This window comes from Python bivittatus, unplaced genomic scaffold (assembly GCF_059951505.1).
Source record: "Python bivittatus isolate LINGU-HERP-01145 unplaced genomic scaffold, Pbiv_v1 ctg000610_np1212, whole genome shotgun sequence".
NCBI lineage: Eukaryota > Metazoa > Chordata > Lepidosauria > Squamata > Pythonidae > Python > Python bivittatus.
This window is the reverse complement of record NW_028277088.1, coordinates 19428617-19711184: the sequence shown is the minus strand read 5'-3', so window position 1 is coordinate 19711184 and position 282568 is coordinate 19428617. Positions and strand designations below refer to the sequence as shown.

Genomic DNA, 282568 nt, shown 5'->3' with positions numbered 1-282568 from the left:
TAGCTTCTGAGCACAAGCAAGGCTCAGCAACAAACAGTATGTTAGAAGCTGAATAGTGACATCTTGTTAATAATGTTTGGGGTATATTACCTGCTTAAAAGCATACTGCTGTTACTGGCTCCTGAATCTATTCATCAGACTTGAAAGCAAATAGGCACATGTATAAACAGATGCATGTGGTTTAATTACTAATTCTATTTAACTATTGTCAAATTTATATCCATAAGTAGTGTCCTAATGCCCATGTTATAGCTGATGCTAAAAAATAAGCAAGGAATATAATGATTGGGGAGGTGGTAGAACAGCTTCCTTCAGAGTAGAGCAACCAGAAATTTTAGCTGGCAATGAAGGAAATTAAGGAAAGACATCCTATCCCAACCCCAGCCAGATTATGCTCTGCAATATGCATTGGGCCTGTAACACTCTGAGACAGCCAATGGTGGCCATGAAGTCCTTCAAATGAACAGCTGCATTTTGATAGAGATATTGAAATCCTGGGATTCTTCAAAACCATCCCAGAAATTGCCTCTGCATGGGAGGCCTTCTGTATGTGCATGTGGGACATTCCTGGGAATGGGAATCTAACCTGAGCAATGATTAGTGAAGTAGGGTTTATGATTACAACAGAAAGAATATTTATTATGGGAAATACAGTACATTATAAGCATGGGCAAAGCACCTACATAGCTGGAGCTTACCAGGAGAAGAGACAAAGAGAGTCTCCTACTTGTATATATGCCTGGGAGGAGAACTCCAGAATATATATGGCAGAAGGAGAACTCAGTTGGGATTAAGACCTCAGTAAGGATTCTTTTGATTCCTTCCCTGTTTTCTGTGGTCATATCTGATGATTGATGAAGACTTTCCAACTGTTCATGGGAAAAACCTGATGTCCCTACAGCAGTGTTTCTCAACCGTAGCCACTTTGTGGACTCCAACTCCCAGAATTCCCCAGCCAGCATGCTGGGAGTTGAAGTCCACACATCTTAAAGTTGACAAGGTTGAGAAACACTGCCCTAAAGAAAGCTCTAGATCTCTTAAATCAAAGCGGCCTGTCTGTAGGTTATTGCAAAAAGTACTTTAGAAGACAAATGCCAGATACTGGAGCAGAAACACTCAGCAAGGCCTGAGTTTTTTGTTTATAGTTTTTCAAAGTGTGTCCACTTCAGCATTTGAGCAAAGATACTGCTTTTTTTTTTTTTAAAAAAAACAACATACTATATTATGGCACACATTTCCAATGGACACCTCTTAAATTTTTCCAAATTACCACCAGCCGGGCTGGCTGAGAATTCTTCTAATTGTAGTTCTAGAATTATTGGTGGACACTAGAATGGAGGAGGCTTAATTGGGCACAATTCATGGGGGATTATGACAGAAAATTGTATATTTAGGCCAGAAATGGGGAACTATGTTACTGAACTAGAAAACATCTTTCACCATCAGCCATGCTGGCTGGATTTACTGAGTAATTGTTCAGCAACATCCTTATGCATTTCTTCAATCCTGTATCAGGCAGAAGGCCTGGAAATAATATCCATCAAGAGAGGTCTAGTGCAGGCCGCATGTGAGTACAGGAAGTGTAATGGTATATGGGAATGACCTTGGGAGACTTGGCAAAGAGATGCTGCCAAGGAAACAATCAGATAAGAGATAGCATAGCCTGCAGCTGGATAGTGGGTGGGGCAAGAGGCTCAGAAGAGACCTTCCCTAGTTTCTTGAGCTGTAAAGGAGACAGGGAGAAATATACTTTCAGACTTGCAAGATAATGCCAACTTAGCTTTACAATAAAGTAGAATTAGCTCATCTGGTCATTTCCAATCTGGTTTGCCCCACAAGGCTGACAGAAAGCCCAGAGGATGGACAGTATGGTGTGAGTGCAGGAAGGCTGGGTGGTACACGGTGCACCACAAGTGCAGGAAGGCCAGTGGATGGAGGGCATGGCATGAGCACAGGAAGGCTGGGGAGACGTACCAGACCAATTTGCGACCTTCCCTACTGGCTTCCCCATTGACTTTGCTTGTGGGATGCCAACAGGGAAGGTTGTAAATGGCAATTATGTGACTGTGGGATGCTGCAACCATCGCAAGTGTGAGCTGGTTGCCAAGCACCCAAATTGCACTGTGATGGCTGGAACTTTGAGGATAGGTCATAAGTACCACTCATTCAGCACTGTTACAACTTCAAATGGTTGCTGAACGAGTGGTTGGTTAATGAGGACTACCTGCATTACATAGTCAAAGGCATTAAATACTTGCATACATGAAAAAGCTGATAAAGGTCTAACTACAAAAAGTACTCAGTGTCTTCTGAAATACAAAGAGTGCCTCAGTTCCCCTCCTGCCACTTCAGGGCATATCCAAACTTACCATTTAAGCTTGTCCTGTCCTGTGTCATGTTGGCTTGACTTTAAGATGACTTAAGAAAATCCCATCTGACCTGAGATATTTTGCCAGTCACATCTTTCTATTGGACAATTCCTGTCCCCTCCCAATTGCTTTCCCTATTGTGGAAATATATACAGAAACATACATTCACAAAGTTAAATTTACATATACAGGATAAAAATATCAAAGTGCACGTATATGCTGGCACAATATGTACCTTTAAAAAAAATGTTCCTTTGTTCCACCCAGTTCCATTCCATGTTCTATATCTCCCTGTAGCAATGCTGAAATAGCACAATGGTTATGATATTTGTTTAGCCTACAGGAGGTTGCCAGTTCAAAACCTATGGGCTATTGGGAGCTAAGGGTAAAGCCCTTCTGCCTCAGGGTATTGATAAAATGGTGTACACCCAGACTTAAAAATAAAACAAAACAAAAACAAACCTAGGGGGAAAACTACCTAGCTCAAAAAGAGAAAAGAAAAGTAATTAAAAAGGGGAGGTGTTGGTTTCTAACTAGTAACCTTCTATATTTTAGATAAGGATCATAGTTACTGTGCTATTTCAGCATTGCTGTAAAGGGAAGTATAGAAGCTATAACACCACATAGTAACTATTGATTCAGTTGAAGAAGCTTTTCTTCCTGTGCAAAGTAACTAAAAAACTGCTGGACTTTATTATTGCAAATAGATAGGAGTATCAAAATGATATAGCATGATGAAAAGTGTACATTAGAGATGCGGCAGAAAATCATGGTTTGAGATTACTTTGACAGTAAGGGTGGTGGTGTGTTAATAGAGAGCAACATCATCCATTTACATCCTCCAAAAGTGGTTGCCTGTCCATTCTAGTGACTGGGCAATTGCCTGATACAAATAAGCCCTCAGTCATGCTGAAGCAGACATGCACAAGGAAACCAGTTTTTAAAAATAGCAAGGGAGGAATCATGGATCAAACAGATGCTATTTCTCTCATTTCTGCCCTGCTAAGATGTGCCCAAATATGGTCATGGCAGTTCATTTGCTTGATAAAGTCTCATTCAAATGAGTTCAATTCCTGGTAACTTCATAGACAAGTACATGTATTTTTCTTTGCAAAAGTACAGAATTTATTTGCCATTTTCTTTCCAAGGCATGGTGTCTTTTTATTTATTTATTTTCCAGGCTGGCGCACAACCCAGGGATATTTATTTATTTATTTATTTATTTGTTTTTGAGGCTACCCTCTCATCAACAACTCTTGAGATCTCCTCCCCCCCAAGTACTAACCAGGTCTGACTCTGCTTAGCGTTTCAGGACAAGCCAAAGTTGGCTAGTGCTGCCACCAATTACTAAAGGAATATCCTCCATTACAATCTAATCCCGGGAAGGTTAATTCATCCATTTAAAACTGATCAATTATATTAGCATTTCTTTTTTCTTGTACTTCTGAGTGTCAGACTGTTCTTTTTAAATTTCTGAGGGTTTTTCCTTTTTTCTTCAACTAGTCCTAATTCCTGGTTCTCTAATAAGACCTCCCCCCCAAAAAAGTTTTTGCTCTTTCTGTTTCTGTTCAGACTGCAGTTTTGATTAAAACCCTGGTTTTGTTTCGAAGAACTGTGGATCTGGGTCTACAATTCTCAGTTCCCTTTTTATTTTCTGCACAATGCTGCTTTCCCCTTCACATCCTGATATGATGGTCTTGCATTTATTCATTCTTCTTCCAATGCCTATAGCCACAGTTTGCTTTTATCTTCTTTACCTCACTGGTATCTGACTTTGCACTTCTCATTCCCTCAAATGAGCTAAATGTTCATTTTTGAGGCCTGAACACAGTTCTCGTTTTATGATCTCCACAATGCAATGTGTTTTATGCATGACTGTCTAGTGCTTTCTTAGGAACTGTGATGATAATGTAATGGATCCAGGAGTGCATGCATCCTTTTCAAATGGTTCAAGATGACTTCTGTTTGAGGCTAGCAGACATTCTGCTGACCAAAGTAGCCTTTCCACATGAGTGGTCTTCTCAAAACCTAGCTCTTCTTGGGGCAATAGAAAGACCTGCCAATCGAAACATAATGGTGTATGGTCCTGGCTCTCCTTGCATTCCTCATCTTTTGTGATGCAGAAGAAAAGCAGCTTAAGGCAGCATAAATCATGCTGGGGCCAGGGCAAGGCCATTGCTGTCAGGGAGGGAGGCTAGGGACAAAACAGGGATTGCAAGGCCATCCCAGTGATGCTGTAGATCAGTGTTTCTCAAACTTGGCAACTTTAAGATATGCGGAGTTGCCAAAGTTGAGAAACGGTGCTGTAGATTGTATATTTATGCAAATGTCACCTCTTAGTCTTTCCCATAGCCAAAAGTACTTGTTTATGGACCAAATCAGTTTCCCTACTTTCTGTTTCTACTCACGTTATTGTCTGGAACAAATAGATCTATTCTTCATCATCATCATCATCATCATCATCATCATCATCATCATCATCATTCTTTCTACTCAGAGGGCACTCAAAGCTAAGATGGACTTGAATGGACATAACATTTCACAAATTAAGTGTGCAAAACCATGGTTTAAGCATATTGTATTGAGTAAACCACCATTATTTGCATGGCTCAAAATCTTGAGTCCTAAACTATGGTTTACAACCCACAATAGCTGGTATTATTGCTAAATCAAACAAAACACATTGTGATTTAGGGCAATGAGGAAGCTAGCAATTATCTCTTTTTGTGGTTTAAAATAAGGGCTGCACCACCTGATTAGGCCGAACAGCATGCTGAATGAGGATGATATTTTATTATGAATATAGTTAGATGAAGCTGTGAGACTGACACAATAATCTGCATTTAGTTCAAACCTATTAGTTGGTTGACATATTCAAGATACAAATCAGAGATTAAAATGAGTTGAAAGAGTATCAACAATCTCTGGCAAGATCAGAGGCCCTTCTTTCATCTTTCTTTCATCCCACAACAGATGACCTTATAAACGACAACAAGGTTGTAATTTATTGAAGCCTTAAATAGAGTTCCAGAGAAAAGAGAGCTATAAATGATGGAGGCCGTACAAGTTGCTTGTTTGGGTAGCCAGAAGTTAGCTTAGTGTAAGACTCCTAATATTATAACCTTTGCATTTGAATGAATAATATGATCTCCATAAGTATATTCAGATAAACAAGAGATTGACAAGCTACCAGATATCTTCTGTTTATTGAAATTAAAATTTGGTCAGCATACTTTTCAATCAGGACTAAGGACAGAGAAGTTTGAAAGCATCAAACAGGAACCCTGAAGGCTACTGCATTGTTCATGAATTAAAAACATTCACTTATAAAAATATAAGACAATTCATTAAAAATTATGCCCAAAAACATAGTTTGCTATCAGTTAGTTTGATCTAACTATTTGGGACCTTAGGGTGAGAGCAGCAACATGGTAGTTAGCCATATATTCAGTTTCTAGCTTGCCAAAACCAGAGAGGAGATTTGAGACACAGTGGTCTTTTGTCCTTCCTGAGAAGGGGTTTGATATATTACAGCAGTGCTTCTCAACCTTGGCAACTTGAAGCTGTGTGGACTTCAACTCCCAGAATTCCCCAGCATGCTGGCTGGGGAATTCTGGGAGTTGAAGTCCACACAGCTTCAAGTTGCCATGGTTGAGACACACTGTATTAGAGGCTAGCATAGTATCTGTGCCATTAAAACCTTCACTCAGGGGAAAAAAAAGTGTTCATTAGGAAATGATTAAGACATGGGGAAGCAATTTGAGTTTACATTCTTCACTGACAATTTGCATCTTCTGATGAATCAATAAAAAAGGGGGAAAAAAATTAAAGCTAGGTAAAGGGAGTGCTGTTCATTCAGTGTTTTTTCTACTTGAGAGACATTTAAAACACACCAACACAAATAATAAGGCATGTGTAGGTACTTGCATTACCTTGTGTTTTAAAACCCTGTTTTTCAATTGCAAAAAAGGAAGACTATAAAAATATTTTTTTAAAAAAATCCTTATTCCACTTTTTGAAGCTTTGCCCCTTCAGAGAAATTTGGTCCACTGAAGGAAGTTCAAGGAATACTAATAATTCATGGCATTTAGGAGTATAAGGCTAATACTCAGAGTTATTGTTAAACTGCCAAGGAGCATATGAACAGGGCCTTCTGCAAGTACCCATTAAGGGCAGAGAAGCATCCTCAGAGAGGTGGGGAAAAATATCTCAGCAATGCCTTTAAATGTTAATTTAAACCAATCCCTCACTCTGTCCCCGACTCCAGTTTGCACAGTTGGAGAGACCATATCTCTACTAATGACCTAACGCTCAAAAGAAGGTTCTAAATACACTAAAGGTTCTTCTCCCTGTCAATCAATAGGGAGTAATAGCCAATAGGATTACAACTTTAGGGGGTGGGGAATGAGATACACAATTAATAGAAAAGGATGCAGAAGGGAGAAAACAAGAAAACCACAGGGGTGTCTGTAGGGTAGGTCAAAAAAGCAAGATGGTGGCTATGGTGGTGCGATTGAAGCTCCACATTTTTTTTTTATCTGTTGCACATAAAATTGGGCGGAGCTTTAATTGCACCATTACACTGCCTGTGTGATTATTGGTATGTTAACATTACAAGATAAAAAGGGAACCCCCCCCAATCAAAATGCCCCTTGAAAGGAGGTAAATACTCTAAATTTAAAAAAAGGGGAGGGGCACACATACACAACACACAAAAACCCTCTTAGAAACAAGCCATTAAAAAAAAGAGAAGGTATAAATGCTGCAAAAACAGTCAGGAATGCATGTTGCATTTTAGATGGACAAATCCCACTTGAACATTATGCCTTTTCAATCCTATTTAGGGAGGAGAGATATGTGCATGAATGAGGGAGGATGGAAAACATGCACTTGTTCCTATCCTACAGGATTGTCTGAATTGAGAAGTATTGCCTAATTCAGTCCTATTATGGTCTGCACTGACTCCTTTGTCTGCTCTAAAAACTGAGTATTATTTTTTGGCATCATTGGGGGTTGGCTGACTTTTCACCTATACTCCACCATCATTTTGTTTTTTGCAATGAAAAAGATCCTGTTGGGGACGTGGTGGCGCAGCGGCTTAATGACGCTGAAAGTTGCTGGCCAGAAATGGTCGACGCTTCAGCGGTTCGAGTCCAGCCTTTGTGTTAAACAGGGTGAGCTCCTGTTTCCTCCCCAGTTCCTGTCAACCCAACAGTTCGAAAACTTACATGAGTAGATAAATGGGGACTCTCACTCCAGTGGGAGGAAAAATGCTGGCGGCGCCTTGCAAAAAAAAAAAAAGGAGTTGGGAGCAGTTGCCGGTAAGCGCGAAAAACCACGTGCGCCCGAAAAGGGCGCGAAGCAACGGAAACCCCGCCTCCTGCACTCGCCAGCTGGGCTCTGCCCTAGGAAGGAGGCTCTGGCAAACCACTTCCGAAAAACAGTTGCCTTGAAAACTGCAAGGACGCGTCCAAGCAGTCACTGCAGAGTCGGTAACGACTGAGCGCAGATTAAAAAAAAAAAAAGATCCTGTTGCAAGGAATGCGCCCCCATGGATCTAATTATGGAAGATATGCACATGGCACACTGATAACATAGTGGAAATCTGAAGTGTGCAGGTTCCCTCCTTTGTTCATCATAATTGCTGTGCTTAGTAAGAAAGCTCAGAGCTCATATCCTAAGTTCATCAAAACAAGTTGTTCTCTGGTTTCTCAGGGGCAGTGGCAAAGCAATCATGGGTCTATCAAAAAGCCGCACATTATGGAGGGCTATCATTAAAAAATAATCTCCCACGCTGCCTAATAAATAAAGCAAAACTCTTTTGCTGAGCTGATGGCACACAGGGAAGGCTTTCTACTCTCAGCCAAGAGCAGACTTTCAGAAAGGAATAATGAAAGAAATGCCCAATAGAGAAATTCAGGCTGAATAATGGCTGCATGTCCTTTTTTGGGCAACAGAAGGGTGAGACTGCAGGAAAAGTATTGAACTAAACTCTTGAGGAATCATTGCTCACCTGCCACATGCATACACATTTATTTCATTTTCACAGCTATGTTAGTGTTTTGTTATTTGTTAGATTATATCCTAGTAATTAAACAGTTGTTCATACTTTCCCTGACTTGCCATTCCAGTCTTGAATGACCTCTCATACCATGTGGAGGAGAGGAGAAGAGACTTCGCACCAAAGTCCCAGACATTCCTAACATCAGGATTTGATCAGCTCTTTCTCCTAAACTGTAGGTTAGTTCTAAGTGCAGGTCATAACTAGGCATAGAGAATAAAACTGCCAGTTGAATCAGTTCATCATCTAGTCCAGTACATAAATCATCAACATTTCAGTCCTGATATCAGCAAAAAGTCCATAAAAGGTTGCCAGAGTTTTATAGAAACATGTTTTATTTTAACCTTGGCCAAACAAACCAACTTTATATTTCTTCCTTTACTTCTAACAATTTTGATCTTTAATTCATCTATTGCTCTATTTCAAGTCACTCATCCATCCTTGGATGGTGTCCGAATAAGAGGAAAAGACGATTTCAATCCAGTACAGCCAAAGTTGACTTAAACGTGCCTGAATCATGGGCTGGGAATGAGAAGAAGGCAACTTCTGAAGCCATGACAAAAATAAAAAATAAATGCCAAGACAAGTTTATGCTATAAGTAAAAGCAAGGGAGAAAAGCCATATGTTACTCTGGACATCTTCCCCTTTTGTAAGCATGGGAATAATGCTGATAATCTTTTTCAAAGGACATTTAGGAAGATGAAACCTAATAAAGAAGATAAGTCATTTTCTAAATTCAAGGTAATTAGCATACCTGAAAATATTGCATTGACTGAAATATACCAGTTTGATATTTGCATTCTTCTTCAGAACATTAATATAAATGTTCTCATTTGATATGCAGGGTTATTTAAACACAGTGCAAGATCTATTCCAGAGGTCCTCCTATGAATCACCACCAAATGGAAGTGAGGTGGTTGATTCCTAGGAAAATGTCTTATCATAGGAAGTACTATGGTTGTGGAATGACTCTCTCCTTTCAAAACACCTTCACATGGCACCTTATCTATCTTTATTTTCTTTGCAGTCCAAAATAAATGTAAATTATAATTTGATGGCTGTTCCTGTGTTACATGAGAACTAGGCCTCTGCAAGGTGGCTTAGATATGCCTCAGTAAAGACCTTTGCTTTGTGGAGGCAACAAGACATTCTTCACAGAGGTCAAGAAACAATGCAATTTGCCTTGATGAGGCACTTTGTGTTGCCTTGCACCCACAACAGCACAATCACTGGAAGAAACTTCTGCACATGCACTGCATTTGCTTAGACAACTCTTCTGATTATTGAAACTGCTGGAAGTTTGTGGAGTGGAATGAAAAGAAGCAACATGGTCATTTGATGTCACTGGTAGAAGTGAGGGGTCTTGTTGCTTCACAAAGCAGCTCCAAGGGAGTCCCTTGCTTCACCCTTCGTTAAAATACCCTTTGAAGATCTGCCTAACTCTAATGAGAATGTTATTCACTAGGCAGACAATGGTACCTTTAAGATTGACTCTAGATACATATCCAAGGCCTGCAAGCTACAGGAGTCCCAAATTTAATTGACACACATATTGTAGAAGCTCCCATTGATGTGCTCTCTCTCTCTCTCTCTCTCTCTCTCCCCCTCCCCCCCTCCCTCTCTCCCTCCCCTGCCTGCCTGCCTGCCTGCCTGCTGTCAGAAGAGATGAGGTGGTACCATCCAGCAAAGTAATTCTGAAAGTATCTTTAGCTGGACAGCTGATAGATAACCTATAGATAAGGGATGGGTTATGGGAAGAAGAGATATTTGTTTGCAACCTTATAGAGCATGAAGAGTTACTAAGTTGTTTATACTTGTGATGAAGATCGGAAGTCACTTCTTTAAATCTTTCTTTTTCTTTTACTTACTTTCTTTTTCTTTTTCTTTCCTTGCACTTTTTGTTCTCTCTTTTTATCTCTCTTTCTCTCACTGATTTTAGTTTGATTTGCTTTTGCTATTGTAATCAAACTTTCAATAAAAACAATTTTTAAAAAAAGGAAAATAAAAATCCAAAAGTCAGAGCAGCAAAGAATATTTGTCGTTGAGAGTTGGGTGGCATACAAGTTTAATAAATTATTATTAATATACTACTGTACTTTATTAGTGTACTGTAATGTACAAAAACACAAGCAAGCCTTCAGATTCTCTCAAATACTTCTTCAAACTGGATATTAAACATGGCAGTAGCAGAAAGGTTGTTCATGGAGTACAAGCTCCCAAAGCCTGTCACTTCAGTGGTTTGCTGGAAGTGCAATGCAGCATATATATTTACTTGTAAAATGTACTGACTGCCTCAATTCTTAGTGACTCTAAGCAATGTACAAGTCTTAAACCTAACAACAAATTAATCCTGTATACAAAACAGCAATAATCCTTCTGACTCTAATAATCACATAATTTACAAAGGCCTTATGAAACCCCAAGCTTTTATCAGTCTTCAGAAGGTCATTAGAATGGGAACTACCCTTCCTCAGGGGACAGCGTGTTTCAGAGGGGAACACACATAGAGGATACCTGCCATTGGCCTCTTTGTGTTACACCTTGCAAGAGGAAGGACCTTCAGCAGATGCTTTTTGAATCATCTGGATTGGACAGACAGAATGTACCTGGAAAAGGCCCTGGGCCATTAGATGAAACTCAGGTTGCACCAAGGACTCCTTGAATACCCAGTTCTCCAAAACCAGGAAGATGTCAAGTCATTGACAAGAAGAACTGGAGAAGTAATAATTCTTCAATATCTGAGCAAAACTGGAGATTCGTTATAGATGTACTTTTAGTAGAAACCAAACTGTTACTTTCTAATTGAAGAATATATCCTCTCCTTGCAAATTTATCTCCCACCATTATTTGAATCCAATATAAGTATCTAAAGCAAGACAGCAATTTTTGCTTCTTCAGTTACCCTCCCTTCATTCTGCAAATGAAATTGGAAAGCTTAACCCCCTCCCCTTTTTTGGGGGGAGGAGAATGTCATGTATAAACTGTACAACGGGGTAGAAAAGTGGTGGTTCTCAATTACTTTCCCAGTTCTTTGGGATAAACTGTTTAGCAGTCTCTTTAGCTTAGGGATGATATGAAGTAGGAGATGTTTGAATACCACAGACACTTAAAATAGTTAGCAACACTTATTTTATAACGTGAATCCTGAAACCTGCCAAGAAGAACTTGTACAGATGTCTGTCCACCTCCATTATTACGTTCAGTTAAGTGCAGCTCTTTCCATAGCAACCAGAAACTTTTCAAGGCAGAAATAAACTAATCCTCTCCGGCTTGCTGGGCACCATCAAGGAATTTTAAAAACACTGGATTTCCTGGCAGCTAAATATTTGTGGGATTCAAAAGGCCATGGAGTCATATACCCACCCTCCTTTTTTCCATATTGACTGAAGGTAAGAATTCAGAATTGGGGAGGAATCTATTTTTTCAGTGTTAATCTCTTCGTATTATCTTAGAGCCTTAAAAAAAAAAAAAAACTACATTTAACCATCCCATGTGCTTTGCAATATCAACAGAGTGTTGACTTTCCATCCCCTGTTTGGCAGGCACTACTAGTTGCTTCTACTTTTATAGTCTTGTAGCGTAGGTTTATTATGAAATAAAATCTACTTTCTCTTATAGGAAACCAGATCTGCTGTTGTATAAATTGCATATGAATAGCACAAAGAGTTATACGCTTTATATGAGATACAAGAGAAAATTTGGTTTGGTCTGCACACATTTTGTTAACTCTGCATTTCCAAAACTAATATGAGAAGTGGTACCAGATACCTTTGAGTAGTTGTACTTTAAACATTTGTGATGCAGTTTTCTAAATAAAGGTTCATATATAAAGAGTAAGTACATATAAAAAAACACATTCTATCCAAGAATGATATTCACAAAAATATACTATTAGGCAAACTTCTGAGTCAAAATGGATAAATTAGGGGAAGTGCCAATAAATATTTGCACCCGCACACACATATACACATGCATGCATGCACATGCACACACACTTTTATACAGTTTTAATGATGCAAAAAAAAATTAGAAAATGAAATAATGCAACTGATTGGTACATGCATAACATAAAAATCATGTTGCTGGATCGGTCCAAGCTCCATCTTCAGCATTCATTTCTCACATTGGCTTACAAGATACATACATTTGGTTCTTGGGCAAGCAGGAGGGGAGACTTGATATACAGATGGATTGTCTATATTGTTTCAAAACAAAAAAAAACCTGTCTTTTGATGTAGCAGGAATCTTGCATGGGGGAAGGCCTTTTGCTACATATGCTGGGTAGTATGTGGTATATGAAAATACAATTAGAAAAAATATTTTTTCGTCTGGTAAGTAGGTGTTTTATGACTGGTCATGTCCTCCACGACATCTGTATTGTTTTAAAACAAATATCTATGTGAATGCTATCCAAATTTCAAAAGGGGCCCTGGACCAAAAAAAAAAAAAAAAGGTTGCCTACAAAGCTTAGCAAAGGCTCCCTGTTTTCAAAGTGAACAAAGCAGAATTATATGCACATGTTAAAGGGAGGCTTATCTTTAGTTTAGTTACATCTAATCTGAACCACAGAAGCTCATATTCACACCATGAAGGGAAGATTTTCAAGCAGTCAGTCCTCAGACACATAAAGTGGCACAGAATATGAATGGTTCATCATGATCTTTTTTTTTTTTTTCCAAATTAAACATTGCAATTGGCTTTTTGAGTGGCAATTCTGGAACAGTCAAAACAAAGTAGACAACTGAGTTCAATTTTTTTTTTAAAAAAATTGTGGCAACTTTTAGTGTGGTTCTGGGGATCACACTCAATTTCTGGGGAAGCAACTTGTGACCATGGGCACCACAGACTTTGCATCCATGACGTAGACTGCAATACATGCCTTCACTGAGTTATCATTCTCTCCAACAGAGGTGGGCAACCTAACTCTGCTCTCCAAGCAGTCCATCTGTAGCCTATGAAGCATAGACTAAAAATAGCCAACATTTTTACCTATATTTGGAGATTGTGATTTTTGCTTTGGGGTATTTAAAGAGATACAACAAGTGTCTTCCCCTTCATGGATCACTGCCATGTTGTGGTGAAGGGGCTTGCATAACTCAATGAAGCCAGGAGCTATACCGTGCAGGGCCACCCAAGACGGGCAGGTCATTGCGGAAAGTTTTGACAAAACGTGGTCCACTGAAGAAGGAAATGGCAACCCACTCCAGTATCCTTGCCAAGAAAACCCCATGGACAATATCAAAAGGCTAAAAGATATGATGCTGGAAGATGAGCCCCTCAGGTCAGAAGGTGTTCAATATGCTACTGGGGAAGAGCAGAGGGCAATTCCAAGTAGCTCCAGAAAGAGTAAAGCAGCTGGGCCAAAGTCGAAAGGATGCTTAGACGTGGATGCATCTGGAAGTGAAAAGAAGGTCCGATGCTGTAAAGAACGATATTGTACAGGAACCTAGAATGTAAAATCTATGAATCAAGGCAAGCTGGATGTGGTCAAATGTGAGATGACAAGATTGAATATTGACATCTTGGGAATCAGTGAATTAAAATGGACGGGAATGGGTGAATTTAATTCAGGTGACCATTATATCTACTACTGTGGGCAAGAAACCCTTAGAAGAAATGGAGTAGCCCTCATAGTGAATAAGAGAGTGGGAAAGGCAGTAATGGGGTACAACCTCAAAAATGACAGAATGATCTCAGTGCGAATCCAAGCAAACCATTCAACATCACAGTAATCCAAGTCTACTTCTGCTTCATTGACTATGCAAAAGCCTTTGATTGTGTGGATCACAACAAACTGTGGCAAATTCTTAAAGAGGTGGGGGTACCAGACCATCTTACCTGTCTCCTGAGAAATCTGTATGTGGGCCAAGAAGCAACAGTTAGAACTGGTCATGGAACAACCAATTGGTTCAAAACAGGGAAAGGAGTATGACAAGGCTATAAACTGTCACCCTGCTTATTTAACTTATATGCAGAGTATATCATGAGAAATGCCAGGCTGGAAGAATCACAAGCCGGAATTAAGATTGCAGGGAGAAATATCAACAACCTTAGATATGCAGACGATACCACCCTAATGGCAGAAAGTGAAGAAGAACTAAACAGCCTCTTGATGAGGGTGAAAGAGGAGAGTGCAAAAGCTGTCTTGAAACTCAACATTAAAAAAACTAAGATCATGCCATCTGAACCCATCAATTCCTGGCAAATAGAAGGGGTAGAAATGGAAGCAGTAACAGACTTTAATTATTTGGGCTCCAAGATCACCACAGACGGAGACTGCAGCCATGAAATTAAGACGCTTGCTTCTTGGGAGGAAAGTTATGGCAAACCTAGACAGCATATTAAAAAGCAGAGACATCACCTTGCCGACAAAGATCCGCATAATCAAAGCTATGGTTTTTCCAGTAGCAATGTATGGTTGTGAGAGCTGGACCATAAGGAAGGCTTAGCACCGAAGAATTGATGCCTTTGAATTGTGGTGCTGGAGAAGACTTTTGGGAGTCCCTTGGACTGCTAGAAGGTCAAACCAATCAATCCTAAAGGGAATCAACCCTGACTGCTCATTGGAAGGATTGATACTGAAGCTCAAGTTCAGATACTTTGGCCACCTAATGCAAAGAAAGGACTTTTTGGAAAAGACCCTGATGCTGGGAAAGATTGAAGGCAAAAAGAGAAGGGGACAGCAGAGGATGAGATGATCAGATAGCATCACTGAAGCAATGAACATGAAATGGAACAAACTCCGGAAGGCAGTGAAGGACAGGAAGGCCTGGTGCGATATGGTTCATGGGGTCACGAAGAGTCGAACATGACTTAATGACTGAACAACAAAATAAGTGTCTTAAATTCCACCCAAAAAGGCCCCCAAACTTTAGCCTTTGCTATTCCACTTGTGTAATGACAGCTCTAAACCTTTAGTGCTCCCCGCCATGGACCTCAGAAAGAAAGAAAGAAAGGCGCAGCCCTTGACCATGAGAAAGTTGCCAACACACAGACATACATACCTGTGCACATGTAAGTGGGACATATGGAAGCAGAACTCATATTTCTTTTCAAGTAGGAAGGGAAAAAGAAAATGCACCAAGGATGTATTGTGAATCTTGGGAGATAGGATGAAGAAATATAATAATTATTTTTTCATTTGTTTTCTTTTATTAGGATTTTTTGTTTATACAAGAGAGCTAAAACCAGTAGAGAGAATAGTTAGCCACAGCTCGGCAGGCTGTTTCTATTGTCTTCTAATGGGGTGTATGTGTGTATATATTCACGCAAACACATACACACATATCTGCATCTATACAGTATCTAAATCATCTATCATCTATTATCTATCAGGTATATCTATGCTAGGATGATTTATAAACTGAAATATTTGCCTCAAACATACTCTGTGGCCTAGGCGTTAATTATTTATGGACAATTTCAAACCTTCTCAGCTCATATTTCATCCTTCTGTATCTTGAAATAGAGGATTGATGTACATCTCTTCAGATACGTGACTACACTGGGGATGAGACTCACAGACTTGACCCAAGAGGAAGGTCCATTGTCATTCCTATGTGTACAGTCCTGCAACCAGAAAAGTGGTCAGGGCTGGAAAAGGATTTTAGCTTAAAAAAAAAAAAAACCAACACCTTCATTGACATTTCTCAGTATGTTCACTGGATGGAAAAGTGAACTCAGTGAGGAATAGAAAGATTCTGGATCCAGCAGATCCAAATCTACCCATCACAAAAATGCCTCATTTCAGGACTTTTCTCTGGCTATCATGGAGGTTATGCTCATAACTGGAACTCAGGGTGGATAGGACTCCATCAGCAAGGAAAATATCTGAAACCCAGGTAAACATTACAATGAGGTAACATAAAGCTAGAGCATGTTCTTTTAGCCACCTGTCTCACAATTGCTAATTGAAATTCTCCAGCCTCCTAATCTCCTTAGGTTAATTGGGTTGGCGGATCAAAACTTACTCCTATCTCCTTGGTATGGATTTTAGGGCCAACGGACAGAAAATCTTTTTCATACAATGGAAGGCACAAGTAAGTACCTTACATCAAGGCTGACAACTTTCTAAGACTTCAAGGACTATCATGTTATCTTGTGCAAGTACATAATTCCCATTGGCAAACTTTTATGATATTCCAGATGAGGTCATCAACATTTTGCAAGAATTCATGTGAGATTGTCCACATTTTGTGAGATGCCAGGCTCTTACATAAAAATTGATAGCCTTCATATTCTCAAAATGAGATTTCATGATATGTGACTTCAAACAACATTACTGAGGAGGGAGGATACTGGAGGTGTGGTGAATAGCCTGATGTTCATGGGTGCTGTATCGCCAACCCCTACTTTTGTGTGTGTTTCGCCAACCCCTACGTGTGTTCTTTTAGCTACCTGTCTCACAATTGAACAAATTAAAATTATATTTGCATAGGGTAGCCTGGCCTAAACAAATGTACAAGATACAAGTGTATAAGCTGTATCTACAGTTATGACAATTTCAACAGATCTTGAAAAAAACAAGGAGGACTTGGTTAGTATGTAGATGGGAGATTCTTAGGAAATCCCAGGACAATAAATGGTACACTACTTTCATAAAGTTGCCATGAATGAATGAATGAATGAATGAATGAATGAATGAATGAATGAATGAATGACATGTCTATGTAGTTACCAGGAGCCTTTTTTGACTCCTGGTTATTTAAGCTATCTCCCATTATCATTTATTTATTTATTTTATTGTTAAACTTGTATGCCGCCCATCTGCCCCAACGGGTAACTCTGGGCGGCTCACAATAACAAAAAGGAAAAAACACCAATCCCTCCAACAATGGCTAAAACCCATAAATAATTAAAATAGAAACATACCTTAAAAATGTCTAAACCCCCCCTGTAATTTTTAGCCCTAAAACCTTCAAGATGCTGGGGGGGAACCAACCCTATCACCCCACCAGCCATCTCCACAGATGCGAGCCCCCACTGAGGGGGGCTCATCCATGAGTTCAGTCTCCACAACCCTTCCGTGTCTCCCTTTGGACACCTCATTTGTACTTCCACATTGGTCAGCTGGTGAGACAGCTGGTCAGTTCATGCAATGTTCTGAGGATGGCAAAAATGCTTCCCAGGGTTTCTGGGGCTGAAGCTGGTTGATGTATAGAAGCACTCAGATAAAACATATAAGAACTAGGAATTACATCTAGATTCTTATAAAGATTAGTCCAGTATTCACATACTGTACTGTATTCTGTAGATCTTTCAATAAGGACAAATCATGCAGAAGTGAAAACAGGACAACTATGTACCAGCAAGTTGTTTTATTTCTGCCCCAAGTACATTTTTTAGGAAACAATCAAGAGGTATAGTTCAAGAGACAAGTTCATCAAAAGATAGAGGTGCGATTGGCCCCCTCACTCCTGGCCTCCCGAAGGGCCTTGAAGACCTGGTTCTGCCACTTGGCCTGGGGTGGGGAGGGAATACTTCAAGCAGGGGGATGGCTAGCCCCATAGTCTCTGCAGCCTGATTTTCCATCTTCTTGGATCTTCCTTTTTTAGTATTGTTTTAAATTTTGGATATTTTATATGTTTTACATATATTTATAGTTTTAATGTCTTTTGTAAGTCGCCCAGAGTCCCCTATTGTAGGGGAGATGGGCAGGGGAGAAATCCAATAAAATAAATAAATAAATAAATAAATAAATGGCAAGTCCAAGTTCAGTGTAGCTTTAGCTTGGCTTTCATTACACCGGATATGTAATCTGGAGACCTTCCTCCCAGCCCAACTGCACTGGTGCTAGCCTAGCATTATGGCACTATGTTAGTTTCAGTAACCCTTCTTTACATTCACACCACATTGGGTGCAGCATATTTACCCTCTCCAGAATTCTTTATGAAATATATTTTCATGTCTCTCAACAGTGCAAAGGAACTCCATGTAACAGGTAAATTTTCAAATCCATCTCAAAAATTACTTTTCCTTTGGATTTAAAATAATTTGTTGTACAATCTCATAAAGCAGTGTTTCTTTACAGTGCAACCTGATTCTCCTTAAGAAAAAGATTGTTGGTATACACAATGTGAGAATGACGACAAAGCTGAAGAGGGAAAAGTGAAGAAAAAAAAGGAGAAACGGGGAAGAAAGAAATGCAAACAAATATCTTGGAAGTACAATAAAGTTATTGAACCATACCACTGGGGAGTGGTGATTGAGCTATACCAACCTGATTAAAGTATTTTGCGGGTTATCAAAAACATGGAATACTGTTTCCAAAAAAATCTGCCAAGTGGGACTAAAATGCCAGTTTTGGAATCAAGTACAATTTTTCTAACATAGGGACCCTATCACACATGTATAATTGTGGATCTCTATGTCTGATCTGTCTGCCTGATCTACAGTTATTAGCTAGACTGGGCAGTATATTTTGGATCAACAAAACTGTCACCCCATAATGGCAATTTCTTAATGTTTTCACAAATTCTACCATCATAATAATCCCCACAATGTCATTTGTTTTGTTGATAAACAGGCAGTTAGCTAGATACATAGGGAGAATATTTCATATTCTTTTCTTAGATTGAATAACAATGCATAACAAGCAGAAAAAATACTTGAAATTACATTTAAGTTGTAACTGTTCCATGCAATGCAAATCTCCTTTAAATATATGGACATCTTACTAAACAAACCATTCCAACCATATTTGGAGAATGGGCTGCCATAAATGATAACTAGAGCCATGCCTGGTAGGTATGGTTTCAAGTAACTAGTTACAGCCATACATCAAAAAAAAAAAAAAAAAAAAGATAAATGCCCTTCTTGATTTAGGGCACTGAATTCTAGAAACATTGGTCTAAAGTCTATGGTTTGACTTATCTGGTATTGGAATATCTTAGTTTACAGGTTGTTGGCTTGGTCATCTCTCAGAGGGAGAGCAAAATTGGATGACAAATTTTACTTTATTTGTTTTTTGAACTTTACAAGGCCATTCTGATGAATCATGAGGCAGATGGGATGTAGGTGGCTTAAATTATCAGGGGCAATCTAGTTTTATTTCAGAGATTCAAACAGAGAAAGAGGAGGGAGCAGCAGTGGTTTTTTTTAGCTGAGTATACTACACCTGTTATATTCCCCTTCTGAATCTTAAGGAATGAGATTATCAGTTCACAAGCTAACTTTATCTAACTATAGCTACTTATTACCATACATCTCTTAAAGTATAAAGAAGAGCAACAAAAATATTTATTTATTTAGTCATCATATTTATATAGTCACCCATCTCACATATGTGTCTCTCGGTGGCATACAATGAAAAACAAACCATAAAAACAAACATTAAAACTTGAAGAGCCCTGGACCCAGGACAGAACCCTGGGGTATCCCACTGCATACCTCCCTCCCTGTAGACATAGACGTACAAGGGGCCCTTGCCAGAAGTCAAAGCTGACTTGAAGGCACATTTTTTTCCCTCTGTTGCTGCTCTGCTGCTCCTGACTATCAAACAGCTGATTGATGTGTGGGCAGAAGCAACCTGACTCCACAGCTACCACTAGCCTCCTTGCATCTCAGGCAGCACCTCCCTTATTGGCAGTATCTGGGGCAGGCTGCCCCCTTACCCCCCCTCCTTTGTATGCCACTGGAAATGGGTTCCATTCTTCTGCTTTAATTTAGTAGATAAATCCTTTCTAACAAATCTAGCAACAAATCAACTCCTGAGCATGCTCTGGGCAAGAAAGAGTTGCAGCACCAGTATCCAAACTCAGCATGGCAAAGCAAAGAGAGATGCTGAGTATCAGAACATTCCCATTACAACAAGGCCAAAGAAGGGAAATGCCATCGATAGATATTGGGAAGACATTACTGATTGGCAGCAAGTAAGAAACCCCAGTAGAATAGATTGCTTGTCTCTAAGTTTTTGCTGTGTTTTGTTTTGTTTTTGTACAGTAGATGACAAATTTATTTTGAGTTACAAATCTATGATAGATCAGTTTTAAATTTAATCCCAAAACATATAATAATAACAACAACAACAACATTTTAAATGAAAGTACTGTATGAATAGAAGAACTGGTTGTAATATATCCTAAATAGCTAAAGAGCAATCACTTGTCATTTGACTTATTTTGTTGGGATTAGAGCAGTTTGAATGCCATAATAATTTGATAGCATTTGCAAATACAAATATTACAACTTCTACTACTATTATTACTCCTTTAAGCAGCAACCATGGACAAATATATGTAGAGTACAGCATACAGTATGTATGCATTTACTTATATGCACAACTTTTCTCCTTATTTATGCATGTTCACACAATCACAACAATCCTGTGACAGTAGCTTGGGTTGAGAAATGGTGACTATCCCAAGGATACCCAGTGACCTTCATGGTTTGATCAGAAGTTGAATCCCAATAAGACAATCTAATTCACTATTTTGGCCATAATCATAAATAAATACATAGGGGGAACTTGGATTCTAATTCGCTGGCCATGTTAGATGTATTACATAAAGCAACAGACTGAAAATGAATTTGGTCAACTGATATATCTGTAAGATTGTGGAAAGCAATGAAAAGAAGAAAAGTAAAAAGAAAAGAAGAGGCTAAATGGCTTTTTTGTAGGATGGATAAATATAGAAAAGAGTTATGGTAAAAGATTCTCTTCTTCTGATAAACATTATTCCTGTCTCTTAATTGCCTCATTAATTACATATATACTCCTTTGAGAAGTCTCTGCTAAAAGTGAGATATTTTGTGCCATAGCTAAATTCTTATCTTCTGCTTTCACACATATACAAGAAAGCTATTGTTTTTAATTAGAGACAGATGGTGCTGATTTTTGCTATTGCTAATTAAATTAAGATATAAAATTTAATTTTCTCAGATGAAATGCCATTCAAGTAGACTATTGATATTTAAGTAATCAAAGATGTTACCTAGCTGGGTAATGAAATGTTTGCAAGAAAAGAACCAAGCCCAGAGAACCCCAAGGACTCCACAGTTCAACCCTGAGCTACACATATTCGTCTCTATTGGTATATCATGAGAACCACAATATTTATTACCTAATTATTTTAGCGTCTTATTTTAATTAAGTATCACAAAATAGTTCAGGTATTTGATAAAGTAATAGTATTAATAATAACAATGATAATGATTTTCTTGTTGCAAAGAAAAAGCCAGTTGGATTTTAAAGAAAAAATACATATTATTAGATGTTCCAAAATGCCAAGCACCTATAAACTGAATCCTGTCCTCAAACAGTTCATACAATTTCCCCTCACCAATAATAAATGACCTATTTTTTGTCTATTTACTAACCACACTGAAGCAGAATGGCTGTTGCACAATGAAGACCTTATGTATGAAGTGGCTTTGAGTTATCTCATGTTTACAAGATACAAAAAGAAAAAGAAAAAAAAGATAAAAGAGCAATAGGATAGTCACCAGACATGCAAGAGGAGCCCCTGCCCTTCAATTAATTCAAAAAGTGCTGAAATCTGGAGAGTGCTTCATGAGATTTCGATAAGAGTTTATGAGATTTGAGGGGTTATCTAGGTCATCACTTGAGGGTACTTGTGATGAAAAGAGATGAATGGATCTTCCACTGTCCTTGAAGAATCATAGGATATCCTGCTTCATTGCTACTGCTTGATGCATTCTCTTTTCTTCATTCTGTCAAGCATCCCTCTTACCAAGAGCATTCTTGTTAGATGTTTAGTCTTTCCATGAAAAACATTAAAGGTAAGAGTTTTCACAATATGGTTTATTCCAGTGGCAAAGTACTCATGTCTAGCAAACTGAGAATGTCATAATTCATATTTTCTAAAACTATCTATGTAGCATTTCTCATTAACAACCATGAGTTGTGGTGAGGGAATGTTCTTCCTATCTTTCAATCCCAATGCCAATGTCATTTAAATCAACAACACTACTTATGCCCATGATTGTTGCTTTCCAGTACTTCTCATATTTGGTAATTATATACTGACCAAGTCCCCATGCAGCAGTAACTATAATATGATTTATTTGTTTTCACCTTACCATTATGTGCAGATCTACTCCTTAGAGTTTTGTCAACCAACCATAATTTAAAATAAAACCCTACCTTAGCATTACAGGTGAATCCAACTTTGTCTCTCCCATCCAGGCTTGTTTCTCTGCAAATAAGCTTGTGAAGATATTTTTACACGAAAGTCATCTACTAATTTCTACGGAACATTTTCAGCAAATAAGCCAAGTGATCATTCAACAGTTATTAAGTTATTCTTGCAAGCTTAAGAAGTCAGTGAAAGTAAAATGGTATTAATGTTGAAATGTATATTACATAGAAACATTGTTTCTGTTGGTATTTATTCTTTGTGGAGCTTTTGGAAGCTACTGATATTCATTGGATTAAAGTGGTATAAAAGCATTTGCAATATGTAAATATTTTTTTAAAAAGTCAATATCAATCCATGTTTTATGCACTGACTTATTTGAACCAGCCAATATTAGACACAATTTATAATTTTATTGAATCACTAAATTGTGGATAGTAAAAATAGAAATAAGAATTTCTAGTTGCCTCAAAGAGAGAAGAGAAGGAAATAAGGAAAACTGACATTTATCATGACAATTGAACCAGTTGGAAAACCTTTGGAGAAGCAGTAGTTTCATAACCAAAGAGAAAATAGCATTAGTTCTTGGCACTAAAGAAAAAATTCTGGGCACAATAGTTCTAGAAAGTTCTGCTTATTTTTATTCACTGAAGGTAATAGCACTGTTTCAGACCAACGCTTGGATCTAAAGATGCTCTTCTGCTACTGTAACAGAAAGCCATTTCTATTCATATAAGATCTGTTTCTGACCTAGCAGAAGATGGTCAAATGAGAAAAAATGTATATGATACAGAAAAGTCCATCAGGTCCATTTAACTCTTAACTTCTGTGCGTTCTTCATTGCTCTTATACATCTATGTAAAACAAACTCTAATACCTTCTAGTGCTCCACTGTGACATGTTCTGCTGCTAGCTACATAATAGTGCATGAAATCACACAAATACAGTTTCTTCTTCCATTCATAGGGCTTTGGACGTGTAATCAGAAGTCTGTTACCTAGCAACCTGGCACTGAGCATTTAAAATGGAAAACCTACCCCTATGTACATTTCCAATACCAGAATAACATGGCCACAAGTAAAGACAAAGAGCTCATACATCAGTCATTACAACCTACACTTAACATTTATGAACCTAGACCAGAGGTTTTAGGACTGTAATTCCCTTAAGTGCTTTTTAAATGATGCTTTTAATTTTTAATTACACAACAGGATATGTCCACATCAGACTATTTCTTGCAATATCCTTATACAATTATTCTACAAAGTAAGAAGGAGAGAATAATCTCAGAAAGAAAGTAATAGAATGTATTTAATGGGCTTCTGATGATAAATGGGATATGATTTTATTCTCAAAATCCAGAAAGGTGCCAAAAACACCCTCTTATTGTTTTGTATCTGGACTATGATTGCACAGAGATTCATATACAGTGATATCCAGTGATAAATATTTATTTATGGAGTTGGAATTTGAGTTCAGTGGTGTTACTTCCAACAAATGCAATATATTCAGTTGCCTTTAATACAACACATCAAATGTTTCCAAACTTTTGGGGTTAATTGACATATTTGAAACTTTGGGAACATATTATTGACACACTTACAAAAATGGTTGCCATGATAGCCATGGCCAGTCAAAAAATACTAACCCTTTCCCTCCAGGATGCTCACTATCACCTTAGTTCATCTTTGTCTTGTTTATATGCATGAGAGCACACTTCCAAAGAAACACTGGACTGAAGCTATCCATCATTCTATTTTCTAACTATACCTCTGGAATGCATATGATACTTGAGGCTGATATTTGGCTTTGCAGCATGCCCATTTCCTAATTATGTATTAAAAACATCTTTTTAAAAATAAAATCAGTGGGAAGGGAAACAGATTTGTTCTAAAGGAGTGTCAGTGGGCACATTGGCAACCATCGGTTCCATATTGGAGAACAAATATTGAACAATAATTTTTTTATTAGAATATTCTACTGCTGATATGTCTAACAAGGCTGTGGACAATTAACTCATTTTGGATAGATTGTATTTGCTGTTAAAAATAGCAGTTAGGTGTTATGAAAGATCACAAGATAATTATCTACTGGTCTCACTCAACTTTAGGTTCTTGGTTTGCATATACATGACGTTCAAGAGTCTGCTAAAGAGGAAGAGACTGGTAAAGCACATGTTTGGAAGATGTTGGCTTTGACTGGTGGAATTCATGATTCTTTCTCATTGAAAAGAGATTTGTTCTTTTGCTGACACCACATGAGCATGTAAGTTTTTTTAAAAAAAATCTTTGAATTAAACCTTTTGCTAACCACATAGAAAGAGAAACTGTGTTTAGTACAAATTGGATTAGGATAAAACTCAGAGTTTATTTTCTAATCATAAGATTATTTTTATTTTAATTCAGCAAACTATTTCAGCAAAAGTTCATGTATTTGAAATGAAATTGCTCCTAAGCCGTAGAAATACAGATTGTAGTAGGTATGATTGCATTGATAGCTAGAAAAGTGCATCCATAAAAAACAATGCCCTTTGGATTTCACCAATGACTCCAAGTCTCTAGACAGCATTAACAATCAGACAGGGGCTGCAGCCTTCATTAGAAGCTATAGGAAAACCATTTGTTTTCTGTGATTTTTCATGAGATGCACTTTTTCTACACTGCCAGTGATGGATTTTTTTAATGGACATTAGGATTTGAGGTTGGATATTTTTATTATAATAGCTGGCTTTTATTAATATTTGATATATACAGATATCTACATTTGATTTCTGAAGCTACTTTTAAGGCATTTGCAAGTAAACTGCTTCTCATACAAATGGGGTATGCAGTATATTGTTTATAATTTTAAAAAGAAAGAAAACATTGTTTTGCAAAGAAGGGGATAATTTAGTCTGATATGCCAACCAAAATGAAGAGGAAAAGCAGAACATCACTTACATGAAAAAATAAAACATAAAGTGTAATACTGGCAGGAAATTCTGGAAATGGTTGTGCAAACATATCTGGAGGGCACTAGATTGGAGGTAAATTCCTTTTATTGTTGTACATGTGGCAAATTGTACTTCTTCCACCTGGTCTCTTTCATACTCTAATGAAGGGCTACGGGATGTGAATCATGTTGATCTTCATCACTTTAACAAGACACCTTGTCACATTCTTTAGTCACACAACTTAGGTCAATAGTTAACATCATGAAGATATTAGAAGAAGTCACACCAGTACATACCCAGCAGAAACTATGAGCTGCCAGATGGTTCTGGCACGTAGAATGTTACAATTCCCCATTTGGGCTTCATCTCTTCTTAAACCCTTGGGTGAGTATGACATTGCTGCATATGTGGAGTTCTTGGTGCTCTCTGAGCTGGGTTGTTTACTTGCAGATGTTTCATTACCCAACTAGATAATATCAGGTAACATCATCATCACTCACATGGTTGATGTTACCTAGTTGGGCACTGAAATACCTGCAAGAATTTCAATTTCAGAGAGCCCCAAGAACTCTACAGTTCAATCCTCAGCTACAACTATTCTGTTCTATTGGATTGCTGAATATAATGTAGCAGCATAAAACAAGATGCATTATTAACTCTTGAATGTTAGAATTTTACCCATACCAGCTAAACTTTATATGGAGAAAGTTAATCTTGGCTTGAAATAACACAATTAAATCATTTGCTTACCATGCACCAGCAGAGGGAAAGCCTCAAAAAGAGGGGTGATAGTCAGAGACACAGTAGATTGATATATAACAATTTGTTATTCAATCCAAAATGGGGTTAACTCTAAATGTATCTTCCTCAACCTGCTCAGTAATAGGGCTTTCAGCACTAGATTGTGAAATCTGCCACAAAGCTTTGCATCCAATGGCAGCTTCATTTATCCAAGCATTGTATTATCTTGCCCATAGTAGGTGGAAGCACCTAGCCAACCTTTCCTAATTGCACAAAAACTGTGTTAGAGTTTCTTTATATGTGGTGGGGAGACCACTATGAAACCCCAGGATGGGAAACTTAAAAAAAAAAAAATCCTGAAAAAAAGCAGTGGGGAACCACTTCTAGATTATTAGTGTGTGGTCATGTAGTCAGGAATCAAACTTGAGGGAGATTTTACCATTATTTTACCTTTTGCCTAAACTCAGAAACTTAAACTGTTCCAAGGCATTTGCACAGATGAAGCTTTGGTATGTTTCAATAATCATAATAAACTGGCCTTAAGGTTTGACTTCTAGGTTTTGGGGAGACTGAAAATGGATTTTGCAATGTTTAAGAAGAGTCTGGGTGTTGGGGCTCAGAATTCTGGAACTCCAAGAATTCTCAGCCAGCATGTCCAAGGATGCTGGAAACAGAGAACCCAGTGTAACTGGAGGGAAGATGATTAGGGAATGCTCATCAATTCCTAAAACTAACATGTATATGATAAGAAAGCATGAGGAAATGTTTTTCATCCTCTTTTCCTAAAGATTTTCAAATCATTCCTGTCCATTTTAACTGCTAAATCTCAATATGAAATTCATTGGCCAAATGGTGTTTATTCCCTTGGCTTCAGAGCTGATGGCAAGGATCTTCACTTAGCAAGTATTTTCATTAGTTAATGAAACAGAGTATTTTCAGGACCACCCAGTGAAAACTAAAATAAACAACATTTAGGCTAAGGTGAATCTACTTCAACCACAAGTTCCCTCGGGTCTCTTGATCCATCCAGACCACTTTGCTATTTATAAGAAATAAAAAATAATGTTATTTAATATTTTATTTAGACTCCAATCAACTGGGTGGTGTACAATGAATACAATAACTATAAAAATCTATAAAATATAAAATATATAAAAATATATAAAAAGCAGAATATAATTTCTATAAAAGAATACTGATGCTATCTGCCAATGTTTTTGAATTGGGGTTCAACTCCCATCATCCCTACCAGCAAGTGCTATGGAAACTAGTGCTAATTGAGAGGTGATGGGAATTGTAGTCCATCACCTCCTGGTAACCCCACCCACACACAATCTGGCAGGGGCCCCAATCACCCTAGTCCAAGGCTTGGAAAAACTGGATCTGACTCCTTGTCTCTTAATGGAATGGTGGGTATGAACATTCTCTTGTGCAGTTTTAGAGTTGATCAATTAATGCCATCAATTCAAAGTATTTCTCTACTACCATTATATACAAAATCTTGAGGTAGCTCAGAAAAAAAAATCAAATGCATTAAAATAAAGAACAAGTAGCAATGTGTTCTTGCTGTTTTCTTAGGTAACAGATTGGATGGGAAAATTGGAAATAAAAATTAAAATTATGTCTCTGCATAATCCTAGGTATGTTTACCCAGTTGGAAAATTTCTGTGATATTCAGAAATCTTAGCAGTGGCATCCACAGGGTGGTAAAAAATGTGAAGATGACAGTCACAGCAGTGCAATCAAAGCTTCAATCTTTTTTGTATTGTATCACATGCATGTACAAAGGGATGGAGGGTTGAATGCATTGCCATGACCACCATCTTGACTTTTATGACCCATCTTGCAGGTGCTATAAAACTGAAGTTACCAATTTCACTGGTATTTATCCCAGCTTTCCCAAGCCGGACTATGGTGAGTAAAAATTATAGGAGTTTGAATTCTTTATGCAGGTAATCAGTACTGTATATAAATTACCACTATTTTTTTTAAACTGAAACAAAATTGTTCAATGTTAATAGATTAAAGAAAAAAACTTCACAATGATATATTTTTCTTCCATTCGATTCAATTAGCACAGTTCTGAGGATGCTGATTTTACTAACCTGTCTTCAGAGAAGAAGATAATCATCAGAAAACGTGAGTATGAAAAATAAATGTATAAAACAAAGTTGGCACAAAATATCTTTTCTAAATTTTAAAAAAGGTGTGATTGTGTAAATGCATCAAAATTATAGAATGAAAGATATTAGATTCCATCCAACCAATTCCATTGGCACATCATCATATTTCCATTGATCTACCATTTATTCCCCAACATTACAAACAGCTTTTGAGCAATCTCTTTGGGCAAACAAATCAATGGTACCAATTTTGCTGAAGTCCCAGCTGGCTTGGGTAAAAACTAAACAATATTGTCTTATCATTTATAGGGACTGCTGAATGTTGCAGAGGTATGATTAAGTTTGGTAACCTAGTCTCTGTCTTCTCTATCTTTCTAAAAAGTAAATGTCAGCTGACCAAAACCAAGGCCCATGTGATGACAACCATGACATATGGAAGTTTGCAACTTTGAATGCAAGAGAGTCATCAGTAAAGATAATTCATTAACTAATGAGATGAAAGAAAAAAATCGATATACTTGTGTGTCTTTGAAACTAAGAGAAAGCACGTAACAGATGTGAACGCAAGTGGCCTTATTTCATGGAATAGAGTTTATGAATACATGCAGGGAAGTGAAGGTGTAGATTAAATCATGAATGAAAGACCTAAAATGTATGCCAGAAAGTATTGGCATCATCTAGAATGCTGTAGGTGAGTTTAGAGAGAATGAATGAGGATTGAATTGCAAAACAAATATATGAAAGAAGGGTGAATAGGTTGAGAGGAAAAGTAAGACATTAATGTTTGAATGGAACTAAGGAGATCCTCAAAAAGTCAGAGTGAGAAATTCAAGGAACAAAGGCAGCGTATGAGCATGGTGAAAGCAAGACAGGTTTGCAAGGACAAAAAGTTACAGTAACCCAGAAGTAGCTGTATTGTCTTTTCCTTATCTCATGCTTATTATCTTGTTTCTGTTTAGCTTTGTACTTTTACTCCCTTTCTACACTTTGCATAATGTTACTTCTCCTCAAATGAAAAGGAATAGTATGATTGGTATGAACATAACTCTGATTCTAGTTTACTTTTTGTTCTCGCCTCATTCACTGCTTTTCAGACTGTACTCACTTGCATAATATTCAAAGGCCAAGTATGGCTCTCAGCCCAAACAAGTTGTTCATCCATGCCCTGTTGAAAAGGCTGTTATATTCTAAAAGTTGAAATAACGTGTATTGTCACTTTTAAATTTCATTCAACAGGATTTCCTCCCTCCCTCCTTCCCTCAAGCTGGAGAGGTTTAGATTTAGTTTGGTAAATTGGCAAGAAAATCTAGCAAGCCTGCCAGTATTATTGAACTCACAGAGCTCCAGGGCAACAAAAGATAAGTTTCTGAATTCTATTGTATTTTTATTGTTTGTTGTGGTACTTCTTATAACCATTTAGAGGTTTTCAATTTATGGAAGAAAAATTTCTCCACCATAAAACACTTGCCTGAAAGCACAATCCTACAGTAAATCTGCAAGAACATTCCTCTCTCAAATTTTCCATGTGGTGTGAAAACAGGACTATTATCCAATTTGCTTTAATTATGCTTCTTGGGAAAATAATTAACTCAGACCATCCATGCAGATACGGTTTTCTTCTCTTTTCCTCTAAAATGTAGGCAGTAGTAACATGATGCAACACATTATCTGTGGTGGTACCAAGTTCAAGAAGCTCTTCCTTTTTCTTCTTTGTTAAGGTACTTCCAGATGATGAATCATAATCTTTGGTCTGAGAATAATCTGGGTTATTTTGATTGCTTGCTAATCTTTTTTCTATCTTCCTTTCCTTACAGCTCTTCCCAAATGCCTTGAAACTGAGACATTAATAGTTTGTTCAATTGTAAGACCTGGTCACTACTTTGATCATCAGAATTCTCTCATGTGATAATCAGGACTGTATCTAGCTAACCCAATTGTGTCATTTCAGAGAGTAAAATGCAGAAGTTCCTGTTGGCTGTTTCTTGTTTTGTTTTTTCACCTGAATTTTGTCCATATATATATTTTTTTAAAAAATAAACATCACTACAAGGCTATTTTGGAATGAAAAGGAGGACATAAAAGACCAGATCCTAATGCAGCCATCCCCAATCTGAATACTTCCAAGTACATGGACTTTAAGTTCCAGAATTCCCTGTTCAGTATAGTTATAGCTTAGAATTCTGGGAGTTAAAGTCCACACATCTTCAAGTCACCAAGGTTGAGCGACCCTGCCTTAGTTCACAGTTTACCATAATGGGGATAGTTTAGAGAAAAGATTTTCAGGACTAGGGCCCTAGTAAGGATTTAGGAGGTCTGAGGAAGATTTGTTATGTAGGACCATCCTTACTGTTCCATACAACTAATTCATTTCTGTACTTCAGCAGATTACAGGTAAGCATAGGTGGCAACCAATTTAGCTGTTCCTGCCAACAGGACATCTACATTTTGTTCCTTGGAATTCTTCTGTTTCCATGCCACAACCATTTGCCTTTTCAGAGACCTGAACTGTCAGGAATGCAATGGAGAGGGTGTCCATGATTGCAGTAAACTCAAGAAACATAGGTCTTCAGTAAAGTCAACACATGCATGCAGAAATGATCACACATACATCATGTGAGACAGCAGAGTCAACTGCAGGGGGGATACATGATACAAGCTCCACTTGTTTTGTACATGGGTGTGACATCTGCTTTGAAGTTTAAGTACTTAAAACCACTGTCTTACACTTTTCTCTTAAGCTTCTTAATTACCATTTTGCTGAACATCCATGCAGAATATTTCTTCTTGCTTTCAAGCCTGTGGAGTCATCAACAACAGTCATAATTTATTTGCTTTGCAAGTTTGTTTTCTACTTAGAGGAGGATCAAATGGTTCAGTTTATTTTCCCCTGTCACTAACTGCAAGCAGTTCTTAATAATCTTAAGCTTATTAAAATTGCATTCCCATATGTAACAGAAATTGGCATGGTGATGGCATGATTGGCATGGTGATTTTTAAGCAAATGCATATCTGAAGAACACAGAAGCTCAATTGTTTCCCTAGAGATATACTATCTTACCTGATTTTATAATACATTTTTTGCAACTCCTCCTTTCTTTAAATTCTATCGGTAAATAATGGACAGAGTCTTCTCAAATTTATTTATTTATATTTATATTTCAAATTTGTCACTGCCCATCTCACTACAGAGTGACTCTGGGCAGTTTACAGCAAAAACAGAATAAACATTAATTAAAATAGATAAATATTAATTAATTAATTAAAATATACTACAATAACAAACTTCCTATATAATACTTCCAAGAAGTTGATGTTAATTAGGTGTTAATAAACTCAGAGAGCATCCTTCTTAACCTGGTGGGTCAATAAAAGAAAACAAGCTTGAGAGTTTCCGTCTAGATTTTGTGATCTGAGAGGAAAATATCCATGGCTATGATGAACACTTCAGCTCTAAATGTATTCTCAAGGGAAAAATATATATAGTCTGCTGTGGCTGGCTTATTATGGATGAACTTTCTCCTTTGGATTCATCAGCATATTTTTTTTCAATTCATTAGTGAAGACTTAGTCCCTCAGAAATGACCTTAGCTTCCTGAGAAGGCTTGGCCAGGAATAATTCAACTGCTGAATTTCTTCCAAGAGGTTCTTCATGCGATATACTCTTTTTCTGGAGAGTTCTGGATATCAGTAGAATGCACTATCTTCTACCATAATATTTTATAAAGGATGAACTCAGAGAATTGCAATTACTTGAGACTGGAAACTTCAACCTAAGTTTCTGCTCTCTAGCAAAGAAGCAAAATTCTTCTCAATTTTGAAAAAAAAAGAATGTAGGTTTCCATTATAATTTTTCACAAGGGAGTAAATAACATCAATTCTAGGGCTCCATCTAATTATGGAAACAGAGTTTTGCAGTTTCTTCAAGAATTCCCCACTTTGCAGGACCGCATTGAGATACATTATATAGTTTTTGTACATTTCCAAAATATGTTTTGACTTCAGGACTCCTTTAGATGACATGAGTACCACACAGATTGAAACAGATGTTATGCAGCATGAAAACAAGGATTTTCAGCTTGTATCTTAATTTTCATATCCTGGTATATCCCAAACCTATTTGAAGCATTATCATATCCTTGGCCCTTCCAGGCCACTCTATCTAGTGTTTGTTTTTGTTCTGTTCTGTAATGTCTTGTTTTTATTTCAGGAAGTACTTCATTTTCTGGAAGTGTTCCTGATCAACACATTTCCCATTGTTCTCATAGAATATTATTTCAAGACAAATGTCAAGTGTTCAGTATGAGAGCAATCAGGTGCCTTATCTACAATGACTTTACAGTACTGAACATTTCTTATATTTTCAAGAACTGTATGTAGCACTTCCTTAGCACACCTCCAAAACCTCATTCCAGCAATATCAGGACATGTAATGTGCTTATATTCAATGCCTCTTCTTAGCAATAATAGATTCAAGGTGATCATTAATCAGTGATCAGTTTTATAGCCTGCAAGTCATAATGCCATAGGATAGACTCTGATTTCTATAAGGACAAGAAACAGGGTAATGCCACTTGAAATGCTTTTCATCACCTTTCCTTCTCCATTTACTCTTTCAAGAGCATTTCCAAGATCTTTACATTGTAAGTAAGGCTGAAAATGGCTAGGACTGGCTTCATGACTTTTTATTTTGTCATAAAGTTTCTTCCAATTATTATTCACATCCCCATGGCAGATTCTGAGATTACATAGATACTGATTTTGGTCATATCTCAAAAGAAACAGCATGGAAAGCAGAGCCAAATAAATGTCTTGTGGCCATAAGCCAGTCCCTTTTTCGCACTCTGACTTGTAGGCAGAATCTTGCAGAAAATAGATATAGAGAATGAACATTTGGAGGAATCAGGAGGAAACTTTGCAGGGCTGGGTGGAAGCCCCTGAGAACAATTGGATTCCTCTGCAGTATACTGATGTGACCTCAGACACCTGGTTCATTTGAGATCATTATTTGGTGACTGTTTTCCTCACCTGACCTTCATCTTGACCCACCAAACCTGACTCGTGTTCACAAATGTCTGTGGCATGCAATCTTCCTGTGTGAAGTTGTCACAAAGCCTCATAACACCTGCACTATCATTAGCTGCTTCACTTGTCCCCATTCTCTTTGTGCTCCTCATCACCTTCCAGTCATATTGATCCAGAGACTGTTAGCCCTTTATCTAGAGCACTTTGTCCTGTGTGTGTGTCCCAGATTGTTAGATGTGCTTCTTTCTTTTCTACAAGGAGAAGGGAACCTAGTCAAGTTATGAAGGACTGTTGCTGCCTATTTTCTCTTGCCCGTAGGAGCAGGGAAGTAGGTTTCAGGAAGTTCCTTTCTCAGCTGATATCATTCAATCAAGCTTTTGACGTCATATCCCACAAGGTCACCACAGAAGGATCAGGGTATCGTATGGAGGAGCGACACCTCTGACTGCAGCTCTGCAATTCAGCTATTGCTGGTTCTTTCCATGAGTTCCTTCAGGACTTGCCTTGTTCAGAAGCTCTTCACCCTGTGCCCATCTCCAGGCTCTTCCCATATCTCAGCTCATTCTGGCAACTTTCCCAGTTACCATGCCTCTCCTGATTTACACAACCCCAGTGTTCCCTAGGATACAACAGAGTCATAAGCTGAGGGAGGGTCCAGGGCAAAGAAGCAAGCTTTCCTTGTGAGACTACTCAGGGTGGCCTTATATAGAAGGGCTTTTCCTATTTGCATAGAATCTCTTATCTCTTTTTAATCTCTATCACAGCATTTTTCAACCTTGGCAGAAGGTCCACACTTCTTAAAGTTGCCAAGGTTGAAAAACATTGCTGTATCATATACTAGAAAAATCTTTACAGCAAAACAGTAAGAATTGAAGAAATTATATGAATCCAAACCATCTAGTTGGAACTAATAGAGAAACCTTGTTAAATAAAGAGTTAGCATTTTACGTTGCATTTTAGAGCTAAAGCTTTAGCTCCAATGGAGCAGAAAGGAATGATTTACATTGAATAAACAGATAAAAAATAAATAGTCCGTAACAAATCTCTAAAAAGAAGATTATAAATAAAAGATGTATAAATATAGGGACTGCACCTAAACATGCCTTTTAATTTTCTAGGTCAAGGAATTAGTTTGTTAGCCATTGTGGTTCTCCTGGGTGACAGTCTTTACAATTTTGCTGATGGTTTGGTAATAGGTGCAGCATTTTCATCAACATAAATGGGTGTTACAACAATTGCTATATCATGAAATTCCTCATTAGATAGGTAAGCAAAGTGACATATTTCCATATTTCTTATAATTTATATAATTTCATATACAGTGGTACCTCGGATACGAACTTAATCCGTTCCGTGACTCTGGGCATATCGCGAGTTGGTCGTAACCCAAAGGAAATTTCCCCATAGGGTTCAATGTAAATCCGGTTAATCTGTTCCGCCCTCCGAATTTGGTCGCACCCCGAGGCAAATTTCCCCATAAGGTTCAATGTAAATACGGTTAATCCGTTCCGCCCTCCGCCCGAATTTGGTCACACCCTGAAGCAAATTTTCCCATAAGGTTCAATGTAATTACCGTTAATCCGTTCTGGCGTCTGCGGACCACACGTCAGGGGCGGGAAAACAGACGGGTGCCGCGCGGCGGGAAAACGGCTGGGCACGGCGCGGCGCAAAAATGGCTGGGCACCGCACGGCGCGGTGGGAAAACGGCCGGGCGCAGCGCAGCGCGAAAACGGCAGGGCGCCGCGCCGCGCGGCAGAAAAATGGCCGCGGACCACATGTCAGGGGCGCAAAAATGGCCGCGGACCACGTGTCAGGGCGGAAAAATGACCGTACCCCGAGGCGGAGTTCGCACATCGAGGTAAATTTTTGCGACCGGAGCTGGTCGTAACCCAAAAAGTTCGTTAGTGGAGGCATTCGTATCCCAAGGTACCACTGTAATGCCTAAGGACATTTATATATTTGTGTGTGTTGTATGTGTGCATGTTGTGTGTACGCATTTGTGTGTGTGCCATCCAGAGGCAAACACCCACACACCCAAACTGCTTGCTAACTTGTTCCTTGGTGTGTGCCAAGCTGCTTGGGCCTAATTTTATTCTTTAGTTTCTTTAAATTAAAACGAACAAGACACTAGCATGTTGCAAAGCAAAGCAAAATCTTCAAGCATAACCTGCTTTTCTAGTAATGAAACTGGAAATAAATATGGTAGGTGGGTATGATCCAGCTTGTGTGGCTTTTAATATATGAGTGTTTTATAACTGTCCAGGGCAGAATGGCATCCATTTTGTAAAGCATGCCTCAAACAAGTTCCCGAAATTCTAGATATGTCCATGTCACCAAAAGATTGAGGATCCCTACAGTGGACCATGGGTGAACCATCCAAAGTCTACAGACCCAAGTGTTTTTATGCCACCCCCTTTCTTTTTCTTAGTTGCCCCTGAATGTCAAGTCCCACATAGCTGGTAAACCAAGGAAGCAAAACCATGAGAATTTCAGAAAGATATCTTTAATGTTAGCTTGGGATAAAAATGGAATCTTAAAAACTATAGGAGTAAATTCCCAGGTAGACTTATAATGGACTACTCTTTGAAAAGTTTTTTCTCACAGCTCACATCTGGGCTGTGTTATCTTATCCACCTAAACTGCCCCCCCCCTTATTTCCCACTGTATCAGTTCAGTGATAAAGCCACTCCTCAGATAGCCTCCCGCTGTGGATCTGCTTCTTCCTCCGACATTGGAGAATCCCACCTCACCTCCATGAATTTCTTCCATTTTTCTTTTTCCCATCATTTCTGCTCTTTCCATGCCCAATAGATAACCACTGGCAGTAAGCCTTATTTCCCTTCAGGATTTCAAAAGGAGTCACTGAGACAGTAGGGAAGCCTCTACTGCCACTTTTTATGGTGAGAGGAAGATAGCATCTGAACTTGTGAAAGCTTGAAAGTAGCTGGAGATTGAGGACCAGTTGCTGATCCCACTCCCTGGTCTGTTCAACTTCCATATATCCAGTTGGGAGATCTGAAGGAGAATTGTACTCATACGTGCTTGAACATAAGTGCTGTCCTCCACGTGATCCTGGATTCCAGACCTTGCAAAAGCTCATGGAAGTCTGAGAAACTAGATTTGCATATTCAGGACTTGTCTTCTCCCCATTTTAGAGTCCTTACATATTAAAATGAATGCCTGAAGAGGATTTTTTTTTGCTAAGCTTGGAAGCCAGTGTGTCTTCCATTATATACAGTACTTCAGCTTTCATATTCAGCACTCTTTGACAACAAAGGGAGGAATATTGGTTGAATCAGATACCAAAAATGAGTACAATATGTGGGTATTCTGCTATCAGAACATGTAGAATGCCTGGGATCCAACATTAGAAAAACCTTTTAAATGCACATTCACTTTACAAATCTTCATACTATCTTTACTTTACTATCTTCATACTAGTTAGAAACAGGACAATTTCAGCATCACTTATGGAAGTAATATTTGACAAAAGGAACATTTTGCTTACTTATAACTAGTAGTGTGAAACTGTAGTCATACTTTATTATCCAATAAATATTTTATGTACCTCTTTCCTCCTTTTCCCCAGGAGAAAAGATTGCGGTGCTGTTAAGTACTGGGCTTTCTTCGAAGACTGCCATTTTAATGAATTTCATAAGTGCCTTTCATAGGCCTGTAAGCTTTCAATATCAGCAGATCCTTCCATTCAAAACTGGATATTTACTGTCACTGCGGGAATGTTTTTGTATTTATCATTAGTGGAAATGGTAAGTGTTTTGTCTCATTCCCTTTAATCTCTTAAAGAACTTTGTCAGAAGTTCAGTGCTGATTATATTAATAGATTGGAATCTATTTACTAAGTGGCAAAATTGGTAGCCATTAAAAAAAAAAAAAAGTGGCTTCTTTCCCCTTTTCTCCATCTCTCCCATTTCCTTGCCCTATCTAGTATTTAATTCAACAATATAATTAGAAGAGTTTATCAGAATATTAGTGTTGCATGACTTTCTCTACTCAAGTAGTTTCATAATTGATTTATCACCCTGACACTGATGGATCTAAGATCAGCTTCCAGGCTATGAACCTAATCTTTTAGTACAGCCATTTAATCTGGCATCATCCAAATGTACTGATCTACAATCAAGCTGTTCAGGAATGATAGGAATTGTTCAATGCATCTAGATGTATCAGACTTTTAAGGGGAGAATAGTCTTCTCTAGAATAGAATAAGCATTCCTTAATCCAGAGCAACGTGGAAGTACTCTTTTGGTGGCCCTTGGAAGCCTTCTGACCCTGGCTGCTGAAAACTGAGGGCTAATTTCCTTTTTTTTTTTTTAATAGAGAAGAAATGAAAACTATACTGTTTTTAAGCCTTAAAAAAGGAGTATACCAGCTGTTTTTAAAATATCCTCAACATTTTCCCCTCTATAACCTACTCCTGCCCTAGCAACTTTGTGGCCCCCACTCCCAAAAAAGTTGTGTGGCCCTTAGCCACAAAAATCTTGCACTCCTGCTTTAAGCAAACTGACCAACTACCCACAAAGTTAATCACAGCACACCAAGCCAAAACCAAAGAAATTGTATTACAGCTTATGCAGTGTGGTTCTTCACCTGGTCTCAGTGTTTGGTTTGAGTTGGATCTATTCATAGCATACCAGTTGCAAACAACAGTGAAGAATATAAGAACATTAGCTGCTTTTGTACGAATATTAGTAATCAGACATTTTCTTTGTTTTAATAATTTCAGTTTCAAGGGAAATATTTTTTTAGCCTAAAGTGACTAAGGCACTGCCATATGGTTACTACTATTACTTTTAGTTTTTCTAAATATTTTTTCTTATTTCTGTCTTTCCCTCTCGGTCCCAGGCACTGGTACTCTTATGTAGGCTTTCTCTTTGCAAAATTTAATATTCAGCGAAAAATTGTGAAAATGTATTCAGCACTGGAGTCCTACAGCTGCTTTTCTTTTCTAGGTTAAAGTGGACAGTGTATGTATGTTTTTTATAAAGTGCTAATTTTTACCTAAGCAGGCACTTTCCAAATGTATTGGACTATAACTTCCATAACACCCAGTGCTGGCTGGCACACATGGGATTTCTAGTGCAGCATATATGGAAGGAGCCAAATCAAAGAAGGCTGATATAGCATGTACTTCAACCCTAAAATAAAGGATTTGGAGGTTATTAAGAGAGTTAACTATATACCTTTACTGTTGCCTTTTTACCCATAAATTAGACAATAATACTTTACATTTGAGACTGAAGTGAAACTTTTGCTTGCCATGTGGAGATTTAACTGGAGATACACAGCACTGAACCTAAAGCTTCTGCATGCAGTTTTTATTTTGACTTTGAGCTATAGCTCCTTTTACATGTGCCAGAGCCAGTAGCCCCCCCCCCCCCCCCCAGTAATCAGTAATGGGAACCTAACAAAAGGGAAAGCTTCATTCTCCAAACAGAGTCACATAAAGGGGGAAGAGTGACAGGAAGGAAAGCTCAGTAAATCTTGGAATACAAACATTCTATTAAAATATAGTGCATGTAAACCTATTTACTTATTTTTTAAAAAAAAATATCTGAATAACTCTCCACTTGTTATTCAATAATCCACTGAATACATACACTTATAGTGCTGGCACAAAATGTTCAACTATGATTATTCCCCAAAGCAGGGACTCATCAGATACGTTTCTTGGCATAAGTCCTTTCAAAATATTGCAAATGTAAACTTAATGTCATTTTTTATATGGATGGCATAAAAGCTGAAATCCCAGGATGGTGTTTTTCATTTGATGAGGTCCATCCATGCTGAAGATTCTTCCTATATTTAAAGAAACCACGGGTATAAAGTTTTTACTAATGAAGTTTGTCATGTTTCCCATAAGGCTTCTTTTTCCCAGAGATTAATATATTTGGCTCTCATGTCTTATTCTTTTTTTAGCTTCCTGAAATGACTCATATTCAGCCACAGCGACCCTGGTTGATGTTTCTTCTACAGAACCTTGGATTGCTGTAAGGGTGGCTTTGCCTCTCACTACTGGCTATATATTAACAGATTAGAATATAAAATCTTCTGGAAAAACTAGTTTTGTCCAGCATCTTTTCTATGTATTTCAATAATGCTTACATAAAAGATCTTCCAAGTGAATTGTAGACCTCATATTACTGATTTTTCATTGTTGATATCAGACATGAACAAATCAATTACTTAAATACAGATGATGTTATATTTTAGAAATTAACACTCTAAAATGGAATACTTGTGTTATATTTACTTCCATAAACTTAGCAAGATTCTTAAACTTATCAAGATGAATTCCCTAGAGTTGAACATCTTAGTTACTGTTAATTTTTTTCTAATTCAACATTCTAGTATTTTTTTTAATAAGTGGAGAGAAAAAATGAATAGAACCACAGATTATTAGTCTATTTGCAGTTTTTGAAATGAATGTCTTATTCTATTGACAAGAAGAACCAAGTATTTCCCAAAATATAACTATAAATATATCAAGTGGTGTGAGTGCATGTGTATGAAATAAAGGGATCTTTTATTTTTTTCTTGAAAGCAGGGGAAATTTTGATATCTTGTATTACAACTGGAAGTCTGCAAAAACAATATTTTAATTGTATTAAACAATACTGAGTACTTATTTTTGTTGTATTTTTCCCTGTGCCAAACGGGGTCATACTAATAGAGAACATTATACATAGAGAACACAAGTGAACCATTCAGGAGTGAAACAGCTATGGTTTTATAAATCCTGCCTCTATAAAATATGGGCACATTTCTGTTTGTGAGTGTTTTGTTTCATTCTGCATTCTTTAAAGACTTTCATGTCAAATAAGATTTTCATATTAAATAAAATTTACCTTAATATTCTATGTTAAATATCAGGATGTTAACAAACACAATTAAAAATAAAGACCAACTAAGATACTTTCTAGGAGTGATAAGACAATTCATTCCATAAGCTACATATAGCAGCTAGTTTCTGCTGTCGAAGATTGGCTAGTGACAGTCATCTAGTTATATCTCATTACATTGAATGGATTATATGGCAAACTGATTAAAGTAACTGAGGAGTACAGAACCTACGCTGTTGAGGTTGGAAACAGACAGGTTTTCAACATCAGAAAATGGGGAATCTGACACTGGATCTTTCTCCCTGCCAGTCTCTGAAATCCTAAAGGGGGCATGTAAAGAGCTGGGCAGAGAATTGTGAGAGAAAGCTACATAAACTCTTTTTTTGCCATGCCTTCAATCCAAGAGGAAATTACAGTAAAAGTGATTTTTAAACTCCAACAATCCTAATTTCTGCCATCCTAGCCTACATTTGCAGGGCTTTAGATTTCTAGAAATTTTTGCAATCTGAATACTTCTTTTTAATTCCAACAGATGCTAATATGACTCTAGTATGAGAAAAATATAACTTCTCCTTTGCTGAAATGCGCAGATAGAGAGATAGAGAGTTAAGTCATGTTTTCCTTCACAATGATTTATGGAATAAACTCAATGTTTGGCCAAAATGCTAAGTGAAAAACAGACCAACCATGTTATGGCTTGATGCAATGTGTGAACTCAGTCATAGTTTGAACTAGCTTAGCTAATGATGTCATTGGAAAACAACAGCTAATGATTTGTGGTTTTCTCATATGAAACAAGTCATGGTGACATACAATTTCCACAGAGTCCCAGGCAGACAAATTATGTTCCCTCATGCATTTCCAATGCTCCAATCTTTCTCAGTGAAATAACTGCAAATTGTCACCCATCCTGACTTAGCACATTGTGTAAATCCAGTCAATTTGATGTTATTCCAGAAACCACTGTTAAATAAATTGTGGCTTTGTGCAATACGTGTACCAGATATGAATGTCACATATACTGTAGGCCAAAGGCAGCTTTGGATCTTTGAATAATAAGTATTCCTGGCCTGTTTTGGATATAGTAATCATCCAAACAAGTAACAAGTAGTTGTTCTTATTAATAGAAAGGAGGAACTGTAAAAGGAGTTGGTACCTGCATCACACTTTTCCATCCTGGGCGCCTTCCAAATGTATGGAATTTAACACTCAGCATTCACTGCAATGGTTGTGATGGTTGAAGAATTCTGGAATTTTTTTTAAAAGTCATAAAACTGTTTTTATTAATCCATTTTCAAATAGACATAAAATAAAAATGAACAATTCACTATACACACACCCAAAGGAAAATATTACATAAGTGTATATATAACACTCTGCCCCCCCCCCCAGCCTGGTAATTATAACTATATCCCAAGTATACCTGATTTTGTTAGTCTTTAAAAGGAAAAATTAAAGTTTCAATGTTAACCAAGTCTGTCCAAGGATTTTTTCCCAAGGGGAGAGATCATGTGACATTTTCTGATTGACAGAATATATAATTTTCACAAAAATTGCTAAATCACACAACTGTGGGAGTTCCGGGGGAGGAATGGCAAACTAGCACATCTCCGAATGAGTGGAGATGACGATCATGGCAAAGACTGAACCGATGAGTAGCACATGTGCTCTGGACATCTGCTTCTCACAAGGAGACCACAGGACAGTGGTCTCCCACAGGTTTGAGTACCTGGAGATGAAGGGTTAAGCCATCATGCTCTCAACTGTGGTGGAGCCTTTTAAACGATACTGGGTTTGCTAACCTCACTTTCTAAATACTTTTGGAAATTATTTATTTAATCATCTTAAGTTCTTCAAAACAACAAGTTTTAAAAAGCCATCTGGTGAGTTTTTCTTCATACTTGAATTAAAAAAAAATAATTATAAGCTTAAGAATTTAAAGAATTAGAAATAAATGGCAAAAAGCTAAATAAGACTCTGACCCAAGAAAGTTATAAATGAATTAAGGGTCCAGACAAATTTGGAATATTAGGACTTTTACTATAAGATTTTGGAAATAATTATATAAATAAACAGCCTTTTATGGGAACTAAATTGTTTTGTCTATCCTAAATCATAACAGAAATTTGTAACTTTATGATTTTAGAAAAATGGAAAAAAAAAGTGACAGCTTGCCCTTTGTCTTAGGTTAGTACTGGAATTTACAAAATGACACAAATGTTATGACATTTGAAATACTCCAGGAGATCTTTGAAGAATGGGGTCACAAATTAGCAGCTACAATGTCAGCAATGATGTCTACTTCTATGGATAGACTATGTCTAAAATATGTTCATTAAGGAATGACAGATGTTAAAGAGAATATTTTGAGATATTTACAGGATAAAGAGGTGAAACAAATTTTGCCTGTAGAAATATTAGAACCAGATGTAGAAATATTAGAACCAGAAATACTGAAAAATAAAAAAAAAAGTGTGGATTATTAAGACAGAAAAGACCACTAAAGGGAAAACACAAATGACAAGTGAAAAGAATGACCTAGATAGGGACTTTCTACTGGATATGCAAAAGAAGTTGGTTAAAATCTTGAAAATTAAAATGGAAATACAAATGATAAACCAAGAGAATGACTTGGATAATGACTTTTTATTGGATTTACAAAAGAGGTTTGCTAAAGCCTCGAAGAAGCCTTTGGGATGGGAAAAGGAAAAATAGAAAAGAGATCAAATCCTACGACAACCTCTGAATGAATTAAAGATCAAAATTATTACAAGTAAAAGGAAAAAATATAAAGTTGGTTTGTTTGACCAAGGTTAAAATAAGACATGTTTCTATAAAGCTCTGGTAACCCTTTATGACCTTTTTGCTGACACCCAGATTGAAAAGTTGATGATTTATGGATTTGCATATGGATAAAGGATGGGTTATGGGAAGAAGAGGTATTTGTTTGTAACCTTATAGAGGGTGAAGAGATATTAAGTTTGTTTATACTTGTTGTGATGAAGATCCAAAGTAGCTTATTTAAATATTTTTGAACAGCAAACAAAATACTCCATTCTAAGTTATTCAGAATCCAGTTTAGCTTCAAAGTACTGAATACCTTTTTATGTTAGCCTCATCTCCCTCCCTCCCTCCACATTTCCACATTATGATTGCAGATTCCCACTAACACTTTAAATGTTTTAACCATTGTGTTGCTTCCATAGCAACTTGTGGAAAGATGGACAAACTTAAAACCTCATTTCATTTGTAATTTCAGTATGGGAAGAAAGAGATGTAGCTTAATGACACAGCACAATATTTGCATTCCTCTAGCATTGAGCCAGGATGGTGCATGAACTGTCAGTATGAGTTAATATGACTGAGTGAATTTTGACCCTGGCACTATATGTTGGCTTTTTAAAATTTTTATTATCTGTAATTCTTTGGTCATTTTTAATGTTGTCAGCCACCCAGAGTCATTTGGCAAATGGATGGCCATATAAAGTGAAACAATAAACAAACAAACAAACAAATATAGCACCCAGGATCAAATGCCTTCTTTGGGTTAAACTGGAACTGATCTGACTCAGTACAAGGCAGCTCCCAATGTTCTCAAAAATTGGGAAATAGCAAATCCATTCCTTCCAGTTATGAGTCAAGTTGGTTATCAGTGACCTAACAGAAAGCGCAACAGAGTACAAGGTTCTTCATTCTGCCCCCACTTCTGGGAGCAGGTCCATTGCCATACTATTTGATGAATTTGTTTTTCAGCTGATAACCAGCCATTCTGAACTGATGAACTCATATGGAATTATGGAAGTATGGCATGACCACTCTCACCAATTGGAATGGTTACCAATAGGGAGGAGGGTTTGCCAGTTCATGAAATGGCAGTGCTGGTCCCAAACACATTATTTACCAGGAGACAAATGGATCAAAGTTGTTCTCTGCCACCCCTTCTAACCCAAAGTATGTTGCTTACTGCCTCCCATTTAGTTTTACCTTTTTTTTCTGGGTGCACGTCTGGACAAAGACTAGATTGCAACCTCGTGCCGGAATGTTTACAGGTCCTGTATGGGAGCATTCTTATAAATTAATACATTTAGAACATGCTAGCTTCCAATCCATTGCTAATGTATTAAAGAAATGTTTAGAGTGTTGGAGAAGTAGGAGCGTGATGTGCACCAAGGGAAGAGTCTCCGGACATTTTAATATCAGTGGGCTCTACACTGGCAACTCTTAACCAATGTACGTAAGTTTTTAAATCCAAAGAATTCAAATGTAGTAATTGTGTAAACACAATATAAGAACATTCTTGTTTTAGAAGAAAGTAGAGTTTTCTCCCACTCACTCTAGATAGAATACTTAATTTACTCTTATGAAACATATATACTTCTTTCCATATATGGACATGGATTATTGGGAGAAGACTGAACTTGTGAAGTTAGCATACTAAATTATTCTGCTAGATCCTTTGGTCCCAGACCCATTTAAGTAAGTAAGTAAGTAAGTAAGTAAGTAAGTAAGTAAGTAAGTAAGTAATTTATTGTTTTAATCTATACAGCATGTCCTTTGAAACAAAACAAAAAATGCATTGACTAGTTGAAACATCTCAGTCTTCAGCTAGGTGCCAAGAGCATAGGAGAAGTCAATCCTTACCACAAGTCTTGGCCTCAGGGTCCTTGGTTCTAATACTGGAACCAAGATTAAAAGACTGATCTTTATATTACAGAATATTCCACTGACTTTTTTCCCATTAAGCAATTTTTTTCAGCAGTCCACAGCACTGAGTAACAGAACGAAACAGATTGTAAGGGCATAAGTGATATCTATGACAAACAACCCAAGTTTAAAAGAGAAGAGGAAGCATTTTTTAAAAGATCACTTTTCCAGACATAAATGCCCGATCCAATATTTAATTATTCTTTCATTACATTTTATCTGAATATAAAATTAAGTTGGAAAGTGGATATCTGCTCTCTGTTTTCACAACATTGTTGTGCTGAATTGACAATATCCATGCATTGCTAAATGTGAATAGTAGTTCTGAGAAAGATTGTGTCTCATTAGGTCTGGATTTTTATAAACTGGCAATCCCAAACAGATTGCCGATGAAGATAAATTAGCACCCATACGAAGAGTTATAGAAGATGTTATTTAATATTAATTGTGCAGGTTATGTAGTGCAAACAAAATACTTCTTTGCAGAGCCTTATTTAATATATATTGCATTTGAACTATGCAATTAACCAAGCCATACCTACCTTATTTAATAATATATTCCCTGCATTTTTATTTTAATCTTTTGCTATTTCCTGGTATTGTGTGCATGTTAAACTGTATACTGAATTCTTAGGAAGAAGCACAGCTCAAACAAAATGCAATAATTGTGATGTACCAGGAGCATTTTATCACACTTTTAATACCCGCTTTATAGACTACTGAAAAGAAACTGGAATCTGGTCTTTCCCTCCTGACAAACCTGCAGCCAAGACAGTGGCTACAACCATATGATTGAAGCCCTGAACATTGTGATCCACATAAAAAAGGGGTTGAGCTTTAATCACATGGTTGTGACCATCATCTTGACTTTTTGACTCTTCTCTCCAGACATCATTGCTATCTCTGTTAATCTTATTCAATTTCTCTGGTCCAATACTTCTTTATAAGCAGGTAAAGAATCTCTTTGTGGATGACTGGAATGTGTGCTTGAGAGATTACCACCATCAGATTAATGTTAAATTGATGCCTATCAGAAGGACAGTTTTGTGGTCATATTAAGCAGGTAAAAATACTGAATAGAAATGGTTATTGTATCTTTCTTCAGCCACACCATCCCCTTTTTTCTGCTACTGCCTTTATATTCCTTATGCTTACTTTAATTCTTTCCTGCCTTCCTAGTAGAATGAGAAACCTGGGAAAATAGAGCACTACATCTCATGGCTGTCTGGTGTTTTACATTTTCCTATGGTGAAACAGAATAGCAATTATATTAGCTAATACCGTAAAATCCTCCAAAACTGAGATTAATTGCCAAATGTTCCAGGAAGCTTATCATCATAACCCCTCTTAACCCCACTCTCCTTGCTTTCAATTTATACGCTATGGTTGGCTTTTTGACACGTCATGCAATATCATAGACGGATCCAGGGAAGGGCCAATGAATTGGTTTTGTTTCACTGGAAGTGCCCCTCCCCTTCCAGTATTTCATTTAGAAACTATAGTGGAAAACATGCACACTCAAAGGAAAAAAAGCCAGCAAGAACTTTGTTTTTCTTGATTACATTGTGATTCCATCACAATCTGGATTTCAAACCTCCATAAGAGTCTAATCTTTCTTTGCTCCTGGAGAGTAATATTAATAGAAGTTGTATGTGAGACTCTCCCATTGCAATAAGAGAATAGAACCTTTGAGTTAGTATTACTATAAGAACAGGGATTCCAGCTGAGTTCATATTTCAGAGTATTTAACATGGAGTTAGTATGGGTCATGCAATGCTATAAAAAAATAAACCAACTTTAAATGCTTATTAAGAATGAAATGAATTGGGCAATGGGAACAGCAATGTTTTCAATGAAAATGTATAATTGAATCACTATATGGGGTTCCAGGATACCATTACTGTTGCTCTTTGCCATGTCTTTATATTATATTATATTATATTATATTATATTATATTATATTATATTATATTATATTATTATATTATATTATATTATATTATATTATATTATATTCCTTCATAGTTTCTGTCTGTGGGAGCTACTATTACCTCTCCAAATGAGTCTTACAATCACCCTTTGGAGGGAGTACAAGGAAATACTTGCCTTCTGCAAGCTAAAGAATAATGTTTGCTCTCCCAATTCCCTGAAGTTATTGCTCTGCTTGCTGCTTATGGCACAATATGTATGTGTGCTTGTGACCATGGAGAAGAGAAGTGCTATGGGACTATCACTGATACCACAAGGGAGTAGAGGAAAAGTGCACAAGAGCACACACAGGCATGTTATTTTACTTATAGAGGTGCTTACATGTTGGCAGTGGTGCCACCAAGCTAGGACTTGGTAGTAGTGGTTCAGGGCCTCACTCAGCAGAACAAGCAGTATTCTTAAATGTAGTATGGCTCATTTATTACAAATTGAAATACGTCAAATAGAATACCATGGGATGGTACCAAACAATCTTATAACTAGAGGAGACCTACTGAAATCAGTAAAACCTGAATTATTCTTAGTCAACTTAATTTCAGTGGACTGATTCCACTGAATGTAGCAACTGTGCTATAATTCATGGCAATACAACCATGAAATCTACAAGTGTGAAATTTGAATTTCCACATAAAAGGCAATTTCATGATATGTGAAACAGTATAAAAGAAAATAGACATGAGTCCGGTAGTACCTTCAAGACTAACCAACTATACTGGGATATAAGCTTTCATGAGCAGCAACTCAGTTCATCAGATGCCTATCTAATTTATGAAATGTATTCTCCAATCTGTGTTGCGACTACAACTTTCAGAATTCCCACTTGCCATGCTGGATGGGATTCTCAGAGATGTAGTCCCAACATAACAGAGGGACATCAGATTGGGAACAGCTCAACTAGATGACAAAACTTGGCAAGATCATGGATTCCTGAATTCTTGTTGCATAACTTCTCACTGGTAACACAATGAAAGTGGACATGTTGAAAGAGGACCTGCTTGGAAAGCTAGCTGGATTAACCTATTAAGTGAGAAACACCCATCTGCCATAACAGATTTTAAACATGCATTTGATGTCAGCTTTGATTTTATTACCAGAGAAGAGTAATATAAACCAATATTTGTATATTTAATTTTCTATAACAGTAGTTGAGTTGGTTATTTACACGAATTTTTGTAGACTATAGTCAATTTCAGCATATAAAAAACCCTGCAAACTCTTCATTATTTATTTAAAGTATGTTATCTATCTATACAATTCAACATCTTCCTGAAGACTCAGAAATAGCATTTTAAAAATCAGTGCTACGGAAGTCTCTGATCTAAGCCTTACAGTCTGAAGGCCATCAATGAAGGAAAGACAAAAAAAGTATACTTTGACAATAGTTGCAAAGTTGGACAGATAGTAATAGAGAAGATTATGGAACTGAACTATGCTTTATGGCTTAGCATAATGTGTGAACTAGGCCAGCAGTGGCTTATTCAATGAGATGTGTATAAATTAAACATGGCTTGGTATTTTTCTGTGTTCTGATTCATTCAAAAGCTTTGGAAGCCATGGTAATAATGTAAAAACTCTATTTGTGGCAAGACAGTCATATTTGCTATGAGCAAAATGTGCAGATGCCACTATCCACTGTGCTTAGACATACTAATTAATTGTAGGTTTTACATAATGCAAATGAGTCAGATAACTGATTAGTTTCAGTTCAAGTCAAAAGATTAAGAAACACTAGGTTTTCAGGATATGAAAACTGACAGCAGTGCTAATCCTTAAAAAAAAAAACAGTAGTGCATCTAATAATAATAATAATACATTGAAAGATCTGCTTCATTTTCTCTCCCTTTTTCCCCCCCCCAAACTAGGCACACTCCTCCTATTTTTAGCTAAGTCAGTTTAAATTCATATTGAAAACCAGACTTGTATTAAAACACTAGCTTGGTAGCCATACTTGACCATAAATTGTGTGAAGATTCCTGCACAGAATTGTTTGTGGGGAGGAAGGAAGGGAAATTATCAGTTTCTTTTCTGCATCCAGTACGGTACTCAGGTAGGGAGGACACCTTTTCTGTATGTAACAGCTGTCAGTTTTTCTTATGCAAGGCCAAAGAGGCTGAGAAGTTATTTTGTAAACTAACAACTTCTTGAAATCATGCAGAATAAGATTTATGGAATTCCTTCTAACCCTTCTACTGGCAATAGCCATATGAGGTGTCTGTATTTTCTTCTCTGTAATGAAGTAATGTGTTGCAACTGAGGGTTTTGTTTTACGTATGCACTTGTCTGCGTGCATTCTACTTAGGAAGGCTTAGCATGGAAGAATGTAGTATTCTGAGCTACTGCCCAACTTTCTCTTCCATAGATCCCTGGCTGCATCCATCTGAAATTTGGATCTCTTCTGTTGTTTTCAGAGTTATCTGGCTGACAGAGTCCTCAGCCCATTTACATAATTTTGTTGTAGAAAGAAAGTAATACTAAACAAGACCTATCTTCCCCAATAATTTTAATCTGATCTTGGGTAGTCGGCTGAAAGCTTCCTTAGTGCTGCAATTGCTGTTCAGCTACAATCTCCTGTCTCCTGTCTCCTTGCTTTGAAAGAAAAGCTGACTTACACCAATGGGAGATTTGTACAATACAAATAGAAGGCATGGGTACAAATAGAAGGCATTTGTACAATACAAATAGAAGCTTAATCTGGATTTAACTCTGGCAAAGAGCTAATGTCACCTTACCTATACACATATATTTCACACCAAGATCTTTTTGGGTTTTGTCTTCAGTGTAGGCTGTATAAATTTAAATGAAGCAATGGTTCAACTTGCTCTAATGCACATTCCTATGTTTCTCTGCATGTATGAAATGATAAAGAAGAACCTATCTGCAAAACTGTGTATCAATATAGGTATGCTTTTCAGGTTAACTGTTGAGCATATTCTTCATGGCAAACCTCTGTATCAGGTAGGAAATAGTTTTCAGGTAAAGCACCTAGCAAAGTTACAATGTCACAATGAGTCTATCAATCACAAGCAGAGGCATCATGAATAGAAATTTCAGAAAGCCACGCCTGAGAACATGATAGCTACCTTTTCCCCACATAATTGTCTTTCAAGAATTGTTCAAGGAACAAGAATGGTGTATTTCTCTAGCCTCATTTAGAAAAGAATACAGCATAGTCATGAAAAAGCACTGACTATCCTAAAAACCTGAAACTGAAATACATTTCTTTAATAGAATATAACTTGAATAAAAACTTCTAGGAGGTTAAAATAGAAAGACTTTGCTTCTAGTACTTGGTGCTGAAAACCAATTATTAATCACATTTTATATTTTATATATATTTTATATATATATAAAATATAGTATTTTAAAATATATAAAAATATAGTATTTTATATATATTTATAGTTTTAATGTCTTTGTAACCCGCCCAGAGTCCCCTATTGTAGGGGAGATAGGCGGGAGAGAAATCCAATAAATAAATAAAAAAAATAATAATAAATGGGAATCTGCAAAAAGGGACAAAGACTCAGAAATTTCTGAGTCTTCAGGAAGATGTTGAATTGTATAGATAAATAACATACTTTAAATAAATAATATATAGTTTATTTGTACAAAACATTAATAACTATTAAACCAAAAATTTTGTGTTCACATAACATGCTATGCCAAAATAAATAAACTGTTTTATAGCTTAATGCAATGGGCTGTTTCATACTATATGCTAAGGCATAACATGGTTGGTTTGGTTGTGACTTAAGCATTGTCATTCATAAATTACTTACAGTTTAGCCTGTTTGTGAACATAGCCAGAAGGAGCATTTTTATGACAAGAGCCCTATTCCACCTTCAAACTATTTTCACTTAAGACCTGGTTTTAGGTATCATCCTTTGCCATGATTTTAGAGATGGGTTGTTGAATAAGCCATAACAGGAGGGATTAAACCATTGTTTTAACCCATAATCCATAGTTTACAGGGCATAATAGTTTTGTTCATGTAATTGTCTAAACCATCCCAAACCAACATCATAGCTTACTATGATGTGTGAACCCAATCTGCAAAACAGGGAGCAAAGTGCACTTACTTATTGTCAGCTAGTATATTTACAACCTAAGGTCTTTATGTATAACGCAGTTCTACTCTTCTTCATGTTTTCAATGAATGTGGCTTGATGATGAATATAGAATTACATTTACTAATTCAATTTTTATCATTAAGCAGTAAGTATGGGCAAAATATCGTAGGAATTCCAACAAATGCAATATACAGTATTTCCATTTCTAAGAGAATGCTGACTTATAATAGTTAAATTACACTGAGATTAATTAGAAGTGCAGGAACTTATGTACAGAAGTTGATGAGATGTGAAGTTCAAAAGTTTTGAAATATGTGAGCAGCAGAATTGACACCTTTCATCTGAAGCCATGTTTGAAATTAATCTAGATGTGCTGCATGGTAAAATTATGAAAGAAGCTCCAACAGCTTTTTTCAAAAAATTATATTTCTCTAGTTTTGTTACTGTGCAATCTACTACTAGTTTTGGCCAAAGAAAAAGATCAGGCAAATCTGGTGGTTCATGCTCAAGCAAAAATATCTGAGAAATTTTAAGGGAAGCATTAGTTTATGTGTTACAAAAAACCTAGTTATTTTTAGATTTAATGTGCCATTTCAGTTCAGAACTGGGGTTAAGGTGAATTAGCTAACAGAAAACTTGGGGTAAAAGCTGTAGTTAAGGCACCTATTTTGACTAGAGTTTCCACTCAATGTTTTGATTGATTGATATGATTTCTGTATCATTGCAACGCTTCAAACTCTAAATAGTATATGATTCATAGATACAATATATGCTTATTTACTTCATTTATTTATTTGTTGAATTTATATAGCTGCCCATCTCGCAAAACAAGTGACTCTGGGAGGCATTATACAATGTTATATAATTCTGAAACAAAACAATAAGAAACAATTAATTAATCTAGCAATTAATAGCATCATTGTAATTCTGGCACCAGCTGCATTCAAACTAATCGGTCTCCAAAGGTTTTTTGGAAAAGCCAAATCTTAACAAATTTCCAAAACTGATGAGAACAGGAGCAGTTCTTGCCTCAGGAAGCACCGTGGGCCCGCTTGTTTAGTGGGAGGACAACCCAGTCACAAGCCAGCATTGGTATTGTCAGTGAATCAGTAGCTTCTGAATTAATAGCCACTTCCATCTTGGCCTGGGCCTGTTTCTCTCCACAGAGACCCTGATAGCATATAGACACCAGATCAGGACTTCCACCATTTCTGGACTTCTGGAGGAAGAAAGGGCAGATTGAAGTCATCTCCACAAAAAGCGGAGCCAATAACCATGGCGGAATGAAGAGCCAGTGAGTAGACTGGGCCTTTGATAATTCCTCTCCAGACAAGGAGAGGACTTGAGATCTCCCACAAGTGCATCAGACAGTTGCTCCTTGTGAGGAAACAAGATAGTGGTCTCCAGTGGGTCTAGAGCCCTGGGAGATGAGGGAATAGCCATCTTGCTCAAACTGCAGTTGGTGCCTTTGAAAGGACACTAAGTTCGCATACTTCCTTTTCTAATCACTTTTGGAAATAACTTGTTAACTGCTTTTCAGCTATTAAAAACCTTTGAATTGACAAGTTTGACAGCAGCGGGTGAATTTCCTTCAATCCTTAGCAAAAGAAAATTTTAACTACAAGATTAAGAACTTTTTTTTTTAATAAACAGCAAAAGGGTGATTAAAACTCAGATTTTAGAAAGTTACAAATGGACTAAAGGTCCAGATAAATTTGAAATAACATTTTGGAATTAATTACAAAGAATACGTCCTTTGAAGTGAAAATGCTTTTGTTTTAATTTTTTTTTAAATAAGATTTTAAAAATTGGACACTAGAGGGAACTAGAGGGAACTAAAGAGTACAATTAAAGGAGAAGAACACATAAATTCAACTTATAATTACAGAATGAAGCAAAATATTCTAACATTGCACACATTGAAGGATATTTTTGAACAATGAGGTTAATTTGGAATATTCTCCCCCCAGAGGTGCAGTGGGCCCCCACCTTCCTGGTTTTATGAAAAGGAATAAAGACCTGGCTCTGCCAGTGTGCATGGGGCGGCATGAGCTCTAACTGTCCTTGGGGGTGGTTAGCCCCCTGACAATGCTCCCCGAGTTATTTGTCAACTCTCCATCTTTCTTGGAAGTTATTTATTATTAGGATTGTTTTATACTGTATTTTAATGAATTTTATCTTTGCAGTAAACTGCCCAGAGTCGTTCAAAGAGATGGATGGTAACAAATTTGATATATAAATAAATAAAATAAATATAGTTCTCATGCTCTTTCGGTGAACTAAGAAAATGCTTATCTCCCTGAGCCTGGCCTTCATAATTCCATTCCATCACAGGACTAAAGATTAAGATTGTTGGAAGTAAAAGGAAGGAATATAAAGTTGGTTTATTTGATCAAGGTTAAAATAGATATGTTGTTATCTGGTAACCCTTCATGAACTTTTGCTGACACCAGGACTAAAATTACAATGCTTTATGGATTTGTTTATACATAAGAGAAGGGATATGGGAAGAAAAGATCATTTGTTGTATTTTAAGAGGAGGTGATAAGTTACTAAAATTGTTTATACTTGTGATGAAGGTGGGAAGTCACTTCTTTATATATTTCTTTTTCTTTACTATATTCTTTTCTTTCTTTTCTATTTCTCTATTTTTCCCTTTTTTCTTTTCTGCACCTTCTACTCTTCCTTTATATTCTTCCATTTTTAAAGTCTGTACTAGTTTTTACTGTTGTAATTATAATCTTTAATAAAATTACTATAAAAAAAAGGACTTCCACCACTTCTTCCATTTGATCCTGGTCTTTTTTCTTGGGGGGGGAGGATATAATTTTATTACAGATTAAAAAAAAAAAACTAATACAAACTAATTTAAAGTAAGGAATAGAAAAGAAGAAAGAAATCAAAGAGAAAGCTAAAAATGCAAGAAAGGAAAAAAGTAAAATAGAAAAGAAAAAAAAGATACAAATCAGTAGCTTCTGATCTTCTTTACAGCAGTTGTAAGTACAATTATAAATTTACCTCTTACTCTATGGTTACAACATAACTCTCTTTTTTCTATAACCTGTTCTGTCTAATCATCAAAACCATAAATCATAAGTTCATTTTTTTCTGTTTCACGCAAAAGGTCTATACATTTGGTCCAAGGCTGAGATACACAACTGAGTATCATCAGCATATTGATGTTACTTCACCCTGAACCAACAGATGCACTTCACTAGAGACTTCAGGCAGATACTAAACAGAACTGGGGAAAAGACTTTGTGACGGGACACCCCATAATGGTGTACCTAAGGGCTCCTCCCCACCCCAGCAATCACCAACTGGCCACTTAGGAAGGCACACAGCCATTGCAATGTATTGCCCCCCGCTACCAACCCAGGAGGATATTGTGGTGCAAGTATTAAAGGCCACTGAGAGTTTCAGTGGGAAGAGGATATTCCCTACATTCAAGTCTCATCACAAGTCATCAGTGAGAACAACAATTTCCATCCAATGCCCACACCTGTAGTCTGCTTAATATAGATAATCTGCTTAATACCAAGTCCTTGGTACTTGATGCCTCATCTTTTTCTCTAAAACCTTCCCCAAAAAGGAGATTGTTGGAAATACTATTATAGTTGTCCATAAATGTTGGATCCAAGGCAGGCACCTGTAAGGAGGGGAAAACCAGTGCCACTTCGAGGCTGTTAGCATCTCCCCTTTCCTCAAGGAGGTGGCATTTGTTGTTTAATTTATTAACTCCATATTCCATATAATTGGGGCCCAAAGGAGGGAGTTACTTTAAATTTAATTTGATCTGGGCTACAAAAATCCAGGTGACCACTAGATGGCAACAAAGAGATGCAGAATTCTCCCAGACTTGATAGCTCATTTTATCCTCTCTTCTGGTCTCCAGATAAAAAGATAAGTGACTGAAATAGTAACAAAACAGCAGATGTAAAGGGGTCTGTGTGAAATGTGGATATAAAAGAGGTGGGACTTAGTTTTCTCCTACAAACATTGTCAATTTTTAATTATTAAAAAAAGATCCTCAATAACAAGGAAGTAACGGGTAACCAGCTATTATAAAGTTGTTTGGGATACTGTATGAGGTGGTTACCACAGAGCAAATTGGGACCACACCCAGTTTGCTGGGTCCATCTGGTACTAGGCCATAGTGCATCTTTAGAGGAAGGGGGTTCCAAAGCATAGGGGCACAGACAGATTTTGCACAGCTACACCTTGTGTGCCAATTGCAACCTTTCCTGGATCAAGATGGCTTGCTCACAGTCACTCATGTCCTAGTTACCTCCTGTTTGTAACATGCTCTACATATGGCTGCTCTTGAAAAGCATATAGAAGCTAAAGCTGATACAATGACTGGGCACTGAAGAATGTTTCCAGTTATATTTAGATGAACTCACTACTTCAGGACCTGCACTGTTTGCCAGTTGGATTCTGGATTGGATTCAAGGTGATCATTGTCACCTTTAAGGACCTACATAGCTCTGAACTTAGTTATCTGTGAGACCATCTTCTCCTATATTAATCTATCTAGCTAATCACGTTGAACAGGGTTAAATCCCTTCAGGTTCCATCTATTTGAGAATGCTATCTGATGAGGCCTGGGAAATGTATTTATTTATTTAAAACATTTATATAGCCACCATCTTAAAAACAACTCTGAGTGGCTTACAATCAATAAAACAATATAAAACAATATACAGCTAACAGCAATAAAACTAAAAACAGAAAAACCTGGCGCCACAACCATACTTCTCTGATGCCCCCCCCCCATTCTTGTTCCACCCTGACCTCATCCTATCCCAATGCTGGGGAAAGAGCCATGTTTTAAGTGCTTTCTGGAAGAATGGTAGGGGCCTATCAGATCTTGGGGAGAGGGTGTTCCATAGGGCATTTTCAATCACTGCCCTATGGAGATACAGTCTACCTATTCCTTTCTGGTTTTAGGAAAGCAATTAAAATCTGGCTTTTCCATCTGGCCCAGGAGGAAGGCATGTTGTTAAGTTGTGATGTATTGACAAGACACATGACTTGAGTATTTTTCTTTTATTGCTCACGGCTCTTAGAATTTTTAAATGATTCTTTATGGAAGTGTTTGTTTATATTTCTTCAAGAGATTTTTTTAAATGGTATTTGTGATTGTTAGTCATTCAGAGCCAGGAAATGGCAAATGAAAATAATAAATAAATAAATAAATGTGCCTTACCAGTAGTATGTTGTGTGATATATGGTCAATATCTTAGATCATTTCATTCTGGGCTCTTACTTTTACTCTGGACTTTATGGTTTACTTCACATACTGTGTTAAGTCTAGCTTATTTAACTATAGTTTATTGAATGAATCACAATTGGCTAGTTTCATATAACATGCTTACCCAAGCCAACATCAATTAACACTTTGGCTTAGTCTGATGTGCAAACTGGAGTGCTCCCTGAGTGCATTGGGACAACAACTAAAATTCCTAGGCAACATCTAGACAACACAAAGTTAGAGAAGGCTACATTAAATCTTATGGTTGCGTAAGGTAATATTAAATATCAGTTTAATATTAAAAATCTAAAGGGTATCAGATTAGGAAAGGCAAATTTAAAATCTAAGGTTGTGTTAATTAATATTAAATATCAGTTTAATTTCATTGGATGCTTCTTCAGTCCAGTTCCACAACTTAAGCTTGCAATATCCTTAGATGTTTGAAGATACCTGAAAGAGAGTAACTGCATTTTGTAACATTCCTTGTTTGACTTTAGAGATAAACAGTCGTATGAGTTTATGAATGATGAATGATGATAAAATCCGTCTTTGTAGGTCTGCTTTGCATTCTTCCCTTCTGACTATTTCCTTATACAGTTGCTTCATACAATGGTATGTTTAATGTATCAAACGCCTCTCACTGTATTTCAAGTAGGTATCCGGGAAGAATGAACATAAAATACTGAAGCAATTTGGCCAAATTTCATACCACTTTATTCTGCATTTAGGCACTCCTATTTCAGAAGTTAACTAAACTTTACATTTATTGGTGACTGGGAACCCCTTATGGACTATTTGTGTAAAAATGAAAAAAATTAACTTGTGATTTATTGTTTTGCTGATTAGACAGGATAGATTATAGAAAGAAGAAGTCATGATATAACTTAGAGACAGAGGTTAAAATATAATTGTACTTATAACTGCTGTGAAGAATATTGGAAGCTACTTCTTATATCTTTATACCTTGCTATTTCCTACTTTTTTCTGTTTTTTTCTCATTGCATTTTTAGTTTTTTTTATTTCTCTTTCCTTTTTGTTTTGTTTGTATTTTAGTTATTTTAGTTTGTATTCGTTCTTATTATTGCTGTTAAAACTTTCAATAAAAATTATACATATATATGTAAAAGAAGTAAACAAAACTTTAAATTCCTGTCATATCCATTCCTGAAAACAAGTAAAAAATAAAACCCTCTAAACTACTGGCATGTTGTAGGAAAAATGAGCAATTGAACCTGCAAAGTAGAAAACATCATACAGTATAAAGGAAATAACAGTAAGCAAATGGCTGAGACTATATTCTAATCTGTTTAATATATGAAGAAAAATATCACCATTCTTAAAAATATAATCATTTTTTATATTTATTATTTTTTATACCTTTATTATATTAATTTGTCAAGGCATCCCGAGGTACAATAATAAACCTATTTTATAGTGTAGTAGATAAAATCACTGTAAGACTCTAAAGCAAAGATGGGTACTATGATGTTGGCAAGCTTAGAGCTGGGATAGCACAATTAGACTAGCAAAAATGTGTCTGCATAATCTGTATTGTGTGAATGCAGCCAGGATGGTTAGCTTATGGTTCAATGTGCTGTATAAGGTAACTAAGGCAAATATCTAAACCAGTATCAGTAATCATGGGTAGTGGGTTGGGTGACCACAGACATAGCTTGATGGCAGAGCATATGGTTTGAAATAAGAAGGATCCAGATACAATTCTTGGCATTCCCAGGTAAAGCTGAAAACCTAGAAAGCTGTTTGCAGCTCTCAGCTAGATGAACCAATGGGATGATGAAATAGCTGGGATCACACAGTGCAGAGTTACCACATCTGGGAAGCAAAGCTCTAGACAGCCAGAAAAGGCAACAGAGAACAAGGATTTACTGTATCCCTTTCTTGCCATTGTGTGGTCATCTGGATTTCTGCAATACAGTCCAGTTATAGTAGCCCTAACACACTGCACTAAAAATAGTATCATGGTTAACTCAATGTGTACATCCTACTGTTGTAGATTGTAAATCATCTCTTCTTTGCATATTTCTTAGTCTGCCTCCAAGAAAAGATTGAGCACGCCTCTATATAAACCTCTTGGCTCTTTGTTGGTTACTGCCTCCTCCACTGGTTTACTTCCTTCTACCTTCTTTACCTGTTTGTGCTTTCTCTTTCTTCAGGCAACACAAGAAAAACTGTGCTTGATCATCGAAACAGCGTGAATGAGCAAGAGACACCCGTTTACTCACCCTTTGTTAATGGCTATGTTCATATGACATACTACCCCATGATCAACTTGGCTTACTCAATTTTCTGGGTCGATCTGACACACTAATTCATAAAGCAAATACACTAAGTTTAACAAGTTAGTGGCTAGTTTGTAGTTCATTGTGTTCTGTGAATATAGTTGGTAGAATGTATGCAGGATTTAACTATTTTGGACCAATCCTCATAAACATGTGACTTAAGTGGAGAAAGGAATGTTAGTTGTTATGGCTTCCATTGCAAATGGAGTAGTCAATGGTTTCATGAAAATATAAAGAACAGAGTGTCTGCATACGATCTAGACATCATAATCAAAGCAAGAATGACAGAGTTGCATGAGGCCAAACCAATGGGATAGAACGGCAAAACCTCACAGCAATCCTGCCTGGCCAACAGGAGCTGGGAAGATGACAGATCTTGTCTGCAACAATCACAACTTCCATCTCCATGCTCATTCGACTATCCCCACGAGAAGGCTCCAGTCACAGCAAGATGGAAAACATTACTTTTGTCCTGCAACAGTTCAGCCCAATTTCAGTCTGCTGCTGCAACAAATTGCCGACAAGATAGAAGCTCTGGTGTGAGGACATGGCCAATGCAACTGATCAGGATGCCAACTCTGTGCCAACTCTGAGCTGCCCAGAGTTTTAGTTTTAAGATGGGCGGACAAACAAGTATTTTAAATAAATAACTAAATAAATAAAACGACACAGAGGCACTGTGGAGGAACCCAGAGAGAGAAAGCAAGTGACTGAGAGGATGAGGCAGCCTGCATTCACACAATATGCTAAACCATGATTAAGTGAATATTACAGTTCATCCTATCATAATATTAACCCAATTGCTTGGGCCTGTACAATATGGCAGCATCAATTTAATCAGTTTGGTTGGAATGTATAACACACTGAACTTCAAACTAGCCCATCACATTTTAGCTCAACATGTACTGCAAGTTCAGCTATACAGTAGTACCTCGGGTTACGAACGCCTCTGTTAATGAACTTTTCGGGTTACGACCAGCTCCAGCCGCAAAATTTTGCCTCGGTTTGCGAACTCCGCCTCGGGGTACGAACAGGATACGCGGCCATTTTCCCTCCCGCGACATGGTCCGCGGCCATTTTTCCGCCCGACATGTGGTCCGCGGCCATTTTCCGCCCAACACGTGGTCCGCGGCCATTTTTCCACCCGACACGTGGTCCGCGGCCATTTTTCCACCCGGCATGTGGTCCGCGGCCATTTTCCACCCCTGACACGTGGTCGTAGGGAGGGGGACTCTCCCTCCAAGCAATAGCCGCCTCCCTGTCCTCCACACCAGAACAGATTAACAGTAATTACATTGAGCCATATGGGGAAATTTGCTTCGGGTTGCGACCAATTCGGGGTGCGACCAGAGTCATGGAACAAATTAAGTTCGTAAACCGAGGTTCCACTGTAATTGCTGTGTGCTGGTCTGTGCTTAGAGCAGGGTCAGCTCTAGACATTTTGGCGCCGTAGGCAAAGTTATATCCTGGTGCCTGCTACAGTTTGGCTCATCTTTGAATTTTGTTAGGAATTTCAAAAAGATGTCCTCTTGTTTCTTTTTTTCTTCATGTTTTTGAACTTTATGCTTACGATTTTCAGCCCCGGTCAATTTTTTTCTTTTCTCAGACATTTTCACCCTGTTTACTGTTTATTTTCACAGTAAATAATTTCAATTACATCAGCACCCATTGTTGTCATATGGCAACAATTCCACAAAATTATATTTAACTCTCAAACAGGCACGCTGGCACACCAAGTGCACTGTACCACTTTTCCGAGTATAAGTTAGATAAGCTGATAGTCACGTGACTTGCTCGCTCAGTACCTTCCTATCAGATCTTTCTCTTGTTTCTGTAATATTATCAGTTTCCTGAAATCCATAACTGTAATAATAATTTCCTTTTGGTGACTTGCAAAGTCTGGTTAGTGTGCTATTCACTACCACTTAACCAATTTTGTGGGTGTTTTTGAAAAGGATAGAAAGAAAAAGTTCTAAAGCAGCAAGGAATGATTATTAGATTTTATACTCATATTGTATATTTCAGAAGTCTTTTCAATTTTGGTGCCCCCTTAAAATTTGGCATCCTAGGCCTAGAACCAGCCCTGCTCAGAGACCATCTTTAATGGTGCACACCTGGAAAGTAAGTGAGAACAGCCTTTGCTTACACTCTGGACTGTTCATACAACACGAGGCCATCGGGTCATTTCACTGGTTTCAGCTTTGCGCAATACATGAATCCAGACATTGTGGCTTCTACACCAAGGTCGATGGGGTAAGCTGCCATGCAAGCCTGCTCCATGTGTGTGTGGGGGGTCTCTTTACATGAAAACAAACCGTGACTTAGCAAGAAGTGCCCCCCATCACTGCATCTACCTCGCACTGGGTGGGCCCCATCCCCTCAGCCACGGCGTCCAGCGCCAGAGAGGAGGAGGAGGCGAGAGCCGCTGCCGTCTTCGCTTCTCCGCACACGCCCCCCGAGAAAGAACTGAAGGGGAGGCTCCGTGAGGAGACTTCCACGCAGGCCTCGTGGGGCAGCCGCTCCCGCCTTTTTCGGCCCCTGCGGCAAGGCGAGCGGGAAAGGAAGGCTGCTGGTCGCGGCTCCTCGCCCAACTTTGTTTTGGAAAGAAAACGTCAAGCCATCACCTCAGCTTTGCCCGCGGCGCGCTGCTTCTTCTGACTCGTTTGCTGGGGGTAGTAGAAAAAACAAGAGAAAAGGGTCGCGGCTGTCCCTTTCTGCTTCCCTCAGGCACCTCCCCGTCTCCTCCCCTCAGCCGTAGTAGCAGCTGCTCTCCGAAGCAGGAGCCGCGGTTCTTGAGGCAGGGCGAGGCGAGGGGAGCCGAGTCGCTGGACGACAGCCCAGAGCCTCCCTCCTTCCCCCCCACTTTTTAACCCCCGCCCTCCCCTTTCCCTTTCCTTCGCCGTCTCCTCAGTCGGTCAGCCATCGAGCCGGGAGGGAGGCGAGGGAAAAGGCACTGAAACGTTTCAAAATGGCCCGTCCCTGAGGGATTAGCAGAGCTTTCCTCGAGGAGCGGCAGCGGCAACAACCTCGGCTCGACGAAAGGGAGACTCCTTTGCAGTTGCTCCGCCGAGGTGCCTTCTCGTTGGGACTGACTCCCTTCCCTCTCCAATGGTCCAAAGTGACCTGTCCAAATCGCCTCCCATCCCAGAAGTAGCGGCGGCGGCGGCGCAAGAGATGCAGATGGACCTCCTGGAGAATCCCCCGGCGCTCGTTACGGCTCTGCAGGTACGACTTGGGGGCGTGGGGAAGCCGTGGCGAGGGGCTCCCACGAGGCGCCGCCACCACGTGCGTGGAGGTGGCTGAGTTGCCGCGACATACGGAGGCACAAAGTGCTGGGTGAACCCACAACCTTGGGCTAGTTGAGTAAGCCGTGGTTCAGCTTGCTAAAGGGAAGCGGGTTGTGTGACTACAGGTTGCACAAAGCCACAGGTAGATTCCTGGGTTGTGTTTGGGCATGTTGTGTGAATCCAGCCGTGGCTGTTTGCCAACCACGCGTAATGCGTTGTGTGAACCCGGCCAAATGTGATTTGTTCAGCGATTAGTGTGTAAAGAAGTCATCACCTGACATGTCATATGTGGTTCTTTCCATTTCTAAAGATCTTTTCAGTCTTTTGCAGCAATAACAAAAAAGACTCTAGCCGCATCTTTAGCAAATTTATTATTGCATAAGCATTAGTGAATTTCACAGCTCACTTCATCAGGTGCTCGCAGCCTTCTGTCTGTGGAAGTTTTCAATAGCATTCCTATCATTTTTCAGCCTCCATCTTCCTCTCTTAGAGGTAAGTGTGGAAGAATCTGGAGAGAGCTCCTGTTTTGACCACATCTGATGGGGCATAGGTAAAATTTTATCCTAAGGCTCTTCTGTAGCCTCTGAAGATAGTATACTTACTTGGGAGTATTGCTATTAAGTTTGGTAGGACTTAGTATTAAGATAGTACTGAGAAGTAACTTGGGGGCTAGGTTATGCAAATAATGTTTTTTTAAAAAAATTAATTGTAGCACTGTTTCTAAATCCTAAACAAGGTTTACTCTGAGGTCAATTCCAAGGTGTTCTCAAGGATGGTCTCATGGTGGTCTCAAGGATATTTAAACAGCACTGGCCAGTATGGCCAATGGCAAGGGTAGCTGGGGCTTTAGTACTGTAACACTGGAGAGCCAGTGTTGTGGAGTTGTTTAGCAGATGAGTTTTAGAGCTTTGGGCTGAAATCCTATATGAACATTATCTTGGGAATAAATCCCAATGCATATAGCAGTTCACAGCATTGTAGTTTGGTGTTAATCATCTGCAGGAACTACAGTACAGTATGTGATGATAAATTCATTAATCTTCAGTGTATTGCAAGACCCTTGGCTTTTTAATTCTGACATTTGCTAACAAACAAGACTTAGTAACAAATAAACACCTGAACGCAGATCCCAAGTTACTTATAAGCATGCATTCAAGTGTGTTGGGGAAACAACAACTTCACCAGATTCTGAGAGTAACAGGATGTGTGTTTTTTTTTTTTACTTGTTCTTGATCTGAATGTTAAAAATCAAGTGATGACTGGCTCGTTGGAATGTTCTGTCACAGATACATATCTATTTTATCAAACAACAATTTTCTACCTTTGTGCAATGTTGGACAGTAATCAAATGCAGAGAAATAAAATATATGCATACATTTGTGGATTAGGCCAGGTTGATTTGGATTTTCTTAAGTGATGTTTAATCTGTGCCTTTAGACGCACAAGGGAGCTTGGACTTGCTCAGACACAGTCATATTAGCTTAAAAGGAAGTTTTTGTTGTAGAGAAATGCAAACAGTCCAAAAGATCCAAATCTACAAAGCTGATGGAAATGGGCAACTGTTTAATGTATTAGGCCAAGAAAACACATGCTTTTCCATATGAGTACATGCTACAAAGAGCTGTAGCTGATCAGAAATTCTCAGTGCATATACATCATTTTTTTTAAATTAAACATGTTTTGGACACTAGCTCGTAATATTTGTAATGTGTTCAACATGGATGCTAGAAATAAAGAATTAGCAATTCCTTAAACTGTCCTATCATACAGCTCTTGCAAAAAGAGAGAGAGAGAGAGAGAGAGAGAGAGAATGGATACAAATGGATAGATCTTTCTTCACTTTCAGAACATTATGGACACTAGAGATTTTAATCTTTGTAAGGACAAAACAGAACTAGCACTTCTCTAATTCTTTTTAAGTGTTCAACAGTTTAATGGGAAGTATCAAGATACACAGCTGGACAATCACTGTCCACCATTAGAAAAGTACTCATGTAGAAGTGTGTTACTGTGAATGTTTTCCTTGGTAACTCCACCGTTTATCAAGTTCTAGCAAATTTCTACCTGCTGCTTTCCATACAGTGACATCCAGTGCTTTAGTTGCTCCCACTCTTTTATTCAGCGATTGAAGAACCCTGCATTTGAAGGGAAGATGTATAATTTTTGAAGCTGAAGTAAGATAAATTTATGCATGAGAAGTATATACTGCTTTCTCATTCCTTTTTTGTCTCTCTACTTTTTATTGTTGTTGGAAAGGGAGTTGCATATATACAAATATATAAGAAGTATTTCTTGCCAGCTACGTGGTTCAAAACTGCAAAGGTGTAGTTTGTGCTAATGAGCTGCATATATTGTTCAACTGCATATTTTAAACTATGTCTTAAATATTACAATATGCCATGATAGCATATTAGCTTGTACATGAGGTGTTTTTAACCTGTTCTGTGATTAACCTTTAAGACAACTACATATTCTAGTGGGAATTAATACCTAGCATATATTTACCAAGGCAGTAATAATGCATCCCCAAACCTCAACAAAACTCTTCTCAGATTTAAAGTTATGAAATATATGAACCATTAGTAGTTATAATAATGCAACTAAGAAAGGTATTTTGAAAGAATATTTGTTTCACTAATAAATAGTAAAAGATGCTGAGCATTTCCATGAAACTACTCTGGCTGCATTTACTTTGCTAGCACAAAACTCATTTGTAAATAGTTACATCCTTTTATGTATATAATAAATGGGGATCACAGTTAAAGTGTATCTTTTTCTCAATATACATTTACTATGCTTTGATTTAATATGTTAACTTTTCCTATAAGTTATATTTTTTTTCTGGTTAGTTCATTTTTCTCTAAAGTGTTCTGATCTTGAGTCTTAATAGAAAAGATTAAGATTACTATGAAAATATTGAATTACAATTATATTCCTTCTTGTATAATTGTGACCAGTTTTCCACAAGTGACCTTTTTCCTGGTGAACTTTAGAGCTAAATAGAACTGCTGCAGTTGATGAATAGGATTTGCTTTTTAATTCTTTCCACCCTTTTCAGTCCTTTTGATTGAGAAATTAGGACCAGACTACAAGAGGTTGTCAACAAAATGCTTTGTAAACAACTTTCTAGAGTTCTGATTATGCTTAATACACAAAGATATTGTTTGTTCTACATGAAACTGACAGATACCACATCCATAATGAGGTTGTGAAGTGAATGGATGCCCACCAGTGATCACCAAAGATATAAGGATAACTTGGCAATAAATCAGTGCACTACACAATCTGCCACATTTATCTCTTATATTTCTTCTGGAGAACATTGTGTTTTCATTGACTGAAACTGAAAGGCATCAATCTTCATAACATTATTTCAGAGTAATTCTGTGATGTTCAAATAGCTGATGGGGAATTGACTTTTCTCAGGGAATGACAAAGTAGTTTTCCACAATGAAATAAATGGTTAGGGACCTTGCTGATTTTCATGAGAGAAATTGTACCCTCGAAAAATAACATGATTTGAATAATTTTTTCAGTGAAAATTAATTATTAATGTTAGATTGTATATCTCTGTGGTATAAATTGTAGTTTAGCAAAACAGAAGCGCTCTAACTGTGGCAGAGTGCGGAACCTGCGACCCTCAAGAAATGTAGACAACAGTGAGGGATGCTGAGAATTGTTCAGCAATATCTGAAAATACACTGGTTACCTATCCCAATTTGAAATATATCTATTTGTTTTAAAATGTCTGAACTGTTTTTCTGCATTATTTACTAAGTAATTTACATTATTACTAAAAGTAGTCCCAGATAAAACCTATTGAAAGCAAAGAGGAGAAAATAATCCTTGAATTTAATTGCTGTCTATTACTATTGCAAGTCACTTTGGTAGTATATAGTGCCAGAGACTAATCGGTGATCAATACTAAACAGAATCTCATTAATCCTATAAAATAACAATGGCTAGGAGAGTCAGAGATTCTTATAGCATAGATGCCAGGTATGGCAACAGCAACAACGATTCAGCTTCAAGGTGCAGAGCAACTTCAGAAACATGGGACAGGAAGGAAGAAGAAGCAACAAGTTTAAATTGCTGTGGGTATAAGAATTGCACCCTCACACTGACACAAGGCAGTCAATTATTTGCTACAACTTCAGGCTAGTTTGCAGTAATAATTCTTATCTATCCATGTTATGTTGAGTGTCCGAGAGAACTCTTCAGAGTTTGAGCCTAGTAACTTTGCAAAGTTGAGGGCTGGAGAATTACAGTCAAATCTTGGCCAATGGAGTCTGATACAAGTGAAGCTCAGCTCCTGGTGACTACAGCCATACAGGCTTTTTTTTTTAGCAGCATCAAGAAACTGGACTGCCATTTTCTTTTTTTTACTTCCTTATAAACAGCTCTGGAATTCTCAGGTGGCCCTCCATGCAAACCATTGACAATGGTTAACTCAGTTACCTTCCAAGTTGTATCAAGAGGTCTGAAGACCTACCATATGCCAAGAGAAAAAAATATCCTCAAGTTGAGCTGATGACATCTATGGATTATTTTGGCAACTGCATGAAGGTGGTTTCTATTGTTCCCTTCTGCAATGTTTTTTCAATTACAGTCTAACCTAGAATTGCCAGGAAGCCCCCCATTCAATTACTACCCAGTGCCAACTCTGCTTAAGTTCTGGTATCACCTAAAGTAGGCTATGTTCTGTACCTGCTCCATTTACCAGATCCATTACAATAAGGTGTAGAAGACAATCCTGAGTGCTGGATGTGACTTAAATTTCTATATACTTGGGATTGGGAAGCCAAAGAGGTGCTCCATTTCATTATTTTTTTCTTAATATTTATATGTTCTCATTGATTTCAAAATTTTTTGCCTAGGGACAGGGAAACAACTACCTTTGTGGCTGTGTTCAGGTCTTGTCCTGCTTCATGTATCTCCAAGTACCTTTTGCTACATGATTAAAATAATTATTTTTGAAAAAAGTCTTTTAATGGGTAGAAGAGTTCTGCCACTTTTTTGACTGAGTGAAGATGCTGTGTTTGAATCTGTACCATTTATAAATACTGAGCTAAAAATAACAAAAAAGTACTTAAGTCTCCAATTTCACCAAACAGTTGTGCTGGATACACATATTTTCCTTGCATCCGATTGCTTTGAGAAGATATTTACATTCTGAAATGTCTCTTCTGAATGAAAATACCCAGTTTTCTGGATGTATCATATAAAGCATAAGGAAAGAAATACCTTATTTTCACAGAAGACTTTCAAACTTACAAACCATCCTGGATGTGATAGTGCAGTCTAGGAAAATGTTATTACATGTTGCTTATGCCGGTTCTATAAATTGGGTCCAAATTTCCCTTACCTTTTTTACTGTAATGTAGATTTTTATGCTTGTATAGTGGAGTCAGAAAATTGTGTATAGCTCTATATTGCAGGCTGTCAACATTCATGCTATTTGGCTAGTGCTGCCTGCCCCCTCTTCCCCATCCTTCCCTTTGCATAACTTCTGTGCCAGTCATAATGTTTTTGTTGTTGTTGTTTGGAGACACCATTGCTTCTGAAAATCTAATCCCTGATAGTTGCTAACACACACATTTTTGTCCAAGGTGATAATTCATTCCCTCATTGTGATATAAAGTGAACAACTCAAGCAGTGTCTTTTCAGAAATTAGCTGTTCATTCATTATGTACACACACACATATCCATTCATACTTAGTAATTCAGTATTTTTGCATAATCATAGTCCTAATGGTTTTAGAATTTCTCAGTCGAACCTATTTACTTTTCTTAAATAATCTTAGTCTTCTAATTTGTCCCTTATATGTACATCTTGGAGTTACTAAGATTAGACTTCTAAATATGACGATCTCTGGTTTAAATAACCTCTTGAACGTTTACATTTTGTCATGGCTTTTTAATTCCTACTTGTTGAGAAATATGCATACCTTCTGGTCCTGTTTTTCCCTCCTCTGGATTCTTGTCAATGAAATAACCAGTGAGCAAATAACCTTTTTTTTTAATTTCCTCTCATTTCATATTTACACATTTGCACTGTCCTGCTATACAGCTGCATTATACAATTGTATAATTGTTATACAATTATTCTTCTGTTGTACATGGAACCCTGGACTATTTGAATTATTGAATAAAAATAAATTGATTTAATGCTTTAATTTTCTAGCCTGGCTAACAATTTTTTATCAGTTTCCTCCTAAAATCTAAGAAAAAATGTTTTTCTATAAATACATACCATTAAGCTTTGTTTGGTTTTAGCTTAGGATATGTGAGCCAATGTACTTCAGCTTGTTCAACAAACCATGATTTAAATATGCATGGCTTTGCACTGTTTTTGAACCATACATACATCATTTGGGTAGATATACAATAATTCTTCTCCAAGATACATATTTTCAGTAAGTCTGAAAGTACACTTGGTTCATACATTTTGCTAAACCATAATGTTGTTTGTTTGGTTTTGTTTTATTGTCTTGTGTGAATCCAGCCATGGTTTATAACATGGTCTAGCAATTAGTGTGTTTTAGAAACATAGCCAATTGTGGTTCATTCAATAAACTGGTTAAGTCATGGCTTATGACTGAATTCAGTCCTAGAGTAGCTGGAAGAATAGATTGGGAAGGCATGATGATGAAAATTCTGTGGTAGACATCAGTTTTCTGGGATGTGTCCATATGCCTGGTATGCTTAGAATAAAGTTTTAATTTTAATACTGTAGTGTGTATTATAACTACCACCAGTCTCCTCAGCACTTCTGGGATCTATTCCAAAGGATATTCTTAGTAATTTAGGAAACCTGTAATAATAACAGGCATCGTAATGTAGTTTTCCTAGTAAGTGACCTTTCCCCTTTTTAATAATCTTTAATGCTATTAGAATCAGAGGGGATGGGATGTGGGAGGGCAAGGCTAGGGAATGTGGGAAACTGCAGAGATGAGGGGAATTGCTTCCTGATTTTGCTAATGGAAAGCAGTAGCGTGAAAAGAAAACTGGCATGGGATTCTATTCATATGGATGGATTCAAAGAACCATAAGCAGAAGGAAATTGATCTGCACAAGCAAATGGTGCAAATGAATTCACACAGTATTATAAAATGGTTCTTCTAATGCTCTCTTGCATTACTTGTTCAAGGTTGTAGTAGGTATTGCTGTCTGCTGGGAACATAGCTGAGACACATCAGATACCCTACATCATTACTAAATCACAATAAAGAATAGTAGAACAGAATATCCATATATTGTTGCCTGAGGAGCAAGGTAAATGTGACAGTGGAAATCAAGAAACAATTTTATCACTGATTAAATTTCTCTCACATGTTTATTACTTATTTCCTAAGTGCTGTAGGATGAAACTCTCAGTGTTTGAATTATATAAAGCAGGGCTTCTGAAGTTCAGGGTTACAACCCTTGTGGGGGGCGTGAACAATTTGGGAGGGATTACTGCTTGTTTTAAAGCTGATCTGGCTTGCACAAGCAAGCAAAGTCTGATGATAGTATATTGATCACACTTTGGTTTTATTTATTTCTTGCCCAATCCTAACCCCAGTTAAATTATTTTTATTCATAGGATGGAGGTCACATAAATCCATTTATTATTTTGGAGGGTTGTATTATTGTAAAATTTGGGAATCCCTAAATAAAGGCTCCTTGATGAAATTCACAAGCCAAAAACTTTGCCAAGGGTATGCATTTAATCTTATATCCCATGATTTATAGGAAATTGGTATGTGATCCATGTTGGATTATACTGTCGTATTAAAGCGCTTTGGAATGTTGCTTTCTGTCTAACAGATAAGAGTGAAATGTGTAAACATCACTTTATTCTCTAGTCATCACTCCGATTTGTCTTCAGAATAATGTAATTAAAGTGAGGTATAAAAAAGAGGCGATGCTTTCTGTCTGAAAAGAATAGAATGAAAAAATTGAAAAGGGAATACAAGGCACCACCACCAGCAGGAAGGTGAATGAGAGTGTCTTTGAATAACTGACCACACTGAAAAAGAAATGGTGGTAAGAAGGCTTCAGGAAGCTCCCTAGAAAAAATTTACTTGGTTTTATAGAAAACACCTGATCTCTGTTATGTTCAAGTTCTAACTCATCATATTTTATGAATTAAGCAGATTTTTTGCTGGCAAAATATTTAGTCATAGTTCAATACACTTTGTGGGTCTAGCCAGTTGATGCTACTATGTGTGCATGACAGATAGTTGATCATTGTTTTCCTAATATAATTCTTAAATTTTATGTATTTATATATACTGTGTATGTATAAATGTATGTATCCCAGATGCATGTGGACAGATAATCATGAGTAGTGGCCTTAAATATATCTGCATAGTTACACATATACAAGCACAAGCAACATTATTGTGATTAAATGACAGTAACTTCAGATGTAATGCTGAAAAATAAATTTATATGATAACTTTAAAGAATAGTTTTGAAAAGTAAGTTCTAATAATGAAATGATATTGAAAAATCTAGTTGGAAAAATAATTTAAGTTCATGCATATAATGCATCTTAATGGACCTGTGTCAGAAAATTGGTAAAACATGAAAATAAACCACACTAAATTAATAATAGCATTTTTGTAATGCTGAATCCATTGTAGAAAAAAAAATACAAAAAGGTCTGAGTTTGCATGGTCTGTTAAGTCAAAACCAAATGAAAGATATATTTTTGTGTCAATATAGCTAACTGTGGTTTATATAATGAATAAACAAACTATGGTTCCCAGTGATGTGGAAACTAGATCTCTTCTCATGCAGAAGAGGCATTTGCAATATGTTTGTGCCTAATAATAGAGAAGGAATGCTTCAGATCCTATTCCTGATTCCTACATATCCATGTAGTCCTTGTGAAAACATGATATGGCATGTACAGATTTGACTGTTTTTCAACATTGCTGTGCTTTTGTTGTGAATTGATAGTTAGAAAAACCTAACATACAAGATTGCATTAGATGATGCAAGTATTATGCTTTTTGCTTCCTTATTTTTAATAATACATTTATGCAAAGATAAAGTATTTTTATTCAGTTTTATTTGAATGCATAAGGAAATAAGTATGCATGTTTTGAGTGTCCATACTGTATTCAACTTTAAATGCCAAATAAAATGATAGCAATTAATTTTTTCTTTTAACAGTCTTATGGCAAAGGTGCAAGAAGAAAAAACAGATTCAAAGGTTCAGATGGGAGTACATCTTCTGACACTACCTCAAATAGTTTTGTTCGACAGGTATGTTACTTTTTTCCCTATGCTGGAAAGAAATCTTACCAAATTTGTTTCCTAGCCAGGAATGAAATGTGCAGGCAGTTGCTTGAAACAGAGATGACGTTAATTTCCGAGAGCAAACATACAGAGTCAGCTGTCGGGCTGGCCACAGTGAGCCTTTTCCTTTAAGCCCTTTATGTAGGGAAATCTTGCTATTGTTTCGCCAAAGTGTGTCCTTCAGGAATTCCAAGAAAATGCACTTAGATGGCATTCCGAGAAGGAACCCACTGTAGTTGGGCATCCTGCTGAGTTGTAGTTTTCCACTTGTTTGATATTTGTTGATTGAAATGGTAGTCTCCTAGGGGGAAAGGATCCCTCCTTATTTGATCAAAGAGATCTCCTGTTAAACCTCAGCTAGGAAGGAATGCTATTGGCATCTCTCACTACATTTTATCTACATATTTGGCCCATTTTAATTGTAGTTTATCACTTTTTGCTTTGTTCATGGTGGGAAGACTGCATGGCGGGGAGGGGGATTTCCTTCTCACAATTCCCCCCTTTGTTCAAAGAATAGAATATTCTATGCATACCGAGATAAATCATTGTGTGAACCAAGTTTGTATTTGTATCATCATTAAAATATTTGTTTGTGGGGGGAAGAGCAGTTCCAGGAGAAATACAGTGGAACCTCGGTTTACGAACTTAATTCGTTCCGTGACTCTGGTCGCGACCCGAATTGGTCGCAACCCGAAGCAAATTTCCCCATAAGGTTCAATGTAATTACCGTTAATCCGTTCTGGTGTGGAGGACAGGGAGGCAGCTATTGCTTGGAGGGAGAGTCCCCCTCCCTACGACCACGTGTCAGGGGCAGAAAATGGCCGCAGACCACGTGTCGGGCGTAAAAATGGCCGCGGACCACATGTCGGGTGTAAAAATGGCCGCGGACCACGTGTCGGGGTGGAAAAATGGCTGTGGACCACGTGTCAGGGGCGGGAAAATGGCCGCAGACCACGTGTCAGGGGCGGAAAAATGGCCGCGGACCACGTGTCGGGCGGAAAAATGGCCGAGGACCACGTGTCAGGGGCGGAAAATGGCCACAGACCATGTGTCAGGGGCAGAAAAATGGCCACGGACCGTGTCACAGGAGGGAAAATGGCCGCGTATCCTGCTCGTACCCCGAGGCGGAGTTCGCGAACCGAAGCAAAATTTTGCGGCCGGAGCTGGTTGTCACCTGAAAAGTTCATGAACAGAAGCGTTCGTAACCTGAGGTTCCACTGTAGCTTGGTTAAGCAATCTCTTAGCTCTGCGAGGGGGAAAATTCTTCCAGGAGGGTGAAGGAAAATGGGTCAGATGGTTGAGCACAGGGCAATCCACCCCTATAAGCTATCTCTTACAGTCTGTGTGCCCAATCTTCTACAGGTTACATTTAATTTCACCTGAGGGGTTTTACCAAGACCTTACTTGCCTGTTGTATGTACTTTAGACTTCAGGCACACCAACAACAAAAGCACATTTAGGTATGTTGATTATTAGCAAGCGCTGAGTTCGCACCCACTCTCTCACAAAGTTAAAATAGTCACAAATTTCAGAGTCATTCAGTGGCTTTGTGTAGACAGGTAATCCCCTTTGCGAGTGATGAGGCATAGATGTACAAATCCAACAGTTATACTGCTGTTCAGTGATGGCAATCTGGTAGCTGAAATGCAGGTAAGTAGGTATTGTCAGTATATGCAGTGGTTGGTGGGAGAAAGAGGCACAGGAAAAATTCAGGCAAGCATTTTTGGCCAGCACAGGCATTTAAACAGGCTCGATGCCATAACTCAAGAGCTTGGAAAACTCCTCCTGAGGTGACTGCAGTCCTCTTTGTGGGTTCCTATTGAAGTCTACCGAACAACCTCCCCCAATCATTAGCCACTATTGTAGGGGTTTTCTCCTTCTATTAAGAGATGTGAAGCATTCTGCCCAGCAGGTCACAATATTCTACATGCTTTCGTTCACTCAGTGCCTCCCTTCACCCACACTTTTTCTCCTGTAGCCCCAAATTGTTTCTCCCCCTTTTCTTTACCCTGTGCAGTGGGTTCCTTTTCTGTCACACGAGGGGAGCTGATTTTGTGCAGGATCAGTTGTGCTGCTCTCTCCTGCTGTGAGGCTCATTTCAGGTCTCTCTGGGTCTAGGTGGAAGAGCACTGTGATTTCTTCTTGGTAGCCAGTCTGTTGCACCCCCCCGTACATCCATGCCCAGTAGTGTTATCAGGTGTATTTGTCCATAGGTTCCAGGAGGCATTTGTACCCTTAATCTCAGGGGCACCTCAGTTATCCATCCTGGTTTTACATTGATGTCATTGGGCACTCTCAGGTCTGCTCCTGCGGCTTCCTCGATTGTAACCACTGGCAGGAAAGCATCAGGTTCTAGCTTCTGCACATGGATCATGTGAACCTTCTTTCCTGGGCCGGGGGGGGCAGATTCTCATACTGGGCATAGACTGGGTGGGGGCCAACAAATCATTGATTGGGCTTCAGGATGGCTTGATCCGATAGTGGCCTCTACCCTTTCAATGATTTGTGGCCAGACAGGAGGCAGATTTGCTGCCTTAGGAAGCCTTTAAAATTTTTATTTTTATTTTATTTTATTTTATTTTATTTTATTTTATTTTATTTTATTTTATTTTATTTTATTTATTCATACATACATACATACATACATACATCACATTTATATAGCCGCCCATCTCACACAAAGCAACTCTGGGCAGCATACAACAATTAAAATAGCAAGTGAATAAAAACAGGCATTATAAAAAGGTAGAAAGTTATTATTAGAATAAAAACATTATCACAGATTTTAAAAAAAATAGACTTTAAAATATACAAACCCCACAGAGAGTAGAATATCAACTACAATTGATGAGTACAGGTAGTCCTTGCTTAACGACCACAACTGGGATCAGAATTTAGGTTACTAAGTGATGTGGTTGGTAAGCAAATCATGGGACCTGACCTGATTTTACTACCTTTTTTGCAGCAATCATTGAGTGAACTGCACAGTTGTTAAGTGAATCACACGGTTCCCCATTGATTTTGTTTGCTGGCTGGGAAGGTCGCAAATGGTGATCGCATGACCCCAGGACACTGCAGCTGTCGTATGTGCGAACTGGTTGCCAAGTGCCTGGATTGTGATCACATGACTGGGGGTGCTGCGATGGTAGTAACTTCAGGCACCGGTCGTAAGTCACTTTTTAGTGCTGTCGTAACTTTGAATGGTCACTAAACGGACGGTAGTTAAACAAGGACTACCTGTTCTGTAATTAGCTTGAGATGTTTTCCAGCCTTGTGCCAGAAGCTGGCTTCGACATCAACCTGTTGCCACAGTCCCCAGGAGGAGCTTGATTCAGTAGGGACAACTTCAAGCTCAGATGCAGGAGGTGTACGCTTGCCCTACCGAAAGCTGAAGTGTGTGCCTTCTCTTTGCCACAATTCCACATTTCTTTTTCCCTGTTGATAAACTAGCCAGAGTACTTGTGAAAGGTTTGGTGCCAATATCCCAAGAGATCCCCAAAAGATTGACTTTGCTTCATAGTGCAGGGAGTGGCGAAGTCCCAGATCCAGTTGATCACCTTTGTGGGGTTAATCCATTGGTCACCCAGCCATAGCTGGTCCTTGAGGCTTGTTAGGATTATTTACCCAATCATGCAGGGTAAGATGAAGCTGCTAGGTTGATTTTTACTACCATAGTGAAGACAAATCATGAGAGGTTAGCATAATTGTAGCAATGCATGCCACCCCCATGTGGGGTGTATTGTCCCAGATAGCAGGCCCTCATACTGTGACAGAATGCAAGTAGCCTGAGGCAAAACTAGGACTATCCATCACATTCTCACTTTGATAGATACATTATTATATATTTCAACTGCAAAAGACTTTAATACCTTCTCATTCCTAATAATTTCTCAAAATGAGAACTTGTAGAGCTGGGAAGAGGAAATCTGTACATTGACATAGCAATTTATTCATTCAGTGCCTGGATTGCTTCCAGAGCCAAAAGTTGTTAAAAAGAGTTTTCATTTGTTTTCAGATAGACCATACCAGTCCATAGAGGCTCTATCAAATCATTGTTTCTCTTTTATTCATCATATGCCATGTTGAGGGACAAAGATGAACCCTAGTAAACATCTCCTCATAACCCATTTAGAGTTTAAAAGGTAAAACACATGAAGGCAGGCTAGAGTGGAGCTGGGAAAGCAAAAAAGTTTGCATTCCCCCCCCCCCCAACTATTGCTTTTCTGAGATTGTCTAGTTCTTCTGGAGAGGAGCAACCACCTCTTCCTAACTGTAGCAGCTGTAGGAGAAATGTGCAAAAAACATTTGAAATTCAGATCTTTATTCTGAAAAAGGGCTTAAAGTCCAGCCCATTTACTGCAATCACTTTTTTACACTAGAGTGGGAAGCAAGCTTCTCCCCATTCCTTCAAGTCTGATAGGCTGAAAAAAAAATTGTTTCTGGGCTCTTGTTTTCATAAAGCCCCAAAACCATAAGAAGGGTAGGAAATTTTTATAACATTTTTTCCTGAAAAACATTAGGCTGGGGTTTCTCCCCTGATGTTTCGTATGCTTTTGAATCAATCTCGACTCCAAGCAACTGCCTGGATGAGTCTCTGCAGTCTTCTTGGCAACATTTTTCAGAAGTGGTTTGCCATTGCCTCCTTCTTAGGGTTGAGAGAGAGTGACCGGCCCAAGGTCACCCACTTGGCTTTGTGCCCAAGGTGGGACTAGAACTCATGGTCTCCCAGTTTCTAGCCTGGTGCCTTAACCACTACACCAGACTGGCTCTCTACAAAAAAAATAGATTTCCTTTCCTTGGCTTCAAGAGAAAGGAAAACAAATTTAGTACACACATTTAACAACAACTTGTCATCTTCTTTGCAGTGGCAAGGAGTTCCAAATGTACATACTTCATTAGCACATAGCAATATATAACACATTGAATCAGCATTCCTTTCAAGCCCTCAGGTCTGCAGGTGAAGCATTTCCAGACAGAGTAGGGATGAAAATCTCATGGCTTTCAGGAGCCAAAGGAACGCAAAAGAAAGCATCCTTTAAATGAAAGGTTTGTTAACCAGGGGAGTGGGATGTGGAGGGCAGATAGTAAGAGGTGCAAGCCTCTTTTCACTTTTAACCCTGGGTTGGGATGATTCCATCTCTCAATTCAACTTTAACTGGAACTGCATTGTTGATCCCAAATCCTGAGGCTCTACAGAAGTGCAGCTTGCTCCTCCACCATCTTTCTGCTCTCATTTTGCATAACAAATCTCTCCCAAGCAATGGGAATGGGCATTTAGGGATATACGCAGACTGACAGGTTAACTTCTCTCCGAAAAAACACAATCCATTGATGAAAGAATTTCTAGTTAGTTTTTTCAAAAAGTCTTTCCCCCTTTTTTCTATTTTAAGCAGGGGCTTGGAGGGGGAAACAGGAATTGTTGTGGGTCCCCCTGGCCTCCCTTTCTGAATCACTTGCATTCATTTCCATCAATTGGGATTTCTCTCTCTTTCCCTTCCTCAGCCTCCTAACTATCCGCAGTGGTGAATTCAGGAATGGGAATGCGTGTGCAAAGGTGGAAAAGCTGAGAGATTTCTACTAGGGGCTTGAAGGAGTAGGTGGAGCAGTTACAAATAAATCAACAAGGAAGGCATAAATCAGAAAAGCAAAGTTAAGGAAAAAGAGTAGCTTTACATTGTCAGCTATAGTACTAGCTATAGGTGCTAGGGAAATCCAGGATTATGGGGTAGAGGTTCCTAAAGTCTAAAAATATCCTTTGAAAAGAAGTCTTTTTTCCTTACTTGTATTCTGGAGAGCTGAGGGAAAGGGGAACACATGCGTGCATGCGCGCGTGCACACACGCACATAGAAGTGAGCAGGAGGCGCACACAAGAACTCGTCTAAGTAGCCTTAAGGAATTCCCTAGGGTATTTAGGGGTGGCTGTACCTCATGGTTCAGAAAAACAGACAAAACGCATATGCATGCACAGACACGCTTGATTAGAACCCTACTGGTAACTCTTGGTTCTCACAAGCCTGGGTTATAAATAGTACACAGGGAGCTCAGGGACTATAATGCCCTCATCGGGCCAGTTAGACTCTCCTTTTATCCTAGACCATTGATCTGGGGTTAGGTGAGAGGACATAAGTTGGTTAATGGCAGGCCATGTTGGTTGGTATGTGTCCAATGTGGCTTTTAACTCCCCTGTTCCAGCTTTTAGTTGTTTCTAATAGATTTTATTTAGTCCTGGTATATTCGTCATTGGAGTCCCTGGTGGGGCTGTTTGCTGGTCTGGCAAAATGGGCTGGGACTGCTTGCCCAGGAACTGGGACTATGGGTTTTCTGGCTATTTCAGCAGTTTTCTCAAAAAGTTTAAAAATCTCGTCTCTGGTAAGAAAAGATGTTCAACAGCTGCATCATGTCTCCCCAAGATGGATTATGGCTTTCACTAATCGACTGCAGGGTCCTAATGACTGTCTGCGGGCCTTTTTTGAAAAGGGAGGAGCATCTTTCTTCCAAATTACCAGATCAGTTGGGGAGAAAGGCATGTGGGTAAAAACAAAATAAAAATTACCGCATACTCGGCCAGGTATAGGATTATTTTTTTTAAATAAAGGCACCATTAATTTCCCTGCAGTATTCCCGTCTAAGATATCTGGCTCAGGAGGGGTTGGAGGGGTGCTGGGTGTGTTTGAATTGGAAATCACATGCATGGGATTAGAAAGTTCTGCCCATCAGTACCAATAAGGCAGATAGGAAGGCTTTAGCTTTGATCATAGAGATTTTAATATAGCATAGTCGAAAGTACCCATTTCAGGTCAAATTGAATTACCAACTGCATCAGTAAGCTTAGTCCATTCCAGACATAAATCCCGTGCACGGCTTTTCCTTATTCCTGCTTGTACAGGCAATAAACCTCCATTCCAGGTGAGGAACATCCATCTCAAAGGGATCCTTCCCAAAGGGGCATCCAGGGAGACCTTTGACTTGTCATTCCCCATTTCCATCCCTAACTATGACACAGGTATCCACCTAGGTTTGAAGTGCTCCTTTGTACCTCGAGACTCCTTAATGGAGTTTTGGTCCTCCCTTTTCACAACCCTGGTTCTGGACTAAGAAAGGAGTAGAAAGCAGACTGGTCTGTGCCCAGCTAAAGTTAATTGTTTGACCTTTCACTGCCTGCTGGGCACGTGAGTCTAGTCAGTTTCCCTTGCTTTCTAGGGTCTCCCAGTCATTGCCCGAAATGGACTAGCAGAAGTCTAGGGGTGGCTGAAACTGACTTTGATGCACAGCGCTGGTCAGCAGTTGGAGTAAAACACAAAGGGAAATTTCACACCCACACACTCACTGGGCACAAGAGATAAATTTTGCTGGGTACTTACCGACAATGAAGTCCCGGGTTCAAGCAACCATTTGGCTCAAAACCAAAAACTCCCTTTACTACCAATATCAATGTGGGCAGAGCCCAGGGCAGCACCCTCCAGACAGATAGTCCAGGGCCAGCTGGGTGAAGTTGCCCAGTCTTGGTCCGTCAGCTTGATTAGTCTGAGAGTCCCTTCGAGGTCGCCAAATTGTTGGAAAGAAATCTTACCAAGGTTGTTTCCGAGCCGGGAATGAAATGCGCAGGCAGTTGCTTGGAACAGAGATGACGTTTATTTCTGAGAGCAAACTACAGTCAGCTGTTGTGGCAGCCACAGTGAGCCTTTTCCTTTAAGCCTTTTATGTAGAGAAACCTTGCTATTGTTTTGCGAAAGCGTGCCCTTCAGGAATTCCAAGAAAATGGACTTAGATGGCATTCCGAGAAGGAACCCTCTGTAGTTGGGCACCCTGCTGAGTTTTGGTTTTCTGCTTGTTTAGTATTTGATGATTGAAATGGTAGTCTCCTAGGGGGAAAGGATCCCTCCTTATTTGATCAAAGAGATCTCCTGTTAAACCTCAGCTAGGAAGGAATGTTATTAGCTTGGTTTCTCTTGCTGCATTTTAAACTATGTACTTGGCCCATTCTAACTGTAGTTTCTCACTATTTGTTTTGATCATGGAGGGAAGATTGCATGGCGGGGAGGAGGATTTCGTTCTCACACTGATTTGGATAATATTTGGCTTGTTGCTTCACAAGAGATCAGAAGTAATATGTTAGTAATTGCATAATTTCTGCTGACAAATAATACGCTTTCAAAAGTTTCACAGCTAATATGTTGAAAATTGTTTATGTGTTTTCTAATCCTTGAAAGTTATTACATGATTTTTTTATCTATCTATCTATCTGTCTATCTTTCTATCTGTCTGTCTGTCTGTCTATCGATCATACTTATATAGCCACCCATCTCATATAAAAGTGACTCTGGGCAGTGTACAGCACTTAATTAAAAGCATTAATTACATAAAAACAGTCACAATTAAAAAATAACAATAAAAATCACACAAATTGTCCCCACACAGAGGGGATGCTATTAACCACAATAAGGGAGCCATCACAAAATTTCCCCAGTCCCCTGGGACCCCCAGGCCTGATAACATAGCCAGGTCTTGAGTGGTCTTTTTACCACTCACAGATTTTTAAAAGATGAATGAGATAAAGATTTGATAAACTAATTCAGGTTTTTTTTTTGTTTTAATACAGTAGAGGATTGGATCCTGAATAAGGTAGTTCAATTACAGTTATACAATTTTTGAATATTTATTTAATTTTTAGAAATTTAGAAGCAATCAGAAAAATATTTTGTGTTTTATTTCAAAAAAAAAAAAAGAAGAAAAAAAATGAGGTTACAGATTTTCTAAATACACTTACTTTCCCCAGATGGGAGAAAATAACAATGTTTTCCCTTCTGTGCTTTCATTTGTTTTTTTGTTTAACACATTTCCATCCTGCCATATAAATAACTTTGGGAGGCTTACATAAACTATAAATAGAACAATTTAAAAATCCAGAGCTACATATAAAACAAACAGAAATTAACAAATAACAGTGGTAAAAGCAATACAGCTATAAAACAACAAAAATAAAGCAATAAAAAGGCAAACGGAAAGATGACATCATATATAAACTCAGGGGGAGGTGAATAGATGCTCTAAAACCCTGTTAGCATTCTATTATCCTATACTTTCAATAGGAATCTAAGAGTTATATAGGCAAGTTACTTTTTAAGCATCCTATACTGATACAAAATTTTGGTACTTTATAAAATATGTAAAACTTGATTTATTTATAAAAATGTGTTTGCCATATGAATATGTATTTATCAGTTGAATTTATTTATTATAAGCTACTATCTGAGAAACTTACTATTTGTTTTTATTTGTTTATGAAATGCAGAAAGACAGTATTAATTATGATAAAAACAGAATACTCCATCAGCATAGTAATAAAAATAAGTAACGTATTCTGGAATTTGTCCTCCAATATATCAAATAGATAGGAAAGCTCTAGATTTACAGAAAAAAAGAGAAAAAAGTTCAAAATATACATTATGCCACATGAAACTTTTGATTTTATGAATCTGAAGTAATCTGTTTGCCTTCTTATATTCTATTTTTATCATTTTAATGTTTTCATGGACTTCTGAAAATTGAATATTTGTCCCTTATTGAGGCAAGTTCCCTATCATTTTAAATATTCGTTTATTGCATGGTTTGTTGCCTTTCTAGAGTCCAGTCATACCTTTTTTCTCTTAGAAAATATTGCATAGATAATTTTTTCCATTTTTAAAGGAACAAGTGATAAGGCCTTTCATAAGTGTAATTCCAATTGAAATTATGGTCCATAAGTGCAAGTAATTCTTATTCTAAATTAAATTAAATTCCCAGAGCATTTATTTCTATATTCTACTATTAAGTGTAGGGCTATAGATTCTCCATAGAATCATAGAATGTAAGATCTGGAAGGTTTACCCAGTGTGGGGATTCATATTTTAAACAGTACCACCTCCTAAGGTAGTAAATTCCATTATGAAACAATTGTTACTGTTTTTTGTACTGTCTAACCAAAATCTAATTACTTATAATTTAAACCTATTATTTCTTGTTCTGTCTTCTGGAACAACTTTGAACAGGTCTGCCCCATCTTCTGTAAGGAAGCCCTTCAGATACTTGAAGACAGTTGTCATTCTGTCTTTGGTCTTCATGCAAAACATATCCAATACCTCCAACCATTTCTCATAAGATTTCCTTTTCAGGCCTCTTTTCATCATAGTTGTTCATCTCTGGACTTATTGTAGTTTACCAATTTCCTTTATAAAATGGGATGCCCAGAATTGGACAGAATATTATAGATGTGGTTGACCAGTGCAGAATTGAAAGGAGCAAAACCTTCTTTTATTCTTGACACTATACTTTCCTTGAAGCAACCAAGATTTTTTTTTTTTTGACAGTTGCATTACCTTGTTTGCTGATGATCCACAAAGAAACTCAGCTCCTTTTTGGATGTACTGCTGCTTGGTGTGTCCTCCCTGCCCTTCTTAAGCCTTTGAATTTTCCTATCCAAATGTAGGACTTGCATTTGTCTCTGTTGAAATTAATTTTGCTGGTTTCTGCCCATTGCTCTATGGTACCTTGAATCTTGTTAGTGCCCCTTTTGAAGTTTGCTCTCCTCTCTATCATTGTGTCATCTGCAGATTTGATAATCTTATTTTCTAATACGCCATCGAAATAATTCATAAATACATTGAGCAGTACTGGCCCTAAAATGGAACCTAGTGGTGTGTCTCTTGACAGCTCCCTCCAATTCTTTACCAAATGCTTTATTGAAAATCAAGGTATACTATATCTACTGGAGTGTGGGGAAAGCATTGAGAGTCGGGTGGCATACAAGTTTAATAAATTATTATTAATAATATTATTGGAGATTAAGATTGGAGAATAGCTAATATTGTTCCATTCTTTAAAAAAAGGAACACTGGAAACTACAGACCAGTCAGTCAGACATCAGTACGTGAGAAAATCCTAGAAAAGATAATCAAGCAGTGGGTTGCAGGCACATAGAAAAGAACAAGATGATACTAGAAGCCAGCATGTTTTTTTGTTTTTTTTTAGTAACAAGTGTGCTGGACAAATCTTACCTCTTTTTAATTTTTTTCTGACAAAGTGACTAGATTAATAGACTAAGGGAATGCTGTGGATGTAATGTACTTAGACTTCAGTAAGGCATTTTGATCAAGTTGATAATAGCCTCTTAATAAAATGGAACAATGTGGGATGGATAGTCTCACTGCCAAATGGAGTTGCAGCTATAGAACCATAACTTAGTGGTCCTATGTCAACATGGAGGGAGGTATGTGGTGGGGTAGCTGAGATTCTGTTCTAGGGTTTCATAAATGATTTAGACAAGGGGATAAAAGGGATGCTCCTTAAATTTGCAGATGGCACAAAGTTCTGGGGGATTGCTAACACCTCAGAAGATAGGCCCAGGTTTCAAAAGGATCATGATAGTCTTGAACATTAGGCCCTATGCAACAAAATGCTATTCAGTAGTGAGAAATGTAAGGTTCTGCACTTAGAAAGGAAAAAACACATTACAGGTACAGGTTGTCCTCATTTAACAACCGTTCGCTTAACAATGGTTTGAAGTTATGACAGCCTCGGAAAGCGTGCTTTACGGCCCATAAAACACTTCCAGCTGTTGTAAAACGTGGCCCCCCTCAGCAGTCACGTGGCCACATTTCAGGTGCTTGGCAACTGGCTCGCATTTACGACCAGTTGCCAAGCACTCCGCAATCATGTGATTGTCATTTGCAATCTTCTCTGCCAGTTTCCCTAGAAAGTCAATGCAGAGAAGATTGCAAGTGGAGGGGATGGAGGGAAATCTCTCAACGGTGCGTTGGAACGGAGCTCAAGTCTTATTCTTCCAGCCCCACAAAGGATTTCCCCTCCATCTGTGGGGGGTAGGGGAAACCTCTCAGCAGTGTGCAGGAACAGAATTAAAATCTTCAGGGTTTGAGCTCCATTCCTGCACACTGCTGAGAGAGGAGAGAGGAAAGAGGATGGAGCGAAAGAGCTGTCTGATGAAATCCTTCAGGAGCTCAAATCTTCAGGACGTTCCTTCAGGATGATTCTGTCAGTGGTGTGCAGGAATGTTCTCCAGCCCCACAAAGGAATTCCCCTCCCCTTGGTGGGCTTTAGGAACATTTGAGAGCAAAAGGGCTGCTTGCCGGGAGGATTTCAGCAGAGCTGAAATTGTCCAGCAGGCATCCCTTTCACTCTCAAAGAGCTGCCTGTTCTTTCGCTCCATCTGCTTAACGACCTGGGAAATCACTTAAGGACTACAACTGGGAGTGCCCAGATTGTGGTCGTTGAGCGAAGCAGTCATGTGGGTGTCTCACTTAACTGCTTCGCTCAACAATCAAGATTCTGGCCCCAATTGTGGTTGTTAGGTGAGGACTACCTGTATAAATTAGACAGTATCTAGCTTGGTGGTACTACTTGTGAGAAGAATCTAAGCATCCTGGCGACCATAGATTAAGTATGAACCAGGAGTATCCTGCAGCTGCCAAAGGAAAGGATGCATTTTTGGTTTGCATCAAAGGAGATAGAGCATCAAGATTATGGGGAGTGATTGTTCCACTTTGTCAAGCCACTCCTGGAATACTGTGTCTAGTTCTCACCACCACAACACAAAGAAGGACAGTGAGTAATTGGAAAGTGATGAAAATGGTGAGGGGCTTGTAGGCAAAACTATTAAGAACCGTTAAAGGAAGTAGACATGTTCATAGTCTCTGTAGTGTCTTCAAGGCTCTGTCTAACTGTGTCATTTGTTTCCATGTGAATCATAAGAGGTACCTGTAAGCAGGCTTAGAATGTCTTGGGTTTTGTTTCCCCATCACATTCTGAATGCATGCCCCAAGAAGGTAGCACACTTCTTTTTACACACTGCCCAACCCACAGACTGTTGCTTCAGTCCTTCTCACAATGGAATTTCCATTCACCAACATCTGTTGCCTTCTCCTCATCAGGAGAATTTTTTCCTATGACGAGCTGGTCTTCATCTGAGATGAGGCCCTGGGATCTATTCTGAGACTTAAGAGCATAACAGCTCTCTTCGATCGGCTTCAACATTGTGTCATCTTCCTCCATTTGTCTGTTCCCTCCACTTGGCTTTCTTTTGTCTTCTGGGAAGCTGTGGTCCCCTGCAACACCCTTGTCTGATTCAGAAATTCCCCATCTTCCCTGATATGCTGGGGATGCCCAGTTTTACCTTTGCCCTCTCAGCTTTTTTTTCAGGAGGGCAATCAGTTTAGGCTTGTAGAATGTAGTTTTCAAGAAGGAAAACAAACATAAATCACACCCCACAATTCAAAAGAATTATTCTTTCTATTTCCATGTTTCTCTGATGAACAACTAAAACAAACAAACAAGCAAAAATGGGTGCCTCCCACTTGTTTTCCTTTGCCAAACACTGTTCTCACTGTGTGATCTCAGTGAACTCACTATCTGGCGAGTTGGCTTTCTTATGTAATGCATTAAGATATAAATAAAAGGGGAAAAATATGTTTGTAGCCCAGAGGGTAGATTTGGGAGATGTGAAGAGCAGGTGTGGACCTAATCAGTGGATGGAATGGAAGATAAATAAAGATTTTATGGGTTTCACTATTTCTGGCTATTTTAAAATGAAGCCCAAACTAAACAGAACGTAATTCATAGTACTCAGCCATTCACATTAAATTATTTTTTAAAATAAATATTGTCTCTACCTGCAAAACGGTAACTTGCTTTAGTGCCAGTTAGAGCCCAATGTTATAGTGCTATAGGAAAATATTTGTTTTTAAGTAGTTTCTTCATTGTTTTAGATTGTGGGATTACATTTTGTATTGGGTAATCAATTGAGATAAAGTCAAGTATTATGTATAGTTTTCCATTAGTCAATTTATTTGTGATAATTACATATCATAAAATTGGGGGGGGGTCTCATGTTTGCCTGGTTTAAGGAAAGAAATGAGAACAGTATACAGTAATATTTTTCAGAAAAAATCTTATTACTGTGCACTTGGAAGTAAGTCCCAGTGAGTTAAGTGAGTTCTTCCCAGGTAAATTTGTATAAGATTTCAGCCTTGGTATCCTAATTTTTTTGCAAACATAAAAATTTATGGGCATTTCAAAAACAGCAGATTTGCAAGTGATTTATATAACAGTTGAGGTAGAGCGCATATATGATAGTATGAGAATTTTCAATGGATAATTCAAGAAATAAATACAATTACTTTTATAGGGGCATGGTCTGTAGGAAAGAAAATAAATTTCTTGTAGGTATGCTTCATATCAAAGGTCATTCTTAGGGACCTTTGAATTCAGAGGTTGTTTCAAATCCTGATGTTCCACAAAAAGGAGTACTTAGGAAAGGCATAATGAAGGCCACATGCTATTAAGGACTGTTTTAGAGCAATATAGACAAGGTATTGTAAGTCTAGCCCCACAGTTTTTAAATATTGGGCAGATACTTGTTATGCTGTGTTCTGTCACAGACACAGCTATAAATAATAAATTGAATCTATTATCCTGTGATTTTCTGAAAAAGGCTTTTTACGGTTATTTTACCCATGCTGTATCAAAAACATCCAAGGAAGAAGATTTCATTGACATGTCTAAGCATGATAAAGTCATTTGCAAGTTTTCTCCCCTTTTCGGATGATGAATCTAAACAGTCATAATGAGTAGTGGGTTCCTATAATATTAGTCCATATATGAAGTCCACTCATGCAGCATTGGAAATAACCTACAAGATCATTAAGTCATAAACAGATTTACAAATACATACTGTATGGCCCTGTATGTTTTCTCAGAATTAAGTCCCACTGAGTTCAGTGAAGCTTACTCTGTGGAGTATGTGAATATAAGAAGGCACCTTACTGAATTAATGACTGATTATAATTTTAAAATTTTTTTCGTAGTAAGTGTGTATTGAACTGCTAGTAAAGAAATGTGATAAGGATGTTGCATTTGGAGAAAATCTTTAAAGCAATCGTTGTGAGTTATTAAAATGGACTGATAGGGAAAAATATCTGAAAACATTGTACATATGGTGACAAATACATAGGTTCAACTGAAATATTTATGAGCTCTAGTGCTAGGTTATAAGTGGCATATTTCATGTTTCTCCCTATTGATTTATTAATTGGATATTCTACCTTTCCACTACAAACGTAGCTCAAAAGTGGCATATACTGGTAAAATAGAAGCTGGAGCACAATTATAGTTAAAATACCAAGAAAATAAGTTAAAAACAAATCAATTTATTTTTTAAAAATGCCCACTAGATTAAAACACACTTGCCTTTGAAACAACAAATAATAAAGGCAAAGTTACCTGGCCTTTCTTGGCAAGGCAGTCCTGAACCTGGGCTTAGCTCCTGAGAACTTCTAGGCTTCTATCTTCAGTGGCAACGGAACAGAGAAAAGGGGGAGGATCTCAGAACTGGGCAGCCTTCTATAGTGAATTGTATTGTTTGCAGAACTATTTATTTATTTCATTTTTATTTATTTACCAAATTTATATGACTGCCTATCTCACAAATGTGACTCTGGGTGATGTACAGTAAAATCAACAATTAAAATGTCTTTCAAAAACAGTTTAAAAACAATTAAACATAAATAGAAACAAGATCATAAGAGAGAATGTATCAGAATCTTACACATATTACAACCAATTTGCTGGATCCCTATTACCGGGGGATCCCCAGGCTTGTTGAAAAAAACCATGTTTTGAGGGATTTCCAGGTCAGTAGGACTGGGGCTAACTCTGGAAAGGATGATGTTCCAAAGGGCGGGTGCCATGGCAGAAAAGGCTTGTCTCCTTGGTCCTGTCAGATGGAACTATTTAGCAGACGGGACCTTCAACATGCCTCTCCTGCCAGACCTGATGGGATAGGAAGATGTAATTGGGGACAGGCAGTCCCTTGGATATACAGACACTCATATATTACTGCATGAACATTATTCAATTTTTTCTTCCTTAGGAGAGTCTGAAACTGTGCCCAAGTTGTACATTATTTGCATACCCACTGTAAATAAAAATAGTAATTTTCAGCCATAATTCCAGGGGAAAAAGCGTTTTGATTTTGGTAGATGGATTGCAGACCCTTAGTATGACTCTCAGTTCTTTGGGGGAGTTGTGATTCAGAATTGAATGTTTATTACAGACTGTTATTAGAAAGATTAGACAAAATGGGAGTGCTAGATTTAGATTATTTCCAAAATGTTCTTGCAAATAGATATATATTCAAATTAAGGAATACTATTCTTAGGCAATATACGCATACCCGTTACAGGTAGTCCTCGCTTAATGACCATTTGTTTAACAACAGTTTGAAGTTACGATGGCCTTGGAAAAGGTGCTTTACAACCTGTAGTCACACTTATGACCATCGCAAACCATTGCACTATCCTCCACAGTCACATGATTGCGATTTGCAACCTTTTCTGTGATGGTCGTTAAGTGAAGTGCTGTGGTCGTTAAGTGAATCACATAGTTGTTAAGCGAATCACGTGGTCATTAACCAAATTCCAGCAAAATAGTCCATTGGGGAAGCTGGATTCACTTAACCACATGATTTGCTTAATGACTGTGGTGATTTGCTTTACGACCACTGTAAAAATGGTCATAAAATTGAGTCCCGTCACATAGTGACTCACTTAATGACCATCCTGCTTAACCAATTTTCCGATCCCTATTGTGGTCGTTAAGCGAGGACTACCTGTATAGAGTGAATGAATGTGGAATAATGTCTTATTAGATATAGAAATGTATTTGCATAATATTTGCAGCACAGATTATCTGAAAATATTTAATTCAGTGTCAAGAAGTGCAGTTGTTCACACTCTTATAACTCAGTATTACTCAACTGTGCCTTTTATAGTGGGACTGCAAGGTATTCTTAGCAGGTTCAATAGATCTGAATGACAATAGATTGGGGAAAGTTGTTCCACATGCCATCTTTTCTGGCATGTGGAACAACTTCTCTTTTAACTTTATTCACCTATCAGACTTCTAAAATAGTAGATAGATTGAACTCACTTTATATGAATATTAATGGCAGGTCTCATGACACCTAGTCTGGTTTTGGATGAAGCCTGGGGAGAACCAAATTCAAGGTTAGCCTGAGCTATGGAAACTCCTTGGGTGATTTTGGGTCAGTTACCCTCTCAGCCCAATGTGCCTGACAGAATTGATGCTGGGGGGATAAAATGAAAGGAGTTACCTTGGTAAGCTGCCCTGAGTTCCTATAAGACTGTTTCTTTCAAGCATGGAACAATGATTTTATTATAATTGACAGCAGATATATCTAAACATGTTACATTTTCTTCTCCAACAAGTTTCAGATTTTAGCAAGCTTTTCAGGGGTACAAGTTTTAGTCTTGTGGTATGACTTTTTAATGCTCCGTTCTAGTAGTTATTTATTTATATCCTGCCTTTTTCTTGGGGTGCAAGGCAGTCTACATAGGCCATGGTCTTCCCTCATTTTATCCCCAGATAACCCAGGTAGGTAAGTCAGACCATTAAAAATTACATAGAAAGAGACTAGGCAAAATCATTCAGTAAGGCTGAGTGAGGGCTTGAATCTGGGTCTCTCCAGTTCAAGTACAGTTCCTTAAGTACTAAGCTACACTGGATCTCAGTTGTATAAGCTCTTTTTTTAAAGCGTAACACTAAAGATTTCATTTAAACTATATTTAAGACATACATACTTTCTTTTATCTAACATGGGATGTAGAAATTAGGTGTCGTCAGAGTTTTTCAGGTTCTTTTGTCAAATGTATGCCAAACTACCTGCAAGGTTATGCTCTATTTTTAAAGAAATAATAAACAAAGCCAAAAATACATGGAAGTTTTGATTTCCCTGTAAACCATCAGCCACATTGAACATGTAAGCAATAGAGTTTTTTTTTTCTTTTTTAAAACTCCATGGTCATTTCCATTTGTATCTCAGCAGGAAAGATATTAACAAAGTAATATTGGGGTCAGGCTGTCCACTTGGCAGGAGAAAATGAACAGAAAGTGCTAACATGTTCCAGGCATTACTAGAAAATAAAACAAATTGAGGTTATCTCTTGTCTTGGTATCCTAAAAAAAAGTCTGAAGAAGCACTATGCCTGTTTTAACTATAGTTTCAAATATTCATCTATTCAAAGGTATTAAAGGGAGAGATTCTTGCTGTCATAAGAATAGTGTTGGGGTGGCGTTCACATTGGTAGATGACTTGTCTCATCCATATTTTAGCTTTTTGTTCTGATGGAGCATTTTTTTTAATGGTGAGTAGGATGTAGAGGCAAATTGGGATAAAGCAGCTCTTTCTCATCTTTGCACATCTTTTGCCTTCATTGTCTGTGGGTAACAGTATTGTGTTATGCATTTGAAGAGGGGACTGTATAGTATAAAAAGTAACAGATGATCAAATGATGAAAATCAAAGAATTCCCCTTTATAAGCATGTAATATGAATTGTGCATATAATTTGGTTCTGTGGTTTAAAAGCATTAAAAAATCTTAGTAGTATAGGCCAATAGAACTTACACTGCCTTAAATTTTAATTGGAGGGGGAACCCTATTTCACACAATAGTAACTAGAGAAGTACAAGCTGACCTTATAATAAGGATCCTATTATGCAGAGGCCCTTGACAGTGTTTGATAAATCATCCCCATCCACCAAATAGTTCTTTAATGGTGCAGAATAGAAGAGGGATCACCTGGTGTCCTGCTTTCCATCCCTATTTGCCTGCTGTTCATAAAAGGCTTAAAGCTGGAATAGCCAAAGGTTACTTCCTTTGGAAATCTCCATGCTAATTACCCACAATATTGTTTCCAATGTTTTGGAGATGTTCTGTGCCTTTTGATATATTGCTGTTGACATATAGATAATGTAAATTCTTGTCTATTGTGTGTATCTCCCTGTTTTTACTTGCCTTTTTTTGTTTTGTTTTTGCAAGTTAATTACTTTTGATATTTGCTGATCTTTAATAAACATCAAGGTGAATTTTTGCTAGCTGTACTGAGTGGCATGAGTGCTTGATGTGATCTGGATATGTTGGGTACAAACTAAACTGGAATTTACAGTAACGTTCCAGGATATCATGGATGGACTACCACTCCCCTCCAGCCAGTTTTGAATCCCAATATAAATGTATGGAGTAATGTCCTCCATTTACTTGCCATCAGTGGAGAGAACCCTAAAAATTCCTCTCCCATCAAACACCCTTGGAATAATAAGGTCTTTATTGGTTGCTGGATTTCCATTGGGAGAAAATTGCTAGGCAACCTCTTCAATGTATAGTAGATCGGTAATGCAGTGGTCCCTGCAGGCAACCTGTTGCCAATACCAGCTTTGGGCAGTATTGAGAGTGTTTCTGTTATATTCAGGGTTTTTTTGGGGTGCCTTCAAGTCAGTCTTGACACCTAGCAATTGCCTAGACTGATTCCTGCAGTTTTCTTGGCAAGATTTCAGAAGTGGTTTGCCATTTGCTGCTTCCTAGGGCTGAAAGAGAGAGACTGCCCAAGGTCACCCAGCTGGCTTCATGCCTAAGATGGGACTAGAACTCATGGTCACCTGGTTTCTAGCCTAGTACCTCAACCACTACACAAAACTGGCTCTGTCCAGTTTAGATTCATGGAAACGTCAAAGCTGAGAACCACTGTGGTGAGTGATTAAGGTTTGGGACTAAGATCAGAGGCCCCAGGTTCAAGACCATTCTTAGCCACGGAAACTCACTGGGTGAGTTTTAGACTAGTCACTCTCAGCCCAAGATTCTTGGGATAAAAGAAGGGAGACATCCATGTACACCATTTTGAGCTCTTGGAAGAAAAGTGGATCCATCAAAATAAATAAGGCAATGTAAATACCATTGATAATCAGAATTACAAATGAATTAGAATGTGCACTTACATAAACATCTGATTTAAATCTTTTTTTTTGTCTCTCCAATATTTCCTAATATTTTTATGTTGCTCTCAATGACATTTTACACTAAAAACAGATAGTCCTCACTTATTGACCATTTGTTCAGCAACTCTTTGAAGTTATGACGGTGCTGAAAAAGTAACTTTATGGCCCATTTACAACTATTTATGACCTTCACAGCATCCCTCAATCACATGATCACCATTACAATCAGTAGATGTTGTCCTGTGCCTGACCTGTGATTTTTCCATTCCGCCCCCCCCAGAGCAGAGAGATTGGAGAGGGATTTCAAGAGAGTAAGCTGTTTGCTCTTCTACACACTGAAAGCAATGTGATCACGCTGGCAGTGGGAAAGGGGGATTGCCTACAGAAATCACTTGCTTCCCCCTCCCTGTCCCCCGCAGAGTGGAGAGATTGAAGCAAAGGGATTTCAAGAGAGTAAACTGTGTAGTGTGCCTGTGGCTTCCAGCCCCTGGATGCAGTGTGATTGCATTGCTTTTGAGGTACAGGTAAGCAGGCGCTCGAATAAGTGGGCACTCCAAAGGTGAGGAAGTGGTTAGGAGGCAAACAGAAGCCAAACTGAATAGTCTTGCGTCTTTCCAGCTGGAAGGCACAATTGTGGTAACATGATTTCCCACTTAGCCACCGCTTCACTTAGTGGAGTTGCCAGTCCCAGTTAGGGTTGTTAAGCGAGGACTACCTATAGTAACAGAAGTATGCCAGAACGTTTTTTTTTTAATCTTCACAAAGGTGTCGGTGTTCCATTCAAGTATCTGCTTTCATTTTGGCTTTGATCTACTCATCTTGCACAAACTTAATACTCAGGTACTCGCATCTAAGGAAAGTTTTTCTATACTGCTTTATGCATAAGCAGTGGCTTTTTAGAAGAAGGCTTTGTAGAAGAAACTGGAAATACTGAAAAAGCACAGGCTTGGTAAAGAATTGGAAACTATAAAGTATCTGCTACTATGCAGAATACAAATGAAAAACAGAATACAAGTTCAATGCAAAATCCACAGCAACCCCAAAATAAAGATGGACAAGGAAACAAGGAAGAGTGACAAGCATGTGACAGTCAGGATACGAGAGAAATTCTAAATTTTAAACCTGAGGATGAACAGGTAACAGAAATGTAGCATTAATCTATTACTCGTTTCTTTTAATAGTTTAATTAAATTTGTTATTTGAAGAAGATTTTAGCATTTAATCCTTGGAGCTTTCATGGGGAGGGTGTCCTTAAAAAGTGTGAGCAAGTTGGCAGTCATTTCTTAATATAAATTTAGTATAGAAAGAGAGTTTAATTAGTGTGCTGAATTGTAAAGACCATTTTCTGACTTTTTAAAAGCATACATTCTAAGAACTCTAGGTATAACTGATCTTACATATGGAGGGTGCATTCCTATTTAGTTGGACAAAATTCACTTTCCTTTTTGTGTGTTTTCATTATCTGATTTTACTTACTTAGTTCACATTAATACATAACAGTATTCCATATGGACCAGTATAACTATTTTCAGGTGGTCTGGTTAGGAAATGTTTTATAATGCAAAATTAATCCTAACAGACATATTCATGTTTGTTGATTGGGATATTGGAAAGAAGCATTCTTAAATATTTTATTTTGCCATCACAAACATTGTTTACTTAGTCTGGGAAAACACAGGCTTGTAGAGGTAGAATTAAGAAAAATAATTAAAGAATGGTCAGAAGGTATCAGAAGTGCTAGTTGATCTTTGGATAAGTTGCAGCATATCAGCAAGAATTCCTCACATTTTTATTTGACAGCTGTAATGGCAAACAAGGTAGGAAAGCATACAAGAAGAGTGTCTTCTGGAATAGCTTCAAACTCTTTAATAATATCTCCATTCTGGATCAAGAGAGGGGCATAGGAATTGAGGTGTCAAAGCAATGTTTTTTGCTTTTTCTCCTTTCCACTCCACTTTTGAACTTAATTTTTCCTCATCTTCTGCCCCCACACCAAATTTGGACCCATTCTGTTCAGATTTGGGAGAGTTATTGTGTAATAGACAGTCCTAAGTCCCGTTACATAATTTATTTCCAACATTCTCTTAGGTTGGAAGGAATAACAAAATAGGGAAGCATGGCTGTTGGGATTCTTCTCAACCCTTTTATTGTATTAGCAGTGGCCATAGGGAGCATCTGCATTTTCTTCTGTGTAATTAAGCAGTGTACTTTGTATGTGTTTCTGCATCTCTGTGTTCTTGTCTGTACGTTTTGTATCTGTTGTATAAGAACCACCGAGAGTCACAAGATTGTGGCAGGATAAAAATACATAAATAAAGTTTGTGCATGCACTGGGAGCACAGGGTGGGCTGCATATGCTGTGCTCTGGGTCATGTGACAGGAAGAGGGGCTTAGAATGGAAGAGTCACACGTTCTGAACCCCTCTCATAAGGATGCATTGGGGAAAAATTTCTGGACTTCTTTTCTCTGCAGCCCCTTGCCTGATTTGACCCATTTTTGAACTCATCCCTTCTTTTGCCAGCTTCTTCCCTCATACCAAATTTGGTTTCATTCTCTTCAGCTTTCAAAAAGTTATCCTGCTGAGGACCAGAGAGAGCCCCAAGCTTCTTTACATAATTTCTTTCCAACATTCCACTGGGTTACAAAGAATAAAATGCTTCTCTTTTAGATAGGCTATTGAACTGAAGAGAGTTTGAGGATTAGGAATAAAAGTACTGTGAGTGCAATTCCAGTACTGAAATAAATTCACGGGCTGAATTGGTGTCTTGTTCCTAGGAATGGTATTTATTCTACACCCAAGCATGCTTTGTGCATTAAATGCATGAGACTGCTCCCCTCCCCCCGCTCTCTTGTTTTGATTGGTGGACTCCAAATCGCTAAAAAAATGGATCCTACAGACCTGAAGCCCACCCAATCATTGCTTACATTTTTGAATCAATGTAAAAAAGTAGCATTATAGGATTCTCCCCCCCACTTTTTCATATATATATATATATATATATATATATATATATATATATATATATATATATATATGCCTGTCATAATGTTACAGATAGTACTTTTGCAGTGTTCATGGTTTTGTGGAATATTTTGGTGCAGGTTAATACAATTAAATCTGTGATTTCTCAAGACAAAGTTGACGGGACGGTTACCACTGAGAGCATAGCAAAAGTACAGAGATAAATTATGTGGGGAATGAATAATAATAATCTGCAGTAATCTGCAGCATTGTATTTAAAATATCAAAGAGTATAGATTTTGTTCATGATATCTTTAACAGCAGGGCAGCAGATTAATTACGGGTATTCTTTTTAAGCCTTCACCTTCACTGTTACAGAAGAACAAACGATATGGGAATAGTTGTATACAAAGGGTATATGTTAAGGGTTTCAATCTACCGTTTACAAATATTTCTCAAATCTTGTCAGTTTTAGAGTAAGGAGAATGTGGTTTTATAGTAAAGTGAAAGGCTTTAAAAAAACAAAAACAAAAACAAAAACAAATGTTGACTTTGAAATAATATTGAGAAATTTACTGACCACCAACTCTTGAAATTTTTATTGATTTCATGATAATTTAAGACACAGAATGACAACACTACTTGTAATATTGTACAGCAGATCATCTTTGATAAATGACTTTTATAAATAACCTTGTAGATTACACCCTCTTTAACCACTATCTTGTGGTATATCATAAACATCTGCATAGAATGATGATAGGATTGAAGTTTCAATTACTCCTCAGAGAACCTCAAATTTCAGTTTTTATACCAATTTCATAAAATATTTCTTACAGAAGAACTGAGTCCATGTATTTTACAAAGGTTAATTTATAAATGGAAATCTCAAGTATGAAGAACTTACTTTACAGAAGGAAATAAATTCTAGCTGCTTCTGTTGGGAAGAACATATGCTGTCACTTTTTTTCTTAGTAAAATCAATTAAGAACAATAGTATATTTGTTCCGAGTTCTCTTAGTAGAATTCAGTTTATTATACATGTGAACACTGCACTGCTTTTTGAATGAATGGAGTTCTGTCTATGTAAAAAATAGTTAAATAAACAGCTATAAAGTCTGGAGAATGCTATCATTAACAAGGTTAAAAACTTCAGTCTATCCTTTTAAGTTGCTTCTGCTTTTTTAGGAATATCGTTATTTATTTATTATTTGAATGTATATGGCTGCCCAACACACAGTTCTTTGTGGCATACAAACTAAGCCCGATCCAATACAAAAAAACAGAAGTAGTGAAAGATGGTATAACCAGAAAATCAACATACTCCAACACATTAGCACAGTTCATTCAGGCTGTTTTTAGTGCTAAGCTTATGCAAAACACAGGCCTGGAAATGATGGAATATTGGGGGGGGGGGATTTAATTTCTGTGAAATATTTCCCTCGAAGATTGCAATACTTGAGAAAGAACTTGGTATGTACATTCAAGACAACATTCTACTTTTCAGTGATGAATTTCAGGTCAATGCTTGCACATCTGTTCAAGGAGAACAGTAACTAGGAAAGCACATACCATGTAACTTACTTAGATGTAATTCTGTAATTCTGACACAATTATATAGTTGTTAGTTTAATCAATATTTTGCTCCTGTACTAATTTCATAATAGGACTAAGCAAGGCCTCTCAAACAATGTGTTTTATAGTTTTAATTAATTGTATATACTGAGTGATGTACAGGTTCATATGAGCAAATTTTTAAGTGGAAAATGAAAGAAAGATCAGGAGGGAAAGTTAAGGTAAGATAAGGATAATGGATTTTATTAATGGCAGGAAAATCAGGGAAACATGGCTCTATTGAGATATTATTTGGTTGGATTTTTTTAATGGATTACGTGACAATGAGGATTTTTAAAAAAATTATTATTTATGACATGGAAATGCTTATTTAAAGTAATAAACCATACAACTGAAACAAAACAAAGTCTTGCAAGTTTTCTCACATACATATAGTTTTCCACTGTGCTGAATTACCCATTCTTGTTTCCCTGCTTGTGATCCATTTGATTACAGATGGTCTGTGTGATAGTTACTATAGAAACTAGGCCATTTCACTTCAGTCTTTTCCTGTTGCTATGGTGTGTTGAGGGCTGCTGTTTATGCTGCTGTTTTTTTTTTTTAATGACAGCCTGTGTAATAGAGAATATTGATTTCAAGATAACTAACAAGGTAATGGGAAAAATGAAACCTGAATTGGATTAGTGAAATATGAATTACTGCTCCAGCAAATGGGTAGAAATTAGGATTAGGAAAATTGTGCATAGAATTCTGCGTTTCATTGAATTAAGCCAATTTTCTGTTTACATTTAATCGTAAAGCAAATTGTTGAAAATTGTAAATGACAATTTTTCAGTTTACAATTTAATTGTTGCCAATTGAGACAATATCTAATAATTTAAGGAAACAGGCTGAGTTTGGAGAAAGCTTCTGGTCTAAAATTTTAGCCTACATATGAGATGTATACAGTAGAACTGTAGAAGTCTCCCATCAATTTCTTTCCAGTCTCTGGAAAGTAATAGCAATAAAGTTTGCCACCAACATGGAAAAGTAAATTTTGAAAACAACTGCAAATTACCCTTTTCACTTTCCCCATTTTTATGAAGGGGTGTACATGGGTTTGATATCAGATTACAGAGTATAAATGCAAATTCAAATTGTATAGCTTGGTTAGAATTATAAGTAAATATGATTTCTTCCATTAATAGCTTCTAGGTGTTGTAGTAGTTCTGCATTGCTACAAGGTTTGTAAATAACTTAGGCATATAGCCAATGGAGAAACTCTTTAAACTGGTGCATTTTAAAGAAAGAATAATATTCAAGCAAAATAATCCTGAAAATACTATTGTGAGCCAGAGTAATAGCCAGAAGCAATCATGGGAGCCGCAGGGTATACATGCAGTGATTTCTGTTGAATAGCTGAATATTGGTATTGGGGTATTGAAGTTAGTTTCAAAATGTTTCTTAAAAAGAAAAAAATTATCAAATGACTTTTTAACGTTTTCATGTAACTTTTTCCCTATAATTTTACTGAGATATTTTAACTGATAAGGAGAAGAATTTCAGTAATTGAAAAAGCCTGAAAAAAATGTGTTTGTGAGTGTGTTAGTAGTAAGGAACAGCACCTAAAAGTGTATCAGTTAGATGGTCAATCCTGCCATCTAGTGGCCAAAACTAAATACAATATATTTTATTATTTCCTTGCTTATAGCAACTATGAAGGTTTTGTAATTATTTCTGTTTTGTGTATGAATTTTAATGATAATATGCCCTATATAAAATGTGGTAGGTCATAATATCGCAAGCTTTTCAAGAAGTATGTGCAGTTCATGTTTTAGCATTATCGACCAAAATATATTCAGAAGAAGAAGAATATAAAGACAAGTCAAACCAAGAAGAATGAAACTTATAAATCAATCATGCATTGGCTCATACTTTCTCTGTGTTAAATGCCACAGGTTTCCTCAACTGAACTGTGTTAAACATATGCATATGTTTAGCATTAAAATTTTACTATGTAAACTGCCCGGAGTCACTGTGTGTGAGTTGGGTGGCCATATAAATAAATAAATAGATAAATGAAAAATTACTACAGAATCCAAGATGTAAACACAAAAGTTTGTTTAAAGTTGTTGCAAAAGAGTTTGCAACAAAAAAAAGAATCGTTGCAAAAGCTTAGGGACTCCTGCTTGAACTGTATGTTTCAATGAATCCCTATGTGAGCAAAAGTTGACATAACCCCTACATAGTACAAACTTAAACATGTCATTTTTCTGCAAATTTCAATGTATACTTACTTTTATACTATTTATATGCAATTGTTTACAGAGTCAAAATAAGAAAATAATGAATATGGAAAGTACAAAAGTTTGGACACCCTATCAGTCAGCTGTTACACCTTATTTTGCAGAAAAAACAGCCCCCAAAATGTTTCCTGAGGCCAGCTATGAGCCTTTCTATTCTTGCTTTTAGAAAGTTGTTTAGAAACAACAGTCTTGAAACATACCTCCAAATCAATCATGAAGTACTTATCTGAAAAAAGGATAAAAGTTTAGGAATAGCCTCCACAGTCTGTATGCATTATTATATTAAAAATCTATAGGAAGATCTCAAATATGCAGTACATTCAAGGAGACCTGACAATATTTCTGTCCTAGAAAAGTTCTGTAAGAAAGAGTGGGAAATATTCTAAAAGCAAGAACTGACTGAGGATGTGCTTAAACTTTTGCGTTCAACTGAATACACGACTAGATTCTTGGAGTATGTAGAAATACATCTTTGTCATTTTAATCACTTAAGGTCAATTACAAAAAGAGTTTTCCATCACAGTACTGCAGATAATTTAATTTAGAATTTTATTTCTGTGATGGAATGTATCTACAAGGAGGAGGGTGATGTGGGAGATTAAGGCTATCAGGAGGGAGGGGTTATATTCCAGGAGGGGAAAGGAGACAAAAGACAATACAGCCCGCAAGAGGAGAGTGGGAAGAGTAAGAGGTTCAGGATAGCCCTCCCTAGAATCTCCCAGGATATATCCACTAGTTGCTGTAGTATAGATTTAGTTTGGCAAGATTCTGTCTATAAGGTGTAAGCAAATAAAGGAACTATGCTTGACTGGACTGTTTCACTGTTGTTCTTGGGCTGGGCCTGACAATTTCAGAAGATGCACAACTTGGATTCTGACACTAGTAGAAATTACCTTTCACTATTTGTTACATAATGAGAGCCAGTTTCGTGTAGTGGTTAAGGTACCAGGCTAGAAACCTGGAGACTGTGAGTTCTAGTCCTGTCTTAGGCACAAAGCCAGCTGGGTGACCTTGAGCAGAATTCTCTCTTTCAGCCCTAGGAACAGGCAGTGGCAAAACACTTTTGAAATCTTGCTAAGAAAACTGCAGGGACGAGTCCAGGCAGTCGCTAGGAGTCAACATTGACATGAAGGTGCACATACCTTTTACATTTTACACTTTTATTTTCTTCTCCTGGTGTTCTGTTCCCACTAATTGACATGATAGAGCTGCTGTGGGTAGGAAGAGGAATAGTTACTTGAACATGAGGGCATGCCCTTGATATATTCCATTCCATTCCATTCCATTCCATTCCGTTTTTTAATCAGTATCTGAATTAGCAGTAGAGTATTCATATGACTATACTGTTTTAAATGAGTTAGTTACAATGGTGATATAGTCCTCAGCAGGAGGTAGTATTTACCCGACCTTGACTGATCTCAGAATTAAACTGTTGAGTCCTGATTACTATTTGGACCAGGGACCATCTGAGATATCTACCTGGGCTATTGGTAGAATGGAAGTTGAAAAAATCCCCATCACCTGACAATGGGAGACTTCCATAATGCTGCCAAGAAATTGCTAGTAGCTGTGGGAATTCCTCCTTCAGTGTCTACCATCTTTCATGCTCCAAATGAAGAAATATAACTGCTAGTCCCACTTAAAGAATGATCCATTTTCCAGCTTTTCTAGACTTGGGAAATCTTCAGCAGATAATTGTAGATTCTTAACTCCAGCTAACCTCTGATTTATTAAGTGGCCATGATAGTTTAACTCAAAATTAGTTACAAGAAAACCTCAGTTTTGGGAAAGGGTGTCTGTTAAAGTCAAATGTCTAGCTCAGTAATGTATATAAAACTTATGTCAAAGTCCATAACTTATGTAACATTTATGTAATTAATATAAAATGTACATTAACATTATGTAAAATGTATTTACATCATCAGGACTGATTTGCCAGACAAACCTTTAATAATTGTAGGCTGACATAACTGGCATTGAAACTCAAACAAGGACCAACAATATCATTCAATTTAATAGCTTTTTACCTGAAGACTTTTGTTGGTTAAATGTTTCTGGGAAAGAAATTTGCAGTGGAAACATAGAGAGTTCTTGGGACTGTTTGCCTCTCATTGGTTAGCCACTATGTTTCTGGGTGCTAGAAGGGAGGAATAAACATTCTTCCAACTGCTCAGGGCCTGGTTCTTCCTATCTGACAGAACTTCAGTATTTTTTTATTTAATAAATTTATAGACCACCCATCTCATATACATGACTTTGGGTGGCTCACAATTAAAACAGAATAAAAACAGTAAAAGACAACCAAAGTTAAAAACAACAAAAATAACATAAAAATAGCAGCTGAGAGAAGTGCTGTTTATAATAATTTGCCATCCCTTAAGTTTATATTATTTAGGCTTGTGCTAGGTTGAAAATTTTGCCCCAGTTGAGTAAGCCCATGAAAATAGCTCAGCGTTTTTCTTATAGAAATTCTAGATATGTTTTCAAGAGATATTTGCATTTTCTGTCCTTTTGTCTTTAAAATTAATTGTCAAGCGTGGCTGAACTGTGCATTCAGCACTAATGGTTTAAACGAAGTGATATTGTAACACAACACAACTCCTGAGAGATTGTAGAGGGACAGTGATGGCAGCCCTACTACTTATAATAATAGGCAGTTTAAATTAAACATAAATAAGTTTAAGAAAAGGTGGTATGCTGATGTTACCATTTGTCCCTGAAAACTCCTTACCTTTCAGTTTCTGTCTGTCTTTCCCGTTTCATTTTTCTTTTCTCCTTTCTTCCTCTTCTCAGTTTTCCAGCAGAGGAGTTTTTGCCAAAAGTTTTGGCTCTGACTAATCTTTCAGAAGGCCCTCAAAGGGTAGCACAGAAAGGCAGTGATTGGAAGGAAGCAAAAGCTGATAAATGCATTTTAATGCATTTATTAGAGTAGAGAAGTGTTACTTGAGCTTCAAAGTGCTACTTTGAAGAAAAACAGGATGTCACAATTTGTCAGAATGTTCTTAAGCTCAAAGAAATATTAAAAGTAGATGAATAAGCAATGTTTATGTGAAATTAATTTAAAGTGCTGAGTGATACATCTGAGTTGATGTTTTAGTATTTTCTTCTTATCATAGGTAATATACACAAGGCCATTAGGAGGAATAACTAGGCATTCTGGAGAGCAGTGTTCTCAGTTTGTTGGCATCAAGCTATATAAATCCATTTCATCAATTTCAGACCAGCAATTGATCATTTGATGTAGTGTCTGGGCAGCACTGATCTTGGGATGAAAATGAGTCTGCTCAAGTTGGGCCTGGACTGTATTAAAGGAACAGTCACAAGCAACTATAGGCCATGTTGGCTTATTTTTCTTTTGTGACATTTCATAGAAGCACATTAAAGAAATATAGGTAAATATTTAATATTATAAGCCACTATTCGGCCATTTACACTTGGTGAGAATAAGGGCCCTACAAAGTTCGAGAAAATATTCTCATAGTTCATTTGCATATTGGATACTAATCTATGTTTACTCTGCATAATGTTGATTGCTGTCAGAGCATTAAAGACTAAAACCTTGCTTAAAGGAACCTTATTCTCTGCTTCACTAACTTAAAACTACCAGATCTGGGCTGCAGAATTCCAGACAGCCATTAGATAGCAACAAAGAGATACAGCAGAATCCAACTGTTCATTGCTATCTAGTGGTCATCTAGTTTTCCATCTCAGATCTGATAGGCCTATAATTGCCTAAATATCTATTACAGATCAGACATATATGGTATCAGGTGGATCTCAATTCAAGTGATTTCAAATAGCATATGACCCAAAATTTAATAATGATTGGATTTTTCAAGAGTATATATTCCTCCCCCCCCTTTTTTTTTGTTACTTGTTCTGATAGATATTTCACTGGTTTTAGTTTTGGTTTTCTTTGCCTAATTTAAGGAATGTTTGGTGAACTCAGCAGAAAACATACTTTTATATTAAAAAAGTAGCTCTGTTAAAATGAATTGCCTTTACAAAGTAGTCATCTTGGAATCCAGTACATGAATATTCAGAGTATAATGTTTAGAATTGCTATACTTTTACCTCTTCGCATAAACACAAGAGGCAACATCTCTGTAAGTTAGTTGTGTAGGTTAGTTATGTAGGTTTTAGTGCCACACAACTAACTTACACAACTAACTTACACAACTAACTTACTTTAAGGTGGAAAATGATAATACAGTAAAGGAATAACAAAACAAACTAATCTCAATTTAGTCAGCCACGTGTTCTAGTAAGGTTAAGAATTCAGGGCCAGGAAAAATGTAATAGTTTACATAGCACTTTGTGTACCAGTTTATTCCATCTTAAATTTATTTAGGTTATTCTTGATTTTGGCCAATTTCATTCTTTTCCCTATTGATTGGTGAACTGTGTTTTGATCATTGGATGGTTTGCCTCATCACTGGATGGTTTGCCTCATGCCCCTTCCCCATTAACAGCTCAAGAATAGGCTCAGTTATCTCTTGGCAGTCACGAGCCCAGTCATTTAATGGCACCACATATTTATCAATAAAATGGCCACTCCATTATAACTAACTAACTTCCTTCCTTCCTTCCTTCCTTCCTTCCTTCCTTCCTTCCTTCCTTCCTTCCTTCCTTCCTTCCTTCCTTCCTTCCTTCCTTCCTTCCTTCCTTCCTTCCTTCCTGATAGGGTTACCCTTCCACATATTATACCAATCATATCATGTACCCAGATTCTCTAAAAGGATTATACTGGCAATGCAAATATGTGGAAGATAACCTTGGAAAAATCTCAAGTGCTGGTTGACTCATATCATGATAGTAGAACCTAGCATTACATAGAGCTGAAGCACTGAAATCAGAATATAATATGATGTAGGTAATTTTTTTTGTGCAGATTGGTTTGAATATGAACACAGTCTGAAAAGAAACATATTTTCCATTTTGTTTACATCATCTGTTTCCTTTCATGTTTTCATTTATATCATGTTTCCACTGGATCTAATCTGCTTGCTTTAGGCACCGTTCAGTACCCAAATATATTTAAAATATTAAGGAAATACCATGATTTTAACTGTTTATAAAAAATTATAATCTATAAAGTTGTCTATAATTTATAAAAATGTGATGTTGGTATCAACACCAGACAAACCATCAAGCAGAAGACAATACCCAAATCAAGGAACTACCAAAGCAACAAACAAGCAGACAAACAATACCCTAATCAAGGAACTACCAAGGAGAAAACCACACCCCCATCAACACTGGCAGGGCAAGCTACTGTATATAAACAGGGAGCAAACCCCACACTCACAAGCATATTGCCTAGTTGGGTAATGAAAAGTCTGCAAGCAAACAATCAAGCTCAGATCACCAAGGACTCCATTGCTAAAATAATCTTTTAGCTCTAAGTGAGATGGAGATTCCTTCCTTCCTTCCTTCCTTCCTTCCTTCCTTCCTTCCTTCCTTCCTTCCTTCCTTCCTTCCTTCCTTCCTTCCTTCCTTCCTTCCTTCCTTCCTTCCTTCCTTCCTTCCTTCCTTCCTTCCTTCCTTCCTTCCTTCCTGATAGGGTTACCCTTCCACATATTATACCAATCATATCATGTACACAGATTCTCTAAAAGGATTATACTGGCAATGCAAAAATTGATAGGACACCATTTAAAATTAGTTGTGTAGGTTCTGAGGTGTGAATTAGTTCCAACTCCTGATTTGCAGGATTAAAGATCTGAGGATAATGGAAAGTCTCTTGTTGGACTGAGTAGATTTAATTGATTTTAGGTTTCAAACAAATATAACGTTCCTATGCAGCATTTAAGCACTAGAAATGTCTTTTTCATGCTGGGTTTTTTTGTGTGGTTGATAACATGTAGATTGTAAATAACTGTATGGCATCATTATGAATTTGTTAAGATAGGACTAATCCAAAATAGTGATATTGCCTGTCCATCTATAGTAGCTTTTTTTATATTTAACTTGTACTCTGGCTATAATATCCAATAAGTACAGTCTAGCTTGCTGTACATTTTGAGAGATGTAGCCCCTTTTTTTTTTAACAAGGGAAGGATTGTAGTCATTTCTGACATGAATTATCTATATGAAAATGTTTTTACTTAGCATTACATTTAATTTAACTTGATTATTTGGCATATTGGATTGAGTATGTCTTGACGCTACTTTAAATTACCAAAGCCAAGAATTAATTTTTCAATGCAACATAATTATGAGGCCTTTTTAATTTTGGCTGAAGTCTGAAGAAATTTGTACATGCACCTAAGTGATTCTTCAATTGTACTATGGCCCTCAAAGTATGTCATGTTGATTTATATTTTTGACTTTATGTCACCATTTAGGGGATACAAGGGAACAGTGAGTAGAGGTTGATCGTAATTAATTTTTGCCTGTAAACCTTTGATTTCCTCTTATCATGAATGTTCCATTTTAAAAGAATGATTCTCTGAATAGTACTCATTATTGCATTCACAATAATCCAGATTTCAAAGCTATAATGCTAGCAAATATATTAAATAAGTTATATTTTCTTTTTCAAATCAGGAATCTGGTGAGTTTTACATGTAGAGTCACATAGTTTACTTCCATTTATATGAAGAACATTGGACATTTAAGAACACAATATAATTTTTCTGAGTAAATTCATATACAATTCTATAAGCAGAAAGATTCCTAGAAAACTGTTTTTGCAGTGTTACTAGAGCTGCAATATTTTTCAGATAAATCTAGCTAGAAACTCTGTCCCTGTCTCTGTTGATTTAAAGCTTCAACTCCAGCTTCTCTTACTTATACACCCTAACACATCTGTCTCAGAAATAGTCACCACCCCAATTAGGAAAATAACATTACAAGTAATCTTTGTCTTACATCCATTTGTTCAGCAACTGTTTGAAGTTACAGTGGAACTGAATGAATGGTGGTTATGACCAGTTCTTGGAGTTCTGGCTGTCCCAGCATCCCTGCAGTCATGTGATTGTGAACTGGTGCTTGGCAACCTGTTCGCACTTATGACCAGTTGCTAAATGCCCCGCAATCACATGATCACCATTTGCAAACTTCCATGCTGGCTTCCCCAGAAAGTCAGAGGGGATGCTTGCAGGAAAAGTGCAAGTCACTGGGGTAAGTCTCCCCTACCTGCACACCCCTCCCCAGCCCCTCTGTGCTTGTGCTGCACCAGCCACTTATGCACTCCCACACACCCTCCCTGACTTGCGCAGTGCCTCTCATGCACCCTCTCTGACCCATGCAACACCTCTCACACACCCTTCCCGACCCACACAGCATCTCTTGGGCACCCTTGCACACTCTACCTAACCTGTGTGAAGCCTCTTGCGCACCCTTCCCAACTTGCGCTGCATTTCTCACACACATTCAACCCTCCCTGATCAGCGTGGAGCCTCTTGTGCACCCTCCCTGACCCCAAACCCCCATCCACCCCCTTTCTCCTTCCCCCACCTGGCAGCAGCCACTTAGTCGCCTGTGGACCTGGGACTTGCAACTTCCTGCCATCTTCCCCGTTAACCTTGTGGGAAGCCAGCAGGAAGTTATCTCACCTAACGACCATGGGATTCATTTAATGATGGCAACCAGGACTGCAGGATTGCTGTTGATAAGTGATGCAGTTGTGTTTTATGATTGCATCGCTTAGCAATGGAAATTCTGGTCCCAATTGCTGTTACAATTTAAGGGTTCCCTGTACTTTTTCAAAGGCTCTGATTCTAGTGATCAAGGTTGTCAAGACATTTTTTTATTTTAGAGACAGAGGCAGACAGACAGACAGATTGATTTAATTATTTGGCTGAAATAAGTACTTTTTTTAAGAAAGAAAAATGGGGAGATTAAAAATGTAAAAATATAGAAGAGGTCCGTCTATTCATATACAGTGCATTCGGAAAGTATTCAGACCCTCTTCACTTTTTTCAATTTTGTTATGTTGCAGCCTGATACTATTGTTCAAATTCATTTTTTTTCTCATTAATCTACACTCAATAACCCATAATGACAAAGTGAAAACAGAATTTTAGAAATGTCTGTAAATTTATTAAAAAGGAAAAACTGAAATATCACATTGGCATAAGTATTCAGACTCTTTACTCAGTACTTTGTTGAAGCACCTTTGGCAGCAGTTACAGCCTCTAGTCTTTTTTGGTATGACGTGACAAGCTTTGCACATCTGGATTGGGGGATTTTATGCCATGCTTCGTTGCAAATCCTCTCAAGCTCAATCTGGTTGGATGGGGACCATTGGTGGATGATGGTCCCCATCCAGAGATCTCCGAGTCTCTCCAGAGATGTTCAGTAGGGTTCAAGGCAGGGCTCTGGCTGGGCCACTCTAGGACATTCACAGAGTTGTCCCTAAGTCATTCCTGTGTTATCTTGGCTGTGTGCTTAGGATCGTTGTCATGTTGGAAGGTGAACCTTTGGCCCAGTCTGAAGTCCTGAGCGCTGTGGAACAGGTTCTCATTGAGGATATCTCTGTCCTTTCCTCCATTCAGCTTTCCCTCAACCCTGACCAGTCTCCCAGTCCCTGCTGCTGAAAAACACCCCCACAGCATGATGCTGCCACCACCATGCTTCACTGTTGGGATGGTATTGGGCAGGTGATGAGTGGTGCCTGGTTTCCTCCAGACATAACATTTAGAATTGAGGCCAAACAGATCAATCTTGTTTCTCACAGTCTGAGAGTCCTTCAGGTGCTTTTTTGCAAACTCCAAGTGGGCTTTCATGTGTTTTGCACTGAGGAGAGGCTTCCGTCTAGCCACTCTGCCATAAAGCCCAGATCGGTGGAGGGCTGCAGTGATGGTTGTCCTTCTGGAACTTTGTCCCATCTCCACATAGGATCTCTGGAGCTCAGTCAGAGTGACCATCGGGTTATTGGTCACCTCTTTTACTATGGCTCTTCTCCCCCGATTGCTCAGTTTGGCTGGGCGACCAGCTCTCGGAAGAGACCTGGTTGTGCCAAACTTCTTCCATTTGAGAATTATGGAGGCCACTGTGCTCTTGGGAACCTTCAGTGCAGCAGACATTTTTTTGTAGCCTTCCCCAGATCTGTGCCTTGCAATCCTGTCTCTGAGGTCTGCAGGCAGTTCCTTTGACCTCATGGCTTTTGCTCTGATACAGTATGCATTGTCAGCTGTGAGGCCTTCTATAGAGAGGTGTGTGCCTTTCCAAATCATGTCCAATCAATTTAATTTACCACAGGTGGACTCCAATCAAGGTGTACTGTAGAAACAGCTCAGCAATGATCAAGAGGTACCTGAGCTAAATTTCAAGTGTTGTTGCAAAGGGTCTGAATACTTATGCCAATGTGATATTTCAGTTTTTCCTTTTTAATAAACTTACAGACATTTCTAAAATTCTGTTTTCACTTTGTCATTATGGGGTACTGAGTGTAGATTAATGAGAAAAAAAATGAATTTGAACAATAGTATCAGGCTGCAACATAACAAAATTGAAAAAAGTGAAAGGGGTCTGAATACTTTCCGAATGCACTGTATTTAAAAAGGCTTTTCTATCATCACTAACAAGTAAAGCCAGAATCTTCAGTAAATATTTAGTAAATCCATTGTGTCACGATTGTTATTTCTGTAACAGTGCAAACAACAAATGTATAGTAACATTGTTCCCCTAAACACATACATTTTTTTGGTAGAATTTCAAAATTCTAATAAGGCATTTAGGCCATAGAACCCAACCCCCACCCAATGAATTAATCCAAATTAAAGTATTGGACAGATGGTGTCTAACCTGTCTGAACACATCCAGTGAAGGGGAGCTCATCATCCCACTGGCTAATGTCAAACTGTTCTTATTGTTAGGTAGTGTTTTTTCTGACATTCAGTGTGAATTGGCCTTTATGTAACTTTAACCCATTATTCTATGTTCTGCATTCTGGAAAGACAGATAACAGGTCTTGAGCTTCTTCTGTGTGACACCCTTTCAGGTATTAGAAGAGTGGTATGATACCCCTTTTCAATGTTTTTTTCTCAGTGCTCCTTCAGTCCTTTGACTCTTAATTTTTAGTACTCTAAATTATTTTTGTTGCTCTGCCCCAAACCTGTTTCAGTTCCTTTGAATCTTCTTAAAGTGTAGTATTCTGGGCTGGAACCAGTACTTGAGTGGAACAAATATATTTGAAAATTATACTTCTTTATATTCAGTTTGCAAACTATTCCAAAATTTTTGTCAAGTGAGGAACTTGTCTCTGTTAAATTTCATTTAATTTCTTTTAGCTCACTTCTTCAATCTATCAAGATAATTCCGAAATTTATTTTTGCTATCCTCAGCAGTGTTAATAATCTGCAATTATGATAAGCATTACCCCTACCTCTTCATCCAAATCATTAATGACAATATTGAAGAACAATGAACCCATGACTAATTCTTGTGACATTCCAATTTGATGAGGAACTGTTGAAGAACATTCTTTGTGTATGATTTTTGAATACTCTTTTTGAGCCAGCTGTATGTATGTTTGTTTGTTTGTTTGTTTGTTTATTTATTTATTTATTTATATTTCAAATTTAGATACTGCCCATCTCACAAAAAAGTGACCCTGGGCAGTTCACAATAAAACAGCAATAAATATCAAAATACAGTAAAACAGTATAAAATACAGTAAGAATAGAATAATTTTTAATAATAATATAATTGCTCTGCTAGCAAAACCTATGCTAAACTAGGATGCTAATCAGCACATCATGGGTTATTTTGTTAAATGCTTTGCTGAAATCAAGATATTATGTCTGCAGTAAAGTAGTCCTCACTTAGTGACCAAAATTGGGACCAGCAACTCCATCGCTAAGCACTGTGGTTGCTAAATGAAGCATCGTGATCATGCTTATGATTTTACTTCCGTCTTCTCTATTAACTCTGCTTGTTGCAAGCCAGTTGTGAAGCACACAAATGCCAATCACATGACCATGGGAGGCTGCAATGGTCATAAGTGCGAGGATTGGTTGCAAAGGAATTTTTTACACCATTGTAGCTTTGAATGGTTGTTAAATGAAGCAGTCAGTAAGGGAGGACTACCTGTATTGCTATGATCTGTTGTGAGAGTTCTCATACAGTCAGTGAAAACAAATGATAGAAAATCTGACAGTTGCAAAAAACAAGGTGCAGAGGGAAACTGGCCCTGAAGCCTGGCAGCCCATCAGTAGGGCAGGAAAGAGAAAGAGGCACAAGAGGGTTTCAGTATTGTTCCTATATGTAGGGCTTGCTATTGAAACACATCAGTCACTTAGAATTCTTTCATTATATAGGTAGTCCTGAGGTTATGACTACTCATTCAGTGACCATTCATAGTTACAATGGCGCTGAATGAGTGGCACTTACAAATGGTCCTCGAAGTTCCGGCTGTCGCAGCACCCCCACCTGCACTCTGTAGTATATGTCCATCTATGGCACCCCACCTGCCTGCGGTACCCACCTGCCCACACTCCCTAGCACCCTCCCACAGTCCTTGCTGGTCTGCCCATGATCCCAAGCGCCCGCCCATGGCCCTCATCAGTCTACCTGTGCTCTCTAGATCCCGCCCATAGTCTCCACTGGCCCACCCATGCTCTCTAGCACCTGCCTGTGGTCCCCTGCTGGCCCTCCCACATTCTCTAGTGCTCACCATGGCACCTCCCCACTCCCCCACAGTACCCGCATCCTGTGGTCCTTGCTTGGGACTCCTGCCTCTTCCCACTTAATGGCCCATGTGGTCCTGGGGTTACGGCAACCGGGACTGCTGGGATTGCCTTCCCTAAGTGATGTAGTCATGTGACATAACTCTTTCGACTGCATTGCTTAGTGATGGAAATTCCAGTCCCAGTTGCTGTTGTAGCCCAAGGACTACCTGTAGCTTCTGTAGCTTTTTAACTTTCATTCAATAAATGTTACTTATCAGAAACTCTTGGATTCTCATGAGCTTCCCTAATTGATTTAGGAAGTTACCTGGGAAAAAATGCAATAAAATTAAGTCTGGCATTTTTTTTTTTAACAAATACTTGCTGACTTGGCTTTCCAGTGTTTGCCAGTTGATCTTTTTATGATCTGTTCTAGAATTTTCCCAGGTTGTGATATTAGACTGCTTTTTGAAGATAGGGAAAACATTTCCTCTTCTTCTGGTTATTCAGAATTTCTCAAGGGTAGCACATAAAAGTTCAGTCAGGCAGTTATTTGAACACTTTAGGATGCAATTCATCTGATCCTGGCAGCTACTCATTCAAAGTAAAGCAGTATTCTGCATCCTGGGTGCTGCAGAAGTGTAGTGATCCACTGATGGGAAGTAGACAATCCAGCCTAGGAGAAATTCTTTAAACTTTTCCCTAGAAATTCCTGGAATTTTTTGTTCCTGACACTGGCACTAGGGTCCTGGATGAACAAAACTTCTTGATTCTTGGCACCTGGTTTTAATAATCTAAATTGCAGTCATATTTCAGTCGTCTTTCTTACCTGTAGTGAGGGTTTTGCAGCTAGGAAAACTTTCTCTTTTTGCTTAAGTCTGCAGGCGATGCTCCTTTGCATGGAGCAAGGTTTTCATCTACATGGAGTTTTCCTTGTTTTTGCAAATCAGCTGGCTACTGTGGAAGGGAAAGGGAATTTCTTCTAGTTTGTTAGGATTGGAATCGGTCCTTTTGCTTTCACAGAGGTCGTTTCTCATTTAATTTTCAATCCAGTTGTCACTTTTCATTCCAACAAATTTGAAGGCAAAACATATCTAAAAGTTGGGAAATAGAAGCCTTCTTCACTTTCTTTTCCTACTTTCTTGTGCCTAGGTACCAGTTTTATAGTTGGTTCCTTTTTGTTGAGCTTCAGGTAGCTATGGTTGCTACTGATGCCTTCAAATGATATAAAACAGTGAGGATATACTTCAGAACTTTAGACTGAAACTGAAAATGGAGTAATAGAATGTAAAAATGAAATTCAGATGCAGAGTTCTGTATTTAAGTTTTAAAGATGTGGATCAAAGAAACCTGACTTGGCTGTAATATATTGGAAGTTCACAATCTGAACATGTTAACATATTATAGTTGCAAAACTAATATAATTGTAGGGTGCATTAATAGAACTAAGCTTATTGGGTAGATAAGAAATATAATTAATAAAACAGATATGTTTACAAGACATAGGCAGTAATCTCTTACTTTACAGGTAGTACTTGACTTTTCTGGCAATTGGCACCGGAATTTCTGTGCTAAGTGATGCAGTCATAAAGCGCAACTGCATCACTTAGTGATGGCAATCCTTGCAGTCCCAGCTGTTGTCGTTAACTGAATCCCATGGTCGTTAGGTGAGGCACCTTCCTGCCAGCTTCCCACAACCAGAATCAGTGGAGAAGCTGGTAGGAAGTTGCAAATCCCAGGCCAGCAGGCAGGTAAATGGCTGCTACTGGATGGGGGAGGGAGCAAGGAGATGTGTGGGGGTGTGAGGGGATGCGTGAGGGGTGTGGTGCAGGTCATGAAGGGCGTACAAGGGTGGGAGGGTGTGTGTGGGAGGTTCGGGTCAGGGAGTGTGCATGAGAGGCATGGCGCAGGTTGTGAAGGGTACGCGAGAGGGTCAGGGAGGGTGCGAGGGTATGTGTGAGAGGCACGGGTCAGGGAGGGTGTGTGAGTGGCCAGTGTGGTGTGAACGCAGAGGAGCTGGGGGAGGATGCACAGGTGAGGGAGCCTTACCCCAGCAACTTGTGAATTTCCTTGCTGGCTTCCCCACTGACTTTCTGGGGGAGCCAGCAGGGAAGGCTGCAAATGATGATGACATGATCCAGGTTACTGCAACCAGTTGTAAGTGTGAACCAGTTGCCAAGCGCCCAGATTGTGATTACATGGCTGCGGGGGTGGTGGGATGGCTGGAACTTCAAGGACTGGTTATAACCACCATTGGTTCACTGCCATTGTAACTTTGAATGGTTGCTGAATGAATTGTCATAGGTTGAGGACTACCTGTAATCTGATCTTATCTAGAGGACTGTGTCCCATTGAGTACTGCCTATTTACAAGGATAAATACAAATTGAAACAGTTTCAGAAGAGAGCAGAAAAAGATAAGTCAGTGATTTGGTAAACCTGGCTTTTTAGGAAAAAGTTGACATTGCTTTGTTAATTCTGGAAGGAAAATGCTGAGGAGGATATGATCATGTTCTTCAAAATACAAGAGTTTACATTTAGAAAATAAATTGAATGGGCTGTAATAACAGGAGGGTAAGTTTTACTTGAAAATTAGGAGAAATGTCTTGGCACTGTGAGTGGTTTCACCTTAGAGCCCATTACGTGGGGAAAAGTGTCTCCTTTGCTACAGGTGTTTCTGCTGGGTTCAGAATTGTCTCATTTTTTTCTTGCAACAAGTAGGAATTAGGCAAAATGGCCCACAAGCCTCCTTTGATTTGGGTTCTGTAATTGCTTCAAAAGATATATGATCAAAGCTAAACGCATGCATCTGTTTTAGTATGATTTTGGAATTTTTTCTGTCATTGTCAACAAGAGGAAAAACACTATGCAGCTGCAGTTCCTAAGCCAGTCAGGTATTGCAGCCAGTAAAAATCTCTGCCTGCAATTCATGTGAAACACGTACTGCAAGACAAAGCTTCTGACAATTTGTGCAGTGATTTTGTAGTCCAAAGTACCCAGAGAGAATTAAAGTCTAGACTCAGTCATTTTTCAGATTTTGGGATGGGGAATAAATAAGGAACAGAAGTGTTCATTATGGTACAGAGGTAACACTGAATCAGAGATGCTCTTTCTAGTTTCTGTATTGAGAAGAAGCCTGAAATAACAGCAACAGCAGCAGCAACGGCAGCGTTAAGAAATCACACATGAAAAGGGGATTTCGAAAGCTACAGGCATAGGATTCTTCTGTGTGATTCTTTTCTAAGTTCAGTGCAGGTAATATAAAACCTTCAACTAGGAAAAGATTCATCTCTGAGATGCATTTTAGTAATATAGGGATACTAACGACAGAGACATTTTGTAATTATATATTCAGCTGAAACAGAAGGAATTGATTTACTTAAAGGAACACACATTCACATACACAGTTTCATCAGCCGCAAGGGCACATTTAACAAAATTGCTTGGCTGAATGGTTTTTCTACCTGTTCTCCTTTTCTGGGGCTGGAGAGTAAAGAGGAATGGCCAGTGTCTCAGAGGAAATGACAAGACAGACTGAAGCTCGGTGAGACCCTATACTGAGTGTTTTCTGCCGTCCTCTTCATGCAGTGCTGTGGGTTGGCACACCGGCGGCGAGTACGGGTTTCGTATGTAAGTTTCTGATTGTTTTAGAATGGTGCTGATTGTGGAGCTGAACATAGTATATTTGGTGATGCAGTTTGCTTCATGCAGGTGCTTTGAGACATGTTTGCTGGGTGAAACAGCCACTTGAGCAATATTTTTTTGGCACAGACCTTAAGAGCCATTTGCACAGGTAATTCTTAAAATAAAAATTAATTTAGCAAGGGGGGGGCTAAAAACAATTTGCAGCAAATGACTGACCTTTCTGGCAAAAATGGTAGGATTTTTTAAATAGATGTGTATGACAATTAGGAGAGACTCTATAAATGCCCAGTTGTCATTTTCAAAGAATAAATGACAATTGAGAAAACTGGGATCAGGATTCTAGCATGTGGGAATACTGTGTTTTTCTGTGTTCTTTTCCAGTGAAATCATCATAGTGGCAACATATGGCATAAGTGTTTAATCAGGTTCTAGTATTTTCTAGAATAAAAATATCAACCCTCTATTGCAAAATGGCTGTTAGAATAATATATTTTGCTATGGAATTTAGCAATAATATGTATACATTAGGTAGAATTGAAAGACTGGATGGTTATTAGAATGTGTTGAAGATACAGTAAGCTGATGTACAATCATTTAAGTAAATCATTATGCTTTAACTGTCATTTTCTCATCACAGTAAAGATGCAATGGAAAAAATAAAGGTTATGGAATGTGACTATATGATTATAGGATTTCATTATTTAATATTTTTTCTAATAATTTGGTCTTATGAAATTAGAAAAAAGAATGATGCAGTGTTTTTCTTTTTGATAAACAACATTTTATTTGATTTATTATTTTGGGGCAACCAAAACCAAAATAATTAAAAATCGTTTACTACCCAACTTGTCTTTTATAGGATTTTGTTTTTTGTAATTGTTCATTTTTATTTTATATTTTATTGGTGATGCAACAGTTGACATAATGAGCATCTTTAATAATGAGATAATAGACAATGTAATAAAAGGGAATTAGCTGTGGTTTATACTCTGTATTCTATATAATATGATCTAAATCATGAAACAGGTTGGAAAGTATTGCAATATAACAGCCATACCATTGATTAAAATAGTGGTCAATATTTTTATAAGCTAGATACATAATCACATACAATTGCAATGTCAACTTTCCTTCATTTACTAGTGACATAGATGTGAGGCCCACATAACTTTGTAGACAATCTAAAACAGCACTGTCACACCTGAGAATAACTACAATTCCATTATTTTTAATCACTGAGTTTTCTCAACTATTTCTTAAGGATAGTTGCTACATTACTAGTCTCTCATGCCAGATTCACCTCAGTGAAATGGCTAAAATTGATGTGTTAATATGTCACAGATGAAATTTAGGGATTTCATGTAAAGCAGTAGGCCAATCATAGTTCCAAAGTAGAAGTGGTGTTTTATTGTAGTCTTAAGTCAAGAAAACACAAGAAAAACTGAAAAAGACATAAATTTATTTATTTATTTATATTTTTATTAGCATCGGTAGCCACCTAGATTGCAGGCTTGTAATTATGATTATTCCATGTTAGGCACTTGCAAAATTTCCTTGGATTGGTCTGAGAGGTACATATTAAAAATAGCTTAAGGTAAGGCCCTTTGCAAATATTTTGATCAGTTGCTTAAATTTCTTATATTTTCCCAAAATATAATTACCTAGTAAGAAATATACTTATTCTCAGACTACCATATTCACCTGTTTGAATTTGTTATCTAACTTAGACCATTATATATTTGCAAGTATTGTATTACTTAATGTTTCTCTACAGTTTCACTTATTTCCATGGTTGGAATTCTTTCTTGTTCTGAGTTATGTTATGGGTTATATTCTCCCGGGGTGGTGAACATCACATAAATTCTGTGGATATGGTTTTTAAGGACACTAAAATCAATGTATAGTAATCTATTCAAATATCACCATCTGTGATGGATGGATAGATGGACAGATATTTGTCTAGTGTCTATGGCAAACTTGTAGCTGACAACTGTGATTGAACTTGTAATCCCAGTATTACTCCAAAATGCTAATGTTACTGCTTTGTCTTTTTAAGTTATGATATAATCAATTATACTAATATCCACATAAGATGGTAAACTGAGGACACTTGGGAAATTTTTTAAAAAATGAAGTTCATAGTAGGTATAGTTTACCAATATATTCTGGCGAATGCTATGATATACTGTGTTGCTGGAATGGCTACATTAGTTTGATTCATTCTGAAAATAGGAATGAGCCCTATACATCATTTGTATTAAGTGATCTGAATTTTCCAAGCTTCTGTGTAACCAGTAGGGGACCCTCTATATACTGTACAAGATATTAGCAGGCTTGGAAGAAACTCAAGGGAACCTCCTCTTCCTTCTCACTCTCTTTTCCTCCCTACACCCTCCCTGGACTGAGCATGTACAATGGGCAAGAATACTGATTGACTTGTGGGGATAATGGGGAATTACATAGAAGAATTACAGTAATGACAAAACAGCAGCACTTCCTACTATTGCAGTATAATGCTTTGTTGCAGGACCCACTTGTAAAGGGCTACAGTTTTGAGCAGTTATTGCCAACCGTGGAAAACTCTTTTTCATTTGGTAAAAAGATAAAAATATACTTGGACAAAATGACTGCATGTGTTTGGTATAGTAGCTGTAAGAAAAAGGAATGAGCATTTACATAATGACATCCATTTTAAAGTATGGTTTGATTCATTGCTTGTTAATGTTCAGGGCAGAAAATGTTTACAGAATCACATAAAGATCGGGTGGTAGAAGCTGAAAATAATCTCCCTATTCTCATTGGTTCCAGTTTTCTGAGACTACAGGAATGTTTTTCTTAGAATTTATTGATAAGGCACCTTTAAAAGGAAAACTAGGAACTGAAAGGAGCATATTGTTTGTACAAAATATGCCTCCTGACACTCAGTCATGATTTCTCTGAGATGGTAGATAAGTTATTGGTTCTGTTACTGAGTTCTGATATTAATTTAGTTTATTTCATTATTGTTTACAATGGAATATGATAAAAATACTACATAAAAGTAAGAAACAGAAACCCTATCAACACAATCTAACATACAAGCCAAAATAAACACAAGAAAAGTTTTTTTAAAAAATGGGAGGGGGAACTGTAGAAATATCCTTAACCCATTATTAAATTGAATGCATCATTTCAGCCTATATTGAGTAATCTTTTGATACTATTTTCCCCATATTTGTAAAACCATATTTCTCCTAATATCTAATTTGATTTTGAATACAATACTGATTCAGATTCAGACCTTTGTTACAGCTCTACAAAACTACATTTACTTAGTTCAGAAAGCCATTTATCTTCTTAAAACGTTTATTTAGTTCTTTTTTTAATAACAATTCCTTTTTAGATAGAATGAAATTAAACAGTTTTAAAATTATCTTGGTTCATTATTGAAAATAATTTCTATTACTATCGAAAATGATAACAGAAGAATATTATTTTTAAGTTGAACATTAATTTGGATTAAAAATATCTCATCTAATCTTTTCTAGATGCAAAACCCTGCATCTAATATTTATTTTTCAAATTTATATAGCTGCCCATCTCATATATATGATTCTAGGCAGCTTATGAACAATTAAAACAAATATAAAAACAATGAAAAAGAGCAATACACCAATTTAAAAGCAAAGAAAAAAATATGAAAGCATATAAAAATCATAAAATACATACAACTCAAAGGCAAGGTCTTTTATTAATTGTGATTCATTAATATCACAGAGATACTATTTAGTTATTTGTTCCATGCATTTGTAGGCTGCCCAAGAACTTGAGGTGGTTTAAACAAAAGGAACATGAAAACAAACAAACAAAATGCTCATCTCCTCAAACCTCCATAAGGCAATCCTTTTACCATCAGTGCTGAAGCAACCTGCAGAACTGTAAGGCTTTCTTAAAAGCGAAGAAGTTAATGGTATTCCTTTTCTCCAGAGACAAGATGCTCTATATTACAACCCTCTCAGGTGGTCCACAAGGATATCATTGGTGTTATTGAATGTCACTAGAGGTTTAATAGGATTAGGAAGGACATGCAACCTGACTGCAAGGGGTCCAGAGAATCAGTTTCCTCTAGGACTCCTTGTAGTCAGGTTGTATGCCCCCCCAACCTTCTTGTCAGCCCTTTGAGGTAGGACAGGTCAGGAAAGTAACACTGCAAAGATTACCACAATGCTACTTTCTGGTTGTAGGGTATAATAACAGAATCTTGAAAGGTTGCCAGAATTTCCTTTGCCCCCCTGTTAACCTAACAGAATCAAGACAAATTTAAGGTTTTTTTTTTTCTCATGCTTTCCACTTCCCAGGAATAAGTCATTGTTCCTCCTCTCTTAACATTTCCTGCATTCCTTCATCAAGGTTATCTCTGCATTCCTCTAGACTTCCCCAAAACTTTCCCTAAAAAGGGAAGGTTGGAAATTGCCTAATATTTTTCATGCCACTGAGGGTCTTGTCCCCATCCTTGGCCTTCACAATCTGTGGCAGTCTTGCAAGACATCACCCAGATTATCTTGCCAGACCCTATTTCAGTGGAGTCGTGCTTGGAGTTCATGTAAGTGATTTTATCTTCAAAGAAGCTCACAAATACCATAGCAGCATCTTCACCCCCATTTCTCCCCCAAAGGAGCAAGAAACCTTGAACAGAGCTGCTAGATTTGAAACTGCTGATGAAATATGTGCAGAAAAGTAGAAATGCTTCGCTTCTCTAAGTGTCATAGTATACTCCAAAGCATGGCTAAGCATCTGTAGTCAGTTGGATTAATTCTTTGTTTTTTTTCCTGTCATTGCTGTAGCTATTTCTTTACTCATTTCATCTCCTGCAGCTCCTTGGTAAATCAAGTACTGGGAGGGAGAAAAGGCTGCTGAGAGGTAATTTCATCCAGTACCCTTGTCATTTCTGTATTCCAGAGGTCAGTGAAGAATATAGAATGCTTCTAAGTTCACTGGGAAAATCCACAAGTGCCTTCTTAGAAGCCCAGAGTGCTTTTGAGGTACCTTGAGATAGACCATCTTAATCAAACCACATCCCTGCAGATCAATAAGAATGTGAATAAACAAGTGATCTGCCTGTGACAAAGGATTGGTGGTAAGGTCCTTCATGTTCAAGTCATGTTGCACCTGCTCTGAGGTAAAAGCCGGGTCCAACATGTGACCACATACAGATGTGAGTCCTGAGGGCTAGTGGTCATCATGGACATCCTGTGATCATCATGGATGGCCATAGCAACCTGTCCTCATGGAATAGTTGTTGGAAATAATCAAAATAATATTAAAAAGCATAGTAAAATAGAATCAGCAAACATACCAGATTCTTCATGCTCAGCTTCTTCAAAGGTCTCTTTAAAGGGGAAGAATTTAGCAATCATTGGACAACATGTAATCTTAAAGCAGCATGGCTGTTCCCTTAGTATTTTTCCAGAATGTCATCATTATAAATGAAAAGATCCCATTTCCCTGTGCACATGCATTAAAACTCAATCAGTGAAGGGATCCCAGGTGATTTTCAGAAGCTGGAAGGTATGTGTGGGAATATACATACAAGAAAAGTGAAGTATGTAAAATATCCAGATCCTGTGCCTTTTAGATATATGATGTTATCTTTGAAAGGAAGTTTAGAAAACCATACTCAACTAATTGCTACTGTGAAATTAATAAAAATTAGTGAGCATTGCCTATGCTAAGCATGGCAGTTTGGGTTCCAAATCCAAACTGACAACCCGCCCAAAAGGGATTCAGATAATCAGTTTCATTCAGGAAAACCTGTAACTGGATTACAACAGGTTCAAGGTAAGGGTCTAAGAAAGTATGCTAGAAGTTTGACAGTAATTATGTAAATCAGACAGGTGGAAAAAAGAGATTCAGAGGAAAACATCATAGTCTTTCTTTAACACAGTTGAACAAGACTCTGTTTTAAAGAAGGACAAATCTCATCCAAACAGTTAATTCTGATATGGCTTTATGTAATATATGCATTAAGTTCAGCTCTATTTTTTTGTTGCATCTGAATCAGGAGATGCCATGCACAACCAAATCCCCTGTTTGCAGTAGTGGACAAGATGAGGAACAGTGAGTTGAAGCTGATTCTTGATAAGATAGAAATAGGGGTGAGTGATTCCTGAATCTAGGGGAAGTAGGAGAAATTACCTTTTCTGGATGAGGCTGCATGCTTCTACAGCAGCAGAAACATTTTGATTTCAGGATCCCTTTGCATTCTTAAAAATGATTGAGGACCCCAAAAAGCTTTAGTTTATGTGGGTTATATCTATCAATATTTACTGTATTAGAAATTAAAACTGAGAAATTTTAAATTATTTATTTATTTGACTTTGCGGACTCCCTGACAGTGTCTCAGAGACCCCCAGGGGTCTCCAGACCATACTTTGAGAACCTTTGTTCTACAGGAACAGGTTTTCAGTCTGGGAGTGCTCTTGAATGTAGCATTGCCACTGTAGTGTAGTAGTGTAAAAGCTGTATCACAAGAACTGCTTAGTATCACTTCTAGCTTGGTTGGGCTACCCTAGGGATTAGTTTAGAAGCTACTTTTTCAGAGTACAGGTAGTCCTTAGTTTACAATGGCAACTGGGATGCGGTTGTAAAGCGTGAAGTTATGTGACCACACCACTCATGTTACCATGACTTCCAACTTCCTGCCAGTTTCCCCATTGACTTTGCTCACTGCAATGTCATAATCGCAAGGTAGGCCCTGAGTGCCCAGGTCATGATCATGTGACTGCAGGGATGCCACGATAGCCGGAATTTCGAGAACCAATTGTTCAGCACTGTCGTAAATTTGAATATACTTTTATTTTGATTAATTAACCTAATCTTGAATCAGTCTGAATGAGATGATCAATCAGTTCATATTACTCAAATGACAGCCTAAAAATGCACAAGTTGTCCCAGCCAACACATCCTTGCCACAAGGCAGCCAGACATGGCTCTCCCTCTCTGCTGCTTTTGCCCAGAATGCCTGGCACCATTTCAGAAGCAATGTCCAACCTAGAGCAAAAGAGCAGGCAGAATTCCCAGAGGCTGGCAGGCTTGTCTTGAAAGGGCAGGCAAGGAGAGAGAGGGGAAGGGACAGCCAATAAGAAAGGTACACAATCTGAAGAGAAACCAGAGAAAAAGAATGAAGGAATGAAACATCTGTCTGTTCAGCAAGGAAAAAAGAAAAGGAAAACCTGGCTTTTTATGGCTTTTATTGGCGATCGGCTTCCTAGAATCCAGACCATATTACCCTAGGTATGATCTTGAAAAAAATATTCAACCCGAAACAGAACAAGGTATTGGTCATCTCATTAATAAAAAATGCTGCCTACTAAGGGGCCAAATGGTTCTGTTTCACAGTAAAAACAAAACAAAACCCTTAATGACTTCATTCAGTGTCATATCATGATACTCTTCATTTTTGAGTCACTGAAGATTTTTGTATCAATGTATGGAAAGGATTCAGTTCCTCAGCCTTAGGCTAGTGAAGTAGTCCTTGTGTGGTCCTTGTGATTATTTTAATTTGACATTCTCAGTCAGATTGAGTTATGATATAATATTGGTCAGAAAAGCACTACTTTTGCTGTCTTGCCTGTTTGTTTGGCTCTCTCCTTAACAGTTTTCTAACTACCTCTGAACCTTAACAATTTTGCAGAGTATGTGGTCTGCTGAGCAGTACTTTCTCTCCAGCTGTCTCTCTCTCTATTGGTACAGTGTTTTTCATGGATTCATAGAGGCTAATACCGGAGGTGCAATAAAGGCAGAAAAGGCAAATATTTTGTTACCAGACTGGGTAATATCATCAGTGCTTTGATTATGTTATCTAGTCTGGTAATGAAATGTCTGCAGGAAAACAACCAAGCTCAGAGAACACCAAGAACCCAACAGTTCACCCTGGGCTACATCTAATCTAGTTAATATGTTGGTTTGTTAAATAAACTGAAACTAAACATTTTTTTAAATTGCAGTTTTGGAATATTTTTATAAAACAAACTTTTCCTTTAAATTGATATCCATAGTATAAACAATATAGACTTACAGTGGTGCTTAAAAGTTTGTGAACTTTTTGAATTTTCAAAATTTGTGCAAAAATATGACCTAAAATGTGATCTGTTCTCTGTGCAAGTCCCAAAACTACATAAATACATTTTTTTCAATCATTTACTAATATTCCATTGAATTCAGTAAGAATATCACATTTGTGCTGTATTTGACCTTTATTTTTCAACTAGCTCTAGAATAGAACATTCTAGAGATAACTACAAAACTGCAGTTTTCAAAGAATGCATGTTGATGCACTTAGTAATGTTCATTAAAAAATAGACAATTTTGTCAGTCTGCTACTGCTCTAAGGAGTTAATGTTTTAAGATATATATTCAAAGCCTTTTGACTGCTAGTGGTTAAATATCAACACTTAAGTTCTGAAATATATTTTCATTATAGTTCTTCAGAAGCTTTGCTTTTATTTCTAATTAGAAAAAAAATGGATATATTTAGTTTTTTCTTTTAAAGAAACTATAAGTCTGGTTTGCTGATGCCTGAAAATGGATTCTTCCAAATGTTAGGTGAAATAGTCTGGCCTGTTTGCTGAGTGAGAATGCAGAGCTCTTGTATAATCCGATTTCAATCAGCTCACACTAATCACTACTGATAGTTGCAAAATTTAGCCTGGATCTGCTTTTGTAATCTAGATAGACAGAAGTGGAAGGAGAGAACAGATGCAAAAAGAAGGAAATAGGGAGAGACTGATTTTTCAGTTTTTGCTTTGTCTTCTGGGGCTTCCCTTGAAAACAAGTCCTATTGGTTGTTAGGTTACCAGCCTTTTCATTGTGGAGATACATCAACAACAGGTGCACTGTGAGGCAGCAGCAGTCGTTGTAAAGAAAAATGTGCAGAAGGTAGCAAAAGGTATATATAATGCACCTGCTTGTATACATTATTTATGGAAACTGAGATCTTAGTTCCTCTTATATGTCAGTAGTGTCCTGGAATTCAGAAATATTTAAGTAAAGCAATAAATCCTACTGGAAGCCAATCTCATTAAAATCTGAAGACTATTTGATTTTAGCATTAATTTCATAAATCTTGGGTAAGTTAAATCTCAGAGGTTTTATTAAATGGATGCAATATTTTTTTAAGCAGAAGGAGAAATAAACTTCAACAAATTTTTGAACCTGATTTTTTAAATTTGCTTAATCAGCTTTTGGGATATTCAAAAACATACAAAAATTCTGTGTGTGTGCTTAGTTTTGAATTTTCCTGATGGGATGAAAGATTAAGAAGAAAAAGGATTTTTTAAAATTGTTCCCTTGTTTGATGTTACCTGTACCTGCATCACCCTGGCTGAAAGACTTTATACATTTGGATAAGAGAAACATTTGGAACCTGACTTTCCATGCTGGTGGAATTGTTGCTGGTCATCTCAGCCCTGCATGTTGCCATGCTAAAGACACCAAAGGGTAAAAATGTATCCTGGGTAAGTAGAAAAAGTGTGCCAAGAACATTATTCTAAATGTATATTGCTAAATAAACACTGGTGAATAAAGAATCATTAAATAAATATAGCTTTTTATTTTCATTATATACTTAGGTTTATTTAAAAGCTCACTTCTAGAGTAATGTATATACTATCATCGTGTTATGTAACTTTCTATGCAAGAGAGAGATACTGCTTCATGATACTTCATACAAACTATCCATTGTGAAATAGCACCCAAATAGTATGACATTTTGATAGATTCTAGGTAGATGCATATATGTCTATTTAAGTTTGTTGCTAAACTAAGTTTCTTGGCCTAATAGCTGTGTTAATTTTATAGTGTGCTAATACACTATTCAGTTGTCTTTTAAAGTACCTCTGATCGCTGTTGAAAAAGTAGACTTGCAAACCAGCAGCTATATTTGGTCTCTTAATTTAGTCATTCTTTGTAAATAAATGCCATATACTCTTTAGAAAAAACAATACTATTGAGATAATAGGGACAATGTATATATTACTTGTCTATATCTTGGTATTGTCGTGCTATGACCAGTGGCATTTATATGGTGTGGTTTTGAACAAACATACATTCTGCAGAATGGTAAAATCTAAAGTGTAAAATGCATTGCTTCCAATAACTGCATTCCTATCCTAGAAGTATGTCTCCTCCATTGCTATAGGCTTTAAACCATGCAACTATGCATCATGGAATGCTAAAGCTTTTCATATTTTCCACTCATGTAATCAGTTGTGGGGCATCTGCTTGCATTTATTTTAGATCAGAACATGTACTGACAAACAACATATTAGATAGGGCAACCATACAATGGAATCCTGTTTCAGGAGTACCCAGCACTTCAAATATTGGAACCTGGTATCAGTTGAACAATAAACTAGCTTCTTTCACTCTGCCCCTGAGAAGCATGAAAAACTACTTGTAAATGAAGGTACTTTTACTAATAGCTGTACATTCTTTCACCATAGGCCATGTGAAGCATAGGATCTGATGCTTATCTCTATCACCATACTTACCTCTTTTTACATTAGGGTTATTAAAAATTAATCTGTTTGATTGTTTTTATTATTGTTAGCCGCCCAGAGTCACTGATCTGAGGTGGGCGGCTATGTAAATTGAATAAATAAAATAAAAATGAAATAAAATTAGACTGTGTTCAGTATTGCTAATATTAGGCTGCATAAGTACAGTAAGGACATTCTGTAGAAGTTCCAAATGCTTCTAACAGCAGGTACATTTTTAAGGAGGCTGTATTCAGTTCTCTTATTTTGTAATATAACTGGCAAAGATATGTAAATAGCATTTAGTGTATGTGTATGTGTGTGTGTGTGTGTGTGTGTGTGTGTGTGTGTATATATATATATATATATATATATATATATATATATATATATAAATCATAGATTATATTGGTAATTTCAGTAGTTTAGGTAGCACCTCTGTTTACCTCATGCGTGTTATAATGTTTAAAAGGAACCAGGGAATTAAATTTTATGTTTTTATCAATACCTAAATCTTTACTCTTGAGCTGCATACTAGATTATAATACTTGGTGTACAAGAAGCCTGTTTTTAAGTTTGAAAGTATGACTATGCCTACTCATGTTTCTAAAAATATTCCAAAATATAAGGGCTGATCATGTGACTAAATAATAATTAGGTTTGTATGGAGAAGGAAATATATGAGAGTGCATATGGATTTGAGAAGGAGCAGGAAGCTGCAGACTTGAGATTTGCACTCCCTGAAAGAAAAGTTAATCTGTTTACATAACTGTGTACATCTTGATTACATGCATATTTTCTCCTCCTTTTTCAGTAATGGAGGATTAGCAAAATTTGATGATCTGAAACTTTCTAAATGATTTATGCAACTTTTGTTACTTGACAGTTGTTATGCTTTTATCATTCTTTATTTTATTGGACGTTATTATGCTTTTTAGAGGTTGTGGGAGTCCAGGGATATACAATTTTTTCAGCTCAAGTATCACATGAATTTTGAATGCAATGCTAAAGGACTGTATTCCTAAAAGTAGTCTGGGCCAAAACACAGAAGTGCTAGGATCAAGACAAAATAATTTAGTTTAAAATCAATTTCTCGCTCAGATAAATTAAAATAATCATAATTCAGTGGCCTCTGTTGGGGGGTTTTCTGAGGATATCATCCAAGGCTTCTGGGAGACACATTTGACCCTGCATTCAGATTGTGCAGTCAAGTGTTTCTAACACATCTGGAATGTGTTTGAGGGTTTAATTTTGCCTTCACCATCTATCAGAATTTTTCCACTGATTCAGAAAGATACCAGCTTTGCAGAAATATTCACCAGTTATGAAGTTAGTGTTAAGTAACTATGAAATGATCAAGGATACAGAATGTATGTTATCTTGTATACATAATTCAGTAATTGCCTATATATTTCTATTATGTATGATAATTTCTTCATTGGATGAGCATCAGTATAGCCTCTGTCTTAAAATCAAAGGTATAGGCTATCAAGAAAATGGGTCCAGGACTTCTTATTAATTAAACTTCTTATATAATGAGACTTTGATCAATATAATATAAAGCCATGGGGTCATTCTAGGCTTTGTTCTCTTTTCTCCCTGATTAAGTAAATACTGTTCATAGGTTAAACAGACTCTGCTCATTCAGTCTCTGCCCCTGAATCTATTCAACATTTCCTGAATATGAATGACCAAATTTGGTTGCAATAAGTATTCAGTCTGTGTGACAGTACCATGAACAATGCCATTTTCTTGTTCTTGGTAGAATTAATCAGATATAATGTATCTTGCTTTCTTGTGATTTCTATATTACATTGTGTCTAATTATGACTTAATATTGATTAGGGAAGTATTATTTTTAACAGAACTGGTAATTGTAAGATTATAATTGGAAAAAAACTTTGTTGAAATAGAAATTCCAAGGGATACAAACTTCTGCTTCTGTTCTATAGTAGCCACAGTTTAGTATTATTTCCAAATTCTAAATCTTAATTTTTACATACTACAGCACAACTACATAAACCACAGATTGAAATTGTTAGTTTTAGTAAATCATAGTTAAGTAAACTTAAGCTGTATGAACATCTCAGTACAGATATATTGCTAAACTACAAAATTTTCTAATTATTATTTGTAGCCATACCCCCAAAGCAGAAGGGGAAGCAGTGAAGACAGTCAATATCTTTGTAAGCTTGTCTTTATAATGTAAAATGATGATTTTGTAAGCTTGTCTTTATAATGTAAAATGATGATTTAGAGTTGTGTATGAATACAACCATAGAGTTCTGTTCTTCCAGGAAGGGATTTTGCATTTTTTTAAAGAATATACTTCTCTGCATTTTATTCATGTCACAAATGTGCTAGAGCAATTACATAAATACAAGTTCTGTGCTACGTTAGAAAAATGTATGTTTTATCATCTTTGGGTTTATCAGTTCTCTGTAGAAGAGATACAGTTGGATCACGCTATGGTGCAATCAATTCTTACATGGCAGCATTTAGAAATGCTAAAGATGTTCAGCATTTTTGGGTTTGCCAACTTTTACAGGCAATTTATTCCTGATTTTGCTAAGCTATGAGTCCATTGACTCAACTTCTAAAAAAAAAAAAAAAAAAAGGTACGGATTTAAGTAGTTTACTCAAGAACAAGCAGCCTTTCAGGACTTGAAACTAGCCTTCTCCTCCTAGCTTCTATTCTACCATCCCTGATCCCATTGTTGTTCAAACTGACTTCCTCAAAGGATGTTGTTCTTCAGGCTTTTGTGAGGGTATGGGGAAAGGACCTGTTGCCTTCTGAATCTTATTCTAGACTCCTGTTTCCACTACAGTGTCTGCAATAAGGAGTTACTAGTAGTAAAAGGATTATTACAACAATGGAGACACTTCTAAGAGGGAGCATCCCCAACCTCCCAGAAGGGCTGTTCTAACACAGAATGATCATGGGAAGCTGCCTCACCAGGTAGAAGAGGGCTCCTTGCTTCCTGCCATTCCTGCCTCACAAGCTGTTGTTTTAGACTTAGGCATTGAACAGAGGAGCTAGGGGCACTTTCTAGCTTTGTTAGGTTCTCCCATTTCAGACTTGTCCCTTGACTTTGAGGAGATCTCTGGCCCTTTTTCACAGGCTGGGGTGGGGATGGGGTTCATCACCCTCTGTGCATTCCATGGAGAAGAGGGAAAGTAATCTGAAAGGGGCGATAGTGTTACAGGATGCTGAACAGACTCTTGGAAAGTAGAAGAAGAAAAAAGACAATGAACAAGAGACATCTCAGCCCAAGAGAGGGGGGAAGTGTGAGAAAGAAACTTGGAGCATCTCTGTCTTAATTACGCTAGGTATAAATTGCAGTGGAGAAGTGCTTTGACAAGTTTTCAAGATTCTATTATATTACCCTACTAGCAATAAAAATCTTTCCAGAAATCCAAATGGTTCTTATTTCCTGAGTTTGCCAGCCTTTGACAGTTGAACATTAAACATTAAATTGAACTGGAACCTGCCTACCTGGAACTTAAATCCATTATTTTGTACTATATTCTTTGGAATGAAAGAGAAAAGGCCTTGACCACATTCTGTGTGACATCTTTTCAGATATTTGAAGAGTGTATCATATCTCCCCTTAGTTGTTTTCCTCTAGTAATCTAGCACTTCAGTTCTGTGGGATTTTTTAAGCATTGTATTTATATGGGTCCAGCCAGGCTAGTTTATTCAGTTCTCTAAAATGCAATTCATTTGATTCTGCAGATTCAGACTCATCCACAGTAGCATGGTATGATGATATTTCTGTCAATCACAACCTTCAGTCCTGCCCTTTTATCCTGTTCTTAATAATTTCCTGGGGGTTAATTTTTTGTTGGAGAAACTAAACCAAAATAGGAAGTGATTAACTCTGCCTTTTCTTTGTTACCTGCTAGCATTTTGCCATCCTCATTCAGCAGATGGTATACTTTTTTTTCTCTTGTATTTATTTTGAACATATTTGAAGAAGTCCTGTTTGTTGTTATAGTATCACTCACTGACTTCAATTCATTCTGAGTTTTTTGCTTCCTAACCCCCAGCTATTCAGCTCAGGGCTGTTTGCTTGTACTCTTTTGTTGTGACCTGGCCTCCTTTCCATTTCCTGTATGTGTCCTTTATCAAGCATGTATTGGTAGGGATTGGATAAAAGAATAATAAAGAAAGCTAAGATCCAATATTACTTACCACTATTATCAGTAGCCAAATGCTGTTTTAGGTTTGTTCTACAATTCATGGGTAATAAACTCTTCACATTTTTTTTTATCTGAAGTTATTTACCTATATTACAGACCCACAGCCAATGTATAATGTTAGGGGGCACATGCAAACAAAAGGGGCAGTTATTTGGCATTTGTAAAACAAATTATGGCCTGGGCCACTTATACTGAAATTCGTGGAAAGAATTAAAGCAGCATTTCACTAAATTAGTTTTTAATGAATTAAATACAATTTCACATAGTAAGAATGATGTACTGTTTTCATTAAATAACTACAACAGGAGTTTATGTTTTATGAACTGTATAGTAGTTTGTAATTTATAACAAAAGTCTTGTTTTAGATGCTGCAAAATGTAGTGCAAGTTCATTCAAGCTCTAGTAATAACCTAGTAACTTCAGATAACAAGATCTGCTTCAAATTAATGTAAATCTGATAATCTCTATAGATGTAAAACTGCTGTCAACTGAAAAAAGCAACTTGACTGTGCCAGAGCTATTGAAATTGCCAGTACAACATTAGCCAATATGGGAACTTCTCAACTTCTACTAAATGGGAAGTTAGTCTCTCTTCTTGTTTCCAGAGGTCTTTCATAATGTGAGTCCCTAAGCTGTTGCTTACTTGCTTTGGATTTAAATCTGACACTGTCAGTAGGCAAGCGTCCTCCTAACCCAAACTTTAAGAGAAAGGCATGGTAAGAAAGACTTGCAGGAGCTTTTGGGAAAAATGGAGATGGCCTTCATATCTAAAAGCTCTTAAATGGAAAGAGGTGTCAGTATTGTTTTTGTTTACTTTTAAGTTTGCTTGCAGAGCCCTAGATAGTAGAAATGCTTGTCAGGGCAGTTATTAAAAAACAGTTTGTAAAAATGTAGAAGGGCAGGGAGGAATTTAGAATGGTAATAGACCTACATGGCTGTGAGCCCACAATATTATCTGTGCATTGATGGTGGATTGAAATCTCTAAAAATTATCTGGGCTTCCTGGTGGAGAAATGGTGAACCAACACACCTTTGCATCACGGAGATGATGCTGAAGTGGAGAATGGTAACCTGGCGGTGAGTGTGGACCTGCAGAGCTTTTCCAGACAAGGAGAAGCCATGAGATCACCCACCTGTGCTCTGGAAGGCAGCTCTTCACGAGTAAACCCACAGGATCAAGAGTGACCCTGCGGGTGACTTGTGGGTAGAACTCTTGGAGCCAAAGGAGAAAGATCAAACTCACAGCCTCAAGTAGAGCCTGCTTAAAGGACACTGAGTTCACCCACTCCACTTTCTAGAGTGGAAAAAAATTTAAAGTTATACAGATTTTCAGAACAGCAGAATACCTAAACCACCCGGTGAGTGTACCCCTGACCCGAAGGATTAAAGTAAAAGTAAAGAAATAATTATATGGATTTGAAAAGAATTAAAAGCAAAAAGTTTGCCAGGAATGGAAAGTAAGATAGTTTAAAACAGAGTAAGGGGAATTCAGACAGCTGAATTTGCAATATTGTTTATTAAAGAACTTTTGAACTAATTACATAAATAATACATACCTCCATGGGAAAGAGGATTATTTAAACTTGTTTAGAAGGTTGATTTCCATAAATAGATATGGGAAACTGGAAGCTGTGAAAGACCATGTAACTATAGAACTATGGCGTGCTGAAAAGGATTAAAGAGTTAAGGACTTGGGAGAAAAAAAAAGCCTCTCTTTGTTTTCTACTTCTCCTTTTATGGATCATAAATTATAAGAAAAATGGCTACTACTAAAAAACCAGCAAAAATCTCAGAAGGGAGGAGATTATTTATAGAGCAAATAACAGAAAAGGGAATTATGTCAGAGATTTTATAAAAGATGTTTGAATAAAGGGGCAAGAATATCACAGCATTAGTGACAGTTTCAGTGATTGAGGTTGTAACTGCAGCTGTGACTGCATCAGTTAAAAGAGATCTGGCTTCACTAGAAGGTAAAGTGGAGGAAAGATTTGCAAATATGGAAGAAAAGAAACAAAAAATTTAAAGCATATGGATAAGTGGAGCAGTTAAACAATTAAAAGGAAAAATGGAAATGTTGGAAAATACGACAATAAATAGAGAAATGGAAAAAGATTTGGATAATTTGGCACTACTAGAATTAAGAGAGAAAGAGTTTTGTTCTAGTCTGAGAGCAGTTCCAGAGCATCCTGGTGAAGATAGTAGAGAGAGGGTTGTTGAAATTTTTTTGGAATGGAATGAAGAAGATATGGATGCAGAAGTGGACAAAGCGTACCAAATTAATGCAAGATATGCATAACTAAGAAATGTACCAAGAGATATATTTGTGCGCTTTGTCAGGAAGAAGACAAGAGACCAGGTACTACAACAACATTTCAACATTAAGATAAGGATAAACAATTCAGAAATAATTTTGTTCAAAAAAATACCTACCAGAATATTGGAATTGGAGGAGATGCAAGTGGATCAAAAGGAAGGATCAGCACAACCGATACGACTGGGGAGGAGACTACTGCGTTGGGAGCTACAGGTATAGACGTTGCTAGTGGAGAAATAGACTGTGAAGATGGCAGGGTTTTCAGAGATGGCAGAATCGATCTGTTTGATTGGGGATAAAACTAAGTAGTTTTATAAAGGACTGGAAACCCTTTATGGGCTTTTTCCTGAAAATGGAAAAAAAATGAATTGGTGACTTTTGGAGTTGTAGATTAAAAAGGGTTGAATATGAGATGGAGGGGAACTATGTAATGTAATCTTAGAGTGGGAGGAGGGATAATAAGTTTGTAACTGCTGCAATGAAGATTGAAAGTTCTTTAATTTTCTTTTTTTTTCTTCTTTATCTGTATTGACTTTTACAATTTTTCTTTTATTTTTTCCTGTTTCTAAATATAAATTTTTCTTTATATATGTTTTCATATTTGTTTTTTATTCATGTACAGATCTTTAATAAAAATTGTGTGTGTGTGTGTGTGTGTAAAGAAATCCCTAAAATGCTCTGAGGGTAAATGATACAAGCTATAGCAGAAAATAGGTATACGTGAGCAGCATACAATGTTTAAACATGCTAGTATATAGGGGAAGATTTATTTTTATTTTTTTTAAAGTCTGGGCCTAAAATATCTGCCAATCGAGGATCTGGCTTATTCAAAATCAGTAAGTGAAATTCAGTGTACCCATAAATGAAAAATACAAAAAAAAATTCTGTTTCTTTTATGCTGAAAGGGTCAAGGGTTCAGCATAAAGTTAATATGTCTTACTTCTTTTGATTATTTTTAATACTTTCTGCTCTTTACCCTTTTACTTCTCTCCCCTAACATTTCAATTCCTGTTTATTATCTAGCATGAATCCTTTCTCTGACACCTAGAATCTTGTATCCAGCTTCTCTATTTATTGCAGTTTTTTTCAGTCATAAGCCTATTGCATAAAGCCTCATTCCTGGCTGTGGATCAAATGTTCCAAAATAACATTTAATTACTCCACAACTCAGCCAATTTTGTCAAAATTTTCCCTACCACAAAAACACAAGATCGTCAGTGTATATAACCTATATAATCTATCTCAGTAGTCACTATTTTACTTCTTTAAACACTATTTGTCAAACAATGTTACATCATCCATAAATTTACTCATTTTAAGCATGGATGAGAAAACTTGGTTCCCGCAATCTATCTTTCAATCTTAAATTATATTTTACTAATAGTCATGGGAACTGTATAGTATTTATATCTGCATGGCCACATTTCTATTTTACTATGGAAACACATTATGCATCAAACAGAAGTTCCAATTTTCTACAACTTGGGCCCTTGGGGTATAGTAACAACTCTGTGCATTTCTGTGTAGTATCTTTACATAACTGTACAAATAAACATTACTGGGTATTAACAAGCTGCAAAATGTATCAGAATATTTTCATATGCAAAAGTTCTGCAAAAAATAAGAATTGAGTCTAGGAAAGAATAGAAATAGCAGATGTTATTAAATAATGAGATTTTATCTAGCTTTTAAAAAATAATTTGACATTAAAAATCTATATTTTCTTGAATTCTACATTTTACTGGATCATATTTTACAATGAAAGCATATTTAAGAAACTGTGGTCTGAATTTTTTTCCAAGTATGTTGCAAAGGCATGTATTGTGATAACAAGACAAGGACAAGAACATACTGTAGAAACACCATAAGTCTTTTTACTGTGTAAATGAAATTCAATTAATACTATTTAGGTGGATAATCAATAATAGGTAGTTATGTCCCAGTGCCAATCTTCAGTTCCTTTAAAAATACATTTTATGTCCACTATCATTTGGCATTTCTTTGAAATAAACCTATCAGAGCCTAGGAAAGAGGATGGAAGTTTGCAAAGTATTACAAATTTGGAACATCCTGGACATTCCTTCTTGGAAAAATGGGCATTCATCTCCTAAGTACATCAACAGGTAGTTAGAAAGAGGATCAAGCAATCTCCACCTTAATGAATATAGCAATAAATGGAGTGCTAAAATAAATATATCCAGTTCCCAAGATTTCTATAAGCTAATATGTTTTCTCTTTCAATGAATCTGATTAATAAGACTATGATAATATGGTTTTCTTGGCTGTGAATAGGTGCTATGGGCTTGACATTCTTAGTACTGTTTACAGATTATAATATCTGTATACAGCAACAATTTTTTGAACTAAGGTACCTCAAATGGGCTAACGTACAGAATGTACAAAATCTGGGACCCATTAGTCCTGTGGGATTGAAATCTGGCAAAGTTGTAGCTGCTTCAGTACTGCTATGCTGCCGCGGTCACATGATTGTCATTTCCAATGCTCCCTGACAGCACCGGCAGGAAATCTAAACTTGATTGTGATTGCTGACATTCCCTGCCAGCTTCCCACAAGCAAAGTCAGGGAAGCCAGCAGGAAGTTGCAGGTTCAAGGCCACCAGGCAGGTAAGGGACTGCTGCTGGGTGAGGGAGGGAGCAAGGGGATGCTTGAGAGGTGCAGTTGAGGGTCAGGGAGTGTGCACGGGGGTGTGCAAGAGGCATGGCTCAGGCCAGGGAGGGGGTGTGAGGGGGTGCCTGTCAGGCCCAGCCCAAGAACAACGAAGAGACAGTCCAGTCCAGAACAGCTTCTTTATTTGTTTGCACCTAATAGACAGAATCTCGCCAGAGTAAACCTATGCTGAAGCAACTAGTGGGTATACCCTGTGAGACTCTAGGGAGGGGCTAGCCTCCTCCTCTTCACCTTTCCACACTCCTGTTGTGGGCTGAGGAGGCGTTTGCTCTGGAATATCTCCCCTCCCTCCTGACAACCTTGAACCTCCATTCCAGAATCTTCCCCGCTCATGCCATCCATTACAGTGCCTGAGAGGTGTGGCAAGGGTCAAGGAGGGTGCATGAGGATGCAGTGCAGATCAGGAGGGCACAGGGGTTTGCCGTGGGTTGGGGAGAGTGCACAAGGGAGGAAGGGAGGGAAGAAAGGGAGAGCAGGAGGAAGGAAGTAAAGAAGCGAGGGAAAGAACAAAGGAAGGGAGAAAGGGAAGGAGGGAGGAAGGGAGAGAAAGAATGAAGGAAGGGAGGAAGGAAGATGTCTGACACTCCTTGCTAGCTTCCCACAAGGAAAATCATTGGGGAAGCCGGCAGGAAGTCAGAAGTCACTCCTGCTTCCACTGACGTTTTGCTCACCCATGGTCATTCTGTTTCTCTGTTTAGGTAAGGAAATATCTCTGAAACGATAACCTAATGGGTCACAGGTTGTTTAGTAGGATTCTAATATGCAGTGGCCATAGCTTTTGATTATATTAGTTTAGATCTTTAACAGTCAAATAGTAAAAGTTGTTCTATGGCTGTTCTGCATTATAGAATTGATTATTGCTGATAGATCTTGATAAAAAACACAATTTATAAAACCTAATGGTATCAATTTTTGTCAGCATTTAAATAATGGACATGATGAAACAGAACCAAATTCTGATCTCTCAGGTACTGCCTTCATAAAGCACAGAGAGAACTTTGACTTTCTGATCTAGCAAATTTAGTAAAAAGTGCTAAGTTGTTTTGAAAATGCACAGTAAATAAAAAATGAAATTGTTAATTGGAGTGAATATTTCCTGTGGGTGTTAAGCAGCAGCCATATATCTGTGATAGAAAAGATTCATCAGTGTATTTTAAGTTTATTTCAATTAGCCAAACAAAAATGTCCAATAAATTGAATGTTCGCAATCATGTCTTTTGTTTTTTCTAAAATGAAGAATTAGATAAAAAAAACAATCTACTCCAACTTAAGATTTCTCTGGGTGTAAAAATAGAGTTGCAGCAGGAATAATGTATATGGGTGCTTCCAGATAATATTTCTTAATGTTACCACTCAAAAGGTGTTGTTCAAGCATTCCCAACTTTACATTATTTACAGGTTAGCAATGGTAAGAAAAAAAGGGGGGGGGGAAGGGAAAAACATGGAAGTATTTAAAATAGAGTAAAAGAGTTGAATACACTCTCCCACAAGTAATATTTGGTGAATAATCAAGGGTGGTTAAAGAATAAAGTGCCTTCTAGAAGATTCTAGAAATGCTTCCTTAAATTAACATCAGTGCTTCAAAATTGAAGAGATAAAAATATAATTGTTTTCATGAACTCACTTTTTAAAATTGAACATTAATAAAATGTAACTGAAAGGACGCGGTGGCGCAGCGGCTTAATGACGCTGAAAGTTGCTGGCCAGAAATGGTCGACACTTCAGCGGTTCGAGCCCAGCCTTCACGCAGCAGAGTGAGCTCCTGCTTCCTCCCCCAGTTCCTGTCAACCCAACAGTTTGAAAACTTACGTGAATAGATAAATGGGTACTCTCACTCCGGTGGGAGGAAAAATGCTGGCGGCGCCTTGCAAAAGGAGTCGGGAGCAGTTGCCGGTAGCGCGGAAGCCGCGCTCGCCCGAAAAAGGCACGAAAGCAACGGAAACCCTGCCTCCTGTGCTCGCCAGCTGGGCTCTGCTCTAGGAAGGAGGCACTGGCAAACCACTTCTGAAACACCTTGCCTTGAAAACTGCAAAGGACTCGTCCAAAAGCAGTTACTGCAGAGCCGGTAACGACTGAATGCAGATAAAAAAAAAAAATGTAACTGGTCTATTAGTGATTTTACTCTTTAACAAATAAACCAAATAATTTTTATGCTTTCACGAACCCCATGCTCTTGCTTCTCTCAAAAAGGGCAATTACAAAAGTGCCTAATTGTCTCACTTTATTAATTATTCTAAAAAATGTGCCAAATTACGTATCAATCAAATAATCAGAAGAATTCTTGGAGATTCTGCAACTCCTGGTTTTGTGTCCTATAGGCTTTTGCTCAAAGTCACACTGCGAATTGTATTTCAAGGTATTTTAAGTTCAGAAAGTTAGGGTATCTTAAAAATCTTAAAAAATCTTAAAAAGAAAGAAGGGACTCTTGTACTTACAGTGGGGCAAAAAAGTATTTAGTCAGCCACCAATTGTGCAAGTTCTCCCACTTAAAAAGATGAGAGGGACCTGTAATTTTCATCATAGGTATACCTCAACTATGAGAGACAAAATGGGGAAAAAAATCCAGAAAATCACATTGTCTGATTTTTAAAGAATTTATTTCCAAATCATGGTGGAAAATAAGTATTTGGTCACCTACAAACAAGCAAGATGTCTGGCTCTCACAGACCTGTAACTACTTCTTTAAGAGGCTCCTCTGTCCTCCACTCGTTACCTGTAGTAATGGCACCTGTTTGACCTTGTTATCAGTATAAAAGACACCTGTCCACAACCTCAAACAGTCACACTCCAAACTCCACTATGGCCAAGACCAAAGAGCTGTCGAAGGACACCAGAAACAAAATTGTAGACCTGCACCAGGCTGGGAAGACTGAATCTGCAATAGGCAAGCAGCTTGGTGTGAAGAAATCGACTGTGGGAGCAATAATTAGAAAATGGAAGACATACAAGACCACTGATAATCTCCCTCGATCTGGGGCTCCATGCAAGATCTCACCCCGTGGGGTCAAAAGCTACCATCAGTAACACTGCCGCCAGGGACTCAAATCCTGCAGTGCCAGATGTGTCCCCCTGCTTAAGCCAGTACATGTCCGGGCCCGTCTGAAGTTTGCTAGAGAACATTTGGATGATCCAGAAGAGGATTGGGAGAATGTCATATGGTCAGATGAAACCAAAGTAGAACGTTTTGGTCTAAACTCAACTCATCGTGTTTGGAGGAGAGAGAATGCTGAGTTGCATCCAAAGAACACCATACCTACTGTGAAGCATGGGGGTGGAAACATCATGCTTTGGGGCTGTTTTTCTGCAAAGGGACCAGGACGACTGATCCGTGTAAAGGAAAGAATGAGTGGGGCCATGTATCGTGAGATTTTGAGTGAACACCTCCTTCCATCAGCAAGGGCACTGAAGATGAAACGTGGCTGGGTCTTTCAGCATGACAATGATCCCAAACACACTGCCCGGGCAATGAAGGAGTGGCTTCATAAGAAGCATTTCAAGGTCCTGGAGTGGCCTAGCCAGTGTCCAGATCTCAACCCCATGGAAAACCTTTGGAGGGAGTTGAAAGTCCGTGTTGCCCAGCGACAGCCCCAAAACATCACTGCTCTAGAGGAGATCTGCATGGAGGAATGGGCCAAAATACCAGCAACAGTGTGTGAAAACCTTGTGAAGACTTACAGAAAACGTTTGACCTCTGTCATTGCCAACAAAGGATATATAACAAAGTATTGAGATGAACTTTTGATATTGACCAAATACTTATTTTCCACCATGATTTGCAAATAAATTCTTTAAAAATCAGACAATGTGATTTTCTGGATTTTTTTCTCCATTTTGTCTCTCATAGCTGAGGTATACCTATGATGAAAATTACAGGCCTCTCTCATCTTTTTAAGTGGGAGAACTTGCACAATTGGGGGCTGACTAAATACTTTTTTGCCCCACTGTATTTCTTCCCTTACCATTGTAACTTCTTGTAGTTGACATTTTTGTAGTTTTAAACTTTAAATGGTTATATTGGGAATTTGGGATATCTTTTGCAACTCATTAAAATGTTCGTGAAATCTAAATCTAAAGTAATAACTCACTGATCAACTTTGTAAATAGTAAATGTTGCCTATTGTTAGAACTTCTCTCCTGATGAGTTCTGGGAGTTGAAGTCCGCACGTCTTCAAGTGGCCAAGGTTGAGAAGCACTGGTCTAAATAAAGACCATACTTTTAGAGAGGATATTTAACTGAAGCAATTATATAGTCTAGACCACAGTGCAGGCAAGCAAAGGTCACATAACTATTTTCTTCATATTTTGATGAGAGTTCAGTTTATGCATTCCACACGATCCTACAAGTTAGAAATATAGACATTTATATTTCTCACTGCAGATGTCTGTAAAAGAAATATATAATCAAATAGGTGGTTATATAATTTGTAGATGAATACTGTACTGGTTTCAAAAATAAGTATAGTTTCCTAATGTATTGGGTTATGTTCCTTTCTGGAATCTTAAGGTACAGCTACTTTGGTAACAGGTTACAGAATTGATATTATATCCGTGTTTAGGTAGGTCTGTCTAAAGCTACTTCTGGCTCTGTTTCAACTGTTACCTAGGAGATACACAGAAGCTGAAGTGAAGTAGAGGTAATCTTACACCTGTACTGAGACGTTTGCTGCCTGTGCTTTTTCTAGGCAATGTCTCTGGCTATCTTGAACTATTTGCACCACAGCTGATTATTATCAGAATTACGTCAAGATTTTTTTTCTCCTTGGTTACTGGTAGTAGTTCTTTGTTGCTTTGGTGTAGATTGCATATCTGTAGAATGGAGCTGTTTTACATGATAGTTGATTGATCTGGAAATTGCTATGCAGGCTATGGAAGGGGGTAAAATACTTTAAATAAATAATAACCTTTCTGAAAGAAATTGATTGTCAACACAGTCCCATTACCTATATAATCTGTTGAAATGGAAAGCAAGAATGGAATGTGTCAACAATTCATATTCATGTTAAATCAATTACTGCATTTTCCCCCCAGTCTGTTTAATTCTTTCTTTATTGTGACTTCATTGCAGACTTTACTCTTCTCATTCATTTGCTTCTTTGTAAGAGTCATGTCAGGCTAATCTGTCTTGCTGAAGAAATTACCAAACTTCTTGCATGAGATTTGCAATTAGTCCCAAACATATCCTCTAAAGAGGTAAGAAATACTCAGGCTAGAACACTCTGAAGTGCAAATTAAATAGGACTATCATGAACAGGGGAGCATGATGGAACAACAATAATAACAACAACAACAACATGCCTGGAATTCACAGTAATTCTGTTAACAATTTTACCTATCCAGTAAGTGCAGTAGCTGAAAGGGGAATTCCAATTTGGGCAAACTTCGGTATTCCAGGAATTATTGCAAAATAAAATTATGCATTCATTTTATCTTAAAGTGGTATTTCTTCTTTTATTAACCTAAAGCAGGCATGGGGAAACTCTATTTGTCCTAAGCTATCATGTTAAATAGTGATGGATGATGAGAATTATAATTCAGCAATATCTGGACAGCAATATGTTCTCTAGTCATAGTTAAAATTCTAATCTGAAATGTTACTGTTTATTTGGGTAAGTACAAGGGTACCTCTCACAACTTATCCTTCTGTTAATAATTTTCCAGTATCGACTTCAAGAGAGTCACTTGTAGCTTTCAGAGTAGAACAGTAGGATTCTGTGCCTTGCATATGATTGCATGTGCACTTGCATATGATATCGTGATATAAGTACAAAGAGGTAAAGCTTTCCACACCATACCCATTTCATTCTGGCATCATCATGGCTAGCTACAGACACCTATGTTTGAAAGTGATGCTTCTTGACATGTGGGAAGCACTTCTGTTCACATCATTAAAATAGTTACATCTTTTGTAAGCATTACACAGCTGCTTCAACAAGTGTTACTGGCTATCTCTGCATGTGTATACATTCCCAGCTACTTCACTTCGCATGTGAAGATAGCTAGCCATTCAAACCTTGCACCTGCTTTAACAATGTAAAGCAAGATGTTTTATTTGCACTCCTTCAGGCTGAGAAACACCTCTTTCAAAAGCTTTGCATAGACCTAATGATAATAGCAAGGCAGTGCAACATTGCATTAGCCTCCCAGTCTTAAAATGCACATCTACATAGTGCACTGACTGGCAGATAAATGAAAAGCTTATTCTTCACAATTTGAAAACTCTAGCTTTCATTCACAGACTATGGGGGAAAAAAGTGTGGGAAGAAATAGAGGTTATGTGCTGGCCCTTGGCAGGAATAATTAAAACCACAGTGCAGAAGTACGCTGAACAATTGGGTTGTTGATGAACAGTAAGGAATGGCACTAGTTTTCCTGAGTATGCATTGCATTAATTGGCACTGGGCAAAAGGAAAGGTTTTCAGTTAAGAACCTGTTTTCTGATTATTTATAAAACATGCAGACCTTCTTGCTGGTATTCATCAGCCTTACTTACAGGTAGTCCTTGGGTTACAACTATTTGTTCAGCAACCATTCAAAGTTATGATGGCGCTGAACAAATGGACACTTACAATGGGTCCTCGTAATTCCAGCCATCACAGTGTCATCACGGTCATGTGATCGAAATTCGGGTGCCTGGCTTGTGATTATGATGTCACCATGAGCCACGGTCACGTGATTGCGATTTTCTATGTTCCCTTCTGGCTTCCCACAAGCAAAGTCAATGGTGAAGCTGGCAGGAAGTCGGAAGTCATGGTCACGTGAAATCCTTGCTTAATGACCTGCACGATCCTCACTAAATGAAGGTAACTGGGACTGCCGAAATTGTGTCACTAAGTGATGTGGTCATGTGATGTGACACTTTACAACCACATCGCTTAGTGGTGGAAATTCTGGTGCCGATTGCCATCATAATCTGAGGACTACCTGTATTTCCCTGAAAAATAGATAAACATCTAGAGAGAAACTGTCATTAGCAATATACGTATTTTGACAAGTACCAGCAAGCAAGAAAAAAAAATTGATTTGAAATATATATTCAGTTTAGGAAAGTTTAATTTTTTTTTTTTTAATCCATGATTTGCTCAGGCCTTTGGTGAGGGAGAGTGGAGACCCTTTGCTTCATCCCTGTCCAGTCTGTCATTCTCACCATCTTTTATTTATTTATTTAGTACTGGTTATCATTGTATTTTCCTTATTCTAGTTGTGAGCTGCTCAGAGTTGTTGGGAGTCAGGTGGCATACAGATTTGATAAATAAAAATGTATTATAAACCTTCCTGGGAAACCTGGTTTTGGAAACCACTGTACCAGTTTTAAAAGTTAAATAATATCTAACTATAATCAAATAATACTGAAATATAATATTTTGCTTTAATCAGCTTTTTTTAGTAATATAATTATGTAACAGAAACAATATGTAGTTTGCTGTAGGGGTAACATTATAATAACTTAAGGCTGTAACCCATTACATTCAATACTTACCTGCAATTCAGTCCCATTGAACTCAATGATTGAACTGGAATATATAAGAATATACTTTATAGCAAATTACATGCAGTGTGCACAGTAGGATAAATTACTGTGGTTATGCTGTAAAATACAACTATTCTGGTGAATTGCTGGTGTGGTTACATTATTTTGGGACAATTTCAAAAGTTGTTTGTATTCTATTCCTGATATTAAAACTGTTACACAATTTGTACTTATTAAATTAAGCAAATATAAATGATTGTAGATATTTTTTTTTTAGTTTTTATCATTTTAAGTTTCTGTGTATAAGTGTTTTCAAAACCTGAGCTGTGTCAGATTATAAAATGTTGAACATTCTTCTTGTTTAGGACATGGTAGTATTGGGGAGTGATCAGGACCTATACCCACTAATGAAGTTTTGTATGTAGCCATTTTTTGGTGGAGGGGGGGTTCTATTTTTTGAGAGAGAAAGAAATCACACACATTTATCTTGGTTATCATCCAGTGAATTTTTGGTTGTATAGTGTTATTAAGCGTAGAATGCTAATGATGGAATGAAATGATAAAGTCATTATATTTTTGAATGATAAAAGTTTATAGCCAACACAGAACAGTCCAATAAAATATGATACTATAAAAATATCACCTAAACCACAAGGAAGACAGTTATCTAGCATAGCCAAAATCCAGAATAAAGTTGTTTTAAGATTTTCAAAAACTGCCTCATGGGAATTCTGTTGCACAATGTTGAAAAAGAAGATAAAATAAGAAAGCAAGAAGGGGCAATAGTTTTAACAAGTGGTTCAAAACAAATGTAATTTGATGAGCGGAAAAACTAAGTTTTTCATTGTATTTTGACTTAAGGTCCTGAAACAATAATTTAGTTAAGTGGAAAAGTTCACTGCACTTCCAGATTAGTTCCTGGGCTCATATATTGCTTAAGCCAAAATGCTGCTTGATTGTTTTGGGCTTAATATGTTGTGTAAACTCAACCAATGGAGATAAAACAGACAAAAATCCTAGTTATTTGGCAGTTTGGAAACAGAATGTTGGAGACTTTGTTGGTTGAATAAATTACTGTTGCATTAGGCCATTGCTTGAAGATATTGCAGTAATATACTTTAAGGACATGGTTGATGCCAAATTATAAGGAATGGACATAAAGTATAAAGTAAAAAATAGTATTTTGCAATACTATTTACATTTTGGGTTTGGTCCCCACAACAATGAAGAACCTGAGTCAGCCAATTAAAAATCATCTGCAGTGGACTGTAAAGCACAAGTAATGAAAAACACGATGAGGTTTATATAATGAGATCTCTAGAGTCGTGCCATTGTGTTGTTGTCTTGGGTGGAAACTACAGTACTCCCGCAGCATTTAAAATGCTAAAATTAAAAATTGCAAGAAAAGATCTGTAGGTATGCTAATTAATTTTGTGTGTGTTGTCTGTTTGCAATTAATGATCAAAATAAGAATGGTTGAAAGTAGATTGGAGCAATGTTAGATGTAGTTAATTAAGAATGGCAAAATATGTTAAGATAAATAACATTCAGAATAGATTATAAGGCTGCCCGGGAGGTAACGTGGTTGTGTTCTGGCAGTGGTGAATTCATTCTTGAGGGAGGGGATTGTTCCTCTGCACCTTAAAGAGTCGTTGGTTCTTCCCCACTTTAAGAAGTCATTGCTGCATCTCACTGTACTGGATAATTTTCTTCCAGTGTCCAAGGGAAGGTTGTAGAGAAGGTGGTCACACAACAGCTTCAGAGGATCCTGGATGAAGTAGATTATCTGGCCCCCTGTAAGTCAGGATTCAGGCCCAGATATGGGATGGAAACAGCATTGGTCGCACTTGTGGATTATGTCTTGTGGGAATGGGATGGGGATAGTGCATCCATCCTTGCTCTACTTGACCTTTCGGTGGCTTTCAATACCATCAACCATGGTATCCTTCTGGATGGCTTTGGGGGTTGGGAGTGGGTATAATTGTATTGTGCTGATTATTTTCCTTTCTCTGAGGCCAGTTCCAGTCGGTGTTGATTGGGAGTGAGAGGTTCTGCTCTTAACCCCTACTAAAAGGGGTTCTGCAGGGCTTGGTACTCTCTGTGTTCCCATTTAACATCTGCATGAAACTGCTGGGTGAGATCATCCATCACCAAAGGGTGAGGTATCATCAGTAAGCTGATGATACCCAGTTGTATATCTCCATCTCTGGTGAGCTAAGTGATGCTGTTGATGTTCTCTTTCAGTGCCTGGAGACTGTAAGAGCCTGGATGGGGAACACGCTTCAGCTAAACCCTGGCAAGACTTAGCAGCTTTGGGTTTGGTGGCCTTCTGTATCTGGGGATTTACCATCTTTGGTGCTGGATGGGATTGCACTGCTCCAAACAGGCCCAGTGTACAATCTGGGGGTTCTTCTAATTCATGACTTCTGCTTGAAGAGCAGGTGGCAGTCATGGCCTGGAGGACCTTTGTACAGTTTCGTGTTGTGCACCAGTTGTGCCCAATCCTGGATCAGGAGGCTCTACTCTCAGTCACTCATGCCCTAGTCACCTCCCAAATGGTCTACGCTCTACATGGGACTGCCCTTGAAGAGTATCCAGAAGCTTCAGCTGGTACAAAATGCAGTCATATAGGCAGTTATGTATGCTCCAAGAACTGCACATGCTTCATGATCTGCATTGGTTGCCAATTTGCTTCCAGGTCCAATTCAAGGTGCTGTTTATGACCCTTAAAGCTCTACATAGCATGGGACCAGGATATTTGAGGGAAAGCCTCTCCCCAGTTACTTCTACTGGTCCCATCAGGTCTGGCAGATCAGGCATGTTACAGGTCCTGTTGGCCAGGGCACTTTGTCAGGTGGGACCTAGGAGGAAAGCCTTTTCTGCCATGGGCCCTGCCCTGTGGAATATTATTCCCCCTGAGGTGGGACCCTGTTGGCCTTCTGGAAGGCCCTTAAAACATGGTACGGACAATTGGCTTGGGGATCCCATGATAAAGTGGAGCCTGCTAGATGGCCATATGATAATTAATTGAGTGCACTGTTTTGTATGCTTTTAAATCATTTTGTTTTTTATATTGTTTTTACCTTTTTAAATTGGTTGTTTTTAATCTTTTTTATATACTTGGACTGTTTCATTATATACACTGCCCATAGGCACTAGTGAGATGGGTGGCTATACAAATGAAATAAATAAATAAGTAAGTAAGTAAGTAAGTAAGAGGAAGGAAGGCAGGCAGGCAGGTAGGCAGGCTCATGTAAGATTATTGATAGGATCCCAGCTTTCTCTAGCCTATTGTCCTCTTGATATATGGGCAAAGCAACTGCAGTAATTCCTAGTCAGCATAGTGTAACATTCCTGTTGGCTATCCTGGATAGGATTTGTCAGAACTGAGTTCTAAATTCATCTGGACGGCACCAGTTTGGGGAAGACTATGGTAATTCAGCGGAGAAATGTGGGTGTGGAGAACTGGCTATGTCAGTTTTCTAATGGCTATCCAGTTTTCCTGAGGTGGAGCAGACATGGCTGGAAAAGTTACTCTATATGATCAAAGCAACTGAGAGAGGCTCCAAGAGAAAGAAAAATCCCAATCTGTGAGTTTCCTATCTCTGAGTCTGCTCAAAAATATGCATATACCTTAAATGTTTAATTTCTTTGTTAAAATAGGAATTACAGCAAAAAGAGGATTGAGAAGCTGAGCGGAGCACAACACATGCAAGAAGGGGAAGACACAAATTCATTTTAAATATATGAAGAAACTGCAGATTTAGTCACTCTACTTCCTAGTCTCCTTACTCTTCCCACATACCTCTTAGTCCCTTTCCTTCATCAGAGCTCTAAAATTGGAGATAAGAGTAAGTGGAAATAAAGTGTATGCAGGGCAGGAGAGAGGACAAAATGTGGCTAAGTTGGGGGTCAGTTTATGCTTATTAAGCAACCAGCACTAAAGTGAGGAAATCCTCAGGTTTTTGAGCACGCATGGCCTTTCTCCTTTTCAGGAGGCAGAGTACTTGAAGTACTGTATATGCAGTCAAGGGGAAAAAAAGCTCATGCTTTTTTCTTTACAGTATGAAATATATGGTGCAGCTACACAAACTGGGTACTCTCCCACTCAGGAGGGGGATGGTAATGTTTCCAGTTCATCCTCCTCCCTAAAGCGGCAATTTGCTGTGTACTATTGGGAAATTCAGAAAAAAATGGTTTTGGGGGCAGGTGGGATTGTAACCATAATCCACATACAAGGTATTAGCTAAAATGACCTCCTCCCCTTCAGCCCTTGTGGTAGCAATTTTGGCAGTAAGTGATCACCATTGGTTTCTGTGTGACAAGATACCTTTCTTATCCATGTAAATGTAAGAATGACCTCTTTGCCTCAGTAATACGATTATTTTGTAAAGCATTCCAGTTCCCTATGTAATGATTGCATATGATACATATTTAAGTATAAATTTTACTCTGTAGAAGCTGTAAGCGAAGTGTATTGTATGGTAAGATTTATGCTTGAATTTCAGCAGTGGGTATTGATATTCATATCATGTTCAGTCTAGATAGCAAAAAGCAATGAGAATAATAAGTCAGTCTTATAAATAGAGTTTTGTTATGTGTATACCAGCAATTATATAAATGTTGTGTATCTTATATCTCTCTTCTCTCTCTCCCTTTCTTAAAGTGTGTGTGTGTGTGTGTCTATACATACACACACAGTGTGTGTGTGTGTGTGTGTGTGTGTACACAAACATACATACCTTGTATATTCATTCATAAAGGAAAAAGGCACTAGCCTCTTTTTCTGACTACATATATTTTACCTAATCTGCTGCCTGAAAATGGAATAGGTCTTGCATGCTCAAAAGGTTGAATAGTTCCTCGTTTTTGTGCTGGTTAGTTAAGGAATATACTTTAAACTGACTCCCAACTCAGTCCATTGTTCTGCTCAGCATATACTATATTTCCATTTATGCTTATAACCGATTTCAGAGCTTAGTTAAAGGAAAGGGGCTTTAGGCAGACTGTAGATATAAGAATTGTAAGAAGCAGGGAAAGGCATCCAAATAGCCTCTGTCTATAACCAGCAATCCGATGGTACCCCTTGGTTTAGTGAGGAGCTTTAGGATATGAATCATGAATTAAGTGGATTATCTGGATCCCTTTTGATTGGCTTCGCATCAGGATATGGGACACAAACTACTACGGTCAGTCTTGTGGATGATCTTTATTGGGAGCTGGAGGGAAGGAATGTGGCCCTTAAGGTCTTATTAGACCTCATAGTGCCGTTCAGAACCATTGGCCACTACATCCTTCTGGACCATCTACAAGTGTTAGGATTTGACCACACTGGTTCAGTTCCTTAGCCAATGTTGTTCAATATCTATTTGAAACTGTTGGGAGAGGTTATACATCAGTTTAGGATGAGGTATGCAAAATGATAAATAGTTAGGTGAGCTATGCAGGAAATGCATTGCATGTCCTCACCCACTCTTTGCTGGCTATGAGGGACAAACTCAGACTAAAGTTTTGCTCAGATACTGTTTTGTTCAGAAATGGTCTGGCTCTTGGCTGGCTGCTGCATTAACTCTGGATGGGATCACACTTCCTGTGAAGTAGCAAGTCTGTGATTGGGTGTTCTTCTGTGGCACAGCTTCTGCTTGATCAGGTAGAGATTGTGGCTGGGGAGCCTTTCCTCAGTTTTGGATGGTGCTCGAGTTTTGACCCATATAGGAGCAGGAGCAGGAGCAGGAGTGACCCTGATGGCAGTCACTCATTTCTACAATATGTTGTGCTTTGAAACTACCCAGAAATTTCAGTTGATGCAGAATACAGTGACTTACTTGCTAGAAGATGAGAGCTGTTTCAGCAGGGTACCTGCAATATGTTTACGTAAAACAAAAGCACTGGTTTTGATTTATAAAGCCCATCATGGTTTGGATTCTTATTGCCTTCTCTGATCGAATTCTGCCTGTGTGTTCATCATGAGAAATGATGTTTCTCTTTCCAACCCCCACTAAGGTGTTAGTATGATAGAAGTCCAAGCTTTTTTAGTAGCAGTTCTATCCTTGTGGAATAGTTGGCCTCCTGAGGTCCAAATAGCTCCCAGAAGCCTAACTTTTAGGAGAATGCAATGTTAGTACTTTTCCGCTGAGTGTTTGGGGCATATCTTGCTCAGCTCTGGCTATTTTATATGTTTGGTTTTAAGATTTTAAATGTTTGTTAATTTTAATTTTAAAATTAATTTTAATCAGGTTTAATTGTCCCCTGTTTTTTAAAGAATTGTTGTGTATTATAATTTTATGAATTGTGACCCACTTAGAATTGCTGGGCCAGGGCAGGGTACTGTATACAGTAATAAATAAAGATTTATTTATTTATTACTATACTATCACATAGAGATAGACAAATAGCATGCAAGCCTCTCTTAAGGATCCCATATTGGCAACAAGGAAAGAAGAAGGTTTCTTTAACTGTTACAATCTGTTCACATGACAAGTTGAACAGAGAGAGTTAGTTTAAATCCCACAGAGCACCAGCTCTGACTTACTTTGCCTGGTGATAGTGTTGGTGTGTTGCATGACAAATAAACCTCTCTTAATCCAGTTAAATGTACTGACTTAATAAAGTCAGTTTGTTATAGGGGTACTCTTGTTCAGTATTCAATTTTGAGGAGTCTTAAATATTTTTTTAAAAAACGAATATATATATATTTTCTTTTGTGCCTTTGAGTCACTCCTGGCAATTGCCTGGAAAACTCATGCAGTTTTCTTGACAATATTTTCAGAAGTTGCTTGCCATTGCCTTATTTCTAAGGCTGAGAGAGGATGATTGGCTGAAGGTCACTCAGTTGGCTTCATGCCTAAGACAGGACTAGAACTTACGGTCTCTGTTTCCAGCCTGGTGCCTTAGCCACTATACACCAACTGGCTCTCTTAATATTCTGTAGCCCAGCAAATTTTCTAATAAACATGCGGTTGGATCCATATTTTCATATATTTGGAGAGGGAAATCCATTGAAAACAATGGGAGATTATTATTATTTTTAGATCCAAGAAACCATTTTAGAAACTTAGGTATATGATGAGCACCATGATCAGAAAAATAAATGTAAAAATAATATCAAAGTACAGATCTCAATGGTTTCTTGACTGAGATATGAAAATAAAATTTATGAATACTATACTAAATGTCTAAATTACTACAATAGGAAAATGGCTTTGCTCTTAGGATTGGCGTAAGTGATTAAAAATGCATAAAGTAATGAAAGGAGGAAACAAAACAGTAGGAAGGAGATCTGCAGCAGCAGCTGTCACATCCTGTGTTCTCTGAAGGAAACCATGCTTGTAAAAGTTGTGCCAACATGTCATACTCAGTAGGTGTTGATGCAGAGATGCTAATAAAAATCGGGAATGAATTTATGCACAGGATTCTTTCAGCAGGTTTTGATTTCATTCTTGTGGATGTGTATTTTAGTCATTATGGGAGTAATGGTAAGTAACATTAGCTATGCTTAAAATATAGTTAGTACTGCATACAAAGGAGAAGGTGTCCAGAGAAGGATTGACAGTGTAGGGACTTAGTCTGTCATGCTGTCACTGATAAGATGGAAAATATCTATTTCTGGAGTTGAGCTTCCTAGCGACGAGCAAAATGCCATTTAAAGTGCAGTGGATGAAGTACAGCAAGATCTATAACAGGAAAGCTTAAGGATGTTCACTTCCCTCAAATAAAGTAACATTGTGACTGCAGTTAACACATTCTGTTCATTTCAATGAAAGCAGGAGTAGCAATATTTAAATAAATACCAAACCAAACTGAATATTGTTTCATCTACTGAAAAGAGCAAAAGATAAATATTGGCATAACATCTCAATGCTATTCCCACAAGTAATGTTATACTACTGGTCTCTTTTTTGGAGATGACATGGAGTTTTAATTACTGTGTTATAGTGCTGCAGTTAATCATCAAAACTAAAAAGGATTGTTTTATAGAGAGGGAGAGAGAGCGCAAGAAGAGAGAGCATTTAGTGGTAACAGAGATGTCTGTGATGTCATTTTCTGTTGCTTTTCAAAAGTTTCTGTAGTTATTTAAAACCTAAGTAGATATGAATGCATCATCCATACATAAGTAGTTGTTTAAGTTGTGTGTGTGTATATGTGTGTGTGTGTGTGTGTACATACATACATACATACTGTTGGTCCAGTTACAACAAAATTAAACTTAAATTTTAGTAGATTTTTCCTAAGCCAGTGGCTTCTGTCTTTCAGTGGAATCTCCTGCTCGCTTTCCAAGCCATTTTTTTTTCATGGAATGAGTGCTTCATGGAACATAGGAAACTCCTGTATGTCAAATCAGATAATTACCCATTCATCTCAGGATTTAGGATGCTGACTGATGGTGGGTCTTGAGGACAGATTTTCAAATCCTTCCTGGAGAGGTCAAGAAATGGCTATAGTAATTAGAAGCAATGTACATTGCTTACTATTTAGCTATAGCCTACCTCTCTAGAAGAGGAAAGAACAGCCTTGTTGTATGAGTTGTGAAATTCAAATTCAGAAAAAAGGATTCCATTTTATCAAACTGAGTTTTGGCTAACATACAAAGTATTCACAGCTCATTTACTTTGAAGCATAAATGAAATGATTGGGCATCTTGTTGTGAACTTGATATTTTGTTCTTCATTATTTTATGGTTTTTAAAGGATTTTTTAAAAATAATTTTTTGATAATGACTCTACAGCAATGCTTGCTTGTTGTAGGAAGAAATTTATTTATGAAATTTACAGGCTGTCCCTGTCTGTCCCAACTCTGGGTGGTTTACAAAATAAAACAAGTATACACATAAGCTAAAAAAAATCTGGAAAAGCAAACACAATCTAATAGACAAAATATTGCAAGGGGTACATCGCCCACTCTAGCCCAAGGCATGGGGGAAGACACAGGCTTTAAATGCTTGTTTAAATTCGGTCATGGTAGGGGTTGTATGAATTTCAGAAGGAATGTGGTTCCAGAAAGCAGGTATCATGGGTTTTGTTTTCTCCCACCATATTGTTATATGACAATCAGGGAGCTCTGTTAGAACACAGGGATCTGGATTCTGCACCAGCTGAAGTGTCTGGGTGTTCTTAAAGGGCAGTCCCATGTAGAGCATATTACCGTAGTTGAGAGGTAATGAAAGATTGTTGCCAGTGACTCCAGTTCCAGGAATGTATATAATTGACTCTGTAGATAACTGTTCTAGCGGGAGCTGTGAGTCCAAGGAGAGTCCCCAGATTATGGATCAGTTCCTTCTGCTGGAGCACCACTTCATTTGAACCTAAATTTGGAGCTATCTGAGAGTTGGTTAGCTTCTGTATTAAGAGCCACTCTGTCTTGTTTGGGTAAAGTCTCAGCCTGTAACCTCCATTCCGACCCTTCTCCAGTCATTGGTCAAGACTTCTACTATATCTCTCTGTTCAGTATGGCATTATCTATGAAAATTTTCGGGTTTCCTTCAACCCTCCCTCATAATGATGCAGCTATTTGATTATCCCTAGTGATCAGTGGAATCATTCTCTCAACTTTGACATATCAAAAGTAATCCTGGTATAAGTTCCAAAATATACATACAGCATATGCCATTTTCTGCTTGGATGAATAATCTGTTATAAATAAGAACTCCCCAAACCTCTGATATCTGAACAATGCTCTTTTTTCTGAGATAAAATTTAACTAGTCAGTCAATCTTTGACAGCATTTAAAGTTTGTAGTGCTGTTTGTGACTTCTCTTCCAAAGGCTGTGATGTTCTGTTTGGTCCTATGTGTGTTTGTCTCTTGGTTTATTTGTGTAAAGTGGCAGTATAGAAAGAAAAGTCCTGTTACCAAAATGATTTGCAATAAGGCTTTGTTGAGCTACCAGCATTCTTGCTGTTTTATATTTACATCCTTCCAACCAACCAATCAGTACAGAAGCATACAATTAACAAGGGACTTGAATACCCAGTCCCTGTGCGTAAACTCTACAGTTCTACTTATAGTAGTAGATTAAGATAACATATCTTTGTGGCTGCTTTTCTTTGTTGATAGAATTGTTTTTACTGGTGCAGCTTGCCAAATCAGCATTTCCTTAACTACTTTACAGCAAGAACTTTTGTTTTTATGCAGCAGAGCAATATTTAAAAAACATTTTGAGCGTGGGAAACAAGGGTTGGAGCTGTCTTATCCCAGCTGTAGAAAGTCTATCACCAGAATGGTAAACTTCTGAGAGAAGAGTAAAGATCTTCAGAAATCCATTAAGTAATGTGAAGCTGTATAAGGCAAAATAATGTACCTTTATGATGAAGATTATGAAAGGGTAAGCTGTGAATGTAACTGTGTAAAAGTGGCATTGATACAGATGTAAAATTTGGAGAATGTTTGAACTGTAAGAGCAATTTTACATTTTTTTTAAGTGGAGGAGAAACTTTTTTTGAAAAATATTTCTTGAAAAATGTGTGATATTAAATGTTGAAGACATTTGAATCCTTATTTGGTCTTCAGTAATAATTATAAATATTTATATTATGTATACACATATATCTTAGGTTTTAGCAGTTGGAAGAATGAGGGGGGGATAAACAACAAAAGATGTAGTAAATAATATGATTTTCTTATGTATGTTTAAAAAGAGAATGTAGATCAGCATTTTAACAGAGTACCAAAACTCATATTAATAGAGACAACTTTAAAAAAAAAAACCTTTAATCTTATTAAGAAGAAATATATTTAGCTGCTTTGTTAAAATTCACAATACTACTGGACTTTCCAAAAGTAGAATATTATTAAGCATACAATGAATCTTACTGATTTCATTTCATCCCATTAAAAATATATATTCTGATATTACAAGAGTATTAATAATACATTTCTTTGCTGAGAGAGTTCCAAGCAGTAATACATGTTTTTTGAAGGAATTTTCTCTAGATTCCTGTAGCTTGGGCAACTTTTGGCAAGTCTACATTTTAACATTCTTAGACAAAATACCCACATATGTGACGTTAATCAAAATACAGACTATAATGATCCTGATTTTTCTGGATCCAAAGTCTTATTTCCTTTGAAATCTGGAAATGAAATACAGGTAGTCCCTGGGTTAAGAACACCCAGTTTACAGATGATCCATAGTTAAGAATGGAGCCTATTGTAGCAAAATTTGAGTTAAATACACATTGGTTCAAGTTCATTACACAATACTACTTGTACAGTATTATATAATAATACTGTTCTGGCTTACATACAAATTCGACTTAAGGACAGACCTTGGGAACAGAACTTGTTCTTAAACTGCGGACTACCTGTTATCTTGTCACCTTTGGTAATTATTTCTGATTCCTCTGAAGAGAAAGGTTTTAGAAAGTGATACTGGTAGACTGATAATCACAAGAAGTTTTCAGACATGGTATTCCACAAGAGTTTGTCTTTGTTTCTGTACTGGAGAAGCTGATCTGGAGATTTGGACTGCCATGACACCCAAAATACTCATGGTACGTCTGTCCTTATGTCAAATTTGTATGTAAGCCAGAACAGTATTATTGTATAATACTGTAGAAGTAGTATTGTGTAATGAACTTGAACCATTGTGTATTTAACTTGAATCATTGTGTATTTAATTCGAATTTTGCTATAATAGGCTCATAACTATGGGTTGTTGATAAACCGTGTGTTCTTAACCTAGGGAATACCTGTGCTGAATTCTAACTGCTTGAGAAAGTTAAAATATTCTGAGCTGGTGTTTGAAATCTTTAAAGACAACCTGAAATCTAGCTTGTGGAAGAATAAAGCAATTGGTGTCTTCGCTTTAGCTACCACACAGAACAGTGTTATGTACCTAAATTAATCTGGCTTCCAGACTTTTTCTAAGCCTAAATATGATAGTCACTTCCTTTAGATCCTTAGGGGATCTTAGATCAGGCATACATTAAGAGCTCTGAATTCCTCCATCCTTTTCAGTCATTAGGAAATTGTTGTCTTTGCACAATTCATAGTAGACAAACAGAATTCTTGAAAATGACATTTTGTTTTTCTTGTAACTTTTCTCTTCCCCGCTTTTCTCCTAAGCTTATGAATTTCTTGACTGGAGTTGGGTTAATGGTGATGAGTGTGTTTCAGAAATGTTGAGGGCCCCACTGAAAAAAAAATGTTTTCATCGTATTATCCCACACAAGCAATTACTTGAATCACTATATGTCAAAGTACAGCTGGAAGTGTGACAGAGAAATTAGGAGGTTTCTTTAAATTTAAATGTGTTGTTAATTACGACTACAGTAAAAGATTAATTCTAAATTCCAATAGTGTAATTTATAAATGCAATAGTAGAAATTTAAATTATAGTACTCATAAGGTGTCAAAGTAAGTAGTAATTTCTTTGTTTGCCATACAAACCTAGTATTTGCAAAAACAATGAAACAATAACAAACAGTAATTTTATCATTACATGTAGAGGAAGTCACCTTTTGATTGTGTTCTTTTTTTAGTTTTTTGTGGTCAGTGGGAAATACCCATAAAGTTTAAGATATTTATTATATATATCCTCATAGACATCCTTATAAATTTTAAGTTAAAAGAGGATTATATTAAAATGCATCCTTTCCATAGCTTTAGTATCTATGGCTTTAAGAGATATTTCAAAATTATCCAGTTAATGAAATTATTTGAAGATCAAAGAGCTATAGAAGGATTTAAAAAAAATCTCTAAATATTTATAATTATGGTTATACAGTGGTACCTCGGGTCACAAACTTAATTCGTTCCGCGACTCTGGTTGCGACCCAAATTGGTCACGTCCCAAATCAAATTTTCCTATAAGGTTCAATATAATTACGGTTAATCCGTTCTGAACCATATGTATTTTTTTTTTTAAAACCACAAAAATATGAAACAAAATACAGTACAGTGCAGTACAAAGAGAGAGAACACTAACCTTGCTTGAGGCGACTTCTGGCGTGGAGGATAGGAAGGTGGGTGGGGAGGCGGTTATTGCTTGGAGAGAGAGTCCCCCTCCCTACAGGAAGCCACGACCACATGTCACAGCAGGGAAAATGGCCGTGGATCCTGTTCGTCACCCGATGCGGGGTTCATGGACGGAAGCAAAATTTTGCGAACGGTGCTGTTCGTGACCCGAATTGGTCATGAACAGAAGCGTTCGTGACCCAAGGTACCACTGTACTTCCAGTATGGATCAAACTTTATTGAATGTGGGCAAATACCATCATTCCAGAATTTATTTAATTATTTTTAACCATAACCATTGCTCCTTATGATAATATATGAATTAAATAACGGTGTGGGAAACGGTGCAACTATATATGCTTTTCAGTGTATCTTAGTTTTATCCTGGAGACAGAGTTGAATCAATTCCTCTGCCCTGCCCTTATTAAGAATCATGATTTTCATCAGACTGCCTATGGCCTGTATGGTCAGATTCCTAATTCCAAATAAAAACACATCAGGAGTGTTCATATGAGCGCGCGCACGCACGCACCCACACACAAAAGATTATAAAGAGCTTTGTTTTATATTCTTTATCTTTCAACTTTCTGTTGGCAATTGTCCCAGGTTTTGAGAATAATTTAAATTTATAAAACTGTCCATATTGACACTGAGCAGCATACTATATTAAGAATATTTAGTACAAAATTAACAGCAACAATAAAACAAAATGAACATAATGAACCATTGTAAAAAAGTAAAAACCAACACACTCTCAATATACAATACTCCTACATGAGACCCACCACTGACCTAACCCAAGGCCTGAAGAAGACCCAGGTTTGCATGAGGGCAGAGTAGATGACATACAGTGGTACCTCAGGTTACGAACGCCTCTGTTAACGAACTTTTCGGGTTACGACCAGCTCCGGCCACAAAAATTTACCTTGGTTTGCGAACTCTGCCTCGGGGTATGAATAGGATATGCGGCCATTTTCCCTCCCGTGACACGTGGTCCGGGGCCATTTTTCCGCCCCTGACACGTGGTAGGGAGGGGGACTCTCCCTCCAAGCAATAGCTGCCTCCCTGTCCTCCACGCCAGAATGGATTAACGGTAATTACATTGAACCTTATGGGGAAATTTGCTTCGGGTTGTGACCAATTCGGGGTGCGACCAGAGTCACGGAACGAATTAAATTCGTAACCCAAGGTTCCACTGTATGAATCTCTGGGGGGATAATGTTCCAGAGGGCAGGCACCATGACAGAGAAGGTTTGTTTCCTGGCTTCCATCAGGTGGCAGTGTTTTCTCAATGGGACCTAAAGCCTGCCAGCATTGTTAGCATGTCGAACAGGATGGGGCAGTCATAACAGGAGACAGATGGTCCCTTGGAAAGCCAGGCCCTATCCCATGACCCTTCATAGGTGATAGCCAGCACCTTGAATTCTATCCAGAAGCCTACTAGCAACCAGTGTGGCTCACAGAGCAGAGTGTAACATGGCCATACCATGGCATGCCCATAACTGTCCATCCCATTGCATTCTGGGCTAGCTGCAGAGTGACCTTCAAAGGCAGCCCTATGTAGAATGCATTGCAGTAGTCTACACCTGAGATGATCAAAGCCTGGGCGATTCTCCAGAGGGCCTCCCTGTCCACAAAGACAAATTGGCTTACTTACATAATGCATCTGTGAATTCAGAATTGTTCAACTTTTCATTGCAAAATTGATGCTCAGGCTGTTTGTCAGTCTGCCAAGAATATAATAAAAGATCTGATTAAAAGTGAAAACATCAGTTTTTCTATGATTAATAATGTTTTGTTCTTGAAATACTATCCCATAAATATAAAAAGGAATCTGGAAACAGTACTTTTTTATGTTTATTGGGTCCTGTCACCTACATTAAAGATAATGTTATCTCTCCCCTGTCCTGCCAAAAAGGACATCTACTGATCTTAACTCAATAGAGATTAAAAATATGTTTTCTGTTCAGTTCTAATATAAAAATTAAGTATAAATTTGAGTTTTGTAGCAGTGTCCTTTATTATTTGCCTAAGGAGGGCTGTGCTTCTTACATAGATGTTCAAAAGTTTCCATAGAATCTAAGTTAAATTTCCAAAGAATCTAAATTAAGTTACTTTGCTTTTACCATGGACTATATTTATTGTTTACACTTGATCTTAGCCAAAAGACTGAGATTACTTATTCATCACATTATAGTAGCTTATGTTATACTTTCATTAGAGACTCCTTGTTATTTTGGTATTTTATCTCACCCATTTGATTTTACTTTCATGTTGCATATTTTTAAATTTTGCTGGTCATTGATCAAATAAACATTACTACTACTATTGATCGTTTACTCAAAACTTTATTAAATGTATTGCTAAATTAGTGACTGCCTAGATCTTTGCTAACAAATATTCAGAATGAAATACTGCCTTTTCGTGTAGTTTATTCACATAACTCTAATAAGAGGAATGTTTCTTTACTGAAGTCTTCTGATACCTATTAATTTAGATGCCATATACAAAGAGAGAGTAAATAATCTTTTACAGCTAGCATTTCAGAGTTGACTTTGATGATCACAGCTATCAAAGTAACCAGGAGTTTAGCTTGACTTCAGGGAATTATTATCTTACTACCAAAGATTGAAAAATTGAAAATAGTACATTTTAAATTAAGAATGCAAATTGTAGTAAATTACACTAGCATAATTTCTAGTATTCCCTTCAGGAAATTTAGTACTTTATAATTAAGATATATAAGATGTTCAGTTATTTTTCAGTTTACTTTTGAGGGACTAAATAAAAGAAATGTAGTCATGTAAGCTTTTAAATTATTTCCTATCTTGGCATTGTAATTTCTAAAATGTTTTAGAAATGTCAAATCCTGAAATCTTAGAATAGCTTTCATTTGTTCAGCTTAGTAAATAGTCAACATAACAAACAAAATTCAGTTTCACAGATTACATTTTTTTGTGTGCATGTAAAGTCTATGAAATACTTTGTTTAGGGGTTATGATTAAAGGGTATGATCACTTTGTTTTTCTTAAATGAATATTTTTTTTCTCAAATGAACATTTTTCTTCCTACCTTCCTTGGTCAGGATTTTTTAATTCTTGCTAAGGAGGAGATTTTATAGAAGATTAAAGACATAAATTTTGTTTATAGTAATTGTGATCTGCATCACAAAATAGAAGATAATGATGAGATAAGCTTAAAATGTCCAAAATCTGTTGTCATATCTGAGGTTCTTTGACTAGAATACTAAAAAGCTGCTTTGCAAGATGTGTTTCTGTATATATGTAACAGAAACAAGGTCCTAGAGTTATCCATAGCTGTTATTCTCACAGAAATTAAGAAAAAGTGGCAAACTCCAGGAAATGTGCTTTAAACTAGAAACAAACTGACAGAGATGCCTAGTTTGAATTGAACTCTGGTTTGAACTATGTTCACTTGGCAAGCTCATTGCTTATTTCTTCATTTGGCTGGATTTGTTTATTGAAATACAAATAAAACTGAGATATCTCAATGAATATTTTGTATCTTATTTCCCTCAACAAGAGAAGATGTTTCTGTAAGTCTTCTTCAAGTCCAGTCACTTCTTGTGATTTCATGGACATCTAGTTTTTTTAGTACAGAGGTGATTTATCACCCAGAGTCACTTGTTGAGATGGGCGGCTATAGAAATCAAATAAATAAATTAAATAAATATATTTCTTTTTTCCAGGACATTTTTTCAGTCCACTGGGTTAGCCAGCAGCCCTGGCATCCTCATTTTTGAGATCAGCTAAAATATCAAGGTGGTTAAGATTCTTGGTGACTCTTTTAATTAGCATTCCCAACTCTGTATCCACCTACACATCAAATTGGTGTGTTATCACATGAATGTCAGGGGTTCAGATACACATGACATAAATGAAGTGTTGCAGTGCTATTCAGTATGTTAACTGTTCAGCCTATCTATGTCTCTTAATTCAGAATCAACAAACAGAATAGATACTGTTTTGCCATTCTTATCTACTGACAGGTTACCAGCCTTTTAGAGAGCTTGCTTGTAGAATATTAGATTAAAAAGGATTATAAATTCTATTAAATTCTTTTGTGCATAGTTTGTCCTGTTTGAATTAATAGACACAAATTTGACCTCAGGATTCAAAACAAGAATCAAGTACTATCAGAGCATTTCAGCTTCCCAGGACACTATGGAATACCTCAAAGTGTCTGTTTGGAACAAATTGGAGTTTAACCATCATTAAGTAACAGGTTGCTGAATTCACATATATCAAAAGGTTTCAGGCATCTGGGAAGGTCTCAACAAACACAATGGGTTTTTAAGGTATTACCAGTACTTTATCAATTAACAATTATAATCTCTTCCACATGTAACCTGCATCTGTATAACTAACCTGTTTTCCCCTCACTCCACCCTTCTCACCTCAGTTTAAATCCTACATCAGCCTAGCCATTCTATGCATCTGATGAAGTGAACTGTTGCTTGTGAAAGCTCATGCCTTTTAATAAAATGTGTTCGTTGGAAAAAGTGCCACCATAGACTAGCAAAACTCTACTCTTACAACACGGTGTATGATATTGAATATGTCCAAGAGATCTAATAGGTCCAGGAGGGGTAGGTTTTGCTACATGTCGACTTGTTTAATCAGTGCTGTTTTCATTTCGTGGCAGGCCTAAGATCTGACTGAAAGGGGTCTGACTAATCTTATTTCTTCAGGGCACAATGCAGCTAACACTCTTATCACCTGCTCAACAATCTTTTCCCAAAAGGAGAGATTAAAATCTGGGCAACAGTTATTTAATATGACTGAGTCTAGGGAAGGCCTCCTGAAGAGAGGCCTTTTTCAAGGCTTTTGGCATCACCTTCTTTAATAAGGCATTGACTACCTCCCAGACCCTGTCAGTTGCACCCCTTCCCACTCCCTAAAGGAATATGGATCCAAGCCACAGATATCCATGTCAATACCCTTGTGCGCTTCATCAGAGTCCACAGCCTAAAAGAAATCCCAGAAAATGCAAGATGTTGCCCCAGTCATCACTGCTGACATAGTTCATAAACAGTCAAGGCTTTGACAAATGTGAGCAACTTTATTGGCATAATGTTGTGCAAAAATATCCTGGGCTGCTGGAAGATTTAGGAGCCACTCTAGAAAGTGCCACTGGATGACAGCCCACCAACACAATAAGTGCATAGCGGTACTGCTGCTTTCTTTCCCTTACTGCAAGAATGTAGGCTCAAACCCATGCTTGGTCAGATTTACTCTGTCTTCCTCCAAGGAACCCTCAGGGATTGGCTAATAAGGAAGCTGCCTGAAGGGCCTAGGAACCCTCCAATTCTAACCATCCATTCTATGAAGCTGTCTGCCAGATTGTTAGAAGAATCTCTAAGCTTTCTGCAGAAACTGTTCAGATCCTTAAAGCATCTAAGACAAACCTTTCGGATAAGTTGAATGGATGAAGGTGATTTCTTTTAAGGTATTTAAACCTTTTGAACTACAGTGTACCTCGGGTCACGAACTTAATTCGTTCCGCGACTCTGGTCGCGACCCGAATCCCATTTTCCCATAAGGTTCAATGTAAATACGGTTAATCCGTTCTGAACCATATGTATTTTTTTTTTAAACCACAAAAATATGAAACAAAGTACAGTACAGTACAGTATGAAGAGAGAGAATGCTAACCTTGCTTGAGGCGACTTCTGGCGTGGAGGACAGGAAGGCGGGTGAGGAGGTGGTTATTGTTTGGAGGGAGAGTCCCCCTCCCTACAGGAAGCCACGACCACGTGTCACAGCAGGGAAAATGGCTGCGGATCCTGTTCGTCACCCGATGCGGAGTTCGCGAACGGAAGCAAAATTTTGCGAACGGTGCTGTTCATGACCCGAATTGTTCGTGAACAGAAGCGTTCGTGACCTGAGGTACCACTGTATTTGTAACATGTAAGTTATTGCAGCATAGGTACTTAAAATGTGAAAACATGCATCTTTATATTTTCTACAGTAATTAGTTCTTTATCTAATTTGGTGAACAATTCTTGATTAAATTAATGTAAATCACCTTGATTCTGCAAATAAGGATATAAATATAAAATATACTATTTAAGAAGAATATAAATAGTTTGCTTTGAAATATGAATATGGCTTGATGCATGCTATTTAATCATTGGCAATTTATGGAATGCTTCATGTTAATTTCTAGCATGTTTAGTATAACTAATATATAGAATTAGATATTCATAATACCATTGAAGCATAGATGATTTTCCACAAGACTCCAAATTTCTGTTCGGAAAAGAGTAGTGTTTGCATAAAAACTGTTATTAGAAATTATGACAAATTAGATTTGTTTAAAGCAACCTTCAAAAGAAGAACTGTTTTAATCAACTGTTTCAAGAAGGAAATCTGAGGTAGCCAAGATAATGACTAATATAATTATTGGGATGTTGAAACCTGCAATTATGGAATCTTCTCACTGAGAAATGGATAAAAGCCTGAGGGATTTCACTTCTTATGGTGAATTGTTTGTATGCTTTCCTTATAATTTACTTCTTAAGTGGCATTGTGTTATTTCTTAATTCCAGGGATTTAAAAATAATAATAAATTTTAATACATTTTTCACTGTAAACTATCACTCTGGTGTCAGTTTGATTGTATGCCTCATGATTTAAAGGAGGAAAATACTTTAACTGTAATTTGTGCAATCTCAGTCAAGTTGATAAATATTCTGAGGCTAGAAGCAAGTTATGTTGAACAGTTGAAGTTTAATAGTTGTTTGTAATTTCATTCCTCAAGGAGAGGAGGAATTTGATAGAAATATACAGTAATTCTTAAAACTATTTTTAATTATATAACTACCATAGTAATGCCTTTTTGTATTCTTTCCTGGTGGCATGGCAAAGTAAATTGATTCTCTTTTTGACCACTATAGCCATTAATTTCAGAGCCAACATTTCACTAAAAGAATCTGATTGCTACTAAATACAGGAAAAAGCTTGTAAAAGATCTAGCAATAAAATCAACATTGTATGTGGAACCAGTTATTGGATACAGTGGGTACTTTTTCTTGGGATAAAATTTTTGGGTGTATGAAACAAATAAGTCAAGCCAGGTGGCTCGAGAAAAAATGTGAACTAAATAACAGAATAGAGGAGAGGTAGTGATCGACCAAGGTTATAAGGAGTTGTCTTGAAGATCAAACAGATTCCTTGTCAGTTTTAAAGTAGAACAAAACCCTATAAACATGCAGGGTGCCCTCGCATGAAAACACCTGGTACCCAGATGCAACATTGATATTACAACTCCAGACCAAAGATCCTATAAGAACAAATCTAAAACTGCTCCACCAAAACCTATCAATTCAGCCCAGATTAATTATTTCAAGAGGTGAGGATGTGCTTATGAATCCTGAGATTCTTCACATTAAAATGAATGCTTTGGTATATTATTAAGTATCAGGAGGGCATCATGTCAGACAAGTAAAAACAACATCTGATACATCAAAAGGGAAATGCAAAAAAAAAAAGTTATAAGGGGATACGGTAGCCAGATGTAGCAAGCATGGCCAAGATAAAATGTATGCTATGCTGACATTGCAAAGCTTGTACTCCATTTTGTAATGAGCAAAATTAATATACATTCACAAATCCCAGTGTAGTTTTTTTAGAATAGGTATATTCTATGTTTTATCAAATGAAAATGATAAATAAAATAATTATTGGCTTGAGTCCTCTCAAGCCCCATGTAGCTAGCCTGACCAGGGAAGCAAGAACAACATAGTTTCAGTAAGTGTCATTAACACTTGTATAGGGTAAATACTAGAAACAGTAATAGGAATTTCCCAGCCTCCTTTATAATGTGTTAATTAAGGTGGAGTCTCTTTGAAATGAATTTTACAAGATATCTCCCCAGATGGGTTGAATTGCCATTTATGAGATAAGTTATCAACTGACTTGTCTCTTGTTTGCCAGCCTCCCCACAATTTTTCACGAATCCGAAGTTAATTGAATTACAGTAAAACTTTGACGTAGCAGACAATTTGGTGGTGTATTTGTTAAATCTGAATTTACATAATTTGCATCAATTTACATCATTTGTGTAACTATGTAATTGATATAAATGGTGGCAATTGCAGTAAACCCTGATTTAACAGGACTTGTGAAGCCCAAACAAAAACGGTATCTGAAGCCAACTAGACCAAGGTCTATTAAATCATGGCTTTATTGTGATGACATGCCAGTATTGTGTAGTGAGTACAGTGTTGTACTAAGAATGGGGAGACAGCCCTTTTGTTGTTCAGTCATTCAGTCACTTCTAAGTCTTCATGACTGAGTAGATATCAATTCACTAAGATTATCTGCTTGTATTTATTTCTTTAATTCCTTGTAACATTATGCTTGTGTCATGAAACATAGTTTGAGGTCATCTTGCCTTCTATCAGCTTTTTAAAAAATTTCCTTCTACTTTCCAAGCAGCTTATATGACAAAATATTTAAGCGTCAGCTTCATTAATAATACTTCCAGTGAAATAGTGTACTCTTACCGACTGCATTTCATCTGGTATTTAATAATTTGTCCTCCTTGTAGTCTAAAATATTCTCAACAAGTTGCTCAAGTAACACAATTTAAGGGTACCCACTTTTCTTTATTCAGCCTTTCTGATGATTCTGCTACCACAGTGATATGTTACAACTGAAAAACCCTACCCTTGACAATATATATATTTGTGGTCAGTGGAATGTCTTTGCAGCTAAATATTTTGTCTAGATCTCTCATGCTCTTCCCAACTGGCAGTTACCTCTATTACATAGCAACATTCTCCCTCTTAATTTCTTTTCAGATTCGCTTTTATGCTCTCTTATTACACTTTCAACAAGAGATTCCTTAGTCTTTTCCACTTTCAGGGTTCAAAATGATATCATCAGTATATCAGAAGTTGTTGATATTTCTTCTGCAATTTTGATTTCTATTTCCTCTAGTCCAACATTGTCATGATATTTTCTACAATTAAATCAAATAAATAAGGTGGCAATATACATTCTTAGCAAACTCTTTCCCCAAATTTGAACCATTTGATTGCTCTGTATTCCATTCTAAGTGAATGAATAGCTTTTATTGCAGTCTCTGACTAGTGCAGTATACAAATTTGCAACTAAAAATGTAAGAAGGGTTTCTATAAAATAATGGTAATAAAGATATATACTGTAGTGAAATAATAAATAAGAGACTCCACCTTTACAGAAACTACAATATGTATTTTAAAGTTCCCCAAAATTGGTATGGGGAACTTTAAAAGTATGGTAATGTCATATACTTATAAAGTGTCTTAATATAATACTTAAACACTAAAATACTATTTTAATATATCACTGTTTTAATATATACTAAAATTTTAAAATCTGAAACAATAAAACTTATTAAGATACTTTATGAAATTCTGTACAGGTAGACCTTGGGTTACAATGGCAATTGGGACCAGGATTGCCATCGCTAAGCAATGTGGTTGCAAAGCATGACATCATATGACTGCATCCCTTAGCGACAGCAGTCACCATTGCCATTGCAACCCCAAGATGCATGGGTTGTTAAGTGGGAAGAGGCGGGAATCCCAGGGAGGAGTGTGGGGGTGCTATGGGGGGGTGGAGGTGCCGTGGGAGGCCCTAGGAAGGCTGGTGCGACACTGAGTTGGACTGTTGGCACAGGCCGTAGGCAGGAAGCGTGCTGTGAGCAGGAGAAAAAGCATTGATTTTGGTTGTGGGAAGACAGCAGGGAAGGTCACAAATGGCAATCATATGACTGCAGCTCCCTGCAATGTCATAATCGCAAGCTGGACACCGGAATGTCCAGATTGCGATCAGGTGATCACAGGGATGCTGCGACAGCCAGAACTTTGAGGATCACGTCCATTTTTTCAGTGCTGCTATAACTTTGAACAGTTGCTGAACAAATGGATGTAAGTTGAGAACTACCTGCATTAAGATAGCAAGTCAGTACCACTAGTCAACTTCCGTGTGTTCAATAATATAGTATATATAAATTCTAAAATATTTATCTAACTAAATTTGATGCTCCTTTAAGAGATCCCTGTATTTGGCATGCCATTAAACAGAATTTTGTTACTTTCTAGGTAATTTTTGGATTCTTACCTTCAAGTAGATTTTACATAAATACCATCTGGAAAGTTCAGAGTTTTTTACATTAAAGCACACCTTTTTCTAATAATGGTGGGTGCTTAACTTTAATCTAAATGCATCATAAGCATCAGTGCTACTGGCACTTCCTCTCTGCTCTTCTCCAGTAACCAATATCAGAGTGGGTTACCTATTATTTCTCTAGTGGATGATACTTAGTCTGACCTGCCTGTCATAGCTGTCCTCTCTAGGCATGTATACTCCTAGCGATACAGCTCATTGTATCACTGGATCTATGTTCAGCAAAGCAGCTTGTACTGCAATAGAACTCACTGGAGAAATACTTGTAATTATAAAAGCAAGCACTGTTAAGTAAAGAGAAACTCTGTGCATTATCCATTCTTTGAAGGCCTTGGGTGCTTTCCAGACAATGTAAAATATATTGTAGACAAGATATAGACAATATATCATCTAAGTATCTGCAGTGTTTAAGAAGAACTAGAGTTTTGAACTTTTGCCATTGCTATTAATAATTTTTTTGGGTTGTGTGGGAGGCTGTGGTGAATTTAGGCGACTTAGACTAACAGAATCTTATGTACACAGGCAGACCTTGATATCTTAAATATGTCATTTCATATTTAATTTGGTTTTGGAATCTTTGGTTTGTCTTATTAACCCATCTAGTATTATTCAAGGCACATAGATACCTGGAATGGAACACAAATTGTTATTGAATACAGATGATATTCTGGACCTTTTTAACGATTAGTAAAACTCTTTATTTAATCTGGTGCAGGTCGTACAGCAACATAGTAAATTTATGGAACAAATCTAACATTTTTCCAATAGGTAAAAAGATTTTATGGAAATGTAAAATATTTTAAAAATGTGAGATAGCATTAGGAGTAAAGCTATTGTTTAAGGTACCCACCCCATGGAATACCTCTCAGCTGACATTTGTCAGTCCCAGTGTCATATGGCTAAGATGTCTTAGAGAGCCAGTGTAGTGTAGTGCTTAAGGTGTTGGACGAAGAGTTCAGAGACCTAGGTTCTAGTCTGCCCTCAGCCGCAGAAGTTGCTTTCTCTCACTTCAGCCAGTTTCACAGGGCAGTTAATATGAGTCAGAATAGGAGGAGGGAGTTCCATATATGCACCATTGGGATAAATCCAAAAAAGAAAGAAATGTTTGGCCAAAGTGTGGTTGCTTAGGAAGCCTTTCAACTGATTTTAGAATTTTGTGGTTTTTATGATGTCCATAACTTCCATTGGCTATTCAATGCATGTTATACATTCATTTTAAGTATATATTACTGTTATAAGAAGTTTTGAGTTTCTTTCTGTTAAAAATGAAAATACACATTTTATCAAGTTCTTCTATAAACAAAGAAAAACAGGCTAGTTCCAGGAAATTGCTCCGTTGGATGGTGGTAAAAAGCTATATTCCCACATTGCTTTTACTGTCTACTTTTCCATGCTTCTGACAGTTGTGTCTATGAAAAAGGATTCTATAACTGTGAGAGTGTAATTGGATGAATATCTGCCCAATATATATTTGGCAATGAGCCTTCCACAGAAAAATGTTCTCCATCCTATCTTAATGCTTAGACTGCAGTGTTATAATGGAAAATGATAACAATCATGTGAAAATGAGAATTACACTCTTTATATAAAGAATTCCACTATATTAGAAACTAAGCTACAGCTATGTAAATGTTAGTGATCTTAAACACCGGGATGGGAAAGAAGTTGAATGGAAGCACTATTTTTTCCCCAGCAAATGACTTTACTTTCCCCTTTGTAAGGTCATACTGCTATTTACTTTGAAAGCAAATACATAAAGGGGACAAAACACTACAGTTGGAACACTTTACTCAACATTCTGACAATGAAAAATTGAAAGGTGAGTTGATAAATTTTGAATTTGGGAATGGGAATGGGAGAGGGAAGCTGGAACATTTGAACAGTTGCTGGATCAGAAAAAGGTGTGCTGTCAAACTGTTTCATAGAACATCTAAAAAGTCAAAGGAAGATGAGGAAATGCTCCATTGTATTTCTCAACTATTCTAAGTTAAGTGAAGGGTCAAGACTGGCTTGTTCTTGGATTCCAAAACGCTGCTGTCACAACTGGTGTAGAAAGTATACTTTATCTCTTTCTCAGTTCTAAAATCTATGACTGCTTCATGATAGCAGGCTCCTTGCTCTAAGATACTACTAATGGTAGTACTAATGGATGGATGATAGATATGAAAGCAGTAATAGGAGACCTGCCTTGCCATTCACATTCATCATTCTAGTGTTCAATATACATGTGAAACCAATTATTACTCTTCAGTATGTATTCCTTAATGTATTATGGTGAGGCATGTATTATCATTTTTTTTAGATAAAAGTAAAATATTGATAACACATAATAGTGTTACTAACATTTATATCAAATGTTATTCAAGTGAAAACTGACATTAATTATAGGTTGTCTTTATCTTTACAGTATGGTTCTGTTTTTGAAATTCAGTAGAGAACAGTGTGTAATACAAACAACATTCTCAAATATATAGCAAAGAATAAAATACTGTATTAGGTATTTCTGCTTTCTAAAAACACTGTTGCTTTTCAGCAGTTTACTCTTGAGATGCAAAATGGTAATTTGACATAGACTAGCAACACAGTGTGATGTGAGCATCTGCGTAAAAGCCTGTATGTATGGAGCATGCCCAGTGCTGTGAAAAGCTTCTAAACATGCCCCCCCTCCCCCAGACACACACACCGGAGCGCTGAAGAGATGAAATGAACTTTGCACTTGCAAATGTTACATTTTGTACAGGGTTTGTAAAGATTCTTTTGTAAACACTGCATTTACACAGTAAAAAAAGGGGGGGCACAAGCAATGAAGTGAGTTCAGAAATGCATGCAACAAAGGATGAAGCATTTTTTAAAATCAATCTCTCTGTGTGTGCTGATTGCATCAGTGTAGCATCTCTTAGAATATACTTGGTCTTGATTTTCCCCCTGAATTAATAAAACATCTTTGTATTTTGGATGGCATGGGAAAATTAAGACTTACATTACATTACATTACATTAGAATAGAGACATAGAGAGGTGGTTAAGTTGAGAAGAAAGATCTTGCAGCAGAGAATGGATGTGAAAAGAACGGTGATCCTGCGGTGTTCAGTGTTCACATGTTGTATGAGAATCAGTGCCGGGCTCTGCAGCTGCAGACAATAACTAAGCTGGCTGGCTAATGAAGGCCACCTGGATCAGGCTTCTGAAAAGAGCCAAAGGCGGACGGCTGAAGAATTCCGATATCTGTGTAAGCTCTACATTTCAATTTGCTGGCATATTTTGCATTGCAGGTGGGCTGGGGAAAGCACTGCTTGCATCCATTCTGTTTCAATTAGCAGGTTTTCATTCCTCTGATTATAGCGGGATGGGGAAGGGGTTGAAGCAGAGATATATGTTGTTTATTTAGTTATTTGGCATATTGTGATTGGATGTACGCTTGACTGCAAACATACTATGTCAGCCACAATTTGATTTGAGATCCTTTCTGTTTTTTGCTGAACGGATGAGATAGAGTTGAGCCATTTTTTTCCTGTTAGGGAAAGGGTTGTCATTTGAAGAGGTACTTTGCAGTTAAGATAGTATCTGTACTTCAAAGCTGAGGTTACAATCCTTTCTGAGGATCATTCCTATCAACTTTGTATTTTTACTCTAAATGTTGCCTTTACTGAGAGTCAAATTGCCTTACTTGTGGTTTGCTGATCTGAACCTATCTTTGAAACTGCTGCTCATCCTTTAGCCCTGCAGTGCACCATTGATGCTATTCCATAGAACCTATCTTTGCAAAGGAAAAATCATTTGCTGAGTAGTAGGGAGGGCAAAACAGCAAGTATAATTCTGGACAATGAACACTGGTTTTCAGAATGGCCTCAGAATTAAAACAGTGTTCGTATGCGTTATTTTCTTATGGAGGCTATTAGAACTGCAGTTAAAAAAAAAAAATAAGAGCAGGAATTTCTATTGATGCTGAAAAAAAATACCCACAGAAGCATTCTGATTTTTTGAAACAAGATCATAATTTTATTTCTCAATCTCTATTTTCCTCTTGCCCAGGGTTCAGCGGACTCCTACACCAGCCGTCCGTCTGATTCAGATGTATCTCTTGAGGAGGACAGAGAGGCAGTGCGGAGAGAGGCTGAACGACAGGCCCAGACACAGCTGGAAAAGGCAAAAGTAAGATGCTTTTGAGGGGTTTTGATTCAAGGGAAGGATCTTTCTAATAAAATTATTATCTACTTAATTATCAGTGGCAGATTTCCTTCTGTATGAAAAAGGTACATCACAAACTTGGTCTTACTGCACAGAAACTAGGTGTGCAAAGCAAAAGGTATTTGCCAATTACAAGCCCTGTATAAGCTATGTGGGATGAGCAGTGACCAAACTCTCCCCATTCCAAGTTGCATGTTGTTGACCTAAGTGAAGAGCTAGCCTATGCACATATATTTTTTTACATTTTTTATTTTTTTACTTGCATGCAAAGGCTTCTGTGTACACTAGATCCTTGATAATGCAGTACAAGTAGGCAAATGCTACCATCACATACAAAATGCACAGGTGCTGTGAATGATTTGCTCTTTCATCCCATCACAGTATATATTTGAGAGGAAGGGGGTTAATTACTATTTCTCAGATGATGTAAATCACTGTCTGAAGAAAACCATTATCTGTTTTATTTCCTGTGGAGACATTACAAAATAAGGAGTTTGCAGAATGCAACTAAAATTCTCTTATGATTCTTCAGAAAGTATTTGAATATTGCACATTAGAAATACTTATTAGAAAGTTATTAAGAAATACCTGTTGGAAAGTTACTAATTATAGCAACATATCCTAGATATGTGCATATATTATATCAGCCTGGCTGGTTCGATCCAACAGGGTTGGTGCGCTTCAGTTTCCTTCAATTAAACAATGTCATCCATCGGGATTCAGAAAGTGTGCCTTTGCTGTTGTGGCACCTGCCCTCTGGAATGAGATTCCCCTGGTAACCATGTGGCTCCCACCCTGATGGTGTTCTGGAAAGTCTTAAAGCTCTGGCTATTCTCTCACCCTGGGACAGGGTGGTCAGGACCCTGCTAGATTGTGTGGTGGGTTACGTAGATCTGCCATTGGTTCTTGGTTTTTTAAATTTTTTATTTAATTATTGCATTGTATTTTTATTGTGTTTGATTTTGTTGTACACCACCCAGAGTTGGTTCAGAGTTGGGTGATGCCTAAATAGAATAAATTAAATTAATATTTATAGCATTTCATGCTGGCAATTTTGGATTGTATCTGTATAGTACCAACCTGTGCGTGATACTGTTTTTGATAAAAGGAGAAAATAATGCACCTTTCCATTCATTCTGTTGTGATTACCAAATCTCTTCTCCATGTTTCCTTCCTTTTACAGCAGTATAATATTCCAGCATAATTTTGATGATGTGTTAGATATATCTGTGCCTATAATTTCTTTATTCAGAATATAATACTTCCAATCTACATTACTAATCTCATTCTTACTGTTTCTGAAAAATAGCTATGCTTTCCTGAATATTCCTTGGATTTTTCCGTCCTTATTCCTGTGTATCTTCAAAAACAACTAAATTTTTATTTAAAAACTGATTCCCCTAATCATATAGTCTTATAATTAAGATTTATAAAATAACATGCAAACGAACAATACAGTATAACAAGGGTAACAAAGAGTAAACTCTGGATTTGACTTAATTACAGGCCAACAACTTGTTAGTTAAACATAGATCCAGTTCATCTGATTAAATTCATTTAAACAGCGGAGACAGCATAGGCAGTGTTTCTTTAAAGAAGGGCTATGTTCCTAATATATTGAAGGAGCTAGTGGTGAGACCTAAACTTAAAAAGCATTCATTTGATTCTATCAACTTGGATAATTATATGTGGAATAAAATGCTACCATGAATGCTGTCCACCCAACTCAGAATTTTTTTTTTTTGCTTTTTTTCATGGGGGAGTGAAGAAAACGTATTCTTGTAATCCTTCTGATCTGAATTCTGTTTTTTTTCTATTTGAAATTCCCTTGGATTGCTTGATGGATACTATTTGCTGTAAAGAGAAGGAAAGAAAGCAAAGGCTGCATTTATTGGCTCTGTTTCACATCTCAGGGCTTTAGTACTGTTCATAATGATGCCTTTCTGAAATGTCTCATTGATATGGGATTAGGCGGTACCATGCTACAATGGCTTCAGACCTTTATAAGTAAGTAATCATAAAAGGTTGTATTTGAGGGTTATGGCACATCCTCTTGTCATTAGTTTATGGGGTTAATTTCCTGCCCCCATATACAGCTGTTCAGATAGTTCTCCCAGGATTTGGGGGCTAGGTATCACTAATATATGGATGAAATTGAACTCTTATATTCTCAACTAATAGCCAGGAAGCTATAGAAGTCCTAAATCAGTGGTTAGAATGATGAGTCTGAGATACAGATGGTCAGTATAAGCTGCTTTGGAAATGGAAATGCAGTGTATTCTGAATCGGGTTTATACCCATCAAGTGATGAGATTTGCAATTTGGGATTGGTTTTGAACTCAACAGAATATCTGGTTGGCTGCTGCAAATAAACTGGGTCTTTGCCCCAGTTTTGGTAGTATGTTTCTTGTATCTCTTACTGGAAAATATACATTTGGTCATAGTTTAAACATGCCTTAGTTACATCTAATCTGGAATGCTATAACCATCCTTGAAAAATCACCAAAAATTTTGGGAAGTACAAAATGAAATGGCTTGAATACTTGCTGTTTTTTTAGTAATTCTGTTCATTCTTCTTTTTTGTTCTGCTTGTTTCTGTGTGCAAGTCATTGTGTGTATTCTTATCCAGAAGCCCTAAATAATTTAGAGCTAGTGAAGGCCCACTTTCTACCAGCCTAGGGAGGTACAGTCATGTGAAAAAGTAAATATAACCCACATAACATATGTGAACATATCAATATTTTATCTTCATTCAAACAGTATATAAAGATGATGCAACTGAACAAAAAAGATATGAAAATTTGACTTTAATAATTTATTCAACAGAGAATTTACAGATCTGCCATTTCCTTCTGTGGAAAAGTTAAGTACTGTCAGGTTCAGCCCAAGAATCACAATGAGACAGTCCAGGAATCAGCTCAGCTTCTTTATTAGCTTGCACCTAATAGGCAGAATCTCGCCAGACTAACTCTAATCCCCCAACAACAGCAACTATAACCATCATGCCCTTAGGGAGAGGCAAGTCTCTTTCTCTTGACTTTCACACAGTCTGGCTGGGGGCTCAGGAGATGCTTTCCTTGGAATGTCTCTCCCACCTTGGGAGAGGTGATGTTTAAGGGGATTCTTGCCTGCACGTCCATTTCAAATCACCCCACAGCATCTCAATGGGATTTAGATCCGGGCTTTGACTTGGCCATTTCAGAACCCCTCCCTCCCTCCCTCCCTCCCTCCCTCCCTCCCTCTCTCTCTCTTTCTTTCTTTCTTTCTTTCTTTCTTTCTTTCTTTCTTTCTTTCTTTCTTTCTTTCTTTCTTTCTTTCTGCCATTACTTGGTGGTTTTACTGGAAAGTTTAGGGTCATTGTCATGTTGCAAGGTCAACTTTCAGTTCAGCTTCAGTCTTCTGACAGATCTTCTCATGTTATCCTCAAGCACCCTCTGGTACAATGAAGAATTCATTGTGGATTGTGTGATGGTGAGCTGTCCAGGACCTGGTGAAATGATATCTTTGTTTTTTGCCAAACATGTTTTCTGGTACTTTGGCCAGATAACTCTATCTTTGCCTCGTCTGCCAGAGCACATGGCTCCAGAAGTCCTGGTCTTTGCCTAGGTGTTCATGAACAAATGTTAGTTTTGTCCTGATGTTCTTTCTGCATAGCAAAGATTTCTTCCTGGCACACCTTCCGCTTTGTGCAGCTTCTTTTTAATGGTAGACTCATGCACTTTGACATCAGTAATGGTGAGAACTACCTGTAGGTCATGTGATGAAATTCTGGGGTTCCTAGAGACTTTTTTCAGCATCTTGCATTCTCATCACAGGCTGAATTTGCTGAGACAGCCTGGGCAAATTGGAAGTTGTTGGAAATCACTTGTAGATGATCTTCTGGACAGTGGAACAATCGTTGTCCAATTGTTTGGTGATCTCTTTAAAACCCTTCCAAGACTCATAGGCATCTATAGCCTTTCTGAAGGCCTCAGAGAATTCTTTTGATCTAGGCATAGTATACCACACACTTCAATGACAAAGAATCTGAGGTTTAATTTAGAAAGGTTTAATTTAGAAAGGTTCCTCCCAGATCCTCTCTAACAATGTTCTAATCATTTGCGTGGTGCATTTGATTCTAATTTTAGATATTTAGATATTTGAGATAGTGATAAAGGTAGGGGTGTAGTCACTTTGTGAAAACTGTGTGAAATTTGTATTTATGTTTATTTAGATTACACAATAAACTACAAAATGTAAATGGTGCATGATATTTGTTAGATTATATCCCCTTTATCAGTATTGGTGAAATGAAGTTCAAATATCTGTATGTTGAAATATGTTGAAAAGTCAATAATTTCAGTGGGGTGTACTTACTTTTTCACATGGCTATATAATATTTGATGACATACAATAGTACTTTTCAATAGAAAAATTCTGGACATTGAAATCCTTCCCCAGCAAAATTTGACTGACCTGTTTTTGATGGTTTTTATTTATTATATTACAGTATTTTAACAAAATGTGAAAATCTTTCCCTATCCTGATGGGCTCTCGGCAATGAACAACATTAGAAAAAAATCACATAGAATATAAACAACTAGAATTAATACAGTCCATTTCTAATACTATCTTATGGTTGTCCCCACCTCCTCCCAATCAGCTTGGGTCAAAGGCATCATGAAATAAGACTGTTTGCCTTCTAAATGCAAGAAAAGTTGGGGCTTCATATACCCACAAAGATGGTCTACCACAGAAAAGGCCTGATGTCTCATTGTAGGAATACATTTATGTATTCATTCAAGATTTTAATCATTTTAAAATAAATTCTTATGCTGTTTTTAAAAATTATTCTCTCAGTTTCTCTGTATTAAGATGCTTATAATTATGAAGCACCATGGAAGCCATTTTTGAGGGCAGAGTGGCAATACATAAACAATTTTATAAAGAAAAAATATTTCTTAAATGGTCTGGTCTGGTTTTTATTTCTTTCAAATCTACTTGAGTCTTCCTTTTTCTCCCTTTTCTGAAGACTATGAATTATGCTAGTGACTGCATATTTTATTAAGACCAAAAAAAAAAAAGTGAGTTTTGCAGGATTCAAATTGAATTTGCAGGATTTACAGCAGTACTGAATGGCATTAAAGCACTCATTGCTAAGTTGATGCTCTTACTGATGAGTAAATCTGTGTGAATGTTGCCTAGGAATTTGGCTTAGTGATACTGATTTGGATGCATGGTCAACCCTTATGTGATATTTATGACCTCTAGCAAAGCTGGCATAGGAGTTTACCGAGCAGCTGCCAGCAAAACAAGACTACTTAAAACTGTTATTTACATGCATCAAAACAGTGTTCTCCCTTCAGCTGATGGAGGAACAAACTCTGCATCTGGCATTGTACTGACTGTGAGACAACTTGTAAACAGTAGAAATAGGAGAGCACTGACATTATCAAGCTGGTATAACATTGCTAAAACAGTACTGTTTTCAGTACTACAAAAATGTTAATGGTTTTAGCTCACTTGTATGTTAATAAAATAATACTGACAGCAGGGAAATATTTTTAAGTAGATGTTGGAAAATGTATAGAAAGATAATTTTTTGCAAAAATTACAAACATTATTCTTTCTGCTTGATTCCACAGCCATGTGTAAAAAATAAAGCTGGGTAAATTCTTCAAAAGGGATGCTATACAATGCACAGGAAAGAGTATGAATCACTTCTGTTTAAATTGTTGAAGTGGTTGTATCTTTTCCAGGCCCAATAGCTGCTTTGTAAATCACTTCTTATTACCTCCATTTGTTTCTTTGAGGGAGATGGGAGGGCAGAAATAGAAGTGTCTGTGCACATATATAATATGGGAGGAGCTTACAAGCAACTACATCAGCCTGGGAAAGATGTGGCTGCTTTAACATTTTAAAGAGAAGTGTTTTGTATATCTTCCCATATACTGCAGCCCTACTGAAAATGGTATCTTCAATATGCTGTTAGTTTCAACATTGCTGTGAATTTTGTTCCTTCTCTTGCTTTCATTACTATTTTTGTTTACTTTATCAACAGTAAACATTCCCTCAAGTTACACTTTAGTCCTATTGGGTTATTTTGTTTTGGTTTTTTTTGCAATGACATGAAAATGGTTTCTTCTACGATTTTTTTTTTTAACTTCCCACTCTAGCTGACAGCCATAAGAGTTGTTTCCCTAATCTGTCTTGAATACAGTGCTTGTATTTGAATTTTTGTCTCCCCTTCTCACAGAAATATAGTCTCTTAGAGTCAGAAATGTCAACTGATTTTTTTAACATTGTGGATGAAAATACAGAATATAATCAATGCAGTAGCAATTAATTTTATTCATAAATATGGATAAATATTGACATACATGAATTTTGAACAGCAGCAATAAGATAATGGAGTTATTTCTTTATGCTTTATTTTTCTTTAATTATTTTAATCAGTGACCTACATTGAGGGTACACTGCTATCAGGTTATAAATGCAGGTGGATTTGGAGGGTTGCATGCAAATAGAAAAGTAGTTATATATAAGCAGTCAAACTTCTTTAAAATCTAACTTCAATATTATGTAATTAAAAACATGGTAAATGTCCTGAAACCTGGAGTTAATGAGAAAATGTCATGTAGCAAAGAATTCTGCCTTACTATTTCTTGATGTTTCATATCTTCTTTTCTCAATCCTTTTTAAAATGAATACATCTCAGAAAATTGGCAACAGGGACAGAAAAACTGGGTGGGGGGCCAGTCTGTTAAAACAGCCATCAGCTGTTTTTCCATTCAGGAGAAGGAAAGTATATTTTTTTGATTGAGAGAAAATGGCTGAGGCATATTTCTGACAAATAGCAGGAGAAAAAAGCTTAGTTGATTATTTAAGGAGGTTTTTACTTTTTTTAAAGGTAGGATAAATGTCCCTTTGTATTTTATAATTTGGGTGTTAGTTTAATTCATAGAATTCTTGTTGATTGGGCTGAACAATTACAGCAGCTAGCAAATTAAGACAGTTATAACTACAGTATAATGGATATATTGTATTGGGAATATAATTTTAGTTTTACTGGTACTGGTTTTACTTAAAATGGTACAGACAAAATGGGTGTCTGAAAAAAGTGTTTGTCAGCAATTTATATTTTAGGAATAATCTTTCTCCCTTCTTTTTACCAAATGTTATTCAAATACTTCAGTTATGAAAAAATTTCAACTCTGGACATAAAACATCAAAGTTCCGTGACATCATTGAAGAAGAGTAAAAAGTAAAACAAAACACGTGATGATGATGATGATGACAACAACAACAACATTTAGGGATATGCAGCTCTTTGAAACTCCAGTTCATGCTACTGCTTGCTTTTGGCAGGGGCAGAACAGTCTTTTGGTTAAAATGAAATCAGCTTTTCATTGATTGGAAGTTGACATGTAGTAATAAAAAGGTCTGCTTATACCATCTTTATTTCCAAGAGTGCTTCTGGACCTACATTTAGGCAGTATAGGCATTCTTAGAAAATAATAGTGCTCACTTAGGAATCATGTCCACCTCTCCAGGCAAATACAACAGCCCCCCCCCCCAAAAAGGTATGTTGGAATGGCAGAGAGCATGCTGGGGACTAGTGGGCTTGGCAGCTAGCATTTTTTGCCAGTATGTTTTTTGGTAAAGTGGCTTTTGGGGAGGGAGAGGATTAGGTGTATCTACTGTTCTAGCCATTTTGAGGATAAGCTGGTTTCCCCCATGGTAACTATTTTGAGAGCATGCCAAGGGTGATTTCAGAAAATTCCAAAGGTTGTATACTTCAACCTCAGAAGGTTGTCTAGCTGAGATTTAATGTGCCTATAACTAATCTTTTCACTGCATTGTAAATGACTGAATGAGGTAGAAATAATGTAAGAGGAAAGCTATGATTAAAATGCTATATTTGTTGCTTGTCAATTTTCAGTCTATAAATGGAGTCCCACAGCTTCCTTTTCTAACTCCTTAGCTGTGGACTTCATCAGTGGTTCAAACCATGTCCTCTCTATATAATATCTTTTTCGTACATAATGAAAATAATTCTTAATTCATAAAAATTCTGCAAACATAAAAAATAGTAACAGTTGCAAAACAGTAACCATTAAGTTGTCTTGCTTGAAAATTGTTGTTTTATATATATATATATATATATATATATATATATATATATATATATGTATATAATCTTTCTTTCTTTCTTTCTTTCTTTCTTTCTTTCTTTCTTTCTTTCTTTCTTTCTTTCTTCTCTTAGTGGGAGGTGGAAACCTTTCTTATCACTTGAAAGTCTTAGTTTTTAAGCCTAATTCTTGCAGGTTGTAATTATTAGTCACAACTGATGTGGCAGTGTAACTATTGTTTTTTCTTATAATGCATATAATAGTACACTAAAGTAAGAGGTCAATTTGACACTGACTTCAGTAATCCTATTATTTAATCAATGCAAGTTCAGTAAATTGAATATAAAAGAAACAGTTCTATCCACATAATTATCTGGGGATATTTTCTAGTCATATGTTTTATTTCTAAGATATATAAGTGTACTTTCAATGCCATTTGCCATTTCGAGGGTTGCCTATCAACAAAACAAATCAATAATTATCAATAATAATAACAGAGCAGATGGCAAAAATGCATTAGTAAAAATAGAACTTTACAGATCATGAAAAAGCTTTAAAAGTTTGGAAGATTTTAATTGCTGGGGAAATAAAAACTTCTTTTTACCCATAGCACTAAAGTGACAATAAAAACAGTAAAAAGGGTAGGAATTTTATGTGCATCATTAGAAATGCCTTGTCCTATATGTCATCTACCTTATTTCAGACAGGAACAGCAATTAGAGAAGAACTTCAGCTGAAATTCTTGGTGCATATTTAGTGTGGTGCATGCAGTTCCCAACAATGTACTGTAAGTTTTTAAAGAGACAATCAGCACTTTGAATTCAGTCCAGATACAGGATATGATCCCCTCCTAGTCTATTTTAGCAATCCATAAACAGCATTTTGCATAAATCACTGAGATTAGGCAATCATTCTCCTTCCTTGGACTGTCATGTCTCTGTTTATAAAGTCAAAATATGCATGAATCTTTTACTAGTGCATGGAAACCCCTTATTCCTCCCTTTGCATGAGCTGCAACTAAACCAGGCAGTTCAAACTGTATCTAATTTTTGTTCAGACTGATGCTATGAAATAAATGAGAATATTAAGCCATAGTTTAAAGTTGGTTTACTATATTTGTTTTCCCCAGATTTAGTAATCATCTAATTCAGATGAAATAGGAAGTAGTTGTTAATCATTGCTTGTATAAAGGTAAGAACACAGAAATTGCAAGTGCAGGCAAGAGGCTTTTACAAATCTCTGTTTAGTAAGATGAGATAGGATGATAAAAGTAGGTCAATATGTGTCCAGTTTTGGAAAGTATCATTTACTTTCGAAACTTAATCTAAAATGTTTTACTCATAGGAAATGGAATTACTATAATCTGAGAATAATGCAAACCAGGCCTATCATAACTGTATTAGTATTTAATGAGCATTTCATCCATATCCACTCAGTGGCTCATTGCAATACATTTATCTAGAGGGTTTTCTTCTTTTTCTGTTTTGCTTTATTTGTGACTGTTGCAACATGTTTCAAATGGCCTTGATAGTTTGAGTACAGGCATACCTCGTTTTATTGCACTTTGCTGTGTTTATCAAACAACATTGCATGCTACAGAGAAATCTTTTGTGAAAGGAAGAGTCAATTGATGAGGCAAACTTCACTGTTGTCTTATTTTAAGAAATTTTTAAATTAAGGTATGTACATTGTATTTTTAGACATAATGCTATTGCACACTTAATAGACCACAGTATAGTGTAAACATAACTTTCATATGCACTGGGAAACCAAAAAATTTGTGTGACTCACTTTATAGCAATATTCACTTTATTGCAGTGGTCTGGAACCAAACCCACAACAACTCAGAGGTATGCCTGTATTTAAAATACATCTCATATGCAGATTAAAGTATCATAATTCCTTTTTTGGGAGATTAAGCACAGATCACACTTGTTGCAAGGATAGAAACATATCTCTGTTCTCTCCACACAACAGTCCTTCCTCATTTTTCCTTCCTTCAGCAATTTGTCATAGAAATGTGTTTTTTACAATTCAACATGCTTTTCTTCCTTCTCTGCTCTCCCCAAACAAATTTGTGATGGAACTTCATCATGATTCAGTCACTGATTCTGCTCTCAATACTAGAGCAAAATACTTGGTAACAGTATTTCTGTCAATGTGTTAAATACCTTTCCTTCTCTGTTGAGATTAAGACTTATTTGTGAATACGGATCCAGAATATCAGGCTACAGCAATTTGGCATCAATTTTATACAGTCTTTCCTGGCACTAAGCTCCACCGGACACATTGGAAATGAACAGAGCTGCACTGGAGAAAATGGCTGTCAGATTTTGTATCAGTACTGGTTAGTCTTCAAAAGCAATGTCACATAAAGAAAATCTCAGCAATTTAGCCTTGAATTAACTAAGGCAGAAAATACTGCTAGTAAGTCTTGCTTTTTTTCTGGGGGGAAAAAAAAAGTACAATTATTCAAAGGTGACAGTATTTCTTCATTCAGCCTTTATGATAGTCCAACTGAGAAAACTATTGACAGTAGATACCTTTGTGGTTAGATGCACTTAAATATTTTGTCTAGCTCTCCTACTCTTTCTCCCAAGTATCATATATTTCCTTATTTTATGGCAACAGTCATTAACCTTTTGGCCATCTTAGATTTTTAGATATATTTACATTATGATTAAATTGTAGTATATAGGTTTTATAATTTTATCTTAAAGTTAGTAGTGGAAAATATAAAATCTGCTGTGATGGAGTTAATAGTAATGTTAATAATAAAATTTATCACCAAGATACTGTATAATAAGTCAAGAAACAATAAGTTAAACATGTTAAATCATTAAAATATTACTACAGCAATGTTAAAACAGTTTGAAAACATCAATATAAAATGACATTTCACTGTTTAGGAATAGTGTTCTGTACACAGATGGTTTCATAAAGAGTCATGTCATTCCATGGATAGCCAATAGTAATTCTATGTAAAGCATGTTGAGTTTCAGACCAGAATATAGTACCAAAATGGCATTGATTGTGTGTATGTTAACTTACTTCTTGCTGATACATCTATCAAGCTCTTCCATATTCTGAGGTATAAATCATTATCCCATAACAGAGACTCTGCTCTGAGGAGTATACCATAGAATAGTGTTTCTTAAACTTTTTTCTCTCAGGACACCTTCCCACTTTTAAAAATTATGGAGGACCCCAAAAAAGCTTCTTTTGTATGGGTTATATTTATCAATATTTACCATATTAAAAATTTAAATTGACGCATTTGCTGCCGCTACTGTTTCTCACAATTGTTTGATGGGATTTTAATATTGTATTATTATTATTATAGGCTGGTAAACAATTTTGATTTTACGGACCCCTGAGAGGGTCTTGGGATCCTAGGACCACGTTTTAAGAAATACTGCCATAGAATAACAAGTGGTAGTTTTGGGAAATGTATTTAGGAATAAAAATGACCTAACAATGGGGAGGATATGGTAACTTAGAGGTAAGTTAGCCAAAATTTAGGAAAATTTAGGAAAATCCTACTGTATACTGTATGCATTAGATGATTTACATCATAAGCCATATGCCTCTGATGTTGTTGATGTTTTTGCCTTCAAGGCCCCTTTTGACTCCTGGTGACTGCCTGGACAAGTTCCTGCAGTTTTCTTGGCAACATTTTGGAAGTGGTTTGTCATTGCTTTCTTCTTAGAGCTGAGAGACAGTGACTGACTTATAGTTAGCCAGCTGGCTTCCATGCCCAAGGCAGGACTAGAACCCAGATTTCCTTATTCCTAGTCCAAAGACTTTACTACTAGTCCAAACTGGGTCTCTGTATGCCATAATAGGATTTTTTTTTTAATATCTTTTCCAACATAAAGCCTTACTTACACTTGAAGATGATTGAAAAGGCCAGGCAAATGATATTATTATGTCCTCACTAAGGCTGCAGTTCAGTTTACTTTTGCCATGAGAGCCCAATAGTCTTTCTGTTAACTGAATTGTATTAAGCTATGCTAGTACATATTTATTCACTTTTGAGCTATGGAACATTTTCTGTATATTTAAATGTCTGTTGTTGAGGTTTGATTCATAGATTCATTTCTGTGCCTTAGAAGTAGATCATGTATTCTGTTAGCTTAAGTATTAAAAAGCATGTAGCTCAGTGCTGTGATCCTAGAATGAAGACAGATAATAGAAACCAGGCAGCTGTCCTTCCTTTGGAGTGTGAATGGAATGGTTTGAAAGGATGCAGATACAATAAACATCATGTTTATTGAACATGTTAATAATATCTAACAGGTTATAATCCTAATAATGTGAAAAGTAACAAAGAGATAAATTCAAATAGTTTATCAAAAGCATTCCAGGATATGGGTTGTGCTGTGATTTGTAATACAGGTAGTCCTCAAGTTACGACTGTTCAGTGACAGTTCAAAGTGCCCACTCCCCTGTGAGTACCCACTCCCCTGACTCATACTCTGGCTGTGTCTGGCCTCCCAGGGCCTCCCCCACCCCCTTGCAGCACCCCCACACTCCTTACCTGGGGCTCTTTACCTGGGACTGCTTCCATTTCCCACTTAACAACCCATGTGTCCTGGGTTACGACTGAATTGCCATCGCTAATTGCACTTTATGATCATATTCTCTGTGAACCTGAGTCAGCCCTTCTTTCTCAGCCCAATCCTACCTCACAGGATTGATTGATATTGTAGAGAAAAATAGAAGGACAAAGGGCTACATATGCCAGCTTGAGCATCTATATGAAAAGTGGAATACAATAAATAAACAACAACATAGGAGTTACTTGTAGGATCTAGAGATGGCATTTTCATGAGAGCATTATTTGTAGTGCCTTCAATTAGAGCACACCCCTTCAGATAAAAAGTATCCTTGTCATTTTCTTTTGCACTGCCAGTGTAAACAAACAAACAAATAACTCTAAACAAGCATAAGGCCAAATAATGCCAAACCATGCATTAAATTATATTCTGTTGACTCCCTCACAAAAAAGAGACAAAAGAATGATTACAAAAATGGCCTTTGTGTTTCAAGAATGTCTGCTGTCTAGAGTAACAGCATTAGTTCAGCTAATGTATTTGATAGTGTTGACTGTAAAATCAAATGAATCTTGGGTTAAGCAGAAGATATACTATAATTATAATTTGAACAGCCTCTTTTACAGTGCATTCCTGACCTCCATTATTTTATATAAGGATTCTAGCAACCTTTATTACCTTAAGTATATATTCAGATTCCCAGAATGGTTACTTGCTGTCTGAGGAGCTAGTATATTGTAAATGAAAGTAGCATCATCTTTATTTCCAAGAATGCCTTTGGTCTTCAGGTAGCTACAGCTACGGGGCTTTGTTCTTAAATGTGCCCACCTGCCAAGAAAAGAAAAAGAAGTAAGCAGGGAAAGGGGAGTGGATAACAGGTAGCATTTTGGTAAATTGATTCTTTTCTCCAGTGCTTGCTATTTTCTGAATGCCAAGCCTCCAGGAGCTATTTTATATGAGTATCCATAGTGAGATTTCAGAATTCCAAAATGTGCTCACCACCATTCTAAAATAGTTGAAGACTCCTGGCATTTGTAGGTCATTATTTTCTGAAACCTGTATAGATAAAATTGGGAGATATAAATTATCTCTTGCTTGCTGATACTTTCCAGAATGTTCTAAGAGTCTAGTTTGCTCAAGATATCAGGTGAATCCTGAATATCCTAGAGCTTCACAATTTTCAGGGGTTTTCCCCCCATTTTGATCTAGCAATTATGAAACACAAAGATAATTCAGTTTTTTTTACATTTTCAAGGCACTCATTAATTCAATATCATAGCTCATCAGTAGTTGTATGCAAAACAGTACCACTGAGCATAATCTAATTCAGATAGTAGTGATATGATATGCAAGCTGAAGAGAAATCCCAAAGCTAATTTACTTTCAGTAAAAATTACAATTCCATAAATATGAATGTCAAAACATTTGGAAGCTGGCTTGCATAATACTTGATTATGCAAGTATATGTTATTGATATCCTGTTTCCTTTGCAATGAGAATATGAAGAAATGCTTTAAAATGCATTTGGAAGTATTTCATTTTATTCACTTGCACTGTCCAATTTCATATATGTAATAAATAACTACAGTACACACAAGTTTGCATGTGTTTGCATATATATAATAGATATGAATATAACATTGGGAGAGCTTATTGGGATCTTGTGTTGAAATAATATTAAGTATTATGCGATGTAGTGATGCTTGTGGCTTCAGTGTTTTAAAAAGGAATTATTAGATCAATTCACAGAAATAGATGATACTATGGAAATGGCTGTTCCATATTCAGAGGCAGTTGTGAAGCTGAGCATCAAATGTCTTCATACCTGGCTGGTGAAAACCTGGTCTGATCCACCAGGGCTTTTTGTATGGTCTCATATCTTCACATTCAAAGGCCATTTGAGTTTATTTTTAGATCTGAAAACAGGAGTTTTGTGGGTTGAGTTAAATCTGCCAGAAAAACAAACCTGTCTTTGGTTTCTCTAAACACTTTGGACAGATGTGCATGATGCAGACCATATACAGTTATGCGGATACGGTACTCAAATCAGACTAGCTGATAAACTTATTATAGCTGGATTTAGTTTCATAATGGATAGGAGCCCTTGGAGCTAAACTAAAGTCAATAAGTTACTTGCAGTTTTCAGTAATACTAGAAACTAAATCCCAGTGGTTTCATTGAGACAGATCACAACTATATACATTTAGTCTCATAGAGTTCAGTGAGATTTTCTCTCATGGAAATGTAGAGATAGGGAGATTCATTGTGCAATACTATTTAGAAATAAATCTTTAGTTTAGTAGAAAACTGCAAGGTACACATATTTCTGATTGCATTATTGTTCATAAATAATTAAGTTTAGTATTGCAGTCTTAATTCAGTTTGGTAACACACTTCCTTTTATAATATCCACCCCTTCTTTTTATACTAACCAATTGCTTCAGTAAAAAGAGACATGTGCAGAATGGAACAACAGGATCACACCACTAACTTTACCTGAAGTTCATGATTTACTCCCCTACATTTAGTAGGAAAAAGGAACTTCTATATAGATGTCTTATTTTTTTTCCTCTATATATTTGTTTCAGTAGATATTTCAAAACAAAACAAAAAGAAAAAAATGAAGAGAAACAAAAAAATGTATAAGCAATGTGAGAGTAAATTAAAAAAAATAATGTGACATTAGATTAGAGCTGTATATTAAAATATATAATTTAAGATTTAAGAACATTATTAAAATCACATAAATATTCAATTATCAACAATAGCCACCATTATATCAGTTATAAGCCAGAATGAAAAGTTGACAAAAATTTATGCTGATCTAAAAAATTTATCTTTATTTAATGAATCAAAAAATAGCTAATATATTAAAGCTTTATTTTAAGGGAAGCCCAGACTTCAGTCTATATATAGAATTATAATCTGTAGATGGTTTCCAAGTTAAGTTAAATTCTATATCAGTATTTTTCAAATACAAAGTTATTTTTGACATTGTTATATACTTTTATTATATAAGACTATCCTTGTAGCTGTTAACATATATAAACCAATTGAGTATATTTTGTGAGAATATAAGTTTTGATAATGCTTAACAGAAAAATGGGTGGCCAGGAAAAAAAAAATAAACCTTTGGAATTTGTTTGATTCTATAATAAATCATCTTCCAGAATTGTTGGATTTAAAACATTGCCACCAAATATGAAAAATTATTCAACCTGATTATTGTATTTCCAACCATTTTTAGAAAGTGAATTGTTTATTTTAGCTATCAGTAGTGGAATAATATGCCAGTGGTAAAACATCCGGTACCAGTTTTGTCTCAATAGGATATTCCTGGTAAATTTAGTATTTCTCTTCCATTGTTATTCCCATTATTGCTTATCAATTGTGTTTAAATTCTGCATCCATTTAATCATACAGTTTTAACTTATATGGTTTCTGAGTCGTACTTCAATGATAAGTTGTTGCACATAAGTCCTTACATATATTCTGAATTTTGTATTATTTTCAAACTCAGGTAAGTTCTCAAGTATTCTGCTTGTTTTTGTAATTCCTTTGAACTGTGTTGCTTATTATGAAATATTGAAACCAATGTGATTTTGACCATTTCAAAGAAAGAATTGTTGAAGATTTCTTCTTTGTTTTGTTCATAGTTAAGTCTTGCAGCCTCTGTAAGTTATCTTTGCACTGTTCAAATTTTTTATACATTTACCTTCGTGCAAATAATATTAAAGCAAGGGGTGAAAAGTCTGAGCTAATTCTTTTTCTATGTTTATCTTATTTTTTAATTTGCTCCTTATGATAGAATAATCTCTTATAATAGCAAGCCAAATATATTTGGCTAGGAATTCTGTTCCCTTAGTAGAAGCAACACAACCTTAAAATGATATAATCTAGTCTGTAATCCGGTAGACACCTATCTGAATAATGGAAAGCAAAATTTGATACTGCCAATTCACCTCATTCTCTCTGGTCCTATAAAATCTTAAACTTAATCCTCAAAGTTAGCTATTTGTCTTTTCCATACAGTTAATACCTTATGTTAAATTCTTATTGAAATCATTTGAAACAAGAAATTAAGACTTGGTAAGGCTTACTCTGCTATTCTTGTATTTCATTGTAATACATTTTTGTGATAAAAATTCATTTACCATCATCTTCACTTCTTGTTCTTCATGAATGCTCTATAGATGCTCTCTGGTTATAACCAGAGAGGAAAGTTTGAACTGTAGTTTATCATCTTCAGATTACTGAATATGAAAGGCCAATCCAAATTCAAAGGCTTTCTCTGCAATAAGAAAAACTATAGTTGCTTTCTTGTTATTCAGATTTATATTATCAGTAGCTGATACAATTCCTCATGTATCTCTTTGGGACAAATCCAGTTTGATCAGGCTGTATTAGTTCAGTTAAGAAGGCCATTCAATCCCTCTGCAAGTATTGTTGTAAAAGGCTTGTAATCTACATTCAGTAAAGAGATAGGTCTACATGACACTTTGTAAATCAAGGAAATAAAACTTTTTGTCATGAGGGAGGAAGTATTTAATTTAGTATTATCTCATTCATTACCTGAGTTAACGATTGAATCAAAATTGTGTGAAAGATTTTATAATATATTATAGAAAAACCACCTTGTCCTGGGGATTTACTTCATTTCATTTCTGTATTGCTTCTTTTATCTTATCTTCTGCAATTCATTTATAAAGGGCTTCCTTTTGTTGATCTGTAAATTTCATAATCTGTGTCATATTTGAGTACTTTTTGATCTTTTCCAGATTTAATGCCTTTTACTGTATAATCGAGAATGATATTAAATGTATTTATCATCTTCAAAATATTTCTCAGTAGCAAAGTTCATCTTCTTGTAAGTTTTATTTACACAATTAGGTTCAATTGATTATGAATCACTTTGATCTTTTGTTCTAAGTCCCATACCAGGTTTAGCTTATATCTTGATTCCAGTTGCTTCAAGTCATTCATCAAAATGTCCTTTTGTTCTTGTATGACTTACTTTCTATTGGATCCAAAGAGATAAACAGTCCTCTCATAAATACTTTTCTAGAATTCATACTGTATATAAAAAGATGTCAGGAGTTAATGTGGTTTGGAAGAAGCACTTTAATTGACCCTTCGATTTAATACCTTCTTATAACAATAGGTAATTCAATCTTCAGCTTTTGGTTTAGAGGTTCTTTTATTCAGTCTTATAGTTTATGATTATGATCTGTGTAAGTGAGAGTTATAATTTCCACATCTATAACTTTGGTTAATAATAAACACAGATATAATTTCTACAGGAGCTGAGGATTTCCTTGTGCCCAACATAAGCATGACAAAGTTGGAACAAAGAGTCTGCCTTTTACTAGTAGTATACTTTTCCTGTGCATAAGCTTTCTTGAGATGATTAACATATAAGGAAATGTTCAGTGGCATTTCTTGCCAATAAACCTGTTGCAGATGCAATTCCATTTGTTAGCAGTCAGGTCACTACTTTTGCTATGCTCTCTCTTAAATTCTTTTTAAATTGCACTTCTTTTTATGTATGTTGCATTTTTATTACTATTTTTTTTTCTGTCATGCTTTGTTGTTAATGACCTCTAGTTACAATAATAAGCTTATGACTTCTTGCTAAAATGTATTTATTTCTTTTAAATATTTTTAAAGGTTCTGATGGCTTTAAAACATACAATTAACGCATCCATAAAGTTCAATGAAAAACAGAATAGACATAAAACTTCAAAACTAAAACAGTAACATTAAAAAGCCTGGGTAAATATTTTTTGAATGCCTCCTAAGGCATAATAAAGAAGGGGGTTACTTTTACTCTAGTGGGATTTTTTTCCATAATAGAAAAATGAGAATTGTCAAAAGTGTCCATTGTAGGCTGCATGGATAACTGAAGAGCAATAGCTGGACTATATGGGAGTGGGCAATTTCATAAACAATTTAAGAATAAGCCGGATACAGCTTTCTTAGCTTGGGAGGCAACCAGTATCCACTGAATATTTCATTAGAGAGACATCGCTCATCACCAGTGCTGCTACGGTATGGGCCAGCTGCAATTTCTTGACTGTCTTCAGGGCCGCCATGAAGAATACATTATAACACTGAAGTCTGAGACATGAAGTCAGGATTTATCATTTGACGTAGATAAATCCAGCATCCATGCTGATTCCAAGAAGATTTCTAGACTGGTTTCTTAGAGGATGTCCATTTAAAGATTGAGGAATCATCCTAAGTTATTTACAGAAAAAGTATTTTTAAAAATGATATTAAAAATATAAAAAATGCATGAGATCTTTCCTACAAGGCAGTGGTAATGGCCCTGTGCAATGGAGGAGCATTTCATTCAGTGTTTAAATGTACTAAACTATAATATGAGTCCCCCCCCAAACCGGTAACTCTGAAAACACTTTAAGTAACGTATGTAAAATATTGAAGATTGCTCCACTGGTGGTCAAACTTTCAGCTTCTTTAATCTGCTTTGCTAACACTGACCTTCAGTTTACAGTTTTTTTACTTTTTTTTTTGCCAATTATTTATGTGTGCAAGAAGTTCTATATTTTTATGCCTATTTTAAATGCCTGTTCTTAGGATAATGGGCTGTAGGAATAGGCTAGTCTTTTTCTTTTCCAGCTTTTTCTATACATGATTACTAAGGAGAAAACTGGAAACAACTTATCTATATAGCTCCTATATTTTAGGCTGTCTTTTTTCAAAAGACTCTTTGAAGGCTGTTTCTTTGAAAAGACTCCTATTTTTCCCAGTTGTTTTTTTTTTAATATCAGTTGTTTAATTTGAAACAGAAAGTCTCTAGCAGCTAATACATAGATACCACCAGAGGTGCCAGAACATTTCAAGATGTATACTGCAATTTTTTACAGTGCTGATTACAGATATCAAAATTCTTTCCTTGTTGTAAGTAAAGAGAGTCTAACCTTGAATACAAATTAATGGAACACACTAAGGACGGAAATAAAGCTGGCTCACTTTGCAGAATGGTTGCGAAGAGTGGTGAAAACCTGAGATACAATTACTGCTTCTATTTAGATTTTTATAGCTTGGAGCATTATCTTTACGAGTGTACAATTTCTGGGCAAGTTTCTGGCTGTTGAAATTTCTCTTGCATATAGGTAAGATACCTCTAATGACTTAAATAATTCTTTTTGGCTCTTTTATTCTCTGTTATGGAATAGTTCAGATTTTTTTGTGGTCATAAACAGGACAAGGAGAAAATATTAATAATTTTTTTTCTCATTTTCTTCTACAGACAAAGCCTGTTGCATTTGCAGTCCGGACAAATGTTAGCTATAGCGCAGCCCATGATGATGATGTCCCAGTTCCAGGCATGGCCATCTCATTTGAAGCGAAAGATTTTCTACATGTTAAAGAAGTAAAATAGTTTACATTACATTATTACAACACTGTTCTGATATGCTATTCTTAATTAAGCTTGTTGCTTTATATACCCCAGATATAATAAAGAAAATTGTTATGTATGACAGAGATTATAAAGCAATTGCACAGTTGTTTAGCAGGAGACCCACTGCCCATGCATAACATCTGGCCAGGTACAACTCCCATCAAACACTTTCAGTTACTAAGATTGACATATTGGGATCCAGAGAATCAGTAAGGTCACCTGACACCAAGCAAGGTAAGAGGGTGGATTATATGTGTTCATAGAGGACCATTCAAAGCCGAGCAATACCTAGTATGAAGTTAGTATGAGGGAACATCAAGTTGAAAGATATTACTTGGAGTATTAAGGCTGTTGCCAACAGCTTTGCTGTGTTGGGCATGCAGTCCCATTTGAAAAACTAATGATCTTTGAGACTTGAGAAGGACATGGATGGTAGTGTGAAAGGAGGAAGTAGGGTTGCTATAGCCTGCATTTGTGTACTGTTGTCCATAGCTTTTGAACCTTAACCAGTGTGTTATCACTTTTATTCCTGAATAATCTGTCCTAATCAAAAGGAAAGCGCTCAGTTCTACCCTTAGCCTCAAGTCTCAGTCCAGTGAAGCAGAGCAAGGTATAGTGACAGAGTGATGGAAGACACTATAATCTTTGCTGTTGAGTCAACTGCTTGATGAACCATATTTAATTCCTGCTTGGCAAACATGTAGCTTCTGTTTCAAAATACTGTTTTATTTACCCCCTATATTCCTGAAAATGAGATAAGAATGGGGACGTCTTTTCCCACAAAAAATGATACTTCTCTGTACATCCATACATACTTGATAGTTGGTAATACAGAGAGAACACTCCCAAAGAGGATAACTTACATATGAGACCTTCCAGTAGTCTGCTTTACTTGTCCATGAGCGTAGAATGTTGTTGACAATGGGATCCTGGGTGTGAGGATTCCCAAAATAATAAAGTTAGATGATGAATGTTAAAATAAGAAACATAATCCTTCTTATTATAATACTTCTTTATAAGAATCTTATAAAGGTACTTGGGACAATGAAAAATCAATTGCATGGTTTCACATAAGAGTCTTTCCCTGTCTTGAGACTGGAAGCTTTTAAATGTATAATTAGGATTCGTAAAACAGTAGCTTGAACTAACTGTATTTCAAGTTCTCTATCATTTGAGAAAATAGCCGAACCTCAAGGTCAAGCGAAAGTGCTATCCTACCAATTTGTTTGCTGTAGGTAGCAATAGCTTCTGAAGGAAGGCTGGACCTTAACCTGAGCACTGGGTGAAAATTTCAAAGGAAATGTTGACCAGATAAAGGAGGCATCAGGTGTATAATTGTCAGATACAAAGGTATCAGTATGAGCTCTGCTAGAAGAATGGGCCAGAATGTCTAGTTCAATGGCATGGACAAGATCTGAGGCTGTAGTTTCAGCAGATGGGGGCATAACTGAATGAGGGAAGTACTTGATTTGGGGACTTAGAGGCTATTCCAGGTGTGCATTTGGTTGTGGGATCTGCCTTAAAGGATTGTCTTGGAGGACAGAAAAGCAAAGCTTGCAAAAACTGTTACATGATCAGTCAAAGGCTTGATTGGGGGTAGGTCTCTGTTGTGACTCTTTTTGTGAATAAGAAGTCAGTCCAGAGGAGTAGATCTTAAGGAGGACCTTTCTCAAATATTCTCTTCCAAGAGCAATTCCTGAGCATGAAGTGACCAAGCAGTACCAATCTATATATGCGGTAGGACTGTACAGTGCTTCAAATTCAATTCCAAAAAGGTGCTTCAGAGCACTTGAGGACAACAGTCACACAATCCTAGGAATGTGCAGTGGTTTAAAGAATTGCAAGGAGCTGCTTTGTTTGCATGCCACATTTTAGGAAACACTTTTTGTATTTCAACCCAGAGCATTGCACAACATATACCATGGCACAGAATCGGTTACAAATACAGAAACTTGCTGTTATTCATAATACGTAACATGAAAAGAGACATTTAGACATGCAGCATGTAGCATTTCATCTCGTTTGCCAAAGTTCTAGAAAGTAGAATAAATCGGTTTGGCTTTTTTATGGAAGTGAAATTTGAAATCATTCTTCAACTAGAGTTTTTAGAAATAAATTGCTTTGAACACTGGAACTACTGCCTGATGTAGTTAGTTCCTGTAACATCCTAAGTCCAAAGATTTTCTAATTCTTTCTGTAAAGAAATGAGCATTTTGGCTGTACGCCAGTTTATGAATACTCATTCTAGTGCAAATGTTTAAGATGTGGATTAATTATAGTATGCGATTAGATAGCATCTAATTTAATTAGAGCTATATATATATATTTAGTGAAATGAGCTTCCATCTTCCTTAACCTTTTCCAACTTTCTAATACGTGACTAAGCTAAGTAGTCAGAGCATATATTTAATGCCAACATAATAATGATGCCAATATCATAATGCCCTTATATAAATCAGTGGTGCAACCACATCTGGAATATTGTGTGTAGTTCTGGTCACTGCACCTCAAAAAGGATATAGGAGACCTAGAGAAAGTTCAGAGCAGGGCTCTGATTAAGTTCTTAAAGTGTCATAGATGCTTTGTGTGTAGAAGTGGAAGCTATAAGTATCAGTGTGAAATCCTGGGCAATATATGTTCTTTTTCTAAAGTGAAGTTTAAGAACATGCAATAGCAGCAGATACTTGTGTTTGAACATAAGTCATGAGTGATGAACGGAGGTGGGGGAGAATATGAATATGGTGAAAAAGCAGAGGGAAAGGGTCTTAAACCCTTCAAGTGCCAGTCACATTGTAGCTGCATGTTCCTTTGATCATCTTTCCCACTTGCACTGAGATTCCAAAACTGGACATAACTCTGAGAAAAGCAACAGGGGAGGGATTATTAAGGAAAAAATGCAAGTACCTACCTTTCATTTCTATTTTTTAATCACTAAGCCCTACTTTTTACAAATTTAGCACAACTTGCATTTTTCTGCATGGCTAAGTTTAGTGAGATAGTGTGCATGCTTCCTTTTTTTCTCTCTGTCTCTCTTTCACACACACACAAACATATAAAATATATGCATATATATTTGTACATACGAACATAAATAGGTCATACAACTATACTTGGGGGGGGGGAAGAGGGAAGAATGGAAATCGGTATTTTCCAAAAGCTGAAGCTATTCATATATTATGGAGAATAATGGTATCCTCCTTGCAATATATTAAATTCTCTTTTTTTCCAGGCTGGAGTTCAGTCCAAGCTGATCATAAAAAACACAGTGCACCTCTTGTATCATTTCCTCCTCATAAATTAAACAGCATCACATGGACAAGGAAATAGTTGGAAAAAGACTTGGTTGTTTTGTCTCCTTACTGTTTCACAGTATTGTTAAAAGATAACACTCCTTGCTAAATTATAACCTACTGTAGTCACTCTTTGGTGCTTTCTGAAAGAGCGTTCCTAGCATTACCAGTCAGAAAGCACTGAGTAGCAGATTTTCTCTGGTGAAAATTTTAAAAATTATGGAAGCAGAATTTGGAAAAAATTGGAAAGATCCAAACAGCAGTAATCCCTTGCATTTGAAATAATTTTATAAATGTCTAGCCATTCCATGCACAAACCTATGTAATGGCATTCACCATGATATATGTAATGGAGAAATTTAATTCAAAAGCTTAAAAACATGTTGGTTTTACTGTTGCTGAAGTATAGTTTAATTTATATATGTAAATAAGGCTGTGTTGCTGTGTACACTTAACCAGGAAGTAAATGGAGCTCAGTGGAATTTTCTGAATGTATAGAATTGTCTTGTGTTACATAGGCAGCACAAAAATATATTGGTACTAACAAATACAAATAAAATAATTCTGGCATTCTTTCTTTCAGAAATTTAACAATGACTGGTGGATAGGACGATTGGTAAAAGAAGGCTGTGAAATAGGATTCATACCAAGTCCAGTCAAATTAGAAAACATGAGGCTGCAGCATGAACAAAAAACTAAGCAAGGAAAATTCTACTCTAGGTAATTAAAATGCCTATGAAATTATCTGTGATGAGATGTCAAGTTATGTAACAAAGATAAATGTGCTTATTGTAATGCTCAGTCATTTTCAAACAAAATTGTTTTTTTAAGTAAACATTTGGTTGTCATTTTTTTCATTTAAAGGAGAAACGTGAAAATTCTAAGAATGTTGACTCCTATTTACATATCCCAGTTTAGGCAGTACTTTCACTATAGGATTGTTCATATCACCTCTTGATGATACATGTCTGGCCAAAAAAATTCATTTTGTTCTTTTCTATCCCTGCGGAGTCCCATGGAAGGGTTTTGAGTGCCTTTGCTCAGCTGTACCTTGCTGATGTTCAGATACCATCTCTACTTCAGAGAGAAAAATGGAAAACGTTGTGGAATAATTGATTTATTCATTTCATGGGCACATTAAGTGGCTACAAGAACATGCAAGAGAGTACTGCTACCTCTTGAAAATCACCTCTATCCTAGCAATGTGACTGAGTTAACAAAATTTGGCATGAATCTGTAGTTGGTTTATTGTTTTACAATACAGAATGAGGAAGCTTGATTGATTAGAATTCCTTCCTCATGTTCTATATTATCTTAAAACAATGAAGCTATCAAAGGGAAAGAGGTAACCTTGCACATTATAATGGTACTTCATTTCCCTACCCTTCTGACATTTGGAACTACAGATCTTTTATTAGAACTGGCCTTCTGATTATCAGAAGTTCAGTCCCAACTTCAGTGGAGGAGGTCAATCCGTACTGCTTCAGCTCGCCTATTGTATGAGTATGTTCATGAGCAAAAAATCACATGAAAAACATTGTTTGCTTATCTACCCTTGATGTCCTTTGAGCGGTCACTCCATCTTTGGCTATAAGAATTTCACAGTAGATGCTGCAATATTATTTCATTGTTATAAAAATGCATACAAAATTACTTAGGTCAGGGACTACAGGGTAAATTCCAGTATGTAATTAAATAATCCCACTGACTGACTGCCATTTGTTACATTTAAAGGATTAGGAAACATGCTGATTTTTACAGTATTCAGGCTTTTTTCTTCCCTGTTTTTCAATCAGTGGTATACAGTACTGTGCAAAAGTTTTAGGCAGGTGTGAAAAAATGCTGTAAAGTAAGAATGCTCTCAAAAATATATATTCTAATTGTTTATGTTTATCAATTTACAAAATGCAAAGTGAGCGAACAGAAGAAAAACCCAAATCAAATCAATATTTGGTGTGACCACCCTTTGCCTTCAAAACAGCATCAATTCTTCTAGGTACACTTGCACACAGTTTCTGAAAGAACTCGGCAGGTAGGTTGTTCCAAACATCTTGGAGAACTAACCACAGATCTTCTGTGGATGTAGGCTGCCTCAAAACCTTGTGTCTCTCCATGTAATCCCAGATACACTCGATGATGTTGAGATCAGGGCTCTGTGGGGGCCAAACCATCTCTTCCAGGGCTCCTCCTTCTTCTTTATGCTGAAGATAGTTCTTCATGACATTGGCTGTCAATAATGGGAAATCTTTGCTGAAGCCTTTCCAGCAAAGTAAAATTCTTTTCCCAGCTAGCCTGCCAATTCATTTCTTGAAAGTTCCAAGAATTCTTAGTTCAGATATAGAAGCCGTATCTGACTGCACAAATGACCACTAGAAAATATCAGTTGCAGTCAGCAGTAATAAAATCATTCTTCATATAAAACTCTTGTGTATGTGACATTTGTGGAAAGTGATCACATTGAAGAAGAACCATTAGAAAAATTGGAGAAAAGTCACAGGCCTCTGTTATTTCTATTTTCAGATTATTCCTGTGTTTTTTGGTAAAATGCATAGCAGTAAAAGGCATCTTGATTGTGATTTGGGTTTTGAATTTTGGAGCCATTTTAACCATACATTATAGCACTTGGTTGAATAATTATTACTTCATACAGAGAAGATTGTTTACATCTTCCTTGTGGTTTGCCATGCTGTAATTCTATAAATTATAAGCATTCAAGGAAAACTGTCATATTCTCTCTTGATGCTGATGCAAGAAAATATATGAGATGATCAAAAGAGTATTTGTTTATTTACTCTAGTAAATCAGGAGGAAATTCATCATCCAGTTTGGGTGACGTAGTACCTAGTTCCAGAAAGTCTACACCTCCATCATCTGGTAAGGGGTCCTATGTTCTTTTCTGTGGTCTTTTCCTATATCCATATACTTTACAGTTTTCAATCAGGAGACAAGTCTTTTTAGTGAAGTGATAAGCCATCAATTTTTACAAAAGATTTATTAGCGAGGTTCATATTTCAAATAATTTAAATAAGATTTTTTTGTGCATATGTTGAAAATGTGACATAAGATGCATTCAATAGTGAATTGCTACAACTAATTCACACGTTTGTGTTAAATTCATTTGGTATAAGGCAGGAGGGTTGCTTAACTGAATTTTTTAACTAAATAACTAGACAACACCCAGTATCAATTGATAGTTTGTCTGATAAATAACTAAAGGTGTAACTCTGTGTGGCTAACTGTAACCATTCTAGCATCAATAACGAGAAATTGTACTGTTTTTATGCAGAGTATTACATTCTCTTTTTTTTCAAATAACTTTTTTAGATTTTAAGGTAAAAAAGATAAAAACTAACAAAAACTAATATTTGAGATAGAAAATAAAAAAAGAAAGAATGAAAAAGAACAAAGAGAACAAAGTCAAAAGTGCAGAAAGAAAAGGAAAAAGGAAGAAAGAGAAATACAATAAAGAATGACTTCCGACTTTCCTTACAACAGATATAAGTATAAATTTACATTAAACTCTTACTGTAAGTTTACAACATAACTTTCATTTTTTTTCTGTTGTCCACTATTATTTCTAATCATCAAATCCATATATCATAGTTTCATTTTTTTTTCTGTTTCACACAAAAAGTCCAAAAAAGGCTTCCAATTAGCATTAATGTCAATGTCTTTTCTCTAATCAAAGCTGTCAGTTTCACCATCTTAGCCAACTCCATCAGCTTCACCATCCATTCTTCCATTGTAAGTAATGTCAGATCTTGTGCGTATAAAAGCCTCGCTGCTGTTATCATATATAGAAACAAAGTTCCATGGATATTTTCCAGCTGTTTGTCCATCAATCCCAAAGGAAAAGTCTCTGGTTTCGATTGTATATTAATCTTTAAAATCTTCTCAATTAAAATATCTATTTGATTCCAAATTTTTTTAGCTTTTTTACATGTACACCAAACATGAAAGTCTCTTCTTGTTCACATTTCCAACATACATTTGAAGTACCTTTATACACTTTAGATAATTTTTCTGGTGACAAATACCAACAATATATCATTTTATAAAAATTCTCATTAAGATTGTAGCACAATGTAAATGTCAGTCTTCTTGCCCACATAATCTCCCATTATTCCATTTGTATATTATACTCAAAATTTTTAGCCCATTTTATCATACATTCTTTGACTTGTTCATCTTCTGTTTCTAATTTCAATAAAAATGTGTACATCTTAGCAATAACATGTTCATCATTTGTACAAAATTCTACTTCAAATTTGGTCTTAACATATTCAAAACCAAAAGCTCTTTTATCCACTTTAAGTCTTTCTAATAATTGTACATATGAAAACCATTGACATATATAACCTTCTGATGTCAAATCCTCTCTTGATTTTATTCTGAAGTCCCCCTGAGAAAATTCCAATACATCACCATAAGTTAACCATTTATGCTTAGGTATCATTTCTCTTCTATAAAATGCTTCTTGCAGTGACAACCATAAAGGAATCTTTGGAGACAACCTAGCTTTGTATCTGTTCCATACTCTCAATATATTTGGCATGTCTAATAAAATTATTTTTAAAATCTACATTAACTTTAACTTTATCATGCCATAAATATCCGTGTCACCCGAATCTCAAGCCATGCCCTTCTAATTCCAATAACCTCCTGTTTCTCGGAGTCGCCCAATCTTTCATCCAAACTAAACAACAAGGTGCAAAATACAGTTTCAAAGGTGGTAGACCTAAACCTCCTCTTTCTTTAGCATCTTGTAACGCTTTGTACTTGATTCGCGGTTTTTTACCTTGCCACAACAAATTTAGATATATCTTTCTACCATTGTTTAAGTGGAGCAACAGTTGTCAAAACAGGCATTGTCTGAAACAGAAATAACATTCTAGGTAAAACATTCATCTTAATCACAGAGATTCTTCCCAACAATGACAAATGTAATTTTACATTTAAGTATTACATGTCTAATATGGTAAAACTGCAAAATTCACTTATGAAGTGATGGTCGCTTATTTAAAAGGCTTTAAAAAAGGATTAGATAATGCCATGGAATAAAAGGCTGCTGGATCCCTAATCTAATCATAATTGTCATTGTTCTTATGTACTTTCTGTGGGTTTCCCACAGGCAATAATATATTATCTCCAAGGTTACTCTTTCATTATATCATTTTATGATCTTACTGGCAAATGTGGGAAATAGGGTCCAGCAGGATTTTCTACATGTTCCTGTGAAAAGATTTAATCTAGGAAATGCAGAAAAGGAATTGGTGAATTCATCCATTTCCTTAACTTCTACTGTAATTTGCTTATGAAGCTAATGGATCTCTATTTGCTTTTTCTGTCTCTAAAATAGAAATATTAAAGTTGACTGCTCCTCATACTGTTTTCTTGAATGTTTTCATATTTTGTTAAAATATGTCTGATTTTGAGTAAGCACTATAGCCTAATAAAAGAAGAAAAAAGTTAATAATATTAATTTAATGATAATAAATGAGATTAAAGAAAACTGAGTGAATTCAAAATCTGTAATTACAATATAACTAATGTTTTTATGTTAACATTTGAGTGTATTATAAAACCCAATTTTGTAAAATCAGCCAACATCAATTTTGTCTTAGGCAAGTGAATACCAAAGTTTAATAATTAAAAAAGAAAAGTTATAAAAAAAAATAATCCTAAATACATATTTGTATGATTCTTTCACAATTTACTATATTTGCATAAACAGTACAAAACAGTAATGTCTTATATATTATATTATAAAAACAATCAGAGTAATTATAACCATGACAATGAAATACTGCTGTTCAGTATATATCTTATGTTGAAATCAGACAAATATTTTGAGGAGACTTGAGATTTTGAAGTATGTTTTATCATTGGGCATTTTATATATATGTGATTCAGTGATACAAATCATATAATTCTTCTTGTTACAGAAAAGATGCTCTTAGAATTTCTTTAAAATTATATGCAGTAGTCCCCCGGTTAAGAACGCCTGGTTTACAGACAACCCATAGTTAAGAACGGAGCCTATTGTAGCATAATTTGAGTTAAATACACAGTGTTTTGAGTTAAATACACAATGGTTCAAGTTAATTACGCAAGAAGTAGTTAATGCTACTTATACAGTATTACACAATAATACTGTTCCGGCTTACATACAAATTCAACGTAAGGACAGACCTTAGGCACAGAACTTGTTCTTAAACTGGAGATTGCCTGTGCTTTATTTAATAATTTTTCATTTTAGTGTCATACTTTTCTTCAGTGCTGATAAAATCTGAAAAGTTCCTTAATTGTAGGTATCTGCAGTTTCAGCCAGATTGAGAAGAAAGGGAAAAAATTGGATGCAGTTAGAAATTTCTTAAAGGATTTTACTGCAACTAGTTACCTGGAAGAATATTACCTAGAATCTTATCTAGAAGAATTCCCAGCCCTGTGACTAAGCTGAGCAACATTGATTCTACCACACAAAGTAAATAGCACATAATGTCTTCTATTGGAGCGGTCATCAATTATGAGGATGAGCTGCACAAGATTCAGCAAGGCACATTACCCTCATCCCCTGTTCCAGCATAGCCAAGAGGAGATTGAAGCTACCACTTTTGCATATTATTCAAAAAAGGTGTTGCAAGTTTAATAGGGAAGTAGTTGAACTTATTTTCACTAACTGTAGTTAAGATGATGTGTCAGAATTAAATGACATAACAAGCCATATTTAATTTAAAAAATGGAAAGAAATAGTCTAAAATCCACAAAACAAGACTTTCCTACCAAAAAATAACTCATTTTGATGCTAATAGATTTCCACAGTAATAGGTACAGATGGATTGTTTAGCTTTTAACATACTTTATAGGATTTAATTTTACTGCAAAATTTATTACATTTTCATTTTTATTTTTAATGTTGATTTTATTATTGTTTTATTATTCTTTTTAAGTATATTTTGTGATTTTGATTTTCTTGTATATGCCCTTGGGAGTAAATTATAAATATTTCGGATAAAGAACATGTTGTTCTCCAATCAACATGAGTTCAACAGAAACAAAAAGTAATAAAGTAGCCATTTCAGTAAAACACAAATTAATGAATTCCATAGGAAAGCCTAACATATATGCATTGCAATAAAACCAAAGTCAAAACTATATAATGAAAATAGAATATTAAGCACTTAAAGTTTGATAGAACAGTGGGGTTTTTTTTAATTTTCATTTTAAGGCTAGTTACAAAAGGCCAACTTGATTTCTTTCAAAATGAAATTCCAAAAGGATTGGTACACAGTAGGTGTGTCCTGAATTCTCCATCACCCATCAATGCTTTGTGTTTTAAGGGCATGTAATGGGGCTTTAAATAGTGGTGGTAGAACCTGGAAAGGAACTCACTAATCTGAAGTCTTATGCAATCTGATTCCTTTCCCACCTTTCTTCATAATGCAGTCAGGGCAGAGAGCAATTACATACAATATTTTAAAAAACAAACTCCCAAAACACCAACCAATGTGACTGAAATATTAATATCAAATACTCACCATGTTAAAATATGTTAAAATGACTATTAGAAAAAAAAAGTTTAACTTGCTGGGGCAAGGTGGGCCTTCCTAGGGGAAAAAAAAAATCAAACCTTGGATGTAATTTCTTCTGTTCAATTAGCCAGACTTCTCATGGTTAAATTGAAACAAGGATCTCTCTGGAAGACAACAACACTCCAGCAAACTTCTTGTTGCATTATTTTACTTTACTGCTGGATAAAACTTCCCAAATAACTAAGTGTTATGTTTGCATGTGAAACTTAATTATAAAACAGTTAAGTCACCAATCTGTTGAATTCCATATGCATTTGGAAGCCACTCCTTCCAAAAGTGGCTAGTGTAATGCAGCTTCTGGTCATGATTTATGTACTATTCCTAATGGTTAAGTGTGCTATCCAAATACAGAGCACATTTCTGGCTATGTGGATTCGTGGATAGTATTAGGTTAATTTCTGACTCGTTAATCAGGCCATATTGCATGAAATAGCACAATTTTAAAAATATTTAAGAGCATTTGTGCTGCTCTTAATTTCAGTCCAAATCTTCCTTATAATTTATACTTTTAAAAAGCCTTTTCAGTTGCCATTTGTATGCTTTGCAGTGTCTAAAATAAATTGATTACCTGTTCTTGTTTCTTTAATATATGCATAATACAAATATATTTTAAGTGTTTATACTTAAGCAAAGAATTTGTGTAAGTAGAAATCTAGGTAACTGTGTCTAATTTCCCACATAATTACATCTGATTTTCATGGATATTAAAACTGTTGTGGTTGTTCAGCAGTTTGTTCAAAAATAATTTATTGCATACAACTCTTTCTGTACACAGTATATTATCATTTACACAAGAGAAGTTTTTAAATTTATAGTTATTTTACCTGCTATACTGATGCACATTCCTTCCTTGAGAGAATGCAATAATTGGGCTTAGGTTTTTTGTTTCTGGCCTTCTATGATTAATTGCCTTTGATCCCAGCAGGAAATACGATTTCCAAGGAGAACCATATATTAGATATATTAGATATATGGTTCTTCAAGATTGATTAATCTCTGTTCTATGGATTTTTGATCCATTGATTAATCTCTATTCTTTGGATTTTGGAATTTCATATATCTAGCCAATAATACTGGTTGTAAGAACTTGCTTGTAGATTCAGTGTTTGATATAAATATTTCCTTATACATGTATGATCAGTTTAAAATAAAATATATTTATATATGTGAGTTGTTGGTAAAGTTGGAAAAATTATGACCAAATAGATTTTAGATATAATTTATAGTTTTACCGTATATACTCGTGGATAAGCGCATCAATGAATAAGCTGACCCTCAAAATTATGTTTTAATTTTCACAGTTGGCTTATATATGGGAGGCACATTTTTCATGGTAATTTGGTTAAAAATTGGAGGGTCGGCTTATCCATGGGCTTATCCGCAAGTTTATACAGGTACTTTAAAAATATATTATCATATATACTCACAGATAAGCCAGTTCGTGGATTGCCCAAATCCAATTTTGGGGGTGTATTTTGGCACCTAAAATTCTCAACTTATCCATGAGTATATACAGTATATCATTCTGAATGTACATACTTAATTCTAATATAGTACATTTTTTAGAATTCCCCCTTTCTCCTTTTGTTTGATGGATCTGACATGCAACACTATTGTTTTAACATTTTCCTCTCCTTCCTGTCTCATAATTTTATATTGTTTATCTGTATATAGCTATAGATATAGATGCCACTGGTTTAGAGGCAGAAGAAATTGATATTCCAGCAAACCATCGCTCCCCCAAACCCAGTGCAAACACTGTCACATCACCCCATTCCAAAGAGAAAAGAATGCCCTTCTTTAAGAAGGTAACACCTACTTCCAAGATGCCATCTGTACACCTGCTCACTGCACTGTGTTACATTTGAGTCCTGTTGACTGTCTGTGTCTCTTGACAAGACAATAACGTGCATGCCTTTGTTATTTTTTGTTTCTTTTCCATGCTGCTGTAGCTAAGCAGAAACAGAAATCGGTAAGTTTGCGCTGACAGAAGCTATGTTTAATCTGCCATTGGCATCATTAGCATCATCACATACAGTTTATATTATGCAATCATGTTAATACAAATAAACTCATCAAACAGCTGGCTGATCCCATACAACAGCAGACTAGGCCCTGTGAGTATCTGAGTCCTAATTGCTTATGGTACTTTTCCTTTTTGATGGAATAATAAGCGGCTGAGGGAATATTTTAAAATATCCATTGAAGTAAATCCTCAAGACCAGATGATGCACCACACTAGTGCATGCTTACTCTTTGTCATTTTTTTCAGAATTTTTTACTTGTGATTCAGTCTTATAACTCATTTTTGTTAAATCTAAATAGATACTCATCTTGTTCTTTAAAAAGAACCTGCAATTTTTAATTTAGTCAGTATTTAAACTTCTAATCCACTAGGTGCAAAATCTGCAAATGAGCAAGACCAGTGGAAAACTGCAGACTTGTTTTGGCGGTCTACTGTGAGTTTTTCCTATTGTCATATATAAATTATTTCCCATTGTTCTTGCCTTCTCTTCAGCAATTATTGTAGTATCTTGCCTATTAGATAACAAAAACCGGTGGCACCTTTCTTAATCAAAAAGTACTCCATAGATAGGGTGTCAGATACATAAATCATCATGATCTTTTTGCTCTTTCCTGGGACTCTTAAAATACTCCAAAAAACCCTATAGAGTTTGTTATTTAGCTGCTATCTACAAGCAATCGAAGTGTAATTCATAAGGTTTTTTTTAATAAAATCATTTTTAATGTTTATTTTCAAGAGAGAGATTCCTACATTGCTTACTCTGAGCATTGCCCTTCCTTAGACAGGTGCACTTCAGATGTGTTGAATGCCAGCTCTCATAATCTCTCAAACCAGCGTGGCCTCAAACTGCAGGATTATGGGGCTGAAATCTAATATATTGAGAGGGCATTAAATTGGAGAAGGCTGATACACATACTTTTCCAGGAATTTAGTCTATGCTAAGCAAATTTCCTATCTTTATATTTTTAAAAATACAATTTTCAACGTTCAGAAAATGCCCTTTTTTGTACCACTTTCTTCAGCAATGCCATCCCTAGTTTGCCAACTATTTTATGAAGTAGAATTGATCAAATTAGTGGTCCCCAGTGGTACATCTTGTTGAGACAAAGTATGAGTTTAACAAATAAATCATATTCTTTATTGCAGTTGCATCTATATTTTCTTTTAAATATAGTTCTGTTCCTTTTATTAGTTTTACACAGCAATTATGTACACAACTATCTGAAACTTAGTAATACTATAAAATTCTGAATTTTACAGACTTGCTTCTAAGTAGATGTCAGTAAGATTGTACCTTATCAGGAATGGAGATTATTGGTGATAGCAGTGCTTATTAATTATTCTTAATTCCGTCTTTTTTGTAAGAGAGAGTTCTCAAAAATCTCAACAAATTTGCCAGGTGCAATGGTAATTGCTGTGATATGTTGACATTTGTTCACCATAATTTGGATGGACACTCTAATTAACTCACTGATACAATCAAAGCATACCGATCAGATGGAAAAATCACCCTCATTAGCTTTGTGTAATGAATTTGAAACAGTAATATAGAAGGGAATGTCTCTTGTAGTCCATTTCAGTCCCTTAACATATTGCCACTGACAGCATAGTTAATTAAAGCTGGGGAAAGCTGAAGACTGGCATACAATTGATTTTAACGACTACCAGTATTCCATCAAATAAGGTAATTTCTGTACCTACTTACCCTAATTTTCAAGGGTTATGATTAGTGTGAGGCTTTTATAGATAGTCACCATAAGACATGGACATATTACAGCAGGGCACTGATCTGCTAAATATAAGAGGGTCATAACATAGTTCTAAAAGTTGATACATAATGCATGCAAAAGATTATACATAGCAAGAATAATTCTAATAGTGCATTTCTATACACAACGAATTAATAGGCTTTGCTTCTAACCATTAAGAGAGATCTGGCACTGTAAAAACTTAAGTTCACATGCTTTTGATGCCTTGGGCACTATATATCATTCTACTTACATTATCAGTTATGTGGTGAATTTACATGAAAACAAACTCTGACATAGATATATGTTTCATGTGATAGATTGCTTTAGACTGCTGCTTGCGTGGCATTTTGTGCTGTTGCTGTATTATGTTTGTCCTTGTTTTCTTATAATTGTATCCTACCTTATTGCTTTTCTTGGGGCTATGCTCCGGATGTATTCAGTACTGCAATACTGAACATGACAACATTCTGTGATGTTGACTTACGTATTTATACTATGTAGGCCCTTGACAAATAGATCTGGCATACCTACCTTTAAGCTTTTCAGGTTGGTGGTTTTGAATCTGACACATTTTGCACTCTGCAAGAAGGCAGCAAAATTTCAAAATGAGCACTTTGGGTGGTTTTAACTTTGCTCTTTTTCCTCAAAATACATGACCTTTTTACCATATTTTCATATAATTGTTTTATAAATTTACACATTAATGATCAATTATTCATACATAACTTGCATGATATATAAAGAAGGTAATCTGTGAATTAGTATGTGTTACCTCAAGACGTTTCAGATATTAACCAGAGTCATCTAGAAAGAAAAAAACTGTTGCACTGGTTTCTCTATAGCATTTAGCAAGTGTACAATTATAGCCATATTTCTGAATTCCTATAACCATTGGACTTAGTTCTGAAACTTTAACTGTCAGCATGTGGGCAATGAGATTTCAAAATAGCATCATTAGGATTTAATAAATTTCAAATTTATATTGATGGATGAGACCTTGAAATTTTTCCTTTCTGTTTCCTCTTGTCCATACTTCTCAGTGATATTAAGAGATTGTTTGAGATCCTTTGATTGTATTTTGGTAGATTTGAGTGATAGATGGAAATGAAATTCTGTAGATTCAATGAACTCTTCATATACTTTTTTGGAATGGTCCTTTTACAGTCATTCTCTTGGCACTTCTAAATGACGACTCCGTTTCAAAATATAATTTAAATTCACTATGTAAATAAGGTTGGATAGAAGCATTTACATTCTTGGAAATATCAGTAATACTCAAGTAATAGCTTTAGAATGTTTTCTGAGAAAAGTCTCAGGCAAAGTATTTTTTGACCTTGGTGACATCACTCAGAATTCTGTTAAATTAACACATGTGAAGAATAAACCTTTTTTTTTTTTTAAACTAGATGTTGGAATTATGTTTTTAATTTTTATCAGACAGAGCACATCCCTCCGTATGATGTAGTGCCTTCTATGCGACCCGTCGTTTTAGTGGGGCCTTCCTTAAAGGGATATGAGGTAGGAATATTATAATATTAACTTCTTTCATTTTATTAAAAACTATGCCACTTGGCTGCTATGCCACTATGCAGAACTGTAGGTTCTGTAGGTACAGAACTGTGGTGCTGGAGAAGACTCTTAAGAGTCCCCTGGACTGCTAGGAGGTCAAACCTGTCAATCTTAAAGGAAATCAACCCTGGCTGCTCATTGGAAGGATTGATAATGGAGCTCAAGCTCAGATACTTTGGTCACCTAATGCGAAGAGAGGACTCTTTGGAAAAGACCCTGATGCTGGGAAAGATTGAAGGCAAAAGGAGAAGAGGAAGGCAGAGGATGAGATGGTTAGATATCATCACTGAAGCAATGAGCATGAAACTGAGCAAACTCAGGGAGACAGTGAAGGACAGGAAGGCCTGGCGCAATATGGTTCATGGGGTCACAAAGAGTCAGACCCGACTTAATGATTGAACAACAACAAATGCCACTTTGAAATTGTGGGTGAAAGGAGAACGGCATTGAAACCATTATTTTTGTTTTCTATTATGAATCAAAATAAGCTGAAAATGGATGAGTATAAAATCATACATTTTTTATCCAGATCTATCATGACATATGAATATTTTCTTTATTCCAGGTGACGGATATGATGCAAAAAGCATTATTTGATTTTTTAAAACATAGATTTGAAGGGCGGTAAGTACTAAGAATATAGTCTAAATCAAAGTGAAATTAATATGTCTGTTTTGCCCAATTTTGTCTGCATTTCCCTGATTTCAAGCCAAGACTCTGGTTATGATATTCTGTTGGTTATTTGCAGGTATTGTTGGTCCATGAATAGGAAAAGAAGTATCTTACCATATAGCATATAGGAGTAACTACTTACGTGTCAAAAATATACACATTAATTGAATCCACATGGTTACCTGCACACCTATTTTGGTTTTGTATAGAGCAAAAAGAATAGAGATACTCAACTAAGAAAGATTAAATCTGGTAGGCACTATAGTAGTAAAACTTACTGGTAGAATTTAAAATGAATGAAATAATTCCATTTAAGAAAAAACACTGAGGGAACATGATAGAGGCTTGTAAAATTATGCGTGGTAGGGAGAAAGTGGATAGAGATCCCACTCCCACCCCCAACTTTATAGGGTAGAGTTGGGGATTTTGCAGTGGTATTGAGTGATGTAAGATTTAGGAAGTCACCACCAGTAGCTAAATTATGGTATTCAGTATTATGTTTCCACCAATTTGCATATTTTAAAGAAGGAAACTGACAAATTTGTGGAGGGTAAAGCATCTCAGTGGTTACTAGTCATGATGATTTCAGTGGCCATATACTTTCAGTGAAAGCTGCTGCTGTACAGTCCTTGGAGGGTCCATGGCCCCCATCTTCCTTGGTTGGCTACCAAGGGTAATCAGATGATATGCCAGATAGATATTTGATCTCCTCAGGCTCAGTTCAGAGCTTGGAAGAAAGTTGTAGAATGTTGCTGGTTGCTTACGTGCACTGCTCTGCAACAGAACTATGTAGAAAAGGGAGCTACTATCACGTCCTTTCTTAAAAAATCTTTTCTCCAAGCTAAATGTGTCCTCACTACCAATACCAAATATTTCATCCATTTACATGCCATCAGTCAGAATTCTCCCATGTTTTTGATACCCTTTTGAAATGCACTCACAAAATCCAATGAGTCCTTCATGTGCGTATAGGGTCTTGTATATGCACAGGAGGTCGGAAAGATTTTTGCCTTCAAATAGTTCCCTCAGATATTCAGTTTGTTTCTTAAATGTGAGAGAAATTTTTGTCACCCTTGGTGATTTCAGAACACAAGAATATGGAAGTAGTTTTCCATTGCCGCCTTCTGAGACTTTCTCTTCTTGATCTAGCCTATAGCCCTAGGATTTTCTGACGGGTCTCCCATCTAAGAACTAACTGGATATAACTATTGAACTGTTTCAGCATCAGACAATGTCAGCTAGGTGTGCTGCGTGACAAAGTTTTCATTTCCTCACTTGTCATTGCATTCTACATTTGAAAAGTGTTATGTTAGCTACTGACGAATAAGAGGCACTACACAACTGGTTTCGTCTTTATTGGGACTCTTTAGCCATAGGTATCCTCCATAACAGGTATTCTATGTTCAACCCTTTAACAGGATTTGAACCCACAGGCTTTCTACTTGATGACTGTGCAGGTGGTTCTCATTTGTCAACTACTTGTTCAGCATCTGTTTGAACATATGGTGGTGCTGCATGAGTGTTAGTTACAACCAGTCCTTGTACTTATGTTGGTCGCAGCATCCTCACAGTCATGTGATTGTGATCCAGGCACTCGGCACCCAGCTCACAATTATGACAGTGCAGCATTCCACAGTCATGTGATTGCCATTTGCAACCTTCTTTGCCAGCTTCCTACAAGCAAAGTCAATGGGGAAGGTGGCAGGAAGTTGCAAATAGCAACCACATGAGGTCCTCACTTAAGGACCTGTGGTGATTCGCTTAACGATGGCAATGAGAAGTATCGGAATTTCTACTGCTAAGCAGCATGGTCACGTGACATACTTTACAACCACATCGCTTAGTGACAAATTCCAGTCCCAGTTACCGTCATTAACCAAAGACTACCTGTACAGTGCCTTTAGTTTTATAGCTATTTTGATCTGGCTGTCAGTAGCTTTCAGGAAGGGAGGTCTTATAGAAGCTATGCAAGTACGCCCATCTTTTTATGCCTTTCTTTTTTCCCCTGTATGCTGTCATGCTAGAGAGCTTTGTAATTTATTTTAAATTGCTCTGGACCTCATCTGGACTGCCTCCACTTAAAGTGGGGGGGCTTACATAGCTTTAGATGTTACGTTAGCTACTGGCCAGTAGGAGGCACTATACGACCAGAGTCATGCTTATTGGGACTGTTCAGGTATAGGTATCCTCCATACTAAATATTCTATGTTCAACCCTTTAACGGGATTTGAACCCATAGACCTTGTACTTGGTGAGTTGAAAAGTCTGTGGTACCTAATAATTTAAAAGCTAACTGTTTGGAATAATCTTGATCACTGTATCACAAACTCACTAAGATGACGTTTTAATCATTTAGCTTTGTTATACAATTTTATTATCTATTTTTAGCTATTTCTTTACTGAAGAAGTAAATCCAAATAAGATAATGGTACTTTGCAGTGGAATAAATCTCACTGTTCAATTTTCTCTGTAATCTGTCAATCAATCAATCAATCATACATGACTTTGGGTGGCTAAGTGGTGTGTGTCAAAACTGGCAGGATGGCAGATAGAGGTTGGCAATGGAAGACCTGCCCATTTTGAATGTTTCTGTGATGCACTTACAAAAAGAATGGAGATTGTGTTGTGATGTTTTGTCTTCCATCTTTTCAGATTTGATACCCCACACACACACTACTGTAACTTTTACATTGTATAATATATAAAGCGAAATTAAGGTCCTCAGGTCTCTAATGAGCTACCTTCTGTACATTTCTGGCAGAGTTTCACCACCATCATAAAAATATTCTTCATAATATAATCTGTTTTATACTTCCTAATACTTCAGGATCCTCTCTCCCATAGAAATAGCTCTTGGTGGGTCTAATTAACAAAGGGTATTTTTTGCCACAAACCGTCCCATTTCTCTCTCTCTCACTTTCCTGTCCACCTACTCTAGTGGTAGCACTGAGTGCTCGTAAAGAGATCTTCAGAACTTTCAGAACTCTTAGACTTTACAGTAAATACTGTTTCTATGTTTTCCGTAACTTTATACTTTTGAACATTTCTAAAGTCATTTTCAAAAGTAGGAGCTGGTAAAAATGATAAGTCAAAGAAATTGTGAAATATTTATTCTGTTATGAGTGGATTCAAACTGGAAATATGGAGAAGTAAAAAAGGTGATGATAATGTGACAGGAACAAAAAGTAACACTAAGAAAGCAGATTGCTGTTCAGAGGGGAAATGTCATATTATATGCTCAATGGATTTTTTAAAATGCCTCTAGAGACAAAAGCGTATTGTCTTTGTATTTTGATAGCAGCAGCTAAAACAGTTCACTAAAAGATGTGTGGAACATTGAATTCATTTGCTGCCATCTGATTCATTTTCTATTCAAGATTTCACCTCTCAGATTTTTAAACAATAATCACAACATTGTTTGTCTTTTGTTGTGTTTATTCAGTATCTCAATCACACGGGTCACAGCAGACATCTCGCTTGCCAAACGCTCAGTATTAAATAATCCCAGCAAGCATGCGATAATAGAACGATCCAATACAAGGTCAAGCTTAGGTAAGTGTATGAAATGACAACAAAATATCACTAGCTGTGACATAATGGTTTTTTTTTTTAAGGAATTATTCACTGTAATGCCAGTATATTATCTATTTTTAGCAGTTCTTGGTGTTACATAGATTAAAAAAATTATGTACAAACACTACTTAGCTTTTCTCTGTTACTTTTAGTATCAATAAAATACTAACTTCTTGGCTTATGGATCTGAAATTATGTGTGTGTTTCAAATTAACATTACGTTTTTCAAGTTTTTGAAGTAAAATCTGTCAGACATTTTTTTGAGGCTGTGTAATTTATTCATTAAAAAGAACCAGTAGGCTTATTGGAAAATGTTCATATTATGAAGTAATCTTTATAATCTACTGTATAAATTGTTATGTGCTGATGGCCCATACATATCTCTTATAACCCTATTGATACAAAAGAAACACATACAGTATATTTTCTAGAATGCCATTAATCTTTCCAGAAAGGTATGAGAATATGTGTGAACCTGTTAGTCTTATTCAAGATCTGTTTTCACATTTACATATACTATATATATAATTAGCCAGCAGTACTGGAATGCATGTTTAACACAGCAAAGGCTTCATATCACTATGACATTAGGTTTGATGAAACATTTTTAGAAGTAGAGTTGGGGTTGGGGTACTAGATGCCGCTAATCTTCATATGTGCAAAATGGAGAAAAGGAAGATTCTGTCAGAGGAAAACAGTACAAGTTTAAAAAAGAAGAGTTATGCTGTAACCATAGAATAAGAGGTAAATTTATAATTGTACTTACAACTGCTGTAAAGAAGACCGGAAGCTACTTCTTTGCATCTCTTTTCTTTTTTTTCTGTTTTTCTTTTACTTTTTTCCCTTTCTTGCACTTTTAGCTCTCTCTTTGATTGCTTTCTTTTTCTTTTTCTTACTTTATATTAGTTTGTATATTAACTAATATAAATGTAAAATAATATAAAAAATCTTTAATAATTTTTTTTTAAAAAAAGAAGAGGCTCATTACATGTAATCCCCAGTTGAAGGACGAGTTCCATTCCCAAGGTCTGTCCTTCAATCAAATGTGTATGTAAGCCGGAACAATATTATTGTATAATACTGTATAAGTAGTATTGTGTAATTAACTCAAATCATTGTGTATTTAACTCGAATTTTGCTACAATAGACTCCATTCTTAACTATGGGTCGATCTTAACCAGGCGTTCTTACCCCAGGGACTACCTATATTACATTAGAGCAAAACCTTGATGTAATTGAACATAGACATTGCAACACTAAAATAGGATGAGATGTTAGGAGAGAAAGCCTGAATCTACGGTAGAATTTTTTATTTTTATTTTGCTTTCTATATCTACTCTGTGACTTTGTTAACCATAAATTTAAATAAGTATATTCTTTTTATCCTTTACTGTAATATTTCATTAATACACATATAATGATTTATGTTTAAAATTCTTCATTGCTGGTTCCTATCAAGCTGGAACCAATTACCATATTTTCCATAGAAATATCACTTCAAATAGTGAGAATTCAAATAATGCAATATTTTGTGAGATTCAATAACTACACTAATTGAGACCTACCTGTAATTAAATAATGCCTTTTGTCTTTGCAAATCTGTGATCATGCAGTGTAGACATTCCTTAAGGAGTTTAATGATATCAAACAAGCTTCACCTAAATATTCTTTGAAAACTATATTGTTCATAGTTGGCTGGTGTGGGTGTTCCGGGCTGTGTGGCCGTGGTCTTGAAGTTTTGTTTCCTAACGTTTCGCCAGCACCTGTGACCGGCATCTTCAGAGTGCAGAAGCACAGACAGGAGCAGTTCTCTCTGTGCCCCTGCCCTGCCTCTGCTCCTGTCTGTGCTCCTGCACTCTGAAGATGCCGGTCACAGGTGCTGGCGAAACGTTAGGAAACAAAACTTCAAGACCACGGCCACACAGCCCGGAACACCCACACCAGCCATCGTATGCCGGCCATGAAAGCCTTCGACAATACATTATATTGTTCATACTTTTCCTTGTCACTGGGCGATAATTGTATTCCAGTTTTGGATACCCACAGACTGAAAATTGTTGAACAAAGTTGCTGACTTGTATTTATTCTGTATATGTGCAGTAAAGTGAAAAGCTTACATATAAATGGTGATAGGATTTCTCACTATTTTGGGAGTATAAAGAAAACCAAAAAGGGATGTAAAGTATGTGATGGAGCAAACTCGCACACTCTACAATGCTCACCAAAGCTATGAAAATCCTGCTTGCTCATTAGATATTTATATACCCCGAAAGGAGTTTTTCACATGTCTTATGTACAAATTTAAAAACAGTAGCGTTTTTAGCTCAAGTGATGCATCTGTTTCCAGGCTGAGATGGCACATATGAGAATCTGTCATGAGCACATTCGCTGGGAGGAAGGGGGTGAGACTTTACTCTTTCTAGAGACCCTTCTGAAGACTACATTTGGTCTCTCAGCACAATAGTAGCAGCTTGTAAATAACCTATTAGCAGACTTTGGGAGCACAGGATAGTGTGGGGAGAAAAAAAAGAACAGGCCGTACAAGAGGCCATCAGAAGTTACATGCAGAATAGATTACTAAGCCATGGTTTAAAGCAAATATAACAAATACATTGTAATTCCAGTGAATACCTACCCTTTTAGACTTCAGTGATTTGGAGAATGGCAGGCATAGTCTTCTTGTGAGGTTTTAGGAGGCTTCTGAAGCATTGCGAGAATAGCGTGAGCGGCCTTGGGAAGAAGCCATAGGGCCAGGCTGGGTGCGCAGTGGGAGAAAGATGGTGAAGGTCAGCTGGGGGTGGCGGGACTGGCAGGGCCAGTGAGCGCAGGATGGCAGGGCCAGCAGGGCAAGCAGAGCACAGAGTAGTGGGGGTGGCTGGGGCTTTGCACTGTGGCACTGGGGTGACTGGCCGCAGTATGGGGCTGAGGCAGCACTTGGTGGCAGCAGCACTGGGGCTGAAGTAGAGGCCTGGGGCAGTGGCAGATGGATGAGACTGCTGAAGGCCTAACCCTCTACTTCAGCCCCAGTGCTGCCCCTGCCGAGGAGTGCTACTGTGTAAGGCAGCCAAAAGGGCAGAGATGGGAGGGAGATAGGTGGGTGGGGGGAATTGAAGCGCCTCTGCAGTCGTAAGAGCAAGCAGGCTACCAAACGCCCGAATTTTGATCACATCACCATGGGGGCGCTGCAATGGCCATAACTTCGGGGACTGGGCATATGTCCCACTTGTTCAGCACAGCTCTAACTTTGAACATTCGCTGAACAAATGGTTGTAATTCAAGGATTACCTATTTAGCAAAAATTATAATTGTGTATTAGCATTATAGCATGATAAAATTGAGAGCCAGTTTGGTCTAGTGGTTAACATGCTGGGATAGAAGTGGAGAAACCTGAGTTCTAGTCCTTCCTTAGGCATTGTTGCCAGCGGGATTTCTCTCTCTGTCTCCTTCTCTCTCTCTCCCTCTCTCAATCCTAAGCACTTCTGAAAATGTTACCTAGAAAACTGCATGGATGAATTACCAGGTGTCAGGTTTGACTTGAAGGCAAAAAGATATAAGTAACTTCTATTTATTGTCAGACCTTTTATTGTTTTTAGCTGGGGTATTACTTTTATTATTTTCTTACTGCTAATCTTTCTTAGGGTAGAGAATAACCAACTGTTCTTCTTAATTACAATATGCCCATTTTTGCGATAAATAAAAATCTAAACTAACTCTTTGGATTCCAGCCATATTTGTGTTTAATGTGTCAGTAAATAATATAAGTAAAATGTTTATATCCTGCTTTTCTTTCATTGTGAAGTTCAAAATGCATACATTGAGTTTCCAGGTAAATACACTGGATTTCCATCCAAGAACTGACTGGACCTAGACATTAACTTTATCAGAGTTATCGCATTATGTATAATCACTCTGTGCCTGAGAATACAACTTATTTGTGGGTGAAAAAGAACTATTCTAGATTCACTTGATGTCATTAGAAAGTCAAGAATTATGTTCTAAAAATATTTTGGGGAAAAGAGCTCCTCAACTATACTATATATGCCATGCTCATGAGATACTATAATCCAGCTTTGTTAACACAGACTGCATGTTGTTCTTCTCTTCATTTTCCATTTTTGAGATAAGTTGGTACTGAACAAATTGCCATTATGTATCTTTTATATATTGAATGGCAATATATTAGAGACTACCAATGACTGGTCTTTAAAAAGTTGTATAAAAGTACACTCCTTTGAAAAATAAGCTTCACTCAAAACATGATTAAATTTCAGTAACTGTAATACCTCTCTGTTTGTCCATAATATTTGTAAATGCTACTGAACCAAATATGTGGCTTTTGCTTCATTTCTTTGTCAGTGTCAAGTCCAACCCTGTTTCTTGTTTGTTCCCATGTAAGTCCCATTTCTAGTTTCTCTTGTAAGTTTATCTCATTCTGTATGTTTTGGACAAGATCCTGATTCTCTTGGGTTTTTCCATTCATTAATGCCCTCCCTTTCCAGATGTTTTGGGTATGTATATAAGGTTGCTAGTTATTTTTCCTTTTGTGCGTGTTCAGTACGCATTGTACCTCACAAAACCACTATCTGCTATTGATAGAAGGTTTTGTAATGGCAAAAACAAGTCGTCATAGTTTGTACTGAATTTTTTTTCTAGACGATGTTGCCAATTTTAAATGTTAGCAATCAATCTGCAATTGGTATAAAAAGATTTGATAACTAGATTTTTAAATGACTGGATACTTAAATTCTATATTGCACTGGTCCAAAACTGTAGATGTGCATGTTGCTGTTTGTGATCACTATTCTCCATTGTGGAATTGGGTTATATGTACCTACATTGTTGCATGCACAAAAGAGGTACATTGCTTTGAAAATGTTGCCTTTGAAGCTGTGTTTGTCTTGTTGGTATTTATATTGTGTAGATTGTTTTATAATGTGATGTCTAAATGGTTTTTAAGAACATTTACATGACACTGCAATTAAGCAGTGGTCAAAATTCATCCAGCAATTTTTTTCTCTGTCAAAGATATGCATGCAAACTAGATTTAATGCACCCACTGATTCATCCTTAATAACACTGGAGATCTATTGCTGTACAAAATTAAAATTTCTATAACTCATTCACATTATTATATCCATTTATTTGCAGGCAGTTTAGTAGGCAATTTATTTATATGCAGCCAATCTGGTCTATTGAAATTTAGAGAATCTCAGCCTGATTAGGAGGAAAAAAAAACGCTATTCATAGACCTAATATACCCCTGGCTAAGATTACATTATTCTTCATAGTAGAATTTTTGCCCTGTATATGCCCATGCAATGCCAATATAAAGAGGCATTTGCCAACATGTTCCCCCTAGACTGATACATGCCACTGTTTCTTTATTAAACTAATGTGTTCCAGGACAATTAGTATCCTAAGGATTTCTGACTTCTTGATGAGCCCGTGCCATTTTCTCTCTTAGGTGGTACTAAATAGCTTCCTTATTTGGGGGAAAAAAAGTCATTATTTGATCGATCTACTCATTGTCAGAATTCTCTTTGAGACCTTTAAAATAATTGGGTTATGATTAACACCTATCTGAAAAACATTTGATTCTTCCTGTTTTGAAATATACTTTGTGGCTTCTGTCATGTCACAGAATTTTGGTTACTGACATTTGTTATTTTTTTCTGGTTAAGATAATTAATGTCAGGTACCTTAACCATTTTAATGTCTACTTCATATGACTTTAACACTATTTTCTTTCTTTAAAAAGTCAACCTTTTTGAATTTTAGGATTTCTTTGATGATAAATTTTCAAATGAAATAGAATACAATACAAATACAAATAATTTTGTAGAAATTAGAAGTATGGACGTAGTTTATTGGAAGTTGTATGACATGCCAAATTTGTTTTAAAAATACAATATCATTTTAATACTGTGGTTGAAAAATACAAGAATACTTCAGGCAACAGAGCAATGGATCTGTATTAAGAGACCCAGTGGTCATTTAGGCCTGATTTGAAAAGGGTGGAGAGTTATGTGCATCTAGTGCCATAATAGTGGCAACTCAGACTTGTGTCACCATATACTGCTTTACTACTAAAAGACCATCTGTAATATGTGTCTGGAAATAGAATAAATATTTTTCATTTAAATCTTTCGTATTTCTTCAGTGATGATGTCTTTCTGGTACTGTGTAATTCTCATTGTTAAATCAATATCGGTCATGATGGCTGGTGTGGGTGTTCCGGGCTGTGTGGCCGTGTTCTTGAAGTTTTGTTTCCTAACGTTTCGCCAGCACCTGTGACCAGCATCTTCAGAGTGCAGGAGCACAGACAGGAGCAGTTCTCTCTGTGCCCAGGTGATGGGACCCTTTTGTGGGTATTTATAGAGATCTGGGGGGAAGGGGGATTGGGGGTGTGGGGGGGTTGGGTTACTGAGTGGCTGCTTGTTTTGGTGTCAGAATCTGTGTGTATCTTCCTGGGGATTAGGCAGGGTTTTTTCTTCTATTGAATTGTTAACGAGGGGCTGCTGGGGGTGATTAGCAAGTTCATTGTGTGAACTGTTCACATGTCCTGGTGGTGAGCTGAACTGAGCTGAAGAAGACAAAACCCTGCCTAATCCCCAGGAAGATACACACAGATGCTGACACCAAAACAAGCATCCACTCATTAACTCAACTCCCCCCACACCCCCAATCCCCCCTTCCCCCCCCCCAGATCTCTATAAATACCCACAGAAGGGTCACATCACCCTGGGCACAGAGAGAACTGCTCCTGTCTGTGCTCCTGCACTCTGAAGATGCCGGTCACAGGTGCTGGCGAAACGTTAGGAAACAAAACTTCAGGAACACGGCCACACAGCCCGGAACACCCACACCAGCCATCGTATGCCGGCCGTGAAAGCCTTCGACAATACAATATCTGTCATGCATGGTTTGTTTTTGCTGTATTGTAATTTTGTTCTAAGACAAATTGTTTCTTAACAAAATAGCCACGACTATACTGACGTTCATGCGTTGTTTAGAGTTTAATAGGAATTTTTAATCTTTTAAAATAATACAATATTTTCACTCACAATTAAATGATGATATATTGGAAAATTAGAACCATTTGTAAATCCATTGTTTATCCATTTGTATTTTATTCCTTTTTCTTGCTTACCTTTTCTTGTTTTTTTAATAGGCCTTCATTAGTGTTTAATAAAACAAAAGATTAAACAAACCAAAATTGTCATAACTACTCTGAACAATAATATTTACAGATGAAGATTGAAAGCAGTCAAATTAGACCACACATCCCAGGGCTATGAATGAATCAGATTCCCCCTACCAGGGGGAGTGCACCAACTTTGAAGGAAAATCCAACATTGGATTTTCTCTTCTGTTTTTTTCTCACCTCTCTGTGGCTGATTTTTAGATGCCAAGAAGGCCAAAATGGAGGCATGGTATAGGTTGGGCAAAGAACAGACTAGAAGAGGACAGTGGATCCTCAGTATTCCTAGCTTCTACTGTGTCTCCAGAGGCTTACAATACTTAAACCAGTTTATGTATTGGTCAGATTGTATTGCAAAAATAGGGATTAGTAGAGTGGTTATTCTGATTTTCACTTTTATTCTGGATTGACATAAAGCAACAAGAATAGCAGAAAATGCTGCTGTTCCACATAGTTTCACCGTTGTAGCTTATCAGCAAGGGACTGGATTCATCTGACCGCCCCAGCAGTGCAGCTCTACCATTACATTGAGACTTGTGCCTAACCCTTTCATTTTGTCTCTATTATGTATCATTACAGAGTAACAAATTGTATGCTCAGTGAGCAGCTATATCAATTGAACTTATTTATTTATTATTTATCAATTGAATTTATTTATTGTTATAAACAAATAGTAAATCATGAACATTTTTTCCTCCATCTTCACAAGTGTGATTTGGTCTCTTATAAAATATGATGAATACACACATGCATGAACACACACACCACACACACACACACACACACCGATTTATATTCACATTCGTATATACATATGCAAAGAATCTTTTGCTGAAAACTTCAACTGTTGGCTGAAAAGCTAGAAAAAGCAAAGCTAGCATATGAACAACATCTGATAAACTGATAAGTATATGAGCAAAATCTGATAAGCTGCAATCAAAAGAATAATTTGAGATTAAACCAAATAGATACATTTTAAATATATATGTAATCAGCCTCTTTTTTTTTTTTTTTGGCACCTTCAAGTCAGTGTTGACTCCTGGCAACTCCCTGGACTAATCCCTGTAGTTTTCTTGGCAAGGTTTTCTGGAGTGGTTTGCCATTGCCTCCTTCCTGGAGCTGAGAGTGAGTGACTGGCCCAAGGTCACCCAGCTGGCTTTGTGCCTAAGGCAAGACTAGCACTCACACTCTCCTGGGTTCTAGCCTGATACCTTAACCCAGTGTTTCTCAACCTTGGCAACTTTAAGATGAGTGGATTTCAAGTCCTAGAATTCCCCAGCCAGCATGGCTGGCTTGGGAATTCTGGGAGTTAAAGTCCACTCATCTTAAAGTTGCCAAGGTTGAGAAACACTGCCTTAACCACCACACCAAACTGGCTTTTAATCAGCCTCTATAAAATCACTATTGGTTTTAAATTGACTGATAAAAGTTTCATGTTCATTAACACCCTTATATAAATTATACATAAATATGACTTGATGTGGACTGCTCTTAATGAAATAGAGTTGATTATAACATTATTTTCCACCATTGTCTCCTTAATACCCAGCATTATCTGTAAGGAGATAACTGAATGAGTCTCTCTATCATATGTGTTTCTTTCTCATGTGACATGTTGCAAAAGTTTGGGGACATTTCTGTCCCTCTTGAAAAATGATAACTTTCTATTGTATTTTGTAAAATATTAATGACATTAGAAGCAGTAAGAACATTTGTTTTTTAAATTCATATGTTATCTTCCTATCGCATGGTCAAGGCAGCCAACACAATTGCCATTGCAAAAATGCTGACAGTAATCTAGTGCAAAATCATAGGACACTTACAATTCTTGATATAAAAAATGACTATTGATATAAATATGGAGAGCTGTATTTGGTTGCTTCATTGAGTATTGTCCATTGGGTATTAGGTAGTGACAACAGCAATGAAGATAAAAATGGGATCAGGACAGTTCCTTCTTTCCTTCTGCTTTGATAATTGGTTTCTGTAGAAGTAACCAAAGTGGTGGAAAATGGCCCTATTGCCAAAAATTCAGTCTGATGAGAGAACATGCTGTACATCTGTGGTCCAGGAATTATGTTGAATCAGGCATTCTAAATGAAAAACCTATTAGTGGTAATTGGTCATACTTTGTGTAGATACAAGGGTCTCATGGCTGATATAAAAATGATTATCATCTACTTGCAATGCAAGAGCGTACACTTACAGGAGAAGACATCTATCACTGGAAGCATAAACTTTTTTGAATAATCCTGTTTAATGTAAAATATGTGCCAGAAAAGCCAAAGTAAATTTTTCAGTGTTGGATACTATGTACATTAAACTTGCATTATTTTATTTGCTAAATAATAAATTATTCTTTAACTGGTATTTCTGTACTTTTTGCAGCTGAAGTTCAGAGTGAAATTGAACGAATATTTGAATTAGCAAGAACATTACAGTTGGTAGTACTTGATGCTGATACCATTAATCATCCTGCTCAACTTAGCAAAACCTCCCTGGCACCCATTATAGTGTATGTAAAGATTTCTTCTCCAAAGGTAAATAATTTCATCTGGTTGTTTTTTTGTCCCTTTTTGATTTCCTTCATGTATTATATTGTGAACTGTTGTTTTTAATACATTAACATTTTGAACCACTACATGTGGAAAAAGATCATCATTGAAGGGGTAGCTTTTAGTGACTTATTCACATAGTTTCACATTTCTTATTCAATCTGAAGATAAAGGATCCTGGGTTACATAAAGGAAAAAGGGGAGTGTATTACGAATTGATGAAAGAGTTTATGGAATAATTGATATCCTTTGTATTAAATATTGACTTCATTCAGTCCAGAAGAAAAATTTGAGAGGGAAAAAAGTTGTCTCCTGAATGCCCATAACCCTATCCCCCGTGCTGTCATCAATATGCCTCTAACTTTAAGATACCAGAATTGAAACATTCTGAAATGATAGCTATGCATGTAGTATCGTATCCCATCACTGTTTTATTTTCGGATTACTTTATATTTTAACCACAGACATCTTTTCCACAGGTTTTACAGAGGCTGATAAAATCCCGAGGCAAATCTCAGGCTAAGCATCTTAATGTTCAAATGGTAGCAGCTGATAAACTGGCTCAGTGCCCTCCAGTGAGTCATTCTTCATATATACGGGTAGAAAAAACATCCTTACAAGCCATTCTGTTTTATAGGTGTCTTTCCATTCATTTTTGTGGCAAATACTTGCTATGAGAACAAAAATGTCTTTAGTCCAGTCATGGATACAACAGTAGACTATGAATGCAGTGTCCCTGTGTTAAAAGCAGTGATCAAGTCAGCTGGCTGGGAAAGAACAGCAAACTCCTCCCCTTTGCTTTCCTCTTAACTGGGCAATCTTAACTGGGACTACATTTCTTCCTTCTATCTTGCCTAGATAGATCTTGCCAAATGTTATGTCAGTGTGTAAGATTGACATTTTTAGTCTCTCTTTTTCATTTGGAAGCTTCAGGGACAAACATTGTGTCTTAAGCCTTGCAGACACCTTCCAGCACCACCCCTCAAAAATCTGAACTGACTGTCCCTGTCCACTCTGCGGACTTCAGATGGGGCTCTTTGGCCATATGTGGTATATGGGTCACAGATTGGCCATTTTTGGGGGTGGGGGAGAGTATTTGTATTATGTCAGCTGGATTGAGGAGAAGGCTTGCACAGGCAACATGTGTCTGCCTATAGAGTCATTCACTTTTTTCACTTTTGAATGTACTTCAGTGTGAGGAATCCCACAGCTTTTCATTTCCATCTGTGTCCTTAGCCTTCTGATCTTAGTATGTAGAATTTGTCTGTAAATTTATATTATTTTGTACAATATTTCATTCTGGTTTTTGTTGATAGTTGAAATCAGTCTTAGAATGATAGAAACCATGAGATTTTTTAAAGTGTTTCTTAAAAAATTTATAGCAACTATAAACAGTATAATAAATTGGTTAAAAAGAGAGACAAGAATAAGGATTCATGAAACCAAATCTGAATATTTCCTCAGTATTCCTCTCTACATTATTATATTCATCTGGCATAAAACAATTGTGTTTCCTCTGGTTAGCGTAAGATATAAAATCAGACAATATATTTGAGAAAGCTTTAACTTTAGCTTGACCAGTATGCAAATGTAGAGCATAGGTCAATTTCTCTGCTATGGCAATATGCTAGACATTTTGTTACCAGAACTCCAACATCATAATGTTATCTTTCCAATGTTTAGCTATGGACATTCTAGCAGCAGTTGACAAAAATATCACTAAATTCTTTAGAGTAAATATTTGCATTAGATCCTGAAAGCATATTCAGCAAAGGAAGTTGTGAACAGATATTAATTCTTTGATTTATAACTATCAGTCTCCAAAAATGCCTCAGACTAGAAAGAAAAAATAAGGGGACATGACCACTACAAGTGCAAAAATGTTTCCTTTTCCTTGTAGCCATTCCAACAAAGAAAGGGTCTTTTTTTTTTGTTCATGCATGCCACCTTATATGAAGTCATATACCATGTATGGAATAATTTAAGAAAATATTCTTTAATTTGAATTGAGGAAGATTTCTTTAATTTGGACTGGTTTCCATTTCCATATTTATTCTACCCTTGATTCTTAATCTCTTGCCATTTTCAAACCAATTAGAGGCTGATATGTTTGTTCCATGATAATATTATCTAATTTAGAGATGAGTCCTTTAGATGAATCTGAAAGATTTGATAGTACTGCTCCAAAGTTTGTCAAAGGAGTGTTTGCTTTCTTCTTAATTTAGAAATAAAAGATCTAAACTGTAAATGAGGTAGCCAAGAACATTTTGAAGAATGTTAATTGCTCATTAATTATCAATTCTATATTAGTAAGATAAGTGGAATGATAGAAATCCTTCAGTCTGTATAATTTCTGATTGATCTTTGGATTATAAAATATAGTAGCAGATGCAGAGAATTTAGTATGGCTAAAGATAGAAATAAGAGGAGAACAAGGAGGAACTAAAGTCTTTAGTTATTTCATCCAGATTTTAAAATTAGCACTCCAAAAAGTATTGTCATCGGCTTTAAACCTTTTAACAGTGTCTGAGAGGAATAAGGAATTTTTCATATCCCAGTGGTATTCTTCTGTCACCTAAATCATGGAGTTTTTATTTCTTAGAGTGATATATGTTATTTTTCTTGAGGGCTATATTTTAAGATTATGTGGTTTAGTTTTGTCCTTAAAATAAGACACAAGTTTACATTGAATTTGTTATTCTAAAATCATGTATTTCCTGCTTTTGCACTGATACTTAGACGTAGTTTGTGAAATCTTGCTTTTCTGTGTTTTTTTTTCCCCCCGTTATAAGGAAATGTTTGATGTGATTCTGGATGAGAACCAGCTTGAAGATGCTTGTGAACACCTGGCTGACTATTTGGAAGCATACTGGAAGGCCACACATCCCAGTAGCAGCCACCCTTCCAATCAGCTTCTCACTCGCACATTGGCTTCTGCCACTCTTCCTATCAACCCGGGCCCAAATGTAAATTTACAGGTATGGTCATTTAAAAATACAATGCACTGGGTTGGTTATTTATATTATAAATACGAGTGCAACTTGCAATATGAAATCACTGCAGATGTTCCCTTAATTTTTAGATGCAATGCTATTTAAATCATTTCATGAGTATTTCTCTCTAAAGTACTTTTGAAAAATGATAATGGAATCTAATGTGGCCTTTTCAAGAGAAATCAAATTGACACTCATGGAACAAGTTGGAAAATTTGCCATTATCAAATTCAGATCTAAAGCCAAGCCCCTCAATGACATTGCAGATCTACCAAACTAGATGTAATATTACTCTGAAGATCAAGTACCAGTTTCAAAGTTAAGAAAATATTTTCTTAATTTCTTAATTTCTTGGAAATTATAAATCTAGAAAATGTCTATTCCAATTCTGATCTTGCTTTAACTTAAATCTAGGTTTGATAATGCAGACTGGATAACCTAAATATTAGCATATTGTTAACAATAACTAAAGTTTTTGTTATTTGCTTTTAAGTGATATTATTGCTGAAATTAGTAAAAGACTGATAAAGCTACACCCCTAAGCTAAGGTAATGAATTGTCATTTTTCAATAATTTCAAAACCTTATGGTGATGAACATGAGATTTGATTGTGACTGGTCATTTTTTACTTCCATTTTCAATTGCTGGTATAGCTTGAATCTTTAATAAATCTTATTTTAAGAACAAAATACTGTTCTTGCTGTACTGTGTTTAATATTGAAATCTTGTTCTGTTGTTTGCAGTGATATTTTTTTTCACTGATGCCTGCTCTTAAAACTTTCTGAGGTTTATTTAGTGCCTGGTTCACTCTTGTATTGCCAGATTTGCTCTTTTTCTTCTTGTGTGAAGTGTCTAGGCTCAGAGAGGGGACCGAACAGAAAATTCTAAAAATTGGTATGACTGCCAGAGGTTAAGATGAATCAAGAAATAAATAAGGGCTGACTGACTTTGCTTTCATTTTGGAACGAAGTTTCACTTATGCTATAAAGAAATACTGATAATAAAGGTTGAATTATTAAATTAGACTGAAGTGGCTAGCCATAAATAATTGCCTTAAACCCATTATTTTGGGACATAGATTCTTGAACAAATCTGCTCAAGAATGTTGAAGGCTGTGATATTGCTGATTTAAAAAGGCATTTTCTGTACAAAATTTACCAATACATATTTATCATTCTGTTGTATTAATCAGGGCTCTCAAGTTGATCAGAGGAATGAGCAATCAGCCACTGAAAGAACTGGTTCACAGGGGGAAGAAGAAGCACGAGTTGAACCAACCAGGAAATCTCAACATCGCTCTTCCTCTTCAGGACATCATCATAACCATCGTAGCGGAACTAGCCGTGGTTTATCTCGACAAGAAACTTTTGATTCAGAAACACAAGACAACAGAGATTCAGCATATATAGAACCAAAAGAGGACTACTCACATGAACCCTATGATTCTCATAGAGATCACAATCACAGGGATGAGCCACATGGGGTCAGTGATCACCGACATCGAGAATCAAGGCATCGGTCAAAGGAAAGGGACCGAGAACAGGACCACAACGAAGGCAACAAACAACGTAGCCGTCATAAATCAAGGGACCAGTACTGTGACAGGGATGGAGAAGTAGTACCTAAGAAACGTAGTGACACAGTGGAATGGAAGAGGGATGTGTATATCCATCAGTAACACTTGCCTCTGACAGTTTTGTGTTTCTTTTGAAATCGGGTATGAGAAAGCTCCTTAAAAATAATCTCGGTTTTTCAGTGCAGAATGTGGTATCTTGTATGCTGATCTTAAAGTGCTGGTGCTTTCAAAGCAATGGCATAAAATAGAATTTTCATTTTGATTAATGCTATTACACATTGGCATAGTACAACTGCAATGTTTCTGAAGTTATGCTATGCTATTTTTTTTTTCCAAACTGATTCTGGTAGCTGCCATTTGAACAGATATCTGTTGCCATCAAGGTGGTATTAGTGTTTTTAGACAAAATTCAATTAGTGTTCAATACTTTTCCCCATTTTTCAGCAAGCCAAAATCAGCACATTCAAATTGAAACTCTCATTGGCTCTTTTTTTTTTTTAATCTGTAGACACCTGATTTGCATATTGTTTTAAGAGCCACTTTCTGTTGCTTGTTCCTCTAGCGGACTACATTTTGAAACAGAATTCAGTCTTGCCTTATACACGGGATCATAAAGTCAAAATCTCTTTTCTATGTACTGGTACTGTGTACTGTATAGACAGTTTATAAATGTTATTTCTGCAGACGCCTTCTTACATAAGATTGATCACACTGTTTTAGAATCCTAATGCCAAGTCAGCAGATTCGCTTTTGAATTATGGGCAACTGGAAAATGGGTAGTAATGTTCACTCTAGACACACTTTCTTGTACTTAGTGTAAATAGGACTGACCACTTTAGATAACAGGTTGGATTCTTGTTGCAAACTTATCATCTTTGCATTTTAGATCTATGGCAAAAATAATGTGACACTGTATATGGTCCTGCTGTGCACAGTACTTAACTAATTGCTCTGACAGCACACAGATGTTTTTTTATCAACTTGACAGGCAACAGTTGACATGGTGTATGAGCATGTGTGTGTCTGAAAGAGTGTTTGTGTGTGTATGAGGGAGGGAGGGAGAGAAAGGCATACCAAGAGATACCTGAGGGTCATTCCATATCTTATGAATCTGCCATAATTATTACATGTGTATGCTTAGGTATGAGATCTTGTCAAGAAGGAGATACGAGCAGCTGTTCTTTCTTACAGAAGAAGCGTACCATCTTCTACTTCAAGCATGATCTCAGCAACTAAATGAGGAAATTAGGGTCAAATCATAATGCATCAGTCAGCCCCAAGTATAGATTATTCTAGAATCTGTGTGGGTTTTTTTTTTCTTGCTGTTTTTTAACTTGGAAGTTCAAGATTGCAGGCAAGTAACACAAGAAAGTTTACGGCTAACGGGTAACTGGGAAAGCATCAATCTGCTGGCTCTTTTTTGAGGATCCAGGAAAGTTAAAAACACAAGCAAATGTGACTGTGAGTGTTTCACTGGAAATGTAAACTTTTTGTGTTCTAGAGTATTTGTTTTAGTAAGACAAGTTTACACAGCTTGTGGAGAGTTATTTTGTTGGAAAATAAATTTTGTAGCTTCTCTGCTTTTTCTATATTTGACCATCTTTCTATCCTAATCAACTTGTCCATTTGTCTTTTACCTGTGGGCTTTACTGCCACAAGGTTGCTGAATCATTATTGTAATTTCTAAACTTTTTGTCAGAAACAAATAATAGTTCAAATGCATTGTCAGGTGTGCATTTTTCAGATAATACTTGTACAGTAGTATTTACAGGTTAATATATATTTTTTTACTTGCCTCATGCATGGACCAGGCTAGATTCAGTTCTGCCCAGAATCTTTATTAAATAAGTATTACAGAAAAGAATAAAGGAATAATATTAATCATATATGACTTAATATGCATAGCATAAATGAGATTTATTTATATTTGGAGGGGAAGATCATTGTAGCTAAAATCATGGGCTGACACTGTATTCATCTCTCTTGAAAATCCTCTTCAACATATATAAAAGTTGAAAGACTTTCATAAATATGCAACATGTTGAAATGTTGATTTTGGGGATTTGGGGTAAACTTTAGATTGGCCCCAAATGTAGGCATAGCTTCAAAATGTACTGCAGGTAGTATCTCAGTGTTCCATTCATAAATTAACTATGTATAGTGTCTTAATATGTAAAAACCTCTGTTGCAGAAGAAATTAGTATTTGATTTCATACTTTTCATTCTAATATCCAAGCTACAAGACCAAAATTTTATATTACTACAAAATTTCCTGGGTACAGAGAAATACATATATATGAAAAGGAAGATAACAAAAAGAAGAAAAGAAAAATGAGTGCAATCTGATAATTTCAATGGGAATAATTATCAGGAAGTGTAGTGATATGGTTACAGAATTAGAGAAGCATGAAAAGTAACGTCTCTTTTGAATTGAACTCAACTCCTTGTGACTTAATGGATATACCCATGTAGTTTTCTTGGCAAAAATATGAAAGAGTTTACCACTGCTGCCTTCTGGATGTTTTTTCTAGAATCATAGAGTTTGAATGGATGTAAAAGGTCATCAAGTCCAATCCCCTGCACATTGCAGTATTCACTGCACCATTCTTGACAGATGACTATTCAGGCTCTGTTTGAAAACCCCCAGTGAAGGAGAAGAAACCACTCCATGCAGTAACTTTTTCCACTGATTGACAGCTCCTACTTTCAAGAAGTTCTTCCTGGTGTCTAAGCTATATCTACATCCTTGAAGTTTCATCCCATTAGTTCTAGTCTTACCCTCTAGAGCAAATGAAAATAAATCTTAACCCTGTACAACGTAACAGTCCTTCAGATATTTGAAGACAGCTATCATGTCCCCTCTCAACCTTCTCTTCTGCAAGTTAAATATACCTAGGCCTTTTAACTGTTCCTTATAGGACTTGGTTTCCAGTCCTTTCACCATCTAGGTAGTCCTTCTCTGGACTTGCTCTAGTTTATCAATATCTTTTTTAAATTGGAGTGTGCAGAATGGAATGCAGTACTCCGAGTGAGGCCTGACCAAGCAGAGCAGAGCGAGATAATTACTTCCCACAATCTGGACTGCTGCTGCTGCTTCTGTAATCTGGACTTCTTCTGCTAGTCCAGCTCATATCTTGCTGGGGGTGGGGATGTCATTTCCCAATGAAGCTTCCATACCCCCAAAATATCATCCAAATGCTAACACCTGCGAGACAAAAATGTGTATTGCTAGCAAAAATAAAATGCAGATCTTCCCTTGCATCTATGCTGGGATGTTTCAAAATGAATAAAAAGGAGAACACTTTTGCAGGCTTGTGAATAATTTCCCCTCAGCTATATAGGTATGAGAGATCATACTGATATCAGTTTCTTTGCCTCTCTCAGCAAGTTAAAATATACAAGATATATAAAATCTGAGGTTAAAATAAATTATTTTGGCAGAAGTAAAACTTTAAAAAATAAACAATTATGCACTGCAAGCCAGCAGACAGAGGGATGTTTTTAAAGCCACGTGGGCATTGCACTGAGAAATGACTTCCACAGACCAAGATGGGGCAAAAATAGACAAAAGATTACTCCCAAGCCAGCAGCTAGACAGACCAGGTGCTACTGGAGGTGGGTCTCTGAAGATTGATTAGTGAGTGGTAGGAATCTTGTATCTGGAAACAAATTGGCAGCCAGAGATTTCAAAATGGGTGTTACGTGGTCTATATGGGATCCTCTAGAGACTAATCTTGTTGCAACGTTTTATACCAGTTGAAGCTTCTGAGATTTTACAATTAATGACCATATTTTTCCCAATTACTCTTCAAAAATGTGGAAATCATCATGTGCCCCTCCTTTTTCTGTGATATGGTACTTTTTCATTGGGAAGCTGTTTGCCCAAAACTTTGACACACAGAATCTAATGGCTTTCCATGTGGAAGAAGCTTGAGTTTATAATTTCAATAACTTCAGTCATGTAAAACATAATCAGGATTTATGCTGGAGTATAAATGAAAAAAAAAACTTTGGAAGAGTAAAAATATACAAAAAAAGATGAATTAAAAATGAGAAGGCATGGGTACTGCTGATAATATGTAAATAATGCAGATTATTTAAGACTCACACCACTTAAAAATTATTCAGATTATAGGGCTGTACATGCTTTGAGAATGATTAGGAGGATGTGCTTCAGATCTCCTTTGACTGCAGCTTCTTTCTGCTATCAAAGAAGTAGGTGACCTTTTTTTTAGGTTTCTGCAAGACTGAAAAAAGAGCTATTATAAGAAATTTACTAATTAAAGTTAATGGAACTCTTGAAGAAGAATCCAGTTGTACAACAGTCTTCTCTCTCGAAATCTTCCTGGGTGTAGAACTTCCTTATTATTGTGTACTTTTTTTTTGGCAAATCATAAACATGGTTCAAAAGACAATCATAAGGAAGATACTTTACAATTTACAGTGGGGCAAAAAAGTATTTAGTCAGCCCCCAATTGTGCAAGTTCTCCCACTTAAAAAGATGAGAGAGGCCTGTGATTTTCATCATAGGTATACCTCAACTATGAGAGACAAAATGGGGGAAAAAATCCAGAAAATCACATTGTCTGATTTTTAAAGAATTTATTTGCAAATCATGGTGGAAAATAAGTATTTGGTCAATATCCAAAGTTCATCTCAATACTTTGTTATATATCCTTTGTTGGCAATGACAGAGGTCAAACGTTTTCTGTAAGTCTTCACAAGGTTTTGACACACTGTTGCTGGTATTTTGGCCCATACCTCCATGCAGATCTCCTCTAGAGCAGTGATGTTTTGGGGCTGTCGCTGGGCAACACGGACTTTCAACTCCCTCCAAAGGTTTTCCATGGGGTTGAGATCTGGAGACTGGCTAGGCCACTCCAGGACCTTGAAATGCTTCTTACGAAGCCACTCCTTTGTTGCCCGGGTGGTGTGTTTGGGATCATTGTCATGCTGAAAGACCCAGCCACGTTTCATCTTCAATGCCCTTGCTGATGGAAGGAGGTGTTCACTCAAAATCTCACGATACATGGCCCCATTCATTCTTTCCTTTACACGGATCAGTCGTCCTGGCCCCTTTGCAGAAAAACAGCCCCAAAGCATGATGTTTCCACCCCCATGCTTCACAGTAGGTATGGTGTTCTTTGGATGCAACTCAGCATTCTCTCTCCTCCAAACACGATGAGTTGAGTTTAGACCAAAACATTCTACTTTGGTTTCATCTGACCATATGACATTCTCCCAATCCTCTTCTGGATCATCCAAATGCTCTCTAGCAAACTTCAGACAGGCCCGGACATGTACTGGCTTAAGGAGGGGGACACATCTGGCACTGCAGGATTTGAGTCCCTGGCGGCATACTGGATTTGAGTCCCTGGCAGCAGTGTTACTGATGGTAGCCTTTGTTACTTTGGTCCCAGCTCTCTGCAGGTCATTCACTAGGTCCCCCCATGTGGTTCTGGGATTTTTGCTCACCATTCTTGTGATCATTTTGACCCCACAGGGTGAGATCTTGCATGGAGCCCCAGATCGAGGGAAGATTATCAGTGGTCTTGTATGTCTTCCATTTTCTAATTATTGCTCCCACAGTCAATTTCTTCACACCAAGCTGCTTGCCTATTGCAGATTCAGTCTTCCCAGCCTGGTGCAGGTCTACAATTTTGTTTCTGGTGTCCTTCAACAGCTCTTTGGTCTTGGCCATAGTGGAGTTTGGAGTGTGACTATTTGAGGTTGTGGACAGGTGTCTTTTATACTGATAACAAGGTCAAACAGGTGCATTACTACAGGTAACGAGTGGAGGACAGAGGAGCCTCTTAAAGAAGTAGTTACAGGTCTGTGAGAGCCAGACATCTTGCTTGTTTGTAGGTGACCAAATACTTATTTTCCACCATGATTTGCAAATAAATTCTTTAAAAATCAGACAATGTGATTTTCTGGATTTTTCCCCCCATTTTGTCTCTCATAGTTGAGGTATACCTATGATGAAAATTACAGGCCTCTCTCATCTTTTTAAGTGGGAGAACTTGCACAATTGGTGGCTGACTAAATACTTTTTTGCCCCACTGTATATAACACACCCAAGTACCTCTTGTCAAAAGGTTCTAGAGTTGAGCTTTGTTAGAAGCTCACTTTCTAACATAATCTTAGTTTAGATGCTTAAAGGCTATGGATCCTAGTCAGTTTTCCTCAGCAGCATTAAAAGATGTTCTGTTTCTTTGGCAAGCATGCATTCTGTGAGCTTTTTCTTTTGTTAATCTTTAATTCTACTTTGCTTTCCTGGTTCTTTCCTGATCAGAATTTTTATTTATCAAATAACATCATTGGAGTGCTCTCCTTGCCTGAACGCATGTGGTCTCTAAGGCCGTTTTTCAGAACTGCAATCATTCATATGAATTCCATTGCAGTATATAGCACATACATAATATACATCAGATTGCCCTTCAGTTTTCCTGATACATATTGCTCTATTCACTATTTATAGGTGACAAACTATACTACCATCACTGGTTCTGGAGAAAATGCAGCAAACATCATGAGTTGAACATCTGGAAGGCCCCATGTTACTTCATTCCTGAACTAGGGATTCCAAGCATTCTATCTCCTCCTTATTTCTGCTTCACTTCCAGATGGAAACAGGTTGAGGTTTCTAAGTGTTATATTTTTCTAGTTTTTCATCTTACACACTAACATCTGTTTTTGTTGCAGATTTGAGATGTTTTTGTAACATCACCCCAAACTCCGCAATTCTTACAATCAGATACAGTACAAAATTATTCTCTACTCCCTTGTCCCACACAAGACAGTAAGATTTCAATAGGACAGTATAGTTAAACTATTTTATAAATATAAGATGCAAGTGTGAAATAAGATACAAGTCTACAATTCTTATTCATACTTCTCAAAAAAGTATCATAGAACTTGGAAAATGTGCAGAAACGTATAACCAGAATGATATGAAAATAGAAGAGCTTCCTTATGTTGGAGGAGGGCTGCTGAAAAAAGCCAGGTAAAGAGGCCATAACAGATGTATATAAAATCATGCATGATGTGGGTAATGTTGATGCACACACAGATCATATTATTAAAAACCAAGGTAATAACACTGAGGCTTAATGAAGAGCGGTTTCATACAACACATAGATAACTCTGGAATTGCTTTATCGTCAGACATGGCAAAAGTCACTAATAGGTGGTTTTAAAGGGGAGCTAAAGTTCAAGAAGGATGTGAGTGTTCAGAAGACATGTCAGGGGATTTGCCTTGTTTCCCCAGCTCAGTACTTCTTCTTTGGCTCTGCTCCAGAGTCAAACACAACACATCTGATCTTGGAACACTCAACTTAGCATTCCTGAGAGCACAAGTGAACGTGTACTGTTACATAGATAGGCACAAACAAAATACAATTAACTTTGTAGGGAAACAGAAAGCTCTCACATGAATTACTAATAAAAAGCAGTCAGATGCTCACACCACCAATTTTGATTAAATGAAGCTTTTTAATACCATAACATTGTTTTTCCAAAGCGGCAATTTGTAAGAAGTTATAAAATGTATCAGAATCCTTTCAAAGTTGATTTTGTACTCAGAATAGAATATTTTGAAGCAGGATTCCTACTGTGCATGATTGTAAACAAAACCATCTGGACAAACTGAGCAAACAGGCAGGTTTCCAGAATCAGTGACCCATTGTTAATGCAAAACCAAACTAAACTTTCCAAATTGCAACGGCCCCCTTCCTTAGACTTGTTTCTCCAACCTGTGGATTTCTCCCAGGAGAAACAGCTGGCTGATTTTACTGCTGCTATAGCAACTATGTCGTCAATCTGTTGGCTTGGCAACATTGCTGCAGCATGAAACACAGTTTGGAACGCTCCAAAGGCTAAAAGGAAAGAATAGATTTATTTACATTGATGTCTAAAGCAATTTTCACTGCACTTTTATAAATTTTGCAATAAAAAATCCTATGCAGTCTTTATTTGCTAGTTGTATTAAATCTTCATATTTGACATCCTGCAAAGAATAAAAGTCCATTCCCTGCAAAATGATTTCAGATGGATCAAATCTCTGTAGCTGTTTCAGCTGCTCAGGTGACAATCCAGCTCCCCTCATGCCTTCTCCTCCAACATGGGGCTCCTTTTAGGGAGGAAAATAAAAGAAGCAGTTTTAATTGTTTGGCTGGTCATTATTTAACTTAAAATAGAAGATGATATTTATAAAGGTCAGCCAGCTAGCTCTACCTTTGCAAGAACATTATTACAATATTTTTTATAGCAGGAAACTGTTCTTGAGTTTGTCTTGCTATAATCCTCTGTGAAGGGTGAAGATTCAAAATGCAGGTGTAAAACCAATGATATAAAAAGTATGAAAACCATATGTCATCAGTAATATAAGAAACCCTAATTTGGTCTCTATTCTGATGAGTGTTATAACAGCTGGTAGGTTTGCAGGCTCTGGATCCATACCCCACTAAGCAGGTGGAAGATATAGGACTGAGACAGTATATGATCTATTAGGGGATCTGTCAAGTTTTACCTAGTAAATCAATTTTCAATATTTTAAATATATCTACTTAATAAAAGTGATCAGCTGAGTTTTGCTTGGTACTAAGAATGCAAAGGTAATTCTTTAAGGCAAATGGTCTAGCAAATTAAGGACAAAATCCATTTTCTTGCCTTAATGGATTCGGTACCCCAGCAACAACAGTTCTGTACTAGGAATATATAATGTTGATTGGGCATGCCTTGCACAACACTCTTCCTAATGCTAAATCCCTATTAAAATGTCTATTTCCTCTAAGGCATATAACCAGCCCAAGCTAACCTCAGAACTTCTGTACATCCTTCCCCCAAATGGCTCCCATTCCTAAAGTAGATTGAATAGTGTTTAGTTTCCCTCCCAAAGTATCCCATTTTAGCATTTGTACTATTTACAGAATGGGGCTTTCAAAAAATAGATCAAGCATTTAATCAAACCAATCCAACTTCTGTCCAAGTTGGCTTCTTCAACCAAGCAGAGTTTGTTTTAAAACACAATCTCTAGTTTTTACAAAATACTATGCCAGGTTTTTTTAAATGAAACAAAACAATGACAACTGCAGAACATGTCTTAGCTGTTCAGGATGGGAAGCTGGGTGAAAACTTAAGGCTCATTCTAGTTCTTGTGTGTAGTGCTAAACCATGGCTTATCAAGATATGCAAGTTCATTGGTGCTTCTGTTCTTCTTTTCAAATGCTTTCTTGTCTATAGATGTAGGCAAAAGGTAGAAATGAGTTTAAAAATTATTACAAAAGATAATTTTATCCATCTGCCTATGAAAAATATTAACAAGAAAAGCCAAAGAAAAGAAATAGATGATAGATGTTTCTTTATCTGAACTCAATCCTTGTAGATACGAAAATGGCTGTAATTGGATGTAATCTTCCACAAGATGATTTCAATTGTCAATGTAATACAAAAGTGGGAAACATAGCTAGATACATGGAATTTTACAAAGAAGCTTGTCCTTACCTGTGACTCAAGCTGGAGGCAAGGGAAAGTTTCCAGTGCCCAAGCCACTTGCTCTTCGTTCTCAGAAAGGGTAATTGTGCAGGTACTGTATACTAGGATGCCCCCTGGCTTTAGCAGTTGCACTGCCTAAGGTAGTAATCAGATTGTCACTGTGTAGAATTTTTCAGTATTTCACAAACAAAACTATTTTTTTAACATACAGACTAGTTCAAAAACTTCTCTATAGAACAGTTGTGCAATCCATATTAATCCTAACAAGGTGTCCCAGGACTAATGGCTACTAATCATGATGGAGCCACCATGGAAACGTTGCTGAAAGTGAAGAGCCCTTTCTATTTGCATGTTTTTCCACAGCCCTGCCTCTCCTTTATTTTGCAGCCAAACTTTTTTAGCAACAGCTTGTGGTGGAATGGAGGCCAATCACATATCAAGGCCAGCACCCTTGGAAGCCGAAGACAGCTGAGAAGATCTAATATCTCCAACAATTTAAGATTCCTGGTGGCACATTATTTACGAGGAGCTATTCTCAGAGGATGATCTGATAATTCCCCAATTGTTTCTCCTTTAGGAGAAAGGGAAAGAGAACCTGAAGAAATGTCTGGAAGACTTTAGGACATTTAATTTCATTTTGGCCCAATATATTCCAACAGACAGCAGAAGACAGCTGAATAAACAAACAGGCGGAGTTTCAATTGCACCATTACAGCCATCATCTTGATTTTTCCCCCCATATCCTTTTTCAGGAATTGTAACATAACCAAGGTACAGAAGAGTAAAATTCTTCAATAAAATTATGTCCTGAAGGCAGCCAAACTACTTTCTGTTTTAAGGATATGAGAAAAAGTTTACAGAACATAATCTGATAACAAGAGTTTGACATGAATCCTTTATATTAATTTTAATAAAATTTATTTCTTTTAGAACAACCCAGTAATCAACTGAAAACTCCAAACCCCCTTCTTCATATTTTATTTAATAGTTTTTACTATTAAACATACCACTCTGGCCCTTAAGAATATGTCAGAATACTATAACGAGAATGGACTAAAACCTAATCCATCAAAAACTAATGTCTCTGCACTCCATCTCAAAAACAGGCAGGCCAGACGTAGGCTTGATATTATCTGGGATGGAGTGAGTCTGGCACATTGGGAGACACCATGTTATCTTGGCGTTACATTGGACCAAACATTAACTTTTAAAAAACACTGTTGCAATATAAAGCAAAAGATCTCCACCCGTAATAATCTCCTCAGAAAGTTGGCTGGAACTATCTGGGGTTTCCATCCCATTACTTTATGAATGGTTGCCCTTGCATTGTATTACTCAGCAGCAGAGTACGCCTGCCTCGTTTGGGGCCGGTCTGCGCACTCTATATATGTGGATAGGGTGCTTAGTGATACATGCTGCATTGTCACTGCCTGTCTGCGTCCCACTCCGCTTGATAAACTCTATATCTTGGCAGGAATAGCCCCACCAGGTGTTAGAAGGAACGTGGCACAAGACATGGAATATGGAAAGGTGTTACAAGATCCGGCACATCCATTATTTGGCCAAGTACCTCCCACAAAAAGATTGAAATCAAGGAGGAGCTTTTTAGATTGTGCCAAGGGGATTGCTACCACACCTCAAACAGAACGATTAAAAAGATGGCAATCCTAAGCAAAACATTTTCACGATTGGATAGAACCAATTGAGGAGTTGCCTGGAGATTCGGAGGAGGAGTGGACGGTTTGGAGATGTTTAAATAGACTGCGCACTGGTTTGGCTAGAACTAAAGACCAGATGGAAAAATGGGGGGTTCTCCCTGAGGTCAAGGATATTTACTGCAAATGTGACACTATTCAAACAACTATCCATCTTTTGGGACCGACATGCACACACTTGCTGGTCGGAAATACTTTTGCCATCAATGTGGCCCAGCATTGGGCAAGAATTATATAAATTTATACTTTTATTAAAGTTTTTAATTTTTTAACTTTAGATTAAAAATTTCCCCTTTTCTAGTTCCTGCATTTCTGACATGAGACAAGACGAGATTAAACATACCGCTCTAAAAAGTTTGCGCTGCAAAGGTTGATAAGAAGTTATTTCTTTTAAAGACCACGAATAAGCCAAATTTGGTCTCTGTCCCATTCCACTGCATGGAGCATCAAGAAGTATCCGATCAAATGACTCAGGTAAGAATGGAGGTCCTTCTGCAAAAAAAAAAAGAAAAGTCTCCATTTCAAAGACTATAGCCCATATATGGTGCATACCTAACTCTATTATTAGTGAAAAATTCAGAGTACAGTTAATTAAAATTCCATGGGTAACATTAATTTAATGTAGCTAAACTGATAGAATCCACAAATACAACCCTATTGGTGTTGGTTCAAAGTTTTTTTTAATTAAAGAACTGCTTATAAATAGCCATTGTGTTTGGACAAAAAAAAAGTGTTCCTTTTGCCTTCCATTTTATTCTATGTAACAAGAAAATATGTGTCCTGCTTAGTTGGTATACAAGTCAGTCCTGTTTTCTTAAATCTTTATCATGATGTCACAGAGGGCCAACAGCAGAGAAGTGTGAGGTCCTCATCTAACAGTGGCATGGTCCCCACCCAACAACCACAACTGGGACACAACTACCAGACTACCAGAATTGTCGCTAAGTGGTGCAGTCATGTGATATGTCACCTAACAATCACTTCGCTTAGCAATGGAAATTCCAGTCCCAATTAGGGTCGTTAAGCAAAGACTACTTGTACCATTTTTGACTAACTGCATCTAATTGCGCCATCCAAATCCAAGCTAAATGAACCTTTAAGACAGACCATTTTAAAACCTGTATTATTCCATGAACAATAGTTAAAATTCACATTACCTTGCCCATCTTCTATTTTGCTATCAGCAAGTGCCTTAGTACCATCATAACAAAAAGCTTTAATACAATTCAAATTTAGTAATGCAGCATTTTGTTCAATCTTTTTCACTCTGTCTGCTATCTTGTCCAGGGCTACCACTTCCCCCTAAAATATATTGAAAATCAAAAGGTTTGAATGATATAAACAGAAGTAAAATTGCTGAAGTATAGAAATGGATACACATCATTTCAAATAACTAAAGTCAATCTATGAAGCACCAGATTTACACAAGACATGATCTGTCTTGGCCCCAATTCAATACACATCTGTTTTCCCAGATGAGATGTGGAGAAACTGCCACAAAGAACTGCAAATCAGCTATTATGCCTGTATCTAAAAAACCTGTGGTGGCTTTTTCCATTTATTTCAGAATCATTATACCATTCTGCATTTCTTAAGCAACACTGTTTGACTTAATACCTCGTTACGGTTTATTCATGACAAACTTCACCAAGACAAAGTAGCATATCTCATTCAAATGCTATAATATATGGGTCTAGCTGTAGTTTCTTCCATGTCAATAGTCTCTGTGCAGAAACCCATTAAGTGGTTGCTGCCCTTAAAATAACCACTTTTGAGGATTTGTTTTCAATCCAATCTGCTACATCAAGTGTGGGACATGCTAAGTGTTCAGCTTTTGCAAAAATGTGCTCATATAGAAATGCAAATGGATAAAAATGGCAATATCACACATAGGCACTTTACTATTAAGTAATTTAAGTAGAATATTATTGCTGTGTTTCATGGATGTGTTCTATGTGCTGGCAATTTCTCCACACTGGAAAACTGAACAATAAGCACAACAGCATTATACCAAGAAGGCGGACAATTTGTTCAATTTAGTGGCCACCTGACTCTAGACCACCACCTTAGCCCAAGGTCTGGGAGAAGAGTCAAGTGTCAAAGGCCATTCAGAATATCATCAGGGTGGGAACCACCGAGATATCAGGGGGAACCTCATTCCAGAGGGCAGGTGCCGTGACAGAGAAGGCATGCTTCCAGTGTCTCGATAAATGACATTGTTTAATCGAAAGGACCCAGACTGTGCCAACTCTGTTGGTTCATACTAGCAGGGTAGACACCATGGGAGATAGCTGGTTCCTCAGATAACTTGGTCCCATGCCATGTAGGGTTATAAGTAGCACCTTGAATTGCACTTGGAAGCACACTGCCAACAGCACAGCTCACAAAGTAGGGGTGTTACATGGGCATACCAATGCATGCCCATCACTGTACTCACTGCTCCATTCTGCAGCAGGTGAAGCTTCCAAGTGGTCTTCAAGGATAGCCCCATGTAAATTGCACTGCAGTAGTCAAGCTGTGAAGTGAGTAGGGCATAAGTGACTGTCTGAAGAGCTCCTGATCCAGGAAAGGATGCAACTGACCCACTAGATGGAGTTATGCAAAGGCCCTCCTGGCCAAAGCTGCCACCTGTTCATCAAGTAGAAGCTGTGAATCCAGGAGGTCACCCAAATTGCACACCATCCTTGAATGAGAAAGCGCAACCCCATCCAAGGTTAAAGATGGAACATTCCCAGGTTCAGCTGGCCCTAATATCCACAACCACTCAGTGCTTATAGAACTGATCAGGGTCAGTTCCTCCCTAACCAGCCCAAACAGCCTCCAAGCATTTGGACAAAATCTTGGTAGACTTTGCCAGCCTGGGGTCAACAGATATAATTGGGTATCATCAGCATACTGATGATACTGAACCCCAAACTGGCGAATAAACTCACGAGTGGTTTCTTGTAGATGGTGAACAGGAGGGTAGAAAGAGTTGAGCCCTGTGCTACCCCACAAGGAGGAGCCTAGGGAACAACCTCTCCCCCTCCAGACAACACCGACTGGAATGACTCTGGAGAAAAGAATAGAACCATGTAAAACAATGCTCCTAACTCCTAACCTCTGAAGCCAATCCAGAAGGATACCAAGGTTGAGTATATCAAGAGCTGCCATGAGATCAAGGAGCATAAGAAAGAATGCACCACCTCTATCCAGCTCTGCCACAAGTCATCTACAAGTGCAACAAGGCTGTCTCCATAGCAAATTCTGGCCTGAAGCCTGACTGATATGGGACTAGTTAATCTGCTTCCTCCAGGGTCCTTGAAACTAAAAAGGGAAGATTGGAGACAGGTCAATAGTTATCCAAAATGGCTGGGTCCAGGGATGGTCTCTTGAGGAAGGGGTGTACTACCACCTCCTTCAAGGCTGAAGGCACCATCCCCTCTCTCAAGGAGACTACCACCATAGCATAGAACGAAGCACAAATCACTTCCCTGCTACATTAACCACCCAGGAGGGACCTGGGCCCAACAAACAGGTGGCCAAACTAACATCACAAGGTACCCTTCACCAACTCATCCCATCACAAAGTACCTTTCCTCTTCTTGAAGAGTCACCAATTCAAACGCATCAGGCACAACTCATAGTTCTTTGAACAGCTCACTTGAAAGTTCTAAGTTTCCTGACATTTTCAGCTGAAATAAACTTCATCTAAATGTGTATTACATCAAAATCTGAAGTGGTTCCTTAGTGCCATCCAAGCTAAATTTGCTTGAACAGTTCCTTGCAGTACTCAGCTTTTCCCCTACTATTTGTTTCCAAAATGAGGATGCAGAACGTTGTTAGTGCTTTTTGCCTACTCTTTTTCCAAGTAGAGAGTCCAGAAACTTCTCCAGCCTGATGGGTATTTATTGCCTTTAAGTAGTACATGGTGGCCACATTCCAAAAACTAAGCAGAGTCAGGATGAAGAAATGGACAAACCAGGACAGAAATGGAATTGAAATCATTTAATTTTAATTAAATGTATTTAAGTTAATTACTTTTCACATATTTCTGGGCATGGATTACAAAAGCACATATCTTCACCGAACAATTTATTGCTTGAATTAATAGATTTGTGGTGAATAACTCAGAAAGATCAATGTTCCTTTAGTGATCCAGTACAATCTGATTGATTAGAAAACATGTCAAATATGCATGCTGTGCTACTTTGAATTATCTGTGAATTTCAGCCAATGTGTGAAATAAGTTATGCTAATAAAATATAAGCAAGTCTCTTTGCAAAGAAAAAAGAAAAAGAAAACATTTGAGGTGGTGACTTACCTCATCATGCATTAATGTTGCAAGGTGGGTAGTTTTGCCCCCAGGAGCAGCACACATGTCCAAGATTCTCTGTCCAGGCTGAGGATTTAAAACATAACTCACAATAGATGAGGGCAAATTCTAGCAAAGGAAGGAGGGAATAAGTCTTTTAAGAACTCAGAGATCACAAAAATACTGGAATATTTTTCCTGAAACTAAACCTAATCTTTCTTCTCATAAGAGTCTAAACTGTCTGTGCATGAGTGTTTGTTCTAAATTTATAAACAATGATCCCAAATTAAAGTTATGTGGTTGGCTGGAAAAAGCTGTAAACATTAAAAACCAAGTCTCTTTTGACACCAAAAGCTATTCCTTTAAAGTCAATACATTCTCTCCCTCAGAGCTTTTGAAGAGTGGATGACAGTTGGTATGACTGACAGGTTGGTTCCTATGGTTACTATTTTATCATTCTTATTGTTTGATGCTGCTCTTTGTTGGACAGCTTTAACTGAGCTTCTCTGTTACATTATGCGTTGTAAACTGCTGTGACTTGCTCCAGATGCAGCGATAGACAAGTGTAATAAACAAATAAATACAGGGCTGAAAATTACAAGTCCGGGCACTCTTCTTATGGCAGGTAGGTGTCCTAGCCCTTAACTGAGGGATAAAGTATGAGTAGATATAACAGATTTTAAGCACATATGAGAGGCACATGCACAAAATGGTGGGTAGGGGAATATGGCTACTCACAAACTGGTAGGGCTGTTCAACATACTCTTTAGACTCCCACATTCTCTATCATCTCCTTCCTCCCTCCCTCCCTCCCTCCCTCCCTCCCTTGCCATACTTCCAAACCAAGTGCTGGGCTGGACCCATCCCGTTTCATTTTCTAAGCCTGCTTATAGACGCTAGATGGGACCCAAAGGCACGGTTAGAAATACAGCGTGATGCTTGATGTTTTGCAAGATGCTTGCTTCCTGTTCATTTTGAATTAAAAGCATTTAAAGCAAGTAACATTATGTGGAACAAAGCCCTGGTGGATGCCAAGAGAAGTATTGAGAGACCATCTCAAGCATTACACCGGTGATCCTCTACTAGGGTGTACAGATACTGAAAATGTGCTTCTGAGTAAGCTTGTATTGGATTATGTTGCCAGGATAGTATTTCTTAAAAATGAACACCTGGCATTGATTTGTGAAATATTTTAAGTCTGGGAATACAAAAAGTTGGGAAATGTCTTGTTGCTACTTTAAATGTACAAATAACAACAACAATGTATTAAACACATCATTTTACTTTTCTCCAGAAAGTTAGATCTTTACAGCAAGGGTTGGAGAAATAGTCTTCCTAACCCTGATGTTATCTGGAACCAAACCCTGGAGAAAACATCAGGATGAGCTGGGTATACTTAACTGAATTCCTGAACTGGAATAAAAAAAGAAACCCTAAACACTACTGCATTTCACAAGAAGTGCTATGAAAAATGAAATCCAGCTTAGTCCTAGTGGAATATAGCACATATAAAAATACTACAATTTGATCATAAATACGTTTGGATTTCAAATCAAGATTTTTCTTCAAAACTCAGTTCTATTAAATTAAATGGCCTGTTAGTTTCTGACTTAACATGATGTATGAATTCAGCCCATACCACTGTAGTGTCTAATCAATGGCTATGGTTTAGTAGTGTATGCAAATCCAGCCACTGTGGCTTGATCCCAGGAATATACTGAAACCTTAATGTTCAGGAAATAATATTCATTTTGAACACAACTTACCTGTAAAAATACATAACTGGATAACATGTTGTCAAATGAAGGACTATGGTAAATTGGTTCAGTCATTTTTATTCCCAGCCCTCTGAAAGGCATAACACAGAATGGTGAATAAATTGCCTGTTCCACGTTTCTAGTTTGACATTATTTAAATATATAATACTTATTGGGGCTGTCATATAATATATGCCATTAATTTAACGTTATTCTGTTTTTACTTTCAGGAACATTAATTAGAGGATAAGCCTTTTGAATCCATATATTTTCAAATTTCATACTCCCAAATGGATTTATTGGATTGCTTAGGCATAACTTAATTCAAAATAAATTGCTTTCACTGTTAATAGTATCTAAATAATTTCCTTCCATAGAAATGTGGCTTGCAGTTTAGTTGCTTGTCTTTTATAATTTTATTGTAATAAATGCTTTCCCCAAGATATCAATCAAAATCCCTATGGAAAGTCTTGTGAGATTTCTAAAAATGTTGTTTCTGTACCATTAATGTATAAATTATTTTCCTATATATTAAAATAATCTAATATGTAAGACTTATTACAGTCACAGTCTTTGAGCCTAACAAAGCCCACAGGATGTATATAACATTAGGAATCTAGAAAAAAACATTATGAAAGCTACTGTGAGCTCTAAGAGAAAAGTGGGATACAAATGATGATGATGATGACAACCATCACTTAGGGTCCATATCAATTCCAGATCAATATCTATTTGTAGCCCTCTAGGGAAATTCCTAATTCACATTTTCTGAAGACCATTTCTACCTCTTTCTACATTATACTGTACTGCTGTGGTAGGAACTGCTGCAATGGAATTCCTTTCCATGTCATCAATATAACATGAAAATACTTGTGTTGGATGGGTTACATCAATACAATACTATATTTTCTAACCTGAGTTAGCCCAGTTTCCAAGACTGATGATGTCAGCAAAGCTGAGAGAAAATTAACCACTCATTGCAAAGTCTTTACAGTTGTTTTAAGACAATATTGACTGAAAATTTCTATATTCTAAGATTTCAACAAAATAATAGAAAGCAAAAAATAAGGGGGGGAGTACAAATCAAACTGAGCATGTTAAGTGATAAATAACTGCAGTCAGCATGAATAAGTAACTGGGCAGAACAGTTAGAACACCATAAATAAGGGCAGACTGAACTGTTGTAATCTGACTGTAGTATCAGTCAGGCTTAAACTATTCCTGATACATTTCTTAATTTAGTTGAAAAAAAAAGGATGATTCAAGTAAAGAATGTCCCAAGGCTTTTTAAATAAATAAACTGCTCCAAAGTTACATCTTGATCTAAAAACAATTTCTGAATAAATTCAATGCACATTAACTTGTATATAAATATATGTAACTTTTAACAATCAATCTTTAAAAACATTTATTAATTTTCTTAACTGGCTTAAAAGATGGGAGAAAGATATAAAATAACAATGATTGGGTACCACCTGAAGCAGTCTAGTAGCACCTTTTCCAACTCACACATTTTATTAAAAAGCTTAAGCTTTTGTGAACTGCCTTCTGATTTTTTGCCACTATAGACTAACATGACTCTCCTCCTACAGCGTGTATCATCTGACTCTTTTTTATTCAGGCCTTAACTCAAATTTTGTTGTTTGCAGCTAAAGAAAGTCTTTCATCTGGTCTCCATTACCATTTTTTTTATCTAGCCATGCCCTTAGTGAACCTGTGGTACTATCAAGGCTGCAACATACTATTATGCAAGAAGTACCACAGTGGTTAAATTTTAACTACTATATTACTGCAGCATAAAGGCCGTAGATCAGCAGTATCTGAAAACATTATCACTTTACCTGACTCCTCAAGGACTAGTTCCTATGAGATTTCTCAGTTTCTGAGGGTACCTGAAAATAATCTATTGGTCAAGCAATGAGCTTTTCAACCGTCTGAATCCACATCCATGCTTCTGCACTGACTTTTAAACCAATGATGGCAGGCCAAATAGCTATTTAATTCACCATTCTGATTCCCTATTGCCAGCCTGATACATTTTGGAAAGCTCACAAAGGAGAAGATACACCCAATATATTGCAACAGTACCTTCCATATTTGAACACCAAAAGTGGAAGTCGAGAGAGCTGATGCCAACTCCATAAAGCATAAAAGGTTACAAATGTGACTCAGAGGATAAATGTGTGCTACTGAGACTGCCACTTTGGATTTTAACATCAATGCTAAACTATCTCCCTTTAGAACAGGCAGATTTGGATTCAGCAGGTCAAAAACAGACAATAGGTTCAAGCAAATTTTGTTCAAAAGCCTCAATATTGGAGAAATAAAACCAACAGGAATTTGGACTAAATAATTCTTCCTTCAATTTTCACTGTATTAAAAATAAAATCAGTTGGATGGCAAGATGACTTACAAATAGCTGCAGCTTTCTATTAAAATAAGTATTCGGGGCAGATTTTCAATCATAGTTATACACTTCTGACTTACTTCAATGGGCCATTAGAAGTAAATATTTCATTGCGGCTCAGTTCCGAAATCCCATTTCCAATGAAAACTTTGTTCCCGAAAAACTCTTTGGCTCCTCTTTTGCATTTCCCTTCAATATCAGAGTACACTGAAACCACACTGCCAGCTTTCATGACTGGGGAAAAGAGAGGGAGAGAAGTCTTTGGACTCTGTTTTCCTTGGCTCAAGAACACAGATCCAGCCATTCACTGGGGATTTTGCTAGGCTGCATATTCGAGCCCCATGCGTCCAAAAGAATCTGCTTGAGTCAAGATAAGCTCTGGAAAAACATCACTGATGGCTATTCCAGATGCAGACTTGGCAGCATTTTACATAACTTTTAAAGAAATACATCCTAATGGTTAATCCTTGAAAAATATAAATGTTCAGTATTCTAACACTGTAGGCTTACAGATTATGGAAGGGAAAGGGAGGGAGGATAGAAGATACCAGTTGAACCAGTCATCTAAATCAGGGTATAGAAATGAGATCATAACGAAACTCTCGTAATGGATTTGTGAGCGAGCACATCAGCACAGGAAGCATCACCCTACTGCCTAGAAATAAGCAGGCTATAAACGGGCATGGGGACTTTGAAGAAGCAGGATGGAAAGAGCATTGATACTTTTGAACTCTGGTGTTGGAAAAGACTCCTGGGAATACCATGGATAGCCAAGAAAACAAGAAATGGATCCTAAAATAAATCAACCCAGAGTCACAAATGACCAGGTTCCAAATCAATCTTGAGGCACAAATGACCAGGTTCAAATTATCCTACTTCAGTCACATTATGTGAAAACTTAGCTCTCTGGAGAGGTCTATAATGCTGGGAAAGGTAGAAGGAAAGAGAAGAGGGTGATCAGCACCAGCCATGGCTAGGCTGCTGAAAGACTTGAAGGGACAGATTAGGGGACAGATCCTCCAAGAGAACATTTACCTATATGGTCGTTAAGAGTCAAGACCAACTTGATGGTGAATAATCAATCAATCAAACAGATATGAGAACATACACATGGAAAGAGTCATGAAATGGGCAAGGGTAGGGGGATTCTTGAAAATTAAGTTTTAACATAAAAAAATTAAACCTTATCAAAAATGGCTATAGCAGTGTATCAAACATAAAAGAACAAGATGAAAGGTATACTAACTCTCAAAGGGAAGCATACACTAACACTTGAACTGTTGTCTGTTACAAAGTATAGTTTTTTTATAAACTTATATGTAAACACACGCAAAAGTCCCCTATGAGCTGAGACTCTGCCCCTGCAGACAAGGGGCTGTTAAAACTACAGCTCGTGTCCTGCTACATTGTACTCTCCAGAAGGACCCAAGGATCTGCCTTATAATTCCTTACGTGGCAAAACACCCAGGAAATTCTGATCTTTTTTATGTATAGTTGTTGTTACCAGATCAGTATGATTCAGTCTCCTTGAATGTAGCTAAATTTTGTTATACTGCCTGTAAAATTAGGCAGACTTTTATTATTCAGTGATGAACCCACTACCAATTGTAATTTTTTATCTTGTTTTGTTTTTACCTTATTTTTATTTTAAATGTGTTTTTGTTTGCAGTTCTGGTCAGTGATTGTAATAAAAAATATTCATTAAACACACGCAATGACTCTTACATTTTGAAGCAGATATAATCCCTGGAGCATAAACATGTGCTCCACGAAGCACCGCACTTCCACATTGTGCATCAACAATAACTTCATTTGGCAACCTTTGCAGATCCTTTCTGTAGTGGAACAATGGTGTTTAAATAAGGTTAGCTTATTAATATTGATACCCAATTATACATCTCCATCCCAGGTGTTTTGAGTGATGCTGTGACTACCCTTTCATGATGCCTTCAGCTGAATCCTGGTAAGATGGAGTGGCTGTGGGTTGGGGGCTCCTCTGTATCCAGAAGCTTACCATCTTTGGTTCTGGATGGGGCTGCACTACCCCAGACAGACCGGGTGCATAATCTGGGGGTCCTCCTGGACTCACAACTCCTGCTTGAAGAGCAGGTGGCAGTTGTGGCCAGGAGGGCCTTTGCTCAACTACATGTTGTGTGCCAGTTACGCCCTTTCCTGGATCGGAAGACCCTTCAGTTGGTCACTCATGCCCTAGTCATGTCCTGTATAGACTACTGCAATGTGCTCTACAGATACTTGAAGAGTATCTGGAAGCTACAGCTGGTTCAAAATGCAGCTGCGCAGGCAATTTTGGGTGCCCCAAAGATGGCACATGTTATACCTTTGCTGTGGGACCTGCACTGGGTCCCAGTTTGCTTCCAGGTCCAATTCAAGGTGTTGGTTATCACCTTTAAAGCCCTACATGGCATGGGACTGGGTTACCTGAGGGACCATCTCACCCCCATTATATCGACCCAACCCACCTGGTCAGAGAGGTATGCTGTGGACTCCATCAGCGAAAGAATGTAGACTGGCGGGGCCCAGAAGGACAGCCTTCTCTGCCATGGTCCCCGCCCTATGAAATACCCTCCCTCCAGAGGTGAGGCAGGCCCCTACTCTCTTGACCTTCCAGAAAGCAGTTAAAACCTGGCTCTGCTAACTTGCATGGGGTGAAAAAAGGGGCAACCAACCCTGAGGGTGGGTAGCACCTTGAAGATGCTCCTGTATGTTAATATTTTTTCTACCAGCAACACCTTGGAAAATATTATTATTTATGTACATATTTGGTTTTTATTGTATTTTCACTGTATTTTATACTATTTTTATTGTATTTTAATTAATATTTATTTGTTGTTTTTATTGTAAACCACCCAGAGTCACTTCCTCATGAAATGGGCAGTGGCTAAATTTGAAATATAAATAAATAAATAAATAAATAAATAAATAAATAAATAAATAAATGTATGTATGTATGTATGTATGTATGTATGCATGTATGTATGTATGTATGTTACTGGGGGGAAAGCTAACTTGACCATTTCAGCTGTACTCATCTTTCCCACCCTCCCACATAGCTAGTTTTGTTTTTTTATATTTACTGGCAGTGCATTTTCTTTCTAGCGTTTGAATTTCATTTAGAGCTTTTATAATTTCAAAGTTGCAACTTATAATAGTTGCATTTGGAAGCCACATTTAGAGAATGTAAATATGTGTTTCATAAGATTAAGGGATTCTTTGAAAAGTAGTAACATTTAGAGAGGACACATTATTGATAGTTGATCATATATTATCTCTGTTTCTAGATTTCTGAGGTATAACCATTAGGGCTATATGGGGCTCCTGTTTTGACTGGGTGGAGATGCTTCAGAACACATGATAGCACAAACACAACACTTGTCTGAGGCTCATTATAGCAACTGCATCTGTTTGCAGGATCTCTCCATGGTAGCCAAGTAATCCTGGAAAAAGATTCAGGTGCTTTAATGAGTCTCAGATAGGTGCTGCATTAATGCTCCTTTGTGTTCTGAAGCACTTCTTCACAACTGAATCCAAAGCACTGCACAGCAGTAATTACAATTTTTGTCCCACCATGCATCACAGCAGGCATTTATGAATATTAAAACATTGACATTCTAGGAAAAGTTTAATTGTGTTTCTCTTTCATTCTTCAGCACAGAGATAACTTTTATCAATGAAACCCAGGTTATTGATGGAATGAATAAATAACTGCTTTGAGTAGGATAACAATATTTCAAATAATGTGAGCTTATCTTTAGTTTGTTTAAGCATGCAAAAGCTACATAACCCATGGTGTGAAGCTGGCCTGCTTGAAACTATTTGTCAGATTTAATCAAAGAAACATGAAGGATTATCCATGAGGGCAAACATACAAACCCAAAATGTGCTGCAGTTCATTTCCATGTTGATAAGCAGTGATATCCTACAAATTAGCTCTTTTTAGTGTATCATCTATAAATTCAAGATAAGGATTGCTCTAGGAGTGCTTGGAGTTTCCTAGAATGAAATCAAACCCAATCACGAAGATTCTAAAAAAGCACAAACCTGGGCCCAATAACAGGGATAAGTAACATGTCAGGAAGTTCTGGATGTTGCAGAACTGGAACGCTAAGACTTTCATATTGCTATAAGTTGAAGAAGGATAAATTATAGTTATTGTATTCATCATCACTAATATTTTCAGTAGACAGAAGAATTTATTATCAGAATAAGTAGAGACTGTATAGCAGCAGTGTCTGCAGGAGGGGTCAACATCTGCTGGATGGCAGCTTTTGATCACCCAGTGGATATCACTACCGTACAACTTGCAAGGACATGCTTCCTTTCAGAATTCAAGGACACATTTATTAACCAACTTCAGATCCTTACAAAAAATGTCTAGTGGTTAAGGCACCAGACTAGAAAGCAGGAGACTGTGAGTTCTAGTCCCACCCTGAGGCATGAAAGCCGGCTGGGTGACTTTGGGCCAGTCACTCTCAACCCAACTCACCTCCCAGGGTTGCTGTTGTGAGGAAAATAGGAGGAAGAAGGGGTATTAGGTATATTTGCCGCCTTGAGTTATTTATAAAAATAATAAAGGTGGGATAAAAAAAATCTACAAAAAAAAAAGTAAATTCACAAATGAAATTATACTGTGGAGCTCTGCCCAATGCTATATAGTGCTCAAGCTTTCTGCACATGTTGGAACTCCTGTAGAAACAGCTTTATGGACAAAGTCCCTCTCTCTACAGAAATTCACAAAGTATATGAGGATATCTGAAAGATGGGTTATGTAACACATTTTAGACTATTTCAGTAACAGTTCAAAGAATCATTTTCTCTTACATTATTAGCAAGTACAGAAACAGCATGCCGCTGAACATCTTTATTTAGGAGAGATTTAATGATCTGCATAGAGTCCGTTCATAGAAACAGCAAAATAAGCAACGGAGTCCTTTTGGGACTGCACGATGATGGAATGCAAGCAATAACATAGTTGCGTTTTTTAAAAAAACCACAACACTGATTATTCTCCCGGTTCACTGTACGGTACCCTGCTAAGGAAAGCTTTAGCATAAGCTGATTCCAAACACATCCTTGCTTTGCACTGACTCTCTCTAAATGCTGAAACATCCATTATTTATCTGTAGAGAAACAAACAGGATTTGCCAAGGCAGATATAGTGGCATTACATAACCATCTGCTTTGCAGCTCAAATAATATGGAGCAATCTCCATAATCTGAAACAAAGAAAAGGATAATTCTTTAAAAAAGGAGAAAAACTAAAGTTCTGGGGTGATAATATTTTAGATCCCAGCCATGGATCTATGGCAGATGTTGCGCCACACAACTAGATTTAGGCCTTAAAACAAGGCATTCTAGAGCTGGATAAAGGCAACTATAAGTTCAATGCCTCTTTGCTCTGCTGAGTAGCCCCTGAATTAGGTTTATCAAGCATATCAGGCTGAACATAGCCAATTTTGCTTTACTGGCCATAACAGTGAAGGCCTTTTTAAAAATCCATTGGCAAAAAAAACCCTTGGCAAAATCTTCCTCCATTTCTTACCTGCTTCAGCATACCATGGCAAGGTTTCAGAAGCAGCAGATAGTCCAACACATCACTTCACTCACTCAGCTGGTGTTGCTTCTCCCACTCTGATGTATATGCAATTTATTTAGTTTATTACAGGCTGTACCAGCAACACAGTATCTGTATAATTTTTTCAGATGCAAACTCATCCCAGTATTTCCATGAAACTTCTAAATAAAAGCATTAGCAATTGCAACTATTTTTTATTATTTCTATTAAAAATGGTAGCATATAATTTGGCTTTATTTTATATGCAACACCCTTGGTTATTGCTCAACTAACTGACAGGTAGATGGATAACTAGGAAGGAGGTACAACACTTACCTTTTGGATCTCTTTGGAAAGCAGATTTTTTACATATTCCACAGAAGCCAAATGTGTGTTAACTCGAACACTGGTGAAAGCTGGTGGATGAGCTAAATTATTTAACAAGGACTCATATTTCTGTTCTGCTTTCAGTGGACCAATAAATGTTGTGAGCTTAAAATAAAAGTAAAGAAACAAAATACATTTGATCAGCAATAACAGCATTTTATGGTATAATCGCAGTATTCTGGGTTTACAGAACAGTTAAATTCTTGCCAGAACAGAATTCTTGTGGGATTTATAAAGTAGAATTTTCTTCCTGAAGTTCATTTGATGTTTCATAATCATGACAGAATGGTTTTACTGTTAGTTGTTTCTAGGAATATTCATTTTAATTAAAGATTCTATTGTTACTTAATGTTGTTAACTACTATGGAGCTGGCTTTGCTGGGAGTGTGTGGACAAAAAATTGAAAATATTTTTATTTTCAATATATTTAATTAAATAAATCCAACTACACCCATGTAAAGATATTAATGAAGTAATAGTGAAATCCCCCATACATTTACTAATATGTGAATAAGTACAGTGGGGCAAAAAAGTATTTAGTCAGCCACCAATTGTGCAAGTTCTCCCACTTAAAAAGATGAGAGAGGCCTGTAATTTTCATCATAGGTATACCTCAACTATGAGAGACAAAATGGGGAAAAAAATCCAGAAAATCACATTGTCTGATTTTTAAAGAATTTATTTGCAAATCATGGTGGAAAATAAGTATTTGGTCAATATCCAAAGTTCATCTCAATACTTTGTTATATATCCTTTGTTGGCAATGACAGAGGTCAAACGTTTTCTGTAAGTCTTCACAAGGTTTTCACACACTGTTGCTGGTATTTTGGCCCATTCTTCCATGCAGATCTCCTCTAGAGCAGTGACGTTTTGGGGCTGTCGCTGGGCAACACGGACTTTCAACTCCCTCCAAAGGTTTTCCATGGGGTTGAGATCTGGAGACTGGCTAGGCCACTCCAGGACCTTGAAATGCTTCTTACGAAGCCATTCCTTCGTTGCCCGGGTGGTGTGTTTGCGATCATTGTCATGCTGAAAGACCCAGCCACGTTTCATCTTCAATGCCCTTGCTGATGGAAGGAGGTATTCACTCAAAATCTCACGATACATGGCCCCATTCATTCTTTCCTTTACATGGATCAGTCGTCCTGGTCCCTTTGCAGAAAAACAGCCCCAAAGCATGATGTTTCCACCCCCATGCTTCACAGTAGGTATGGTGTTCTTTGGATGCAACTCAGCATTCTCTTTCCTCCAAACACAAGTTGAATTTAGACCAAAACGTTCTACTTTGGTTTCATCTGACCATATGACATTGTCCCAATCCTCTTCTGGATCATCCAAATGTTCTCTAGCAAACTTCAGACAGGCCCGGACATGTACTGGCTTAAGCAGGGGGACACGTCTGGCACTGCAGGATTTGAGTCCCTGGCGGTGTAGTGTGTTACTGATGGTAACCTTTGTTACTTTGGTCCCAGCTCTCTGCAGGTCATTCACTAGGTCCCCCCATGTGGTTCTGGGATTTTTGCTCACCATTTTTGTGATCATTTTGACCCCACAGGGTGAGATCTTGCATGGAGCCCCAGATCGAGGGAGATTATCAGTGGTCTTGTATGTCTTCCATTTTCTAATTATTGCTCCCACAGTTGATTTCTTCACACCAAGCTGCTTGCCTATTGCAGATTCAGTCTTCCCAGCCTGGTGCAGGTCTACAATTTTGTTTCTGGTGTCCTTCAACAGCTCTTTAGTCTTGGCCATAGTGGAGTTTGGAGTGTGACTGTTTGAGGTTGTGGACAGGTGTCTTTTATACTGATAACAAGGTCAAACAGGTGCCATTACTACAGGTAACAAGTGGAGGACAGAGGAGCCTCTTAAAGAAGTAGTTACAAGTCTGTGAGAGCCAGACCTCTTGCTTGTTTGTAGGTGATCAAATACTTATTTTCCACCATGATTTGCAAATAAATTCTTTAAAAATCAGACCCTGTGATTTTCTGGATTTTTTTCCCCATTTTGTCTCTCATAGTTGAGGTATACCTATGATGAAAATTACAGGCCTCTCTCATCTTTTTAAGTGGGAGAACTTGCACAATTGGTGGCTGACTAAATACTTTTTTGCCCCACTGTATATTTAGTAGTTTTGTGTTCAAGCCTGGGGCCCCGGGCGCATGATGGAGCCCATCTCTTGGTTGTGCTGAATGACTAATGGTTTTGTCATTTTTCCTGGCTGCTGTGTCCTTTTATGTATTTTTTATCTTTCTTAATATTGTTAGCCCCCCAGAGTCATGCATTTGAAATGGGAAGCCATATGAATTAATTAATTAATTAATTAATTAATTAATGAAGTTACAATTCAGAGTTAATTTAAATATATTATCATACACCATTGGAAAACCTGAAGGATCAAATTACAGAGAGATCTGTGGAGTCCTTGGGGTTCTCTGAGCTTGGTTGTTTTCTTGCAGACTTTTTGTTACCCGGCTAGGTAACATCTTTAGTGCTAGAAGGGAGTGGGGCTTACTTTCTGTTTATATACAGTATATATAAAACAACAGTTCAACCCTGAGCTACATATATTCTCTTCTATCAGAGAGAGATCATCCTTGACAAAGTATATCAATGTGATTAAGAGTCACCGCTAACTTGATGGCACATAATTAATCAATAAAAAAAAATACTATTCTAACAAACAATGAGCTATAAATTAAGTGGGCAACACTTTAATAAAGATGTGAGTGGCCCATAACCATTTCCTACCCAGATTATTCCACTGAAATTCATAAGCACACTTAAAAATTCTCATTGTTAAAAAAAACAAGGACAATATGTGCATTTAGTTTGTACTAGGTTTAACAAAAACCTAGTTATTTAAAACAAAACACACTCACAAAATCAAAGTCAAAAGGACCAAAGTTTCAGATTCACTGCTTCTAAGCTTGGAGATAGATGATGGTTGGGTGTTTGAAGCATAGTCTAGGCTGCACAAGATCACTCATTCTTATTTAAAGATTAGAGATTAAACAAGTTTGATTTTAGTAACAAATTTACAGTCTCACCGTTGTTTCATTTGAAATACATTTTTATAGCTGTAACAAACCATGGTCTTCCAAGAATAAGTTAAATTATAAAATAATCTTATTGTTTAATAAACATCTTTAGCATTAAAATATTTTATCTGAAAATGTAAACAACAGGAAGAAAAAGGTACCTCATTATATTCTGGCAAATAAAATCTTACCTCTCAGCTGCAGTATCTGGCACTAAACGCATTTTTAACTTTGATGCAGTCACTTTTGTCTCCTTCCAGACATTCTCTTCCTTAGGCTGGCTCTGTGCATTCCCCCCACCTCACTTACCATATGCACAATGTTAATTCTATATATTTATTCTGAATATTTAGATCTCTCCTTGTAACAAGTTCTCAAGGTGGATTAAATAATAAATTAAAAGAAAGCCATTTAAAATGGATAGCGTGACACATAATTAACTCTAGAAGCAATGTCACTTTTCTCAGAGAAACCATCCATATTTAGTGATTTATAGCACATCACTAGGACAATATCAGCCTTGTCAGCATTAGTGACATATTGCCAAAGCAATGGCTGGGTAACCCTATACATCAGTAATATTGATAGCCCTGGAGAAGAATAAAGTAATCAGAAAAACACAACATGTTTTTCTGAGAGAGAGAGAGAGCTGCACAGGATCATAGTAGAAAACTTAACACTTTGACAGTACAAGCCGGTATTTTGAATTCAGTTCTACAGAACTGCATTCTGAGAACTGCAACCTAATTTTTCTGGGTGCATTGTATTTTAATCAACGAGAGTAGTACTTACCTCAGCGTTTTTAAATGTAGCCCTGAGATATTCTTCAACCTCTGGTTTCAGTAAGATTTTGCAGAAAATAGCCATAGCTCCGATCTATTTTTCTTTTTTTTTTAGGGAAACATCTGTAATAAGCAACGTATTCTTTCATCAGTGCTTTTAATATGTACAATTAAGCATAGAACAAAATCAGATATTAATAGATTTTTCACATAGACAATATTACTGTATATCAGGAAGCCTACTTAAGAAATTTAATTGTCCTCCCATCAACAGATCATGTTCTTTTTGTCAGGTTCGGTCAGCACGAGGTTTCAGGGAAGCACGGGGCTGCAGGGAAGCTCGCAACCAGACCACGCGGAATCCACCGGCGGTAGCTAGCGGGGAAAAGAGGAACCGAAAGCGCCGCTAATTAACGAGCCACCTGCGGCCAGCTAAACAGGAAAACCGCAGCGGAAGCTTTTAATTACGAACTGATAACGGCGCGAGCAAGCAAGGAACGGGGCCGCAGGGCAGCGAAACAAGATCGCAACGCAGCACAGAACCCGCGGTCTGCACGTAGCAGGGAGGGGCCAACCCAGCCGGAGGGGGACTGGCAATCAAGGACAATGGACTCTGACCGACCCTGCCATCATGAACGATCAGGGGGGACATTGGGGGGCCTAATAGCCCACAGCCGCAACGCGATCACGAGGCGGGAAAAAGCGCGGGAAGGGGGAATATAACAAGTGATGCAATTGTACCAAGCCAGTCCTGGCTTTGCTTGTGACTACTACGTTACGCATGAGTAAACCTTCTTTGTGAACCACACGTGTCACGAGAGTTTCTCTGTCGAACGGGGCAAATCTCACATAAAGCCAGGACTCACCGTCAGCGCTACCCGGTACCACCGAGGAGCGTTTTCTTTCTCAATACAGGCATGACCAGCGACGAGGAATCCGTGGGTCAGCTGGAGCGCGAGGGATCCAGGCTCGCGGAAGGGCGGTCGGAGCCGCCCGGGAGCGACGGGGCAGCGGCCAGGGCCGGGCGCACTCCATCCGAGCGGTGGTCGATGGGCGTGAATCAAGGACCAGACGATTCGGGCGTTACGATGACCCGGGGTTCGGGGTTCCGGAACCGTGAGTGGAGCGAGAAATTCGCCCGACTAGAGGAGAGAGTCGAGCGACGCCTAGACGCCGTGGAGGCGATGCTCCAGACCCTACTACAGAGAGTGGGGCCACCGGCGGTGAACGAGGAGGCGAGCGACAGGGGGCGGTCCGACACCCCCGCCGGCACCACCCACGGCGCCCCGGTCGGAGGACCAACGGGCGGCAGACGCCCTGAGACTTCGAGGTATCACTGGGAAGTTCTCAGGGGACCCCGAACAGCTGCCGCACTTTCTGACGCACGTCAGGGGGTTCATGCAGAGGGGTGGTCACCTATTCGCTAGAGACGAGGACAGGGTATCCTACGTGGCCGAGCTGCTAGATGGCCAAGCCGCCAGCTGGGTGATCGGGCTGTACGATGCCAACGCGGCGGAACTACGGAGTTTCCCGGACTTCATGCAGGCGCTCCGGGACAGATTCGAGGACACATTGAGCGCCAAGCGGGCGGAGGACGACATCCTACAATTCAGGCAGCGGGGCAAATCGGTATCGGAATATGCCCTGGAGTTCCGGAGGTTGGCCGAGAAGCTCGCGGACTGGCCGGAGTCCCTGAAGGTGAAGTATTTTAAGAGGGGACTCAACCCAGAGATCCTGGAACGGGCACTGGGGCGGGACGACCCGGCCACAGTGAAGGATTGGATCTGGCTGGCCGGAACGGCGGAATCGGCGTGGCGGCAGATCCAACAGAGCACAAGACGACGGGACCAGACGAGGGACCGGCCGAGGGAGAGGACCCCGAGGAGAGACGGAGCGGTCGACGGCAGTCCACCGGGAGGCGAGAGGCGACCAGAGCCCCGAATCTGTGTTTCCGATGCGGAGGCAGAGGCCACCGAGCGGCGCAGTGCCCGACGGAGCGGGAAGGCGCCCCACCACGGCCCGAAGTCAAAACCCCGCGTGCGAACGGGAAAAGGACCGGTGACCAACCGCGGAAGGGGGCAGTGGCGGCGGTGACCGAGAAAGGACGCGGGGGGTGGTCGACCCCGGAGACAGCATCCTCCGGAGAGGACTCGGAGCCGGCGGGAAACGAGGCGCGCTCGCACTGAACGGCGTCCCAGTGCGAGCAGGGGAGTCGAGGCGCGCGGACCCAATAGGAGACGAGGACTGCCCACCGTTCCGGGTGAGGATACACGTCCGGGGGGTGAGATCCGGAGGGGAGGCGCAGCTACGGGCGCTACTGGACTCGGGCTGCACCCACTGCTTGATGCACCCAGCGGTGGTCTCGGGGCTCGGGCTACAGCTGAGGCGCCTCCGGGAGCCCATTTCATTCAGCCAGTTAGATGGCACGCTGGCAGGGGGGGGGCCAGCTCAGTATTACACCGAGCCGGTCCAGATGACGATCGGGAGTCACCGGGAAGAACTGAGGTTCGTGGTGGTCCCGGTGGCCGACTACGCGGTGGTACTCGGCTTGGCGTGGCTGCGGCGGTGGAACCCACGAGTCGACTGGACGGCGGAGGCAGTGTGGTTCGGGGTCGACAGACCGGCGAGGGGCGAGAGCAGAGGGGACCGAGCCGTGGAGACGGAGGCAGCCGCAACCACCGGCGGACAAGCGGAGGGTCCGGGACACCGGGAGACGGGGCGAGAGCAGATGGGGCCCGAGACCCGGGCGGCAACAGCAACAGCAGCAGCAGCAGCGCCGGGACCCCGGAGACCCGCCACGATCCCGAGGCGAGGGGAGGCAGCGGCGACTGGCGAGGCAACCGCAAAGCGAGGGGCCGGACCCGGGGAACCCCCGACGGGCGGCGGAATCCCGAGGCAGTATCGAGACCTGGCGGCAGCGTTCGGGGAGAAGGAGTCTGACCAGCTCCCACCACACCGGCCCAGTGATTGCGCCATCGAGCTAGAGCCAGGAGCGACCCTGCCTAAGCCAAAAATGTACTCCCTGTCGAGGAGGGAGATGGGAGCCCTGCGCGAGTTCATAGACAAGAACCTAGCACGGGGATTCATCCAACCCGCGAAGTCACCATTAGCGGCCCCGGTGTTATTCCGGGAGAAGAAGGACGGCTCGCTCCGTATGTGCGTAGACTACCGGGGGCTGAACGCAATCAGCACGGAGTACAAATACCCCCTCCCCCTGATGAAGGACTTGATGTCGCATCTGTCGAAGGGGAGGGTGTTCACAAAACTGGACTTGCGCGAAGCCTACTTCAGAGTTAGGATCCGCGCAAAAGATGAGTGGAAGACGGCGTTCAACACCCCGCTCGGAAGCTACCAGTTTTCCGTGATGCCGTTCGGATTAAAAGGGGCCCCGGGGGTATTTATGCAGCTAATTAATGAGGTGCTGCACGACCTACTCTACCGGGGCATCCTGGTCTACCTGGACGACATCCTCATCTACACCGAGACCCTGGCGGAGCACGTGAGCCTGGTGCGCACGGTGCTCCAGAGACTGCTGAAGGCACAGCTGTACGCAAAGCTCTCGAAATGCGAGTTCCATCGAGAGCAACTAGACTACCTCGGCTACCGAATATCCAGCCGGGGAATTGAGATGGACCCGGCGAAAGTAAGGGATGTCCTGGGCTGGGAAGCGCCGCGAACCCGGAGGCAACTCCAAAGCTTCCTAGGGTTTGCGAACTTCTATCGTCAGTTCATCCCGAACTTCGCCCAAATCGCCCTTCCCCTAACCGACCTGCTAAAAACCAAGGGCACTGGGAAACCCCCCAAGCCCAGCATGGCACTCGCGTGGACTGCAGAATGCCAGGGGGCGTTTGAGGAACTAAAACAGCGGTTCACCGCGGAGCCGATCCTGCGCCATCCCGACCCAGACCGGCGGTTTATAATCCAAGTGGATGCATCAGACGTGGCAACGGGAGCAGTCCTGCTCCAACCTAGCCCGGAGGGGGCCATCCACCCGTGCGCCTACGCCTCCCGCAAATTCACCAAGACGGAGAGGAGGTGGATGGTGTGGGAGAAAGAGGCGTACGCGGTCAAGTGGGCGCTGGCCACGTGGAGGCATCTACTGGAGGGGGCAACTGAACCGTTCGAGGTGTGGACGGACCATAAGAACCTCGAGGCCCTGAAGACCCCGCGTAAGCTATCCCCCAAACAGGCACGGTGGTCCCAATACTTCGGGAGGTTCAGGTTCACACTGAAACACATCCCCGGGAAGCGCAACTTCTTAGCGGATGGACTGTCTCGCATGCCCCAACACGCCAGCCTACGGGAGGAGATCGTGGACTCCGTCATCCCCGCCAGCAGGCTGGCTGCAAAGGCGGTGACCCGAAGCCAGACCAAGGGGGAGCGACGGGACGCGGCGTCTGAAGTAAGGCAAGGGTTCGCGGAGGCAGCGGAGCGGGACGGTTGGCTCAAGCAGAACCGAGAGGCGCTAACCAGCCAAGAGGGGTTGTGGTGGCACGAAGGAAAGCTGTACGTGCCCGAGGGTTGCCGACGGGAGGTCATGGAGAGAGCCCACGACAGCCGGAGCGCGGGGCATTACGGCTTCGTAAAGACACTCCACTTAATCCGGCGGCAGTTTTGGTGGCCCACGCTCCGGAAGGACGTGGAGGCGTACTCGGGGGGTTGCCCGGTGTGCACAACAGCGAAAGGAGCCAAAGGCAAACCTAGAGGCCTACTCCAGCCGGTAGCGGAACCCGACGGCCCTTGGCAAGAGGTCGCCATGGACTTCATAGTGGAGCTCCCGGAGAGTAAGGGGAAGACCGCCATTTGGGTGGTCACGGACTTATTCTCCAAACAAGCGCACTTTGTAGCGTGCCGGCGAGTCCCCACGGCCGAGGGGCTGGCGAAACTGTTCGTGCAACATGTCTACCGACTCCACGGCGCACCTCGACGTATCGTCAGCGATCGGGGCGGCAACTTCATCGCGCGGTTCTGGCGGGAGTTCCTGAAGCGGGTGGGGACGAAACAAGCCCTATCCTCCGCGGCGCACCCGCAGACGGACGGAGCCACGGAACGCCTGAACGGGGGCTCGAACAGTACCTGCGCTGCTACGTGGGGCACCAACAGGACGATTGGGCGGAGCTACTACCATTCGCGGAGGTGGCATACAACAACGCCGTCCACAAGAGCACCGGGTTCTCTCCGTTCAAAGTAGCCACCGGGAGAGAATTCGTCCCCATGCCGGAGCTGCCTCAGCCGGAATCCCAGATCAACTCCCTGGACGCCTGGTTCGCCCAAATCGACGAGACCCGGCGAGCGGCGCACGCGGCATTGCAAAGAGCCAAAGCCGACTACAAGAAGCACGCGGACCGCAAGAGGCTCCCCGAGGAAAAGTGGAAAGTGGGGGACCAGGTGTATCTGTCAACCAAAAACCTAAAGACGCACCAGGCATCGAAAAAACTCAGCCCGAGGTTTGTGGGGCTGTTCCCCATTTCGGAGATCATCAATCCGGTGACCGTCAGGCTGACGCTCCCGAAAAGCCTCGGGAAGATCCACCCGGTGTTCCATTGCAGCCTGCTAAAGTTGCACCAGCCGGGGAACGCCTGGCACAAGGCGGAGGGAGTACCACCACCCATCATGGTCGGGGGGGAGCAGCATTTCGAAATCAACCGGATACTGGACGCCCGGAGGCACAAGGGGCAGACCCAGCTCCTAGTGCAATGGAAACATTTCCCCAAGTCCCACAGCGAATGGGTGAGTAAAACCCACATAAGGGCGCCGGACCTAGTGCGGGACTTTTACAGTAAATACCCCGGGAAGCCGAAATAGGACCGAGGGGGGGAGTTGTCGTCAGGGGGGCGGCATGTCAGGTTCGGTCAGCACGAGGTTTCAGGGAAGCACGGGGCTGCAGGGAAGCTCGCAACCAGACCACGCGGAATCCACCGGCGGTAGCTAGCGGGGAAAAGAGGAACCGAAAGCGCCGCTAATTAACGAGCCACCTGCGGCCAGCTAAACAGGAAAACCGCAGCGGAAGCTTTTAATTACGAACTGATAACGGCGCGAGCAAGCAAGGAACGGGGCCGCAGGGCAGCGAAACAAGATCGCAACGCAGCACAGAACCCGCGGTCTGCACGTAGCAGGGAGGGGCCAACCCAGCCGGAGGGGGACTGGCAATCAAGGACAATGGACTCTGACCGACCCTGCCATCATGAACGATCAGGGGGGACATTGGGGGGCCTAATAGCCCACAGCCGCAACGCGATCACGAGGCGGGAAAAAGCGCGGGAAGGGGGGAATATAACAAGTGATGCAATTGTACCAAGCCAGTCCTGGCTTTGCTTGTGACTACTACGTTACGCATGAGTAAACCTTCTTTGTGAACCACACGTGTCACGAGAGTTTCTCTGTCGAACGGGGCAAATCTCACACTTTTATCAACTAAAGACTTGTTTTACATATAATATTAAACCAGCATATGGTTTGTGTGGTTATAATTTAGCATGCTGTAAATAACTATTGTAGTTTTTAAACCATGGTTTATGGCTTAGCGTATTGTGTAGATCTATCCAGTGGTGCTTATTCAGTAAACCATGATTAAACTCAACATGTATTGAGTTTAATACTTAATACTCAGCAAAATTCTAGCATTCACTAACAATTAAACAAAATTTAATAAGCTTTTATTTCATATTACATCCTGATGATTATCCAGGATATAGTATGGTATCATGCACACTATTTATGGAGTAACATAATATTCTCTATTATTATACTCATTCCATTTATATTTTGCCTGTCTGCCAGAGACGCTCAAAGTGGTATTACAATTTATTTGATATACCTGGGAGTACGCTGAACTGGACTCAATGGAATCTCTTCAGTTTTATTTATTCATTCATTCACATCCTGCCTTTCTACTCAAACAAGTACACAGGACAGAATTTACTTCTAACTGGTCAGATATAAGACTAACCAGTAAAACTAGTTCTTCTGGAAGGAAAGTTTGAAAAGGAATATGGGCTGGCCCAAAATCCCAACCCTGTTTCCCCAAATCTTTTGCTACTAATATAGTATAACTTTTGCTACTATATAATATCTGTAAAAATGCAGATTTACTTGCTTTTTACCTCTGAAGCTGGCAACTGAAATCACATACCATGAAATCGGATGTGGAACAGCCAATTGCTAATCTGTAGTTTTACAGCTAAATATTGCTTTAAAAATGTGTACCAATTCCCTGGGTGCTTGAACAGCACTCTTCTTACAATGCTTAAAAAATAATGCTTAATGTCCATGTAGTGCTTTCAAGTATTCAAAGTGCTTTACATGCATTATTCAGTTATGAACTCTACAAAAAAAATTTCAACTATAAGTCAATGTTGTTAGCCCCTAAACTGCAAATTAAAGCAATCAGTTAGGACCATCTCTCCTTACCCACCTTCCCAACCTGTGAACCCTCCAGATGTGTGGATTTCAATTCTCTGAATTCCCCAGCCAGCATGATCATTGCTCAGTAATGGAAGCTGAAGTCCTAGAAGTGGAGGGTGCAAAGTTGGGGAGGCTATTTTAGGCTATTTTGTTCATGTGCATGGCAGAAGTTCAGTCTCTTCAGTGCTTTGCAACCAGACTGTGAATCCAATTACAATTAACACACTTTACTTCATTTCTCTCCCTATTACAGAAGTGGTCCTACAGAATTATTAATAGTATATCCCCACTGGATATCTACACAGAAGCCCAAAATCCATGCACTGTTAATCTGGGCTCACATAAACCTATACGAAAAATCCAGGGGACATACTATCAGTCCTTGTATGCATTCTGGAATCCAGAGACCTAACTATTTTACTCAAGTAAGTTCTAGAGCTCATAAACTGATCAACAGCTCCTCCTGTCCCTAGGTTCTCATTGTCCCTAATTTTTATGCTGTTTGTCAATGCTCCACATGGAAGAAAAAGAAAAAAAACTGATTTTGTTTTATGTTAGGAGGACACCCTATTACGTCTCTTGAAATGAAATAGAAGGGCATCTCACTGCATTTCAAGCCTTGGCATTTGTCCCTCTTTCAAGGATATGGCACATAGTGTGACATCATTCTTTGGTTGGAGTAACTACTACAGTAGCCTCTACCAACTTGACTATGGATAAGTCCAACATATCTGAAGGGCACCAGGTTGGGGAAAACAATACATTATTCACCTAACTTTTGTCTTCCAAAGGCCTTTTCTGAAAGGCTCTCTGCAGAGGTTAGGCAGGAGGCAACTACAAAAGGCCTTCTTCTCTATGGTGTTCTGTGTAGAGGAATTTATCTAAATTCCTGGCACTCCTCGAGGAAGTGGGAAAGATGAGATGGTTGCTCAGCCCTGGGAATGTCGAAAGGGTGGGAGAATCTCAGAACAGCCCCACCTTGACCTTGTTGTCCTTAAAAAGAGACAATGAAGGTTTTGGATAGGCTTTCAAGATTTTGCTGATATTCCTTACGACAATAAAGGAGAATTTCTGGCATGCCTGCAGTGTGTTTTTCAATCTAGCCCACTTGAAATGGCTGACATTCTGATACTGAAACAATCCCAATAGTTCCAGTACCAAGTAATTTTTTCTTATTTGTAGCTGCACTGTTTATGGTGTTGGTTATTTCTGTTTTAACTAAGGGTTTTTTTTACTGTCTATTGCTCTTGTTAAATGTGTTACTATTTGTACACTTTAGGCAGTATGACAATATTATTGTTTATCTGCAGCGTGCACAGTCTACCTCAGGACTGACTGTTTTTAGATTTTTGATATGTGAACTATTGCTCCAAAATATTGTTAAAAATAGATGATTTTCTACTTGTCAAAAAGATTATTTGCTACAACAGAATTTTATTGTACAATACAGAGCTGCCTAGTTAAGTTTTTAATTGCTTTATACTTTGAAACCAAAGTTCAAAATACTTATGAACGCTCAGTTACTTAAAATTAACAGCAAGGCAAATACTGCTCATGTATTTAAGGGCAACCTTCCCCCTGCTACATAATAAAACCCCCATGCAGTTGGAACGAAAACCCTTTTAATTGGTAGCATTTAAAAATGCCATTAGGTGTAAGAGTCGCTACTCTTCTTTCTGATACTGTAATACAAAAAACAACAACAGAAGCTGATGTCTTTTATTCAAAACATTCACATTGTGCCAATACCGTGTAGGCTCCTGGTGCCACAGGAGAGCCCACAAACATTTTGTTTGTCAGCTGCTTAACCTGGCTCACTTAACCATAAAATGTTTTTTAAAGAATAAAACGACAAGGGTAAGTAGGAGGACTAGAGAATGCTTTAAGGGGAAGGCAGGTCACCTGATAACTGGTGTTTTGTAACTGGCTCTGTCTCCCCCAACCCTCATTTTTTTATAGGCCACTTCTGTCAGTTTGGTGCAGTGATTAAGGTGCTGGCCTAGAAACCAGGAGACTGTGAGTTCTAGTCCCGCCTTAGGCATGAAAGTCGGCTGGGTGACTTTGGGCCAGTTACCCTTTCTCAGCCCAACTCACCTCACAGATTGTTGTTGTGGGGAAAATAGGAGGAGGGAGGAGTATTGGTAGGTATGTTCGCTGCCTTGAGTTATTTATAAAAAAAGGCAGGATAATACTAATACTAATAAATCCTCAACACTCAAAATAATCTGCTAGGCCAAAAAGGTTGAAAAGCACTGCCCCAAACCGAACTAAAAAAAATGGAAGGGGGTTGGACTAGAGGACCTTCAAGGTCCCTTCCAACCTATGATTTTATGGGTACCCAAGTCTTCTCTGGGCCTTTTGAGACATCCACTTTAGTTACTCTTTATGAATACTATAAAAGAAAAGACAGCTTGGCTAAAGTTGAGGGAAAGCAGAGAGCCGCCCTGGTTCACTGTGAGCTACCCCTCCTTAATAGCACCAATCCTTATCTAATGCCAGTATTTTTATTTATTCTTTGGATTTGTCTCTCACTCTGGCTTCAAAGAAAACACACTATTTCATTTCATTTCATTTCATTTCATTTCATTTCATTTCATACCAGTAATAGCTTTAGGATGCAGAGACATAGGGAGGACCTGACTGGCCCATGATCGACCCCAAAATTTTTTGACTGGGGGCTTAAACCCAAGTCTCCTCCCCGGCAGCTAGAACCACCCTTCTACGCAGCCTTGCTCAGTCTGGCGCCCTCCAGCTTTGCTGACTAAAATCCCTACCCTTCCTAGCTAAGATGCCATTATAAGAGAACATCATCCGCTTCTTGGCTAATCCTGCTAACAGAGGCTGCCGAGACCCACTTTAAGAACCGCCATAAAGACTGAGCTTCCATTCCTGTAAGCCAATAGCCAGGAGTATTTTGCGGAGTATTTTGCGAGTTTCCTTCGTATTTCCGGGAAACAATATTTTGCTCCTCGAAACCCCCCAACCCCAACCGGAAGCGACTCCTGCTTTCCACGGGGGGGAGAGGTAGGGCGGAAGGAAAGAGCGACCATCTTTGAATAGGTCTCAGCAACCAGTCCCAACAACTTCCAGCCCAGGAATCTAACGATCTGGGCGCCCTCTGCTGACGAGCGCCAGCTCTTATCTCCTAATGCGCCGGAACTACAACTCCCAGAATTCCCAGCCGGGGATTTGGGAATTGTAGGCCGAGGGCCCCAGGACGGGGAAGGGAGCGTCTCTTTTTCTTCCTCACCTCATCGTTCTTCGGTCTTACCTTCTGCTTTCCTCCTTCCGGCCAACCCGCTCGGCCTCATCCGGGGCACTAAAGGAACTCCTACCCGGCTTCGGCCCAGCCCAACCAAGGGTCGCTGTTGCCGCCTTTCTCCTATGGGGGGCGCGCAGCTACAAGTTGGCATCCGCTTACTGGGCAGCAAGCCGCGCTGAGACTAATGAGGCGTTTTGCGAGCCTGCCTCAACCTGGTGCCCTCGAAAGGCATTAGGGTTACGAATTCCAACTTTCCCAATGCCTAGACTGGTAGGGAATTCTGGGAATTGTAGTCCCAACAATCCCTGGAGTGCTCCACGTGGAGGAACACCAGCGTCTGTTCTTTTCTCTTTTGGGTGGATTGGCTGCAAGCCACACAATGTTAGTGTGATGAGCAATCGCCAAGCTGCAGAACGCTCCATATCATGTGCCCCTCATGTAAAAGATTGCTTTTGAAGAAGGGCCTGGGCTACCATTTATGCACAATCCTCCCATTTGTGTCTCTTTTAAGCATCTTGCAAAAAGACTTCAGCTTGCTGTTTATGTTGGCGGGTTTCTTGGTGGCTCTGTTGTGGATGGAAGGAAAGAGAAGAGGAGACCAGCAGCAAGGTGGCTAGACTCCATTACAGTGGCGATGGGTGCACTGTTGGAAGAGCTGAAGGACCCGGCTAGGGACAGATCGTCATGGAGAAAATCTATTTCAATGACTTGATCGCACCTAATCAGGGATGTTTGCTCGTAACCTGATAGGCGTGCTGGATCTGGGCTACAAAAATCCAGAAGACCATTAGTTGGCAGCAAAGAGATTTGACAAAAGTTGACTTCTTTGCTCCCATCTAGTAGTCCTTTGGATTTTTGCAGCCCAGGTGTGTAAGCCTGGCTTTTAGGTCCCTTCCAGTCAGAGAAGTCTACTGCCTTCCAGGCTGGTTTTAGGCACCCAATTCTGCCATGAGGAGTCACGTTGGACACCTGGTGACTACAACATCTCCAGAATGTTTTCTTTGGCACCAATGTGAAAGTGATTTGCTATTGCCTTGTCCCTCCTGCTCCCAGCTGTTGAATCAAACTTACAATCTTTTTAGCTTTTTGTGATTAGACAGAGCCTTACATTTATTGGTTAACATCATCAACTTCCTCAATTAGATGCAGTGCTACCCCAGCCCCATACATTTAATTCCTAAAGCAAAGGGCAATATCCCACCTTCCCATTATACTGCAAATAAGAATAGACTTGTGTAAATGATGAAAATGAATGGAGGTGACTTGGTGGTGGGTGTTATTTGTCATAATAGATGTGTCCATTGAAAAAATGAACATGCATTATATGTAAGATGACAATATTTGAATATGTGTGTGGAAGTGAAAATAAGCCTTCAGATGCTTCCAACTGGTGTGGCAGCATCCCACCTCTCCACAAAGGGATAACCACCCACCACTATCACATTGGGTGATGGTCTTGCCTACATAGCTTGCAAAGTCCCAAAAATCAAAAAAAGGATCCCCAATTTCACACTCTATATTATACCTTTAAATCTGGCACACACACGTATCTCATACATAAATGAAGTTGTGGTTCTCCAGGTATTGCTGGTCTTCAGATCTATCAGTCCCTGATCACTCCTAACTCTCATTTGCTAGCCAGGACAAATGAGATAAGTTTAACATGTAAAAGGAAGCCAGGTTACCATCCTCAGACTAAAGATTATCAAAATACTGAGTAAGCTTCCCCAGAGGCCGCCTTCAACCTTCATCCAGGAAGGGGTGGGGGGGAGAATCTCAGCTGAGAATTTGGTAGCTTGATTGTGGTGTGTAACATTTTAGTTGGCCCTAAGAAAAATATTATCTTGATGTAGATTTATTTATTTATTTATCTATCACATTTATATGGCTGCCCATCTCTCAGAAAGTGACTCTTTAATTAGTTAAGTGCCATAGTGACAACATGTATCTCTCCCATCTTCACCAGCGGAGCGTGCAGTATATCTGTAGTTTTTCAGTGGTCTGTAGAAGTGTACATCTAAGGGAAATTCAGTATTTTTATCAGTTGTTTTAAATCTCTAGATTTTCAAAACGGAAATGTTTCTTGGCTAGCACGAGAAAACGTAACAATGACTCATCTACCATTAGAGCTGATAAAATAAGCCTAAGTCAAGATAGTATGATGAAAGTTATATATGTTTTGGTTTCACAAGGGTTATCATTTCTGTAGAAAAACAGCTTCAGTGGGTTATTTGTCAAAGTATGAAGCCAACAAACTAAAACGTCAGCTGGAAACAAATCGTGCAAATAGTTCTAAGATTCTCTCATTGTTTTAGTTGATATATCGATTAATCTTTAATTATTAAAAGTGAGTAGTACATTTCTTGCCCAACCCTAGGCCTTAGTTTTGTTTAGTGGGTGGGCTCACACAAATTGATTTACCGTTGTGGCAACTTAGGTGTTGCAAAGTTTGAGAATACCAATCTAATCTAAATTTGCTGTTCCCTGCCTCCCTAGGATTAATATTTACTTTCAGCAGCCATCTGTTTTTTTACTCTTAAGCCCAAGAACACACCTGCATATCTTTGCCATTAAGTATAATTTCCCTAATTATACTAACATACAGTACAGCATTAATCCTGATGGTTCATGTTTTTTACTTGTTCTCATAAATACATTACTTTCATAAAACAGGATTTTAGATGATGATGACACTTGAATAATGGACCAATATACTATCACATCTATTCTACATAATCAGAATCTGAACTACTGAGTATGAATGTGAGGATTACTTTATCAGCTCTAATGGTAGATGAGTCATAATGAGCATTAAAATGGAACTTTAAACTTTAGGAAACTGAATCTAAAGATGAGAGTGGGAGACAAATTTGTAGACCATGGCTTTGAAAATGTTGCTGGACTACAAGTCCCACCAGTCAGAGCCCGTAGGGAAGAAGTCTGCGAAGTGTAGTCTAACAAGGCCAGACATACTGTAGCGATGGGAGATTGTCCAACCTGTTGCCCACCAAGCGTGTTTCACTAGTTTCCATCCCACCTGAGAATCCCAAGGAGTCTAATCCAGTGTTTCTCAAACTTGGCAGGTTTAAGATGTGTGGACTTCAACTCCCAGAATTCCCTAGCCAGTCACTCTGGCTGGAGAATTCTGGGAGTTGAAGTCCACACTTCTTAAAGTGGCCAAGTTTGAGAAACACTGGGTAATCTAACATACCTGGAGGGCATTAAATTGAAAGCTGTTTTGGTTTCTGTGAAGATGAACTAGCATGTTCTCCGTGATACCTTGTCACTGACTTCTCCAATATATTTTGCCTTTGTAGAAATTAGAATTTAAAAAGTTTAGAAAAAATTGTAAAGACTAGTTTTATTTTTGCTAACTGGAGTATGGGAACTTTTGGAACTAGGAGGGATCCCTCCCAGGAATATCAACTCAGACAGGGGAAAAACGTGAGGACATGGATGACGTTGTGGTCCGGCCCCACCCTTATCCGCCTCGCTGACCAGAACCGGCACACGTTGCAATTACACTCTAACACTTCCGGTTGTATACTGAACGCGCGGGGCAAAACGAGGGTCTCTCTCGCTTTCAGCCTTCAGTTGCCCGCATATGGCGGCGCTCACATGACAGCCGGCAGCCAAAGCTGCTGAGAGTTCCGAACTCTAGAGCCAAGGGGAGGCTTTCCCGTTTCGCTCTCGGGGCAGCGCTATACGTCATCGCTCGCCCCTGGGCTTCACCGTCTTGCGCGAGCCCCGACGCAGCGACGTCAGCGTTGCGAGGCAGGGAGGAGGGGCAGGGCTACGCTCGCTGCCAGTGTGGCTGGAGGGCGGAGGCGGAGGCGGAGCTGAGCTGGTTTCGGTCCTGCCTGCTTTTTCCGCCGCGTTGGGTAGGGAAGACGGGACGGAGGAAGGCGCTTCGCAGGTCTGGCGGAGGTCGCGGCTCCCGTTCCGGGATGGGGCTCCTATTCGCCAAGCTGTGGAGTCTGTTCTGCACGCAGGGTGAGTGGCTGGCTCCGGCAGGGGAGCCCAGCAGCGGCGCTGCCCCCGCGAGGCGGCGGCGAGGGGAAGACCCCCGGGGGCAACATGGACCCGGGCAGGCAGGCTGGGCTTTGGCCGCGGATATTGTGGCAAAGCAGGGAGTAGATCCGGCGGGAAGGCCGATCCCGGTGGAAAGTAGCAAGGGGGGCTCGCCCGGGGTGGGTTGCAGCAGGAGGCACCACCTAGCCGACCTTAGGGGCGCTTCGGAAGCTAAGTAAGATCGGCTCTGGTCTGGACTGGGATGGGATGGGAGGCTAAAGGCGCGGAATCCCAGGGCTGTAGATCAGATGAAGACCTGGGAGAAAACTGATGGCAAGTCTCTTCTGTATTGTTGCTGAGATAACCGTAGGAACGTGTCCATATTGTTGAGCTTGACTTTTCCCCTTTTTATTGCCTGCATTAATTTTATCCTGAGATGTTATAACTTATTCCATCTTTCCTCTTTCCACCTGTTCCTCCAACAATCCTGTGAATGGGCTAGGCTGGAAGAGGTAGCTAGTTGTTAATGGCTTTGAAACTGGGGGTTTGAAACGGAGTACAGTATTCCTCATTTGGGCATTAATCTAGACCAGTGTTTCTCACCTTAGCAACTTTAAATGGTGTGGAGTTCAATTCTGGGAGTTGAAGTCCACACAACTTAAACTGAACTGAAGTCCACACCATTTAAAGTTGCTAAGGTGAGAAACGCAGACCTAAAGGAGTCAAGTCTTTGAGACATCGGTTATTGATAGGGAGGGTAGGTGGTATCTTCAAGTGCTAGATCAAGAGGGAATAGAGAGCTGGGCTGAAAAGGAAGGAAAATTAAAGTTTCTTCTAGGGCAAAGGAGATGACTTGTTACTGTTAGGACAGATGGGTTAGAAGTGTTTATAATACAGGGACAACGTTTGATTCTGAACAAGCAGAAAATATGACGTGAGGAAATAAGAGAGGTCAGTAAGGCAGTTGACCTGAGATTATTGCTATTTGCCATCCCCGTCTCCCTTGCCCCCCCGGCTAAAATAGTAATGGGCCTGTAATTCAGAATGAGTTAAAGTTAGTAAATCTGAGAGAGGGAGTCTTTTGTGGTGGGAAGTTCCAAAATGGAAATGTGTCCACTGTCTCTCTTGGCCTTTGACTCCTTAGGGGGGAATATAACTACAATATGTTAAAATATTTGTAGAAATTTGAGAACTGTCTGTCACTCTTCCAGTGTAATGTATTTTCTGTCTGAAATTAGCCTGGTTGATGTATACATACTTGTTTTTTTCTTATTTTAAAAAAAAATCCCTAATGAATGCAAACATCTATTTTGCCAGAAGATTTCTTAGAGAAAAAATAAAGTTTATGAAAATTTAAAGCCTATAAAGCAAATACTTAAATATTATCCAAGTCAAATCGTACATTGAAGTTCTACTCTTATTTAATCAGTTTTAAATATTGGTAATGCAGCATAATATCTGCCGAGACTAAGCTTTTGATCTCTTTAACTGAAAACTACACACACACACACACACACACACACACACAAACACACTGTAGCCCTGCAGCCATTCTGCTGTAGATCCTCAATAGCACAGTAAAAAAAATACTATGCAAACTTGTATTAATGCATTTCTTTCTTAGTGGATTATCTGTTAGTCCTTTATGGGATTTGAGCATTCAACTACCTTAGAACTACTGTACACACTATTAGCACAAGCACCCCTTATTTCAGTGAGTATCCTGGTGCTTGTTGTCATTATTAAGTCCCTAAACTATAAATACTAAAAATAGTTTTATGTGAGGCAACAGTTATCACGGCAATTGTAATAGAACATTCTGCAGATTAGGGTGCACAAATTGATGACCCAGAAGTGCATGAGGTCTTTGAAAACTTCAAGTCCCTCCTACAGTCCCTCCTAAAGGTGCTGTCACATTATCTTTTTTAATGTGATGGTGGAAAGTGCTTCCCATATATTTAGTAACCATAACTCTATTTAATAACTTTGATTCACTTAAAATTAATATTATAGCATTTTTTTTCTTACCTCTTTTTGGAGTATGTCTCTTAATATGCAACAGAAAGGCCTAATTTGACCCTTGACCTGAAAAAGTTCCATATCCCTGGGGGAGATTGCCTGAACTGTGTGAAAAAGCTTCATTCTGAGTTGCTGGCCATAGATCTGAGAGAGGGGGATAGGAACCACTTTCTCACACTCAGTTTTGCTATCATAGGACAGTCTTCAGGAAGTTCAGTAGTGATTCTAGTATGAGAAGCTAACCAAAAACAACATTGGTTGTGGTGACTTGTGTAATAGCTTCAAGTAGAAGGCTGACCTGCTCCATACTTAACATGGAACAATGCTATGATTTGTTTGATTTCAGCCTACATGAAATGTGAATTCTTCCATTTTGATTTAGCATTGTGTGTTAGCTAGATTCTGTCTTGCTGAACAATCCATGGTTAAAAATCCTGTAATATGAGTGGATCCATAATTTCAGCTTTCACAAAGAGTTGAAACGGAGGAGTGAGATAATAACAGATTGATTTTATGATCCTAGCTCACGGAATATATATTTTTGCATTAAGCTGATAAAGCTTCGTATGCACTGTAATTAGGAGAAAGGGAAGACTTCTCAATTTAATAGTGACTCACAACCTTGATCATGGGCTAATGATGCCATCATGAGATGGAGTTTCAAGCTACCAAGCCCTTGCTATGTTTTTACTTTTCCTAGTAGTAAATGGATTGGTTTTAAAATAATTTGTATTAGCTTTCCAATATAGCTATTAATATTTGTAAAACAAATATTAAGAGAATGTTGGCTATCAAAAAAACAAAAATCTGTGCTTTTCTATATCTGTCCTCCAGCCTTTTTTTAAAAAAAATTGAGGCATGGGGAGGACCTTGGCAGGCTTGGGATAGTTGGGATAGGAATAAAATCTCTTATATCCTGGAAAATACTTGTCTTACATCATTTTAAGTCAGATTTCTAGTCAGAAACCTGTCATTCAAACTATTCTATAATGAAGGAGTTGTATGATATTGGAGGCGTATAAATGAAATAAATAAGATAGCTGTAGGATATATTATATTAAACATGCAGATTACTTGTAAGTGTTATAACTTTTGCAACTTCATTTTTATGCATTGTAGAACACAAAGTGATAATTGTGGGACTTGACAATGCTGGGAAGACTACAATTCTGTACCAGTTGTAAGTATTTTCAGTATATACCTTTAGTCTTCAATCTATGAATCTAATAATGAATTCTACAATACAAGATGTAGAAATATTTGGAAAATAAAACCTGTCCAAAACTGAGAAATATTTTAAATTCCTTAGTATCAAATATCTCAATCTGAAAGCTTGAATGTGTTTTTTCAGCATGAGTGTAAATAAAAAAAAAGTATTCAGTTCAGTTCTTCCGATATCTTAGGCAGTTCCTTAACCCTTTCGTATCAGAACTCAGATTGATTGATAATCCAGTTTATTGCCATTGGTGAAAAAATAATGTTGGATTACTAGTTTAGTTTGTACTGCTTATTTCATGTATGATGTAATGCTGGCCTGTATGATGCTCTTTGGAATATTTCTTCCCTATGTTGCATCTGCTTTTATAACTATTAGAATTGGTAGTTCTAAAGGGCACCAGCAGGTAATTGATAAACTGTCAGCACAAAGATCAAGTGTTGAAGTCTGTCAAGAAAGAGAACGTTCTGAAAGAGCTGTTCAGTCACTTATGCTGAGAATAAGCTAATGAGATAATATCAAACAGAATTTCTTACTGCAGCCCTTCTTAAAAAGATACCTTACAATGCTAAATTTCTCATATATAATGAAGCCCATGGCACAAAATAAAGTCTTCTCACATGGTTCTCATCATGTAATGGAGAAAATAGAGCTGGATCTTGTAACCCTGTTGTCTGAACCTAAAGTCCTCCAGAAACTGGCAGCACAATGTGGTTTTGTATAGGACTGTGTGAGCTGATAACTCTTTCTGATTCTGATTGGCTTTTTTGGTTACAGATCATGGATCTGGTAATCAGATCTGGTACTCAGCTCATACCTGGATGTCCTGGTTGATACAAACTAGGGTGGAATGCTTTGCATTTGAGTCCAAAACGTTGCTATGGAGCATGAGCAGAGCATGAGCACTGGTCTGCAACTCTATAAAACAGCCAAGATTACATGGCAGCTGTTAAAAGTAACTCTGCAACCCCAGAAAAAGTCATGACTACTTTAAAAAGTTGTAGAGATGCTGCATTTGCATTCTTAAACTCCTTTTCTGATTTATTTCCAAATTGCAGTTGGAAATTTTATTTTTACAGACCCTTTTACAAACTTGAATAGTGATATACCAGCATTGGTGAGCAAGGTATAAGAACATAATGAAAACCAGTCAAAAGCTTAATTTGTGAAGGAAAACAATGAATGTGTGCTTAATTACTGCCTTCTGGGTCAAAATAACTGTAACAACATTCTGGGTAGCCTCATGATAGCTGCATTTCAGATCTTTTTAAATATACCATCTTTTCTCTCTCTTTTAGCTTAATGAATGAAGTAGTTCACACATCTCCTACCATAGGCAGTAATGTTGAAGAAATTGTAGTTAAAAACACACATTTCCTCATGTGGGATATTGGTGGACAAGAGTCATTAAGATCATCCTGGAATACTTATTATTCAAATACAGAGGTAGGTGGATGTTATATTCTGATTGTTTATGATATCAGGACTCTATTGGTATACTGGTATAGGCTTTCACCACCAGTATCTGTTGGGCAATGTTGGGCTTCAGGGTTTTGTGACCATGGTCTAGGGAACAGATTTCTTGATGTTTCACCATCAACTGTGGCTGGCATCTTCAGAGGTGAAGTGATCTGCTACACAGATCACAGGCAACTGAGCAAGGATTGACTGGGCTCTGTCTTTTAGCCAGGTATCATGACTTCTGATTGGCTTTTAGCCAAGCCAGTTTCCGATTGGTGCAGGTTGGTGAGGGCTGGTCTCTGATTGATTCTTTGTGTGTGCCCAATCCTGATTGGTCATTTTGGTGGTGTTGGTTCCTGTTGGTGATTTGTGTGAAAAACCTCACAAGAATAAATACTGTATCTCACTCTGAGATTGTTTTTGTTAAGAAAAAGTGGGAGGGCAATATTATAAATATATCAGCTAGTACCAAGGATCCATTCTGCCCAATGTGGTTAGCAAGTGCTTGAGGTGAGATTTAAAGTAGGATATACCTGGAAAGACGGTAAGAGGAAAGGTCTTTGCTTGGAGCTTCTTTGTTTTTAAGACTCTTCAGGACACAAGAAGGGACCTTTTCAACTTTCAAGGTACCACATGATACTGATAAGCCTGAAGGGCAAGCAAAAAGTTTTTTCTAGACAGATTGAGTTGTCCCTGCTCCTTGATTGAAAAGACAATGAAGGTGTCTTTTCTAGACACCTTGATTGTCCCTGCTCCTGTCACTTTGTACCACAAGATCTCCTTGCTTTTTGTTGTCTCAGAGATGAGTAGGACTTTCAGAAAGAGTAAAAAAAAGAAACTACATTGCTCTTTGTGCAACAGACTAATACAGTTGCGCCTACAGAAGGAGTTTCATCTTTTGAGGTACTGCCTGTTTTGCAATATGTTTCTTCAGTTCTTTTTTCAACTCTTCCTTTTTCCACAGTTTATAATCCTTGTGGTTGACAGCATTGATCGAGAGAGGCTGTCTGTCACAAAAGAAGAACTCTACAGAATGTTGGCTCATGAGGTATTTCATTTTGCCTTGACTGTATGCTTCATGAATTCCCAACACTTAGACTGGAAAGTAAATAAAAATCCCCAAAGAAGGATAGTTGCTAAGAAAACTCTACAGATATATCTGAAGTCAGCATAAGCCAAGTTTGGCTCAGGGAAGTCTTGACCTTTATTCTTGGAATGTGAACTTCAGTTTGGATCCTAAGTGCTGTAAAAGTGGACAGCAGACCTGCCAATTAGTGCAGAACAGAGTTCTGGTTTTATATCCCAGTTATTTCAGAAGGTTTGCCAAATCTCTGAAACAGCCTTCTAGGAAGAACAGTAGAGTATTTCATTGGCAAAAATTATGAGGTCCCACAGTGGACAAGTGCTTTCTGTTTATGAAATAGTAACTTAAAGCCAAATTATTCTTTAAAAAAAAAGATGTAGAAGCAGGTTCATTGTTCCCCCTTTTATGTGCTGCAAATGGGTTCTAGTCTTGAAACCTGAATTAAATTAGGAGTTTGCTTAGCCATTAGTGTAGAGCTGATTTTTTGGAAGCAGCCCAAGGGAAACAAGGCACCTGTTGTCCCCCCACCCTCAAATATATTGACATAAGTAGGACAAACTTTTTTAAAAAAGGCTAAAATCTCATGATTTAGAGCATTTGGCTTTTTGTTCTCATTTTCCTAAAGTTACATGTCACTGTGTAGTACTGCCTAAAAAGATTGTCAGTTTCTGGCATGGGAGAAACACATCACCACCCTATGCTGAAGCAGTTGCCACAGTTAAAGTTTCAGTAGCATATATTATAATGGATTATTTATGTAGCAGTTAGCACCATAGTAATGCAAAGCCAATATGTGCAATTTACAGGATTTACAAAAAGCCGCTGTTCTCATTTTTGCAAATAAGCAAGATATGAAGGGCTGTATGACAGCAGCTGAAATTTCCAAGTATCTGACCCTTAGTTCTATAAAGGATCACCCATGGCACATTCAATCCTGCTGTGCATTAACAGGAGAAGGGTAAGTAGTTATTGTAATACAATATTTTACTTTAGAGAAACTTACAAATCCTACATTTTCTGTTCAAGTTAAATATTTTCTAAATGATATTATTAATACTAACTGTTCAGGTAAGGAAACAAGAAATTTTTAATAGAAAAGGGATGTACAGTTGCAATGCAATTATTTTCTTAAAGCTTAAGCTAAATACTTAAGGAAACATTAACATATTTGTGAATATTTCACTAAGTAATTTTCAAGTAGAGTTTTGAAATCACTCAGCAGTTTACTTTATTAACTGTTTCCCATTTAATCAGATCACATAATTTTGGCTATTGGGAAAAATGGAAATTTGTGTAGTATACCATAGCATAATTCTGAAATTGGGTTTACTAGCTAGAAGGCAGACCTATTAAAATGAGCTATAGTGGACTTAACTGTTGTTGTTCACTATCTTTAGACAGTTTCACAAGTTCAAGATTTTTCTGTTCAGAAGTATTTGTTAATCTTGCATGGTTTTCCTCCAGCTGTGTCCTAGAATTTCCCAGCTAGCATGGCTGTTATTGAGAATTCTAGGAACTGAAGTCTACACATTTGAAGAGACCTAGGTTGGGGAACTTTGACTTAGTCCCTGGATAGTCCTCATTGTCTAGTTTTGTTTTTTCCTTTAACTAAAACTGTTGTGTCATTGGGCCTGGGCTCAGCCTGGAATAGGCTGAGGTGGCAAAATGTTAAAGTGGTAGAAAAATCAGTGTCTTCCTTCCTTCCTTCCTTCCTTCCTTCCTTCCTTCCTTCCTTCCTTCCTTCCTTCCTTCCTTCCTTCCTTCCTTCCTTCCTTCCTTCCTTCCTTCCTTCCTTCCTTCCTTCCTTCCTAATACTGTTAATTTCCAAGAGGGTATTAGAGAAGGCTATGGAGAGGTGGATTCAAAGGGCAAACTTCAGAGGGTGCATGGATATACCCATAGTACCTGTTGGGAACTATGCCTTTTGGTTGCTTAATCGCAAAAAAAGAAACCTTTTGTTTCAGGTTCATTTTGCCAAATCATGATCTCTTGATAGAGGCTAATAGAACTACAGTAAGAATATTTGTTAAGACTTGAGTTTTCTTCTTCTCCCCCAGGTTGTGCCAAGGATTGGAATGGATGACTTCCCGAATCGGAGTAAGATAATTCTTCTGGATTGGAAGTGAGAGTTATCCCATGGACTACCTTTTGTGGTAAACTTGTCTGCTTAGTGTAGCAACAGGTTTGATTTAAAAAGCGAAAAAACTTCTGAAACCTCCACAACAAGCAACACTTGAATCAAGTGCAGCTAATCAAAACTCAGAGTATTTTTTAAACTTTTTTAAAATGCACTAGTCTTGGATGGATAAACAAGTTCTCCTACAACATAAGCTAAAGAACTCTGCCTTGTATAACGAAACTCACCATTGAAAACGTTCCTTCTTGCAGCTTAACAGCCTGTAGCATTGGTCAGTTTGCTTCCCTTCCTGTTTCATACTGCAACAATAAGCTTTAAGACTCCCAGGTTTATGGATATTAAAGTCAGCGGATTTCCAGATGATGGGAATTCCAGTATCAATACATATTACTGGAATTCTCTAACATTGTAATGATTATTTATTTGCTATCAGTGCTGTTGCCTTTTGTCATTACATTTCTGCCTGAGAAAGCATAGACCTTTTTCTTAAAGCATATGCTATAAATATTTTATATATTGGGTTTTTTGGTAAAATGATTGTAGGGGAAAAAAACTTCATGTTATCAAGGAGGGCTAATTATACTGCACTGTGTTTTAACAATGCATATTTAATAGAGAAAACTATTCCAGTATATGTAGAGATGTATTTTTCAAATAATCTTAATAACACATGAAGGCCAAACACTTAGGGATTCTGTGCTATTAGCCAATGAGGCTCTTTAATTGGATTCAAAATTACTGAGTAATTGAATTAAATTCTTTTAACAATGTGAATAATGTATGAAATAATAAGTTTGAAAAAGTGACTCCTAATTATTCATTGGAGAAAATTAGAAAGTATTCTTGAAATTAACTTGGTTCTGTTGCAAATTGGCCCATGACTTTTTCCTATAGAAAGCTGGATCATCAATGGGATTTTCCTCCAGAATTAGGTCTTGTTCTACATATCAGTGTCTAATTTTGTGTAGTCTACATAAGTGGCTTGTGTTTTCATGGAAGGTTATTGTAAATGTCCCACTAACAGTATTATGTAGTATTTTTAAAACTCAAAGGTGTCTGTTACTTGTGAGAATAGATTTCTTGACATGCTGTAATGCTGGTATTGAGAGTCATCTGACATCTAACGTGGTTGTGGGCCCTCCTTGGTGTCCTTGCCAGGGTCACAGATGCAGTTGCAAGTTAAGAAAGCTGACCTGCAGTACATCTGGAGGCTGCTAGGCTGGGGAAGGCTGATGTACCTAGGTATCTGGTACAACCCACAACGGTATTATCAAGGCAAATTATGCAAATTATGTAATTTATGCCAGTTGCATCATGACACCTATGATTATGCTTCCCACCACTCACAGACACCCATTCTGATGTATCTAAAAACTACAAAAGTGAGCTTTCCTGTTCAGCATATTCTACACACCCCAGCCTGAATAGAGAACTCCATGTTATCTTTGGCTAAATGCACAAGGAAGGTGAGCTATAGTTAAAAGAGGACTGTCTTTTCATGGGGGAACAATGGTTTAAGAGGCACAGTATTTCTTGAAGGCTCATCAGAAGAGAATGAGAAGCAAGTGTTTGAAACACAGAAGTTTCCGTTGAGTCAAGCTCAACTCTTATGACTTCATGGACATGTCCAGGCAGTTTTCTTGGTAACAGTACTGAAATGGTGTGCCATTGCCTTCTTTTGGCATTTTTTTTTATTCTCCAGGCTAGCCTACTGAGCTGGCTCTTCCTTATAATCTGAACCTACTTAGTCTTCTGAGAGCAGCCAAGTCAACAATTGATTCTACTATATCCTCTGGCAGGGCACTTTTCCATTCCGGTGAATTTTCTAAGAGGTTTTTTTTTTTTAAAATATCAGAGTGGGTAGGGACAGCACTTTTAAAAGTATGAGTTAGCCAAGGGTTCTCCCAGTTTCACTTAGCCTTTAAAACTCCCAGTAGGAAGAGGCTTCTTCTTCCTTCTCAAGTATTAACTGAAATGATATCGTGTGCTTCCTTGCAAAGAACTTGCCACTGCGGTAGATAGCTAGCTAGCTAGCTCGCTCGCGGATCCCTCACTGCCTCATGCTTCTTAAAGATGTAAGCGCAATCCTCACAACTGTTCCTTCCCTTTTGAGGAAGAAATGGATGCTAGCCAGACATCATTATTTATTATTATTTATTATTATTTATTATAGATTCTTCCCAGTAGCATGTGTACAATAAAAGCCAGCTAAAAACTCAACACACACACACATATGCATACATATCCATTCAGTAACCAAGTTACCTTCAGTGACAATCAAGTGTCATCACTTATCCGTAATTTTGCTTATGGCTAGCATTTATCCCACCACGCATTTCTCTGGACGTGAAATCTTCAAATCTAATTTCAGAGGAACTTTGAACTGGAATTCAGTTATATCCCTACCCCCTTAATTCTGTCCATTCTTTTGATGTTGTCAGCTACAGGTCAGTCTGCTGTACCTTTTAATAGTCCACGTGCTCTATAACTTGAAGATATATATAGAGCTTAAATAGGATCAATGATAATTCTATACCAGGTGATAGATGATTTCTTCCTTAGGGCCAATACTGTCCACTTTTTGGGTCCTTGGGAAGGTGGGTGTCTCATCATCTGCTAGTTGATTGTTTTTAAACTAAAGATGTCTTGGAGTTGTGTCTGGGATGTCATGTGTGCAGAGCATCTGCTCCATTAGCTAGCTGTGATCCTACCCTGTCCAAGATACTAGAGCGGTGTTTCTCATCCGTGGCAACTTGAGTACGTGTGGACTTCAACTTCCAGAATTCCCCAGCCAGCCATGCTGGCTGGGGAATTCTGGGAGTTGAAGTCCACACGTACTCAAGTTGCCAAGGTCGAGAAGCCCTGTACTAGAGAGTTAGTAACTGTTTCTGATCCAAGGTTCTCAGTAATTCTTTGCCCTGCTTAAGTGTTCTGTGTGAAGGTACACAATCATTTGAAAGGGAGATTTTTAAGTGAGATACTATATCAACACAGCCCTAGCCCAGGTCATGTTCATTCTTCCTTTGCCTCCATAGTTGGTTTCTTTATGATCCTCACAGTAACTGCAAATATATCATTTTCTTTCAAAGAGGGAAGCAGTATGTATTTAAACTTTGGCTCTTTCCATGCTGTGGAATTTGGAAAATCTGGTTGATTTTGGCATCATCATACGGTTTGATCACTTTTATATCAAATGGTGAGCATGACACTGCACTGTAATTATGTTGAGGTGAATTAAACTGCTTGGTTATGTAAAACCTTTGCGCTGTTACAAAAACTGCTAGCAACGCAATATTGATTGTGGTGGGGCAAGAACAGAATAGAGGCTGATGGGCCAATAAAACACCATTCATACTGTGTTTGCACTCACCTTTTGCATGCAAGTATGGTTGGTTCTCTGGATCATGACTGGACCTTATTGCTTGAATTTGGATATAATACAATTTGTATTTCTGTAATGAGCAATTGGTTTGGTTCCAAAACTCACTGAACTGGTACTGAAATAAACAAACTATGAAAAAACATTTTATGTGTTACAGACTACTTCATTGGTCTTACTTACCAAAGCTGTTCTTTAGCATGCAAGGATCCAGAGAATTTATGTTGGCCCTGAGGATTCATAAAATGGGTTAATAGCACTCTCCCCCTCCCCATCATGTGGCATAAACACAGTTCTGCACATCATCAACATTAGTTTGATAAAGGACATGTGTTTTGTTCTTTTGAAGTGTTGCCCTTTATGTTAAATTTCCGGTAGCGGTTGGGTTATTGTGGTTAGCTCCTAATTTCTGTGCTTGCATGAAGGGCTTCCTATTATGTAAACATCAAGTTATAGAAGTGTTTCTTGTCCTAGCAGATTAAGAGGGACAAGAAGTATTGTGGGAACTCTCCTTTTTCAGTGAGTTACAAAATAAACTAGGAGAAGAAAGTGTGTAACAAATCTGAATCAACTACTGTATAACCTACAAATTTAACTTGATTATATGCTTCATGTAAGTTCATCATTTTAAAGACAGAGTTGAGGAAGGATAAAAAAGTTCAGCTGTTGAAGGGGGATGATCTGAACGTGCATATAAGTTTGTTTTGATCATACCACTACGTGGAAAAATGAAATATCTAAACACAAGTTGAGATTAAAAATTGCAAAAAAGGTCAAACCAGCTTGTTAAGTAGTCATCAAGTTTTAATGTGTGGTCTGGTAGAGGTGAGATTTATTTCTGCCTTATTTAGGAAGGCAAGAGGGCTAACTGTGAAAGGGATCAGTTTACTCAAGCTGGAATTGTGTCATGTGCCTGTTCTTTCCTAATGAAGAGGAAGTGCACATTGTTTCAATTTGTACTTAATGGGGATTGTATAACTTTTGTTCCTAGAATGATCATGTTCTGCATGCCACATCTCCCTATAGCACATTTAATTCTGCTATATACCTAGGTCCACGTGGATAGTGTGTTCTCATTGTGCATAAGTAACATGCTCCATATCAAGAGTACAGACTGTTCATTTTCATCTGTAAGAACTCATCTATCTAACCTGTTGAAGAAGTGTCATTTTGGAGAAAACGAGTGGCAAAGACAACACCTGTTTTCTATAGTTTGATGGAAACAGCCAACTTGTAGACAATCACCTCAGTGGAGATAAATCACCAATGATTTTAAATCAGAACTTTTTGAAAATATAAACCTATGGCGATTCCCTTAGACAGCATGTGGTCAGAAGAGAATCTTAAGACTAGGTGCAATGCTCTTGTGCAGGTCCAGGAGTTTTTAGCCACTTAACTTTCTGCTGAGAACATTAATAGCCATTCAGCAAGGAGCATACAACTTCACACTCTCTCTCTTGGCCTTGCCTGGTGAAGTGGTACCTCACTTAATAATGTCCAAAGGGTCACTCTCCCTGGCCTTTAGCAAATGATGTAGCTAGTCATTGTAGTCATGTTGGGGATTCTTTAGAATATAGTCCTACATCTCTTGCTTTAGGAGTACAACCCAACTGAGAGGGCTTTACTGCTGAGTTACCATCTATGAGTTTGTGATATTGCCAAACAGAGGCTGAATTCACCTCTCCAACAGAAATGCAGATAATGCCCTCCAGGGACAGAATATGCCGGAGAATTCCAGGATGTATTGTCTTTGTCCTGAATGATGCTGTTCTAACCACTCTGGATGTAGTCCAAAAGTTTCCTAGAAATAAATCATCCAGAAAGCTTTTGACCAATTCAGAACAGGCCGTTTGGTGTGGCCTGGAAGCAAAATGAAGCATTCCAAAGTTTTCTGGATATGCTTAACCAAACATTCATCATAGACATCTCAGCAAATGTTTGAAGAGCTATTTATCAAAGTGGTTGCTGTCAGTTTATGTCACTGCACAGATAAATCTGCCTATGGAGATATTGACTGCAGTGGATTTAGGTTCAATCTCTGGAATCCCATGCTAAAAGGACCAGGAATTAGGTGATGGAAAGGTCCCCAGTGAGAAACCTTGGTGACTTTCAGAGTAAAATTGTGATTTGGATATAATCTGGTTCTGGTATCAAACACCTAGCTATGTTACATTCCCTGTTCATTTGTTTAATGTAAAAGTTTTGAACAAGTCAGAATTACTAATCTTATGGCAAGGCAGTGAATAAGAAGGTCCTTACAGGATTCCCAACTTACCTTATGTCTGTCATCATCACTGCTTCTTGTTTTACACCCCAGAAATAACACCCCTGTTCAGTCCCTTTTGCAATTCCAATATTGTACGTGGAGTGAATTTATAGGCAGCTACTTCAGCTGAGACCGCTAGGTGTCACTGGAGGACTTTGTGACACAATGTCAGATCTACAATTCCAGCTGTAAGGAAAAAAACTAGGGAATCTGAATAAGCAAGATTGCCATTCAGAGAGCAGAAGTTGAGTATCAACAGTTATTTTTCTTGTCCTAAAGATAAATGCAAAATAGCTTACATAATACAACTTATAAGAGGTACCTGCAAAACGCATCTTGCAATTCACTGTTTCTCAGTCCCAAATAAAACTTGGCAAAAATGCTTTTGGTTCCAAATTCTAAAAGGAACTTAACAATAATTAAAATCCTTTAACTTTTCCTCTTTCCTTAAATAATGCAACAAATTTGTTATGAAATGGAGAAATTAAAACATACTTTGGCAAGCTGGTTGTGTGTTTAAACAGGCAGGTAACACATTGAATTGAGATTACTATTTGGGTGGCCTTTTTTAGAAAAGGGAGGAAATAAATTTGATCACTTCTAGGGTGGGAATTATGAATCCTCCAAAAGTTACTAGATATTGCTTCTTATCCAGCATGATCAAAGGTTAGAGATGGTGGGAATTACGCATCCCTCCTCTTTTCCACTAAACATTAATGAAGAATTCTGATTTCTTCTGTCTAGTTTTTGTATGGCCTCTTGTTAGATTTAAATACATATTTTCCTTGTCCATTAACATCACTGAAGTCATCAGAAGGTTTAGAGTGTGCTGTCTGGAGACAATCAGGAGGTGGCCTGAGATGAGAGTAGATGTTGCCTTGGTTGGAGATGAGAGGCAAGTTAAGCAAGGGCTTGGGAAAAGTGGGAATCTGGGCTTGTGGAAGTATCTGGATAACTACTGAGATTGAATTTGACAAGAAGCCTCCAGAACTTGATGGAGCAAAGCAAGTATTGGCTTTCTTTTCCTTCCCTTTGGAGATCAGCCAGACCATTAAGAATAGAAGAAAAAACATACAACTTGAGTGCCTTTCCATCAATTGGTGTAACAGTGGAAATACAAATCATCTCAGAGCAAAGATAAACTGTTGACATACATGCATGAGTAGTTCTCAAGTACTTAGCTTGGGGCATAATTCCCCTGCTGAGCAGTCAATTTTCAATGGCAGGCAACATAAGCCAGTTAATTAAAGACCATCAATATATCTCTAAGGGATTCTAGATAACTGGGCAGAATAACAGCTGTTCAACTTTTTTTTAAGATTCTCTGGAAGACTTTGAAGTGATAGCAAGGCATGGTTGTACAGGCTCATCTTAGCCAAGTTCCAGACCACTCCAAGAGTCCCTTATTTCTTACAGATCCTGTTTTATAAGATGGAACTCAGAAAATTGTTAGAAGATTGTTAGAGCTCACAGAGATCTTATATGCCCTGCTGTGATCAGGACTTCAGCCACTGAGGAACTGAAAAATCATTAGCATTTATATCCTACTTTTCTCCAAGGAATTCAAGGTGCCATGCATAGTAAATATCTCCCATTTTAACTTGATAGGTAAAGAGATTGTGACTAGACAAAATTCAGCCAGTTTCATAGCTGAGTTAGGACTTGAACGTTGACTTTCCCTTCTTAGATGGATAATGTAACTACTAAACACTACTTCTCATGAATGAACTGCCAGCTAGAGCAAATGCTTCAAATAAGCAATACATGAAAAAAAAAATCCAAGGAATTCCATGGATTCTTAAGAACTGCCTTTTGGATTGTAACTCAGCTGTCCTCTTTTGACAACAATCTGGTCTTTCAATTCCATTGGGACCCATAATTTTTCCGTGAATGACAGCCACAATCGGTCTTTGGGACAGGGGTAGGTCAAAGAGATGGTGGAGTGGGGAAAGAGGGAAACAAAAACATGACTTGATTGAGCTTGCTTTCAACTCAGACTAAGTTAAGTTAATGACAAATAGTTAATATAATTACCCTGGTTGTATTTAAAGTTTTTAAAATTATTAAACAAGCACCTATTAGACAGAGGTAAAGAAATATTTGCAAACTAAACGGTAGCAGAAGCTTATAAGAAAAGAAGATAGCCCAAATATAATAATCTTAAGGCTTGTGGAATCATATCCATAAGGTTAAATGTATGAAATTTATCATTTGGATGGGCGTATGGGAAGATGATCACATGCCTAGAGTGGTCTTTATCCTAAAAAGCCATGAAACTTGTATTAGTTAATTATCTTCCTAATTTGTAATCATTAGAACACATTTCTTTTACTAATATAGACACAGTTATATGTAACCATTCCACTGGTGGCAAATATGGCTAACTAACCAATATGGCATTTGTCAGTAGTGTTTACACAACACAACAGAATAAATAGTGTTT

General features: G+C 37.7%; 4 protein-coding genes across 11 annotated transcripts; 3 read left to right on the top strand and 1 right to left on the bottom strand.

Moving 5' to 3' along the window:
• Positions 1 to 18244: 18244 nt before the first annotated feature.
• SLC39A12 (solute carrier family 39 member 12) lies at positions 18245 to 39408 on the top strand. Its single transcript, XM_088150529.1, is given in 11 exon segments — positions 18245 to 18371; positions 20126 to 20301; positions 22578 to 22721; positions 24638 to 24737; positions 24740 to 24792; positions 28276 to 28339; positions 34464 to 34578; positions 34580 to 34611; positions 36935 to 37021; positions 37024 to 37112; positions 39283 to 39408. Coding segments are annotated over 11 exon segments (1113 nt in total).
• Positions 39409 to 61465: 22057 nt separating this feature from the next.
• CACNB2 (calcium voltage-gated channel auxiliary subunit beta 2) lies at positions 61466 to 224019 on the top strand. Of its 5 annotated transcripts, none has more exons than XM_088150432.1 (14): positions 61466 to 61748; positions 70977 to 71069; positions 167393 to 167512; positions 187489 to 187611; positions 191515 to 191651; positions 193729 to 193805; positions 200921 to 200982; positions 203738 to 203818; positions 204435 to 204493; positions 207984 to 208093; positions 217704 to 217855; positions 218350 to 218445; positions 220663 to 220848; positions 222056 to 224019. In XM_088150432.1, exons 1-14 carry the CDS (start codon positions 61632 to 61634, stop codon positions 222539 to 222541), a joined length of 1899 nt encoding a protein of 632 aa, XP_088006558.1. In that variant the 5' UTR covers positions 61466 to 61631; the 3' UTR covers positions 222542 to 224019. The 5 variants fall into 5 exon arrangements, with proteins under 5 accessions (XP_088006558.1, XP_088006560.1, XP_088006557.1 ...); XM_088150434.1 differs by lacking the exon at positions 200921 to 200982 and adding an exon at positions 200476 to 200495 and having other exon boundaries at positions 61468 to 61748; XM_088150431.1 differs by lacking the exon at positions 200921 to 200982 and adding an exon at positions 200198 to 200331 and having other exon boundaries at positions 61469 to 61748.
• A 5256-nt stretch (positions 224020 to 229275) lies between these two features.
• On the bottom strand, positions 229276 to 262732 carry NSUN6 (NOP2/Sun RNA methyltransferase 6). Of its 4 annotated transcripts, none has more exons than XM_088150419.1 (13): positions 262541 to 262732; positions 251897 to 252009; positions 248016 to 248171; positions 246167 to 246246; positions 243833 to 243942; positions 242188 to 242341; positions 239710 to 239791; positions 237953 to 238072; positions 236087 to 236164; positions 234807 to 234951; positions 233993 to 234141; positions 231944 to 232069; positions 229276 to 230570 (listed from the first exon to the last, which is right to left on the bottom strand). In XM_088150419.1, the coding sequence occupies exons 2-13, from the start codon at positions 251969 to 251971 to the stop codon at positions 230364 to 230366; spliced, it is 1482 nt and encodes a 493-aa protein (XP_088006545.1). In that variant the 5' UTR covers positions 251972 to 252009; positions 262541 to 262732; the 3' UTR covers positions 229276 to 230363. The 4 variants fall into 4 exon arrangements, with proteins under 4 accessions (XP_088006545.1, XP_088006546.1, XP_088006547.1 ...); XM_088150420.1 differs by having other exon boundaries at positions 262562 to 262732; XM_088150421.1 differs by lacking the exon at positions 262541 to 262732 and adding an exon at positions 259301 to 259369.
• A 3510-nt stretch (positions 262733 to 266242) lies between these two features.
• ARL5B (ARF like GTPase 5B) lies at positions 266243 to 279537 on the top strand. Its single transcript, XM_007434828.4, has 6 exons — positions 266243 to 266545; positions 269702 to 269762; positions 271097 to 271244; positions 272224 to 272307; positions 273150 to 273301; positions 274401 to 279537. Exons 1-6 carry the CDS (start codon positions 266500 to 266502, stop codon positions 274447 to 274449), a joined length of 540 nt encoding a protein of 179 aa, XP_007434890.1. The 5' UTR covers positions 266243 to 266499; the 3' UTR covers positions 274450 to 279537.
• The last annotated feature ends 3031 nt before the right edge of the window (positions 279538 to 282568 follow it).

Excerpts from the sequence above, each read along its gene's own strand:
- CACNB2 (XM_088150431.1), top strand. The coding sequence starts at position 61,632 with ATGGTCCAAAGTGACCTGTCCAAATCGCCTCCCATCCCAGAAGTAGCG. Across the intron at positions 167,513-187,488 it reads CACAGCTGGAAAAGGCAAAA|ACAAAGCCTGTTGCATTTGC; the intron begins GTAAGATGCTTT and ends TTTCTTCTACAG. Across the intron at positions 191,652-193,728 it reads CAAGGAAAATTCTACTCTAG|TAAATCAGGAGGAAATTCAT; the intron begins GTAATTAAAATG and ends TATTTACTCTAG.
- ARL5B (XM_007434828.4), top strand. The coding sequence starts at position 266,500 with ATGGGGCTCCTATTCGCCAAGCTGTGGAGTCTGTTCTGCACGCAGG. Across the intron at positions 271,245-272,223 it reads CTTATTATTCAAATACAGAG|TTTATAATCCTTGTGGTTGA; the intron begins GTAGGTGGATGT and ends CTTTTTCCACAG. Across the intron at positions 272,308-273,149 it reads ACAGAATGTTGGCTCATGAG|GATTTACAAAAAGCCGCTGT; the intron begins GTATTTCATTTT and ends TGCAATTTACAG.
- NSUN6 (XM_088150419.1), bottom strand. The coding sequence starts at position 251,971 with ATGGCTATTTTCTGCAAAATCTTACTGAAACCAGAGGTTGAAGAATAT. Across the intron at positions 236,165-237,952 it reads CAACATTAATGCATGATGAG|CTTGACTACTGCAGTGCAAT; the intron begins GTAAGTCACCAC and ends CTCACTTCACAG. Across the intron at positions 232,070-233,992 it reads AGCGCAAACTTTTTAGAGCG|GCAGTGCAACTGCTAAAGCC; the intron begins GTATGTTTAATC and ends TTACTACCTTAG.